The sequence below is a fragment of the Sciurus vulgaris genome, assembly GCF_902686455.1.
Source record: "Sciurus vulgaris genome assembly, chromosome: 16".
Classification (NCBI taxonomy): domain Eukaryota; kingdom Metazoa; phylum Chordata; class Mammalia; order Rodentia; family Sciuridae; genus Sciurus; species Sciurus vulgaris.
Window position 1 is genome coordinate 15,201,887 of NC_136477.1, and position 276,876 is coordinate 15,478,762.

Sequence of the window (276,876 nt, forward strand, 5' to 3'; positions counted from 1 at the left end):
GGTCTAAGTTGCTGAGAGTCTTGCTAAATTGCTGAGGCTGGCCTCAAGCTAGTAATTGTCTTGCCTCAGCCTCCTGAGCCACTGGGATTACAGGTGTGCACCAACACTCCAGGCAGTTCGAATGTTCTGACAAACTGCCCTGTACAAGAGACCCATATGCCAAGGAACCGAGGATGGTTTCTGGCCAAGAGCCAACAAGGAGCTGAAGTCTTTGATCTAGTAGCTGTGAGAGCTTAGTTCTGCCAATGACCATGAGGAACTGGGAAAAGATCCTTGCACAATCGGGCCTTTCCCTCCTTCCTCCCTCTCTCGCTTCCTACCGTGAATCAAATTCGGAGCCTCACTTATGTCAGGCAAGTACTGTACCACTGAGCTACACTCTGGCTCTTTTTAATTTTATTTTGAGACGGGTTTTCCTAAGATGCCCATGCAGGGCTCAAACTTACATCCTCCTGCCTTGGTCTCCTAAGTAACTGGAATTATAGGTGTGTACCACCCTGCCCAGCACAACTGAATCTTTAAATGAAACCCAACCTTGACCAACACTTTGCAAGCTAAGGGCCCAGCTAAGCTGCACTTTGAGTCCTAATCCACAGATATTGAGAAATAATAAATGTGTGTTATCTTAAACAACTAAATTTTTTAATACATTGTTAGACAGCAATGGAAAACTAACAATATACATCCAGGGACCAAATATCCCCTATTCTTAGTGAAGACATATTTCAACATTAGTGAGATTGATGAATAACAGCAGGCAAATTCTTCCTTCTTCCCTTAGTTTCCTGTTTTTGTTTTTCTCTCCTTTTTTTTCCTTGATGCTGTGGATGGAACCCAGGGGCTTTTTACCACTGAGCCATATCCCCAGCCCGTTTTTTTTGAGACAGGGTCTCACAGAATTGCTTAGGGCCTTGGCCAGTTGCTGAGGCTAGCTAGCTCTGAACTTGGGATCCTCCTGTCTCAGCCTCCTGTCACTGGGATTATGGGCATGTGCCACCACACCCAGCTTGTTTGAACTAGACAAAGGGTTATTTTGAACACTGGGGGAAGGTGAACTGTTGCCGTCTTAGTTCATTTGAGATAATCAGTACTTTAGTACTTTCACTCTCATTGTTCTTCAATGAGGAGAAATTAGGAACTTAAGTTTCATTAAGGAGAATACATTTCCTTTTGAGTACCAACACAGCAAAGCATTCTTACATGCACACACACTCTGTAACCTTGAAGTTAGTAATTAACCTGTGAGGAGCATTTTATTTTTATTTTATTTTTTATGGTACCAGGGATTGAACCCAGGGGTGATGAACCACCGAGCTAGATCCCCACCCCCTTTTTTGTATTTTTTTTTTTTTTTAGATATAGGCCTTGCTGAGTTGCTTAGGGCTCTCTAAATTGCTGAGGCTGACTTTGAATTTGCATCCTCCTGCCTCAGCCTCCCAGGCTGCTAGGATCACAGGCATGTCACAACATGCATGGTTTATGAGGGTTATCTTGAAAGAGGACACTATTTAGCACTTCTTTCAGAGATGATTTCTTGGCAACAAATAAGGGAAATTTTCCATGGATTTCTGAAGTCTATCTTTATCCCTACTTATTTGTTCCCAAATCCTTGTAGGCATCTAAGAAGCTAAAATCCATAGGTATTTCTCATAGAGTAGGATCAGGATTAGACTTCAGTGGGTAGGTGCTAGCAGATTACTGAGTAAAGACATGCGTATATAGTGATACTTGCATCCACAATGTCTACGCCCTACAGGCACTAAAACACCTGACTTGTTGACCTGTGACTCATAAACTTAGTACTGATAAGGAGATATTTATGTTTTATTTATTTGGTTCTGGGGATTGAATGCAAGGCTTCACTCATGCTAATCATGTATTCTATCACTAAGTTGTTCTGCAGCACTTTATGTTCTTTATTCAGAGCATTCAGTTAAACTATTTGCAGGAATAATTGGTCTTCCACATAAATTTAATAGAATTCAGTTAGGAGAAAGATTACTGAGGATATAAATATACTTTAAAAAGAAATGCTGTTGGTTGCAGTAGTGCATTCCTGTAATCCCAGTGACTGAGGAGGCTGAGCAGGAGGATCGCAAGTTCGAGGCCAGCCTCAGCAATTTAGCGAGGCTCTATCTCAAAAAGAAATAAAAATGACTGGGGATGTAGCTCAGTGATAGAGCAACCCTGGGTTCAATTCCCAGTACCCATCCCCCAACACACAAAAAAGCAATGTTATCTTCGGGGCACAGTGGCATTGCCGGTATTGCTAGCTTACTCAGGAGCCTGAGGCAAGAGGAACACTTAAGCCCAGGAGTTTAAGACCAGCCTAAGCAACACAGAGATGCTGTCTCAAAAGGAAAAAATAAAAAGAAAGAAGAAGATAAGTTATACAATGAAGCCAACATTATATGGAAGTTCTAGCTAGAGCAAGAGACAAGAAAAAGATAAAATAAGCATCCATATAAGAAACTGACTACGTTCACAGGTGACATATCATATAGATAGGAAATCCTAAAGAATACAAACACGCTATTAGAGCCAATAAACAAATTCAACAAAGTTATAGGATACAAGATAAACACACGAAAATCAGTTATATTTCTATATGCTCACAATGAACAATCCAAAAATGAAATTAAGAAAACAATTACATTTTATAGTAACATCAAGAGAATAAAATAGAATATATTTAACAAAATTTAAAAAGTTAAATGCTGAAAACTAAAAAAACACTATTAAAGACCTAAATAAGTGGAAAAATGTCTGTGTTCATAAATTGGAAGACTGTACAGATGGCAGTACTCCCCAAATTGACCTGTAGATTCCCTATCAGATATTCCTATCAGAGCACAAGTAGGCTCATTCATAGAAATTGACAAGCTGACCCTAAAATTCATATGGAAACTCAGTGAACACAGAATAACTAAAATGGTCTTGAAATAGAGAAAGTTGAAGTATTAATGCTTCTCAATTTCAAAGTCTACCACAAAAGCTACAGTGTTGTACTGGAATAAGAATAGGTATATAGAACAATGGAATACAACTGAGTCCAGAAATGAACCCATGTAGCTATGGTCAGCTGACTTGATAAGGGTGCCAGAACCATTCATTAGGATAAGATTAATTCCTCTGACAAATAGCTTTGGAGCAGGGCTTGGTGCTGGATGCCTGTAATCCCAATTATTCTGGAGACTGAGGCAGCAGGAATGCAAGTTCAAAATCAGCCTGGGCAGCTTGGTGAGTTTGTCCTAGGAAGTGGGTAGGGATATAGCTCAGTGAAGTGCCCCTGGATTTAATCCCTAGTACTCACCACATGCCTATAATCACAGCTGCTTGGAACACTAAGGCAGGAGGATCACAAGTTAGAAGCTAGTTTGGACAATTTAGGGAGATCTCATCTGTAAATAAAATTTTAAAAAAAGGGTTGGCAGATCTAACTCAGTGGTAGAGTACCTGAGTTTAATTCCCAGTACAACCCCACCCCAAAAGCAACCAAACCAAAAATGAATTCTAGATCTAAATATGAGCTATAAAACTCTTAGAAGAAAACAGGTAAATCTGATTACCCAGATATGACATGAAAAGTGACAAACGAAAAGTGACAAATGGCAGTATGTGGGCAAATTGACTTTGTTTGCTCAAAATTAGTTTTTTGGAGCTGGGGATATAGCTCAGTTGGTGGAGTGCTTGCCTCGCATGCACAAGGCCTTGGGTTCAATTAAAAAAAAGTTTTTTTGCAATACTGGGGACTAAAACATTTTGTGCCTCACTGGGGCTGGTGGCACATGCCTACAATCCCAGCAATTTGGGAGCCTGAGGCAGGAGGACTGCAAATTTGAGGCCATCTTGGGCAAATTCAGGAGATCCTATTAAAAAAAGGGGGGGGGGGGGAGCTGGTAAGTTTAATATAACTTTTTTTTTCAGTGCTGGGGATTGCAAGTCAAGCACTCTACCCACTGAGCTATATCCCCAGCACCAATAATTTTTGTGATTTAACAAAAAGACAATCCAGTTTAAAAACGGAAACTGGGCATGGTGGTATACACCTATAGTCCCAGCTACTAATAAGCAAGCTCAGGTGGGAGCATTAAGCCCACAAGTATGAACCCAGACAGACCCATTTCAAAAAGGAGAGAAATGGGCAAAGAACTCAAGTTGATTTACAAAGATACACAAATGGCCAACAAGTACAGAAAGATATGCCCATTATCATCAGTCATTAGGCAAATGCCAGCTAAAATCACAAGAGGGGCTGGGTGTAGTGGTACACACATTCCCAGAAACTTGGGAGACTGAGGCAGGAAGTTTGCAAAGTTCAAGGTCAGCCTCAGCAATTTACAGCCTGGAGATGCAGCTCAGCGGGAGAGGGCCCCAGTACCAGAAACAAACCAGTGAGGTGCTGGGGATACAACACAGTAGTAGAGGTTTGCTTAGGATGTATGAGGTCCTGGGTTCAATCTCTAGTGCCAGGAGCAAAAACTACAGTGAGGCCACTCCTCCCACCATGAGAGCTAGAATATTTTAAAAGAGGAAAATAAGTTGTCAGGGATGTAGAGAGCAGGGTGTGATGGCACACACCTGTAATCCCAACTACTCTGGAAGCAGAGACAGGAGAATCTCAAGTTCAAGGCCACTCTTGGCAATTTAGGGAGACCAAGCCCCCAAATAAAAAAGGGCTGGGGATGTAGCTCAGTGGCGAAACGCCTCTGGTTTCAATCCCCAGTACAAAAAGAAAAGGGAAGGGGGGGAAATGGCAGAAGTAATCCTTATTAATTCAATGAAAAGATTAAAAATAAGGCATAGTGGAATGTTTTTCACCTACGGAAAGGAATGACATTTTGGGTTGGGGTTGTGGCTCAGTGGTAGAGCACTTGCCTAGCATGTGCCTAGCATGTGAGGCACTGGGTTCGAGTCTCAGCACCACATGTAAATAAATGAATAAAATAATGGTCCATCAACGTCTAAAAAGAAAGTGAAAAAAAAGGAATGGGGCTGGGGATTTAGGTCAGTTGGTAGAGTGCTTGCCTTGCAAACATGAGGCCCTGGGTTCAATCCTCAGCACACACACAAAAAAAAAAAAAAAAAAAAAGAATGAAGTTTTGATACATGGTATGAACATGGAGGATCTTTAAAAACATGGTCAATGAAAACAAAAGATCATATATTCCCTTTATATATAGAACACATAATCCAGACACAAAGCAGATTAGTGGTCATCAGAGGCTGTGGGGATTGAAATGGGTGGTTAAGGGGTATGAAGGTTGAGGAAAATGCCTTACAACTTATCAAAACAATGGTTGCACAACCCTGTAAATGCACCAAATTGTTCATTTAAAAATGGTAATGAGTGGGCTGGGGTTGTAGCTCAGTGGTAGTGTTTGCCTAGCATGTGAGGTACTGGGTTCGATCTTCAGTATCATATTGTGTCCAAATATTTTTAAATGGTAATGAGCCAGATGTGGTGGTACACACCTGTAACCCCAGCTACAAGGGCAGTATTAAAAAAAAAAAAAAAAAAAAAAAAAAAAAAAAAAAAAGAGCTTCAAAGGACAAACTCAATCTGCAGTTAGGTCACATCTATGCAGCAGTAAGGAATGATGTGCAGAAATGATTCGAGGCAATATTTTATTGAGCTGTTCTCATTTCAGTATTTGGTTAATATTGACTTATTAATGTTCATCTTTCTCTCCAATAAAGCTCCTTGAGAATTTAGAATTGTTATGAATTAGTGCCAGGTATACAGAGTAGGTAGCTCACCAAATATTTGCCTTATTAATAATTTCCAACTGGCCAGGGTTTCTCAAGATGTGAGATGTACAGGGAAATAGACCCATTAGTATCATTTCAAAAGGGAAAGATTATCCACTCTATCTGATTACATGAAATTAATTGGAGTAAGCAAGCTACCTTCAACACAACTAGCCTCCATTTCTTACATATTCACAAATCTCCAAAGTATTATTTATCTTATTTTTGTTATTGGGGAATTCACTTGAGGTGCCTTACCACTGAACTACATTCTCAAGCCTTTTTTTTTTTTTTTTGAGGCAGAGCCCAAGTTGCTGAGGCTGGCTTGGAATCCTCCTGTCTCAGCCTTTCAAATCGCTGGGATTACAGGTGTGCATCACTGGGCCCCATGGAACTATATTTATCTAAATGAAATGTTTGTTATCTTTGTTAAATCTGGGACCTGCACATGCCAGGCAAGGGTGATATACCAAGGATTCTATGGTCCTACTGCTGTCGGCTTCTTTTTTCTTTTGGTGTTGTGGAATGAACAAATCCAGGGGTGTTTTACCCCTGAGCTACACCCCCAGTTCTTTTTGAGAATCTTGCTAAGTTGCTAAGGTTGGCCTCAAACTTGTGACCCTCCTGCTTTAGCCTCCTGGGTCGCAGGTATTACAGGTATGCCACTGCACCTGGTCTGGATTTTTTTTTCCTTTTTTTTGGGTACTGAGGATTGAACCCAGGGCACTTAACCAGTGAACTACATCCCCAGACCTTTATTTTTTTGAGACTAAGTTGCTAAGGTTGGCCTTGAACTTGAAATCCTCCTGCCTCGGAACACTGAGATTACAGGAGTGTGTTACCACGCCCAGTTGGTTTCCTCATTCTTGAGTGTAGACTAGGTATTTTCAGTAGTGTAGGTCTGCCAGATTCATCAGATCTTTGATAAGAGTTCACTGTTCTCTGATGTGACATGACCATCATCACACGCTAAGATGCTGCCACATCTTGTGAGGATTACACACCATACAGTGTGCTACAAAAGCAGAAGTCAAAAACTGAAGCTGAAGCAAATGCGTGGAAAAAAAATTCACTACAAAGCAATATATGTAAACTAACATTGAGCTGCTCCCAACCAAAAAGAAAAAAAAAAAAAAAAAAGGAGGCATTCAGTCAGTGTCTATATTTAACAAGTATCAATATCTAATTGCCTAAATTTTATTATTCCAACTGCTATGTAAAGAGAAGTGTCAGAGCCGCTTTGGGAATGTACTTCTGCCTTCAAACCAAGGTGGGAAGCCACGCACTGTGTAAGACAAGCTCATGGGTTACATAGTTCAGAAGGAAATAGTTGAGTCTCTTCACCAAAATTAGCTTACAGTATATTCCAGTAACACACACCCTAGTACTGCTTATAAATCAAAGAAGAAAGAACAATGCATTATATAACACATCCCTTGAAACAGGGAAAAAGAGGATTATTCTGCATGAATATTATCTTTGGCCTCCGCATCACTTTGTCCCACTTCAGATTCCACAGCAGCTGGGACAGGAACATCAACTGTTAGAGCATTTTCTGCCTCTGCTGCCAGCACCATGGCCTCACTTCCAGCCTCAGCTTCGATGTTGCTCTTCTCAGATGCTGTTCCACTGGGAGTCTGCTCTTCCAGTAGCTGTTCAGTGTGGAGATCGTTGCTGGCCTCTGCTGCATCCACTGGGCCTTGCCCTTCGGCCAGCACTTCACTACTCTCTCCAGCTGGCACTCCTTCCCCATCGACAGCTCTCACGGCTGCTGTAATCACCTCTGCTAAGACTTCTGCAGCCACCTCCTCAGGTGTCTCTTCCTTATCTTCACCTCCTAAATTGTCATCTCCTTCCATTTCAGGATCAACAGTTTCGTTAGTGAAAGGGTCCTCACCCTGTACAAAAGGAAACACACATCAGTTGGAGAGATGAGTGTGAAGGAGGCCCAGGTTACTAGAAGCTCATATTTTCAGGACTGGCAGAGTCCACCAGAGAATCTCTTAAATTCCTAACAGCTTCAAAAAAACACATCTTAGAAAATGTTCCCCAGCACTATTTTGCAACCTTTTTTTTTTTTTTTTTTTTTTTTTTTTAAATGGTGCGGGGGGATTGAACCCAGGGCCTCACATGTACATGCTAGGGAAGTGCTAAGTACCACTGAGTTATAGCCCCAGTTCCTATTTTGCACTTTTCATTCAAACATAACCATGAGGAAAAGTTTAAAAAGATGCAGGATTTCTTAACTGATTTAAAAAAACAAAACAAGTTAATAGGAAGACTATTTTTAAACTTTAGTTTTATTTAAGCTTGTGGCCCTTACATGAAGATTGTTCTCATTTTATAATTAAGACTCAAAGATCAGTAGCTTACTGGGCACAGTAGTGCACTCCTATAATCCAGTGGTTCTAGAGGCTGAGACAACAAAGCCAGCCTCAGCAACTTAGCAAGGCCCTGCTGTCTCACAAGAATAAAAACCGCTGGGGATGTAACTTAAGTGGTTAAGTGCCCCTGGGTGGGTTCAATCCCCAGTACCCCACCCCCTTAAAAAAATCAGTAACTTGCTTGAGGTCACATAGTTATTAACCATTAGAGTGAGGGTTCTAACCCAAGTCTAACTCCCTCAGAAATCAAACTTTTCACTAGCACTTGCTAAAATTGTCTACCCTAAAAGAGATAAACTAAACAGTATTCCTACAAAATCACAGCATTTTTTAAAATATGGTGCTTGGGCCGGAGGTGTAGTTTCAGTGGCAGACTGTGTGCTTAGTATGTGCAAGACCTTGCAATCAATTCCCAGCACAAAAAACAAGTGAAATCTCCTCAAAAATAACCATCTAGGGACTGGGGTTGTGGCTCAGTGGTAGAGTGCTTGCCTAGCATGTGTGAGGCACTGGGTTCGATTCTCAGCACCACATATAAATAAATACATAAAATGAAGGTCCACCAACAACTAAAAATATGTTTTTTTAAAAAAATAACCATCTACCTTGAACTTTTTTTGGGAAACAGGTCTATGTTGCTCAGGCTGACCCTCCCAACTCCTGGGTTCATACTATCCTCCTGTTTTAGCCCCTGAGTAGCTGTGACTAAAGGTATGCTGACACTAGCTCAGCTTGGATTTTTAGAAACAGCATCTCATCATCATTTGTACTTTATTTTTATGGCTAAATAGTCACTGTTTCTCAAGGTAAGAGTCAGCTCCACTGCACAGTAATTAACCAAACTGCACTCCATCCCCAGAGTTCTTGGGCAAGCACTGTCTTAGGAAATCCCCAGTTGTCACATAGCCAAGGTTGATGCATTCCAATATCCCTCAATTTTTCAAAATATTAAAAAATGGGAGTCTTTTGACTAAATAAATACTGCTCTCTGGGATATAATTCCATACTCATCCTCCATTTAAAGGTTTCTCCTGTCCACTGGATTTTAAAACACAAACCTTGAGGTATTTTTCCAGCATCTTCACTATGTGTCTGTTGTTCAAAACACTTTTAGCCACATGGAGACTTGTTTTCTTGAACTGTTCAGCAGCCAACTGCAAAGGGAACCAAACATGGATTTCTAAAATGCAGAGGAGCAAGAGAACCAGCCAGATTATGCCAAGCAGCCCTCAGAAGCAATTTGATACAAATTTTAATATTTGTTGATACAAATATTAAAATGTCAATGTCAGGCTCTAAGAATGAGAGAAAGAGCCTTTGGAACAAAGATGGCATAACCAAGTAGAACAGTTAAATAATCTGAAGATAAAACCAGAGACACACCACTTATCAACATACCATGTGAAGAAGCAAGAAAATTTACAATTAGAAACTATATAGACTAAGTAGGGGAAATGGGTAAGCCTTTTCAGCCCTTTGGGTTATATTAACTTCACAGTAAGTTTAACAGCAGAAGAATGCGTCAACCATCTGACCATTGTAGAGCTTGCACATTCACATACGAATCCCTTGCTTGTAGAATGCTTTTTTTACTCATTTTTAATAGTATTGTGGCATGGGTAGGCATCTATTGAAACCACCATTTACAAATTGGGTAAACTAAAGATAAAGATTTTAGTAGGGTGTGGTGGAGAATGCCTGCAATCCCAACTACTTGGGAGGGTGAAGCAGGAGGATTCCAAGTTCCAGGTCAACCTAAGCAATTTACCAAGACGTTGTCTCAAAAACTAAAGGGCTAGGTATATACCTCAGTGATAGAGCCCCCTGGGTTCAATTCTCTGTATAGAAAAACAGTAACGAAAACCCAACAACAATGCCACATTAAACCAGTAGTCCATAACACTACAGCCTACGGACCAAATGTAGCCACACCCACTCTATCACCTGTCACCAGACACAGATCCATGGCCTTGCAGGGAATGGGCTCTAGGAACCCTTCAGATCACAAAATTCAAAGGTGCTAAGGCCCATATATCAAATGGTACAGGCACTTGCATGAAACCTATGCATTGCCATATATCCTCCCTACACTTTAGATGACTGTGACAGAGTACCTTATACAATGTAAATACTATGTACATAGTTGTTACACTGATCAGCAACTACTTCAATCTATGGGTGTGGAAATCATGGATAAGAAGGACTGACTATATTTACAATCTGACTTGAACAACAACAAAAACCCTTGCTGTCCCTTAAGTTAAACATTTAGTCTCAGGCCCCATTAGCTCATAAGGAAACAACTTGTCTTAATGGCCCTGAGCCTCAGTTTACAGAAGTCAACAGTTATTCAGCTACTGGGGAATGTACCTGGTAGTTAAGAGAACATTCTGAAATCAGGACAATTTCAGTCATTCTATCTGATTCTAAGCAACTTATTTTCTCACTTTTGTGTGTGTTGTTGGGTGGGGTGTGGGGAGCGCGCGGTAGGGAAGTGTCAGTATATTTTATTTAGAGACAGGATCTCACTGAACTGTTTAGTGCCTCACCATTGCTGAGGCTGGCTTTGAACTCGTGATCCTCCTGCCTCAGCCTCCTGAGCTGCTGGGATTACAGGCTTGCACATAGGGTTACTCTTTTTTTTTTTTTTTTTTTTTTTTTTGCGGTACTGGGGATCGAACTCAGGGCCTTGTGCTTGCAAGGCAAGCACTGTACCAGCTGAGCTATCTCCCCAGCCCCAGGGTTACTTTTTAACAGAAATTGGGGTGAATCTTACAACTGATGAAATGATACTCAAAATACAGCAAGAGTCCCTACAGATTTGAGCACTTTGGTATGACACAGGTTTGAGCCCTACCTTCCAGGCACCTAAGCCCACATTAGAAGACTCACCCTGCGGTTATGGTTGTGGTCCACAGAATGCAGATGCCTTTGGAGGAGCTGGTGCTGTGCGGGAATCAGCATGTCACAGGCCAGGCAATGCGCAGCCTCGATCTTCTTAAAGAAGTGCTCCTGGCCAATCCCTGTGATGGAACCCAAGCAAGTGATCCCCTCTTACTGCTCCCATATTTTCTCCCTGCAATGCTCTCTAAGGATTCAGTTAGGACAAAACGAGAAAGGTACTGTCTATTCTCCCACAGCAATATGGGGTCAGAGCACCTGGCCTCTATACACAGGAATTGTGTCAAATCTTCTGATCATTACAATTCGTTACAATCCTCTCTTCGTAACAAGGGGGGAAAACCATCATATTGTTTAACATCACTCTGATAAGCTGTGATCTCCATTAGGCCACTCCTGGGACTTTTTTCCATTGGTAAGTGTTCTTCCCATGGGGCCTGACTTCACATTTTCAGCAGCCCTCTGTTAGGGACGACGCCCAGGCCTTCTACATGCTAAGAAGCACTCTACTTTAGATAAGCTACACCACCAGCCCCATTTGTACTACTATAAGGGTTACTTCCCAGACCTTATGATCATTTAAAATAACCTGCTCCCTGGCATCGAACTCACCTTTGAAAGGATCTGGTTTTGGTTTTGTGCTTTCCTTGTCTATCAGTTCCTGTCGCCTCTTCTCAATCTTCTTATTCCTGTTTACGATGTATTCCTAGAGGAGCGGGATATGGCACCAAATGAAATGAGAGGTCAATTTTTCTCACCTGCACAGAGGGTGGGATGATGCTATCTGAGAGTCCGGTGGCTGGAGCTCTCAACTGTACCTCTGACTCGGGGAGAAGAAATTGATCCCATTTAGGCCTCTCATTTCCCTACTGCTTCCCTTTTCTGCAAGGGATCGGATACCTGTGGAATAGTTAGGAAATGCTGCAGTGAAGCTCAAGTGTCCTTTACCTGGAGGAACTCTACCGTCTTGTCAGGCAGCTTGGTACTTATAAATCGCAGTGTCTCTTTGTGGAACTTGCTTTGCAAATGCTTCTGGATTTCTTCATCTTCGAAACTTCGAAACTTGCACACTGAACAGGCAAACTGAATCCTGAAGAAAGAACATGCAAAGAATAGTGGTGAGGCAGGGATCAGTGGTTCACCTCTGGGTACAGCTGAAATGGAAACGGAAACACAATTTCTGAACCAAGACCTCTCACTTCTTGCAGTGAGGCAGAGCAGCAGTTATCTGAACATTCCCCCTCACCATCTGAGGAACAGGATACAGCCTTGCAGCTATTTCAGGAAAATGATTCACACAGTAACTCCTTGACATATCAGTCTCTCTTTGGCCCAAATTCTCTAAGAGAGCACCCTGAGGTGGTGACTTTTTAGAATTGTGGACTCCCCAAACTCTTGCTGATTGCTTTGGGAACTTGGTATTTAACTCCATAGTTTCTGATGTGATTCTGTCTTTGGCCATCAAGATGACATACGACAATCTTATTTTACGTGAGGGAAAAATTCTGCACTGCACACCTGTAATCCTAGTGATTCAGGAGGCTGAGACAAGAGGATCCCAAAGTTCCAGGCTATCCTTGGCAACTCAATGAGACCCTGTCTCAAAATAAAATTATTAAGGGCTGGCATATAGGTTGGTGGTAGAGCACCTCTAGGTTCAATCCCCAGTACGAAGGGAAAAAACATTTCTGAAGACTCTACACAATTCAAAGCTCACATAACAGGCTGGGGTTGTGGCTCAGTGGTAGCATGCTTGCCTACCATGCATGAGGCCCAGAGTTCAATCCTCAGCACCACATAAAAACAAGTTATTGTGTCCACTTACAACTTAAAAAACAAAAAAACCAAAAAAATACACCTCACATAACACAAAATGATTTCTTCCTTGGGACTTGACATTCTAGATTCTTATAAACAAAAGTTTAGGCTCCTGTCATGTGCTTCCAAAGCCTCACTAAATGCAATCAGGTTGTATGGCAAGGGAGAGCCGCTTGCAGCCCCCCTGCCCTGCCACCAACCAAGTGAGAGGGTTAAGGGTGCAGACAGGTGGCATTCAGGATTCTTCCTCTGCCAACTCAGATTTCTGTTGGCTCCCTGCTTGGTTCTGATCTCTGACTACACTAAAGACACTGGCTTTTACAGACAACTCCAAACAGGAGTAAAGAAGACAATTTCATGAGTCCCATGAAGAGGGCTACCAGGAAGCTGCCAAAGAGAGGGAATTCACACCTCCCTACTGCAATTTTATCTCCTCTGTGACAATCTAAGATGATTGAGATTCGTGGTTACTGGTGTAGTCTAATAAGTTTCCTTTTTTTTTTTTTTTTTTTAAATAAAAAAGGTATTTGTTTCCATCTTATATGAAAATAGACCTATTTCCTGATCAGTTATCTTTTAAAAACCAAAGGTTTTGATGAGTTTCTGTACCACTTAGAAAGAAATGACTTTGTGACTTCCCAAACTCTCCTAGTCTTTTTTTCTTTTTTTTTTCTTTTTGGGTGCTGGGGATCGAACCCAGGCCTTGTGCTTACAAGGCAAGCACTCTACCGACCGAGCTATCTCCCCAGCCCCTCTCCTAGTCTTTCGCCAAGCATTTTTTTGCATGGGAAAATCACTGTCCTATTTCTGAGCTTTAAGGTCAAAGAACCCTGCACAGAGAAAGCCACAAAATCTGCATGGCAGGACCATGTATACATTTATTCTTGCTATATCTTATTCCAGAGGAGGTCTGGACTTGGACAAAGCACAAGTCACCTTTTTGCCGACTCTGCTAAATGAAGGTCACTTCCTGGGATGCCAAATGCCAAGCTAGGAGACAGGGCACCCCTCAGACCTGCTGGAGCACAAGGGAGACCCCTGCTGGGCATGTATGGGTCACACAGTCCTACCAACAAGGTATAATTCCAAATGTGAGACTGAGAAAGAAGTCCGCCTCAGAGGTTAATTCACCAAGCAAAGCAGAAACACAACTTCACCTCTTTTCCACATGTTCCCAACTGTTTTCGGCATTTTTTCTCCCAATGACTTAGCTAAGATTTCCTGACACTTTGGAGTCAGATCAAGCAAGACATTCCTAAGTTATGGAGCAAAGACAGGTAAGCTCAGGAGAGCCTAGACAGTGCCCAGGTCTGGCCACCTTCAACAAGGGATCTGTGCCTAATTCTTTGCCTCTGCCCATCTGGCTTCTCACCTGTCAGCTGCTCGGTCCCGCATCCTGTCTCTCCTCCTCTGCTTTTCCCGTCTCTTCTTTACTTCCTCGTCCTCCTCGTCTTTCTCTCCTGAAACAAAAAAGTCCCTTCGAGATGCTCTGAGGAGCCTGCAGAGGAACTGAGCTCCAAGGCCTTGTTGGGGGCTGCAGTTTGGCCAGCACACCCTATGGCCATGCCCGGCCTCTGCCTCCACAATGTGGCAGAGTCAGGACACCCTGATGCATTGAGGGCCATCAAAGGCTCCTGATGGGCAAGAGTCTTTGATGAGAACCCAGAGGAGTCACCTTACTCCTCACATGGCCTGACAAGGCTAGGATGGCATGTCCATCCCACACATATGTATCCCACCTGCTCTTACCTGCCCCAGTTTGCTAGTCAATCTGGTGCCCTATCATTGGTTCTTCTCACATTGTCACTTAAGAGAAAAGCAATTTTCCCCAGGTCCCGAGGCAGTAGCTGGAAGGCCCCCGGGAAATAAAGCAAGCTGCTCTACTGCCCTCCGGACGACCATTCTGTCAGCCTCATCTGAACTAGGGCCTCAGCAGGTCTGACAGTCCTTGCTGGCCCAAACTCTATCTTCCATTCACAAAAACCACCAACCTAGGGCTTTCCCAGGACTGTGTGGGAAGCAATCCTAGAAACAAAAATGGGAAGAGACCAATTGGTCCTCCCATCTGCCCCCTGGGGCCAGCGCAGGAGCTCACTGGAGAGCTGTGTGGCCAGCGTCCCAGTATGAGACCAGGCAGGTCCTGAGGCTCAGGGCCAGGGCTGAATGCTGGAAAAAGGTCGGATAAGCATCTGAACTGTGACCCCTACCCCTGAAGCCAGTCCCGATACTGTCCCACGAAGATGGCGACCGGCGTGCGCTGCTCAGAAGCCTCTCAAAAGGGCGTGTGGGACTTTTGGCAAGAGGTCACTGCCTGAAACTATGACTGCTGTTTAATAGCAAAGTCATCCCGGGTAGGTAGCAGGACCTGCGCGCAATAAACACGTCACCTTTGCTTTAGCATTTACCCGGCTACGTAGCTGCTGAACACTTGGTGTGGTCCTGCGCTAAGGACACAAGTGCTTCAATATGTGGGGTGGGGGGACCTCAGAGCATCAGCTAAACTTGAGAACCTAAAAGGAGAAGCCAGGCCAAGGGCCTTCACCAATTACCACAAAAGGGCCAGCCTGTGATCCTTGGGGTAACCAGTTATGAACAGAACAGGAAAAGAAACAAGTGGCTTTTGGGAGAACTCAAGCAGACTATAGCTCAGATTTCTTCATGTCCCTCCAAAGGGTATAACCTTGTTCTTTCCTCACTGCTTACTTTGGGCTCCTAGGTCTCCTATACCGGAGCTGATGAGACCTGCTGAGCAATGTGACTGCGTCTAGAGACCTGGGCCTGGTGTACCTGACAGGCTGCCCTCTACTACCTTACTCCCAAGCCCTGGTAGATATATGCTGTCACACACCAGCAGGCACTACAGGTGCCAGTATCCCCAGTAGAGACTGAGGGCACAGCTCTGGATTGGCGATTGACAGACTGGATTCATGAAGTCCAGAACAGTTCAGGAACCTGCACTGGCAGGAGGGAGACAGAGAAGATCGGCCAGAATGGGGGCCTTTTCCCTTAGGCTTCTGAGACTCTCCCTTCCCTACCACCACAAATGTCACAGACACTGAGACAGGCTCCACACTCTGCAGTGTGCATCAAGTAAGGCAAATGGATACGTTTCCAGCAAATACTGCCCCAGACATTTTGGAACAAAGCCTCAGAGTGACTGGCACAGCTTAGCCCCACCCAGCAGCCATAGCCCCTCTTCTACCCTGAGTCACGGGCCCCTCCATGCAGGCCTGTGGCATGCTCATAAGCCCACCCTGACTGGGTGATGGGTGGTAAGTGTGGGACAGACACAGGAAACTTTGCAAGTGACACTGGGTAATGCCTACCTCTCTGCCTCCCGGAGTCGCAGAATTCGTCCTCCTGAAAAAGGGCACATGCAAAGTTGGGCAGTGAGGTGGTACTTCCAGAATTCTCCACAAAAAGTCCAGCCCATGTCAACACCTGGTAGGTGGTCTCAACCTAGACTTAGGATGCTGTGCCACCAGGAAATGAGCCACTGTGCATCAGGACAAGCCTCAAGACTTGAGTGGAGTTTGAATGCCTTGCTGCTATTCCTGTTTGCCTTCAGAGGCTCTGTGATGATGACTTTTGTATCTTTAAGACACTGACCCTTTTCCAGTTCTTTCTAAAGCTAGAAAACTTGCCTCTTCGCAAATGCACACCTGCAGTTTTGTGCCCCAGAATACCAGGAGCCCATCTATTAACTGTAGGTTAAGAAGCTATGATTTGTGGGATGCCAATTCCAGCATTCTTAATTGAAAATAGGCTTTACCAAATTTCCGAGCATTTGTTTACATTCAGTATTCTAACAAAGCAGGTGTAGATACAACACAATGGCTCTGATACCTGAACAGAGCTGATGCCTTAGGCAGTGAGCCTAAGATTAAAGTAGCAATCAGAAAACTTGCAGAGCCATGACTTAAGCCATGGGTTTGATAAAGATCTAAGCCAGCTGACAGGAGGCAAGTGAGACTTGAAAGCTATGAAGTCACTGTCCTGAGAACCCCCCTAACCATCAAAAGAACCTAGAAGAAGCCTTCTCATACAAGAAATCTTCCCCAGGTCCGACCCCTCACATTCATCAGAATTTGCAGAACACAGGGAAAGTACCCTCCCCAGGTACATGCTGTGGTCCTAAGTACTGGCCTTAGAAGCCACTAGCCTGTGGTTAGCTGTGAGGACAGAAAGACATGGAGTTGGGTCAGTCACACGTGGCATGTAGCTGGCAGCCAACGAGCCTCCAGCATCTGCCTACTACTCTCAGCCTGCACAACCCCTACATTTACCATACTCATGGCTAGGTCCAACACTACAAGGACATAGGGCCAGGAACAGGGGCTAGGAGCTCTTTTTTAGGAAGACAATCACTCTTGTCAGAAAAATTTTATACAAACGTAGGTACAAGTTGGGGTTCCAAATCCACTCAGAGGTAGAGTGGAGTTTAGCAGGGCAGCTGATCCCACCTCTTTAAGAAGAGCAATAAAGGAAAATATCCCACTGAGACAAAAGGGGTTAGCCCTTAAAGGTGGACTTACACCCCTGAATTCTTCATCTCCTGACCGGAAGTCACCAGCTCCATCATCTGCCAGACACAAGAGAAAAGGAAAAGTCAGTCCCTGGGCAGATGGTGCCACTCCCTGTTTTCACTTTCCTATGCTTACTAAGCAGACCAACAAGTCCATCCTGACCACAGTAGTGGCCAGGGGATCATGGAGTTAACACACCACCCTTGATCTCCCCATGTGTCTACTGGGCAAACAACTGACTCATCTCATTCATCCAGTCCACCAGCCCCAGGGCATACCATTTTCAGAAAAATCTCCTTCGCTGTCAGCCCGAGCCAGTTTGGCTTCTGGTTCCTCGTACATGGGAAACTGCTTTCGCTTCCTGCCCATGCTGTCTGGTCCGAAGCGCTCAAACCCTCTCCTCCTGGGCTACAGATACAAGCACACCCCATGTACCACTTCCCTGGGCCATTAAAATATCCCACAGAAATGAACAGAGTTCTTAAGATCCGAGAACAAAAGCAGAAAACTAGAGAAAAGACCACATAGTTGAAATTCAAAGAAAACATGGTGCTCAACAAAAGAAGCCAAACACAAATGGCCACATGTGTGATTCCACTTATATGAAATGTTCAGAAGAGGTAAATCCACAGAGACAGGAACCAGATGAATGGTTTTCAGGGCCCAGGGGGAGGGAATAGGGAATGACTGGTAACTGGCAGAGGTTTCATTTGGGGTTGATAAAAATATTCTAAAATAAAATTGTGGCAATAAATGTACAAATCTGTAAACTTGCTGAAAGTGAAATTGTATACTTAAAAATAAGCAAGATCTTGTAGGATTTTTTTTTTTTTTTTTTTTTTACCTCAGTAAAACCATTAAGAAGAAAAGCCAAGAAGACCTGATGGAACTTAGTGCTTACCCGATCCCGAATCCGAGTCTGAGCCCGACCACATCCATAAGGCATAGTGTTGTCATAATTGCTTGCTCCCTGCATGCCCATCATGCCGTAGTCAGGGGCCATGGACTGGGAGAAGAGGGAAGGAGGTGGCCTGCTGGGGGAAGGGCCTCCCAGGCCTCGTCCCCCCACGTAGTTGAGCTCATTCCAGGAAACGGAGAGGGGTTCCGAGGAAGCCGGGGGTGGCATAAAGTGGTCATTGCGCATGAAGGTGCTGGAATTGCTCCGATCCTGGAAGCGGCCCTGGCCCTGGCCCTGGCCCTGGCCTCGGCCCCGCATGAAGCTATCAAGGGAGCCCCGCTCACGGACTGGGTCCCGGCAGTCGCTGTACTGCCCACCAAAGCTGCCATTGCGGTCGGTCCCCAGGTCAAAGTCATAGTCGTAACTATAGCTGGGGCGGTAGGGATTATGTTCGGGCAAGCAAGGCCTGGAGTCATAGGACTCATATGGCTGAAAGCGGAAGGAGCTGTGAAGGAAGCACAAATCATCAGGGGCAGCTGGGGGCTTTGTCCAGCTACCCAGACTATCCACTTCTACCCTCCCTCAGTATAACCTCAACACCTCCAGCAAATATGATCCCTGATATTCAGACCAACCAACCAAACCACTAAGCACCCCTCCTGAATACTATGAAGGCAAAACATCAACATTTTTTTGCAGTGCTGGGATGGAACCCAGGGCCTCCCACGTACTAAGCAAGAGCTCTACCACTGAACTATACCCACAGCCCCTCCCCACCAACACCCTCCAAACATTGTTGAATGAAGGGCATGGAGCCCTTGGCCATAGGAGCAGCATGAAGCAGAAGTTAGTAATCTGAGGTAGCTTAGCCAAGAACCATGCCCCAAACCCCAACTCAGAATTAACAACAAAGTACTACTGAATGCTTTGCTTCCACACCCCGCCACCAAAAGCCCCAACTCAGGAGAAAGGCAAGTAAGAGAGGGTGTCTGTTCTCATCTGCATGAAGGCAGGTAGGCAAGTCTCCCAGGAAAGGGCTCAGGTTGATATTCACCTCTCTCGGTCCTGCATACCCTCCCCACAGCTGCTGCTCCCGCCCCTGCCTCCTTCCTTGGACATCATGTCCAAACGCTGGTTGATCTTGGCAATGAGAGAATCGGAATTGTCGGTGCATGGCTCTGGGCCATAGGATGCCATGTGCATGGCAGGGCCCCCTGCTGCCAAGCCGCCATCATTGGCCTTGGTGGCCTCCCAAGAGGCTGGGCCATAGCTGTAAGTTGCTCCTGCAGTGACACTGGTGTTCTGGGCACTATAGTAATTGTAGTTGTCATAACCTATCACAAGAAAAAGGAAACAAGTCAGATCTCAGCAGCCATAAGGACTGTCCACGGCAGAAATGTGCAGGAGCACCCCCTGGTCCACCCACGAAGGAAGTGGTTTATGGGACCAAGTGCCGCTGGCATTACTCCACATTGTGCACATAACCTGCCAAAAGGTAGCAGGAAGAGGCTAGAGGAAAGAGCAGCCTCAGCTGAGTGGTGGGTTTTCTGGGTCAAAGCCTAGTAACTTGCTTTCCATCTCAAGCCAGAGGTGGCTGAGGGCCTGGGAGTGGCAGCTTGGGCTATTGACAGATCCGGCTCTGCTTTCAGAACACAATCACAGCCTCTTAAGGCTGGCTTCATCCCTAGGCCTCCACAGCACCTGATGCTCAGTATAGCAGCCCTGGCCAGCTGGGTCCTCAGAGCCAGGAAAACAACACTAAAGCTTGCTGATGGCCTGATCTGCCCAGGCTTCAGAGAAGCTGTGAGTGCAGCCAGGATGGGAGGCCAGGGTGCCTGCTCACAGGCCCACTTGCCTACCTACAGAACCTCATAAGGGCTTACCTTGCCAGCTGGCCACACCACTTCCATATGTACCTTAGGAGAAAAAAAGCACGCAAGAGCTTTAGTGGCAGAACAATAGTATCTGAAACCACTCTGGAGGGACAACTGTCATTTCACTCCAGAAGAGCCAAAGCTGCAGTGACCACAGAAGTGCTCCTGAGGCACCCTTGGTTACCCTTAGGCTTGTTCATTTGCTATAGAAAATAGGCTAAGCAACAGCATGGCATCTCCCCAACTTTCCACATGAGGACCAGTGAGGGAAAGAAGGCTGCAACACCCCCAGAAAGCTGGTCCACTGCAGAATATCAGCTGAGAAGTCAGCGTGGACACCAGGGAGAGTCCTTAAGAAGGGCCAGTCTCAAACTGGGCACTGTGGTGCAAGTACACCTATAATCTCAGCTACTTAGGAGACTGGGGAAGGAGGATCCTAAGTTCAAGGCCAACCTGGGCAACTTCATAAGACCCTGTGTCTCAAAATTAAAACCAAAAGGGGTGGGGGTTCTAGCTTAGTGGTAGAATGCCCTGGGTTCAACTACCAGTATGTGATGGGCTTCAATTTCACCAGGTGCTAGAGACCAGCGACTGCCAACCACACAAACAGGTTATCAGTGGAAAACCATGTTCTCAACACAACTGAGCAAGGGGATATTTGTGCTACAAGGGACCTGGGAGGCCTGCTTCTGGGACACAAGGTAATCTAAGAAAAGTAGCCCACTCCCACTGGTCCAGGCCCAGAAAACAAAGGATTCTGTGGAATAGGGGCTGGCAGAAAGCAAAAGACCCTCACCACCTAACAGCAATTCTGGTCCTCCAATATAAGACAAAAATCATGATTCAGACTCTAGAGCAGGGGTCAGCCAAAAGCCCTGGGCCACATGCAGACTGCTGTTGTTTTTTTTTTGTTTTGTTTTGTTTTTGTATTACTGGGGATCAGAATCCAGGGCTGCAAGCATGTTAATGAAGCAAACACCCTACTACTGAGCTACATCCTCAGGTATCTTTTAATTTTTGAGACAGGGTCTCGCTAACTGGCCGAGATCAAGACTGGCCTTGAACTTAAGATTCTCTTGCGTAAGCCCCCCAAGTAGCTCAGATGACAGGTGAACAGTAGTACACCTGGCCAACTGCTGGTTTTTGTACAGCCCTCAAGCTAAGAAAGGGTTTTACGCTTCTAAAAGGTCAGTGGAAAACAACTTAAAAGAACATCTCATTACATGTAAATTGATGTGAAATGAATTGCTTATCAATACAGCGAATCAACGTAAAATAAACTGGTTACTTATGTATCAACATTGGTTTATTAATTGAAACAAATGTAACATACTATATGTTAGATTTCTTTTTTGGGGGTGGGGCTTCTAGGGATCTAACCCATGGGTTCCTATATGCTAAGCATATGCTCAACTACTGAGCTACATCACAGCCCCATGCCAGATTTTTTTTTTTTTTTTTTTTTTTTTTTTTTTTTTTGTGGTACTGGGAATCAAACCCAGGGCCTGGTGCATGTTAGGCAAGCACTCTACCACTATATTCTCAGCCCTATTTATTTTATTTTGAGTCTGGGTCTATAAGTTGCCCAGATTGGCCTTGAACTTAGAATCCTCCTGCCTTGGCTTCCCAAACAGCTGGAATTATAAGGCTACACCCCCATGTGTGGCTCCTGCCAGATCTTAATGGAAAAAACTGTGCCTGGGTGGCGACTGTATCCACTTAATTCTATAAGTCTAAAGTTGTAATGAAAAGTAAAGTATAGGGCTGGGGAGATAGCTCAGCTGGTAGAGTGCTTGCCTCGCAAGTACCAGGCCCTTAGTTTGATCCCCAGTACCAAAAAAAAAAAAAAGTATATCGATCATATACAGAAAAAACAATCTCTGATGATTATACTCTCATCTATCTATTTACCTCCACCAAAAAATACATATTTTAGCCAGGTACAGTGGTACAAGCCTGTAATCCCAGCGACACCAGCGGCTGAGAGAGAACTCTGTCTCATAATAAAAAATAAAGGGCTGGGGATGCAGCTCAGTGGTAAAGCACCCCTGTGGTCAATCCCCAATACCAAAAAAAGAGAAAAAAGAAAAGAAAACTGTTGCTAAAATTAAGATTATGGGGTTGGGGTTGTAGCTCAGCGGTAGGGCGCTTGCCTCACATGCATGAGGCACTGGGTTCAATCCTCAGCACCACATAAATGGGTAAAATAAGGGTATTATGTTCATCTACAACTAAAAATTAAAAATAAATAAAATTAAGAATATTTCATGAGAATTCTGATATTCAAATTTCATATCCATAAGTATACGCTGACCTAAACTTATCCATTTGTTTATATTATCTATGGCTGTTTTTGTACTACAGAGATCACATGCCAAACCAGAGATACTTTTTATTTGAAACTTCCTCTTGACCAGGCAAGCATCACATTCAGCTCTTCCACACAGGCAGAGGACGTCCATAGTAACACATTAAGCAGGACCAGCTTACCCTGGGTGTTCGCAGGTCCAGCACTCCATGCCCCATAGCCTGTGAAAAGAAGACCCTGTGTGTTAAGATCTTATTTATCACACTAGAAAATGTAGGCTTTAAAGGTTCTCTGAGGAGTCAAAAGGGATGTCCTCCCAGGAGTTCAGTGCCAGCCTTACAGGAAGGCAGGAAAGCCACAGCAGCACCACCCCTCTAAAAGTCATCCTCCGACCCAGCTGGGCGATGTTTTATCACACTCCACCAGGTTAAAGTCAAATATGGAAAGGAAAAAAAAAAAAAAAAGAGAGGGAACCAGGTCTGGAAGTCACCCTGGGCAATCACCCTCAAGCCTCAATTCACAACTGAGGATGTCACAGGACAAGCTATGCATTAGGTCACAGTCCCCCATCCCGGTTGACCCACCCACCATGCAGCTGGGATCAGGCTGCCACAAGTACCCTATACATGAAAGAAACTTGAAAATCTGGAGATAAAAATTGTGCCCCTCCTTGGGGTGTCCCTTTTGACTTTAAACCTTCTAATGCTCCCCAGGGCCTTTAAGTCCCAAAATCTCAGCCTGGCCCTAAGGCATCAAACTGGGCCCCCCTTGTCCCAGCAGGTAGGAGTGTGAAAGTTGCTTCATTTGGGTTCCTGGAGCAGGGCACAGGAGGCTGGCTGCCCATGCCAGTCAAACGACTTCATTTCGATGAAGCAAGAAGGTAGCCTCCTTTACCAGATCAACCACCATCAGTAACTGAATGCCTACCATATATCTACACATGACATACATTCAGCAAATGCTGCTGCCCCTGAATGCCATTCAGAGACATGGGAGCACAGGCACAGAGGTAAGGGGTCTTGATTCATTGTTTTGCTGTGCTTCAGGTTTGCCCTCTTCTCACCTGTGCAAGCTATACCCTTCCGTCCCTACCCTATCCTGCAAAACCAAGCAGTCTTCCCCATCTGTTCAGCAATGAACACTAACCTTGGGACACTGCTTTCCTGTGCGGTACTAGTCTATCAATCCAATCTTAAAACACTTCCTCAGACAGATGAAATCAGGAAGGTTGCAGTATCTTAATTGATTCTGAAAGGTTTTGGGCAGTAGGAAGTGGGGGTGGGAGGTCTCTCTAAAATAAGGATCTAAAGCAGGATTACAAAAATATCTGGCGGGTAAAAAGGCAAAATACTGGAAGATCTAGCCTGACATTGAAAGGCCAGGACAGCCAGGCTAAGCCTCCCCTAGGGCCCTGCAGAAACCCAGGACATGTGCATCGCCTGATCTCAGAACCTTTCCTTCTGCAATCCCGGCTGCTGGGAATCCTCCTAGTTTGCCACCTCTCAAAATCCTGCCCTCTCCAGCAGCTGCAGCCAGGATCAGACCACTAAGTTTTCTGCACCAGATCGGGCCCCACCCTGCATGTTCCAATTGTTCCCTGTGGGCAAACTCGGCTCTCAGCACAAAGTAAAGGCCTCCCAGGAGGCTCATTCCAGAGACTGGAAACAAGGAACTCCAGAAGAGCGGCCCTAAGGCAGGCGGATACTTAAGGCCAATGGAGAAAGGGCACGTTTTCTCCTACACAACCCCTCGGGCCCTCTAGTCCCACAAGAGGATGCCTGAAGGAGAATGGCCAATCTGTCGCATAGCCCAAAGCACATCAGGTTTCCAGCTTTGCACATAAGATACTCTTAATTAAGACACCCAAGACCTCGAACTATGCAGTCTCTAGCTCCCACGGTCGACAAACGCCAGGCGGGCCCGCACTCTGCCCCGCCGCGCAGCACGGCGGGGCTGGCGGCGATAGGTCTGACCCCAAGCAGCTCAGGTCGCTTCCGGGACGGGTGCCCAGGCCTAGTGCTCCCAAGGAGGCCCAGCCGAGCCCCACGGAACGACACCGGCGCGGCGGCTGGGAGACAGGAGACCCCTGCACTGGATCCTTGGCTGCAGACCCCAGGCCCGGGCCTCGACCCCACGACCGGGCGCTGAAGCTCCGCCCCCTGGCGCCGCCATTTTGTGGCGTCTTCCGAAGAGAAAGGCGGGACTTCGAACTTCGAGGTCGCTAATGCCGGCCCGAGCTCCGCCAGGTCTTGGGGGTAAAAGCCACCCCGACGGCCCAAGGCGACCCCCGAAGCCAGCCGCAGCGTCACCCGTCGAGTCCTGACCGTCCCCCCGGGCCCTGACGACCAATCCGCACGCAGCAACCCGGGAGCGACTACGCCGAGGACCAATGAACGGTGCGCGCGCGTCCCGGCAGCCTCTCAGCAGGGCCGGGCCTGCGGCAACCGCACTTCGACTTAAAGCCCGATAATGCGAACCCTGTACGACGGTGGCTTCATTAGCCGGACACCTTCTCGCCCCGCGCCGAGCAGTTCATACTGACCTCCGTAGCCCTGCTCCATGTCTTCGACGCGACTCGCCAGCAGACCCTTTTTCTAGTCTTCCACAAGACGCATGCGTTCAACGCACCTCCCGCCGTCTGCTACTGGAAGGCCCGGTGCACACGTCACTCTTCCCGCGTACTACCATTGGCTGGCGACCTCGGAGGCCCGCCCCCACCGTTCCTCTTAGTCTTCCGGGTTGCTCAGGATGGGCGCCCACAGGATCTTGGGAATTGTGGTCGAGCTGCAGTGCCTCAGGGTTAATCCCGCGCACAGGCGCGCCCCGCTTCTCCCTCCCCGCCGCCAAGCTCCCGTGCGCAGGCGCGCTCCGCTCTCGCGCAGACGTATCGCTTCGCTCGCGCCCCACACCCGCCAGCAACGCCCATTGACACAAACTAGGAGGCGCATAGGAAGAACTTTATTAGGCTCTACTTCCAGCCTCGGCCACGCGGGCCGCACGGGCTCCGCCCGCCTGGGATCCGGGTCAAGGGGCGCCACCGCCGCCCTCCTCGTCATCCTCCACGTCTAGGCCCGGGATGCCGCGGATCTGGCGCTGCAGCGCCCCGCCCAGCAGGGGTACGACGCCCTCTTCCTCCTCATCCTCCGGTGGCGGGGGCGGCGGCGGCGGTGACGTTGTCCCGGGGGCCGGCTCAGGAGGCACGGGGGGCTGCACTAGGGCACTGTCTTCTCCCTCCACGACTCCCGCGGCTTCGCCCGGTGGCCCCTCGTCCAGGGCGCTGCCCTCTGCCTCCTCCTGCTCCTTCTCCTCCTCGGGACTGTCAGTGAAAGGGTTCTCTCCCTGCAGGGAGAAGCAAAGACACTGAAGGGAAGGAGGGCCCCCCAGAGCAGGGTTGGGGTTGGGGCGGGGACCAGTCCAAGGCTGGCGTCAAGACTGGTGGTGGAGGAGGAATGTGCGCCTTCACCTCACCTTCAGGTAGCGCTCCAGCTTCTTGCTGATGAGCTTGTTGTTGAGGATACTGCGGGCCACCATGAGCGAGGACTTCTTAGACTGCTCCATCATGAGCTGAGGGCAGGGCAGACAGGGCTGGAGAGGCTGCTCCAGCAACCCAGCAAGCCCACCCGACCCGACCGGCGCTTCTACACCCAGGGCTCAGCTCCACCAAAGCCTCTAACCAGACTGAGGGTCTTAAAGTGTACACCTCTAGTGTAATCCTGCGGCCACTTCACAAGCATGGAACCACTATCTGATCTGATCTCTTGCTTAAATGCTCCATCCTTCCACATCATACTTACTGTGTGACTGATTTAAAGAGAGAGAGCTACAGGTCTATATATATCTTTATAGGCCTATTGATCAAATCTAACTTCCGAGGATAAAAACTCTAGGGCTGGGTGCGGTGGCGCACGCATTTAATCCCAACAGCTGGGGAGGCTGAGGCAGGAAGATCACGAGTTCAAAGCCAGCCTCAGCAACTTAGCGAGGCCCTGTATAAAAAGGGCTGGAGACATAGCTCAGTTAGTAGAGTGCTTGCCTGTCAAGTACAAGGCCCTGGGTTCAATCCCCAGCAGCACAAAAAATAAATAAATAAATAAACAAATAAATAAATAAACAAATAAATAGGGCTGGAGATGTGGCTCAGTGGTTAAGCATCCCTGGGTTCAATCCCCAGTAAAACAACAACAAAAACCCCAAAAACCTCTAAAAAGTGAACAAATTTCAAATACCTATTTAAATGCCAAATGCACAACCTGTAGTATCAATACAGAGAATATAAAAACAGAAATACAGTCTAACAGTATATTTTAATAAATGATACATATCCCTTTAGGATTCCGAGAATGACAAAACACATGCAGTAATGGTAAGGCTGAAAAGAGACTGCTGGTGGGAAGAGCAATTGTTTACGTATTTTTTTGGAAAGCAGTTGTATAGAATGTATTAAAAGTAAACTCTCAGTAATTCCTATCCCTGAGTTTAATACCTCAAAACATGCATGCAGACTGGTTGTGGGTTAAAGCGCCTGAAGGTTCTTAAAAGGAGAAGTAAATAAATCATACATACAGCCCTTAAATGGTTCATCTCTCTGTGGCACAGTAAGAAAGGTGTGTGACTGACAGTTATCAAGACTTGAGTGTTGTGTGGAAGGATTTACAGGGAGAAGCTAGGTCATTTCCTCAGTGGTGAGAGACCAGGTAAATCTCACTTTCATCATCATAAAGCCATAAAGAGAAAGAGGATGAAGCCATTTTTGTCCTGTAGGAGAACAGACTTCACCTTAGGAATTAATTAAGCTCAGCCAACTCTGCTTATATGTTTCTGGAAGCCACATAACTTGCTGTTTATACTCCCTTTCCCATATTCACTTTTTTCTTTACACATTTTTCATTCTACTGCTTGGCAAGATATTAGCCTCATGCATGCTCATAACAAGTTAAAGATACACAGTCAGTAATCCTTAGCAACTGTTTCTTGCTGCCACATTATCCATCCCCCTCTAGGCATACAGATGGACACACTACAAATTCTCCCAACTGAGTCACATTTAATGTTTCCAGATTTTCATCAACCAAACACCACCAGAATAAGTTCAGTATTTCCAGGCTGGTGCTTTTATGCTTTTAATTCTTTTTTTTTTTTTTTTTTTTTTTTTGGGGGGGGGGGTGCTGGGGAATCGAACCCAGGGCCTTGTGCTTACAAGGCAATCACTCTTCTGACTGAGCTATCTCCCCAGCCCCCTGGTGCTTTTAATTCTAACCAAAAAGGTCACACTTTCTCCACCTGTATTAAAACAACAAAGTAAGTAAACCTGGTGAAGTGCATGCCTGTAGTCTCTGCTACTGGGGAGGCTTAGGTGGGAGGATCACATCAGCCCAGGAGTTGGGAGACTGGACCAGGCAACGTGGCTACCCTGTCTCAAAAAACAACCAATTGGTCCTCCCACCTTCTGTCAGCATTGGATGCCATCACTATGGGATATTTTTGCTTCCAGATGAAAGAGAAAATAATGTGTGCTGCTGCCCCTAACACTTCCCTGCCTACTAGCAAGCCTGAGAGTGGATATGCACCCTGGGCTACCTGCCCAGCACTCTATGAGATTAACTTGTCTTTGTCTATAGATTTCCTGGCTTGCTTAAGAAGGATTTCTTTAACATACTTAAAGCAAATGATCTAAGTTTTCTGGAATTTAATATACAGTATGAGGCAGGGATCCAACTTACTTTCCAAAAATTTAGAAAATGAATCATCACTTCCCTGCTTTATTGAAACATAGGTCTACAATCCATTTTTAATAAATCCGAAGTCTAAAAGGCTCTATAAAACAAATATTTTCCCTGAAATTCATTTGGTGACAAGACAAGAGATGACATTTCATTTTCTTGGGCAGAGGGGCTACCAGGGATTGAACTCAAGGGTGCTCAACAACTGGGCCATATACCCAGCCCTTTTTTGTATTTTATTTAGAGACTAAGTGGCATAGGGCTTTGCTAAGTTGCTGAGGCTGGCTTTGAACTTTTAATCCTTCTGCATCAGCCTCCCAAGTCACTGGGATTACAGGTGTGTGCCACTGTACCCAGTTTATTTCATCTTTCTTTATCCCACTTGTATGTCACTTGAATAATTACTGATGATTCAACTACCAGACTCTCAGATTCTGCTGGAGGCTACTGATCACACCATATTGTCTTTCTGGAACCCAAAAATTAACTCAATCACCTGGCCCTAAAGTTTCAGAGAAGGGACCTGCACAAATACTAAATTCTAAAACATACTGGGACCTTTCCCTAGATCTTGGTTGTACTTTTTATTCTAATGCCAACATCATTTTTTGCTGCTGGTTTAAGTTAAGTGACTTTGTTAGGGAAAAAAAAAAAAAAAATATATATATATATATGTGTGTGTGTGTGTGTGTGTGTGTGTGTGTGTGTGTACTTATAATAGATACACATATATAGGTCAATATACATAGTACACATAAATATAGAACATGTATATTACAGTATTTTCTTAATTAAAAAAATTTTTTTTTAACTATCTGTGTGAGTGTCTCTGTGTATGGTGCTGGGGATGGAACCCAGGGCCTCATGCAGGCTAAGTAATTTACAGCCCTACACCACTGAGCTACACCCCCAGACTTAAATAAAAACTTTTAAATTTTGAGGTAGGATCCTGCTAAGTCACCCAGGCTGGCCTTGGATTTGTGATTCTCCTTGCCTTGGCCAACTGCACAGCTGGGGTTACAGGTGTGTGCCACTATGCCTGGCTATAATGACCTTTAATATCTGTAAACTCATAGCTGCCCTTTGTATCATCTTTCTGGCTACTGTTAGACCTGGAAAACGGTCAGGCACAGAAAGACAAATATAGTATGTTCTTTCTTACATGTGGAAGTTTATAAAGCTAATCTCATAGAAAGAGAGAGTAGAATAGAGGTTACTAAAGACTAGAAAAGGAGTGCAAGGGGAGATGGAGAGAGGATGGTTAATGAGTTCATGGGCACATTTGCATAGAGAAATAACTTCTAATGTACTACAGCACAACAGAGTATTATTGACAACAATTAATTGTATATTTCAAAATAGTGTAGAGAGGATTTTGAATGTTCCCAATACCAAAAAAAAAAAAAAAAAAAAAAAAAAAATGACAAATGTATGAGGTGATAGATGTAACAGCTGTGCTGATTTGGTTATGTATTATATACAAGTATTAAAATAGTATACTGTACCTCCTAAATATGTATCAATTAAAAATAAAGGGAAAAAAATGTAAGATTCTAAACATTTTCAACTAATTCACCTGTCCCTGACCTAGATGATGGAAATTGCACTGTCCTCATCAATTGGGGAGAACTGGGGTTTGTTTTACTATTAAATATTAACTCCCCATCTAAGAACATAGTATGTTCCTTATGTTCCTCCATTTGTATCCTTAGAGTATTTGTAGTTCTTTCTCTTTTTTTTTTTTGGGGGGGGGGGGCGGAGGGAGATACCAGTAACTGAACTCAGGAGCCCTCAACGCTGAGTCACACGTCTCACGAGTTGCTTAGCACCTCACTTTTACTGAGGCTGGCTTTGAACTCAAGACCCTCCTGCCCCAGCCACTGGGGTTATAGGTGTGTGCCACTGCACCCGGCTTGTAGTTCTTCTTAAAGATGCCCTGCCTTTCTTTAAATCTATATTCCTAGATACTTCATAACTATGGTTACTGTAAGATTTTTAACCTTGTTTATGTTATTGGTTATTACTAGAATAAAGAAAACCAGCTACTTTTTGTATGCTATCTTGAATTCCACCTCCTCATCAAATTCTACTAACCTAAGAACAGTTTGCAAGGTGCAGTGACTAACATCTGTAATACCAGCTACTATACTAGCTACTCAGGAGGATCCCAAGTTCTAGGCCAGCCTGGACAACTTAGTGAGTACCTTGTTTCAAACAAAAAATAAAAAGGGCTGGGAATGTAGCTCAGTAGTAGAGTACTTGGCTTAGCATGCTTTTAGCCTTAGATTCAGTTCCCAGTACCATACACACAAATATATATATATATATATTTATATATATAAATATATATATATATTTATAAAATATATATATATATTTATATATATATAAATATATATATATTTATATATATATAAATATATATAAAATATATATAGGTCATATATATAAAATATATATAAAATGTATATATATAAAACATTTTTTTGGGGCTGGAATGACTCAACTTCTCTAAGAACATAATCACATTATTTGTACATAGTTTTCCCTTCCAGTATTTTATACAAAATGTTCTTTGATTTCATATTAAACCTTCCTTGCATTCCAGAAACAAATCCCAACTACTATACATCTGAATTACAGATTGATAATTATTATTATTTTCCTTGAGCATGTGTATGTCTTTAATTATAAACTAATCTATATTTTCATCTGGGTATCATCTTTAATTTTTGGAATTAAAATTTAAAAAGGCCTAAAAATTAACTAGAGAGTACAGTCTTTTAGTATAGCAGGTAGAAGAGCTCTGTGAATCCACTCGCCAATGAAACTGATGAAAATTACTAAGAAAAGTCTCTGAATATGTCCAGGGAACATATAGCAAATGAAAAAACACTTAACAAGGAAAAGGTATTAAAATTAAGTGAGAAAGTGTGACAACAGCTGTGTTTGACCTATTGCCTCCCTGCCCTCCCCAGCTCAGTGTGTTGGAAACTCCACTCCAGATAGTGCAACTAGGAGGTCAAGCCCCAGCTTCTACCCACCTCATCACAGCTGAGGACTGTAACAGGATGGCAGCATTTCTCATCCTGTCCCCACCTACCTGCAGCTGAGGCTAAGTTCTGAACAAGTACAGGTGAAAGATGATAGCTCCTTTCTTCTGCCCAGTTCCCATGCACAGAATAGAGATCTGAGAATACTGGGGCTCACACAGCCCTTGCTTGTTCATAAAGTAGAGGTCCAATGTCAGGAGAGGCAGACCAAGACCAGAAAGAGGCCACAGCCCACTCACTTCTCCTCATCTCTCCCGAAGCACCAGAGTCACTACTCAGAGAGAAGTACCTCTTTGTCCCCACCCTGAGTCTTGGCTTAGAGATTTTGCCCAGGAGAGCCTGGCCTTACACCAGTGAGCTCTTAATTTCTTTCCAACTTCACTGGAAAAAACAGAGTTTGAGACTTAGGACTCTCTCAAACAATGGAGGTTGTGGAGAAAAGGAACTGGAAGGAGACTGGAGGTCTGACAGTGATATAAACTAAACCATAGTCTAGTTAGGTTACCAGAGAGAATCAAAAACAAAACGGACAAATACAGCAAAGAACAGCTTCCCTGGGTTCAGAATGAATCTCAAACAATAACCTCAACAATCAATGCTGTAAAGGAGCACAAATCTAATTGGATTAAATTAGAGTGCAATTTATGCCCCAGGGCATTGTTGACAATCATATAGCAATCATCCAAAAAAAAAATGGATTGTAACTGCTGAGTACGGTCAGGGAGACAGAGACAGCCCCTACCTACAAAAACCATGTCAGGGTGGTTCCCAGTCATCCCAGGGTGACTGCACATTCCCATGGTTTCCTCATTCAAGGCATAATACCAGAGCTTCACAGTGTCGGAATGAAAGAGACCTCTCTAAAAGAGACCTTGCTACAAAAATCTGGCTAGTCACTAATCAAACACATAAACAAATATAACAACAAGATGCTGGATATGGGGGCTGGGGTGGGGACCAGTATCCAGACTTGTCACAAGAATATATTATCTAAGATGCCTAGTTTTGAACACAAAATTATGAGACATTGAAGTTAGGATGGTGGCAGATGCTTATAATCCGAGCAACTCAGGAGGCTGAGGCAGGAAGAATGCAAGTTCAAGGCAAGCCTCAGCAACTCAGGGAGGCCCTAAGCAACTTAGTGAGACCCTGTCTCAAAATAAAAAACAAAACGGTCTGGGGATGTGGCTTAGTGGTTAAGCGCTTCTGGGTTTAATCCCTGGTAACAACAACAACCACAACAACAACACCAGATATTGAAAAGAAACTCTGACCCACATTCAAGAAAACACAGGAGATGATAGAAACTGCCTGAGGCAATGAAAAGATGTCAACTTTAACAAAGATTTCAAAGTATTAAAAATGTTTAAGGGGGCTGGGGCTATAGCTCAGTGGTGAAGCGCTTGCCTAGCATGTGTGAGGCACTGGGTTTGATCTTCAGCACCACATGTAAATAACTAAAATAAAGGAATATACAATAACATTATTAAAAAATGTTTAAGTAATGCTTAAAGAAGTAAAAGGTATAGTGACAGCTCTTCAGACAGACATCAACAAATTAAACTAAATCTAAAATATAAATCTTGGAACTGAAAAGTATGATAACAAAGCTGGACAGTAGATGGCAACAAAATTAGTGAACCTGTAGCTCAACAGAGATGATACAATCTGAAAAACAATGATAAAAATGAAGTCTCAGACAGTGGTGTGGGACACCATTAAGTGACCCAACTTTTGCATAATAGGAGCATAAGAAAAAGGTACAGGAAAAAAATACTTGAAGAAATAATGGTTGAAAGTTTCCCAAGACGCATGAAAAACTTATTCGCACAAAGATCGATGAACTCTAAGTAGAATAAACACAGAGCTTCACCAAGAGATATATAACTAAAATGCTAAAAGTCAAAGACAAAGGAAGGGGCAGGGATTGTGGCTCACTGGTAGAGTGCTTGTCTAGCATGCGTGAAGCACTGGGTTTGATTATAAGCAACACATACAGATAGATAAATCAAGGTTCATCAACAACTAATAATAATATTTTTTAAAAAAGACAAAGGAAAAATCTTGAAAGCAACAGGAGAAAAACGAATTATTACTTAAAAGAGAAACCCAAAGGTTCTAAGCTACCATCAGGATAACATACTGAACGAAAAAGTCTGTCAACCAGAATCCTTTACTGAGTAAAAGCTATCTTTAAAGCAAAGTTGACCTTATGAAAAATCAGAACTGATAAAGCTGGGTGTGGTGATGCATGCCTGTAATTCTAGCTACCTGGAAGGCTGGGAGGATCCCAAGAAGTTCAAGGAAGGGAGGCAGGCAGGAAAGATGGAAGGAAGAAAGGCAGGCAGGCAGGCAGGCAGAAATTTCCTGTTAGTAAACCCCAGATAGTAATGTGAATATTCACTGAAGAATTTAAATTAATTACACATGCCTGTAATCCTAGTGGCTTAGGAGACCGAGGCAGAAGGATCCCGAATTCAAAGCCAGCCTCAGCAAAAGTGAAGTGCTAAGCAACTCAGTGAGACCCTGACTCTAAATAAAATACAAAATAGGGCTGGAGATGTGGCTCAGTGGTCTACCCGGAGTTCAATCCCCAGTACCAAAAAAAAAAAAAAAAAAAAAAAAAAGACATTATAAAGGCATAATTCTTTTCTTTCCTAAAATGGTTCTATAGATATATTGCAATTGTTTATCTTATACATTGCAGAAATGTTGCTAAAAAAGAACAAAGAAAGTGAGGGCAAGAGCATAACCACCAAATCTGGGAAACTACCAAATAAATAATCCAGTTTCTTCCTATAAATCAACTGCAAGAAAAAAAGGACATGAAGGAGGAAGCTATATATTGAAAGGAGTTTGAGATATAGCAACCATCTGCAGTACATGTTCCAGTCTGGGTCCTTAGTTCCTGATTTTTTTTTGCGGTGCTGGGGATCAAACCCAGGGCTCTGTGCTTGCAAGGCAAGCACTCTACCAAGTGAGCTATCTCCCCAGCCCTTAGTTCCTGATTTTTAAAAAATCCAAGAAATTTGAATGCCAGTTATTTGGAGATTTTAAAGTTATTACTGGGTACAGTGGTGCATGCCTGTAATCCCAGTAACTTGGAAGGCTGAGGCAAGAGGATTCCAAGTTTGAGACCAGCCTTGGAACTCAGCAAGTCCTTGTCTCAAAATAAAAAATTAAAAGGTATGAGGATGTAGCTCAGGGGTAAAGTGCTTCTGGGTCCAATCCCCAGCACCACACCAAAAAAAAGTTATTATTATTAGTAGTAATTATGATTTAAAACTCTCTATTTCAGAGCTAAACACTGAAATGTTTATTGATGAAATGATGTGATATCTGAGACATGCTTTAAAAATAATTGGGAAATAGGGGATGGGATAGATGGAGTTATGAAATGGGACTGCATGAGTCAATGAAGGGTTTATGAGAATTTATCATGTTATTCTGTCCTTTGTACATGTTGGAAATTTCCTTTGTAAAAGTCTTTTATAGAAAACTGACATATTAAATATACATTTGCTTTACGAGCAGAACAAAAAACCAACAAACAAAAAACAAATCAGGTGAGGGGAGCAAAAGTGTACTGAGCTATGGAAATGACCATAGATAATAACTCTACAGAAACACAAGAAGAGTATGAGAAATGGGAAATAAGACTAATATTATAAAATCTACGAAGACATAATCATTCTTCTTTCTTCAACTTCTTTAAAAAACAAAGTATAGAAAGTAATAATTACAACATAGTTACAGAGAAGCAACAATCTCCTTGGAATTAAAGTGTATCTGAAGTAGACTTTGAGATGTTGTATGTATAAAAGGTAAGATCTTCAGGTGTGGTGGTGCACACCTATAATCCCACCAACTCAGGAAGCTGGGGCAAGAGGATCACAAGTTTGAGGCCAGCCAGCATCAGTAATTTAGTGAGGCTCTAAGCAGTTTAGCAAGACCCTGCCTCGAAATAAAAAACAAAAGAGCTGGGCTGTAATGCAGTGATTAAGTACCCCTGGGTTCCATCCTTGGTGCCCACCCCCAGGGGGAAAGAAAAAGATAAGGCCTAGAGAAACCACTAATGGAAGTCAAATAAAAACAAGCCAGTGGGGGCGGGGGGAATCACTAGCGAGGCATGGCACAGGCCTGTAATCCATGCAGCACAGGAGGCTGAGGCAGGAAGATTACAAGTTCAAAGCCAGCCTCAGCAACTTAGTGAGGCCCTAAGCAACCTAGTGGGACCCTGTCTCTAAGTAAAATATAAAAAGGGCTGGGGATGTAGTTCAGTGGGTTAAGTGTCTCCGGGTCCAATCCCTGGTACCAAAAAATAAATAAATAAAATAATATAAAATAAATAAAATAAATAAGCACGATAAAACTAGGCATTAGAGCAATTGACAGACACTCCAGCAAATTGCAGTAGAACACAGATTTTTCTCAAGCACAGCAAACATTCTCTGGGATAGATCACATGCTAAGCTATTTTAAAAGGCTCATTAAGGAGCAGAAGATATGGATTCACGATAGAGTGCTTGCCTGGCACAGTTCACAAAGCCCTGGGTTCGATCACCACCACTATGCCCGCCCCATAAAAAAGCCCTCAGTAAACTTAAAAAACTGAAATAATACAATGTATATTCTCCACATAGAATAAAATTAGAAATGAATTTTAAAAATCTGGGAAATTCATAAATAATGGATAAAGCTGAACACCAAAATTTTAAAGCATGAAACACGAGCAGTATTCAGAGGAACATTTACAGCAATAAACATCTACATTTAGTAAATGGTATGAATAGGTAACAACAAATCCCATCATTATGTACAACTATAACACACCAATTAAAAAAAAAAAAAGAAGAGGAAAAAAAAAGAAGAAATGGGGGAAGAAAAAACCCAGCAACCTAAATGCAACACAAGCAGAAGGGAACTTATAAAAATTAGATTAGAAATTAATAGAGAATGAAAAAAGAAGAAAAAACCTCAATGAAATCGTTTGTTCTTTCAAATATTAAAAACATTAACAAACCTTCAGCAAGATTTACCAAGAGAAACAGAAGACTCAGATGACTAGAGAACATAACTACCAACCTCACAAAAACAAAAGGAACTGGGGCTGGGGTTGTGGCTCAGGGGTTGAGCACTTGCCTAGCATGTGTGAGGCACTGGGTGCAATACTCAGCACTACATATACATAAATTAATAAAATAAAGGTCCATCAGTATCTAAAAAACTTTTTAAAAACTAAAATAAAATAAATTAGAGAATAATACTAACAAAATATAACATCCTTTCAGGAAAAAAACCCCTCAACTATCATATTTGACACATGAAGTCCCAAGTTTTCAATTCTATGACAATAAAAATTTAATATTAAATTTTAAATTAAATTATTAAACATTAAAACATTAAAAATTCAAATATTATTTCAAGGTACCATAAGTGATCTATTTATTGCTCAATTTTTATAGGTGTTCTGTCTGGAATGATGGGACAAAATGGATAATGTTGAGAGACTGGGGTTATCCCCTTAAGATATAAACAAGACAAGGACATGCACACTCGTCACTTGTGTTCACATTATACCATAGGTTCTAGCCAGGGTAATTAGTGAAGAAAAGAATTGGCATCCAGTTTGGAAAGGAAAAAGCACAACTAATTCTGCAAATAACTGATCTTCTACCTAAAAAAACCACTAAAACACCATTAGAATTAATAAATAATAGCTCTTGCTTACCATGTGCAAGACCCAGGGTTTGATTCCATTTCTAAATGTATCAGATTCATTCTCAAATATTGTTTTTCTTTTTAACAACTACGGCAGGGGGGAGGGAGGGAAGCACAAGACTTTCTGAAAGCTACAAAACAGTTTTGAAAGAAATTAAAATCTACATAAATTCAAAGATATTCCACATTCATGGATTAGAAGACAATATTGTGAAAGTATACTCCACAAATTGGTCTAGAAAATGAACACAATCCTATCAGAATACCAGTTGGCTTCTTTGGAGAATTTGTTAAGTTGATCCTAAACGCATGGAAATTCAAAGGGCACAGAATAATCAAAATAATTTTGAAAAATAACAATAAAGTTGAAGAATGCACATTTTATCACTTCAAATCTTATCATGAGGCTATATATAGTACTAACATAATGATAGAACCGTGGAATACTATTTGAAATCCAGGAATAAACCCACACAGCTATGGTTCACTAACACTCAACAAGAGTGCCAAGATCATTCAATGGCAAATAAAAGGTCTCATTTCTTTTTCAAATGGTGCTAGGACAATTAGATATCCACATGTAAAAGAATGAACTTAGATCCTTACCTCACACCATTTGAAAAAACAAAATGGATCAAGGTCTAACTGTAAAAGCTAGAACCATAAAACTCTTGGAGAATAAATCATAGGGGTAAACTTCATAATTTTGGATTTATCAGTGGATTCTTGGACATGACACCCAAAGTGAAAGCAATAAAAGAAAAAAATTGACCTAGGTATGGTGGTAAATGCCTGTAAATTCCAGTGACTCAGGAGGCTGAGGCAGGAGGATCACAAGTTTGAGGCCAGCCTTAGCAACTGAGTGAGACCCTATTTCAAAGTAAAGTTTATAAAGGACTGGGGATATAGCTCACAGGAGAATACTCTTGAGTTCAACCACCAGTACAACATTCACACCCACCAAAAAAAGATTTACTATTTAATCAAGCAGTCCATTCCTAGGTAAATGCCCAAGAGAAATGAAAACAGATGTGCACAGAAGAACTTGCACACGCTGTTCCTGAGGGCATTACTTTTGTTTTTAGTATTTTTTTTTTTTTTCCTTTTAGTTGTAGATGGACACAGTATCTTTATTTTATTTATTTATTTTTATGTGGTGCTGAGGATTGAACCCAGTGCCTCACATGTTCCAGGCAAGCGCTCTACCACTGAGCCACAATCCCAGGCCCTGAGGGCATTACTCTTAAGAGCCAAAAGGAACAAACAATTTAAATACCCAAACAAATGAATGGATAAACAAACAAAATATGGCTGGGAGCAGTGGTGCAGGCCTGTAATCCCAGTGGTTCAGGAGGCTGAGACAGGAGAATCCCAAGTTCAAAGCCAGCCTCAGCAACTTAGTAACAAGGCCCTAAGCAATTTAGCAAGACTCTGTCTCAAAATAAAAAATAATAAGGGCTGGGGGATGTGGTTCAGTGGTTAAGCACTCTGGGTTCAATCCCTAGTACCAAAAAAAACTAACAAACAAAATGTGGTATATCTATGTAATAGAATATTCTTAGATTACACAAAAGAATGAAGTTCTGATACATGCTATAGTAGATGAACCCTGAAAATAGTGTGCTTCGTGAAAGATAGCAATCGCAAAAGCCATGTATGAAATGTCTGGAATAAGAAAACCTGTAGAAGATTGAGAAATGCGCCTGGTGGCGCACGCTTGTAATCCCAGCAATTTGGGAGGCTGAGGCAGGAGGATTATAATTCAAAACCAGCCTCAGCAACTTAGCATGACCCTGTCTCTAAAGGGCTGGTTCAGTGGTTAAGCACCATCTGAGTTCAATCCCTGGTACCAGAAGAGAGAAGAAAAGAAAGTATGTAGCAGACTAATGACCGTTTAAGTCTGGGAGAGGACAGGAGGTGATAGCTAAGGGGTATGGATTTCTTTTTGAGGTAATGAAAATCCTATAATTGTGGCAATGGCTTCTGATTATACAGAAATCTATATATAAACTAAAAACTACTGAATTGTACATCTTAAATGGGTGAATGATATGGTATGTGAATCATATCTCAGTAGAGCTGTTACTAAAATAATAACAAGTTTTCCATTCATTACCATAGTCCAGAACTTTAAAAAAATATAGTATTTTAGCTGGGTGTGTGTTACACACACAGTTACTTGGTAGGCTGAGGCAAGAACATCACAAGTTAAGAGGCCAGTATGGGCAACTTAGATCATGTCTCAAAGTAAATAAAAAGGGCTGGGGGTGTAGGTCAGTGGTATAGTGCTTGCCTAGCAAACATAAGGCCCTGGATTCAATCCCCAGGGATTGAAGGGATGGGGAGGGGGGATGAAATTAAACACACACACACACACACACACACACACACACACACACACGCAGCATTTAAATTCTTTTAGGATCAAGTACTGTCACTCATTACCCCTATATTGGGGGATGCACTGATTAAACCCAGGGCTTCTTGTATGCTAGGCAAGTACTCTACTATTGAGCTCTATCTCTTCTTGCTAAGTTGTCCAGGCTGGCCTTGAACCTGCTATCCTCCTTCAGCCTCTTGAATAGCTAAGATTATAGGAATATACCACTGTACTCAACTTCCCCTAGATTTTTTCAAAGACTTTAATAATGCATGTATTCTGTACTCTCCACTGTCTGTCTTCTCTCTCCCTACCCCCTCTATCAGTTCCCAAGCTAAGAATCTTTCTGGGCAAGATCCATACAGCTTTTCTGTTGCTAAAGTCAATGGACCCTTTCCTAATCTTTCTAGCCCCCTCAGTGATATTTGCCAATACTCAATCTGCAACTACCCAAGCCAGACCCCTGGATGAGAACTGCTGCACTGAGGAAGACCGGAAATGAGGTGGGATGGGTATGGAAAAAGAATGAGAGATGCTATTTCCTATGTGCTCCTTAGATGTTAGCAACTCATAAATCCAACAGGTCTTATTCTGATTATAGTCACATCTCCCTTTAGTTTAGAACTGGTCTTGGGCCTCTGAGCTCTCTCCCTACTGCAGTCCTACCACATCACCTGATTTCTAACAGCTACCTTCTATCCAGGCATGTCACCCCTTCAACCAGGAAACACCTTCTCTGGCCTCAGTGCTAGGCACTCCAGATATGCTAGCAAACAAGAACACAGTCATTTCCTTGCCAAATGTGCTTCTCTTTCTGAAATAGATATACCCAACCCCTTGCCATGCATAATCTCAGCAGCACCACTGTTCACTCAGTTCCCAGAGTCAGAAACCTGAGTCATCCCTGACTCCTGGTCACTCCCACAGGCCAACCTCCTATTCCTGTACTTTGAAAGCTCTCCTCTCACCCTAGATTATAGCAGCCCCTCATTGGCCTCCAACTCCCTCCACAGCAGGTGCTGAGGTCTCAAGGTCAACATCAACCCTAGTTTTGTCAATCACCCACCACTTGAAAACTCTGCCACCTGCAGAAACAAGTCTGAAGCCTTCAACATAGCACATATGAATCTCTGAAGTGCAACCACTGCTCCAGCAACAGATGCAACGTACCCTTCTCCATCTCTTTTCTGAACCTAATCTGGTGGTTGGTCCCTAGGCAAATGGAGGTCTTCACATCTCATGGTGTACTGATCCTGAAGACCCAGCTCAATATCACCATCTCCCAGGCCACATCTCCATCTCCTGGCTTTCTCTATGTAATCACACTAATTGCCCTCGGCTGGAAGTGTCCTTATCTACTGCCCCCTGCCTTCCCCTCTCCTCATTACAACCGCAGGACCTTCCCAGAGGCCTCATTCAGTTCACCCACAGGAGGGAGGGGCCACCTATGGCCACTCACCCTGCGGTTCCTGTTGTGATCCATGGTCTTGAGGTGCTTCTGGATGATCCCAAATTGCATGGGAATAAAGAGGTCACAGGCAGCACAGTGGGCTGCCTCCACCTTCTTCACAAAATGCTCCATGGCAATTTCTGTAGGGGGAGAAGGAGGGAGTCACCACTGGTTTCAGGTGCCTAAAACAAACCCAGAAGACTAGGAAAAATATCAGGCCAGCTTCTCAGCTTGATGGGACCAGGCTTTTCACACTGACCCTTCCAGAGGAACAAAGGGGTATCACAATCCTGTACAGAGAAGCAGAGGAGGGCAGGCCAAGGTGCTGCCTGGTGGGAGGTGGGATGGAACCTCCTCACCTTGGGTCAGATCCTGGTCTCGGTAGATCTGCTGGATCAGACCATCAAGATCCTCCACAGTTTTTCGGAGCTCCTCTGTCTTTTTGGTTTTGTTGGTGACATATTCCTGCCAGAGACATGGAATTTCACATAGGCTGCCCTGTGTCACCAGGGGCCCAAGAAATCAAGAGGCAGCTATGCTGCTCTGAAGCTCACCTGCAGAAAGTCAGCCGTCTGCTTAGGGAGCTTGGTGCCTACATATTTAAAATGCTCCTTGTGGAACTTGCTGTCAAGGTGGCTGGCCATCTCATCCTCATAGAAGGTCCGGTATTTGCAGAGAGAGCACACAAACTGGATCCTGCCACAGGAGGGAAACAAGCAGCTGAGGCTGCAAGGGTCCCAGGGAAAGGTGCTGCCGCCTCACCCATCCCAGCTGCAAGCCCTGAAACAGGGCTTGCTCATGGGCCTCTGAAGTGCGGTCCCAGCAGAGGGACAGGCTGGGACCAGGAGGGTCGGGAGCAGAAAGGGAGAGTCTGCAGGCTGCAGTTATTGCAACGTAGGGGCAGGGGAGGAGCTCTTCCTTCCCACAGGCAGGAGGCTGAAGCCTGAGGCAGCAGTTGCTGCAACAGGCAAGGAGTCGCTGGAAGGTTGCCGGAGGGCCACTCTACCAAGGCTGGGCAGCAGCTTGTGCACTTGGCCCAGGTGGGGACCGGAAGGAAGGATGCCCTGGCGTGAGCCAGGTGGCCCTGAGGCGCAGAATGGAGTACGCAGTCCCGAGGCAGGGCCCGAAAAGGTGCTGCATCTTCCTTCTGGGTTCTGGGGAACTCAAAGGCCCAGCCCATCCTCTGCTCAGAATGCTTGGGGGTGGTGTCGGGAGGGATGGAAGGCAAGCAGGCCTGGGCACCTGCTGCCTCATCTTCCTCTTCCAAGAAGAGACCAGTCTGAGCTGGAAGGAGGGCGCCTGCCCGGCCTGCCAGAGGGCAGCCTGGAGTCACCTGGGCGAGGTGCTCTGTCTGGGCCTGGTGTCCACAGCAGAAGCCCGGGGTCTGGGGCCTGGGCTGGAGCAGGCCGCCGTGGCAAGGGGCGGAGGAGGCCAGCCGCCACCGAGGCCTCGGGGCAGGTCCCTACCTCTGCCGGACGTCCTTATCTGGGCCACGGGGTCAGCTTTGTCTGGAGAGCCCAGGGGCCGGGCGCCGGCGAGGCTGAGGAAGGTCCAGCAAGAGCAAGAGTCTGAGGCGGAGGAGGCAAGCGCCAGTGCGGGAGCCCTGAGGGCAGACAGACCCGACCAAGGGGCGTGAAGGGCTCAGCCACAGACAGGCCCGGCCTGACAGGGCCGGCGGGTAGGGCAGAGGGCAGGCCCGAGGCTGCCATAGCCCACAGGTGCTGCCATCTCTCCTGAGCACGGCGGCGGCCTCTTGGCAGCTAGCTGGGGTGGCACAGGCGCCTTGGACCTTGAGTCTCTGATGAGCTGGCCCCCTCCCTCAGGGGCATCGGGCCCCCAGTGCACCTCGGGGCTCGTGCGCTGAGTGACCTAGCGCTGGAGCTTCTGGGCAACGGTGCTGAGCAGTGTCGGGTCTCAGGCCACAGATGCCAGCAGTCGCCAGGCGGCCACAGAGGGGCAGGGTCCATGCACGGCTGAGCAGGTGGTGGCTCCCAAGGGAGGCCAGAGGGCGGCGAGATGGCAGAGCTATGGCCCTGCTCTCCTGGCGGCAGCCCCAGAGTGAGGCAGAGGCAAAGGGATGGAGGGAAGCTGGTTACCTTTCCACCATGCGGTCTCGCTGCCGCTTTTTCTGTTTGTCCTGGCTCTTCTTGCTTGCCTGCAACTTGCGTTTGGCCTGGCCATTCTCATCCTGGGTGATAAGGCCCCCTGTGGGAACAGAGCAACACAATCACCAGCTTGGTTCTGCCACAACAGGGCAGGCCCTAAGGCCTCTGGTTGAATCACCCGCTGTCCATTCCAGAGGGTCCATCTGAGAGTAGTTGTTCACACAATGCCTTTGGCCATGAGCAGGGCTGGGTACCCTGGGCTGGATAGGAAGTGGGTTTGGCCTAGGCACCAGGAGTGGGGGTATACACGCCGAACCCTCTGCTCTCCAGAACACCCTCACTCTTTGGAGTGGGTCACGGGGAGGCTGGAAGGCAAAAAGAGGCTGTCTCGGAGGGGACACTGGCACATGTTCAGAGAGGCCAGGTGGTGGGACGCAGGGAGGCCGCTCACATGGCCCTGCCCACCCCCCACCGGGCACCGCGGCAACAGTGGGCTGAGGCTGGATTTACTGGTAGGTACCTGCTGGCGCTCATCACTCAGATGGGGGGACACGGACTCCCAACAGGGGCTGGAGAGGCGCTAAGGGAGAGGACACGCAAACCAGAGCCGTAAAAACTGCACCGAGGGTCCCAACTCAGACACCAGCCACTGAGGACTCGGAACTGCACGTTACCAAGGGACCAATAGCAGGGGGTGTGCCTAGGGGTTCCCACAATTTTGCCTGCGGCCCCCACTGGAAGGCAAAACCAATACGCTAGACAAGGACACTGCCATCCATGGCCTCCACCTGGGAAGAACAGGGACAGGATGGGAAGGGGGAGGGGAGGAAGCAAAGTCCCTGCCAGCACATACCCAGCCCACCAGGCAGGTCCCAGCCAGCCACATTCCTGCCACAACCCTGCCCTCAGCTGGATCCTTCCCATTATGAGTACCTGAAAAAGTCACCTAAAACCCAAGCCCCCTAGAAGACTCACCTTTCTCTGAATCTTCTTTGCCTTCTTCTCTCCCATCCTCTTTTCCTTCCTCATCCTCTCCTTCCTAATATAATTTTAAAATCCAAATTTAAAGTGTGCAGTTACTTATAATGACTCTAAAAGACAAGACCCAGGGCCAGAAGCCTTACAACCTCCTGCTAGCCAGAACACAGAGGGAGTGTTCCACCATTTCCCACGAGGAAACATGCTGCTGCTTAGGCAGCCTGCACTTTCTACCAGACCACACTGCCTTCTTGTGCTGATCACCCACCACCTGTGCACACAGGTGACAATACCACCTAGGACTCCTGTGGTGGGGCCTGCACTCAGCCCAGTTTGGTCTTCACAGACCCCACCTGCAGGAAGAAAGAGCTCAGGGCCAGGGGCCACTTACTGCTCTGGAGCCTTTTTCCATAGCGTCGATACCTTCAGTCCCCTCTGCGGTTTCCCCCTCAGTGCCCTCATCTGTAAGGACAGAGAAGGCAAATTCAGCCCAGAATCTCCATGGAGGAAGGGGAAGAAGGCAAGGCCCCATGCCACCATGCGCACCATTGTCTGAGTCACTGTTTTCTGAGCAGTCTGTCCGGGTAGCTTTGCTGTCCGGCTCGTCAGGACTGCCACCCTGCTTTCTCTTCTTCTTTTTGGTCTGAACCAGAAAAAGAAAGCTGGGTCAGAGGGGATGGATCTACTCCAGCCATAGGTCAGGAGGGGTAGGCTGCCTCACTTACCCGGAAATCAGCCGTAGTCCAGGTTTTCCAGGTTCGCCTCATCTGCTTCATGCCATTGCCAAATCCAAAGCCAAAGCGGGAGCCACCTGGGAAGGCGCCCCCGCCACGCATGCCCTGGAACATGCCATACTCAGGGATGATGTTCTGGGAGAAGAGGGAGGGCAGCCGGGAGGCACCAGGCATGCACTGGCCCCGGGCCCCCATGGGATCTTCCCACATGCGCCCATAGCCCGAGGCCATTGGCCTGCCGCTCCGGGCATCCCGGGCCCAGCCCTGAGCCCTTGGACCAAAGGTATCGCCGCCACGCATGCGGAACTGGTCACGGTAGGCATCATACTGGCCCTCATAGGCCATTTCCATCTCAGGGTCAAGCTCGCCATAGTCATAGCCCGACCGGTACAGGTCTCGCTCACTCAGGACAGCCCTTGAGTCACAGGCCTCATAGGAATCATATCTGCAGAGACACATGGCAAGCATCAGGCAAAAACCCCTCAGAATCAATTATGTTCAGCTGGCTAAAGGCCAAGCCAACTGCTCCTGCCCTCCCTTCAACCTCCCAAACATGGGACAGGAAATGCAGCTCTAGTACCCACCCTGCCCAGTCAGGGAGACTCAATGTTCAGAAATACCAGTTAAAATATTCTGGACTCTCAAGAGCAGAGAATATTAGAAGCAGGAAGGACCTCTTGGCTGACATCCTCATAGGGGCCTCACTTAGGGACCCTAAGAGGACCAACACCTAGCACGAAAGCTCTAATCCAAGTCATCTCTATGAGGGGCAAGGCTACACCCATGGTCTTTCGGAAACCAAACTCCATTTGTGATGGGCACAATGCTCAAGGCTGCTCGTCAGGGGAAGAGTTAAATATCCCAGCACACTAAACACTTAGCCAATTGAGGCAAATGATACACACGAGAAGCAGTGCAGATCTCATCCTACATGGCTGGGGGGGAACCCATGAAAGCCCTTCAAAGCCCCTCATAACCCAGAAGAAATGAGATAAAATGGTGAATGTTTCTTAGTAAACATTGTGACCTTGCCAAGGTGCCAGAAAAAGAGCTGTAAACCCTATGAAGCAATTGGGAAGGAGGCTAGGACTTCTAGCCTGGAGAGTCAGTTTAACCATCGTGGTAGCCCATGCCCCCAGGGCCTACACCACATTCACCTCACATGCACAGGGGTACCTCCTTACACTCTCCTCCCCAAACCCAAGTCATTAGGAGGCTCCAGCAGATGGAAGAGAAGCAGCCCTGCTCCCTGGGCTCCAAGCTATGGCAAGATGGCACCCTACAGCAACTCAAGTTCATGCAAGCAAGTTCCCTTGCTCCCTCCCCCAGTGACCCTGGGGCCACACTTGGCCATACCAGTGACCAGTCAGGCCCTTCCTTGTTCTTCTCACTAGGGCAAAGGACCCCTGGATGGACACCAGTTCAATCAGTGACAACTGCCCATACTGATGGTCTGCAGTACAGCAGATCAGGGTGTGAGTCCCAGTCCCACCACTTAGTCAATGGGTGCCACCTGGCAAGGGGTATGACCTGACTGCACTTCAGTTTCTCCATCTGTAAGATGAGAACAGCAAGAGTTCCTCACAAGGATGTTTTCAACGGGTGTACATTTATTTATAAGGTATTGAAAAATGACCAGTAAGTGTCCATGTCTGTCCATCCTCTATACTGGGATGGCCTAGCTCACAGTGTCAGTCCCAAAGGCTTCTCCCACCCTTCATACAAAACCCAACCTGTCCTTGCCCTGTCTTGCAGGATGCAAAGTCTAGACTGAACACCAAAGGGTTGTCCGGAGGAGAGGGGCCACTGAATACTCTGCTCCTGAGGAGCTATCTTGTGAGCACAACGCAGTCAGGTCAATCTGAACTTGTTCCCTGCCTGAAGCTAGGGAGAGGCTGACCATGAGAGTGACATAGGTCAGAGAAAGGAAGTACAATGGATCCCACTGGGAGCAGAGCATCCAGCAGAACAGAGCAAGGATGGAGAAAAAAGTCACAGAGGCGCATTCAAAGGAAGATGCCAGCAGGCAGCAGATGCCCCTGCAGAATCTCCACTCCTAGGCAAGCCCCCACTCACCTTTCTCCACCTGAGCTGTACACTCCTCCTTGTATCATGTCTGTCTCCAAGTGTGGAACCATATCTAAGCGCTGGTTAATTCTGGATAAAACGGAATCGGCACTGGCGCTACCCGAGGCACTAGGGTTTGCATTTGTGTCAGAGCTAGGCATTTCCCAAGAGTTTGAAGTGGCCATACCATACCCATAGTTGGTGGTGTTATCCTGGCCATAGCCATAGCCATAACCATAATTCTCGTAGCCTGCAGGGAGGGAAACAGAAACAGACAGATAGCAGGGCAGGGAGGAGGAGAAAGACAGAAACAAACACAGAGAAAAGAGTCTCTCTGTTATAAGAGATAAGCTTGGGACCCTGGGTAGGCCCTTGGCATTCCAACAAGGGCCTTCTGTGATGCAACAGCTGGCCCCAGAGACAACCAAATGCCTCTTTGGTCAGGCTGGGAGTGATAGAGAAACAACTGGTTCAATTCTGAGGGAGAGGAGTGTGGTTGTAGGAATGATACTTGCCTCTGTTTGTCCCAGAGTTCCAAGTTCCATATCCTACAAAAAATAGAAGGACAATTACATCACAATCACTTACAGTACAACTTGAGTGTTTTTTTTTGGTGTGTGTGTGTCTGTATGTGGTGCTGGAATTGAACCCAGGGCCATGTACACGTGAGGCAGGCACTCTACCGACTGTACTATATCCCCAGTCGGCAACATGAGTTTAACTCAGTTTAATTCACAAATGAAGATGGTTATTCTCAGAACCTGACTGGTTATAGCAGATTGGACCTCCTCTAACTGAGATAGTTGCCTCATGCTAGACAGCCCCATGCAAACGCACCAGGCTACCTGTTGCCCTGGTCCCTGGCCTCCTGTAGCTCTGAGCTTTTGGTATTTAAGGAGTCTCCTGTTCCCAACATTCTCAGCCACTGAATTTGTCTCCTACACTCCAACCATGCAAAGCTAGAATTAAAAGAAGACACCCTTCCACCCCTGCCTGCTAAGTACTAATTAGAGAAAGAATAAAACCATTTACAGTGTCTTATGTAGACTGCAGCACTTGCCTAGCATGCCTGAAGCCCTGGGTTCATACATTAGATTGATAAGAGAGACAGAGGTCATAGGCTGTTGGGCAAGAGGCAGCTAGCACAATCCATATCAATGCTGAAATCATGTCACTCAAACAACCTATCAAGCCATGTGGAGCAGGAAAACAAACCACCCCAGACCCAAATGTCTGCCTTAACAGGGAGGGCCAACAAGCCCTTGAAGTATACAAGTATGCTGTGTGGGAGCCCATCACTGAGGGAAAGACTAGAAGCAACTCCTAGCTTGAGAAAAGCCACTGAAAGAACGATCTGGATTATTAGATGAATTGTGCTCTGGATTTGATAGTAACACATGGTAAAAATTTACTCCTTCAGAAGCACAAAGCCACTAACAAATGACAAGGGGAACTCTGAGTAACCAGACCATGGATCCACCTTAGAGGAGCACATGAGAACAGGTAACTCCACTCCCAGTATCTCTGGTGAGACCGACCCTCCAGTTCTCTCCTAGTACATGAAATCTCTGCCCGCAGACGGTAAAGACAAGCTCACCCCAGAGGAGGGGACCAAAGCTTGCTGAAATGGCAGCATGATGAATGGCAGAATTCAGACTACAGAAGAGAAACAGTGAAACTAAAAAGATGAGCCAGGTGCAACCCAACAAACAAAGAGAATGGAAAGGTGTCAGAAACTAGCCAAAGTACTCTAGATGACTGCTACATGTAACAAACCATAGGTAAGGGCGAGCCTACAAAGAAAAAGTCCTCTTTGGCTGTGGAAACCAAAACCTTGGTTCTATGCAACAAGCATTTTTTTTTTTTTTTGGTACTAGAGATTGAATATATATATATATATATAATATATATTATATTATATATTATATATTATATTACATAATAATTATAATTATATAATAATTATATATTATATAATATATTAAATAATAATTATAATCATATAATAATTATATATTATATAATAATTATATATTATATAATAATTATATATTATATAATATTTATATATTATATAATAATTATATATAATAATTATATATAATATTATATATATTATATATATATAAAATATATATACATTTTTTTTTTTGGTGCCAGGGATTGAACCCAGGAGGCAGTGTCTTACCAAATTGCTTAGGGTCTCACTAAGTTGCTGAGGCTGGCTCTGAACTTGCAGTCCTCCTGCCTCAGCCTCCTGAGCTACTGGGATTACAGGCACGCACCACAATGCCCGACTAAATTTATAAATATATCAGATAAAGTCCACAGTAGTAGCACATGCTTGTAATCCCAGTGACTCAGGAGGCTGAGGCAGGAGGATCTGAGGCCAATCTCAGCAACTTAGCAAGTCCTTATCTCAAAATAAAAAAATAAAAAGGGCTAAAGATGTAACTCAGCAGTAAAGTATCCTGGGTTCAAACCCAGGCAGGATTAAAAAAAATAAAATAAACATATCAAATACATAAATTAAATAATCACATGTTTACATATTAGTAATTAACAACTGTAAACTGGTTAAAAAAAAAAAAACAAACCAAAACTGGGGGGAAGGTGCCAGGGATTCAACCCAAGACCTCACCACGTACTTCCTCTACCACTGAGTCACTCTCCCAGGGCCACAGAATTGAAAATTTTAAAAGTGAGATTTACCATCGCACTAAAAACATGAAATACTTAAGAGTAAATCAACAAAATATGTGTAGGATCTGTGGGTTGAAAGGTATAAAATACTAATAAAAATGTCACAAAATAAATGGAGTGATATTGTATCTATGGTTTCAAAGACTTGATATTGTTAATATGTCAAATCTCCCACACTATCTATAGGTTCAAGGCTATCTCACTCAAAATCTCAGCACAATTTTTTTTTTTTTTTGAGTAGTGCTGGGCATTGAATCCAGGGCCTTGTGCATCCTAGGAAAGCACTCTACCAACTGAAATATATCCCCCCATCCTGCACAAATTTTTATAAAAATTGACACACTGATTCTAAAATGTATACACAAAAGCAAAGGCACTAGAATATCCGAGACAATTTTGGAAAAAGAGTAAACCCAGAGGACTTACACTAACTGATTTCATGACTTCCTATCTAGTAACTAGTATAGTACGGTTCTAGAGAAAATTCAGATATAAAGATTGACTGAAGAGAAGTACAGTCCAGAAAACACAATATATGGTCAAGTGATTTTTAATAAAGGTACAAAGGAAATTAAATGGAGAAAAGACAGTATTTTCAACAAATGGTACTGGAACAACTGTGTATTTATTCATCCCCACCCCTAGCCAAAAAACCTTGATCTCTACTGTACATATTATAATTAACTCAAAATTGATCACAGACTAAATGTAAAACCTAAAATTTAAAACATCTGGAAGAAAAATTTTGTGGCTTTGGGTTAGGAACAATTTGTTAGCTACAACTTCAAAATCATGATTCATTAAAGAAAAAAATGATAAATTGGATTTCATCAAAATTAAGAACATGCATTCATCAAAAGACTGACAAAGAATAGACACCAATAAGTCTTAGAGAAAGTATCTGCAAATGGCACATTTGATAAAAGGCTTGTACCCACAACATGTAAACCAGAGAAAAAAGAAGTTAAAAAGATATGCTGAGGGCTAAGGATGTGGCTCAGTGGTAGAGTACTCACCTAGCATGCTCTAAGACCTTGCCCAGACTTAAAAAAAAAAAAAAAAAGATGTGTCATTTGGGACTACATTCGATTAAATGGGGGAAACAGAGATAGCAGGATGGAGAAGTCATGAAAACCAAGTTTTCCCTTACTATGAACTATCTGATACCTCCTTACCCAATTTCAAAACATTTTTAGTCCATTTATTCACTGACTCCTGGGGGAATGCCAGCTTAATCTTTCCCCAGACCTTGAGAGTAAAACAAATCACCCACCTCAGTAACCAAGACATTATTCATTCCAAAGAGAGCTCCTTTCCTTCTCAATAGACATCTCTGGGGTCACAGAAGTAGAAACACCAGCTTTATTGGCGTTCTGGGCTGCTGCAGCACACCAACAGAACAGCACCTGTGAATCCTGTTGGGTGGCTACTTCTGAATTAGAGAATTAAGTGTGTCTGCCCACAATTTAAAAATCAATTGGACAATTTCATTCAAAGCTGTGTCTGTGTGGAGCCCATGGGCTTGAAGTGGCCTGACTACAATCTCTAAAAGCCAACTAGATTCAAACAGCCTTTCCCTCACTCACACCACCCTGGGGCTAAGTTAAAAACTGAATTTATCCTGGACCAATCATTTAGACTTTGACTGGCTACTCTCCTTCCCAGGCTCTCAAGGAGAATATTCTGAAGCCAGATCTTTAGTCAAATACCACAGGTACTTCTATAAAATGTTAAAGGGTCAAAGAAACTAATCATTTATACTCTGGCTTGCTCAGTAAACACAGATATTGTTGTTACAATTGCCCCAAGAGGAAGCATTAGCTATTCACATGGCCCACTGTAACACTCAGTACAAGTTTGGGTCTAATAAAGGAAGACAGGCTGACAGCAAAGCCAAAGGCAACAAAGACACAGGACTGCACTGTCAAGAAAAGGCAGAACACTCTGGTTCCCACCAGGGGCCCACACTTACCATAATCACAGGTGGGTTGAGCGCTGGTATCTGAATATGTCGACTGCAAAGTGGTTTCAGATCCCTGGACAAAGCCTAAACATATGCACAGTGTGGTTAATTTCTCCGAACAAATCACAGGAACATGACTAACACTACCCCCTGCAATACAGACCAGATCCTCTGTTCAGCTGGAAAATCACCCAAACTTCTGGATTCCATGTTTTACTTATTTTGTATTGTTTTGGAACCAGGGATTAAACCCAGGGGCACTCGACCACTGAGCCTCTTCCCCAACCTTTTTTATTTTTATTTTAAGACAGGTCTTGCAAAGTTTCTTAGGTCCTCATTGGCTTTGAACTTGGCGATCTTCCGGTTTCTGCCTCCCAAGCTGCCGAGGGCTCCTGGCTAGATTACATGTTTTAATCAGACCTCTGGAACATAATAACCAATGGATAGGTAGGCTATGTTTAACTTGCTACACCAGAAGGACTGGATAAAAACTTAAAAATTTGGGGCTGGGAAGATAGCTTAGTCAGTAGAGTGCTTGCCTTGTAAGCACAAGGCCCTGGGTTTGATCCCCAGCACCCCAAAAAAAAAAAAAAAAAAAAAACTTAAAAATTCAAGCCAGTAACCCATTATGTTAAATGAATACCCAAATTATTATTTAGTTAAATCAGGAAAATACTTTTTACTAAATCACTGTACAGTGTGCTACTTCCAATTCAAACCATGATGAGGGTTAGTTTTGAAGTGATGTTAAAGCAAATGCCCCTCCCCTAATCTAAATTTGAAACAAACTGCTTTATATTTTAGTTTTCCCATTTAGAAAGTGTTGGGTTTAGGGCTGGGGACACAGCTCATTTGGCAGAGTGCTTGCCTTGCATGCACAAGGCCCTGAGTTCAACACCCAGCACCACACACACACACACACACACACACAGAAAGTATTGGGTTTAATGGTACACACCTACAATCCCAACAACTTGGGAGACTGAGGCGGGAGGATTCCAATTCACAGTGTACCAAAAAGAGGGAAGAAAAACAGGGTGCATTACCTTCTTTTATTTTGGTGGTAGTGCTAGAGATCAAAACCCAGGGCCTCACTCTACCTGTGAGCTGCATCCCCAGTCCCCCCATTATTTCTCAGATGTAATTATTTGGACTGGCATGCTTACATGGCAACATTAAGTATCACACTACATACAAGCTGAGCATCCCTAATCTGAAGTGCTTCAAACTCTGAAAACTTTTTGAGTACCAATACAACGGCACAAGTAATAAATTCTACATCTGACCTCTTGTGTGAAAGATCATGGTCAAAATGGAAGTACACTAAAAGTATTGCACAAAATTTCCTTTAGGCTAAGTATCAAGAAGCATATGAAACAAATGAATTTCATGTTTAGATTTAGGTCCCGTCCCAAGATATCTTATAAGGCATATGCAAATATTCCAAAATCCAAAAAAATCTGAAATCTGAAATACTTCTGGTCCCAAGTATTTGAAGAAGTGATACTCAACCTGTACTTGTATGAAATACTTTCTCTTCTCAACTCTGAAACTACTTCTTCATTTAAAATGAATTAATAGGGGCTGGGGTTGTGGCTCAGTGGTAAAATGCTTGCCTCGAATGTGTGAGGCACTGGGTTCCATCCTCAGCACTGCGCATAAATAAACAAATAAAATAAAGGCCCATCAACAACCAGAAAAATAAAAAATAAAAAATAAATGAATTAGTATCAACTAAGGAAAATCTGACCTTCTATCAGGAACTTAAAGACCAATTAGAATAAACTATGACTGATCCTAACACTTGCGTTAAAACTATATTTTGGTGCATGCCTACAATCCCATCAACTTGGGTGGCTGAGGCAGAAAGATCATAATTCAAGGCCTGCCTGAGCAATTTCATGAGACTCTATCTAAGAATAAAAATGAAAAGGCCTGGGAATGTAGCACAATGGTAAAGTGTCTTTGGGTTCAATCCCTAGTACCCCACCCCCCCCACACAAAGAAAACAAAAAAAAAGATTTACTTTCAGCACTGAAATTATGACAAATACCGTGAAAGGAAATAGGCAATATTTGCCTCTTTTCATTGGAGTCAATCCATGATCTGCAAATTAAAGTCAAACCCTCAAAAAGCTTACTTACAACAAAAATACAAAACCAAGTGCCTCCCCCTTGATAGACAGTATCACATTTGTTGACAGTCTCTTAAGATCTTAACAACAAAGATAACAGCAAAAGCAGTCAACACAAACAAGTGCATCCCCTGCAGGGTGCTAAGAACTTTGTCTACATTATCTCACTCCATCTCGGAGGAAGCCAACAGAAGAGGACCAGGCCAGGACCCTTATCCTGCAATCCCTAAATTCCAAAAAGGCCTATACTCCTCTCCACAAATGTATCAAAATTTATGTTGGGGTTAAACAGGCCTGTGAGAACATTTACAATCTTTCTTTAGCCTACTTGGTGCAGAACTGCAGTATTAATGTGTGGTTTGTTTTATGGTGCTGGGGACAACCCAGACCCATGCTTTATCACTGAACTATACCCCCAACTCCTAAAGTATTTAATTAATTGCAGGGTGTTGCCTGGCCCCAGAGGAGATGCTGTGTGGCACATTTCTCTCAAGCTAGAATTCCAAGAACGACCACTTCCAAAAGCTCCAAACGAGGAACTGTGGACTCAACTTCAACCTTACTTCCCAGAGGAAAGAACAGAGCCTGGAGCCTGAGGCCTAGGGAAGAAGACAGAAAGTATTCAGATTCAGCCCTTCCAATTTACCCTAATTAAAAAGGGGTGAATTTGAATGGATTCTTTTCAGGGATCTAAAGACCTTTCTGAGGTACCTACATTCCAAGCTCTGATGTTCAATAACTGTCCACGAGAAACACTGAAAGAATTCTTTGGAGAATTCACCTACAGGGAAATCTCATAATCAACAAGTATCCAACCCCCAGCTTCTCCACTTTGCTCAACTAGCTTCTGAAAACCTGTTTGTTCAGCATCAGAGCTGCCACCAAAATGCTCCCTGACTTTACGTAATGTTTGGGCGTTTTTTTGTTGTTTTTTTTTCAGATGGGATCTTGCTATGTTGTCCAGGCTGGCCCCAAGCCTCCCAACTCAGGAGTAGCTGGGACCACAAACACGTACCACCATGCCACACTACATAATGTGATTTTTTTTTAATATAGCCACTGCACAATACCTTCTGGGACTTGGTTCCAGGATATTCTCCCCAACACAGAATAGCAAAATTCACAGATAAGCAAGTCCCTTATATAAAACTGGAATATTGCAGTGGCACACACCTATAATTACAGTGACTTGGGAGGGAAGGGCAGGAGGACTGCAAGTTTGAGGCCATCCTCAGTTAACTTAGGGAGACCCTCACCAACTTAGCAAGATCCTGTCTCAATATAAAAAAGACACAGGATGGAGCTCAGTGTTAAAGTGCCCCTGGGCTCAATCACCTCAACAAAGTATACATTTGCATAAACTTATGTGCATACTGCTGTATACTTTAAATGTTTCCAGATTACTTGTGAGACTTAATACAACATAAATGCCATGCAGTTATACCATATTGTTTAGGAAATGACAAGAAAAAAAAAATCTGTACATGTTCAGTATAGAAGCAATTATTTTTCCTGAATGTTTTCAATCTTCTGTTGGTTAAATCCATGAATATGGAACCTGAGGAAACAGAGGGACAACCATACTGCAATCCAATGGGGAACCTAGCACACCCCGACAGGAATACATACTAGAATACAGTAAACAAGCTACAGAGCAGAAGATCTGTTGGTTCAGGAGAGAATTCTGAGAATAAAGAAAAGGTAGGGCTGGGGGTGTAGCTTAGTGGTGCAACACCTGCCTAGCATATTCAAGGTCCTGGGTTGGATTCCTAGGACCACCAAGAAGAGAAAGAGAAGTCAATCCAGCATATTTATCAAACCTGCAGAGGTCAATAGCAATATTTGCTCTACTCTGTGCTACCCACATTAATATTCTATTCCACAACACTGTCTCGGCAGCACAGTCTTCTTTTAGCCAGTTATGGCCCTTTTGGTGGCTAAATTCTTACGTGCATAAAGTGTTTTCTTCTTTGTTCAGTTTTCCAGACTGATTAGCTCTGGGGGAAGAAATAAAATAAGTCCTGGATGGTCCTATAAAGCTAAGGGTTAGACCATGGAATTCAAATTCTGCAGCATAACCCCTCTCTCTAAGCAGCCTATCATTGTTTTTGCTCAAAAATACAAAAGCATATGTAGTTTTATTCCCTTTTTTTTTGAAGAATATTCTTTGAAAAAAAATGACACAGTGACGAAAGTTAGAGGACAACTAAAATTTGGTTAGGTCCATCCTCTACTAATTGAGCCAAAAACAGGGCAATTACCAGTCTCCGAGATGGTCTCCAATGATTCTTATATCCTGGGCTGATACAGTCCCCTCCCAAAGTAATAGAGGTAGCCAGTGTAACCAATAAGATTTGGGGGAAATGACTGAGTGACTTCTTTTTTTCTTTCATAACCAGGATTGAACCCAGGGGTGCTCAACTACTAAGCCACACCCCCAGCCCTTTTTAAATATTTTATTTAGAGACAGGGTCTCACTAGGTTGCTTAGGTACATGTTAAGATGCTGAGGCTGGCTTTGAACTGGCAATCCTCCTGCGCAGCCTTTCAAGCCATTGGGATTACAGGCGTGCACCACTGCACCCAGCTGAGTGACTTCTTAGACTTCTGCCTTGCTCCTTCTTGGACCATTTATTAGGGTTCTTCCAGCAGTTCTACAGAGAGGTCCATATGGTAAGGAACCACTGCCAGCATCAATGTGCTAGACACAGAAGTTTGAGTCACCCTGGAGAGAGGGCCTCCAGCACCAGGCAAGTTTTCAGATGACTGTCTCAACTGACATCCAAAATGTAACCTAAATGTAACCCAAGCTAGAATCACCAGCTAAACCACTTGTGCATTCCTAACACAATGCAACTGTGAAAGATGTTTCTATAAAAAGATGGCAGATTTCAGACTTTTGTTTGAAAGCCTGATCCTAGAATTTTTTTTTCTGCCCTGTTTTTCTACTGCTCCCATTTTTACTTTCGCTAAAGAGGGAGCCTCCTTTCCCAAGTATAAATAAAGCAAATGAGTCATAAGCTTGATGAATTAACAAAAAGATAATTATTTCTGTCACCTTTTAGGTCTAATAATAATGGTAACATTTGCCTCAAGGCTTTCAGGGCTTATCCTTAAAGCCGAGTCACCTGAAATATGACTTAAAATGCCTTTGAACTTAGTGATCTGCTTCCTCTTCTCCTCTTTTTAGGCTGGAGATGGAACCCAAGGCCTCACACATGCAATGCAAGCACTCCTCACTGGGCTACATCCCCAGCCCTGACCTGCTTCTTAGAAAGAAAAGACCAACATTATAAAGTTACTGTGGTTTTTGCCTTATCAATATCAAGAAAAGGGGATGGGGGGAAGGAAAGATAATAGAATGAGACAATCATCATTATCCTATGTACATGTATGATTATGCAAACAGTGACTCTACTTTGCGTACAACCAGAGAAATGAAAGTTGTACCCCATTTGTGTACAATGAATCAAAAATTAAAAAATTAAAATTAAAAAAAAAAAAAAAAACAAGAAAAAACTAACCATTAGCTTATTAGTCTATAAGATCTGGAGCTGAAATTCAGGCTTGGTCATTAGTGACTTCTCTAATTCAGTTTCCTCATCTATAAAAATTAATGCTCCATTATTAAGCTAGACCACAGCATCCAACCATTCATTTGGTTTCTTCAGCAGTCCTGTAGCTATATTCCTCAGAACCATCTTCAGTCTTGCTAACACTTGGAGAAAAAGAATCACATCTCAATTTCAGAGAGGTCAGCAACAGTCCTGAATTTCCTCAAACTAGGAATGCTACAAAAAGGCTGCAGCACAGCTTGCCTAACCTTGGCTCCAAGAATGTATAGGACCAGTGGTGGTGGGGGACTTACTGTGCATTGTAGAATGCTGAGCATCATCACTGTCCTCTATCCACTAGATGTCAGTAGAACCCCCTACTCCTAGAGACAACCACACATTGCCAAATTGGGGGTGGGGAGGAAGGTTCCAAATCACCCTAGTTGAAAACTAGAGCTAGGAGATGGCTGCTAGAAACACTGCAGTTCTTGACCTGGGGGTCAGAGCAGGGTGAACTGGTACATTAAGTGGCCAACATTAAGTGGTATAGGTCAACACAAAGCAGTTCACAAAGAAGCCAGAGACGGAAGTTCCATTCTCAGTTTTGAACATTCTGAGTAGAATGCAGGTTACCCAGCAACCACATACGCTAAAGTCTCAAATACCTCCCCTAAGGGAGAGGCCCAGTTTATGATACTGCCTGAGAAACCTCATTGGTCACTGCCAAAGCAAACCCAGGTGGCCTTGACAATTTCTCCAGGAATAATTTAGGATCGCCCAAGCATACCTCTGCCTCATCCCCTCTCTGGTTTCATCCTCCACCTTCCTCTTTCCTCAAATCCCACTGGTCTCCCTGGGAGATCTACAAGCCAAGCAGTTCCTGCCCCTGGGCCTTTTACAACAGCTTCCTGGGCCACTTATCTTTACTCCCTTCTACTTGACATATCGGCTTAATCCTCACACCTTTACAAAGGTCTCCAAGCTCTCCATGTAATGGATTAACCATTTCAGAGTACTGACCACTCCGGCATACAGCCTGTACTCATTTATTTGCCTGTTAAGGTCTACCCTCGCCTCTAAATTGCGCTGCATTCCCAGTGCCTATTCAGCCCCTGACACGGTAAATTTGACAGATGTTGAGTGAAACAATGTGGAAGTTAGCCATTCTTTGCCAAGCTTAGTCCCTAGGGGCCCAAGGTTCCCCACTCAGCTCAAACACTTCAAATATTTACTTATTCCCCTGGGGCCTGGCGTCTCTCCCAGCTCCCGAGCAGGCGAAGGAGGGTGTGGGGTGGGGAAGTAGCTGCGGCATTTTGCTGCAAAACTGCGCAGGGGAGGGATGCAATGGCGACGGCAGCCGTGCCTGCATAAAGTCCGAGGTCTTAAAAACGACGTCTGGAGGCGTCGAGGTTTAAGAAACACCGGCCAGGGGCGGAGGTAATGAGAACCTAGACCTCTGCGCCGAGGTTTCAGGGCCTACAGACACAAGCAACAGAAGCCAAGACCTCGGGCGGCCAGGATCCAGGTCGCCAGGCCACAAGCACAGCAAACTGAGGCATCGTGGCGAGAGGGGCGCGACGCTGAAGCTACAGCCCCAAGGCGCCATTTTGTGACCGCAGAGGGCAGTGACCCCGGCGCCAAGGGAGGCGTGGGCGAGCCTGGCACGGCACCGACATGTCACTGTCGCGTCCACCACCCCGGGCGCGACCCCCACCCTGCCGGGCCCACCTGTGTAGCTCATGGCGGCGGCGAACACTACATCTGAGGACTCCAGGGAGCTGCTCAGCGCGTCTGACGCCGCAAAAGCGGCGACAATCCCCGGGGCCGGTCTACACACACACCATAGTCCCGCCTCCCGACCGCATTGGCTCGTGCCAACCACAGGCCCCACATCCAATCGACTGCCTTGCTGTCTATCTCAGAACCTCCTCGAACCAGTGGCTTAAGACCCTGCCAATCTCATTGGGGCTCCGCCCCTTACCCGCCTCCCGTTATTCTAAGCCAGCGTTGATTGGTCGAAAGGAGCCGGTGGCGAGGTGGAGTTCTGCGAGGGTTCGGAGAGGCGGAGCTGTGCACTACGGAGAGGCCGGAGGCCCAAGAGCGGCCGCGCTTAAGAAGCGCCTGTGAGGCGGGGACCAGCCAGAGGGAGCCGGGACTACCGTGCATAGCACCTCCCAAATCCCAACTCTGCCACCGAAGTGCTGAGCCGACCTATGCTAAATTTCTATGCTTCTCTCACCTTCAGCTCCAAAACAAGCATGATTAAGTCATACTGGAATGAGAAAATTAAGACTAAGTGGAAAACTTTTTCTCATGAAATAATGTATGTAAAGAAATTCTTCTGGTGCCAGGTGCACTACATAATTGCTACATTCTTATTGCTGCATAACAATCAATAGATTTGTAGGGGCTGAGGGTGTAGCTCAGTGGTCGAGCGCTTGCCTAGTATGCTTGGAGCCCTAAATTCGACCCCCAGCACCTCACATTTAAAAAAATATATTTGTGTTAGAGATTCAGTGAGCCTATTCGTACTATCACCTTGTATGTTCCCTCAAACCTGCAAGGAGCTTTTTCTCCCCCCTCATTTAAAGGATAATTAAAACAAACAAACAAACCGGGGTCTGGAATTCCTGATTTCCTCAAGGTGCTTGATGCTTAAACGTTAAAATTGGAACGTCTCTTCTACATCCCTATTGGTTCATTCTGAACTTCAGAGATTCTGCAATAGTGCTGGCTACAGGCCGGGGTATAGCTCAGTGGTAGACACTCACCTGGAATGCAAGAGAGCCTGTGTTTGATGCCCAGCAACATCCCCCAACACACACAGTACAGCTCAGGGCCAGCTTTGTCCTCAGCACTTTCCTTAGATGTGTGTGAACCACTGTCGAGGACATCTCGTAATTTCTGAGAGATAACTTGACAGAGGGTCAGACACTGAAAATGGTACTTAGCATGTTTGTGAAACCTCACCAAGGAGTGCAATTGACTTGTGCGCTTTTTGGTATGCTTTAAAGTTGCTGTTGCTTTTTGATATTTAAAAATGATTGTCACTTCAGGGGTAATGATGGCATCTTGAAGTCCTTATTTTTCAGGGAAACATACTGAAATATTAAGAGATTAATTGAATCAATAGCAGGGATAAGCTTTACTGTAGTTTAGGCGGGAAAGTTAGAAAGGGAGGGTCATTGATAAGTTCATGAGTTGAGATTAATAAGTGAGGGCTCATTTTATCATTATCTCTTTTATATAGTTGGAATTATGCACAAGTGTTTGATAGCATACCTCCTCCCGTTTTGGAGCTGAAGGCCAGAGAAGCATAGAATGGGGTTTATGCAAAACTTGCTGCCCCATGGCAGTCACTTAAGATGGATTAGATAAAAAACTCCACATAGGAAGCACACAGAGCTCTGCTTGATGCGCACTAGTTTGGAGTGTATCTTTGTTACCCTCCAGGATGCCTGTCTGGCCTTCAAACTATGGCAAGGCCCTAGGACACCTGTCCTACCTCCTATAGCTTCTGTTGTGGAACTTGCTAGAGCCGTTGTTCACTGATTTGAAGATTTTCCATCCAACACCCTGACAGGCTGAAAGCAAGCAGTTCAAAGGCCAAGACTGTGCTTTGTTGAACAGTAGAGTGTCTTCAGCAGGGTAGGGCCATGTTTAGAAGTTTTAGGAAAGACCTTCCATGGTAAGAACTATAGATGACCCTCACAAGGACACACACAAGCTATTAGTATACAATGGCAGGTGGGGAGGGGTTTCCCATGTTACTCTAATATTAACTTGTATTATCTGCCTTTATTTATCCACCCATCACTTTATATTTTTTTGTGGTACCAGAGACTAAACCCAGGGGTGCACTACCACCAAGCTACATACCCAGCCCTTATTTTTGAGGCAGGGTCTGGCTTAAGTTGCTCCAGCTGGCCTTGAACTTGTGGTCCTCCTGTCTCTGCCTCCAGGATAGCTGGGATTATAGACACATGCCTACTTACCTAGCTCATTTCGTATTTTAAAAAAAGTTGAAAAGGAAGCACCTTTGGGTCAGTTTTCCCTTCACAAAATACACCTTCTTTGCTTCCCAAGTCTTGGTTATATCCACCCTCAGTGCTGGAAGGGAAGCACCATCAGGTAAGAGAAGAATGTGGGTCTAGACCACCTGTGTAAGCACGTTATTGCCACCTGTTAAAGCTTCCTTCCCAGATGGTGGCACAATATGAGGAATTAAGGAAAAACAGGGTTAGGGCAGGTGAGGCCCCTGCAATCTACACCTCATGAGATCATTCCCATTTGGCTATTCAGTGAAAATAGTCAGCTGAAATCCACATACAATAATCAAGGAGGAGCAGCCATCAAAATCTTAAAATCTCAGAAAATGTTCAGTGAATATTTGCCAAGTGGGAAAATACCACAAAGGAGTTAGTAGCTCCTTTCTCCTCCTGGTGTTAACTTGGGTTTGGGGTGCAGCATCTTATAGAAATCATGTCTTAGGACTGTAGCATTCAATGCTAGAGTGCTTACCTAGCATTTGTGAGGCCCTGGGTGAAATCCCCAGCACCACCAAAAAAAATTTTTCATGTTTTAAAACCAAGTGAATTCCAGCTCTGTACCCTTACCAACCCTCCTCCCTCCCCCACCACCAAATGCTTCTGTGCTGCTTCTTACCCCCACCCTACTGAGCCCCCAACTCCCCTGATGGACAGCTCCTACTCTTGAAAAGCTTTTTCTAGCCTCAATCATTTCTTGATCTTGGCTCCATTCCCAGACCAGCCGCCCAGAGCCCTGGTTTCTCTGCTCACGAAGCCACTTCACCAGCCAGCGAGTCCCCCACCAGCCTTGGCATCAAAGGCCAACAGCTGGGAACTTGGTCATCCCCCTGCTGTGTCTGGCTGACTTGGCGGCCAAAGGGGAAATTCAGGGCCTCCAGGACTCTGAGCAGCGGATGAGGCCCTTATCCCAGTCCCGGCTACCAGCCAATGCCAGCCTGTCCACTAGACAGAAAAACACACGCTGGCCGCCTGCCCCGGGGTGTTTCCAGAAGAGAAATTTAATCTAATTTACATACTTCTAGGTACATCAATAACCAAAAGGTGGCCACTGAAAAAAGTTAAAAGGTCAGTCTGCTCCCGGTATCTAGCTGGCCCAGGATTGCAAAATAAAAAGATCCACGTTCCTTATTCTCTACACAAAACGCGTTTTTAAAAAAGTGAAAGATCTAGGGAGCTATACATAGAAAGCAACAGTGAAAAGGGGGAGGGAGGTAGGGATGGGGGAGGAGAGTCCCATCCCCCTCTACCCTCCAGCCCTGGAGCCCCTGAGGCTCTGGGGGCCTTGACATGGCAGGAGGCAGCTGTCAGCTCTGAGCTCTTCCCCAGCTAGGAAGGCCCCTCTGGGGGCAGCCAACAAGGATTTCCGTGGCATTGTGGGCTCAATGGGGGCTCCCAGGCCCAAGTGGGCCCACAGAGGGAGCGTGGCTTCCCCTGAGCAAGCACCGTGGCATGGTGTGATCGTTTAACTCGGGAACTGGGGGGCTAGGGCAGATCCCGGGTCTCACGAGGTGCGTGTGTGCGTGTATGTTTGCATGTGCGTGTGTGAGAGGATATTCATGGGGACAAAAGGGGACCAGAACGGGAGTCTTTGGGGTCTCTGCAAATGGCCATGGATGGCAGACATAGCCCTGTTGGCTGCTAGACACGGGGTAATGCTGTCCTCCCCTGTGACCAGATCAGCTGCCACCAGGGACTGGCTGCTACCCCGGCTGGACCAGGGGGGTGTGGACTGGAGGAAGACACCCTTGTGGCCCCAGAGTCTTCAGGCTGGGGGAAGGGTGGCTAGCTGGCTCCCGGCGCCCATCTGTAGTGTGCCCGGGCCCGCAAGGGGCACCGGTTTGAGGTTTTGGCTTGCTCCTTTGGAAACGGAAAAGAAAGGAAGAGAGGGAGGAGGACATAGAGGAGAAACAGGAGACAGAGGTGGCACAAGAGGAAATCTGGAATGCTTTTGTGTTAGGGTGCCTCTGCCGCTGCTGTCTGTGCCTGCGGGGCTCGGGGCTCCTCAGGTGTGGGGTCTGCCTTGGAGAAATTCATCTCCAGGATGTGCCGCTGTAAGTGTCGTACCCACTCTTCCTGGATGGAGAGGGGGCCCTGGAATTCCACTTCACAGAACCTGTGTGGGAGAACAGGAAGAGGGAGAGGTCAATGCCAAGAGGAACAGAAACACATCCCTGGTATACCGATACTACTCAGTATAAACAGAGCAAGTTCAAGATTTGAGGGAAGAGGTGTCCAGAAGCCACATGCATTCCTGTGGCCAGTCACCTGGATTCATCATGGGGTCACGGCAGAGTCTCTTGGAGATAAGTCTCTCGTGTTGGGTGAGGGCCATCCTGCTTCCCAAGCACCTCTATCATCTAATCTGTTTAATGCCTATGATCTGAGATGGTAGAAGGTACAGAGAGGCAGTCTACTCAACTCGCCAGGCCCCTCTTCCTCTTACTGAGCCAGTGCCAACAAAGTCTCACAGTACAAGGTCCCAGAGACTTGGGTAAAAACCCTACTCTGACTTGGCCTGTGTGGCCTGAGATGAGTAACCTCACCTCAAGAGTCCTCGTTTCCTGGTCTCTGATGTATGCTTGAAATTTGTTAAGAATTAACTAAGACCTATTTTTTTCTCAATCAGACACAGATTTGTTGAGGGCTTACCATGTGCCAGGCACAGTTTTCTGTGCTTTATAATAATTCAGTCCCCATAAAAAAATCTTTCACGTAGGTCTGTTATCAATCTTGTCTTAAGGATGGGGAAATTGAGACATGGAGGAGATAAGTCCCTGCCTAAGGTCACTAACTCAGGTCTCACTGGCTACAAAGCTTGGGGTGTAAGCCTGAGGCTCTGTGATGCCAGCGTCTGTGAAGAGCCCTTAGCCTGGCCCCCACCGCACCTCAGGGCAGCACCCACAGCTAAATCTGCCACCCCTGCCACACCCCATCCTGTTCTGAGGCTCCTGAGAGCCAAGGCCCAGTTGGGTACTCTCGCTCACTCTCCCAGTGGCAGTATACCTGCACTTGAGGGTGTAGATATTGCCGACAAACTTGACGAGTGACGTTTGAGGAGGTCGGGGCACCAAGGAGGGGACTGGCCGCACCCGGGGTGGAGGTTGCCGTACCTCTTCCAGCTTCTGATGCAAGTCATTGGCCTCCTCGCTCCCCCGGACCCCAGAGGAATCTGGGGGGCGGGCTTGCCGGCGCTCAAATTCTAAGGTAGGGAGAGGGATAGGAGATAAGCAGGACGGCCAGGTCCCTGAAGACACCCCTGCCTTCAGCAAGCAAGGGGCTGACGGTATGGGGACTCCTATATCTTGTGACTAGCTGCTGCCTGGATGACGAAAGGGTAAGTGGAGAAGCAAGCAACTGAGGAAGTGAATGTGGGGCAGAACCCAGTGGGTGGGCCCCAGCAGGTGCCCACCACCCCATGACCCGCCTCCACGTCACTCACTGTTGATATTCTGCCGCTGATGTTCCTCAGCCTTCACAGTGCCTGGTGGGCTGGCTGCCAGAGGCCGCTCACCGCTGTCAGCTGCCCGGCCAGCCTCAAGCCCTGGCTCCCCCCCAGCACTGCGGCCGACCAAGGCCAGGCCCCCAGGTGCCAGCCCCAGGGGTGGTCGCTTGTCATTGTCACGGCCATGGCCGGCGCTGCGGAACTTCTTGGTGAAGGGGCGGCCGCCCTGGATGTAACTGCGGTAGGCGCCCACCTTCTGGGGCCGATGCTTGATCCACTCGCTCAGTGTCTCGATGGGCGAGCCGTTGACACACCACTCTGTCACACCAAACTGCCGCAGGTGTGCCCGCGCATGGCTGGCCAGGGCTTTGCGATTTTCAAAGTAAAGGCCACAGAGCTCGCAGCAGGCCTCGGTGGCTGCAGGCAGAGGGGGTATTGCTGAGCCATGGCCCCAAGGAGGCAGGCATACCCAGAGGGCCTCGCTCAGGCCAGGAGCCAATCCCACCTCCCACAGGGACCTTGCCTCAGGGGCCCTGTTTGGGGTCAGTGTGGGTATCTGCGGCACAGCCTGGCCTTGCAGGCCCTGGCAGATGCCCTCCCAGGACCCTGCCACCCACTGCTTACAGGAGTGGGAGGTCTTCTCATGGAGGGTCTTTGCCTTGAAGGGCAGTTCAGTCTGGATGTAGGTCTTGGCCTTGACCTCTGCGGGGAGGAGGCGGTCCTCCTGCAGGGGCCGCTTGGCTGCCACTGAGCCCAGGTAGCCGGTGGCTGAGGGTTTGGCCCCAGTGATAGGTGTCAGGCTGAGCTCCCGGGGAACCTGGGCTGGCCCAGCTCCTGGTTTGCCTGGCCGGCCAGCCAGGGGCGATAGTGGAAGTGGGGACTGCACAGGCCCAGGGGCCACTGTGGGGGACCCATCCTCAGCCAAGGCAGGAGCCAGGTCTCCAGCTGGCGGCTCCTTCTTGATGAGGCACGGCTTGGACTTCTTCTTCAGGATCTCCCGCAGCGTGTCGATGGGCGAGCCGTTGACAGACCACTCAGTCACGCCCATCTGCCGCAGATGGGAGCGTGCATGGCTCGACAGGCCCTTGCGGTTCTCGAAGAACTCACCGCAGAACTCACAGCGGATGTCGCGCACCGGCTCTGCCCGGGACGCTGCAGGGGGTCCAAGGTTGGGGTAGGGGGGAGAAGGAGGCAGCGGCTGCGGGCAGGAAGCCTCCAAGCTCAAGGCCCATGTTAGTGCCAGTTGCCTAGCTGCCCATCCCCCGCCCCAGCTCCAGACTCCAGCAACTTGTTCCCTCATTTGGGTCTTCATAGGTCCTTGTCTATGTCCAGCCCTTCTGCTTGTTCTGTCACCTCAAATTCTAGCTGGCTTCACAATGGTTCCCTGTGTGATGCTGAGCAAGCCACCTCCCTCTCTGAGCCTCAGTTTCCTCCTCTGCAAGATGGAGATGAAAATCTGCAGTTCCCAGTGCTACTAGGAGAATCTAAAATGAGAATGGTTTAGAGCACAGAGCTGGCATACAAGCTCTAAGGCAGACCTTAGGCCATCCTCACCTGCTTGGCATACAGGAGGCACTCAATCAACCTAAGCAGGATAAACAGCAATGGTGTGAGAGGGAAACAAGTGACAGTGACATGATGACAACTACTACACAGAGCTTCCTGAACCAGGCACTGTGCTCAGTGCTTTATTACACTTAAATCTTTGAGACAACACAGACGTGGGACTATGTTCATCTCCATCTTCCAAATGAGGAAACGCCCAGGGTTGGATATTATCAGATCACGGAGGAGGACAGATCTTGACTCAAACTTGACTCCAAATGTCAAGCAATCAATTACCAGGAATGTCAGAAAGACAGTTCAGAAATCTACGGCTCGTTCCTCTACTCCTGCCCATGGCAGATATCGCTAGTTGATCTCCCTAGGAATCTGTTTGGCAGCCACTACCAACTGACTGAAGATGGCACAAGAGATAACATCTTTTTGCCATCACATAGGACACAATTCTACCACCCCTGTATGAGTAAAGGAGAATCACACAGCAGCTCAGTTGCCTGGATCTGCACGGTGGGAATGTACAACTGGCTTCACATATATCCTCCCTTCTAATTCAACCCTGGGTGCTATGGATACCCGCAAGGGGAGGCAGGGAAGAAACCCCTCCATTCCTTTTCCCTGCCCTGCCACAGGTTCACACTTACACAGGTTCAAGGGTGTCATGTCTTCCCGCGGCGCCCCCCAGGGACCCTCAGATGGGTGTGATTCCCCATGAAGGGCCCCTGGCAGCATCTCACGCTTGATCTCCACCCGCATTTGTTCAGGCTTCAGCTTCTTAGTCAGGGAGGTTGCAGTCAGGCCTGGGAACATCTTCCGGGCCGTGGGAGGAGGAGAGGCAGTTGGTGAGTGGCCCAGGGGGCTGCCTGGTGGCGGTGGCAACTTCTTAGCCAGAGGTGAGATGTGAAGGTCCGAGGGGTTGCGGGCTTCTAGTGAGCTGCCAGGGCCTCCAGTGCCCACCACCTTTGCCAGGGCTTTTGGGCTGGGCCCTGGAGGGTGGGGGGGTCCACCTGGCCGAGACTGGGTCCGTCTCTTCAGGATCTCCCTCAGTGTGTCGATGGGCGAGCCATTGACATACCACTCAGTCACACCCATCTGCCGCAGGTGGGAACGTGCGTGGCTCGACAGGCCCTTGCGATTCTCGAAGAACTCACCACAGAACTCACAGCGGATGTCTCGAGCTGGCTCTGGGCCGGAGGCTGCAGCAGGAGAGAGGAATAGTTAGAATTGTGAGTATCATTACAATGGTCATCTGTAGTAGTGTCCTGGTCAGCTGGGTGTGGGCAGCAGCATGCCCACAGGCTAGGGTGGTGGTGGTGGGCAGGTGCAAGTGAGGGAGCTAAGGAATAGGGTAGGGGGAACAGACACCCAGCAGGAATCAGGGGAGGCTCCAGAGAGCAAATGGGCCCTCAGTCCTGACAGGACAGAACCAAGACTCCATAGCTCTGAGGAACTCAAAAATGATGGGGGCAGGAAGCGGTAACTTAGGCACCACATGCCATCCAGATTGGGAAGGCAGATGTGAGCACCTTCCAAATCAAAAGGAAGGACCCTCCTCTTGGCCTTCATTCTCAGGGAGGGTCATGGTGATGGAGGTCAAAGGCCAAGAGAGAGGGTCGAGCAGCCCACTGCCAAAAAGATCTCTGGGCAGAGCCAGACCATTGCCAAGGGCCCCTGTCTACTCCCTGCCTCAATAGGGAGAGAGTAGGGAGGGGGCCGTGACCTCCCTCCCCCGGGAGGGGCTCCAGGGCCCGCAGGGAGGAGAGGGCGGCTGAAGCGAGAACCTACAGAGGTTGAGAGGAGATGGCTCCACATCAGAGGCCCAGAAAATGCCGGCGGCTGCGGCGGCCGAGAGGTCCTGCTTCCCCCAGGGGCTGGCCGTACCCGCGGCCTTCAGCTTGGCCTTCTTGGCCGGCGGTGGGGGGGGGAGCAAGGAGAGGGCCGCAGAGGCGGGAGGAGGCCGCCCCAGCTGGGCCAGGGCTCCGCGCCCGGGTGGGAGGCGGATCTGGACGCCGTCCCTCCTGATGAGCCCGTGGAGCACGTCTATGGGGGATCCCTTGGCGTCCGGGTCGCTGACGCCCAGGTGGCGCAGGTGGGCACGGGCGTGGCTGGACAGGCCCTTGCGGGTCTCAAACCAGGCACCACACAGCTGGCAGTCCAGCTCTCTGCCCCCGTCACTATCTAAAGCTGCGGAGACAAAACACAGGGGGGGTTCACGGCCGCCACCTTGGCCGGCCCTGGGGGAAGGAGGCAGGAGGGTCTAGCGTGATTCTCAGCTGCCCCAGGCAGTTCAGGGTCCAAGTCTCAGGCCGCAGACTTATTTTGAGAGGCTTTGGGCAGCAGAACATCCTGTTCCTTTGACTAGCCCTTTGGCATCAAGGTGAAGGTAGAAAGCTTAAGAAGGGGACAGGCAGTGGCCAAATTCCTGTGGCAAATTCTGATGCTCCTGGGCCCTCTCCCTAGGACCCTTGCTTTGAGAGTTGTGGGGGCAGATAGCAGGGACCCCAGTGGGCAACCAAGGGCATCGTTGCAAGAGTCCTGCTCCTGTTCCTGAAGACATAGCATGTTCAGTAGAAACGGTTTCAAGGGAACATGAGGTGCCAACTTGGTGGGTGTGGGGTGGGAGGCTAGACTCTGGGGTCATCCCCAAACTCAAATGCTCACAAATTTAGGGGAAAGTCTGATGTTCTATGGCACATCCTTGTAAAACCTGTTCACTGCATTTGGAGGGTTTCTTCCCAAATTCTACTTGCCAGGCCCATAGGCAGCCCAGGGGGAGGAATTCCACTGCTAGGCACAAATAGAGAAACCTCTGCAAAGAATGGCCAGGAAGATGTAAAGACAGGGCCAACTACAGGGACCTCCTGTCAGGTGGACTACCTATCTACCTACAGGACCTAAGATGCCCTGAAATCTCACTGAGGAAGGCAAGCCCCACAGGAGCCCTATTTACTTACACTACCCCCATCCTTACCCCAGCAAAGGATAAAGAGCTACCACAAAGTGGTAAGGATGACCCTGGCAGGCTCAGCAGTTGTTGCCAGGCCTCCAGGGTAAGATCAGCAAAGTAGGAGACAGATGATCATATGCAGGGTGGCCCAACAGGAGACATAGTACGTGCCTCAACCAACAATTTTCCCTGGCTGACCCAAGATGTGGGAGCTGCAGTCCCCACTGTCCCCACCCTGGACCATCCTGATCTGAGGCCCAACTGACATTCCAGTCCGCTCCCCCCACACACACACTGGGACCTCCCCTCAGCTCCCAGGACCCACACTCACTGAGATTCAGGGGCCCCTCGTCCTCAGACTGGGGCCACTGTGCCTTTGGGGAGGCTGGCCGGGGGCTCAGGGACAGCTGGGGGCTCTTGTCCTCAGGATTCTTGGGGTTAGGGGAGCCAGTCAGGGCCAGCGGTGCCTTCTTGAGGAGCGGAGAGCTGGGTGGGTGGGCCAGGCCCTTGGTTGAGAAGCCAGGAGGAGACTTGATGGCTTTGTTGACAGCAGGGGTGTCCAGGGGCTTGGCCAAGGTAAGCAGACCTGGCCGGGTAGCCCCAGAGACCAATTCTTTCGGCGAGTTGGACTTCTTAGTTAGGCCTGGGGGCAGCCCGAGGGGAGCATCAGGCAGGCCCTTCTGCTTCACCAGCTCGTAGAGGAGGTCGATGGGGGCACCACTGCTCTCTGATTCTGCTACCCCCAGCTGCCGAAGGTGGGAACGTGCGTGGCTGGACAGGCCTTTACGGGTCTCAAAGCAGGCGCCGCAGACCTCACAGGTGGTCAGGCTCTGGGCTGGAGGGTGAGATGGAAGCCAGGAGAACAAACTGTGAAGCCTGTGGGATCAGCTTATCCCCTTCTCCTCCCCCTTCACACCCAGTCTCTGTGTAAATGTTTTACTTTTGTCAAGCCCCCTTGAGCCTCACAATGATTCTGAGGTGGAGCTTAGCCAGTCTGGTTTGCGAGTGAGGAAACTGAGACTCAGAGAGGGGAAGAGTTGTGCCCAAGGGCATACAGAAGCCAAGCAGAGCCCTTCTATGGTCCAGCCAATGGGGACACCTTTCAGATCTTCTATGCATAAGGATGCCCTGGCAACAGGTTCACACAAACACTGACTTGCTAGCCATATGCTTCATACTGAGCTAAGTCCTAGCTGCTCTCTGCAGCTCAATTCATGCCCCAAACACTGGGCTGGAAGCCCCAGCCATGGTCGCTGTGGTTCTATCGTACCCGCTTCTATAGGACATTTTCCCCTGCCCACCTGCTTCTCTGCCTTTCCACCCCCCAACTTCAATAATCCAAAAGGTAAGAGCCAGGTCCATTGTGCGTCCCTGGAAACTAGCACAGTACACATCACGACTCAGAACCACCTTAGAGTGAACAGAATGAACCAGTGTCATATGGAAGATTGCATAGCTAACAAGGGACAGTTGGCAAATGACCTGGGTTTGAATGTAAGCTCTTGACCACCATGATCACTGCTTCTCTCAATGCCCTTCCCTTGACCAGTGAGGGTGAAGCTGAGGGCTGGGCATGTCCAGGGCTGCATAAGCTTAAGGGAAAAAACAGCTAAGTGTCTCCTTGGTACCTTAAGATGCTGAGAGAAAGCCATAGCCAACCTGGGAACCCCTATTAAGCCCCAGGCCTGAGAGCTCCCATGTGAACCAGGAACCTGGACCAGTCATAATCTCTGCCCTGTCACCTGGGCCACTCACCCTTGAGGTCCGGCAGCTCCTGTTTGCTGCCATGAGGAACCTCGGCGGCCACTTTGCTGCTCAGTCGACTAGCCACCTGCTCCAAGGCCCCAGGGACAGGCAGGCTCTTCTTAGGAAGCAGGGGGGACCCCAAGTCCATGGCCACCATTGTGTTTTCCTCAGAACCCAGGCCTGTAGGGTGGAGGAGATGGGCTCAGCCCAGGCAAGGGTCAGGCTGTCTACCCCCAGAAGGACAAAGAGAGTGGCACTTCTCATTCTTGGTGCCTGCTCTCACTAAGCAGCAGCTCACCCCATGAAAGCTGAAGTTCAACCCATTATCCCCAACACCAGCACAATGCAGGAACACAGGAGAGATGAACAGCAGCTTCCATTCTCCAGAACATAGGAAGGTCAGGGTACACAGTGTAAGTCCTGTGTACAAGTCTGAGCTCAGATTCCCATCCTGGAGGATCTTAGAGAAAACATCTCTCTTGGCAGAACTTATAAAGGAGGTGGGGGTGGGTATAGTCAGAAGGGGAATCTGACAAAAGGAGACCTGGGTCAGGAAGCCAGAGAGGCAATGTAGTCAAGGAACCAAGGCCAAGGACTTGAGACTTAATGAGGAAGCGCTGCTGGCAAGACAGCCTGGGCTGGGGCTTCAGAGACAATTCAGAGAAGGGGAGGTCTACCTGTTACCAGCTGAAACCTGAATGAAATAAGCTAAGAAAGAGGAATCTGGACAAGCCCAGAGCGATCTGATTGGTAAAAGGAACAGTGGTAATCACTGAATTTTGTGTGAAGTTTCTGATTATCAGGCCAGGAAGATTCCCTGGGTAAGAGGTGCATGAGTAGAAGGACTCAAGGTGGGTTTTCAAGCTTAATTTTTCACAGAAAGGAGCCTGGGAGATCTGTTGAGCTGCAAGTTGAGAGTTCAGAATGTGACAAGAGCTCTGTAGAATGGGAACTGCGTTTTGGATAGTCTCGGAGGTGCTCAGTGGAAGGCAATGAGGCAGGAGTCCAGGTAGGTACCCTGATCAGTTTGAGTCCTACAGAGGCAAGGAGAAGGCAGGCAGGAAGCCATCGGCAACGGGACACCGAGGGCTTTGTCAAAGTCTCCGCGTTCGGGGGGCGCGTCTGTCAGATTGGACAGGACCAAAGTGGGTTTCTGCACCAGCGGGGCCGGAACTGTGACAAGGGGCGATCCTGGGACTCCAAAAGAGGCAGGGGACATCTGTCAGGCGGAGTGAGGATCCCAAGGGCCAGCGACAGTGTTTCTCAGGTCCGGGACCCCGCGAGCGGCGACAGGAGGCCTGGGACCTGCGCGACTTGAGGGCCTGGGGGGAGGGGGCGTCCCGGAGCCAGGACGGCGGGCGTTGGGGGCGGCAGCGGCGGCACGGGGCGGCGGGACGCCGACTTTCCCCACCCAGCACCCTCCCCGGTGCCGGCTCTTACCCGGCGGGGGCGCGGGCCCGGGCCCCGGCTCCGGCTCGGCCTTGGGCCCGTCCCGCGGCGGCGGCGGCGGCAGCGGGGGTGGGGGCGGCGGCGGCGGCGGCGCCGGCAGGGTCACGGGGCCCGGGCTCGGGGGGCAGGGCGGGGGCGCCCCCGTGGGCGCGCGCTCCCGGGCGCCCCCCGCGCGCGGCCCCGCCGCCGCTTTGCTCTCCGCTTTTGTCACTCGGCACTGGGCGGTGGAGGCGGCCATCTTGGCTCCGGCGCACGCGGGGCGGCCGCCCCAGGCGAAAGCAGCCGAGCGCCGAGCGCCACCGCCACCGAGCGCGCTCCGCCCCGCCCCTGGGGGTACGTCCAGGATGACCTGCCGAGCGCCGAGCGCCACGAGTGAAGCGTTAGTCTGGGCCCTGTGGACTCACGGCGGCAGGCGCTGGGAGATCTCCGCGGGCCCAGGCTCACCCAAGCAGGCGTGCCGCGCGCCGAGCGGCTTCCAACTGTCGCCCTATCCCGGGCTCCGGATATCCCAACGACTGTGATTGGAATCCTCCTGCCACACGCACCTCAATATTAGCATTCAGACTTAAGAGACCCGACGGGGTACCTAGGACCTGCTCCTGGACCCTAACCCATTCTCTTCACTGCAAGTCTCCCTCTTTGGGTCGACGATTCTGGAAGACACCTGATCCTCAACCACGAGGATTCCCCCCAACATCATCCTGGTATCCAGCTGTCCTCCGATGGTGCGGTCCTGCAGTCCTAGGGAATGCTCAGACACCTAACATTTCAAGCACCACTGGCTCCTCCCTCCCCAACTCCAAACCGATGGAGCCCAGCTGTTTCTTGACAACTGGGTGGGGCCAGAATCAGGCCGTTGCCCCGCCCCCAAATTGGCCCCCGCCAGCTCCGGCCCACTTGGGGAGAAGGGAGGAGGCTTCTAAGTACAGCCCTACAGGGCCACTGCCCACACTTAGCCTAATCTTGGGCATCCTTACTCAAGACAAAGCTAGGATCGTTCCAACTGCTCCTTATCCTCACGCTGCCCCCTGCATCCCACCAGATGTTCACTGAACAAGTCATAGCTCTCTTTCCTCCCTCTGGACAAGGCCACGGCAATGCCAGATTCACTCCCTCCCATCCTTAGGCTGACTCCTCACACCCCAGTGGCTTGGTCAGCTCCCCTGGCAGTCATTGAGGACTGACACATTGGTATTCTGATTAGAAACAATTTGGCCAGAGATGAAACTGGCTGCTGAGCACATGCTCCCATCCTGTCCCAGGTGCCAGATAAGAAAGTATGAACCTGACATCCAGGTCTCTGCTGGGATGATACAGAAGGAAGTGAGGCAGAGCTGGAGCCTACCAACCATCTCTTGCAGCCCTGGCCATCCTTAGAGCTAGCTATGCCTCTCAACCACTCTTCAGGCACTACAAACCAAATCAAGTGAGCTGAACACTAGCAAAGACAAGAAGCCTGAGGTCACATCCCCACTCACCCTCTCCAGAGATATGACCAACTAGGCACTTGCCTCAATTTCTTCCTTGTTCAAGGAAGAGAAGGGTCTTTGATCTCCCTACCCTACCCTGCCCTTTGCAAATTCCAAAGGGCACTCTAGTGGGCTTGCAGGTGGGATGAGTTCAGTCAAGCCTAGAATATAGATCTGGGTAGGACCCTGAAACTTCAAGTGAGGAAAACAGAAGGAAGTCCCAGTCTCAAATATGTCTGGGTCAATTTCCCTTGTTCAGACATCGTTCATTTCTCAGGACCCAGCTGCTCCACATAGCCAAGTTCTCTGCTTTATAAAAGTTTCTGCAAAGTCAGCCTTTGCAAGGCTGAGATCTTCACTTTTCCAACTCCTCTACCATAGCCCTGGCCCCCTGCACCAAATATTGATTCTGTATTTTGAGTATGGGAAGGATTTATCAGTGCTGGCTTTGGTTGAGCATCTAGAAACTGGACTGTAGATCTACCCCATCCAATATGATTGCCACTGGTTCAATACTAACCATATCTCATGCTCTGCTGCCACTGAGTGACCTTGCCAAGGGTGACCCTCGGGGACAGCACAGAAAACTAAAGAACATTTTATCATCTTAGTTCTACTGGGCAGCACTGCTCAAGACAGAAGATTCAAGAACAAGGAATCTGGAGCCCAACTTCCTGAACTTTGAAACTTGGCCCCTCTGGCTGTGTAACTTCAGAAAGGTTAATTAGGCTTTCTGTGCCTCAGTTTCCTCATCTGTAAAATGTGAATGGTCATAACACCCCACCCTAATAGGGCTGTTATAAGGATCTCAATAAGTTTGTGACTGTAAAGCGCTTAGTACAATGTCTGATTCCTCGTAAGACTTCAATAACCATTTGTAGGGAAAAATTAGATTCAGAAAGGGCCCTGGCCCAGCCCTTAAGAAATGACCCCTAAGTAGCAGGATGGTGGTGAGGAGAGTTGTCAATATACTTTGTAAAGTGACTCAAAATGCTTCCAGAAAAGTATACAGTGGCTGCCCCCAACCCCCACCCTTCCATCCCTCTGAGCCCCTAGAAAGGGTCAGGGCTCCAGCCTGGCCCACCCCCGCCCCTTACCATCTCCGTAGGCTGGCCCAGGGTCCTCAGCCCAGGTAGGTGGGAAGGGCACGGTAAGAGGTAAGCGAGGCCGGCGGGAGGTCAGGAAGCTGCCAGGTGGCCCACCAGGCTCTCGGTCCAAGGGGCTGGGGGGCAACTCAGCAGCCGAGGTGGCCAGCAGCTCCTGTAGGATGTTGATGGGCGAGACGGTAAGCTCCCAGTTGGTGATGCCGAAGTCGCGCAGGTGGGCCCGGGCATGGCTGGAGAGACCGGCCCGAGTATCAAACCCAGCCCCACAGAAGTCACAGCGCATCAAGCTGAAGGTGCCAGGATCGAAGTTGGCCACTGCAGAGAAAGGACAGAGACTGTCTGTGGTGGGGCAGGGGTAGGGGCAGCCACTTCTAGGCTCAACCCCTTCTGGTGCCCAGGGCTTCTCACCCTCTGGTCCACACTGGACTGCCTTCCCTCCCTTCTGCCGTTGGCACCCTCACTGGCCTGCCCCCCAGCGTTCAGCTCCAGCATCCCATCCCCAGGCACACTGCAGAAGGTTGACCTCTCTCCCAAGTTCCCCCAGGGACCTCTCCCTCAGAAAGCATTCTCCAGTTGTGGGTTTGTAATCAGTTGGGTGCTTGTTCAGTGCATGACCACCTCCTGCCTGTTTTTTTCTCCCCACTGCCCCAGTACTGTAGATTAAATGCATATTGTATAAAGAAATGGCAAAGAGAAGATGTGACACCCCTCCTCTGGGAGCCTTCTCTGAGCCCTGCCCCCAGGTGGAATCAGAGATTTCCTCCATAGGCTTCTCCAGCCCCCTGGTTCTCTTGGACCCTGTCACTTGATATCATAACTGCCTGGTTTCCTGACTGTCCACCCCACACCCCACACCTTAGTGTACACACACACTCAAACACAAACACCGCACCAGTATCTCCCCAAGTGGACTCCATGACTTCCAATGTCAGAATCACCCAGGGCACTCCTGTTGAAGATGGACTTTCAGAATCAGAACCTTGTCACCTGAGAATCTGCATACCTCACAGGTAGCCCCAAATTGTAAAGTCCACCAAGTATCCCTTCACTCTTGGCTTGGGCCATGAATTCTAGGAGAGCAAGATCTCCTGTTTTGTTTACTTCTGTGTCCCTCAGCCCTTCTGCCCAGAATAGAGGGGACCTCACTCAATAAATATTTGTTGAATGATGGAATTAAATAGAATTCTCTGCCTGGGGCTGAGTCCTCTGTCCAGACTCCTTCCTTCAGCAGCAGGCATGGCTAAGACATTGGGGCGTCCCTACACATCCACCAACTTTTGGTGGCGACCTTTGCCGTGGCTCCCAGTTCTCACTGGAAGGCAGGCCCAATTTCGCCCTGCATGGCACTAAGGGAGGGTGTAGAGTGAGGGTGGGTGAGTGTGAAACTCAGCTGCCCAGCCTCACGGCGCCCAGGCTGTGGAGTGAGGTGGGTGCCAAAGCAAAGCCACTCTACCTTTTTTCTTCTTCTTCTGGAAGGAAAACCTGCGCTCAATGGCCTTCACCTCCTCGGCAGAGATGAAGTGTCTCACGTTGTAGCTGACGCCCACGCGGTTCAGGTGGCCACGGACGTGGTTGGCCAAGCCGATGCCATTGTGGAAGCGATCGGGGCAGTAGGGGCATTTCCGTTCCTCGTGCTTCAGCGCCATGGCCGGGTCTCCCTCTAGGAGTGTGTCTAGCCCCAGGGGACCACCCAGAGGAGCATCCAGGAGCAGGAAATCCAGGGGGTGGGTGCCCCGCAGCCCCAACTCCTCTGGCTGCAGTGTTGGGGGTACCCTGGCCGCCGCCGCCATGACCTGTGGCCCCAGCTTTGCTACCAGAACAATGGGTACCATCCCTTGGAGCTGCTGCCGTTGTGCCCACGAGGCCTCAGCTGCCTGCAGAGCATCTCGGAAAGTCTGCTTCAGCTCTAGAGCTGGCTGGGGTATGAGGCTGGGGGCAGCTGCGGGTGGGAAGACCTCATTTCCCAGAGAAAAATCCATTTCAGAAGTCAGTGCTACATCCTCATCCTCCTCTTCCTCCTCTCCTTCCTCCTCCTCTTCACTCCAAGGGTGGCTGTGGTCTCCCAGCCCCTGCAGGTGAACAGTGCTTTTGTTTCTACTGAGCTGTATGGCGTAGGGGGCAGATGCCAGGGGCGAGGGAAAGACCAGCCTTCCGAGAGGCCTCTGGCCTGAGTCGTGTGGGAGTGGCTTGGACAGTGAGAAGTCCCTCATGCCCAGCTGCTGGCAGTCTGGGCCATAGGCCAGGTCGGGGTCATATCCAACAGGGTTCTCCCGCCACGTGGGGGCCAAGAGTGGCTCAGCTTTGCCAAAGTAGTCCATGGTGCTGTCAGGAAAGCGAGAGTATGCATCCTGGCTTGTGCCTGGCTGGCTGGCTGGGTCCTCCTCAAAAGCCTCCTCCTCCTCCTCCCAGTGGGAATGGGCATGCAGGAGTCTCACATGCTCCCTGAGCAGGCTCTCGCTGGGCGCAGGGAAGCCACAGAAGACACAGGCACTGAGGCCCGAAGCAGCTCCATAAGGTGGGTAGAGGAGAGCGCTGGCATCGGGGCCTGGGCTTCCAACCCTGCTGCCACCACCGAAAGGCTCCTTGGCCGACTGGCTGGCTGGTTCTCGCACATGCAGCTTAGCATGCTGCACAAAGGCCCTGGAGGAATTGGTGCCAAAAACGCACTTGGGACACTGGAGCCGTGCCTCACGGCCCTCGTCACCTGGAAACTGCTTCAGCTTCTGGATTTCCTCGATGATCTTCTCCCGGGAGGCCTGATGCAGCTGCCGGTGCTGCTCAAGGGCGGCCGGGTCAGCAAAGGCCCAGCCGCACTCTCCACAAGCTAGGGGCGCCAAGTCAGCAGGGGGCTCCTGGCCAGGGGCTCGGCGGTGCTGGCTCATGTGTTCCAGAAGGTGTTCCTTGTGCTTGAAGTAGATGCTACACTCAATGCAGGGGAACACAGCTGGCTCCTCATCTTCATCCTCATCAGGACTGGCCGCCCCATCGGCCACCTCCTCCAGCAGCTCACACAGGTAAGGCCCTGCTCGGACTGGGGGCAGCAGTGGCTGCAGCCGCTCCACAGATGCCTCCGAGTTCACTGTCCAGGTCTGTGTGGCTACTTCGGAGGCTGATGTCGGCAGGCCCCATTCAGAGGGCTGGGCCAGCCCTTCAAGATCCTCCAGGTCCTCTCTGGTGCCAACCATCTCCATGTCCAAAGTCTTGGAGGTGTCTTCCATCGGCACAATCACCCTCCTGAAGGCGCTCAGGGGTGGTGGCTGGGGAGGCAGGTCCAGGTGCAGTCTTGAGTCCCGTGGGGGCTCCTGCTCATCTGTATTTTGGAGCCAGTCAAACCTGGGGTGACCCCGAGGGGCTTTTTCCAAAAGCTTCAATTCACCCTGGTGGTGCAAGAACCTTCTAGAGCCCTCAAGCTCAGCATGGGGTTTCATGGTTCTCACAATGACTGAGTCCTCGAATCTCCGCTCAGATGGGATGCTCTCCCCGGCCTCCTGGACCAAGGGGTGCTCCCAGGGCCCCCGGCCATCTGGGGGACCAGAGAAAGGGCCCAGGAGATGGGGTGGTGAGGAGCCTGGCTGGAAGTCCAGGCCACCTCCATCCCAGCAGCTGCAAGGAAGGGCCAATGGGGACAGGTTAGCCATGGGCCTCAGTTTCCCTTCCTAGAGTAATGGTGGTAAGGAGTCCTTCCAGGCAGCCTGAGGCAGGCCCCAGATATCCAGCCCAAGAGTGACCTCGAGAGGCTGGTAGTACTGGGGTGAGGATAGGGAGGGACAGGAGAGTCCAGGTGGACCCTTCAGAGCTGTTGGGTCAAAAGCTAGGTTCGACTCCCAGAATACACCTGTCCACATAGCCTAGCCTCACTGCATTATAGGGGAGTATCTGGAAACAAGGGGGGGATGGAGTTACTTCTAAGGAGTATCCCCAAGTCTGGTGGCCCAGTCAACTCTCATCTCTCCCCGGGGACTTAAGGCTCTGACCTGTGCACTGGCTGCTTCTGTGTTGGTCCTTCCCAAAATGGGGTGGCTTAGTGAATTTCATAATCTCTCTCCCCCAAATTTGGTGAAAATTAACTTTGCAGCAGAACAGGTTGAAGGATGCACCTGCTCCCTGCATCTCCCCTCTTGAAAAGGCAGAGTCAGAAAAGCTTGATGGTCTCCACTCAGCCTCTGGCCCCAGTGACCTGACTCTTTGAGTGGGAGGTAGATGGAGTCAAGGTTGGGGGAGGCAAGGCAACTTCTCTGGGCCTCAGTTTTCTAATCCTAAAAATGGGGGTGATGTCCAAGAACCAGGGACCTCCTTATCCTTGTGCAAAGCCTTCTCATGGTTGTCATCAATTAAAACATCACACATGGCAGGGGCTTATTTAAATGCTTGCAACCACGACCTTTAAAACAGGGACCTTGATGCCACAAGACACAGGATGAAGATGGACACAATTTGGTGTTCAAGAAAACATTTTGCTTCACTGGATATCTGGCTCCTAGTTAGCCAGTGACCACTGCAAGTTCTTATTAAGACTGCTTCTGATCAATTATCCCTTCGTTATTAAGGTCCTGCCTCCATGAAGGGTATCAATCATGCACATGGAACAGGTGAGAAAATGGGCTGCATAGACAGGTGAGGCGGGGACAACAATGTCAGCTCTCTGATTCTCATTGGTGACATGCATCACTAACAGAACTATCCTTCCAGGGCTGTGGCAAAGATTCAGTGAGATAAACACATGCTGAGAGCCCAGCAATTAGCAGTTATTATTAATTCTGAAAGCTAATGATTAATCATGATACAATTATTATTATATATTAGCGCCTGCCAGTCTGTTTAATAAAGGGTGGCCAGACAAGAGCACTGTGGTTATTTCTTTTTTCTTACCCAGTGCTCCTTGGGTCTCAAGGCAAATTTGTGAGATGCATTTTATGAACTTGGTTTGCAGTTGAGGAAACTGAGGCTCAGAGAGGCTTAGCATCATTCTAAGGATCAATTGGCAGAAAGTGGACTCCAAGGGTCTAATCTCCAGGCTTTTGCCTCTCTGGCCCTGCTCCTGGCAGGGATAATGAGAGTTGACCGTCTGTGTCACCCCAGACCTCTCCCCCGCCCTCAGTACACACCCAGGGGCTTGTCTATTGGGAGCCACTTCCTTCTGCCTGGCCTCCTGATTCCCTTCTGATCCCTTCTACTCCCCAGGGACTTCTCTTGGGCCTGGGCACATCCTGCTGCCCCCCTGCCCTCCCTGAGGTCAGGGCCAGCATGGCACTCACCAGCTGCTGATCCGATGGGTGGCGGAGGTGGCACGGGGGAGGGCTTCGCTGAGGCCAGGATGGGAATGCCCGTCTGCAACAGAGAGGGGAGACCCTGAAGGGCTGGGGTCCCCCTGGCTGGGGCTCCATGCCCCAGCTCTGGGAGCCCTGCAGGGCACCTCAGAAGGGCCCTACTAGCTCCCAACCACTTTCCCAAGAGGCCATTGGCCTCTGTACTGAGCCCGGAAAGGGGTTTCTTTGGAGGAGTCCTCTTCAGTTTTCTGGGGGATTCCAGGGCCTTGCTACCTTGTGAACCTCCTCTCTTTCCCCCACCTGGCAGCCAGGGTGATTTTTTAAAGTCACCCACTGGAAAAAAACTCACCTGGCTTCTCGTTATACTTTACAATAAAAGCCAGATTCCCAACTGCCACCACAGTGCCCTCAGAGGTTGGATCTCTGCTGTCTTCTCCAACCTCGCCTGCCCCTCCTTGGTCCCTCACTGCCCCTGCCTTGACTGCAGGGCCCTCCTATGAAGCTTCAAGGCCACCTAACTCTTCGCAGCCTCAGGCCTCTGCAGTGGCTGGGCCCCCTGCCTGGGGTATATTTCCCTGGCCAGCTATTCAAGCAAGTTGGGTTTTTCTCTCTCAGTACCTGTTTCATTTTTTTCTTAGCTGTTCCACAGGTTGCTTAGGTCCCTCTCTGGATGGTTGAGTGGGTCCCCTGCAAGCACATAAGCCCCACTACAGCATGGACTGTGTCAGCCTTACCCACTGCAGTATCCCAGTGCCTGGCACACAGTGCTGGACAAATACATGCCAGATGACGAGTGATGAGTCTGGCCAGTCTGAGCTATGCAGCGCCTATGCCTGCCTTCTGGATCCTCTCCCAGGCCTAAATCCTAGAATGGAATTCCCGCCTGGGAATCCCCCAACACAGATAGGGCCAACTCTCCATTATCCGCCAGTGGAGCCAATGCCTGGAGCGACCACAGGAATCCTGGCCTGTGTCTCCTCTGCCTGCCATGCTTGCCTGCCACGGGCAAGCATGCCAATCGGGGAGCAGGCCAATTTCCTGGGCCAAGGTTAACACACTGGGGGAACTTGTGCCCTGGCCAGGGCCTGACAGATGCAATTGCTGGACTAGCCTCAATTTGAGGATGGTCCAGAAAGAGGGCAAGGGCTGGGACTAATTCTTTTTCTAATCCCCCACCATCCAATTTGCCGTGGAAATTGAGAGCCAACTTTGGGAATCGAGGAATAAAAACTGGAAGGGGGTGCATCAGGTCACTGCCTGGGGTCTGTCTGCTGACCCTGAGAAAAGGGCTGTGACAGTGGCATGGCTTCTGAAGGGTGGGGTGGGGGGGGTACTGAAATTTGCATATTCCAGAGCAGAGTTTCTCAACCTTGGCACTGTTGACATTTGGAGCCAAGTCATTCTCGGGGCGAGGCGGGGGGCAATGTAGGAGGTTGAAAAGCAGCTTTGGCACTAGGTGCCACTACCTCCCTCCCATAATCATGACAACCAAAAGTGTCTCCAGACATTACCAAGGTGTCCCCTGGGTGGCCTGACTGCCCCCACTTGGAAAGCACTAGTGTAAACGGGCAGGGAGCAGAGCTGTGCTTGGAGTTAGGATGGGGGCTTGCAGAGTGTAAGGGCTTGGGCCCCAGGACACAGGCTCGAAAATGAACACTGAAGGCACAGATGGGAGCTTCTTAGGAGAGGGTGACTGATTTACAACTAACCAGTTGCAGTACAGCCTAGAGGTGTGGGTCTGAGGGTCCTGGGTGTCCTGCTTCTAAGACTCTGAGACCCCAAGCTCCTGAGATTCTGGGTGTCCCAGTTTGGAAGTCTGCTGTGGTCTAAGAATTCCAAGAGCCAGGGGGCCACACTGGCCTCTTTGTCTGAGCAGCTCCGGTGAGGATCCTATTTTTAGTGGCAGCAACTCTGGAGGAAGGAGGCCAAGGAGGGCCCGTGTCGGAGACACATTGGAGGTGGGGGTTTGCCCAGAGGCCTCCATACCAATGGGCATCCAGACGTCCCTGTGGGTTGCAGGAGGTGCCTGGGATGCAACCCTCAAGAAGTGACTATGCCAAGGGACCCTCATAGGCTCCTGCCATCTGGGATCCCAGAGGGGCTTGCAAATGGCAGAAGGAGGTATCCATGAACAACTTGAACCTCAGGCCAGGCAGCTTGGTGGAGTGGCCAAGAGCTAGGTTTTGGAATCAGATAGATCCAAGTTCAAGGCCCAGTAGTATGATCTGAATGGTTCGCTTTTCCTGCTCCAAGGCTCCGTTTTCTCCTCTGTACAATGGGTACAACCACCAAACAAGTCTTGTAGGGACAGTGATGGGTGCCAATGAGGTCACAGTAAATGTTCCATCCAGAGAAGTGGTGGTGGAAGGAAAGAAGCGAGATAGGATTTCCGGGGGTTCGGGGCTGTCTCCGTGACTTCTCAAGGTGGAAGCTGGAGGCTGACCTCAGAGCCTCAGGCTTGCTGACTCCACACTCTGATTTCTTCTCCAGTCTGGGGCTCCAATAAGGCACAAATGATGCGTCGGTTTTCCCTGGGTCCCCTATCCCCAGTACAATGCCAGGCATGTACAGGTCTTCACTGATCCGTGTGGAATGGTTAAGCCCCCTGAGACCCCGTGGTACCTAGAAGCCCCAACCCGAGAGGCATATTGGGTAGAGGCTTCAGAGCAGATGGGGGAACCTCCTGGACAAAAGCCAAAATGGAATGCAGAACAGGTAGTGGATACATCCTTGACCAGGCAGAGAAGTTTGAAGGTGGCCACTCCAGAGAGTCCCTGGGGGGCTGAGTGAGATTGAGGGAGCACCCAGACCTTGGGGTGGAACAGCTTCTCTTATCTATAGACATCACAGGACTCCCAGGGCAGGTGCCTATGTCCTAAAGCGGGGGTTGAACAGGCAGAAGAGGGCAGAGGGGAGACAGAGTGTCTGAAGCCCAGGCCCTCCTCTAACCTCCAGGTCACTGGTCCATCCCCATCCCATTTCCCAATTTGCTCAAGAAAACTGATACAGAGTGAACCTGACCCGCCTTGGTGGTCACAGTCTCTTCCTCCCCAGACTGTAAAACAGGTACATGCATGGATCTCTTTGGTTGATCTCCAAGGGGAGTGAGGACACACATAGTTACTTAACTTTTCCCCTCTCTCTAGACTTGGGGTTTCTGCCAGGTGGAGAAGAAATGCCCAATTCCTCAAAATGTACAGATAATTCCAGATCTGTTCCCTGGGACTCCTACAAAGTCAAGATCCCAGCCTGGCCTTGACCAGCTGTGTGACCTGGGACAAGGTCCTGCCACTCTCTGAGCCTTGAGGGGATTTCTAAGGTTCCCTGGGTACTTGGCTAACCCTCAGCCCAAATGAGTCTCACTTTGCTCTCACCCTGCTGCCTGACACCTGCAGGTGCCACCACATCTCCAAGCTTTGCATGTGTGGAGATCCCTGCCTGGACACCTTGTATCCCCTTCATCAGCTCATCCTCCCTCGTCCTACTTCCTGCACCTTCTGACAGTCTGCTGGATGTTCCAAGGCTGGGCCAGGTACTTCTTCCACTCATAGCCCCAGCAACTGTGTCACAACACCTGGTGCCTATTTGTCTCTCCTGCTTCAGATGGTAGGGTCTGTGGTCACTGCTGTGCCCCTGTACTAGGCCCATGTATACCTGAGCAACATGAGTGGTGCTGACGGGCAGGATCCACAAGCCTGCAGCACAGTGGAAGGGGATGAGGGCTGTCGAGTCACTTTACTGCCTGTCTCCATGACCTTAGGAAACTTATTTCACCACAAGGTCTCTTAGTCTTCCCATCCCTAACAGGGGATAATAGTCACCAAGGGTGCCCCCACAGGATTCTTTTAAGAATGAAGTACAATGATCACAGAAAGGACTTGGCATGTTAGAAAACTTTGACAAGGTGCTTAGAAGTTCCTGGAAAACAGTCTCTGGGGACAGGTCAAGGAGATGAAGGGAGAGGTCTGATGCATCAGTCCACTATTCTCCAGCCACACCAGGCTCCTGCCTGGTCCTTGAAAATGCCAGGTTCCTCCCCACCACAGGGCCTTTGCACTTGCTCTTCCCTCCATATGGCATGCCTTTCCCATCATTCATTTCACACTCCACTCAAATGCCATCTTCTCAGGGAGGCTTTCCCAGGCCCCCTAGGCATGATACTGGAACTTAAAACTTTCACAGCCTGTGTTATTCATACTCACTACCTGCCCTTATGTGTTTAGTTGCTTGTTGTTCATCTTCCCTTCCAGAATGCCCGTGCTCAGAGGGCAGGAACTCTGGCCTCTTTTGTTAATAGCTGTTTCCCAGCACCCCAGAACAGAGCCTGGCACATAGTAGGTGCTCAGTATTTAAGGCATTAATAATAAACCTTGAGATGGGGACAGTGTGAAATATCCTTTTGCAGGGCAAACCAAGGCACCAAGGGATGGCAGGCATCCCTGACTCCCCTGTCTTTCCCTAGCCACTAGGGGGCACAAGCTGTTTCGGCCCATGGCTCAGGAGAAAGACTTCCAAGACAGCAAAAGGCTGCTGAGAAAGACTGATGGGAATGAGGTGCACCTGGGGAACAGGTGTGCTTGGGGCAGGTTGCTCAGGATGCCAAGATGGGCATCTGGGTCCAGTTGACTCTGGATCAGAGCTGGGAGCCAGGTCAATCTGAGTTTGAGTCCTAGCCCCTTGCCACCTAACTGGGGGATCTTGGTTTTCACAACTGTAAAATGGGAAACTAAAGAGTGCAAAAGAGAAGGCTCTGGACTCCCAACTCAGACCCTGCTGGGCTACATGACCTGGATCTCTCTGAACTTTGGGGACCAGGCTGAATGCTCCCTCAGGGCCACAGGGCCCACCTTCTTACCAGAAATGCCACCTCTGCCATCCAGAATGTCCCGGGGGCCTTCCTTGGTGATAGGCAGGTAACGGGTAGACCGGAAGATGCCACCTTCCCCTTCAGCAGCCTCGGCCCCACCCTCGAGGTCTTCCCTCGGAGCTGGGCCAGGCAGTCTCTCTGGGCCTCGAGGCCGATCTGGGGCAGCCAGGCCACCTGCCAGGGGCCCCTCCATGGGTGCTCTCTGCTTGACTCCTCTCAAGGCTGGGTTGGCTCAGCGGGTCATTGTGGGTCTGGGGATAGAGGGGGGTTTCTTAGCAGAGGTAAGAAAGGGACTTCTCAGTTTCTTCTCCCTCAAAACCCAAATCCTTACCCTTGCAGTTCATTCCCTCAGTTTACCTCCCAGTCCAAGCGAGCTAGGTAAATGGTGCTGAGGCCTCATCCCTACACATTATATTCCAATGACCCCCTGCTAGCAGCATGACTCTGTCTCCCCATGGATAACCCCTTTTATTTGCCCAGACCCTTGACTGCCTCAGTGTACCCCATTTTTACACATGCACACCAGCCACCTTGTCCTTTTATCATGAATCCTGTCACTTCTCCCACATTCCCCCGTTCATGCACATACAGCTTCACCTTTGCCAGCTACACCCTGGTTTCTCTGCAAGTGCACATCTTATGGCCATGCCTGTTTCCTCGCAATCTCAGCCACTTCCACATTCTGACCCCCTACATTTACTTAAGTCCCCCCATCATTATTACCCTTTTACTTTTCTCACTTGGGTTGCCCATACCAATTACCCCTGCACTTTTCCCACACTCCAACCCTCCCCCAGAAGGACCTCAGGGTTCTTCAGCGTTAACCCCTTCACACCCTCATACAGCCTCAAGTGACCCTACCATTAACCCTTTCACTTCTCGCCACCAGTATCCCTCATGCATACCAGCCTGGGTTCCTCCATTTCCCACCCTCCACCAAGAATGCTCTGGTCCGAGGCCAAAAGGGACCCCTGGGGCTTCTGGTCCAGAAACAAGGACCCCAGGGAGAGGGGGTACTGTCCTCTCCACCTATAAATACCTTCAAGGTAACGGCAGAAAGTGAAGGGCAGGAATGAGGCGCCCTCCCCAGGGAGATGGTGGGGAGGCCGGGCCCAGGCAACCGGGGCGGGGCCGGGGCTCCAGGCCTGGTTGCAGGCGCTGCCCTCGGGGGGCCTGAGGGCTCCCAGGGGGCCGGTCGGTGGGCTGGCAGTCTTGGTGGGGGTCCCTGGCCAGGCCTGGAGGAAGCACCTGCAGGTGCCCACCGGGTGGGCACTGCCCGCGGGAAACCGGCAGGACCGCAACTTCGGAGCACTTTGGCAGCTTGGGGAGGGGGCTCCCGCCCAGACGCCCCCTGAGGGTCGCAGAGATGGGGGCTGCGCCGCGCTGGCGCACCCCTTGGGGGTCCTGGGTCCTGGGGATGCGCGCTTCGCCCGTGCACCCCGGGGCGGGAGACCCCGCGGGGCCGCCGAGGTAGGGGGAGACACCTGCCCCAAGACCCCCGCCCCTCCCCCCACCTGCGCGGCCCCGCCCCCGACCAGGCCCCGCCCCTGCAGGCCCCGCCCCGCCCCCCGCCCTGGGGGGTCCCGCCTGGCCCGGCCCGGCCCAGGCCTCCCCCTCCCCGCTCCGGCTCCGCCCCGCCCTCGGGCTCCCCAGGCCCAGTCGGGCCTCACCGGGGAGGCGGTGCCTCCGGCCGGGTGCCGGGGCTCGGAGCTCCCCTCCTTGGTGCGGCTCTCCGCACCGCTACCGCTGCTGCCGCTCCCGGTGCCGGTGCCGCGGCCTCCGCAGCCGCCGCCGCCTCCACGGCTCGGGGGACATTGTCCCTTTAAATCGCTCCCCCCGCCGCCCCGCCCCCCCGGCGCGCCGCCGTGACCTCAGCGCGACAGCCCCGCCGCGCCGCCATGATGGGGAGGTCTGGGGCGCCCCCCGCCCCCCCGCGTTGCCCCGCCGGGGGGGCAGCCAGCAGGCGCGCAGCCATATTGGGAGTGTCCAAGCAGGTCACCCTTAAAGGGCCCGCGCGACCTGAGTGTCCAGGGAGAGGCTCTGTTACCATGACAACCCCCTTGTCCTCCACCCCCTATGGCTCCCATCACCCAGCTGGTTTTCCCAATACTAGGTTTACTAATAGCACCAGAGGAGTGGGAAGAGGGCAGAGAAGTTCCTCCATGGGTCATTCATAGGTCATTGAGAACTCCACCACAAACTCACTTCATACTTCTCTGTCGTTCACGCTGGACTTCAGCATCCCCATGCCCCTAAAGCTGCTCTAGGTCCCCATTGCTAAGGCCCCTTACTACGCGCTTCCACTCCAGGACAAGCCTGCTATCTTCTCCCATCCACCATCCACCATTCAGCCTTCCCACCGGTTCATCAGCATGCTCAGTCATCTACTCCTCTACCCATCCAGTCAACTAATCACCTATCATCCACCCCTTCAACCACCTATTCATCTATCCAAACACACACTCATCCATTCATATCCCATCTATCTGCCCATCCCTCCACTACCCAAGAAAATATCTATTTATCTGGAAAACCAACTATCCTTACCCACATCCTTCCACTCTGCCACCCATTCATTCATCATTTGCCTGTTGCTTTATCTTCTCCACATGAGGACAAGGGGTCCTGTCTGTCTAGTTCATTATTTCCCCATAGCCCAGTTCAGTTTCAGAAGACCTTAACAAAGGTACATACAATATATATAATCAATTAATTCAAATATTTATTTCCAGGCCTTTTCTAAGTAGACATATCCATCCTGGTTACCCACATACTCAAGTACTCACCTATAGGTCAAACATCCAATAAATACTAACCTAGTCATCCGCTTACTGTTCTACCCTACCCCTCACCTGTGATTTAAAGGCCTGTGCATTTACTCACCATTCACCCACAGAACTTCACATTTCCTCACCCTTCCTTCATCTGCCTCCCAGGCTTAACTCTCTGTGCCATGAAGAAGCTGGTTTGGGATTTGGGGTCTAGGAAAATTCTTTTATCTGGGGCCTGGGGATTAGCCAGGGACAGTGGGGTGGGGTAAATGGATTGTGGGACCCATGCTTCATTGAGAAGCAGGTACTGCCGATACCAGTGATGAATACCTTTTATTGAACACTTTTTAAGGGTCTGCCACCGTGTAGGGGAACTTACATCCATTTTACAGATGGGAAAATGAAGGCTTCTAAAGTGATGGCCTAAGGTCACTTGGCTGGTGAGAATCTTCTTATAATTCCCTTTCCACAGACTTCAAATTAGGAGAGAATTTGGGAGAATTGAATGGGGTCAGGGCCTGCTCGCTGGTTAGCAACTCTTAGGGACAAACAAACCACCGATTTTACTGAAATCAAGATTTTACTGGGCAACCTCATAGTGCCAGAGTGGTTGGTTGGCACCTTCAGGGCCAATCCCCACTGTAGGTCACGTAGCGGTAAGGCAGGGTCAAATACCCTCCTGAGAGGCTCTCCCCTCCCAGATCACATGGGATGGAATGGGCAGCTCAGGTGGTATCTCCATTGAAGCAAGGTGCTTTGAGGGGCAGGGGCTGGCTCCGTGACCCTGGTATCTTTGGAAGAAATTGTAGACTCTGGACAGCATCCCTCAGCTGTGCCTGAGTATGCTCCATGTCAGTCAGGCGGCGCTCCTGGGAAGGCAGTGGAGGTGGGTTTGTAGCCAGAGAAGGATTTGCTTTCCATCCCTGGCTCCTTCCCGCCCAGATCTGTCCCAGGGGCTCCAGCAAGAGTCTTACCATACATTTCAGCCTAAGTCCCTCACTACTTGGAAGACCATCTTCTGGATCCGACTCCAAGGTCCTGTAGGGGTCAGGGACAAGGGGGAAAGATCAGAGGCTGAGGAAATCTCTTCCAGCTCCGGGTGGGACAACTAGAGACCAGAGGGCGGGGTTTGAAATGAAGGCGGGGTTTGTTTACACCTGAGGGCGGGGCCTAAATAATCTGAAAAGCGTCTGATCAGAGCCTGGCAAGATGCAGGACTAAGTTAAGATGCAAGGACAAGTAATCAACACATGGAGGCGGAGATTGACCAGTCCTGGGAGGGGTCGTGACTTGGTGGGAGAGCACCCAGACTAAGATATCCCTGTTCTGGCCCTGATTAACAGGGACTGATCGAGGGGTGAAACCTGGAAAAGAGGACTTGATAATGGACTGACCACGCCGCATGGGGGCGGGGTTGCCAGGGCCTGGACCCGTGGCTTGAGGTCGTGTCAGTTCAAGAGGAGATTTGGGAGCACCTAACAGAGATTCAACGCCTGAATGAAAGCGGAACCTGGGCCTGGCACAGTGGCTCATGCCCTGTAATCCCAGCGACTCCAGAGGCTGAGGCAGGAGGATCACAAGAAGTTCGAGGCCATCCTCAGCAATTTAGAGAGGCCCTAAGCACCTTAGCGAGACCTTGTCTCAAAATTAAAAAAAAAAAAAAAAAAAAAAAGAAGGGCCAGGGATCTGTCTCAGTGGTTAACGGTGGTTAAGCGCCTCTAGTTTCAATCCCAGGTTAAAAAAAAAAAAAAAAAAAAAGTGGAGCTTGGGCAGATCTCTCCTTGGTGCGGGCCCCGTCTGGGGGTGGAGCTAGTGGAGAGGGCGGGGCTCACCTAGGACTGAGCCTAGAGTCTAGGTCCTGCAGCTGACACCGCAACTGCTCCTGCTGCTCGGTCAAGGCCTGGATGTGGGTACTCAGTGATTCCACGAGGCGGGACAATGTTTTCTGTTCCTCACGAAGCGCGGCCACCTCGCACTGTAGCTCTGCCAGCTGTGGGGAGACAGCAGCTGTTATCTGATGCATCTCGTCCCTTCCTTTTCCCAGGGATCCTGATGTGCTTCTCCACGGTTCTGCCGTATAAGGTTCCTGTTTTTCTGAAGGAGAAACTGAGGCTCAGAGAGTGTTAGTCTAGACCTAGAGTCATGAAGTGCAGCGAGCTTGATATTTGAACTCGGTTTTGCCTGGCTTTCAGTCCTTTCTCCGGTCCCGTTCCTATCCGCTCCCAGACGTCCCGCCCACACCCAGCTTGGACCTGGGCCAAACCTCACCTTGCCCACCGGTCGGTGCGAGCCCAGAACCTGGTCTCGGTCCCGCGGCTGGTCCAGCTGGCGCTGCCAGGGCACCGATGGTTTTCGAGGCAGTGAGGTGGAGGCCCCGGTCCAGGGCCGGCCGCGGGGCGCGGGGCCGGTGCGCAGGGAGCCTTTGGGTCGCGGCTGGGGCCCAGCAGATGGGCGGCGGCGGGCCGGGCGCCTGGCGGGGACGCTCTGCGTGCGCTGCACCGTCTGGGGGCGCCGCGGGAGGCGCTCCTCTTCCGGTCGCGGCCGGGCCCAACTCCCTGCACCCTGAAAGCTGCGCAGAGACTGGCTCTTGGAGATGAGAGGGGTATGCTTGGGGAGGTCCCGGGGAGCCAAGAAGCCGGGCTTATCCCCTGCGAAGAAACTGGGGTGCAATAGGGAAACTCAGACTCTCAACTAGGCCCTGAGATGACACCCTCCCAAATGCCATAAATGACCCCATCCCTGTGACCCTGTCCCCAAGGATCATATTTTGACCTATGGCCCTAATGAGACCCTATCCTTGACTTCTGACTGCCATACTGTCATCTCTATGGCTCTTGATACAAACGTTATTCTCTTTCTAGGCTTGCCCCTGACCTCTCACACAATGTGATCCTTGATCTGATCCTTCCTATTACCTCTGATTACAATCTGATCCTGGGCTTGATCTCTGCTTACAAGGGTACTCTCTTCCCTACTAATGTGACCCCATCTTCTCTTCAACAAATGTTCTTGTTCACTGGTAGAACATGATCCCTAACCTATGACCCCCAATATGACCCTGCCCATGATGCCTGACCCCATCTGACCTAAGCCTGACCTCTGTTTACAATATGAATCTGCCCTGACACTTGACAACTATATTCTCAATCCAATCCCTGATTTTACCACATCTGCAACATCTGATTGAGAAGTGACCTTAGGTCTCCGATTGCAGTTACTCTCTTCTGACCTGAGATGACCTATCCCTGCCCTCTGACATGACTCTATCCCCACCTTGTACTCAATCTGACTCAATGACTAGCTGCCTGCTACGATATGTGAACCCCCCACCTCTGACCTCTGTCCATCCCGACACTGTCCCCAACATGGTTCTACCCATGACCCCTGACATGGTCTGTTTTCACCTGTGACCCCAGTGTGAGTCCTGCCCCTGCTTCCAACCATCAGAACCCAGACCAGATTTGAGGTTACCTGGAATGGACCTGGGTAGGGGGTGGTGGAAGATGCATTGGCACAGATACAGGTACAGGCCGGCCCTCCTCGATGGCTCTCAGGATGGTGGGTAGTGGTTCCAAGCTGTCACGGGTTGTCTGGTGAGGCATACAAGGAGGATGCTGAGCAAGCTCTCTGGGGCCAGAGTCTCCCAGTCTTTCTGCCTCCCCACCCTGTGTCTAGGGCTCTGTGCTCAGGTCACACCTGGTCAAGTTCAGCAAAGATTGTACAGAGCTGGGCATGCAGGACTGCCAACTGGAGGGCCAGGTCGCTGCTGCCCTGGTAACCACTGGGTGCAGCGTTCACATCCACCATGGCCACCTGGTCCAGGAAGTGTTGCATAGCTGGTCCGTGATCTTCCAGGAAGCTATTCATGAAGCCCATGTAGGCTTCCTTCTCGCCAAACCTAAGTCAGAGCCAGGCTGGGTGAGTCAGATCAGGCACTTGCCACCCTTGTGCCCCCAGCATGGCCTCCCAACCTCCCAGCACCTACGGGGCACAGTTGGCGAGGTTCTGGATAACTTTGGCAATCAGTGTGAGGGTGCGAGCTGGGCCAGGTGCCGGGTGCTCTGGTGCCAGGCCAAAGAGGCTGGGTGCCAGGAGAGCAGGGCATAGGAGCCGCAGGAAGAGGGAGGCACACACCAACCGGGGGCCCAGTGCCTCAGAGCCACGTGCTTTGCATGCTTCTCTCCAGCTTGAGAACACAGTGCCCAGCTCGGACGGGAACCAGCTGGGGCAGAAGAGGTAATAGTCAGAGAAGGCAGCTATGGGCTTAAAGGTCATCGATTGTTAAGGTTATAAGATCAGGGGTCATATATCAAAGGAAGCATTACATGGCTTGTCTATGATCCCCCAAGAAACTATTTATGAAGCCATGTAGGCTTCCTTCTCATTGAACCTGGGTCCAGGTGCCAGGATTGGGGACATCTGGGATAATGATACTTGGCATTATGAGGCCCTATAGGGTCAGTACTTACAGTGTAGTTAATATGGCAACCTCTGGAATCAGCGATATTGGATTTGGTATCCAGGATCACATAGGAACAAAGTTGATGTACTTGGGATGTAGTTATAATTGGAGAAAAGACTGAGGTGTCAGAGTACATGATATGCAGTGGGATGGGATTAGGGTTAAGGGCCACCTAGAGCCAGAAGCCATGGGATTAAATATGAAAGTTAACCTAGAGTCAGAAGTCAAGGAACAGGAGTCCCAGTTTTCCTGTGTTCAGTTTCATAGGATTTTAAATACAAAGCGACTTAAAGTTGGGGAGTCATGGGATTAGGGGTATGCATCATTTAGAATCAGAAGTCACAGGATTGAGGTTTTATGTTAACTAGGGTCAAATTGTATGAAATTGGGGTAATGAATCTCCTCAAGGTTACCTGGAGTCAGATGTCATGGCATTGGGGATAGAGTTGACAGAGAGCAAATAAAATTTCAGGACACCCAGTTAAACTTAACTTTCATATAAATAACGAGTAACGTTTTTAGTGTAAGTATGACCCAAATATTGCATCAAATTTAACTTAGTGTCCTGTATTTCCTCTGGCAGCCCTAACAGGAAGGTCAGGATTATCACAGTGGCTGAGTGGAGGGGATGGGGGTGGACTCAGGTGCTGGGTCCTTGATTCTTACTCATAGGAGTGAATGATGGTTTCAAAGACCTCCTCACAACTGTTTCGAAGTTTGGACTGGTGTTGGGGCAGCTCTGATGCTGGACATTTGCTGGGGTCCACCTCACAGTCCTCAGTGGAGGCACAGAGTTGCTGAATGACCTGCCCTGAAGCCAGGAAGAGCCAGAAGGGTCCAGGGTCATTATGACCCAAACCCACAGCACCCAGCCTTCAACCCGATCTCCAACTTACTCCAGAGGCATCTAACATCTTGGGGAGTTCCCAATTCCCCCCAGGATCCTAGCATCTCCAAAGAACCACCAGAATCCAGGTTACCCAGGGCCTCCTACATCTCCTCTGGGATCTCTTAGCTCACCCAATAAGCCTCTGACACCAGCCGCTCCCCTTCCCAGCTCACCCAGGGTCTTCTGGAGGTAATCCTGGGCCACTAACTTCATGTACTCATCAATGGCCTTGGTGGCTAATGTGTTTTCTCGGAATAGCAGCGCCTCACGGCCTCCACAGCGCGCCAGCTCGGCTGTGCCCAGGTCTGTTACTAACGCCTGGGTAAGGCAGGGGTTAGTCACATCGTGCAGACTGAGCCCGGATAATCTTGGCCCTAGAACCATTTTTCACACCTGCAACACACGTCTTGCCCCTCCTTTTAAACAGGCCCAATCCTCACTGCGGGGGCTCAGGGGGCTCATGACTGAGAATAAAACCTCCACTGCTCAGGGCAGAAACAAGCCCTTTATTACGGAGGCTCTGCTCAGGCGCCGCCCCCCACAGCTGAAGTTCAAGTCCCGCCCCTCACAGGTGATGCTCAGGCCCCGCCCGATATTCCCTTCCCTTACTGGTACCGCTTAGGTTTCGCCTCTTCACTCCACTTCGGAGTGCTCTATCTGTCCCTTGGTTGTCCGGGTCCGCGCAGTCTTGGGGCCTTACCTGTGCCCGGCCGGTGGCCTGCAGCACGCGCACCATGGCGGCTGCCAGCTCCTCCTTGGCCTGCGCAGGCAGCGCGGGTTCCAGCGCTCTGCAGAGGCGCGTGTAGTGGAAGGTGAGAAACTCCGCCAGCTCTTTGTAGCGCTCCGACGGCAGCACTCGTAGGCGTCGTGCCCGAATCCGCGCCCGCAGGGCCGCACCCGCTGACTGCCCAAGCAGCGGGAACCAGCGCTCCAGGCCGGCCGCGGGCGCGCGTGGAGCGCTCAGCTCCTCCAGAGTCAGCGCCACACGGCCCAGATCTGCTCCCGCCGGGCCTCCGCCGCGGAGCCGCAGCGATAGGCGACGGGCCGGTGGCAGCGCCTCGAACTGGAAGCGTTCGGCCCAGAAGAGCTGGCCTGGGCCAGCCCGCGGTGCGGTGCGTGCCAGCAGCGCGCCATCTAGCCATAACTCCGCACGCACGCCTGGTGGCCCCGCCGCTCGAGGCAGCCCCTTTGCTTCGTGCACCCACACGCTCAGCCACGTCTCTTCGCGTTCCACGTTGTCCTGCGGGCGGATACCAGGAGGCAGAGTGTTTCAAAGGCTTCAGGGCTCCAAGTCGGACAAGTGGAGACGCGCGGGGCGTCCAATGCTGGGCGCCCTAGCCCAGGGAGATCGCTGGTCCCTAGGAAAAAAACGTGGGACCTCGGGGTCCAAAGGGACTATACAGAAGGTTTCTAGCTTGCGGGGGGCGGGTGGTGGTGGTGGTGGTGGTGTCGGTTCCCAGAGAGATCGGGGCTGCAGGGTATAGAGGAGTAGCTGCGAAGCGAGGACTTGGAAACTATTTGGTAGGTAGGACTTTGGATGCAGATAGTGCCAGGCTGGTCTGATACGCTGGGGTCTGGTGCCATTAACAGATGAAAAGGGAGTCCTAGTGGTTGTAAAGGTGTGGGCGAGGCAAGCGTGTTTCAGGGGAGAGAGTTTGAATGACTTGGGGTTTGGGTTGAGTGGAAGGGGCCACTTCCAACTTTTCCCGGGCAATGAATGACCTGACTGGGCTGGAAGTGGCGACGAAGGTCCTCGATCCAGCGGTCTCTCTCAGCACCGGATCGACAAGAGAAGCAGCGGCTACCGCCCACCCACGTAACCTGTTGGGGCAGGAGATCCAAGGGTGTGGTTGAAGCCAAAGGTGGTGAGGCGGCCCGGTGGCGCCAAAAGATGGGGAGTGGGACCCAGGTGGAGGATTGCTCTCACTTACCTGGAAGCAATAGGGCTCTCCCAGGAGGCTGGGGTGCAGCGGCCAGACCCGCACGTCCCTCTCAGCACCCAAGTCCAGCTCAGAGAGTGTGGCCAGTGATTCTCTAGAGCCCAGAGCACTGGGCGATCTGGGCGGAGACCCAGGAGCAAGCGTCATTCCTCCCTCCCCTCCATACCCACCATAGCCTGAAGGGTGAGGAAGGCCAGGGACTTGAACTTAAATTGGATCCTGTCCCTACCCTGCCTCATGGTGGCCTGCATGACCTCAGAGAGTCCAACCCTTGTCACCTTTACCTTATCTCCCTCCTTCTGAGCTCTCTTCACCCCATTTAGCCTTGTTTTGGTCCCTTTCTGCCTCCTAGCCTTTGCACTTGCTGTTTCCTCTGCTTTTCCCAACCTTCCTTGGTCAAACTGTCAACCATCCTTCAGATGTCAGCTGAAGTGTTCCTTCCCTGACACTCGAAGACCAAGGTCTTAGCAATGTTTCAGAGCTCATTCCCACCCTTCAACCAAGGGCTGGCTCTGTGCCAGGATATCTATGGCTCCCACATCATGTGACCTGGGGCAGAACACAGAGGAGGGGACAGGAGGTGTTTAGGGAAGGTAGGACTGATAGGTGAGGGGGACGGCATATTGAACCCCAGGCCCTCTGCCTGCTCCAGCCCCTCAGAGACCCTTACCCATCCCTGGAGGTATTGGCTCCCAGCTCCGACTTGGCCTTTTTCTTCTCTTTCAGCCTCTTGAGCAACCCCTAGGGAGAGATGGACATCATCTGAGAAGAACCCTGTGCTTCCTTCTCAGCTCTTTCCCTCCCAGGATGTCCTGGAGGATCTGCTGGTCTTTAGGGGACCCAGACCCAACTCAGGCTGTATTACCAGCGATAATAAAGGCAATTGGCAGCTCCTATTCCTAAAGCATCCATCATCAGCTTTTCTGCATTCTCTATTGACTCCTTGTAAACAGACCCAAGAGGAAAATTCTCATTATCTCTATCTGATGGATAGGGGACACAGAGACCCAGAGCAACCTACACTTAGATCAACCAGTAAGAGTGCCCCTTCAGCTCTGAGGGTTTGGGAGTCCTTGCTTACCCCTGCCCACACTCCCCTCTTCCCACCGGCTGCCTCACCCGAACATTGTGGACCTGGTTGGAGCCAGCAGCCTCTGGCTCTGCCTTTCCAGGGGTCCGATCTGTGGGTGGTCAGAGGTGGGAGTTTAGGGGTTGGAATCATCAGATTCTGCCCCACTCTGTGAGGCTCCCAAATGCCCCAGCCTTCCCCGCCTCTCAAGAGACTTACCTGCATCCTTGAGGTTCCCCATAGCCACTTGCATGCTGCCTTCTGAGCTAGCACTTCCCACCCGGGGCCGGCGAGGACCCTGTTTTCCCACAGGAGCAGGTAGTGAGAAAGTGGAGGAGGGGGGCAGGTGCCTTTCCATTAGTCCCCCTCCCAGGCCAACTCTGTTTTGTCCCCTTCCCCTTCCCTCCTTCCCTCCCTTTGCCCAGGTGCCCCCTCTCACTTCCTCCTCGCCCCCGAGCAGCACCAGCCTTCCATCAAGCAGGGTGAAGCCCCCAATATCCCAGACAGGTACATCAGGAGTGGGGGCCTCAGGGATCTGTGGGACAGAAGGTTCCGGCTCTGGTTCTGGAAAGAGAAGGAGCTGCTACAGGACCGAGTCCTTTCTTCTCCCTCGGGTCACTGTCTCCAGGCCCCAAGGCTCATCAGGGGTTCCCTCTCAGGTGCACTCTCTGTCATTCGTGCCTGGCCTGTCTGTACTACTCTCTGGACCTTGTCCCCACCAAACACACAGGCCACCTGCTTGCCCAGGTTCACACAGTCTGTGAGCGGCTGAGCCAGGCTTCAAACACAACATTATTTTCTTAACCAAGTAGTGGGTAGGTTCAAGAGGCTAAAAAACAGGACAGAAGTCACAAGTCCTTTCACAAATAATTAGTCTAAGGTAGAAAGTATTCAAAGTTTGAGAAAGGAACAGAAAAAGCTTAAGGCAGGAGGAGGTCCCTTTCTAGGGGAAGGGGAGGTAGCAGTCAGTGGATGAGGGAAGGCCTCGCAGAGAGAGTGAGCTTGTGGTAGGTCTTGAACAAAAGGTTGGATTTTGGCAAGAAAAGATGGGAGAAAAGGTAGCAGGAAGAGCTTGAGCAAAGGTTGATGATGAGTAAAGCCCAGAGAAATAGAGGGAAGGTCTCAGAGGCAGGAGGAGAAAGTCCAGGAAGAGATGGGAGCCAGGTCTTGGGTGCCTGTTGGAGGAACTACGGTTTTATCCCAGGGGTAGTAGGAACCCATGGGAGGCGCTTGTTGGAGACAATCCTATGCCGTGTGCAAGCCCTGACATTCCAGAGGGGGTGAGGGAGATGCCTCTGCAAACTGGAAAGATGAATAGAGAGATTTAAATGAGCTTCCAGGGAACAGAAGAGTGGAATCAGCCCTGACAAGTGACTGCCTGCTCCTTTGCTTTACCACTAGGGGCAATAAATGATACTCCTACTTATTAATGGATCACTTACAATATGCTGGGCTGGGCTAGTGCCACATTCCAGAACTCTAATCCTCATGATATCCATTGCCTTCTAGATCCCTCTGCATGACACTTGGCACCATCTGTCATTTGTTCGTTGACTTTTTTTTTTTTTTTCTTTTTCTGTCACTCTCCTCCACCTCCCACCACACCATGAGCACCACAGGGCAGGGAATGTCATCTGCCTTATTCACTTGTGCATCTTAGTGCCTCAAGCAGGGACTGGCACACAATGCTCGCCAAACCCCTGCCTGAGTGAATGAATGAATGGAGGGATGACTATGAATGAACGAAACAATGTGACCTTCAAGGTAGAGATCATTATTTTTCCACTTAACTAATGGGGAAGCTGAGGCTCAAGGAGACAAGAGAGTAAGACACAAGGCTGGTGATCAGGAGGCAGGAGGTGGGTATCCAGGCAGAAGAGACTGAGCCTGGACCACTGGATACAGGAGAGACCTGTTGGAACCGAGAGCCATTTGGCATCTGGACAGTACTACTGTGCCTCTGCTCCCTGTCCTTTCCTCCGTCTGAATCCCCTGGCCAAAGATCCCTGACAACTCCCCCTCACCCCTCTTTAGGTGAAAAGAGGGAAGAGGGCTGCCGGGCCCCAGGCACTTCCTGCTGGGCTTCTGCACTCCCCACAACTTCCTGTGTCTAGAGGGCTGATGCTCTGGTGGCAGACAAACCCAAGCATCCGGCCACCCAGCCCTGCCTGAGTTCAGGGTAGGGGGAAGCACGTACCTGGGGCTTCTGGCTCCAGCTCTGGCTCTGGTGGTGAGTTCTTATGCCTTCCCCAGAGACTCCTGGATAGCCCGAGGCGACTGGTCCTTGACTCCTTGGTGGGTGCAGAGAGGGCCCGACGGAACAGCAAGCGAGACGCTGGCTGGCTGCTCACCTTGGGCTCCTGGTGGCTCAGTGCTCTTCCCCAACCAACAAAGCGGCCCAAGCGGAACCCTCCAGTCCCCTTCTCCCCTCCACCTCCTGTGTGCCAGCGGTAGGAAGTCAGCAGAGATGGGGCAGCCGGCTGAGTTTGGGAGTTCTGTCTTGGTGATGATGAGTCCATGGCGGAGGCGCTCCTGAAGGACTAGAGGCAGACAGTTCTGCTCAGTGTCTGCCCATATACTTTCCTCATCTTGGCTGCCCTTCTATTCTCAGCTCTGCCTCCAGATAACCCACTTGGGGGCCACGCGTACTGCCCTCCTTACCTTGATTTCCTGACCAGCCCCAGAATCAGCAGCTTTCTGTACCCTGCCTGGTTTCCTCCCGCTGAACCCAGTTCCACGTGACCCTGTCTGTTCCACCCCAGGCTGGGAGGGCACAGAAGGGGCAGGATGCAGGGGCGGGGATGGAGGATAGGTGGCAGAGGGGAGGTGGCAGAGTACCCTTCTAGCAAGAAGGTCCCAGAATCCCTTACTGACTGGGAGGTAGCACATGCTCCTCTCTCTGAACCTCGGTTGGCTTCTCTGCAAAATGGACACAGGCTGAATAATTATTGGTAAGGATAGAGAGTTCTCATCTGCTGCTAACCAGTGTAGACTGATTTGCTCATGTTGGAAAACTGGCATGACTCCTTATAGAAATGGAAAAAAATTTTTGCTTTTTTTTTTTTTTTTTTTGGCAATGCTGGGAATTGAACCCAGAGCCTCCTGCGTGCTTGGCAAGTGATCCACCACTGAGCTACACCCTAGCTCCTCCCTGCTTTTTAAATTTTAATTTGAGACAGGGTTAAGTTGCTAAGTTTCCCAGGCTGGCCCCGAACTTTTCCATCTCCCTGCCTCAGCCTCCGGAGTAACCGTGATTACAGGTGTGCACCACCGTGCCCAACATTTTTTTCCCCCTTAAATGGAAATGAAATTCACATAACATACATTTAGCATGTTCTAGCTTTTGAGCTCAGTGCTGGTTACATGGATGTGTTCTGTTGTGAAAATCCATCGAGTTACATGGTTTGGTGCACTGTCCTGTATCTTATGCCTCAATAAATGTTTACTTGAACAAGGGGGCAGGAAAATGCTGTTCTGACAAATAAGTGAGTCAGCATCACTGTGATCCAGAAGCTGAACAGAGGTGGGTTTGAGTGCCAGCTGGCCCCTCTCTCGCTATGTGACCTCAGCCAAGTCACTTCCTCTGTCTGAGCCTTGGTTTCCTTATTTGTACAAGATGATAATATCAGTTTCAAAAGGTTCATGGTGTGCGCCTTCGTTTATTTGACAAATGTTTACTGAGTGCCTGCTATGTGCTAGGTGCTGAAGAAGCCACTGGGAACTAAACTAACTTAGTTCCTACCCTCCTGGAGCTTGGAGCATACTGAGGAACACAGTTGATGAATGCAAACATGGGACAGTCTCACTGGCAACGTGGACTCAGAGGGAAATAGACATCGTGGGATACAGGCTGAGCAGAAGTGACACTCTTTGAGTGGAAAAATCCAGGAGGACTTCTCTGATCTTTGTGATATCTTTGCAACCTGAACCATGAAAGGAAACTAGAAGATCATAGCAAGGAGAAGGAACAGTTTGTGCAAAGGCAAAGATAACGAGAATCCACTGAGTGGCGCGGTGGGCATGGTAGTGTGTGCCTGTAATCCCAGAAACTCTGGAGGTTCAGGCAAGAGGGTCTCAAAATCGAGGTCAGTGTGGGCAACTTAGCAAGATCCTGTCTCAAACTAAAATAAAAAGGGCTGGGAATGCAGCTCAGAGGTAGAGCATTTGACTAGCATGTGTGAGGTCCTGGGTTCAATCTCCAGTACTGAAGGAAAAAACAAAACAATACAAAACAAGAATCCATGGGGTGCGAAGGACAGGACTGACTCCATGGGCATATGGTCCTGGGCAATCACAAAGGACCCCCGATGCAGAAAGGACCAGGACCCCCGATGCAGAAAGGACCCATGCTTAGTTTAACACTTTGCTGTCATCGTCTTGAAATTCTTACTCTGAACAAGAGATCTTATATTTTTATTTCACATGGGGTCTTGCAAACTCTGTAACCCATTCTGAGCAGGAGGGTCTTTTATGTTTTTCTTTTTAAAATTTTTTATTTAATGAGCTAATTAATTTGAATTTTTTTGGCACTGGGGATTACCACTGAGCTACATTAATTTTTTTTTGTTTGAGACAGGGTCTTGCTAAATTTCTGAGGCTGACCTCAAACTTGTGATCCTCCTGCCTCAGTTTCCCGAGTCACAAGGATTACAGGCGTGCACCACCGTACCTGGCAATTATTTTTATTTTTAAATTTTATTTATTTATTTTGTGGTGCTGGGAATCAAACCCAGGGCCTCATGCATGCCAAGCAAGTGCTCTACCACTGAGCTACGCTCCTGGTCCTATCTTTATTTTTAATAAATTTTATCTATTTGTGGAGTATAATGTGATGATATGATATATATATATATATATATATATATATATGCCATGTGGGGTTATTAAATCAAGGTAGGGGGGCTTTAGTGAGAGCCAAAGACCCTTCCTCTGGAGCTGGATTCATTCATGCACAGATACCTCAGATATGTCCACCTTTGATACATCACTCAGATCACACTCACGCCATTCACTGTACGCATTTCTTTTCTTTTTTTGTAGTGCTGGGGATCGAACCCAGGACCTTGTGCTTGCAAGGCAAGCACTCTGCCGACTGAGCTATCTCCCCAGCCCCAACACTGTATGCATTTCAAGACTGGGTTCCACCACATTGCCTCAGCCTCCACGGGTTCGTTGCACACTAGCCCCACCCCCAGCTCCCAATACCCTGAATTTTTGCTGGAGGATTTTTCTCTAGCAAATAGTCCACTCACCCATGTGGCAAGCAGTCCAAAAGTGCCATCAAATTAACACTTTCCCAAGCATAGTCTTTTGCCAATGACCCAAGATCCCTCACCTCTTGGGTAGAATAACTCTGAGATATGTGTCCTTTGCTGTCCTCCAGTGGCATTAAACCCTGGTTGTTCACAGTGGAAGCTTGCTAGAAAACACATCTTTTCCTAGTTACTTTTCATTCCCTCTGCTTTGCTTTCTCATTCCACAACTGATATGTCCTGAGATAACCTCTGAATTGACTATTTGTACTGAATTTCTTCCTTTCTTTTTCTTTTCTTTTCTTTCTTTTTCTTCTTCCTTCCTTCCTTCCTTCCTTCCTTCCTTCCTTGCTTCCTTCCTTCCTTTTTTTTTAATGCTGGGATCAAATCCAGGGCCACCCACATGCTAGGCAAGCACTGTACCACTGAACTCTGTCCCCAGCCCCTGTACCAGCATTTGTGTCTCAGGGTCTGCTTCGGGTCAAAGTCAAACCAGGACAATGCATGCACACACGGACAATGCGTGAACAAGAACTTTCTTTTCATGTTGTCTTTATTGGAGATCTGTGAGCACTGGCAGGATCATAGAGGTGGCTCCCTCCTGGATCTCTGAGAGGCCCTCCTGGAAGTTTCAGTCTAGAAGAGAAAAGGGAGTATGATTCTTTGGGCTGTTTGTAGGTGGGTCTACTCTCCTCTTGGGATCTTGGACAGGGGAGAGGATCAGGGTTCAAAGTGAGGGAGTGAGTATAAAACTGATTGCAGGCCAGGATGGAAAGATCGACAGCTTAATGAAGTGGAGTGGCAGTTACAGGTAGCATGACTGTCCAAATATGATTTATTTTGCGTCTGTGGTACTGGGGATTGAACTCAAGGCCTTGAGCATGCTAGGCAAATGCTCTACAACTGTGCTACACTCACAGTCCTTTTCATTTTTATTTTGAGACAGTCTGGCTAAGTTGCTGAGGTTGGCCTTGAACCTTGAATCCTCTGGCCTTAGCCTCCTCAGTAACTGGCATTACAGGGGTGTATCACCACAACTGGCTTGTGATTAAGTGTTTCAGGGATTGAGGTCAGGGACTGGGACGAAGTCTTCAGGCAGAGATTGTGCTAGCTGGGCCTAGATTGCTCCAAATTGTCCCCAGGCATCAGGGGCTGAACAAGAACCTCAGTGCTGAGATTGGGCAACATGCACCTGGGGACTGGACAGAGGTTGTGCAGACAAAGGAGAAGGGTGGAGAGTCACAGGCTAGGTTAGTGTCTGTGGACAGAAGGCCTTTGGATAGAGAGGAGGCAGGGGCAAGATCAAGGTTGGGTGTGCTGGGATGAGTTTGTGCAGGCAGAGGGATTATGACTTGGGTATAAGCCATGAAGGCCAGGCTGAGGTTGTGAGGGCAGAGGGATGCTGGCAACGGTCAGGACCCAGGCAATGGTGGGAGGGTAGTGATACTGAGGGCTGGGCAAAGGACAAACTGGCTGGTTCAGGGGCTGGGCTGAGGTCCAGGACAGGGGATGTTGCCAACAGGGATGAAGACTGGGCTTTGGTTCCCAGAATAGAAGGACTGCAAATAAGATCCGAACCTGGTTCAGGCTGTAGGGAGGAGTACGGGGGTGACAGGCAGGGGTCAGGGACCACTGAGCTGCGTACACCGAAGGGCGGCCACCTGCGGGAGTGCAGGAGGAGCACTCACCTCAGTGAAGTGGGGCCAGGTGCGCAGCAGACCAAAGAGCGCGTTACCGGGACAATCAGTGGCTACGAGCTGGCGGTGTCCGAGCAGCTTGTAGTCTGGTCGCAGGAGGCCAGCGCGCAATGCGCAGCTAGGGAGCACTTCGCGCACAGTGCGCAGCGCGGCCTCGGTGGGCAGTGTCGCAGTGTAGTTGCCCACAAAGGCCACGCCGAAACCACGGGTGTTGTGGCCGAGCGTGTGCGCACCCACCCAGTGCCAGCCGCGGCCCTCATACACGTAGCCGTCCGAGCCCACCACGAAACTTCAGAGAGAAAGGGGAAGGAGGCACCACGTGGTGTGGGTGAGGTTCTGACCCTCATCTTGACCCTCCCCCAGATTCTCCCCAGTGCCCGGGGCCATCTGATCGCAAGACCTGCGCAGACACACTACTCCTATCCCATCTGGCTCAGTACCACTCCCACACTGTGTGCCAACCCCCCAAGCCGACTTGTCTCTCTGGATCCACCTCTCAGAGCTAGCCACGCTTCTCCACTCTCTTCCCCTAGTCTCAAGTCCAGCTCTTGACCAATTCAAAGCTTTGTTCTGTCTTCGGCCTTCACTGCCCCACCCCAGACCCAGACCCTACCACAGTGCCAGTCCTTCCCTCAGGTTTCTGCTTCCTGTCCTCGTTCTTTCCCCTCACCCAGGCGTCCCACGGTTCAGGTGTTTCTGACCCCTGTTAACACCTCCCACTTAGTCTAGACCACGCCCCTGTCTGGCTTGGCCACACCCACCACAAACTCCTCCTCCACCTTGTCAGACTCCGCCCACTCACTTTATCCTGGATCTTCAGCTCCTTCCCTGGTTTGGCGGGGGAGGGGTACAGGGGAGAGAATCAGTTCACCTGTAGCCGATGTCGTCCCAGCCTCGCGTGTCCTGGTGGAAACTCTGCATGGAGCGCATGTTGGCGGAGCATCGAGTGAAGGTGGTGCAGGGTGGTGCTGGCACGTACGTGTGATGCACATATAAGAACCCGAGCGGCAGCTGCAACGGCGTCGGGCTGCCCCGGTATGGTGCCGCTCCCCAGCGACATCGGGGATGGATGGCTGGGCATCCTGTGGGCAGAGGAGTCCAAGGTGATGTCAGCAAGCGTTTCCTGCCTGCCGCCTGCACATGTGGACCTTCCCCCCAGGATCCTCCCAGATTCAGTAAGAGTGAAGTCTCGCCCTACCTGGACTTTCACTGGGATGTACTTTAAAATCTAACAGCATCCCAGTCTTGTTGGACTATCACTGTTTCCCATCGCCTTCAGAATAAAGCTCAAGAATTTTAGCTCAGACTTCAAAGCCCAATGCTTTCTCCAGATGTCCTTGCCCTGAGCCCTATGGAGGAAGAGTAGCCACACTGAGGGGGAAAAATAATCTCAACCCATTATTGAGCTTCTATTGTGTGCTACTTTTTTTTTTTTTTTTTTTTGGTACCAGGGATTGAGCCCAAGTTGCTTACCCACTGAGCCACATCCCCAGCCCTTTTATTTATGTTTTATTTTGAGACAGGATCTCACTAAGTTGCTCAGGGCCTCACTAAATTGCTGAGGCTGGCTTTGAACTCACAATACTCCTGTCTCAGACTCCCAAGTTGCTGGGATAACAGGAGTGCACCACGAAGCCCGGTGTGTGCTACTTCTTAACCAACCAGCGAATTCAAGAAAGTTGCAATGGTTTATCAGACTTTATCAAAGAATATAGGTTCAGAGAAGTGAAGCATCTCACCTAAAGGTGCACAGGAGAAACTGGCTGAAATTCCATTTGACTTCTGTGCACTTGATTTGTTGAGCCCACTCCCTTGAATAAATGCCCTTGCTACAGTTTGAATCTGAAATGTCCCCAAAGGCCCATGTATTAACGTCTTTGTCATCAGCTTGGTGCTATTTAGAGGTGGGGCCTAGTGGGAGGAAGTTAGTCATTGGGGACACACTCTCAAAGAGGATGATGAGAAACTTGTCGCTCATCTCTCTTTGCTTACCAGTTGCCATGAGGAGAGCAGCTTCCTCTGTTACCTGACACTTCTATTGTGATGTACTGCTTTGCTACAGACCAGAAGCAATGGGTTAACCAACCATGCACTGAAACCTCCAAAACTGTGAGCCAAAATAAACCATTTTTCCTTTAAGTTTCTTTATCTCAAGTATTTTTTTTTTCAGTTACAGAAAGTTATCATAGTCCTCTTCCTTGTTTAAAAAAAAAATCAGATGAACTCCTATTCATCTTTTGAGGCCCAACTTTAGCATTTTCTCACCTGTCCTGGCCTTTTATAGATATCTAGAGGGAAAGGGCTCCATTCACCTCTGGACTCCCTTGACCCCCTGACCATAGGGTTGGGAGTGTCTGTATCTGTGAGGAGGGTCACTAGGGAAGGGGAACTTCTCACCCAAGAAGGCCTCAGTGAACTCCTTGGCGGCATAGGTGGCTACCTGGGCCAGCAGTTCTTGGCTCATATTTTGCAGCTGGACATGTGCTGGCTTTAGTCTCTGTAACAGAACAAGGGTCCCCCACACCTGCTGGGCCAAGGTGGAGGCTGAAGTCAGAGCAGCCCCATTCTGCCGTCGGAAGTTGCTACGGAAGCCTGGGTCTCCAGCCACCCCAGCTCCGTAGTATTGGCTCAGCAGGTGACTAAGGGGTGGCCGAGGCTCAGGGATTTGGCTCAGGTAGTTTCCAAGGAGGGCCCCATCTAGCGCGCCATTGAGGAAGGCCATGGTGAGCATTGATGCTTTGGGGTTCAGCAGTGTGAAGTTCTGGGGGGCAGAGAGCTGGTCCCAACAGCCGTCTGTCCCCAGGCCTGGATGGCTCTGGGTCTGGGGACCCTGAAGGAAAGTCAAGCCTAGTTCTGCCGTAAGGGTGACTGCCAGGAGGCTGTCCACAGCTGTGGGGGACCTGGCTTTGACATCTGGAGAGGCAGCTCCAGCTTCTGCGGAAATTCCGTCTGGAGAAGCATCCCTGAGTCCTGAAGAGGTGGTTCCAATATCTGGAAAGGTGGCTCCAGCATCCCAAGGGGTGGCTGGGCTGTCCAAGGGCAAGTTCACAGCCCTGCGCCCCTGCAGCCCAGCCTCCAGCCCCGCCAGCAGAGGCTTCACGGCCACTGTGGAACCATCGGGTGCCAGCACCACTCCGTGTTCCTGCCCTCCCCGTATATCATGTTGGGCCACCTCCTTAGTCAGGTCTTGAAGCTCTGGACTCAGTGGGTGGGCATCCAGTTCTGCAGCTTTGTGACTTGGTACCTCAAGCAGGAAGTGGTGAAGGGGATTGTAGGTGCCAGAGTCCTGGGCCGTCAGCAGCCTTGCAGAGGCAGTTAGACTGACTTCCGTCATTGGTGCCTTCTGTTCCAGCTCAGAAAGGACCTGGATGACAGAATCCATGACCAGGGGCAAGGAGGCTGCAGGAGGAGAGAGCGCATCAGCCCAGCCACCCAGCCTCACCTGTCCCCAAGAGTCCCCTGCTGCTCCACATCTTCCCAATGCTCATAGTACTCCATCTGACAACAGTGTGGCTCCCAGCCCTGTCCCGATGTACAGGAGGAAACCGAGGCATTCAGACAATTGCCCAGTGGTTGGACTCTGTGATCGCGGTTGAGCTCTGGCAAGATTATAAGCAAGAGAGATACAGCCAGGCTGGCGTCCTAAGATTGTTCTTTTGGCTTCCATGTAGAGATTGATTCTTAGGGTGCTAGAATAGAGAAGTGGGGGGACAGTGCAGAGGTGAGTGATGAAGGTGTTGATGACAGGGTGGTGGCAGTGTGATATACAGAACCCAGGAGAGTCCCCAGATATCCAGAGGGAAAGATGGACAGTTATTGGTGACAGATTGGAGTTAGGAGATTTTTGAGGGAAAGGTATTTTCCAAGATGCCCCAGGGGAAGAACAGGTGAATAAACCTGTTCTTTTTTGGTGAATAAACCTGGAACTTAGAAGTGCTAGGTGACCTGACCCAGAGCTGGGTTGGGGGTGGGTTGTTGGGTAATCGACAGTGTTTATTAAACATTTACCAGAACCACTCTAGGTGACCTATATAACTAACTTAATCTTCACAAGGCTATGCGGTAGGTCTTATTAGCCCTATTTTACAGATGAGGTATCTGAAGCATAGAGGTTAACTGCCTAAGGTCACATAGCTAGGAAGTGGCAGAAGCAGAATTTGAACCCAGCAAGTTTACCCTGTACCCAGGGCCTTGTGCATGCTAGGAAAGAACTGTACCACTGAGCTATACCCCAGCTCCAAACCCAAAAAGTTTTAATCCCCATGTTCTGCTGTCTAGAATCCTGGATTTTGTCCAGATATTCTATTCTGTAATTTCTCTGTAACTTTGTCCTATGTTTGATGCCTTGAGGACCAGCAGCATGACCCTAACTCCTAGTTTTGAGACTTTCTCCTCCAGGAAGCTTTTCCTAGACTTTGCTTCCCAGGACACAGGCCTTTCTCCCCATCCCTGTCTTGACTTATGGACTGGGAACATCTAAGTTGCCAGATTGAAGGGTCCTGGAGATTCAGAGCTTCCTGTGCTCTTTGGCAGATATAGAAAGGGCCACCATACACTTCTGCAGAGCTGAGAGCCCTGGCCCCAGACCTGTGCTTCTAACTTACCTGTTCCTGGCTTGGACCACACTAGAAATGCAAGCAGGATCCAGAGGACACCCTGGGCTATCATCATGGTGCTCCAGTTTCCAGGGGACATACCCAGTTGACCTCAGCAAAGAACCCGGCAGTGCTGGAAGGAGATAGGCATGGAAAACAGAGCAGAGCCTTTGGCCCCTGTCAAAGTCCAGTGGTGAATGACAGCCGCCAATCGTAGAGCTGTGGGCGGGACACGGCGGGAGCAGAGTGCCCTGGGTCAAAGTCCTCTGGGCCTCAAGGGCTCTTCCATTCTATCCTGTCCTGTCCCTCCCAGACTGATATCAACAGTATCAGTAATCCAGGCCCATTCTAAGAGGGGCCTGAAGACCAGGTAGTTCCGACTCCTGCAAATTCTGCCCATTCTTGAGAGAGGTCGATTGAAGTCCATCCAGCAAGCCCTGCCCGCTTCCAGCAGTCACAGCTCTGTAGCTGCTGCTGACCACCAGAGGGGACTCTCAGTTGCCTGTTAAAACAGGATGTCCTGAGAGAGTAGATTTTTCTGTTAGTCAGATTTTTGTCACTGTGACAAAATACTGAGATAATCAACTAATGGGGAAGAAAAGTTTATTTTGGATCTCTGTTTTTGGAGTCCATGGTCAGTTGGCCCTACTGCTTTTGGGCCTGTGGCCAGGCAGCCCGTCATGGCAGGAGCACCTGGCAGAGGAAGTTGCCCACCTCATGGCAGCTGGGGAGCAACAAGAGAGAGACAGAAGGCACCAGGGGCTGAGTATGCCATAGGGTACCCTCTATGACCTGGTTTCCTCTCACTAGGTTTCCCTGCTTAGAGGTCCCACCACTTCCCAATAGCACCACAGGCTGCGAACACAGGGGTCTTTGGGGGACACTTTATTTTTATTATTTTTAGTTGTCGATGGACCTTTATTTTATTTATTTATATGCTGTGCTGAAAATTGAACCCAGTACCTCACATATGCCAGGCAAGTGCTCTACCACTGAGCCACAACCCCAGCCCCTGTGGGACACTTTAGATACAAACTATAGCAAGCACAGAGAAGCCCAGTTTGGCCCTGTCCCCTGCTCATGTGCTGTCCACACTCCGGGCCCAGTCAAAGGATGGGTGCAGGAACTGAGAATTATTTTATCTGAGGCTTGCTCCAAGCCCCTGCTGGTCTGATCCCCAAACACCAAATGTAACTGAGAGCAAGGGGTTGGGCCTCAGCACTGGGGGCCCTGGTTTTGTCCCAGGAGCTAGCTTATTGGCTTACCTGGATTGATGGCGCAGGGTCCTTCTTCTTCCCTAGGTGCTCATGGTTGTGTCCTACTGAACGGGCTCATCTCCCATTTTATTCTGCCATTAGAAGGGGGTGGGTTTGATGAGGTCGAACTGCAGGGTACACAATTACATTGCCTCCCCAAGGGCCTCCCACCCCAAGACCTGTCCTGGGAGTTTCTAGGAATCCCACAGGCTGGGTATTTAGCATGAGGCAGGCCCTGGGTGGGCCTGGAAACGCCCAGACTGACACAGACCTGGAATTCCCCAGGGAGTCACCCCAGGATCTGCAGCCATCAGTTCTTTCTGGGGACCCAGCATCACTCAGCACAAAGGTGGGCAGACAGTGGGCGGCTAAGGGATTGAGTGAATGGGTCCAACTCCCCAGGGAAGTCAGAAGCAATATTCTCCTCTAAACCCGAGGTTTCAAGGATTTGGGGATGGGAGGGATCTGCCTGGTAGAACCAAGTGAAGACATGGGCTATGTATTGCCTGGGGCATGTACTAGGGTAAGACATCTTCCCTGGGTATAGTTGAAAATGTCAGTCATCCAGATAAATTAATTCTTAAGACTATTTTTCTATTACTAAGGATTGAACCTGGGGTGCTTTAGCACTGAGTTACATCTCAAATCCTTTTTATTTTTTATATTGAGAGAGGGTCCTCTAATTGTCCAGGCTGGCCTTGAACTTGCCATCTACTTGCCTCAGTCTCCCGAGTAGCTGGGTCTATGGGCCTGCTTCCGTGCTCAGCATGACTATTTTTCAAAGAGCAGTTTTAAGTTCATAGCAAAATTGAGCAGAAGGCACAGAGATTTCCCCTAACCCCCTGCTCCCACACATGCACCACCTCCCCCACTGTACATCTCCCACCCAAGTGGGACCTCTGCTACAGTTGATGAACTTACATTGACACTTGCTATCACCCAAAGTCTGTCGTCGACATCAGGGTTTGCTCTTGGTGTGGTGCAGTCTATGGGATCCGATGAATATGTAATGACCTGTAGCCACCATCATAATGTCACATGGAGTGTTTCACTGACCTAAAAATCCCCAGTGCTCCATTTATTCATTTTTCCCTCCCGCTAAGGCCTGGTAACCACTGACCTTTTTCTTTTCCCATAGTTTTTTGCTTTTTAGGACTGGGGATGTGGTTAAGCACCTCTGGTTTCACTCACTGGTATCAAAACAAACAAACAAAGAAACAACCCCCCCTCACAAAAAAACCCTAACCCACAGTTTTGCCTTTTCCAGAACATCACATAGTTGGAATCGTTCAGCACGTGGCCTTTTTGGACTGGCTTCTTTAACTTAGTCATATGCATCTAAGGTTCCTTCTTGTCTTACTCTGACTCTACAGTTCTCTTCATTTTCTTTTTTCTTTCCTTTTTTTAAGTGCTGAATACCATTCCATCCACTGTTTGTTCACTTACTGAGGGTTTTCCGTTGCTTTCAAGTACTGGCAATTGTGAACGAAGTTGCTGTAAGTATTGGTGTGTACAAAGTGTATACAAAAAGTACACAAATATGTACTTAAATTTTCAACTCTGCTGAGTGACAAGGAATGATTGCCAGATTGTATAAGAGTATGTTTAGGTCTGCAAGAAACTGCCGAGCTGACTTCCAGAGAAATTTCCAAGCTGCATCATTTTGCAGCAGTGAATGGGACTTCCCATTGATCCACATCCTCGCCAGCATTTCGTGTTCTGGATTTTGGTCATTCTGATAGATATGTGTAGTATCTCATTTTTTAAATTTATACTTCCCAGATGACACGATGTGGAACATCTTTTCACATGCTTATTTGCTATCAGTACATATTTTTTGGAGAAGGGTCTGTATACGTTTTTTGCTCAGGTCTTTGGCCTATTTTTAGATCACTTTTTTTTTGCGGTACCGGGGATCAAACTCAGGGCCTTGTGCTTGCGAGGCAAGCACTCTACCAGCTGAGCTATCTCCCCAGCCCTACTTTTTTTTTTTTATTGTTGAGGTTCAAGAGCTCTTTATGTATTTTAGATCCCAGTCCTTTGTCAGATTTGTTTCTTGTCAATATTTTCTCCCGGTCTTTGACTTTTCTTCTCATTTTCTTGAGATAAATAAGTTTTGAATGCAGTATCTTCAAAGATCAAAGTGAATGTGAAGATTCAATGATAAATAAAATACTCAGATTTTAAATAAGACAGGATCAGTTATAGCTCTGTGCTTAGACATATCGGAACCAGAGACAAAAGGAAAAATCAGGAATTCTGATCTCATCTTTCAGCTTACTTATCTTGTGCTAGTTCTGGCCCTGTGGCCACTAGGCTAGTGCACCCAGGAGGCTGAGGGGTGGCTTTTACGTGACTCTCCACTGGTGTCCGCTGTGTTTGGGAATGACCTTGATTTAGCAGCAAGAACTCTGGGTTTGCTCCTCTGTCTCCCCACTGACTGGGGTTGTGGGAGCCCCTGATGGTTTTATCTAACCACCCATTTATCCCCACTCTACCCAATAGGGGAGCTCAGAAAGGTTATGTAAGTTACCTAAGTTCACACAATCAGAAACCAGGGGCCGGGAGGGCTCTGAGCCTGATGCTTGTTTTCATTATTCCCTGATGCTTCCAAAGCACCAGCCCAGGTTGGGTCATGGCCAGAGTAATTATGACTCTTTATGAAGGGGAGCTGTTTGCAGATTGGCCTCAGAGCAAATTCAGAAATTCACGGGCCATTTAGACAGGCAGCCTTAACTTCCTTTTAAAACTTGAACTGTGGGTGTACCACAGTGGTAAAGCCCGGGCCTAGTATGCACAAGTCCTGGGTTCTATCCTCAGCACTGTGGGAAAAAGAATTGGAGAGGCTGCATTGGGTTTGAGCCAAGGACATGTCACAGGTAGTAGCCATTTCTTTTAGGGTCTCTCTGGTAGTCATGACTTTCTGGAAGAGAATCCCCTCCAGGAAGTCTCCATGACTGACTGTGTCTGGCTCCCTGGCCTGGGAGCCTCTCTTTGATCCAGGCCTGTGCGTTCAGGGCTTTGAGTCTCTCGATAGGTCCTTCTCCCCCTGAGTAGGAGATGCTGGGTCTTTTGGGGTTACCCAGAGTTACCCAACAGAGACTCAGGACAAGTGGGCGTCAGGGAGGGTTTGCTGAGTAAAGTCTGATGGAGGAAGATTGTGAGATCAGTTTGGGGCTGGGCTCTGAAACACACGCACGGGTGCCCACACATTCAGGCACCCGCTCACCAGGCACCTGGGCCCGACTGGGGCTGGGAGGCAGCGGGAAGGCTGGGGACCCCAGGATGAGTCACCCTCTACCCCAAGTTTCCTCCCATCTAGGTTCACCTTCTAGGAGAGGTCAAGGCCCCTCAGGCTGCAGGCAGATCAGGGCTCTCTGGAGAGTAGCCACTGACCAGGCAGCATAGCCAACCCTGATGGAGAGAGCATTGGTGGCAGAGAAGGCAGAGCTCGGGGCCGCCAGGAAGTCTGCAACCATCTTGACCCTCTTCCGGGTGCAGTTCGCCAGCGTTAAGTATGTTCTGTTGTTGTGAAGTTCACCTTTAGGCTCCCCCCCCCAGACTGTGCTAGGGCCACATGCGTGCTAGGCCAGCACTCTGCCACTGAGCTATATCCTGTCTTTTAATTTTTTTATATTGAGATAGGGTCTCTTAAGTTGGCCTACCTGGCTTCGAACTTGCAATTCTCCTGACTACAGGCATGTACCACTGCTCTGGGGTTAGACTCCTTCCTTCCTTCCTTCCCTTCCTTCCTTCCTTCCTTCCTTCCTTCCTTCCTTCCTTCCTTCCTTCCTTCCTTCCTTCCTTCCTTCCTTCCTTCCTTCCTTCCTTCCTTCTTTCCTTCCTTCCTTCCCTCCCTCCTTCCTCCCTCCCTCCCTCTCTCCTTCCTTCCTTCCTTCCTTCCTTCCTTCCTTCCTTCTTTTCCTTCCTTCCTTCCCTCCCTCCCTCCTCCCTTCCTTCCTTCCTTCCTTCCTTCCTTCCCTCCCTCCCTCCTCCCTCTCCTCCCCCCCCCCTTCCTTCCCTCCCTCCTTCCTCTCTTCCTTCCTCCCTTCCTTCCTTCCTTCCTTCCTTCCTTCCTTCCTTCCTTCCTAGTGCTGTGGACTGGCCTCAGAGCCTTTCACATGCTAGGCAGCTACTCTGCCACTGAATGACAACTCCCGTCCCATTCTTTCACCTTGCAAAATCGAAAGTAGACTCATGAATTTGTTTTCACTTAACAAGAAATCATGAATCTTTCCATTATATCTAATACTCCATGATATTTTTCTCCATCATCATATTATAGTTGCTATTTTTCACTGAGGGGGATGGAACCCAGGACCTTGTGCATGCCAGGCGATTGTGCCACTCCCAGCCCTCCCACCTTACTTTTACTGGGCACGTGACAGAACACAATGGGTTCGCTCTTTGGTGAGTACAAAGCTGGTAAGCACAATCGGAGATCCAACAGCAAAGAGAAGTTTATCACTTGCAGCAAGTAAGGAATGCACAGGGGATAATTCCCAAAGCAGCGTCTCCCCGAGCAAACAAAGCAAGGGATTTTTATTGGGGAAACTCCTGCATATTCATATTCATGCAGGAAAAACTCATCATTGCACGAAGAGGCAGGCATGTTCTCGAGCTTGCTCAGTTCATTGTCATACATCTTCATATGTCACCCATTCAAAAATGGCAGGTGAGAATGCCTTTGGGAGGAGAATTTGGTATCATCATGAACAGAATTTACTCCAGGTCACCTGAGAGGGGTGGGTCAGGATGCCCTGATGATTTTGCTGGCTCCTTGTAAGTTTACCTGGCAGCCCCCAGCTGAAACAAAGCAACTTTAGAGGCAGGTTTCAGTGATTTTTAGGGGCAACGCTTTTTCCTGCACACATAGGCAATTGTCCCCGAAAGCATCCGCCTCCTGGCTAATGGTTGGTAAAAGTCCCCATTTTAAAGTGGACATTCGCTGGGTTAGTGTTCTCAGTGTTGTGCGACCATCACATGTGACCATGTTCGAAAACATTGTCACCACTCCAAAGTAAAACCCTGTTCCCATTTGTCCTCTTTGAGTGTCACTCTGTTTCCTTCTCCTGGAGCCTGTGGCAAACACTCACCTGCTTCCTGTCTCTATGGATTTACCTGTCCTGAACTTTTCATGTCCGTGCAATCATACACCGTGCGACCTTTTATGTCTGGCTTCTTTCACTTGGCATCTTTTTTTTTTTTTTTTTTTTTTTTTTTTTTTTTTTGTACCAGAGATTGAATGCAGAGGTGCTTAATCACTGAGTCCCATCCCCTCTCCTTTTTTTATTATTATTTTTATTTTGAGAAAGGGCCTCACTAAGATGCTGAAGCTGGCCTTGAACTTGCAATCCTCCTGCCACAGCCTCTCCAGTAACTGGGATTACAGGCATTCACCACTGTACCTGAGAGCATTATGTTTTGAGGGTCTTCCATGTTGTAGCATTGATCACTGCTTTATTCTTTTTTATGGTTACATAATATTTCATTGTATGGAAGGACCTTAATTTGTTTATATAATTGGAGTTTAGTTTGTTGGAATACTTCATCTCATTCATTTACATATTGTCTCTGGCTATTTCCATGCTAAAATAGCCAGAACTGAGTTACAAAGCTAAAAATATTGATTATCTGGACTTTTAAAAAAAAATGTGCCAGAGGAGGATCTGAAGTTCGAGACCAACCTGAGTAACACAGCATTACCAGCCCATCTCAAAAAAAGAGAAAAGTTTGTTGGGGTTTGTCTCAGAGGTAGAGCATATGCTTAGCATGTGCAAAGCCCTGGTTTCCATCCCCAGAACAAGAAGTTTGTTGACTCCTGCTGAACCAGCCCACCTGGATTCAAATTCTTGTTCTGCAGCTCACTAGCTCCATCGTTTCGTCTCTAGGCCTCACTTTGTCCATCTCTAAAGTGGGAGAACAGTACCAACCTCACAACATGGTGTGAAGGTAAAATGAGGTCGTATGCATACAATGTTTGGCATGGTGCTTAGAAGGTGGGAAGCATCTGATGAGTAGGGAGTTGGGGACAGTGGCAGCCTGAGCTCCTGCTGTCCCTACCTACCTCAGCCTCCCCAGCAAAGATTCAGTCCAGCCCACAGAATAATCCATTTAATTATTAGTATGTCCACACTCCCACATCCTAGATGAGTCCAGATTCATGTCACATATTATTTCTGCATCTGGGGCAACTGTCCAAAGGCTGAGCTTCCCTGCTGGCCCCCAGCACCCCAGCAGCCAGCAGAGCCTTAGGGCTAGGCTTTGAGCCAGTCTGGAACTGTAGCCAAATCATCAAAGGCAGAGTTGACCAGCCTAAGAATTGGGTGAACACAATTTGCTGGAGGGAAAAAGCAAGTCATGATTCAAGCTGTTGACCCTGCTGCCTCTGGGCAGGCAGAAGTTGACATCAATTTTATTTTTCTGGAAGAGCAGAGGTGAGATTTAATCTCCCAGGCACCTGTCCTGGAACTGGGGAGGAGGGAGTTTTGTAATTGAGGACACAGGATATTGCACAGAGTCTGAGTTCAGTCCTTGGAGGTGTGGAGGGGCATGAGTGTGGGATAGGTGGGGCCATTGTGGTCACCCGCTGGGGGGACATTTACCATGTATCACAGGCATCTCATTACCACCAGCAACCTCAAGACAATGACACAGGGCAAAGCGTTTTCAACATTTTTTTTTCTTTGTGGTGCTGGGCATGGAACCCAGGGCCTTTGACCATGCCATGCAAGCTGGTGGTCCCTCAGGTCTCCAGCCACCTGTGTGTAGGGCTGGCTGGGCCAGGTGAGACAAACCCTGGTTATCTGCTGGGTACTTCTGAGAACAGGGAGCCCTGCCTTGCTTTGTCTCCTGGACACGATCTGAAAATAATCTCAAATGCACAAGAAAGTCACAAGAACAGTATGAGGAACAGCCCTACACCAGCACCCTCAGCTCCCACACGGGCTGCTGTGAAATCATGCCCCGCCCCTGCACATTCCCTCTCTGTACACACCCAGCCCTAAACTTTCTTTTTTTTTTTTAACAGGGTCTTACTATATTGCCCAGGCTGGCTTCCAGCTCCTGGGCTAAAGTGATCTGCCAGCTCCCTAGTAGCTGGAACTGCAGGTGATTTTGGTACTAGGAATTGAACTCAGGGGCATTCAACCACTGAGCCACATCCCCAGCCCTGTTTTGTATTTTATTTAGAGAAAGGGTCTCACTGAGTTGCTTAGTGCCTCACTTTTGTTGAAGTTGGCTTTGAACTCTTGATCCTCCTTCCTCAGTCTCCCGAGCCGCTGGGATTACAGCCGTGCGCCACCACCCCTGGCCCATTTTTTATTAAATAGAAAATTTTGAACAAATTTGAAAGTAGAGAGATGGATGCAGTGGTGCATGCCTGTAATTCCAGCGACTCAGGAGGCTGAGGCAGGCGGATCTCAAGTTCAAGGCCACCCTCAGCAATTAAGGGAGGTCCTAAGTAATTTAGCAAGACTCTGTCTGAAAATAAGAATAAAAAGCCTTGGGGGTGTGGCTTAGTGGTAAAGCACCCCTGGGTTCAATCCCTAGTACAAAAAAAAGTAGAGAAAATTGTAAAATGAGCCTCTCTATGCACCTGTCCCCCTCAAATGTCATCTCAGGGTCCATCTTATTTCTTCTAACTCTCCACCTATTGTGGACAGTATTTTTTTTGTGATATTATCTGCTGTTGACGATCATGGCCAAGATCTAGTAGTGCATTAGAAACTGCAACATAGTGCTATCTGAATATTATTCTTACCTCCTTTATTCGCTGGAAGATTTCTCTAAAGGGAAACAGTCCCAGGCACACTGTTTGCGTCCCTGTTGTACAGTTCCTATGGGACAGGCAAGACACATGCTCCGTTCTTTTCCTTTGCTAGTTCTTTTTCTTTCTTTTTGGGCTCCACCACTGAGCTATATCCCCAGACTCCTGTGCTAGTTTTCAAGATGATAACTAGGCTCCTTAACATCCTCTAAAGGTAAAAGAGATTCCACCTCCCCCATATATTCATGAACCCACAGATTTGAACTTTTGAAACGTACATTGAAGTTCTTATCATTATTGATAATCAAACTGTCTCCTTTCTCTGGACAATGGAAGTCTCTTAGCATTGGCTACTGGCTCTTTTGACACGGTTTGCAGTTTTGGGGAGCTCTGTCCCTTCTCCTCCTTCTTCTCTCTCCCTCCGCCCCTCCCTCTTGCTAGGGATGGAACCCAGGGTCTCTTGCATACTAAGCAAGCTCTGGGCCACTGAGCTTCCTCCAGCCCCCTCCCACCTTTTAGAACACAATGCACATCATGAGTCCATGCTGACACTTACCATTCGTGTTCGGGATTGAATGGCTTTCACTGAACCCGATGAATCTTATTTCTGTGTTTTTGTCTTCCCACACTGAAAAGCTACACGCACAAGGACGTCAACATGCACAATCACTCTTTGGCTTTATTCCACAACACGCACACACACCCATCTTGGAACACGCAGTATCTTAAACAATATGAGTCTTGAAAACAGTTTATGATTTATTTTCTGGTTCTTTTGGACATGTGGGCCTATCTTACCTGGGATATGTCATCAAATTACTGTGGTTGTAAAGTCACCCCCAATAATTTCTTTCTATGTGGTCCTGCCACCACCTGAACCATTTGACTTTTAGGGAATATATATATATATATTTTTTTTTTTTGAGTGCAGAAAGTTTTAAATCTTTCTTTGTCAGTAACAGGGATGGAACACAGGACCTTGTACGTGCTATACATGCACTCTACCACTGAGCTGCACCCCCAGTCCTCTTAAGTGTTAAACATAGCAACAACAATAAAATAACACATCACAACAACATCTTGTATTATAACTGTGCAACTAGAAACTGTGCAGTTAGAGCTGAGGAGGTAGCTCAGTGGTAGAGCTCTTGCCTGGCAGCCTGGCATGTGCAAGGTACTAGGTTCCATCCTCAGCACCACAAAACCAAAGCAACCCTGCCCCCTAAAAAGAAACTGTGTGATCAGAAAACAGCTCAAATAACAGGATTGGTGCGCTCTAATGACAATTATTTATCTGCTTTTTTTTTTAATGGTACAAAAGATTGAACCCAGAATCACTTTCCCACTGAGTTGCAACCCAGTTCTTTTTTTTTTGTACTGAGGATTGAACTCAGGGGCACTCAACCACTGAGCCACATCCCCAGGCCTATTTTGTATTTTATTTAGAGACGGGGTCTCCCCGAGTTGCTTAGCACCTCACTTTTGCTGAAGCTCTTTGAACTCTTGATCCTCCTGCCTTGGCCTCCTGAGCCTTTTTATTTTATATTTTGAAATAAGGACTTGCTAAATTGCTGAGGCTGACTTGTGATCCTCCTGCCTCAGCCTCCCCAGCAGCTGGAATTACAGGCATGAGCCACCATATCCAGCTGTTTAATTGCCATCATTGCAAAATTTATCTCACTTTCACACCAACCACCCATCTTATTTAAAAGTATTGAAATATTAAAAATACTGAAATAGTTCTGTTACAAATGTGGCACAGAAGTACCGGACCATTCAAATGAGGTAATGACACATTGCTTTTTTGTATTGTGGTAGAACCCGCCTGACATAAGATTTACCGTCTTGAACCTTTTTGAGCGTGTAGCACAGCAGCATTAAGCACGTTGGCACTGTGGTGCAGCTATCACCACCGTCCATTTCCAAAGCTGTTTCCATCCCACAAAACCAAAACTCTGTCCCCACCAGACACTCGCTTCCCATCCCCCTCCTTTGGTCCCTGGCACCCACTTTTCCACTCAGGGCATGTGATGACTCTCAGCACCCCATAGAACTGGAATCAGACAGGATTTGTTCTTTCATGATGGGCTTATTTTACACAGCAAATTATCTTCAAGGTCCATCCATTCGTCTGTAGCATGCGTCAGAATTTCTTTTCTTTTTTACGACAAAATCGTATTCCATGGTGTGTGTGTGTGTGTGTGTTTGTGTGTGTAATTTTTTTAATCCATTGATGGGCATTTGGGCTGCTTCCACACTTTGGCTATTATGAGTAATACTGTTGTGAACATAGGTGTGCAAATATGTTTCGAGCCCTTGTTTTCAATTCTTTTGGGTTCATCCCCAGAAATGGAATTGCTGGATCATCCTCAGTTTGGTTTACAGCTGTACAGTACTTCATGGTGTGGATGTGGCATGGTTTATCCAACTATCTCCTGTCGGTGGTCATGTGGACTATTTACAGTATTTCTTTCTTCTTTTGGCAATTGAACCCAGGGCCTTGAGCACCTGTTTTACCCCTGAGCTATGTTCCCAGCCCTGCCAGTCTTTTGATACTTTATTGTTAAAAAAGTCTTGTCCTAACTCTTTTCTTTTTTTTGCAAGTTAATCACTAGTAACTATTTCTATACGTGGGTAAGCACATGTATAATTTTGCCAGATATTACCAATCTCCTCTTCCTGGGGATTCTGTAACTTTGCATCATAACTAGTGAAGCATGCGAGTATAACCTTACTTGACCTGGTGGACTCCTATACATTCTTCAAAACCCAACCACAGTATCCCATTTTCTAGGAAATCTTCCTTTCCCTTCTGGTTCCCCTCCTCTTGTCTTTCCTAGTTCCAGGCTCCTTTCTCTAGTTCAGCCCTAATTAGTCCTAAGCGGTTGGGAGCCTGACAGTATTCAGAGTGAGAGCTCTTTGAGATCCAGCCCCAGTACTGTCTTGGAACATGCGGCACAGGAGTGGCACGGAGTAGTAAAAACTCCAGAACGTTTTCTGCCTAGGTAAAGGGAGAGTCCCTCCGCTCTAGGCCTCCCTGCTGGGCTTTCCTGGGTCAAGGAAAAATTACCAGGTCAAGCTGGCTGATAGCCTGAGTTCTGCTCTCTGCCCTCTCTCTGAGTCATCCGTACCCAAGGGTGGTGACTTTGCTGTGGGTGTCTTGTCACCTGTGTGGTTTCTTGGCCAGAGGAGCAAAATCTGCCTAAGCTCAAGGAGACCCCAGATCCAATCCAGACTTCCCAACTCCCTGAGCGGAGAACCTCCTTTCTGCGCCTCGACTTTTCCATCTCTAAAATAGGAATAACAACGTGTCTGTCTCCTGGCTGTGGCAACGGAATTGGTGAAACGAGAGCATGCCCATTCACTTTCCACCATTCACCTGAGTATTTATTAAGTGAAATCCATAGGATGTAAAAGTCATCATTTTAAAGCAAACAATCCACTGGCATTTAGAACATTCACGGTGTTGTGCAATCATCACATCGAGTTCCAAAACATTTTCGTCACCCCAGACGGAAGCTCTGTGCCCATTAGGCAATCACTCCTTGCTTCCCCCTCCCACTAGCTCCTCGCAACCACTAATCTGCATCTGTTTCTGTGGATTTGCCAGTTTGGGACGTTTCATATAAACGGAGTCATACACTGTGTGGCCTACTGTGTCCGGCGGCTGTCACTCGATGTCATGTTTCCAAGGCTCAATTACGTTATAGTAGCGCATCACTCCTTTTCATGATTGAATAATATTCAACGGTACGGGTAGATGGCATCTGTATATCCATTCATCACTTGATGTCCATATGGATTGTTTCCACTCTTGTCCACCCTGTGTAGTACTGCCACGAACATTTGTGTACGTGAATGTGTTTGAGTACTTGTTTTCCATGCTTTTGGACAGATACCTAGGAGTATTTGCTGGATCACGTGGTAATGTTGAACTTTTTGAGGAACTATAAGACCCCACCATTTAGTGTTCCATACTTGATCTCTGGTACCCCACCCCCAAACCAGTGAGAAGAGAATTCTGGGTGGAAACTGCTTCACATCCCCATGTTGCAGACAAGGATGCTCAGGAGAGGTGGCCCCATGTCAGCCTAAGGCCAATGACTACCAGAGGAGCTCCCATTTGCTGAGTGACCACTGAATGCCAGTCAACTGCTCAGAAGGTTTCTAGGACTGGTCACTCAAAGGGCCTGATGGTCCCTGGAATTCAACAGATCTCTGTTCAACTTCTAACTTGGACAAGTTATGTCCTCACTCTGAGCTTCTGTGTTTCCACCTGTAAATGATTGGAATTCAATTCCCTACCTCCCAGCCTTTTTGTGGAGAGGAAGTTTGATAATACAGGCAGAGGATGGAACCTATAGTAAGCATTCGATTTTCAAATGTATCGCCCAAACCCAAAAGGTCAACTGAGGCTCAGAGGGGTGAAATAACTTGCTAAAATCACATTGCAACTGAATCCAGTCTGCAAGCATTTTTGAGAAGCTTCCAGAACCTTCTTAACCCTTCTGGAAGCCAGTGTGGGGAGACTGCAAAGACAGGTCCTCTTGGGAGGGCGTTTGCTGCTGCACTGTTTTGCTCTTTGGGGAACTGACCTTTGACAATGAGAGATCTTGCCAGATTAGCCTGAAGTGGCCTGTGGTCATGAATGACACAGCTGGTTCCCTGATGGAGGTGACTGTGTCACCTCTGCCCCAACCCACTCACTCCCCCTCTCTGCTCTTCTGTTTATAGCAGCATAGGCAGGGTAACTTCTGGGACCCCAAATGGGGCAAAGCGCCAGGCACTTCTGTATCTCCAGTTATTGACCATGGCTGGTTCCTCTGCCCAGGGACATCCTTCTCATTTCTGCCTGGCACACAGTGGGATCCCACAAGAACATTGCTGATTTGGCTTCTCTGATTTCTTCAATGGGTTCTCCACTCTAGCCTACTGTCCTCTGGCTTCCTGAACATTCCAGCCACAGGGCCTTGGCACTTGCTGCTCACTTTGCTAGAGTGCCAATGGTACTGTCTTCCCCTTCATTCAGTGATTACCTTGAACTTCACTTCCTCCTGGAAGTCTTCCTTGACCACCTTATCCTAACCAGGTCCTCAGTCCCTCCCTGTGTATTTACTCAGATTCTTATCTGACATTATCTTATTCATTTGCTTGTTTACTGCTGCCTTCCCCAGTTGGATGGGGACTCCACAAGGGCATGGACTGTCCTTCTCAGTGCTGGCTCCATCCCCAGGGCTGAGACCAGTACCTGGCACACAGTGCTCAGAACACATCTTCCCACCAATTGGCTATTTGACTTGCTTAGTATTATAAATACAACTATTCTTTCTTTCTAAACTGGCCCATGGAAATGAGAGCCTTTTCCATGCTCAGCCTCAGAGGCTAGGGAAGCTCCTCAGATAGGTCACAAGGGTCCCGACTCTGTCCCCACCAGGCTGTGTGACCCTGGGCAAGTCACTGCCCCTCTGGTTGAGACTATGGCTCCCAGTACCCCAGAAAAACAAACTCATGATGTTGCACATGATTTTAAGAAAATTAATGACTTTCTCCAAGTCCAGTTCTAGGACTCCCCCTCCTGATAGCTGATAGGCATTAAAATTCATTTGTTCATTGACTTAGTTGGTCAGGAACTATTCAGATGGTGCCTACACTCTGCCAACCCTCATGCTAAGAGGTCCTGGGGCTCCAGAAGTTCTTAGCTCGGGACTCTGAGGTTCCCAACTTGGGGACAGTTGCAGCCAGTCACTCTCTACCCCAAGTTGTTGGGAAGGGGTTAGCTGGGAGAGGCCAGATGAAGCCAGAGTTTAGCCTGAGAAGGGGTCATAGAAAGGTTCTTGGAGAAAGGGTAGTTGAAGCTGGGTTTTAAGAGCATTCCTGCAAAGGGAACAACTTTTGGAGATTTGAGGGAAAGAAGAGAAATAATAAGGATATTTACACACTTTTTACATCCATCTGCCTCAGGATCATCTTAAGAGGAAGGGAAGAGGATCATCCCATTTCAAGTTGAGAAAAATGAAGCTCAGAGCTAAGTGGTATATAGAAGGCTACAGAGCTAGTGCCAGGGCCAGGTATCTTCTGACGTCTCCTGGGGGACAGGCGGGGTTTTCCTAATAGGTTGAGGTGGGGTGGAAGCCAAACCTGATTGGCTGAAGAACCATAATGTAGAAGTCGTTGCTTAAATAAACAGGAAAATTCTGATTGGCTGGGAAGTAAGCGAGAGAATATGATTAGGTGAGAGTTAGGAGAATAGTTTAATTGGCTAGCGATCAGGAAGATGAACTTTCATTGGCTTCAAAACAGACAAGTGACCGATTGGCTGAAGGCAAAGAGGACAGCGCCTGATTGGCTAAGAGGTAGGCGAGCAGAGTTTAATTGACCGAGGGGCTGGGGGCAGCATCTGATTGGGTGAGAAAAAGGAGCTAGGAGTTTGATTGGCTGAGGCATAGGATAGGCGAGCATGTAATTGGTGGAGGGGTCGGAGGGGGAAGGTCAGAATGAAGTAAGGAGGCAAGGAATGGCAGAATGAAGTCTGTGGTTTCAGAAGTGTCATTTGTCCTCTTCGCAATTCCTGTGCGAGTCGCTGGGCTCTGGTGGAGGGAGGTGGAGATTAACCCCTGTGGACTATGGGGAAAGGAGGCAGGTGCATGTGGAGGAGGGGAGGGGCTGGGTCACTCTGGGCAAAGGCCGGAGAGGACACCTTCCCAGGCGTACCTAGGTGAGAAGGTATCTTTTCCTCCATTCCCCGCATCGCGCCTCCTCCAGAGTGGTCCAACCATTAGGATTTCTGGCTCAGGTGGGAGAGGGGTCACCCTTCTTCCCCTCCCGCCATAGCAGAGGAGAGGTGCTTTCACTGAACACCCCAGCTCCTAAACCTCCCTTGCAGCGCCGCTTCACCCACTCACCTCCCTTTAGGGGAACAAGTTCTTAGTGGTTTCTGAGGACAAGGGACCCCTCCCCCTCCTCTGGTCCCAAGGCATCTTCTGCACCCACCTGGGTCTTTAGTGCTGTCGTCCTCCCTCCTGAGTACTCCCAGCTCCCCTTGCAGCCCTCTCTTCCTGTTGGCCTTTCTCTTTACCTTTTCCTCACCTGCCCCCTGATTTTCTCCTGTTCACTATTGAAAACTCCAGCCTAAATACTGTCCAGGCCAAAACCCCAGGGGTCACAGCGACTCTTCCAGTTCTCTCTCCTCTACATCCAATCTATTGGCACATCCCATCAGCTCCACCTTCATAACCAATCCCCGATTTTGCCCATTTCCCAGCTCTCAGTTCCTCCCCTGCTGAGTGCTGGGGGCACTCTTGCTCCTCCTTCTGTTTGTCCAAAGTATTGCAGGCAGAGGGAGCCTGTTAAAACCTAAGTCAGGGTGGGCTGGGGTTTCAGCTCAGTGATAGAGCGCTTGCCTAGCATGTTTGAGGAACTGGGTTTGAGTCTCAGCTCCACATATAAATAAAATAAAGGTCCACTGACAACTAAAAATTATTTAAAAAAACTCCTAAGTCAGGCCGTGTTCCTTCTCTGCTTAGAACCCTCTGTGGCTCCCACCTTCCTCTGCATAATAATCTAAGTCTTCCCTGTAGCCCACAAGACCTGACACGGTCTATCCTTCCACGTGCCCACCCTTCTGTCCTCCCACTTTGGATTTTCCTCCGTGGCACATTTCATATGCTCTTGGATGGTGTGTTTCTGTTTGTTTACTGTAGAACAGTGCCTGACATTCTGTGGGAACTTGGCGTTTGTTGAACGAATCTACACTGTGCACCAGCTGGGGCTGGGGAAAAGGCACAGGAAGAGAGGAAAACACTGTCCACCCATGTGGTGATCACAGCTCCATCTGGGGAGTCCATAAATAAAACATTCCAAAAGCAATTTTGCTGGAACTGAGTTTGAGCCTGAACTGAGTCCAGTGGTTGGGGAAGCCTCAGAGAAAATGGCCTTTGAGCTGAGACCTGAAGGATAAGCGGGGCTAGTTGACTGTGTGAGAGGAAGATAATCCAAGCAGAGGGCACAGCATGTGCAAAGCCTTAGAGGTAGGAGAGATGGTCTTGGTAGATTTGGCAAAAATGGTCCCCAGTGGCATTTGTGTTGGTGGTTAGGAGGGACCAGCTTGGGTTGGGAAGGGCTGTTTGCCCCCCACTTTCACCCCTCACTTTTGAACTGTTCTCTTGACCACTCAATGGGCTCCTTTACCTTGAGGCTTCTGGCTAGGTTCAACAAATAGGGAGCCACAGCAGGTACTAGAGGTAGGAGAGTGAGTTTGAGCATTTATACCTCATCGCTTTTCCTGTAGTCCGTGCAAGCTGATTTTGTGCATGGACTGAAGGTTCCCAACTCTTTTCCAGGCAGGCCTCTCCACAGAGCCCCATCTGGTTCATGTTCCAGTAACTGCTTAAGCTCCCTTGACCCGGGTTCTAGAACTGGTAGAGCTCTTGGCTGTTTCTAGCCCCCAGGGTGCTACATTATCCCTTTGGGAATAGAGTTCATCTTAAACCATTTTCAAATGCCCTCATCCAAGTGTTGCATTTGTTTCCTTCCAGAATCTTTTTGTTTTCCAGTGCTGGGGAAGGAACCCAGGACTTTGCACATGCTAGACAAGTAAGTGCTCTACCACTGAGCTACATCCCCAGCCTGGAAAATCATTTTAAAAATATGAGATGAAAGTCATGTAGATAAACAAGCTTATTTATTTATTTATTGATTGATTGGCACTGGGGACTGAACCCAGGGATACACTCTCACTGAGCTATACCCCCAGTCCTTTATATTTTTTTATTTTGAGACAGTGTCTCGCTAAGTTGTTGAGTTTGGCCTTGAACTTGGGATCCTTATGCCTCAGCCTCCCATGTCACTAGGCTTACAGGCCTGCACCACCACGCCTGGCTATTTATTTATCTTTGAGATGGAATGTGGCTATGTTGCCTCAGCTGGTTTCAAACTCCTGTGCTCAAGTGATCACCTTAGCCTTAGCCTCCCAAGTAGCTGGGATTACAGGCCTGCACCACTGTGCCTGACTAAAATTGAACCACTTTAAAATGTATGATTCAGTGGCATTTAGTGCATTCACAATGTACACCCACCATCTCTATCTAGTTACCCCCAAAAGAGAGCCACAACCATTACCCCTGGACATGGGCCTCACTCCTTGCTCCTCCTCCAGACCTCTGGCAACCATTATTCTATTTTCTGTCTCTATGAATTCACCTATCTGGATATTTCATGTAAATGGAGTCATACCAAGTATGACCTGTTGTGTCTGGTTCCTTTCACTCAGCACGATGTTTCTGAGGTTCATCTACATTGTGGCACGCCTCCAAATTTCATTCATTTTTATGACTGAGTATTATTTCATTGTATGGATGGACAACTTTCATCTATCCATCCGTCCATTGATGGACAGTTGGGTCATTTCCACCTTTCAACTATCATACATGGTGTTGCTGTGAGCATTCCTACATTCCTAGACAAGTATATGTATGAATGTGTCTTTTTTTTTTTTTTAAGTTTTACCTAGGAGTAGAATTTCTGAGTCAGACGGTAATTTTATATTTAACTTTTTGAGGACCTGCCAAATTGTTTTCCCCAGAGGCTGCACTGTTTTCCATTCTCACCAGCAGTGTATAAGGAAGTCTCTCTTTCACATTGCTGATCCTAAAAGTTAGCTGCCAGCTTCTGGAGGTCCCGGGAAATGCTCTTTGCTGGATCCCTGCCACGTTCCACCTTCATTTTCTTCTACCATCTCCCAAACCTAACCACTGCCTCTGCTTCTGATGATTTTGGTAACCTGATTGCCACACAGTTCCGTCCCTTCCTAGGTGCCAGGCTCCTAGACCTCTGGGTACATGTGACGGTACCTATTACCACCTTTCCCTAATCTCCACCTCCAACTCTCGCCTCTGCCTGTCCTCTCTCTAAATGCTGCTGTCACTAACAATTCCATCTTCTTATCCTCTTCTGGACCATCTACCTCCCTCCCTGAGTGGCCTCATTTACCCACTCCCATCTTCTCAGTGATCTGCCATCTTTCCACTGTAGGTGACTCATAGACACACTTCTGGTGTGTCCTCACATGATGGGCCCAGCTGCCTCCTAGGTGACTCCGTGAGCATCCCACGGGCCTTTTAGATGGAAGGTGACCTACCCAGGGTTTCTCAACCTCAGCACTGTTGACACTTGGGACTGGATCATTCTCTGTTGTGGGGGTATTCTGTGTGTTGCAAGATGTTGAACAGCATCTCTAGCCTGTACTGACTCCATGAGAGTAGCACCCCCTGCTTCACCAGTGTGACAAATGTATCGCTGGACATTGCCAAAACCTGCTTCAGTTGAGAACTCCTAGGCTAACCCAAATCAGACCCAAAATTCAAAAAGCTGTTACTTGTACAGTTCATGCCCTCAACCCTGCAAACATCACTCATCTTATGATCCATTTCATCTATAACCTCCATTTCAGCTGTAGAGGAATGGAGCAGACATGTGACTTTCCTAAGGACACAGAGCCAGGAAGTCAACTGTCAATTTATGCCTTCTGATCACCAGAATCTTTGACTCATTTCTCTTCCTGATCTTCATTTTTCTAAGGACAAAGAAACTGGAGATGCCCTCACTTCCTCTCCAACTCTGCTTCTTAGAACCCCAAGTCCAGCCAGTGACCAAAGTGGCTGATCTTCTGGGCCTCAGTTCATCCCTCCCAGGTCTCAACCATCCCACCCTTTATCTCTGTCCCCCTTCAGCCACCTCTAGGATCCCTCTCAAATTCTCAAATTTCAACGTTTTCTAGTATCCCCAATGAGCTCCTCTTTGCCAGGACCATTGGCAAAACCAAATCCACAATGCTGAACAACAACAACAAAAAAACCCAAACAAAAAACCTCTACTGTGCTTTAAAACCAGCCAGCAAGGGGCTCTTTCCGTGCTCAAGAACCATGCATGATTCCCCACTGCCACCAGATCAACTCCTAGCTACTCAGGCTAAAAGCCCTTTGCAGCCAGCTCCTGCACCCCTCCAGCCTCCTCGCCTCTCACACCCCAAGGCCAGGGAAAGCCACCTGCCAAGCCACACCTTCCAGTTTCTCTGTGCCTGAGCCCCACCCCCTCTCCTGCACCTGTTGAAATCCAACCTCTCCCTTCAGTCTCAGCTCATATGTCACATCCTTCACGTTGCCTTCCTTGGCCTCCCTTCTGTGTCCTCTGAGCAGCAAAGCTTCAATTATTTGCATCTCCTCTTCTTCACTTGGAAACATGCGCACCACGACCTCCCTACTTTCCAAGGGCCAAGCACCAAGTGAACCAGCATTATTGAAATGCCGAGGGGTAGAGGAATCTTCTAAGTTGGGGCAAGTGGAGTTGGAGTTTCTTACACTTGTCCTCCCATCGGTCTGCCCACTTGCCCAAGTCAGTCACCCACATACCCACCGACCCAGGAGTGGCATCCATCTCACTTCCAAGAGCAGGGTTGACTGGACACATCTGGAGCAGATGGGCTGGCCAAGGACAACATCCTGGCGGAAGGGTTATGTTGTCCAGCAGTGGGCGGGGAGGGTTAGGAGTGGGGGAGCAGGACTGGTTTAGTGCTGCTTGTTGAGGCCAGAGGTCTTCCAGGAGGGACAGCTCTGCTGGTTGCAGAACTCCAGAGGGGCAAGTTGGGTCCAGGACCCAGAGAGAATGTTAGAGCTGGTTCCCAAGGGCTGATGGTGGAGTCTGAGAATTCCAAAGGGCCCCCGAGGATGCTCCTGGGAGCTAGTAGGGTCTCGGAGGAGATGACTTAGGGACCTGTGCCTGAGACTGGGGGCCAGCCTTGAGGTGGGGGCCTTGAGAGACGCTGGAGTGGGAGGGGGGAGGTCCAGAAGGGGAACTGGGCACCAATGGAAGCCAAGCAGGGGCAGGAGGGCGGGGAGTCTGTTGGTGTGGGGCTTCTAGGTGTCCAGGTCTTCGTGTCTCTGTCTACTTGTCTCCAAGTAGAGACGCATCGCAGACTCAGTTTCCCGTCCCTTCGGTCTGTCTCCACGCCTCCAGGTCTGTCTCTCCATCTCTGGGGGCCACGCCGGCGTCCCCGCCCACCCGCCGCCTGGACCTGGGTGGGGCCGCGGGGGGCGTGTCGGGGGCGTGTCCCCAGCGGAACTCGCGGCTTAGCCGGGCGGGGTTAAAGGGCCGGGTCTCGAGGCAGCGCGGTCCAGGCTGAGGTTGCGGCGCCCACAGAGCCGCATCAAGGCTGGAGGCAGAGACCCGCAGGGTGAGTGCGTGTGGGGGGCTGTAACTCGAGCGCGGCCTCCGCCTCGCGGTAACCTGAGGCTCGCCGGGCTCGGTGCTGGCGGTGCGGACGCGAAGGTCTGCGCGTGGCGGCGGTCAGGGAGCAGCCGGCCTCCTCCCGGAGGAGGAGGTCTAGGACCCGGCTGCATGTCCAGCACACCTGGGGTGCAAACCCGACAGTTGCTGCATTTGCCCCCGGCCCGTGCGCGCCTCGGAATCCTGGTGTCTTTTCCTGAGTGTGCGTGGCGGAGAGAGGGTCTTCTCCTGGTCAGGACATCTCAAATGGGTTCAAGCTCCGAGCACGCCTCCTTGGGGCTGACTGAAGTCCCTGGCATTTCGCCACTGCATGTCGTCTTGAAGGGGAAGCCATACGTCCTGCGGATGGGGTGCATGCCGGTGGTCCAGCCACCATCCGGTACCCTCTCCCTATCCTTGGTAGGCACAGAGCCTCCGAGCTCCCCCTACCGTGAGATCTCCTTCCAGGCCACCAGAGTTCCCTGTAAGGGTTGTGTGCAATCTTGTTGTTGGTCCTGGAGGATAATTTGTCTGATGGATGCTATCTGGTGTCCCAGGGGTCTGATTCATTCTCCCGGGTGTCTGGCCAGCGTGGGCCTCGCAAAGCCACTGGAGGGCCACTATCTGGGGAGTTTCCGGCAAGGAGGAAGAGAATGAGATAAAAAAGGAGGCTGCCTCTGGCCTCCGTGTGGGCTGGCTAGAGCTCAGGGCATCCTACCTGTCTGCCCACTCAGCCCACATGCGCATCGGTGCACTCGGCGCCCATCACTCCTCACCCCATGGGTGAAGCTCTCTTTCCCACACTCCTTCCTCTCCCCCGTTTCTGGCTCCTGGACCTGAGCCCAATCAAAGCTGGCAACGTCAATCTCCTCCTTGAGTCCTTCTAAGCTTCTGGCCAGCCCTGAAGAGGAGGAAATTCCCCTCTTCTCTACCAACCTCATTTTACAGGTGAGGACACTGAATGCCAGAGAGGGGAAGCAGGCGCCCCCTAACACTCAGTGGGGGAGCTGGGATTTGAACAAACAAGCCCTGTCTGACCCCAAAATCCTGGGCCACTTTCTGATGGCCCCAGCGTCTCTTTATAACCCAGCTTGGGTTTCTGAGCAGTAACATTAGCTCTGGACTGGTGTCTTGGCGGTGACCTAGGTTGGTATCCATAGAGGGGCTTGGATGACCTGGCAGACATTCAGAAAATGGGACTCCACCTCCCTCCCCGCCTCCATGACAAACCTTGGATTTTCCAAATCCCAGGTGGCCAGGTAACAATAATGAACATGATGGCAACGCCAACAGCAATGTCATGTCATCACATCCATGAGATGAGGAAATAAGGTTCCTGTCTTAAAGATGAAGAAATTGAGGCTCAGAGAGGTGCAGAGACCTGCCTAAGGTCACACAGCTAAGGGGTAGAGCTTTATAGAATCTGAAGCTCTTCTAAAGCAAGTCTTGTCCAGGTGTGGTCACATTTGGGATGGCACATAGAAACGATTGCATCCCAAGAATGAACTAGATTACAGATAGTTTTAAAACTTTTTCTGCCAGGATTTTCTTTGGCCCAAGGAAACTGCAAGCTTCCAAGCTTTAGTGAGACTCTCCGATCTCATTTGGTGACTTGGTTCTGTCCTCATTAGTCATAACTGACCCTGAAGCTCTGTCTCATAACCCTGGAAATTTGAGGTGCTTAGTGTAGAGCACCCAGACCTAGAACCACCCCCCTTAGTTAGGACCGTCTGGAGCTGGCACTGTGAGGGATAAGAGTCTCTGGGCAAGGCAGCCCTTTGGTGTTGAGAGAATCAAGGAGGGTACCAGGAGCCCAGACAAGGAGACAGGTTGCCTTGACTACAGGCTGGGAGAGAGAGTAGAGTAGGAGGCTGGGATGTGGGGTGATGGGCCAGCTTGGGATGCCTGGCCCGGGGTCAGCATCTGCCATTCAAGAAGGGACATGTGTGTGGTGTGTGGCACTAGCCAGGGTCCAAGTCCTGTATTCCTTCTGTCCTAAGAAGGGAGCCCACACGTCTTGTATAACAAGTCCCCAACTGGCAGCTGGCTGGGCCAACCTGACAAACCAGCACTCCTTGGGCGTGGGCTATGCTGCAGGGCCAGTCTCCATTGCCAGATAAGGCTGGGCCCGGCGGGGCGGGTGGAGCCACCTCTGCCTGGGCAGGGCTGCTGGGTGCCTTGCTTGGCATCAGGGAGGACACGAGGGGCTGGCATAGGGAGAGAATGTGCATGCCGGCCACCCACAACATTCTGAGGTGCCAGTTTTGAATGTTTTCCACTTTTATGAAACAGTAGCCATAGGAATAGCCATGATGGCTTGAGGGTTGTGTACCATGTGATGGGGCCTTTCCACGCCTTGTGTCACTGAACCCTCCCTGACAACCTGAGCAGGCAGATCCTGTTATTACTAACTCACTTCCCAGATTGGCAAAGGAGGGCTGAGGGTCGAGGCTGAGCTCGACCCAGGTTGCTCGCCTGGGGAGGGAGGGGCAGAGCTAAGGAGCCTGGGACTCTACCACTGAGCTACCCGCCTGGCATAAGCTCTTCCTAAAGACCCTATTTTTTAGAGCAGTTTTAGGCTTATAGAAAAGTTTCAGAGAAAGTACAGAATCCACGTGCCTCCTCTTCTCTTCTGTAGTTCCCTCTTATTGACATCTCATTAATGCTATATAATTGTTACAATTAATGAACCAATGTTGATACATTGTTATTAACGGAACTCCTTTTAGGATACACTCTTTGTGTTGTGCCGTTAACTAATAAATTTTTGTAATTAATTTCAACACCTTTGTTGTTGTGTGGCACTAGGAATTGAACCCAGGGGAGTTCTAGCACTGAGCTACTCCCCCAGACCCTTTTTTAAAAATTTTGAGACAGGGTCTCCATAAGTTACCCAGGCTGGCCTCAAACTTGGAATCCACCTGTCTTGGTCTCCCAAGTAGTTGAAATTACAGGTGTGCACCACAGGGTCCGGCTGCTACCACACTTTTGAATGGGTTACCTGGTTTAGAAGATCAAAAGTTTGGAAAGGTGGAGAGTGAATTAGGTTTCCTCTTCACCCCTATCTCTAGCTCTTCCAGGACCCTTTCAGAAAGAGCCATTGTGGTCAATTTCTCAAAGTGTTGTTTTTTTTTTTTTTAATTTTGTATACATATAAAATTAACATTTTTTCTTTTTCTTTCTTTGGTGCTGGAGCTGGAACCCAGGGCCTTGTGTGTGCTAAGCACATGCTTCAGCATTGAGCGGCACCCCCGGTCTCCAAATTATTCATTTTATTATTTTTTTTTACATTTTACTGGTGCATTCTAATGGTTCGTAATGGTGGGAGCTGTTGCTACATATTCATGCATGCACACAATAGAGCAATAGGATTTGACCGTTATCATTCCGTCGTATTTCCCTTTTCCCTCCCATCTTCCCTCTCCCTGTTCCCTTTCCTCTACTGATCTCCCTTCCATTTTCATGGACAAACCCATTCCTACTTTCTTTTCCTTTTTCCTCTCTAGCTTCCACATGTGAGAGAAAACATACAACCCTTGACTTTCTGATTTTGGCTTATTTTACTTAACATAATGTTCTCAAGTTCCATACATTTTCCTGCAAATGTCATAATTTCATCCTTTTTTATGACTGAATAAAACTCCATTGTGCATATATATCATATTTTCCTTATCCACTTATCCGCTGATAGACCCCTAGGCTGGTTCCATAGTTTGGCTATTGTGACTTGTGCAGCTATCAACATGGTATGCATATATCACTGTAGTATGATGATTTTAATTCTTCAGGATCAACACCAAGGAGTGGTACAGCTGGGTCATATGGTGGTTCCATTCCTAGTTTTTTGAGCAACATCCATGCTGATTTCCATAGTGATGGCACTAATTTAGAATCCCACCAACAGCATAAAAGTGTTCCTTTTTCTCCACATCTTCTCCAGCATGTATTACCACTTGTATTCTTCATGACCGTCATCTGACTGGTCAGATGAGATCTCAGTGTAGTTTTGATTTACGTTACTCCAATTGCTAATGATGTTGAACATTTTTTTCATTTATTTGTTGGCCATTTCTATTTCTTCTTTTGAGAAGTGTGTTTAATTCATTTTTCCATCTATTATGTTTTTTTGGTATTTTTTTGTGTATTTTATATATTCTGGATATTAATCTTCTGTCAGAAGAGTTGCTAGCAAAGATTTTCTCCCATTCTGTAGGCTCTCTCTTGACATCCTTGATTGATTTCTTTGCTGTGCAGCTTTTTAATTTGATGTCACCCCATTTATTAATTCTTAGCATTTTCTCCTGAGCTTTAGGGGTCCTATCGAGAAAGTTGTGGCCTATGCCTATATGTTAGAGTGTTGACCCTACATTTTTTTTTTTTGAATCTACATTTTCTTCTAGGGGTTACATAATTTCTGTCCTCATTCTGAGGTCTTTAATCCATTTTGGGTTGATTTTGTGCAGGGTGAGAGATAAGGGTCTAGTCTCATTCTTTTACATTGGGTAATCAGTTTTTCCAGCACCATTTGTTAAAAAGGGTGTCTTTTCTCCAATCTATGTTTTTGACACCTTTGTCAAGTATCCCCTGACTGTATCTGAGTGGGTTTGTCGCTGTGTCTTCTATTCTTTGTCATTGATTTGTGTATCTGTTTTTATGGGCGTACCATGCAGTTTTTGTTACTATAGCTCTGTAGTATAGTTTATTTTTTAATTTTTTAAAATAATTTGAAGTCAGGAATTGCGATACCTCCAGCATTGATTTTTTTTTTTTTTTTTTTTTTTGGCTTAGAATTGCTTCAGCTATTCTGGATCTTTTATTCTTCCAAATGAATTTTAGAACTGTTTTTTCCTAGTTCTGAGAAGAATGTCATTGGGTATTTGATGGGGATTGCATTGAATCTCTATATTGCTTTTGTTAGCATGGCCATTTTCACAATATTACAAATTAACCATTTTTAAAGTGCACAGCTCAGTGTCATTTAGGCAATTCATAATTATGTGCAACAACCATCCCTGTCTAGTTCCAGAACATTTTCATCCCCCCCACAAAAGATACTGTTATCATTAGCAGTCACACCTGTCCCCCACCACCTGGCAACCACTTCTATGCTCTCTGTCTCTATGGATCTGCTCGTGCTGGACATTTCATGTAAGTTGGACATACCCTAACAGGGTATGTGACTGCCTTCTGTCACTCAGCATCACATTTTCTAGGTTCATCTAGGTTGTATCATGAATCAGTATTTCATTCCTTTTTATGGCTGAATAATATTCCATTGTATGCTATGCCATATTTTATTTTTGCATTCATCCATTGATAGATGCTTAGTTTCTCCACTTCTTGATGATTCTTGCTTACGAGAATTTGTTTGGGGACTGGGGATGTAGCTTAGCAATAGAACGCTTGCCTAGCATGCATGAGGCCCTGGGTTCCATCTCCGGCAACACACACACACATGCACACACACACGTACAATCACAAGAATTTATTTGAATATTTGTTTCCCATCCTTTTGGATATGCACCTAAGAGTGGAATTACTGGGTCATATGATGACTTAATGTTTAACTTTTTGAGAAACTGCCAAACTATTTCCCACAGTCACTGTGGCACCCAGAGCTTTTTGTAACATCTTCTTTTGGGGGTGACAGACAGAAATGCTCTTATTCAGGGGGTAGAAGGAACCCAGCTGTAAAAAGTATACAACTTTAGCAGTGCACAACTTATTCATTTATTTATTAGCAGCACTGCGGATTGAGCTATATCTCAGCCCTTTTTAAATTTTAGTTTGGAGACAGGGTCTCACTAAGGTGCCCAGGCCAGCCTCAAGCGCTCAATCCTCTTGCCTATGCCTCTGGAGGAGCTGGGATTACAGATGTCCATGACCCCACCTGGCTGTCCCCGCCCCTGGCGCATTATTGATTGAACTCCCCCCACAGCCATCAGATGAGCCTTTTTATGTTATTTCCACTTTGTAAATGAGAAACCCCAGGCTCCCAGGCAGAGTCCAGTTTGGAACCCACAGCATGATCTCTCTCCTAGGATCAGAGTTGGGAGTTTCTCCTGCAGAGGGAGAAACTCACACCTGGCATGAAATGAAGGTGAGGTGACACAGGGCTTCTGAATCCCCCCACCCATGCACCCACCTCCCCGTGCACCCCCCTTGCACCCACCTACCTCCTCGTGCACCCACCCCCGTGCACCCACCCCCATACACCCCCCCATGCACCCACCTCCCCCATGCACCCACCTCCCCATGCACCCACCTCCCCATGAACCTACCTCCCCATGCACCTACCTCCCTGTGCACCCCCCATGCACCCACCCCCATACACCCACCCCCCATGCACCCACCTCCCCATGCACCCCCCCCACACACCCACCCCGCATGCACCCACCTCCCCATGCACCCAGCCACCCAGAGTCCAAAACGCCTTCCAGGACTGGTGTTTTTCTAGTTCCGATTCCTTCCCATTTCAATTCTTCAAGGAGACATTTCCTTTGTTGGGGTTTTCCTGGATGGGGGTGGGGACTTTCGCTGTGACCCCATTTGGAAGTCTTCCAGCCTCCTGTGAAGGTTACTGGGAAGATGAAATGAATAATGGTGAAAAACATCGCCCCCCCAGCAGGTACTCAGTCGTTCTGCAGCGGTGACTGATTTTGCTGAAAAGGGAATGGTCTGTTGAGGCAGAGTTGGTGTTGGAGGATGACAAGGAGCTGGGGAGGATGAAACTGGGGAAGAGGTATGAAGGTGCTGGGTACGGCATGTGCGAAGGTCCTGAGGTGGGAACCAGAGTGGCCTGTGGCTGGAGTGGGCCGGAGTGGTCAGAGATGGGTAAGTGAATGGAAGAGGCATCAGCATGGGCCACGCCAGGAGCAGTGCTGTGGTCCATTAGGGGTCTGATCTTTTTCCAGGGTATAGAGGGAGCCATCAGAGGATTTTGAGCAGGAGAGGTTCAATTCTAGGAAGATCCCTCTGACTGCTGTGTGGAGGAGGGCGTGCTCCGGGAGAGCAAGGATGGAATTCTGAGACTGCTAAGAGGAGCCTACTTTACAATGGTGGCTGGATGCAAGTTGGAATGTCGGGGATGGAGAAGAACTGGGGGTGGGGAGGATGTGAAACAAGCTTAGGCCAGACAACTGGCATGATTGGGCAGGAGTTTGGATTGGGGACAGGGAGGGAGGAAGTGGGTGAGGTGAATCCGAGGGTCTAGGAGATGCCTGCCCTCAGGGGAACATCCGGGCAGTGGCCCGCTGAGGATACCCAGTGTTGGACACGGAGACACAGAAACGACTCAGAGCCTAGGTCGCTGAAGCCACAGGAGGGGCTGAATCCCCAGGAAGTGTGCCCAGAAGGAAGGGGAGGAGCAGCCTTAGGGAGCCCCAAAATGTATACGCTGGATGAAGAAAGAGGGATCCAGAGAAGACTGAGGAAGGGGATCTTTGAGGCTAACAAGGAGGGTGGGCAGGACCGAGCTTCTGAAGAGCTTTGGAGGCCAGGCTGATGGAAGTCTGGAGTCGTGGAAAGTGTTAGAACAGGGGAGTGACAGGCCTTGAGAAGCCGATTATGGTGGCTGGGATGGGAGCCGAGAGCCAGTGGGTGGAGACGATGCGCGAGGCCCCCTCTTGGATGAGGAGGTTGAATCCCTGGAAGAACTCTTGGGTCAACCAATATGGTGCTATGATCCCCACCATTACTGGGTTACATGCAGGGAAGATCACAGTGGGGTGGACCCAGAAATCATCTTTTGCAATCACCTACAGGTGCACATGGGGAAGCCGAGACCCAGGCCAAATAGTCAACACCGAAGGAGTCAGAGTTAGGACCCAGATGCTTACATGTTCATGGTTGTGTGTGTGTGTGTGTGTGTGTGTGTGTGTGTGTGTGTGTGTGTGTGTGTTTGTGCGTGCGCACACGCATACACTTTTTGCATGCATTTAATAAGAACCTCCCCCTATTTAGGTTCCTCACTTCACTCAGGTCTCTGCCCAGATGCCCTTCCCAGGGAGGCTCTCCCAGACCATCTCATGTAAAAGAATTGTTCTTCATCCCCTTACCCCATGTATGAGTTTTCTGTGGCTGCTGTAACAAAAATGACCACAAGCTGGGTGACTTCAAACAACATATATTTATTCTCCCACAGTTCTGGAGGTCAGAAATCTGACAGTCTGCTGGTAGGCACACTAGACCTCCAAAGGCTTTAGGGGAGATTCTGTTCCTCACCTTTTCTGCTTCTTGTGACCCCATCATACCAACTTCTGCCTCTATCTTCATATGGCCTTCTCCTTTGTGACAAATATCATTCAGCTTCTTTCTTATAAGGACACTTGTGATTACATTTAAGTTCAGCTGGGTAATCTAGACTTATCTATCCAACTCAAGATCCTTAATTTGCTGGGTACAGTGGCTCATGCCTGTAATCCCAGTGGCTCAGGAGGATCGTGAGTTCAAAGCCAGCCTCAGCAAAAGTGAGGTGCTAAGCAACTCCGTGAGATCCCGTCTCTAAATAAAATACAAAATAGAGCTGGAGATATGACTCAGTGGTCGAGTGCCCCTGAGTTCAATCCCCTGCACCTGAATAAATAAATAAATAATCCTTAATTTAGCCAGGCATGGTGGAGGTTGAGGCAGGAGAAGTGCAAGTTGGAGGCCAACCTCGGCAGTTTAGCAAGACTCTATTTCAAAATAAAAAGTGCTGGGAATGTAACTCAGTGGTAGAGCACTCTGGGTTCAATCCCCAGTAATGCAAAAAAAGAAAAGAAATCCCCAGCTCAATCACATTTGCAAACACTTTGCCATAGGAGGTTATATTCACAGGTTGTAAGGATTAGGAAATCGTTTCTATGAGGGGACCATTATCCAGCATGCCACTCTGGGCTTTACCTCCTTCGCAACTCTACCAGATACTTAACATCATGTTTTATCATGCCTGTAAGTGGTCTCCTCCCTTAAGAGCTGGGGCTGTGTCTGTCCTCCTCATACCATCATTTCCCCAACGCCTAGCACTGAGTCACACTCAGAGCTGGGGCTCAGAAAGTATTTGCCAATTGAATGCTGAAGAAATACATGTAAAGCATTTAGTGAGGGTGTGGCACGTGCAAACACTCAGAGGATGGTCACAATGAATAGTAGGTAGCTGGCTTCCCTGGCATTGCTAGAGAGAATCTTTAGCTACTGTTAAATTGATTAAAAAAGAAGAAGAAGAAGAAGAAAGAGATGACTACTCATGGCTGCTTCAGTGGAATGTGCCACCTCGAGCTGCCCAGGTGACAAGAAGCCCAGTAGTGCTTCAGCATCCCCAGTTCAAAGCATCTGCGTGGGGCTTGGAGCTCCTTGTGCTTCCATTTGGGAGTTTGCTTATTTCCCACCCTGACCCCAACCCCAGGGCAATCTCCAGAGGCAACATTGCCAACTCTCTGTGGTCTGTATTTCTTCAACATTTTTAAATGTGATAAAGCACACGTAGCATAAAATTTGCCTTCTTAACCATTTTAAGTGGACAGTGGCGTAGAATTAGTGTTCGCGTTGTATGCACTCGCCACCATCCTTCTCCAGAACTGTTCCCATCTTGCAAAACTGAAACTCTGTACCCATTAAAAACTCACTTCCCATCTCCCTCCTCTAGTCCCTGGAACCTACCATTCTACCTTCTGTATGTGTGGATTTGATGTTCTGAGGACACCATGTAAATGGAATCACACGATATTCATCTTTTTGTGATTGGGACTAATTTCACTGAGTATGATGTCCTCAAGTCTCAATCATATTGTAGCATGTGTCAGAATTTCCTTCCTTTTTAAGAATGAATGCTGATTATATCCTCCTATGTGGATACACCACATTTTGTGTGTCTATTCGTCATGGATGGACACTTGAATTGCGTCTACCGTTTTGGTCATTGTGAATTTGCTTCTGTGAACATAGGTGCACAAACTGTTCCTCAAGGCCCTACTTTCACTTCTTTGGGGTTTATACCTGGAGGTGGAATTGTTGGATTTTATGATAATTCTATATTTAATTTTAAACAATTAGCCTTAATGTTTTCCATAGCAGCTGCATCATTTAACCTTCCCACCAATAGCATGCAGTTTCCAATTTCTCCATATCTTTGCCAACACATGTTATTGCATGTTTTTTGTTTTCTTTCGTTTCAATAGCGTAGAGGATGGAACCCAGGGCCTCAGACATGGTAACTCTAAATGCTCTAAGTGAGCTAGGCCTCAGGTCTACTTTTTTTTTTTTTTTTTTTTTTTTTAAATAGTAGCCACTCTAATGTGTGATCAGGTAGCTCTGTGTTTAAGTTAGACCATCCTTTCCTGTTGAGGTCTCCAAATTTTCTGATGATCCACCTGGATGTTTTCCCAGAATGTGATAATGAGGAGAAATTGCACTGCTTCTGCCTGGATGATGGGGTTTGGTGTTGACTTGTAGAAGAGCCCTTAGTGGGGGCATCAGGGTGGGGCATGTGGGGATGGAGGACCAGAGGACAGGGATTCTGCTAGCTATCTTCTCCAAGCAGATAGGATCCCTGGGGGACCCTTAGCTGGGAGGATGGGGAGGAAAAGAAAAAAGGCGGCAGGACCCAACCATTTCCAAGAATCTTCTTGGGGGTTATGGGAACTGTGGTTCCCCAAAGTGAGTGATTGAAGCCCCTGGTGGGGGCTCAGGGAACCTCTGCTGGCTCCCTGTCCCCTTTGAATTTCAGGAACTGGGCCTGGAAAATGGAGAGAATGGTAGAACCTATTTCGAAGGACCAATGTGGGATTCCATGAGGAGGGTTTCCCAGCCTGATCATGGTGCTTGGCATACAGTAAGCGCTTTATTCCTGCTCACTGTTTCTTCATATTCTTGTTTTGGTTCCTCCAGGAGCTACCCGAAGGCAAAGATTGGGCGCCTGTTGTATCTTTGAGAGGTGACTGCAGAAAATACCAGTAAGGACTCAGGAACCCAAAAGAATTGAAAACAGGTACTAAAAACCAAAAAAAACAAAAACATGTGAATATGTGTTCAGAGTAGGATGTCCCAAGGTAGCCCAAAGGTGGAGACAGCTCAAACGACCATCCAACAGACGAATGCTTTAACAAAACATGGCGTGTCCATGCAGGGGAATGTGGCTGATTCTTGCCAAAGTGTGGACAAGTCTTGAGAGCATTATGCCGAGCGCATTAAGACACCAAAGGCCACATCCACTCTGAGTCCTTTAATATGAAACATCCTGAATAGTTAAATCTATGGGGACAGAATGCAGGTTAATCATTGCTGGGGGAAGCAGGAAGGGAGATGGGGAGTGAGGGCTGAGGGGCATGGGTTCCTTTTTGGTGTGATGAATGTTCTGGAACTGGATAGAGTTGATGGCTGCACAACCCTGTGAATGTCTTGAGTGCCACTGAATCACTCATTTTTAAATTAATTTTAAAGAGTTTCAATTATACATGTTTATGGGGTGCAGTGTCAAAATTCAATACCTGTGTACAGTGCATAATGATCGGATCAAGGTAAAAATTGATTGACACATAATCATTGCACATATTTATGGGGTATAGTGTGATATTTCAATATGGGTATACATATGTACTAATTAGGTTGTGGCTATTAATATTTTCATCTCTTATTTTGTGTTTGGAGTCTTTGAATTCCTCTTTCCTAGTTCTTCATAAAAAATATAAAATAGGTTGCTAGGCACAGTGGCGCACACCAGTAATCCTAGCGACTTGGGAAGGCTGAGGTAGGAAGTTAGGAAATTTGAGGCCAGCCTCAGCAATTTAGTGAGACCCTGTCTCAAAATAAAAAATAAAAATGACTGGATGTAGCTTAGTGGCCGAGCACCCCTAAGTTTACTTCCCAGTACTAATGCATTTATCTACGATCGGTGTGAACAATGGTAGCCTCACTGCACTGCAGAACACTAGAACTTATTCCTTCAATCTGTGTTTTGGTACCAATTTCCCTCTCTGCCCCTCCCCTCCCTTTCCATCTTCTAATAATTACTTTTACATATTCCAGTTGACTATGTTTTAACATACACATGTGAGGGGAACATACATATTTATCTTTCTGTGTCTTATTTATTTCACTTTCAGGTGTGGTGCTGCCTCCCAGCACTCAGGAGGCTGAGGCAGAAGGATCTCTCTCGAGTCCAGGAGTTCAAGGTCAGTATGTGCAACATACTGAGACCTGTAACAAGTAAACAAACAGATTGCGGGCCTTATTTTACTTGGCTTAATGTCCTCCAACTCCATCCATTTGGCTGCAAATAATAGGATATTGTTCTTTTTTATGGATGAATAATATTCCATTGTGTGGATTGCTCCCTTTTAAATGATTCATTTTGTGTTATGTGAATTTCAGCTCAATTGGGGGGAAAGAAAGGAGAAGAGGGGAGAGGGAGGTGAGACAGGGAAGGGAGGCAGCCAACACAGAAAGTTTCTGCCGTGGGCAGTTGGAGTCTAGTCCGGCTGGGGAGGCCAGGACAAGGGTAGATACACATCTCAGAGTCATTCCGCCAAGGGGAGAGGGAGCCCGGGTATTTATCCACCAATGTGAATTTGCCATCAGTTGAGAGTTGCTCCTTTAAGGCGTCTTAATTTCTCAGGACTGACAATCTGTGCATCGGCAGAGACAGCTCTGGGGGGGCAGAGGTCAGGGGGTGACCCTGCAGATGTCAAGGCTAAAGGCGTCCCAGCGGGGCTGAGTGCTCCCAGCTCCTCAGCTGGCTGTGGTGACCGGGGTGCAGAGGGGTCCTGGTGTGTGGGATGTGGACACCCCAGGCCTCTGGGGCGCCAGGCACACCTTGCTTGACCCCTTGGGCCATCTCGTGTGCGGCAAGGTGTGCCAGCACCGACTTTGCTCTCGTGCGGCCCCTAGATGCTGCCCATCACAGACCAACTGCTGCACCTCCTGGGTCTGGAGAAGACGGCCTTCCGCATGTATGCCGTGTCCGCTCTCCTCCTCTCCCTGCTCTTCTTCCTCTTCCGCCTGCTGCTGCAGTTCTCGCGCCTCTGCTGGGGCTTCTACATCACCTGCCGCCGGCTGCGCTGCTTCCCCCAGCCGCCCCGGCGCAACTGGCTCCTGGGCCACCTGGGCATGGTGAGTCTGGTTGGGCAAAGCTGGGGAGTCCCGGGGATTCGGTAAGGAGCGTGGGCCTGCTGTCCTCCGAGACCTTGGTTGGGGTTTGAGTGCATCCACTGAAGCTCAGAGACAGTAAGCAGCTTACCCAGGGTCTCACAGCTGGGATGAGGCGGAGCTGACTTTAGAGACGAATTCTTCCTGACATTCTATAGCTACTGCTGGAGCAGTAGGTACCGTCCCCTGTAAAGTCGGGACACGGGGCCGGAGTAGGAGTGGGGAAGGAGCTCCTACGGATTTTGTTGCTTCCTCTACACCCCAATGTGACTTCACTCTCTCCCTCAGATACTGTGATCCCATGTCACCATCCTAGCCCCTTCCTTGCCTTTCAATTGTTATTTCATGAACATATTCCAGGTATTACTCTATGGAACTGTTAATGCATTCAGTCATCTTAACAATCCTAGAAGTTCGGTCTCAGGACTATTACCATTTTGCACCTAAGAATACAGAAAGGTTAAGTCGCTGGCCCCAGGTAACACAGCAGGTACATGGCAGAGCCAGGATTAGAACCCAGGCGGATTGGCTTCACGGTCCCTGTTCTGGATGAGGCAGACTGGATTTTTCCAAAATGCCTGCAGAGGTCAGAAGAGAGAGATCCAGATCCTGAGAGCAGTGAGGTTTGCTGGTCCCAGAATCTAGCTGCTTGGACCCCCAGCCCACTTCCAGGCCTTGCCGAAATTCAGGAGCAGTCACTGAAGACTCCTCCAGGCAGCACGCTAGGCTCCGAGGTGGACTTCGGATAAGCAGGTGGGAGTGGGGGCTGTGGTCATCCTTGTGGATTTTGGAGGCCTGGGTTGGAGGCCCAGCTCTACCAGGTACTGCGTCTGTGGCCTTGAGCAGGCTGCTTAACCGCCCTGTGCCTCAGTTTCCCCACTTGCTACGGGGGGGCCTCCACCAGTTCTTAGTAACCTCGTGGTCATGTTTTGGATTCCTCGGGTTATGCTTCTTGGGCACTTGGCACTGAGGTTGGTGTTCAGTAAGCACCTGGTGGCAGAAGTGTTTGCTCAACTGCTGGGTCCTGCAGAAACCAGAAGCATCCAAGGAACAGGATACATATTTTTTAAAAATATTTTTTAGTTGTCGACAGACCCTTATTTAATTTATTTATATGTGGTGCTGAGAATCGAACCCAGGGCCTCACACATGCTAGGCGAGTGCTCTACCACTGAGCCACAAGCCCAGCCCTAGGATACATATCCACTGAATAGCTCAAAGAACATTTTATTGAACAGTGAGAATTATCTCAGAATGGAGGGCTTAGGAGGGAGGGAGTTCCCAGTCCTTCCTTCCCCTGGGGGCCATCAAAATTTTGCCCGTGGTGCCTAAGTCTCCTTCCTTTGCCCCACCCCCAGCCGGGCCTCGGTCCAGTTGCCTTCCATCTCACTCCTTCAATTTCTCTCCCATCCTAACCCCAGAGCTATTCTTTTGTGTTTTTTTTTTTTTTTTTTTTTTTTTTCCATTTTCAGTGCTGGGGACTGAACCCAGGGTCTTGTACCTGCTAGGCAAGTGCTATACACTGAGTTATGCCCCCAGCCCTCCAGAGGGATTCTTGAATCAAACCATGACCCTCTCCTGCTCACATACTCTCCATGGCTCCCCATTACCCCTGGGAGAAAGACTCATCCTTTAAACTCTGACCCCACACTCCTCAACTGCCTCACCTTCCTCTCCAGTTCCAAGGATTGGCTTCCTGTTTCTGTAACAAGGCTCCAGCTTCCAGTGGCCTTTGCTGAATTATGCCCTCTGTCCAGAATATTCTTCTTGCTAGATAAACTTCTACTCAGTCTTCCTGCCCCATGTCCAATGTTCTTACTCTAGGAAGCCCTTCCTGGCTTCGATGGTGGTCCTCAAGACAGTGACTAGGCTCTGGGGCCCTGGGCAGTTGGCCAGGGATGAGGCCCATAAGGTCTGGGTGAGGCCATGATTTCCCTTGGGTACGAACAGGCTCAGGGCTGACCTGGTAGAGAAGGAGATGCTGGAGCCATGGAGATGTAATTTGTTCATTCATTCATTTAATAATTGCAGGGATCAATCACTGGCCAGGCACTAGGTGTAGGCTTGTTAGAATCTGAGCCTTCCCCTATTTCTCACAGTCTGAAACAGCGATGGAGCTGATGTTTTATGGATTTGAGCCCAGAGAGGTTGAGTTGACTTGCCCATAGCCACACAGCTGCTGAAGATGAATTTTGAACTCAGATCCATCTGACATGGATCCTGAAGGGCTGCCTCCTGGAACATGTTGGTTAAGAGCAGAAGTTTTAGAGCCGGGTGGTCCACCTTTAGATCCTGACTTTGCTGCTGTGACAGACCATGCCAACACCTGCTCATATCTCTTGTCCATTTCTGGGTCAATGGCCCATCTGTCGGCTGCTGACACCCGCGTTCTGGGGGCTTTGGGAGTTAATGCCCCCAGGAGCAGCCCTTGGCCAGCGACCAATGGACACTGGTGGAGACTCACTGCAGCTCCGTCGCCCCGGGTGGCTTGACTGCTCACCCTGTGCTGGCTCCTGTCCCTCCTGTCTCACTTCCCCACGCTCTCTCCATGTTTTGGGGGATCACCTCCCACATAAAACACTTCCCCAGAGCCCTTGTTTCAGCACTGGCTTCCAAGGGAGCCCCACCAGGACAGTTGTCCACTTACTTGTAACTTCAGACAAGCTGTTCGAGCTTTCTGAACAAAGCCAAGCGGAGCCGGGTGTGGTGACACACACCCGTAATCCCAGTGGCTTGGGAGGTTGAGGCAGGAGGATCCCGAGTTCAAAGCCAGCCTCAGCAATGGTAAGGTGCTGAGCAACTCAGTGAGACCCCGTCTCTAAATAAAATACAAAATAGGGCTGGGATGTGGCTCAGTGGTCATGTGCCCCTGAGTTCAATCCCCAGTACCGGCCGCCAAAAAATTTGTCAGGCGGGAAAAATAATAAACCTCACTGGGTTCTCGTACAAGTCGAATGTGTCAATGTACCAAGAGTGCACTCACACAGCAGTGCAAATATACGTGCATGTGTAGTTTTAAAATTAAGATCGAACGCCGTAAATATAGTGATCGTCAGAAGCTGTGAACAGCTGGGCTGAGGGTTAAGGCCGGGTTATACGTAGCAGTGGCTGCTGTTCATCCTACGTGGGCAGTCAAGGATGGCTAGGGTTTTCACAACTGGGTTCGGTGAAGGCCCCCTCAGCCACCTGGGAGGATCCACGGCGCTGCTGTGGTTATTAGCGGTAGGTTGGTCGATGATGCGGCTTTGGACACAGTTGAGACCCGTGCTGGCTTTTGTCATGGTAGAAGAATGAGGCCTGAGGCCAATGAAACACCTTGTGTCCCTTCTGGTCCTCAAGTAGGAATGGGCCAAATTATACTGTGATGTTGTGATTGTGTGCATGTCCAAACACCTAACAACAAATCCTATTGGTATGTACGACTCCGATGCACCAATAAAAACGTGGAGAAAACTACAATTAAAAACTGAGGGGGCTGGGGATGTAGCTCAGTTGGTAGAGTGCTTGCCTTGCAAGCATAAGGCCCTGGGTTCAATCCCCAGCACCACACACACAAAAAAAACCCCAAAAAAACTGAGGGCTGGGCTGGGGCTCAGTGAAGAGCGCTTGCCTGGCACGTGTGAGGTGCTGGGTTCCGTCCTCAGCACCACACAAAAATAAACAGAATAAAAGTGCTTCGACAACTAAAAAAAATTAAAAAATGAAATGGGGTTAATTCTAGTCGTATTGATAGGGTTAGTGTTAATCTGAGTTGTAGGTGCACTGCTGTGTGAGTGAACTTTTTTTTTTCTTTTGGTACTAGGGATTGAACCCAAGGGTGCTTAACCACTGAGCTGCATCCTCAGCCCTTTTTATTTTCTATTTTGAAACAGGGTCTCACTGAGTTGCTTAGAGCCTTGCTACTTGGCTTAGAGCCAGTAGGAGTACAGGCGTGCACTCCTGCACCTGACTTTGGACTTTTAATAAGTAATCTTTTCTATAAATAAATATGTAAGTATGTATTTATGCAAACAAATACAAATATAAGTGTAGGTATAAATATATACACGTATACATATGCACTAGAATTGAGCCCAGGGTGCTTCACTACTGAGCTAAACTCCCAGCTCTTTCTTTTCCTTTTCTGAGACAGCGTCTTGCTCAGTTGCCCAGGCTGGAACGGCTCCTGAGAACCTCCCACCTCAGCCTCCCAAGCAGCTGGGATTCTAGGCATGTGCCCAGTGCAAGGATCCTAGTGGTATTTTTTTAACAACACAGCCAATATTTGATAAAAGCCGACACTTACCATTAATGTGTTTACAATTACTGTTTTTCTTTCTTTTTTGTGAGACGGGGTCTCACTGTGTTGCCCAGGTGGCCTTTGAACTCCTGGGCTCCAGGGGTCCTCCTGCCTCAGCCTCCCAAGCTGCCGGTACTACAGGCGTGTGTCACCGTGTCAGCTTATCGTTATTTCTTGAGCCAGCCATGCATTGGGCCCTGTGGTGGGCTCTCGCTTTCTCTCTCTGGTCCTCTGGGCTGCCCTCAGAGGGAAACTTGGTGGTACCCCACTTTTCAGAGGAGGAGGTGGAGGCTCACCATCATTTAGCACTTCTGGGCTCACGAGGTGAGGGGGGTGCAGGAAGGCAGGGCTGGAGGAAGCCGAGGCTGGGCATGACCCCACTGCCGCTCTTTCCCCCACTGCAGTACCTTCCGAATGAGACGGGCCTTCAGGATGAGAAGAAGGTGCTGGACAACATGCACCACGTAATCCTGGTGTGGATCGGACCCATCCTGCCGCTTTTGGTTCTGGTGCACCCCGATTACATCAAGCCCCTGGTGGGCGCCTCAGGTAGGCAGGCTGGCTGAACCCACACCTCTCATCTTCTCTCTGGGCTTCGAGGCAGGTGGGCCCTCCAGAGGAAGGTCACTTGAGTTGGGCTCTAAGGGATGAATAGGAGTTCACCAAGGCAGGAATGGCAATACAGGTTGTGGGACACCATGGACAAAAGCGCAACAAGGCCTGCGAGTCCCAGTGACTTTACGAGGCCGTCCACCTACCTGGAAGCACGTTAGGTAGGAAGTTGCTCACTGCGGGTTCTGTTAAGCAGGTGTTGCTCAATCCCAGCCCATGACACACCCATCGTTTGGGTGGTGACATTCCCACTGTGACTGGGCTCTGGTGGCCCCTCCTTCAGCCTGCTTGCATCATCTGGGCTGACCTTGACTAGCAGGGAGGGAGATGTGGAAGGCTCGCTTCTCCTTGCTGCAGTCCACACCTGTCCAGGGTGTGGGAGTCCCTGCTGTGCTGGGCGAGCTCCTACTCATCCCTCAACACCCAACTCCAAAGAACCATAGCTGTCTCCATGGGACTTTCTCGTTCTGTCTTAATCCAATGGGGCTGGGTAAGGCTGTGTCCAGCTCTTCTGCCTCATGGTGGGACGTAGTCTTGCACGGAGTTGGGTATCAGGGGACACGGGAGCATGGAGGAATGTGAAAGAAAGAGCTCCAAGAATTGTGGGATCTCTGGCACCAGCTTGGGCCTCTACAAATCCATATCTGGAGGCTGCCTCCAAAGCTGCCTCCCAGGGCTGATAAAGAGGATGGGGCTGCCCTCCTTCCCTTTCCCAGCCGTGCTCTCCTCAGGCCCCTGGGTCCCCCATTATTGCATCTGTGAAGGGATGATGATCCCCACTGAACTACCGAGGAACCTAGACCCTGGGAGAAGAATTCTTCCTAGTACTGAGCACCCATTTGTGGCCAGAGGCCTGGGTCAGGGCTCCAAGGGGCTGAGTCCATATCCTGGCTTCTGCACATACTTGCTGTGTGGTGCTAGTGATTTTCCAAGTCTCTCAGGGCCTGTTTCTGATCTGTAAAATGGGGGCTATTACGAAGACTCAGTAACACAATATGAGGACTGGGGTTAGTTCAGTGGAGGAGTGCTTACCTAGCATGAGGAGTCCCGGGCTCCACCCCCAGTACTCAAAAGCATAGCACGGTAATGTAACGTGGGTAGGTGTGAATAAGGGCTTTTCTCTGGAGTATTTTTTATTTTATTTTCTGCAGTGCTGGGGATGGAACGCAGGGCCTCTTGCCTGCTCATCAACTGCTCTACCACTAAGCTACATCTTGAGCTTTTTTTATATTTTACTTTTTTAGGTACTGGCGATTGAACTCAGAGGCACTTGACCACTGAGCCACATCCCCAGCCCTATTTTGTATTTTTTTAGAGACAGGATCTCACTGAGTTGCTTAGGGCCTCCTTGTTGCTGAGGCTGGCTTTGAACTTGTGATCGCCCTGCCTCAGCCTCCTGAGCTGCTGGGATGACAGGTGTGTGTCACTGTGCCCGGCTTGAGCCCTCTTTATTTTATTTTGAGACAGGCTCTCACTGAGTTCCCCAGCTTGGCCTTGAACTTGAGATTCTCCTGCCTCAGCCTCCTGAGTAGCTGGGGTGACGGACACATGCCACTGTGCAGGCTTCATTTGTTTTTTTAGTATACTTTTCCCTCTTCTCTCCCCCGTCCTTTCTCCTTCCCCCTTTTTCTCTCTCTCCCCTCCCTTTCTTCTTCCTCCTTTGCCGCTGTCTCCTCCTCCTCTCCCTCCTTCATCTGCCTTCTTAGAACTTCAGTGTCCTGACCACCATTCTGAGTGACTGTTAAGTCTCCAGGTAAAGCCCCCAGCATGTCCCCGCACTTAGTAGACACTCAGGCCCCTTTCTCTTCCCTCGTCTTCTCTCCTTCAGGACAGGTAGGATGTCCATTGCCTCCCACAATGGAGGAGCTGGGTGGGGAACCCCTGACAGGAGAGGGTGAGGCTGTCCTTGGAGAGGCCTCCCAGCCTGGGAGCTCCTGTCCCTCTGTGCCTGCCTGTTGGGATTGGGCTGGCCTGGCTCCAGCTCACAGCCTCCATCCTCCTGTGGGGCCTCCTGGGGCTGCAGCTGGGTGCTGCTGCTCTGGGGTCGAACCTACACAGTCACTGGGTCCTGAGGATGGCATGGCGCCTCTTGGAACTTCCAAGTCCTAATCTTATGGGCATGTGGAATAGGGGACTCTTCGTGGGCAAAAGTAGGTGAAAACCTTTGCAGAGGACAAGTCATGATCTATTAGCACGTAATTATAGCTTGTTGGTGTACATTCATTTCTTTATTGAGGTGAAATTCGCATAACATACAATTAACCATTTTAAAGTGAGCAGTCGGTGGCGTTTGATGTATTCTCAGTGTTGTGCAACCCCAGGTCTCTCTAGTTTCAGAAGATTTTTCATCACTTCATAAAACACCCTGTGTCCAAGAAGTGATCACATCCCATTCCTCCTGCCCACTCCCAGCCCCTCCCTCCTGCTTCCTGGCCCTGTGCATTTGCCGTTCTGAATATGTCATATGAAAGGAATCACACACAATGTCTCTCCCCTCACATCTCGGTATAACCATACATTTCCTTCTTCCTTCCCTCCTCCATTTCTTTTCTTCCTTTCCTTTCCTTTTTTCCTTTTCTTTCTTTCCAGGCTGGGGATGGAACCCAGGGCCTCGTACCTGCTAGGCAAGCTCTGTACCCCTGAGCCCCAGCTTGCTTGTGTTTTCATTTCCTCTCGAGACACCTAGGAGTGGAATTGTGGGATCAGCGTGTGATTCTACATTTGACTCCTTGTTTCAGTGTTGGGGAGGGAACCCAGGGCCTCACACATGCTAAGCACATGCAGTACTACTCAGTCACACGCCCACCTGTACATTTGACTTTCTCAGGAAGCCCCTTGTGACTTTCCACACCAGCTGTGCATTCATTGGTCACCAATAGCAGACCTGGATATCCATCTAACAAATGTTTTTTTTTTTTTTTGGTGGTGCTGGGGATTGAACCCAGGGCCTTGCGCATGCGAGGCAAGCACTCTTCCAACTGAGCTATATCCCCAGCCCTGACTGTCTCACAAGTTTTTGATGCCAATAAGCAATAATTATAACGGCAGTGACACAGTAGTCAGCAGCGGGTCAATTATTCATTTACGTACACACATATTTAATGAGCATCTACCAGGTGCCAGGACACATTGGCTTGTCAAGTGTCACAGCTGCCATGAGGCAAGATCGTTCTGTTTCCTCCTTGGGCAGATGAGGAGATGGAGGGGCAGAGTGGGAACAGATCCAAGTTTAGACAGCTAGTGAGTGGCAGGGCTGGGGTTTGAACCCGGATCAAGGTCCCGATCAAAGTCCCAACCATGGTGATCTGCAGCCTTATGCGGAACAGCTGCTCCATGCTGAGCACCACTTGAGGGCTTTTCTGCTGCATTTTTTTTCTATGTGAGGCGTTACTGGCTCCTTTTTGCTGGAGGGGGAAACATGGAAGGAGGAGCCCAGATGCAGAGTCTCCTGGCGTGGGGGATGTGGTTGGAGTAGAGGAGGGACCTGAGGACAGGAGAACAAGGGCTCCGCTGGGGAGAGGGATTGGTGAAGGTTTCCTGGAGGAGGTGTCAGTGAAACTGGGCCTTGAAGGATGCATAGGAGTTTGCTAACGGGAGGCACCTGCCATTCCAAAGGAGTTGTGGGAGATACCAGGGGAATTCAGGTGATTGGGTTGGTGGAGTGCAGGTGTGAGTGTGTGGGGGGAAGTAGGAAATGAGACTGAGAGTTAAGTAAGAGCTGGACTGAAAAGTGAATAAACTTGAACTTTATTGAGGGGGTGATAGGGAGTCATGGGAGGTATTTGAGCAGGCCAGCCATTGATCAGATCTGAGTGTCAAATCAAACCGCACTGGGCACCGAGCTTGGAGTTCAAAGTCCAGGGAGGAGAGGAGTAACTAGACTCCCACCTTCCTCTGCAATGCTGCCTCCTCTGGGAATCCTGCTCCAACTTCTAGCAGCCCTTTCTCTGTGCTGCCCTTAGCACCTGGCACACTTTCTGCCTTCTTGATAATTGCATGCTGTGCCTCTGCTTCCTTTTTCCCACACCACCCCAGAGCTTCTCCAGGCAGGGTGTGGAGCTGAGCCATCTCTGGGTCGCCAATGTCACCCATGATGGGTTGGGCACAGAATGGCAGCTGAAGGGGTGTGTCGAAGGGGAGAATGAGTGGACTGATGACTCTGTGTGCCAGCTGGCCAATTTCTGGGGAGTGTGTGTGTGTGGGGGGGGTGAAGCTGAGTCACATTCAGTCTTCAGTGACATCAGTTACAACTCAGATCCTTCCTTCTTTGGTCACTTCTCATTCAGTCCCAAATCTTTCCATTGTATAGAAGAGGGATGCATCTATGCATGCATTCTTGCATCCACACACCCACCCATGCATCTATCCATCCATTCATTTCTCTTCATTCACCCATTATTTGATTCATTGGTTCATTCATTCATTGAATAAAAATATATTTAGCACCAAGTGTTAGCAATCAAAATAGTCTCTTCCCTCAAAGGACTTGGAACGGGATGAACACAATCCAGTGTGATTGTTGGGAGAGGATGCAGCAAAAGTTCTGTGATGCTGAGCAGGAGGGAGCTGGGCGATGTCTTTTTTTTTTTTTTTTTTATACTGGGGATTGAACCCAGGGATGTTTTACCACTGTGCTACATCCCTGGCTCTTTAAAAAAAATTTTTTTTTTAAATTTTTGAGATAGGGCCTCACTAAGTTGCTTAGGGCCTGGTTAAGTTGCTGAGGTTGGCCTCGAACTTGCAATCCTCTTGCCTCAGCCTCCCAAGTCCCTGGGATTACAGGGGGTACACCACCACATCCAGCTAAAGGTGTCTGTCTTGAGAGAGGTCTGGACAAGGGCAGATCATCCAGGGCTTTGGAAATGGGTTGAGCTGCTTGTGCCCCAGGGTGACAGGTGTGTGAACTGGGACATGGTCAGATCTGATAGATAAGATCCCCCTAGGGCCTGCAGGTGGGAAACCCAGGAGGTATGATTCCAATGGCCTGAGCTGGCAGAAAAGAGCAGGGATGGTAGAAGGTGACTCCATGCCACAGCTTCAAACACAGGTTTGGAGGCGAATGTCAGCGTGCAATGAGGAGGGAGGGGTTACCTGGTGTGTGTTGAAGGATAGAGTGAGAGGCAGGTGGGGGCCAGCGCGGCGGGGCCTTTCAGCGCTAGGCTGAGCTTGAACTCTACAAGGGCAACAGGAAGCCAGGGGAGGCATGTGAACGGGGTCTCGAGTTCAGATCAGTGCGCTACAGGGATCTTTCTGGTTTGGATGTGGAGGATAGACTGGAGGGGTGAGGCGGGAGGTGGGCGAGGAGGCCCACGGAGGTCCTAAGCAGAGGTCAGGGGTCAGAACTCTGTCATGAGTCATCATCGCCTCTTCTGTCCCCACAGCTGCCATTGCTCCCAAGGATGACCTTTTCTACAGCTTTCTGAAACCTTGGCTAGGTGAGTGCAGAGTGGGTAGGCTGGTGCTGGGGCTTCAGGGAAGAGAGGGGACAGGGACTCCTTGGAGAGGTCAGAGGAGCAGGGGTGCCCCCTAACCTCAATCCCCGGGGCCTAGGGGATGGGCTTCTGCTCAGCAAAGGTGACAAGTGGAGCCGTCACCGCCGCCTGCTGACTCCTGCCTTCCACTTCGACATTCTGAAGCCCTACATGAAGATCTTCAACCAGTGCACCAACATCATGCATGTGAGTCCCCAGGTGTCACAGGAAGAGGGCGACAACTGCTCCAACCCCAACTCAGGCCTCATGTCCTTGATCTGTACCTCGGGTTGGTAGTGAAGAGGCAGCCAGGTCCCGTCAGCCAGGCTTGCCCTCCGAGGTCTCCACACCCATTTGCCACGTGTCTCTCTTCCAGGCTAAATGGCGGCGTCTGGGGGAGGGCACGGTGGCCTCCTTTGACATGTTCGAGCACGTCAGCCTCATGACCCTGGACAGTCTTCAGAAATGCGTATTCAGTTACAACAGCAACTGCCAGGAGTGAGTGTGACCTCCCTGGGGAAGGCAGAGCCAGCTGCTCCAGGGGCGAGAGTGGGAGGAGAAAGGGAACTCCCAGCTATGAGGCAACCCAGGCTGCTGGCTTCTGCCACCCATGGGCCATTTGGTTCCAAAGAAAATGACATCACTGGGGGCGGGGTGTAGCTCAGTGGCAAGGCACTTGCCCAGCATGTGTGAGGCACTGGGCTTGATCCTCGGCACCACATAAAAATAAATAAACAAAGGTATTGCGTCCATCTGCACCTAAAAAAAACTTAAAAATTTTCATCACCTTTCAGCCTCAGTTCCCTGTGTCCCCAAAAATAGACATTGTAATATTTTTACCCCACAGTCCTGGTGTAAGAATCTTAATCAGATGATGTGTATAGTAGGTGCTCAGGCAATGCTACTTTCCCTCATTTCTCTACAAAGAGTGAACAGTCCTTGGAAAGTGTCTCTCCCTTTCTGAGTCTCAGTTTCCTTAATTGTAAAACAAAAATGATAATATCTGACTCTTGGGGGAGGTGCTAGAAGGATAAAATGAGGTCATGGCACCTTGGCACATGGTTGGTGCTCAGTGACTGTCTGTTGAATGATCTGATGAAATAATCATCACCCTGGTTCACTGGCTCATTCATTCATTCATCAGATATTCATCATGGAGGCTGGGGGAAGGCTCAGTGATACAGCCGGCCTAGCACCAGGCCCTGGGTTCTATCCCCAACAGTGCAAAACCCAACACACACACACACACACACACACACACACACACACACACACACAAATACACAAACACACACAAATACACAGACACACAAACACAAAATCTCCAGAAAAAAAGAAAACAGGTCATAGGAGGCCTCTCTTGTCATTTGCCTAGCCGCGCCGTGCACCTGGCTGGCTCGGGCTGGCGCGTGGGCTCCGCTCACGGCTCTTCTCCCCCGGCAGGAAGATGAGCGATTACCTGTCGGCCATCATCGAGCTGAGCGCGCTGGTGGTCAGGCGCCAGTATCGCCTCCATCACCACCTGGATTTCATCTACTACCTCACCGCAGATGGGCGGCGCTTCCGCCAGGCCTGTGACATCGTGCACCGCTTCACCACCGAGGTCATCCAGGAGCGGCGGCGGGCGCTGCGGCAGCAGGGGGCCGAGGCCTGGCTGAAGGCCAAGCAGGGCAAGACCTTGGATTTCATCGACGTGCTGCTCCTGGCCAGGGTGAGGAGGGGCCCTGCAGGGGGAGCTGCACCAAGTGTGTAAACTCACGTAGATCTGGGCTGGAGTCGGATGCGGGCATGTAAGTGAGACCTACTGTGTGTCTGCTGAGGCTGCTGTAACAAGCATTTCAGTCCTTTTAAATTAACTGAGGGTTTTTTGATTTTGTTTTGTTTTGTGGTACTGGGGATTGAACCCAGGAGCACTCTACCTTCCAGCAACATCCTAGATCCTTTGATTATTTTACTTTATTTTGAGGCAGGGTCTTGCTAAGTTGCCCAGGCTGATCTTGAACTTGGCCTCCGCCTCCTGAGTATTACAGGGTTATGGGGGGGCACCTCTGCGCCCAGTTTGGTATGTAGCCTAGCATGTGGGCTCTCCTGTGGAAGGTTCCTTATGTGCTTGAAGAGAAAGAACGTGGATGCTTGGTCCTCCCTCTGTATCCACAGGTTCCACGTGGGCAGATTCAACCAACCTCAGGTTGAAAACATCTGAAAAAACTATTGTATCTGGGTTGAGTATGTACAGACTTTTTTTTGGTCATTATTTCCTAATATAGTATAATAGCTGTATACATGGCACTTACTTGTATTAGGTATTCTAAGTCACCTAAAGTGTAAGTATGGGAGGTTTTATGTAGGTGACATGTAAATACTATGCCATGTCATTTAATTTTTAATTTAAAAAAATTTTTTTTTGTGTGTGTGTGATCTGGGGATTGAACCCAGGGCCTTGTGCATACTAGGCAAGTAGTTCTACCACTGAGCCACACCCCCAACCCTGTGCCATTTCATATAAGGGACTTGAACACCCATGGATTTTGGATCCATAGGGGTGGATATGAGAACTAGTGCTCTCTGGCTACCAAGGGCTGCCTCTGCCTCCAACGAGGTGACTTGAACAACAGACATTTGTTCTCTTCCAGTTCTGGAAGCTAGAAGTGTAAGGCACCTGCAAGGTTGAGTTCTTTTAGGGGCCATGAGGAACGGCCTGCTGCAGACCTCTTTCTTTGGCTTGCAGATGGCCACTTTCTTGTGTCTTCCTATCATCTTCCCCCTGTGTGTGTGTCTCTGTCCTGATCTTTTCTTATAAGAACACTAGCCACGTTGGATTAAAGCAACCCTTATGACTTCATTTTCACTTGATTACTTTCACAAAGGGCCCTCCCTCCAATCGTGATCACATTCTGAGATGGTAGGCATCAAGACTTACAAATTCTAGGGGAAGTGCACAATTCAGTTCATAACCCTTACAAAGATGAACTATACGACCTTGAAGGCATGTGACACAGATGTATGGTCACCCCTTCATGCTATTTCTGTGGATTTTTTTTTTTTTTTTTTTTTTTTTTGCGCAGTGCTGGAGATGGAACTTAGGGCCTCATGCATGCTAAGCAAGCCCTCTGCCACTGAGTGACTTCCCCAGTCCTTCTGTAGAATTTCTGAATAGCATTTGGGTTCTGGATCGATTCTACCCCTGTCTCTGAGTGGATATTTGACCTTTATCATGCCACTCTTTTCTCTGCACCTCAGTTTTCTCAGTTACACCATGGTGATCATAAAACCCGATGACAGTTATTGTAGGGCGGCCTTTGGGATACATGATGTTAGCAGCTGCTCTATAAATCAGCCTTGTGCTACATAATGATGTTTTGTTCAGTGATGGACCACATGTATGAGGGTGGTTTCCTATATTTTATCCCCCAGTGACATCATAGCCATCTTGGTTTGTATAAGTGCACTCTGTGATATTTGCACAATCATGAAATTGCCTCACCATGTATTTCTCATAATGGGTTCTCAGCATTAAACAATGCAAAGCTATATGAACTTCCTTCTCCCCTCATCTTTTACTCCTTCCCTCTTTCCCCATCTTTCTTATACAAGCAGTGTATCTCCTTCCACCTGGAATATTTCCCCCGACCACAGCTTGACTTAAGAAAGCAGGGATATGCCTAACTCTGGAGGAGACTCCAGGATGCAGAGGGTGGGATGGAAGGGGCTCAGCATCCGGTACCACCCCTTCCAGGATGAAGATGGAAAGGAACTGTCAGATGAGGACATCCGTGCTGAGGCAGACACCTTCATGTTTGAGGGTGAGGACATGGAGTGAAACTGAAGGAGGGTGGGATGGGTCACCATTGTCCCTTTAGGGGACACCTACGTGTACACTATTGTCTGCCCAGAGATGGCAGCCTCCATTCAAACACCTCATCTGCCTGCAGGTCACGACACAACATCCAGTGGGCTCTCTTGGGTGCTGTTCAACTTGGCGAAGTATCCAGAATACCAGGAGAAGTGTCGGGAAGAGATCCAGGAAGTCATGAAAGGCCGGGAGCTGGAAGAACTGGAGTGGTCAGTTTTTGGGGGGAGGTCAGCGGCCTGAAGTCACTTGAACTTCCTGAATCCCAATTTCTTCAAACTATAACATGGGGATGATAATGATGTCTATGGATGTCTCAGGATGCGATAGTTCTTAGCAATTTTTGCAACAAGTTGCAGAACAAACATCCCTCAAATGCAGTGATTTTCAGCAAGCATTTTTTAAAATTTTTATTGTATATTTATACCTTTATTTATTTATTTTTATGTGGTGCTGAGGATCAAACCCAGTGCCTCACACCTTAGGCATGTGCTCTACCACTGAGCTACAACTGCAGCCCCAGTAAGCATTTATTTATTGCTCATGTCTGCACATCACTCTTGTGGTTGCTGGGCTTGACTGAGTGGAGTGGGGTTGCTTTCAAACCAAGAGTTGATTCAGGTCTGTTCCAGAGATCTCCTCTTCCTCATTGGATCAGTGGCTACCCTGGGCCATATCCTTCTCAGTGCAGAGATGAGAAGCTTTCACCTCCACCCAATCTGCTTTCCAAATAAGTTACATTTGGAGGCACTGGGGGCTGAGATTTAAACTTGTCTCTTTTTTTTCCCCCTCTCTCTTTTTCATGGACACAGTTTAACCTGCAGTAACCTTTGGTCTATGGGGTACATATGGTTTTATTATTCCTTTTATCAAGGGTTTTAAAATAATGAAATAGTTGGGTACAGTCACGCATGCCTGTAGTCCCAGTTACTTGGAGGTTGAGATAGGAGGATCACTTGAGTCCAGGTCTGCCTAGATAACAGTGAGACCCTGTCTCTGTAAATCCATACATACATACTTAAATGGATCCATTCAAGCAAATAAATTGCTGTTGCCCTGAGCCTCTCTAGTTATGCTGGCACCTCCCCTGAGTGCTCCCTGATCACCACATAATTCATCAATTTAAGCATTAATGCTGGACCCAGTAGGGACTCCGGAAATCAGCCCCAGTGCTTGCTATGTGTGTGTATGTTTGCGAGAGTCACAGTTCCATTCACTCATTCTCTCCAGGGATGACCTGACCCAGCTGCCATTCACCACTATGTGCATCAAGGAGAGCCTGCGTCAGTTCCCACCTGTGACCCTTGTATCTCGTCGCTGCACAGAGGACATCAAGCTACCAGATGGACGCATCATCCCCAAAGGTGCCTGCTGTGTGCCCCCCAATGCTGGTGCACTGTCCCATGATGTGGCTGCTCTGTTGTCCACAGGGTCTTGGCTGTGCCTGCCCCAGGTGCATTATCCATGTGGATGCGGCAACTGTGTCCCCTCCTGGTTTCTGGGGTGCTAGGGGGAAGCCCGGTTGTGAATAGGGGAGATACAGGTGGTTGAGTTCAGGTGGAAAGAAAGAACCTGGTGTGGCAGGGTTGGCCTGGGAGGATGCAAGTGGGGTAAGGTCGGTGTCAGTCACCAGCTGTCACTTGGAGACCTGTCCTAGTTGATGTTGTGGATCTAAAGAAATCTCATCCCAGGCCCAGGCCTTGAGGACCACCCAGTCTTTAGGGAGCAACAGCAGGGCACAGACATTCCCAGCCACATGGGCTCCCCCTGGGCTAAAGGGAGAGAGGACAGCCAGAGAAGCCCAAAAATGGAGGGATGGCTCCACCTAGGGAGGAATGTCAGGAGTGCTTCCTGGAGGAGGAAACGTGGAGGCTGGAGATGGAAGAACAGGCATGCTCATGGAGCAGAGCTGCAGGCTGCAGCAGGCCTGGAGTGCCAGTGTAGGCACTTGAGCTCCATCTGAGGGCAGTGGGGAGCCAAGGGAGGCGACTGAGCTGAGGAGGAACAGTACCATAGTTTTGAGAAAGATCCCTGTGTGGCCAGTACAGCAGCCAGAAGGGCGATGGGGGTCTCTTAGGGACAGGCAGGGGGAGTGGGTAGGGCAGCAGGGTTTTTCAGGGAATCATGGACAGGAAGTGGTAGCAGATGGCTTATGGGAACACCATGATTCCAGGGAGAGCTGGGGAGGGGGATGTTTCCAGAGGAGGCCCTATTTCCCTTTGGCCCCACTGACCCCACCTGTCTCCACAGGAATCATCTGTTTGGTCAGCATCTATGGAACCCACCACAACCCCACAGTGTGGCCTGACTCCAAGGTGAGCTCCTGCCCTAACCCTGCACTAAGCCCTGCACACCTGACAAAAGGAGGCAGGTGTGGCTGGATTGTAGTGAGTGTGGAGTCAAGAGGAAGGGGAGGGCCTGACTCTGGTCCCCAGTGGTTGAGTGAGGGGGCCAGGCTGGAATGGCTGGGTCAGCCCCGACTCACCCCTGCTCTTCCTGTCTAGGTGTACAACCCTTACCGCTTTGACCCAGACAATCCACAGCAGCGCTCCCCACTGGCCTATGTGCCCTTCTCTGCAGGACCCAGGTAAGCCACATGCAGAGGGTACAGAGCCAAGTTCAAGTGCGTGCCCATCAGAAGAGCAGACCACGCCCCACCCAGGTGTCCTTTCCACCCACCCAAGTCCTCTCTGCACCCCCAGTGAAGCAAGAGACCCCCAAATCAGACTCTGCAACAGCATTCGTGGGTGCTGGGCATACCTATTATATGCCTGAACCCGAGTTCTGGGCTCACGTACTTCCAACAGCTCTATGCTGCCACTGTCTCCACTTTACAGATGCGGGAATTGAGGCTCAGAGAAAGTCATTTACCCAGAACACAAAACTAGGAGAGGCTGCTCCAGGATTCTAACTCCAAAGTCACATTTATCATGGATTCTTGGGGTCTCACTAACCCTGGTCTAGCCTAGGATGTTTGCCCTATTTTATAGTCACGTGAGGCCCAGGGACCCCAGCACATACTGTGGTGGGGCCTGAGCCCATGTACCCTTCTCCAGGAACTGCATCGGACAGAGCTTCGCCATGGCGGAGATGCGCGTGGCGGTGGCGTTGACGCTGCTGCGCTTCCGCCTGAGTGTGGACCGAACTCGCAAAGTGCGGAGGAAGCCAGAGCTCATCTTACGCACGGAGAATGGCATCTGGCTCAACGTGGAGCCGCTGCCTCCGCGGGCCTGAGTCTCGCCAGGAGAGGCCCAGGCCCCGCTCCAGGTCCTGCTCCAGGTCCTGAGGACATAGACCACGCCCCTCAAAGTCTTGGCTCTGTTACTGGAGGACCAGGCTCCGCCTTTGACCAGTCTGTTGGTGCTGGCCATGCCCCTCAAGGCAGGGCTCCACCCACGAGGGTCTGATCCCGCCCCTTGAGGTTCAGGTCCCGCCCCTTGAGTTCCCGCACCAGCCCTCCAACTTGAGGGACCAGCCTTGGCTCCGCCCCTTCGTGTTCAGGCCCAGCCCCCAGAGCATGACCGATTGAGGTTCTCAGGTCAAGCCCCTGTGAATCAACGTTCCCAGGCCCTGCCCACTGAGCTTTCTGAGCACATAAGACCCACCTGTCGGACTCAAGACCCGCCTCTCCAGTGCCTGGACCCAGGTTGGCTTCTAAATTGAGGACTTGGAAGTTGGAACCTGGGATCAGAACCCTGAACCTGGACATCACCTTCCTTAGATGCCCCTCGCCCCTGCTCAAATGGGCCCGTCTGCTCAGGAGTCATCCCAGAAATTGGGCTGTTTTCTTTTGTTGTTGTTTTGTAAGCCTAGATGCTCACAAGTCCCTTCCTACCTCTCTTACTCAAAGGCCTTTTGCTGAGGGTTCTGATTTTTGAAGAATAAAAGCAAAGGTTTGCAGACACCTCTTCCTCCCCTCCATCTCCCAGCCCGCCAGACCCTTACACCTGGAGCCCAGGATGGGAAGGAGGGACTCTGGGCAGTTGGGAAGCAACTGAGGAAAGCTGTGTGTGAGCTAGGAGGCTGGGAAGTCATTTGTCCTAGGACATAAACTCAGATTTACTGGGACAGTTTGTACACTCATTTATTTTGTTAATAGACTGCATATTAATTAACTGTCTACTGGCTTGGGACCAGGAGCGCAGATGGGCACAACTCATGTCTCCACAAAGGGTGAGGGACAGATACTGAACAAATAGTACCACATATAAATGATTTTTTACAACCTGTGACAAGTGCTTCAAACTGAGGACCCTGGTCCTGGATACCAGGGATATAGTGGGTGTGCGGGAGAACTTCTCTGATGCTGAAGTAGGAATAGAAGTTGAGTGGGTGACAAAAGAGAGGGAAAAGCATTCCAGGCAGAAGAAACAGCATCTGCAAATGCCCCGAGTTAGGGGAGGCCATGGTGTGCTCTGGAGACTCACAAGGAGCGGAGGTGGTTGGATCTGGGGAGCAGAAGTAGAATGGAGGGAGAGTGGCCAACAGGGAAAAAATGTGCAGGTTTCATATGGAGTGTAATAGGGAGCCACAGAGGATGTATGAGCAGGGGCATGGCAGGACGTGGTTAGATATGGGGCTGACAGGGAGGTGGCTTCTGAGAGGGCACTGGAGGTTGGCTCCTAGAGTAGAGGGAAGCTGAGGTTCAGGCAGGAAGCATCTGAGTTGGCTTGCTTACCTAGTAGTGGAGACTAAGGGTAAGGAGCTGATAAGGATAATGCCCAGGTCTTTGGTGGGGGGAACTAGATGCTGGAGCGATCCTGGTGTGGGGAGTGTGAAAGACAGAGTGATGACAACGTCAACAGTAATAACATTAATTTGACCGATATTTTTTGAGCCCTGGCCGTGAGCCAGGAGAGTTTAAACTCTTGCGTTGTTGACTTCTGGAGAGGGAGGCAGAAGATAAATGATAAGTAGGAAAACAAGCAAATTCACTCAGGGCTTGGTGGCCACTGTGAGGATCTTAACTTTTCTTGTGAGAGAAATGGGGAACCACAGAGGGTCCTGAGCAGAGGAGAGACATGATTGGTCAAGATTCGCCAGCTGCTATGTTGAACAGAGACTGTGAGTCTAGGAGGAGGTCAGGCGAGCGTGACTGTGTTAGTCCAGCTGAGAGAGGACAGTGGCCTGAACCAAGCTGGGGGTTGTAGAGGCCATGAGGGGAGATTGGATTTCCGCCAGAGGTGACAGTCTCATGGAGGGAGTACTGAGAGGCTCGCTGATGGGGTGAATGGTAGGGTTTGGGAGAATCGGTGTGAGGGGGTGTCTAGGGAGAAGCTGGCAGGTGGGGGTCTAGGTTTGAACTTGAGCCCCTGGAAACACGGAGCTGCCATCAGCGGAACATGGGGAACAGGAGTGGAGTAAGTTGTTGTTTGGAGTGTGAGCTCAGGATACCAGTTTTGGCTGGGAGGAGTTGGAGATGTCAAACAGGTCATTGGCTAGCTGGTTCTTGAACTTGGGAGATTCATGTTTTGGGGTTGCATGCTTTGGAAGTCTCAGTGTTTAGATAATCTCTAAAGAGCCAAGGTTGGGTGAAATTGGTGTGTGTGTGTGTGTGTGTGTGTGTGTGTGTGTGTGTGTATGCACAGAGGAGGCGGTCAGGACCGAGCCCCGGGGGCATGTCTCCAGAATTAATTTAGCAATGGGTTGCTTGCTTCATACTTGATTCTCACACTGATTGATGAGATCATTTGTTTCAGTTAGCAGAGATGGAAACTAATACCCCAAAGGGGAGCAACTCACTCAAAGTCCTACCAACAACTACCTGATATTGGGGCCTCAGTGGGGATTCTGCCCCACCACCCAGCGTCCCGGTCCCTCCCTGGGCCTCTAGTCTCTCTCCGTTATTTAGAAGCTGGTGTCAACAGGGGATGGGCTGGGCTGTTGTTGCCAAGAGGCAGTGACTTGGGGCGCCCTGCTGGCATTGAGTTCTGGGATTGTGGACCGCTATTCCCTGTCTGGGGTACTCTGGGGTTGAATGGGGAACACGTGGTCCCCACCCCCCGCCCCAGTCCTACTGGAGCTATATGACCCTGCTTCTGCTGCTCCCACAACTTTGTCCCAATGGAGGATTTTCAAGTGTGCATTGTCCGCCAAACATCTCGTGGCCTCCTTTGAAGTAACCCTGTCATCGGCCAGCAGGAGACTTTGGTCTCCAGAGCCAGTACTTCTGGCTCTGTCCCTTCCCCTCTCTGCACTCAGTTTTCCCCTGTCAGGTGGATCCTACAGGATCATTGTACTTGTAATGCACATCTGCTAAGGGCTGTGGGGGCGGGGAATCAATGAGAGGTAGGAGGAGAGACGTGGAACCAGTGAGTTCCCTGGGAGGCTGCTACACCTGCATGTGTACTTCTAAAAACACAGCCAGGCGGGGTCTTGCCGCGAGCTGCTGTGGGGCCTCCTTCCTCTCTTAAGTGTGAAAGATGCTCCCTCTACTGGAAAGTTCCGAGACAACAGGCTCTCAGGAATTCATTCAACGTTTGCGTGTGCATCCTCCAGAGCTCATTTGTGTGTGACTCTGTGCACGTGTGACTGTGCCTGCATTTAGGTGACTGCGTGTGCATGTGTATGTACGTGTGTGTGCACGTACCTGCATGCTCGTGTATGTGTGTAAGCCCGTGTGTATGCATGTGAGTGCGTGTTGAGAGCAGAGGTGGGAGAACTACTCACTGAACAACTGTGTGTCCACGCCAGGCTGTGATCATGGCTGGAAGCCGCTGAGAGAGCCCTGCCTGTCCCCGGGCCTGACCCTTGCAGCACAGGCAGGACATTCTGGAGGCACACTGCCCTGAGTGCTGGCAGGTGGGCCCGGCTCCCTGGTTCTGGGAGGGGCACTGAGGTGCGTGTGCTGTCTGTCTCCCAGCTCCCCAGCAGGGCTGAGCCCCGTGATCCACAGTAGAAGTGTCCTTCATGGAACTTCCTTGAACTGCTTCCTTCCCACTCTCCCAGTGTCCTGCTGGTGTTTCCTGGGATCACCTCCTGCAGAGACAACTTGAATTCTTGTCCTGAAGTCACCTCTGAATAAAGTATTTGCACTTGAACCCTTGTGTCAGGGTCTGCTTCTGGGGAACCCAAAATAAGACACATATGTTGATGGGCTCTTTCTACCCCCACAGGCCTGTTCTTTATTTTTGGTACTGGGAATTAAACCCAGGGGTGCTCTCTACCACTGAACAACATCCTCAGACCCTTGTTTTTTTTTTTTTTTTTTTTTTTTAATTTTAGGTTAGGGTATCGCTAAATGGCTGAGGTTGACCTGGAACGTGCTGTCCTCCTACCTCAGCCTCCCGAGTAGCTGGGATTATACGTGGGCGACCAGTCCCTTGGGCTATTCTTGTTCCCTCTTTATGGAGGAGGAATGTGAGGCTCAGATAGGGTAAGTCACTAGCCCAGGGTGACAGAGCTGGCAAGTGGCAGAGTTCAGCTTTGACTCTCGGCTGTCTCACCCCAGGTCCCTTACTTGCCCCACTCTCTCAAGAGCTTCCTCCTTGCCACAGGAATGAACAAGGAATGTTCACAGCCGGCCAGGTCCCTGATGCATGTTCCAGAAAAGCCCAAGGCACATAGCTGTCCTCTGTGTCCTTCTTGCCCGGTGTTGAACATATGCCAGGGGATGTTGTAGACATTGTATTCATTTCTCCTCTGTTTCTTACCTGGTCTTGATATTAAAAAGTTGTAAGTGTAGAAATTTGTTGGTAAGGTTGAAATGTGCAATTTGGGCAGAGTGAGCAGGGAGAGCTTTCTCAACCCTCCAGAGTATCAGCCAGAGCAGCTGGTCTGAGGCCAAAAGAGCCACTTTGCCCAGTGGTTCCAGAGGCTGAGGCAGAAGGATGGTGAGTTCAAAGCCAGCCTCGACAAAAGCGAGGCACTAAGCGAGGCACTAAGCAACTCAGTGCCTTATTTATGTCTGTAAATAAGATACAAAATAGGGCTGGGGATGTGACTCAGTGGTTGAGTGCCCCTGTGTTCAATTCCCTGTACCTTCCCCACAAAAAAAAAAAAAAAAAAAAAAATCTAAATTTTTAAAAAGAGCCACTATGAAGATGTTTCACCCTGGTGACTCACAATTGACTGGGCTTCTCAGTTTTGCTCAGGTAGGATTCAAGGAGAAGGGAAATAGGCTTCATCTCTGTATCCGTCAGGATTCTCCAGAGAAACAGAATCAGTAGAATCCATTATCCATCCACCTGTCTCTCTACTTACCTATCATGGTTTGGATCTTAAATGTCCCCTAAAGGCCATATGTTGAGGACTTGGTGCTTAGCTGATGGCCCCGTTGGGAGATGGTATAACCCTTAGGTGGTGGAGCCCAGGGGAAATAAGTTAGGTCATTGGTGGGTGCCCTCGAAGGGGACATTGTGACCCCAGCCCTTGCCCCTCTTTCTCTGCTTCCTGGTCACCGTGTGGCGAGCTCTACCATGAGCTCGCTGCCTCATGAAGGGCACTCTTCTCCTTTTCACTCAGGTTTCTGCTGGGGAGTCCTCCTGATCCCTGAGTCCCGAACAGCCCCTCAGTCACTTTCAAGCAAATTTGACTCTGATTCCCCACAGCATGTGACATGTGGTCACCTCCACAGCTATCTATTGGTTAAGCAGTCCCAGGCCCGTCCAGACCCCAGGGGAAGGGAAATAACCCCTCCTCCCACTGGGAACAATGACAAAGAATTTGCACCCCCTCGAGGGTCTGGGTTAGATCTTGGGATTCTGCATTTCCAAAGTGCTACTGGTAATGCCGATGCTGCTGGGCCAACAGCCGCAGTGTGGGTGGCCGGTTCTTAGACCTGTGACCGCAGAAGTTCTTCATCCCTAAATACTTAATGAGCACCTACTGCGTGCCAGGACTCACTTTCATCTGCACTGTCATGTTTCACTACTTCGCTGTGTGGCCGAAGGAAGTTGCTTCTGTTTCCTCTTCTTCCCTCCGGCTTCTCCCCAGACCTAGCTGCTCAGCTCTGATGCCTTTCACTGTGAGCCTGGCTCTTCTCTGGAGGGACCTACCAACCGGTGGATATTCCCCTGCAGAGAAGGGGAATCTGGGGGCAGCACCCCCTACGTTCCGGAGGGCTCCAGAGTCCTCCAGGACCAGAAGCTGGGTCAGCAAGGGCTAGAAGGCACGTGGGTAGTGGGAGGGCAAGTTTGGCATCTCCCCAACATTCTACCAGTCGCTGGAGGGATCTTTATCATAGTTCTCTCTCTCTCTCTCACTCAACAGCTCCATCCTTTAAACTCACTCTCATCTTGGAGCCTGACTAGGGGGAGCCCTCAGAGGAGTTAAGACCACCACAAAGGGGAATTCAGGACAGTTTCTGGACAAGATGTGCCCTTTTTAAGGCCAACATCCTGCTGGGCATGCAATGGATTACAAACCTGTAATCTATTACTCTGGAGGCTGAGGCAGGAGGATTGCAAGTTTGAGGTCAGCCTGGGCAACTTAGGGAGTCCATGTCTCAAAAACAAAAACAAATGAACAAAACCTAACATCCCATTTCCCAGATGGTAAAACTGAGCCCAGAGAGGGCCAGCATTGCCCATGGCAGAACAAGGACTCCACTCGGGGCCTGGACCGCTCTCACTCATGGTCCCTCTGAGTCTTCCGTGTCCCTCTGTCTCCTGACCTCTGAAGCTGAGCCTACAAGTGTGCTTTTCCAGCTGGGCTCTTTATCTCAGAATCCGACCCAGATAAAACCAGCACTGTTGGATTCTTTGTTCCTGCTCCTTGAAGTCATGTCTCAACTTAAGTCCTGGGCTAGTTGGAGGCAGGACTTGGGCCCTGGCCAGGCTGTGCAGCTGGTTGGCACGTCTCTTCATCTCGGAGCCTCCTGGTTCTGCCCTGAGAGATGGTGCATGCCATCCTCCCACTCCATCTTGAAGAGGGGCTCAGGGAGCCAGGAGCCTGGCCCCCATTTTCTGGCCCCCAAACTCTCAGGCTCATTGCTTTTATCTGTCACCCCTTGGCCCTGGAAGTGCAGGGGCTGCTATTACCCTGGGGGCCCAGTCACCTTTGCCCCTGGTGCCAGCAGAAGGGATGGAATCCTGAGGATCCACCCATGCCTGTGACCCTGAGGTGGCTTCCCCTGCACCCAGCTGGCTCCTCCCCCGTGTCCTGGCTGCCTGCCCAGGCAGGGAGGAGGCAGCCAGCCTGTGGGGATTGGCTGGCCCAGTCCAGCCCAGGCCAGCTTCCTGCAGCCTCCTACAGGTCAGGAGCCAGGGACAAAGAAGTCCTAGAGGAGGGGATAGGAGATTGCGGGGGACAGAAGGTGCCAGGCAGGCGTGGGAGGGGGATCTTGGCCTGGAACGGGAGGGTGACACCCAAGGCTGGGGTGGCTCCGGGGAGCGTGTTGGCCCTGCTGACTGGTGGTTTCTGGGTAACCGAGTCCCTGGCCACTTCCCCATGATTCTGGCTGAGCCACTGTGGGCCTTACACAGACTCTCTCTCTCTCTCCTTTCTCCCTCCCTTCTTTTCTCCCTTCTCACTGCCTCTTCCCTGAATTGCCCTAGGTCTTCCTCCCTCTCCCTGTCCTGCCCCCGGCTCCAAAGTCTCTGCCCCTGTCTGGTGTCCCTGGATCCCTGCCCCTTTCCTGGACCTCAGCAGCTCACCCTCTGTCCCATCTTCCCTGCAGGATGCTGCAGCTGAGCCTGTCCCGGCTGGGACTGGGGCCCTGGGCAACCTCTCCTTGGCAACTTCTGCTGCTGGCAGGGGCTTCCTGGCTCCTGGCCCGCATGCTAGCCAGGATCTATGCTTTCTATGACAACTGCTACCGCCTCCGATGTTTCCCACAGCCCCCTAGACGGAACTGGTTTTGGGGTCACCTAGGCCTGGTGAGTGTGCATGTGGGGTCTGGAGGATCAGGGTGGATGGACTTTCCGAGGGGGGGGATGGGTTCAGAGAGTTGTGGCAGGGGGGTGGACTCGGATCTGGGAAAGCAGAGAAGTGACAGAGACTGTGGGGAACCCCTTTTTCCTCTGCCCCCCCAGATCCTTCCTCTCTTCTCTGTCCTATTCGTGCCCTGAACCCTCTCGCTTTCTTTCCCTTCCCTACCTTACCTGCTTCAGGTCCTATCGGTTACTGCCTTCCCCACATTAGTACTTTCTGTCCTACTTGGGGGGCTCCCAGTGTAGACTGCACAGAGAAGGGACCCCCCCACCCCCCACCGGCCTGTCCACAGTTTCTACCCTTGGATTTGTGGTCTCTGCCTGGTCACTGTCCAGGGCCTGCTTCCTGCCTGGCCCATGTCTGCTGGCCTCAGGGCTGCCAGTTCTCTGTGTGAATGAGCGCCCCCCCATCCACACCCACGGGGGCACCCCTGGGCCAGTGGAGAGCTGTGGGCAGTTTCTCCTTCCCTTCCAACTCCTCAGGAACTTCCCTTGTCTTATCCTGCCCTCCACCCACAAGATGTATCAATGGACCCAAGTATCTACAATCTATTCACACTATAGCACTATCCATCTGTCCACCCATCCATCATCTATAATACCTATCTAGGAAAAGAGACAGAGATGAAGAGAGTGAGGGTCAGAGAGGCACATGGATAGAGATATAGACACAGGGACAGAAAGGAGCCAGCAGCAGCCGAGCCATGAGAGTGAAGATGGATCATCCAGGTGGAGGGGCAGAACGGTGGGGCTGGGGTAGGCATCCAGATGCAGGGGCAGCGGTAGAGTCCAAGTCCCTGGCCAGGACTGCCTCAGCCTTCTCCTTCCCAGGCACAGAGCAATGAAGAAGGCATGCGACTGGTGGAGGAGCTGGGCCACTGCTTCCGCGATGTCCACCTCTGGTGGGTCGGGCCCCTCTACCCCGTCCTGCGGCTTGTCCACCCTAAGTTCGTTGCTCCCCTGCTCCAGGCCCCAGGTATCTCTCCCAGGATCCTGAACCCCACCTCCTTCCTCCTTCTGTACCCAGCCCTTCCCACCCCTGGATAGACCAGGCTAGGCAGGGGATGGGGCCATATCCAAAAGAGACCATGGCTCTGCCTATAACCAGCAAGTGACTCTGGACAGGGTCTTGGCTCTCTCTGGCCGCTCAGGTTTTATTCAGTTGTGAGTGTTGGAAACTCAGCCCAGTGTGGTCTAAGCAAAGAAAGGGGATTGGGGAGAATGGTCTTCAGATAAGCTGGATCCAGGCCTTTGAACAATACCAGCAAGAATCTCCATCTATAGTTCTGCTTCCTCCTGTGATGACTTCACTCTCATGCTGCTAAAGATGAGTTCTAGGATTTCAACTGCTAGGGAAAATTCCCTGTAGTTCCAGGATTCTCTTAAATTTGCCTGGTTTGCGTGACAGAACCAATGCTTCGTCTAATCACTGTAACTTGATTGTGGAGGCTTAGCTCAGCTCCGGGTGGTGGAGCTGTCCTCTTAACTACTTGGATGGAGGTTGGGGAAGGTGTGAGATGCTGGTTCCAAGAGAAGGGGTTTGGCAGCTGGATTGGAAGACATTTAGCCACTAGCATTGCTATAAGATGGGCAGTTCCAGGGGAAGGAAACTGAGGCTCAGGGAATTACTCTGACTTCTCAAGTTCACACAGCATACGAGGCCTCCTCCTTAGTTCTGCGCACTCTGGTATGTCCCAGCTGCCTCTGACGGAAGGGTCCCTAAGCTGGTGGGCAGAGCTCAGCCTCTGATGCGGGAGGCGATCCTCTGGTCTTTCTAAGGAGCCCCAACACTTAGTGCTTAGTGTGGAGTGGAGGAGGATATGGAGGTAGTCTGGGTCATACCTGTGTCACATCTGGAAAGTTAATGGGGCCACATTTAAGCCCTGTCTGGGAGTCATCTGTAGGGCACACTTGGTTCTTGTCAGACTGTCTCAGACTGCTTCAGACAGTGTTGTATCATGTCAGGGCAGATCATGTGTGTTGTGTCCATGGTGGGTCGTGGTAACACATGTTATGTCCACATCATATGTCTCAAGCATGTCAGCAGCTGTCAGAGAGTGCTGAGACAGGCTATTCTAGGGCCTGTAAAGGTGTGTTTCAGAGTGTTGGGCCATTCTCCAAAAGCACCTGTCAAGGCCGGCTGGTGGGTGCTGTGGCTTTGCTTCTGCAGCCTGGTCTGGTGCCCCTAGTTCCTCACTCCTCCCCGATTCCTATGCCCTTCCTGCTGTTCTGGGCTTGGAGGAAGGAAGTGCAGACCCCTGGCTGGGAATCCACCCCACCCCACTGCATGGGCCCTGATGATGCTCATTTATGCCAGCTGTGGTTGCACCCAAGGAAATGGCTCTCTATGGCTACCTGAGACCCTGGCTGGGTGAGTAACTGCAGGTGAAAGGGATTGGGGACAACCTGGGGGGGCGGGGGATGGTGCTGCCCTTGCCTACTGCCCATGGACACTCCACCAGGGGATGGACTCTTACTGAGTGCCGGTGACAAGTGGAGCCATCGCCGGCGCCTGCTGACACCTGCCTTCCACTTCAACATCCTGAAGCCCTACATGAAGATTTTCAACCAGAGTGCGGACATCATGCATGTGAGTGCCTTGAATCCAGGACCCAGCTGGAAAGGGGGAGTGGCTCCCAACAGTTCTGGTCTGCAGTCCTGTTTCTGCTCATGGATTTGGGGCAACAGCTTTTCCTCTCCAAGCCTTGGTTTCCTCATCTGTAAAATGGGAGTAATAATCTCTACTTACAATGTGGTCAAGATGATGTCATAGACCCATGGTCCTGGCACATAGTGGGTGCTTATAAGGCAACAGTTTCTAGTCTCCCTCACAGAAGCCCTGAATGTTCAACTCAGTAATGCTGAAGTGTATGCAGTAGCTCTGCATGGTCCACCACTTTAAAACTCATTGGCCTTGGTGGTCCAATGGGACTCCTTCATTTGTCTCTTATCTTCCAGGAGGGTAGCCTGGGCTTGGTAGCATGGTGGAGACGGTAGAAAGAGAGAGAGAGAGAGAGAGAGAGAAAGAGAGAGAGAGAGAGAGAGAGAGAGAGAGAGAGAGAGAGAGAGAGAGAGAAGAAACATTCAGTCCCTCTCCATGCTAGTTATAGAACTAACACTTGATTTTTTTTTTTTTTTGTATTGGAGATTGAACCTGGGGACACTCAACTACTGAGTCACATCCTCAGTCCTTCTTTTTTTCAACCTTATATTTTGAGACACGGTTTTGCTAAGTTGCTTAGGGCCTTAATAAATTGCTGAGGCTGGCTTTGAACTTACTCCATGGGCCAAAGCAAGTCCCAAATCCAGCTCAGGTTCAAGAGATGAAAAAAAAGTCGCCAGGTCCTAATGGAAGGAGCTACAAAATTTCAAAGGCTAAACTGTGCCTTGTTGGATAGTAGAATGTCTTAAGTAGGGAAGGGCAATGCTCAGAAGTTTTAGGAAAAGCTGGGCATGGTAGTGCACACCTGCAATCCCAACAATTTGGGAAGCTGAGGCAGGAGGATTGTGAGTTCAAAGCCAGTCTCAGCAATTTAGTGAGGCCCTAAGCAACTTAGTGAGAACCTGTCTCAAAATCAGAAATAAAAAGGACTGGAAATGTGGCTCAGTGGTTAAGCACCCCTGGGATCAATCTCTGGCATTAAAAAATAAAATCTGGAAACATTTCCGTCTCTTTCACTATGGGAGTGATGAAGGTGATAATGCTAGCCAACGCTTACTCAGCACTGGCTATACACAGAAACAGCGTTCCAGTTCCATGATACGCTGTCTTAGGTAATTTTCACACCCCCTGAGGTAGAGATGGTTATGATTGCCACATTATGAATGATGAAACCAAAGGTCAGAGAGAGTATGGCGCTTATCCAAGTTCACCCAGCAGTAAGTGGGCAGGCATTCTAACCGGGTCTATCTGACATTGAACCAGGTCAACTTAAGTAAATGTTGCTGAAGATTTGGCGGGTGGGGCCTGGGGGAGGGCAGTGAGTTGACAGGTGAATGGAGCATGGGAGGCAGTGTTGGACTTGAGCTCAGGTCTCCTAACTCCACCTTGAATCTTCAGCTACTTACTTGAAACAGCTTTGCTCCCACCAAACTGCTCTCCTTTGGGTTTGGATGCCTGGGTCATAGGACCAGGAGGCTGGTTCTGGGGAGCCCATCCTGGTAGCAGTAGGTGGGCAGGGTCCCTGGGAGCCAAGGCCAAGCCTCAGCCCTATTCCCTTCCCTGGCCAGGCCAAGTGGCAGCGGCTGATCTCAGAGGGCAGCACCTGTCTGGACATGTTTGAGCACATCAGCCTCATGACCTTGGACAGTCTGCAGAAATGTGTCTTCAGCTTCGACAGCAACTGTCAGGAGTGAGTCCTTGCCCAGGGCCTGGGAAATTGGTGGAGGAGGAAGGACTGACCAGAGGAATCAGTGGAAGCTTAGGGAGTGGGTGGGTCAGAATTGAGCATTGAAGGACAGGGAAGGGGAAAGATGGTATCCTTCCAGGTAGTGGACTTGTCTGAGTAATGGCAGGTGGGGTCAGAGAAGAACATGTCCAACAGCATCAAGATGACCCTTGGAAATGAGGTTGGGGGCAGGAGTGGTTAGATCTTGAGGACACTGAATAGCCAGACAAATGGGTGTGAACTTTATCCTGGGGCTCCCACAGAGCCATAGAAGGTGTGGGAGCAGGTGAGAGTCATGGTCAGGGCTGAACTTGGGCATTTGTACCATGGAAGACCGACTGTCATGTAGACACAGGATACAAGGGGACCTAGAGAGGAGGAGGTCTTGGTGGAAAAAATGGGGCAGATTTAGGAGAAACCAAGGAAGAATGGGCAGGACCAGAGGTTGAGTAAGAGCGAGGAGATGAGCATCAGGCCCACGCTCTACCCTGGAAACCTGGGACGTGAGGAAGCTCAGGGAGAGTGAGAGGCAGGGAGAAGTGTGCTTGGCAGCATCCTTTTCTGAATGGAATGTGGTCCTGGGATCCTGGCTGGGAGGTGCTCCAGGTGTTCATGTGTGCTAAAGAGCTGCTTTCTCTCTGCCCTGACCCTTCAGGAGGCCCAGTGAATACATTGCTGCCATCTTGGAGCTCAGTGCCCTCATAGTGAAACGGCACCACCAGATCTTACTCTACTTGGACTTCCTGTACTACCTCACTCCTGACGGGCGGCGCTTCCGCAGGGCCTGTGACCTGGTGCACAACTTCACAGATGCCATCATCCAGGAGCGGCGCTGCACCCTTGCTGCCCAGGGTGTTGATGACTTCCTCAAGGCCAAGGCCAAGTCTAAGACCATGGACTTCATTGATTTGCTCCTGCTGTCCAAGGTGGGTTTCTCTGAGACTTGAACTCAAGAGGTAGCATGGACCTTGAGGTTAAATGTTAGATTGAAGTTGAACATGATTGAGAAGGTTTTGGGGAGCCACCGAAGGTGCTTGAGGAAAGGAGAGACAAATCAGAGATAAGTGTTAGAGGTGACTCTGAAGAAGGCTGCCTGTGAGGAGCAAACAGGAGGCAGGAAACACGGTAGGAAGAATGAGGGTGGACTCTGGAGATGACAAGGGAGGGTTCCTGCTTGCATGTTAGGTCTTTGGGAAGGGTTTCAGGTTAGACTCAGGTGCTGTCAGATCAGGTGTGATTTGAGGGTCTTGCCTTATGTCCAGGATGAAAATGGGAAGGAGTTGTCAGATGAGGACATACGAGCGGAGGCTGACACCTTCATGTTTGGAGGTAAGCGACCAATGCGGGAGTACAGAGGGAGGGGGTCATTGCCTTTTGTCCATCCTCCCGCTTACCTCACCCTTCCTGGGACCTTGATGCTTGGGTGCTGTCCACCCTCTGGTGCTGAAGGTGCCCAGAGTTCCAAGGCTGCCTGACTGCCCCCTCAGGCCATGACACCACGGCCAGTGGTCTCTCCTGGGTCCTGTACAACCTGGCGAGGCACCCAGAGTACCAGGAGTGCTGCCGGCAGGAGGTGCGAGAGCTGCTGAGGGACCGTGATCCTAAAGAGATCGAGTGGTGAGTGAATCCTCAAGGCTCTCCCCGAGCCCCTCTCATGGGCTCTGCTCCCCAGGTGAGGAACAGGAAGAGGTTTTTGCTGGGAGTTATCTGGGACTCTACATGTATCACCTCCTGAACTTCCTGGGCAACATTAGCAGAATCAATTCCCTTTTTGGAATCTCTTTTCTCCCCTGTAAACTGGAGGGCATCTCTCCCCCACAGGGCTACTTGGAGAATTAGTGCCAATGTAAGTTGAACAGATGCCACCCAGCACGGATTCAGTAAATGAACCATCCTCCTCTGCTTTGCTCTTCTGTCTACCCTTGCCTTTCCCTAAGACATTCACTCCCCTTAATTTTTATTGTTTTTAAAAATGCCCACCTTGCAGCCTATTCCAAGGACTCACAAAGATCTCAGTGGGTAAAACTGGTTTGTCTCTTCATTTGATAAACACATCCATATTATTTGCCCTGCCATTTCCCAACTCTCTGTCCAGCCCCATTTAAAAAATTTACTTATGTATTTATTTATTTGAGATGGGGTCTCGCTATGTTGCCCAGGCTGAAACTCCGGGGCTCAGCATCTCAGAGCCTACCATCTCAGACTCCAGAATTGCTGGGACTATGGGTACATGCTTACATGCCCACCTTTTCTTTTTCATTTGAATCCTACCTGGACAAAGCTGGGGCAGAAAGAATGGAGGCCAGGATGGTAGTGGGACAGAGAATTCCTCACATGGATGTGGAAATCAGAACTGCTGGTCAAGCGGGACAGTTGTGCAGGGGCAGAGCTTGTATGAGAAGCCCGCTGTGTTTAAAGGTCAGGGGAAGCAATGGCTGAATCTCTGTGAAGCAGTGTCAGGAACAGACTGACTCTGGGGGCTGGTACCAGAGGCCCTGCTTGCAATGCTTTGAAAACCATGTTAAGAGTTTGGACTTTAATCAAAGATGTGTCAGTTTGAGTCCTTTGGAATCCAATAGTAGATAAAAGATGATGAAGGTGGGCAGGGATGCTGCTGTCAGGGGAGCTAGGCACTGGGCATGGATGCTCATGTCCTTGTGGGTCAGCATGGTCAGTTGCTGGCTAGGTGCTGCCTGGGAAAGTGTGCCTGTGGCTTGTATGCTGTGTGGCAGAACCTGAAGACTCTGTGGCTGGAGGCGGGCAGATAATGGCCTTTCTTGCAGCTGGACAGCAAGTTCTTACTTAAAGGAAGGTTCATGACTCACACGGAGGGCGATGAGGAGTCATGGCGGGTGTTTGAGCAGGGGAGGGGCAGGTCTGACCTGGACATTAAGGAACATTTATCTGTGATTATGGGGCAAACTGGAGGGAATGAGCTGAGGCCTAGAAGTCCAGGGATGGGGAAGAGGTGCTGGGCCAAACATTTTGGAAACAGTGTCCTCAACTTTAAAGCTTCATTCAGCACAGCCGTTCCATGAGCTGAAGAGATGTTTTGGTGATTCCCCCACCTTCAGAAAAGCACGCCCTTGGTAAAGTTCAAACCATTCATTTTAACCCTTTCGTGTTGTTTAGGCCATCATGCTGATCCCCTTCCTGCCTTTGGTGATTGCCTCTGTCTTTCCAGACATGCTGGATCTAGACCCACGTTCATCTGTTCACATTCTCTCCTCTTCTCATTCTTTCCATCCCTCTGGCTCTGCACAACTGGGAGTAGATTCAGAGCCCTCAGCTTGCACCTTGGCAATAGTGCTTCAAGGTCTTTTCATTTTTTTTAAACTAAAAATTTGAAAGATAACTTTGAATTGCCCAATCAATCATAGGAGCACATTTTTGTTTTCTTTTTCAGAAACTGAGACACTGTAAATTACATTTCTTTTTAAATTTTGTTTAAAATTTTAAAACTGTATTATACATAAATATATTTATGGGGTAGAAAGTGATATTATGGGTTTTTAATACAATGTGGAACGAATGTATGAAACTCATTGACATACCTATCACCTCAAATACTTGATATTCTTTTATGATGAGAACATCTGAAATTTACTGTCTTAGCAATATTGGAATGATTAGCCCTCAATCATTAGCTACATTTACTATGCTGTTCCATTGATCTTTAAAGAATGAAGCTAGATGGGAGTGGTGGCTCATGCCTGTAAAATCAGCAACTTGGAAGTTGAGGCAGGAGAATTGCAAGTTTGAGACCAGCCTGGGCAACTTAGCAAGAAATAGAAAATAAAAAGGGTGGGGATGTAGCTCAGTGGTAGAACACCCTTGGGTTCAATCCCTAGTATCATAAACAACAACAACAACCTTCTTCCCCTATCTAGCTGAGACTTTGGACCTTTGGACTATCACTTCCCCATCCACTGCCCCCCAGCCTCTGATAACCTGCTAGTCTTTGCTCCTATGAGTTTGATTGCTCTTGATTCTATCTACAAGTGAGACCACGCAGTACTTGTCTTTCTGTGTGTGGCCTATTTTACTTAACACAATGCTCTCCATTTTCATTCATGGATGCAGATGACCCTGTTAGTCTCTTCCCCACACCTGATCCTGTCTCCTGTCTCCTGAGAGGTCTCCGTAGCCATAAATTTGTCACATGTCCTTCCAGATCTTTTTCTTGACAGTGATTCTGCAGATGTGTATAAATACACACTTGTCCTTTACATTCAACAGTGTATCTTGGAGCTAGCTCCTTATTTTGAGTGCTGTGGAGCACTTATCTCAAAGCTCTGTTGGAGACATTTATGTAATGTTATATTTTCAATTATAATAATATTACTCAATTGCCTTTTAGTATCTCTGTACCAATTTATCCTCTGGGGTTTGATAGGACTAGTGATACCTATTTCTACCTTTTGGGTAGCTGTATAGTATTCCATCATATTGGGTGTACCATAATTTATCAAAACATTCCCCCATCAATGGAAATTTGCATAGTTTCTACAACAAATACAACATAATAAATAGATGTGAACACAGGCACTTTTCTTACACATGTGAATACCTTTGCAGGGCAAAGTCCTAGAAATACAATTGCTAAAGAAAAGGTACTTGAGTTTTACAACTTAATAACTCTTGGAAAATCCAGGCCTACATAGAAATTTTCAGAGTGTTCCATTCCTCATGTTCTTACCAAGAGCGTGCACTATGAAACTTTTAAATATTTGCCAGTCTGATAGGTGAAATATAATCCTCTGCTGTTTTAATGAACATCAATTTAAGTACTAGTAATATTGAGTTTTGGGTTCACCTGTCAATAAGCCATGCATACTTCTTATTCTGTGATCTGTCAGTTTGCTTAATTTATCCTTTCTACTTTGGGTTTTTTTAGTTTTCTTATTGATTTATAAGAACTCTTTACATATTAGTAAAATTAGCTATTTTTTTCTGCCATACAATATCTGTTCCCAAATTGTCTTTGACTTTATTTTTGGTTTGGGTTCATTTATTTTGGTTTGGTTTATCTATTTGTAGTCAAATTTATTAATTCATTTTTAGCTCCTATTTTTGTTTATTTTTAAACTCGTGTTTGGTAAAGAATTTCACACTCTAATTTTAAAATGTGAAGTTCTTGTGTGGTTTTCTTTAAGGGTTTATTTCTTTTAAAATATATTTTATTTATTTAACATTGTATTGACTTTTCATATTTAACATTTTCCCTGTGAAATCTGTTGGTATAAGTACTGAGGTAAGAAGCTATTTTTCCCAAATAACTAATTGTCACAACAGAATTTAATGAATATTTGTCTTACGATTTTAAACAGTTGCTTTATAATAATTTCTGGACTCCATTCTGGGTCATTTATTTATTTGGTGATAATAAGTTCCAAGAATCTTTATTATCATACTTTTAAAGTTGATCTGGTCTAATTAGTTTGCTTTTACACTTTTTCCTTAAGTTCTTATTTTTCTACTCGGTCTCTATAATCAGATTGGCTAGTCTGAGAAAATAATCTTGAAAATTTTAATTAATTAATTTTTGCACCTCAGATGCCAGGAGTTGAATTAACCGCACTCCTCAATTCCTGACTAGATATCATCATATTTCCATGCAGTGCTTATTTTTCCGCATTCATCCCACATCTAGTCTTCCCTAATGTGATTCTAGAGAGAACAATGCTTTTATTTGTAAAATTATTTGTTAAAGTGAATATATTTTAAAATTTGCAAATATGTCATTGTATCACAGACCTGATACTGGATTTTACCTTTTCTAGAAACGTAGCACTGAGATTTTATTCCATGGTTCTAAGTACATTTAGCTTCTTGTGTTTAACTATCACATGGTGCTTCCCTTTTCAGTTCCCTAGGGCTGGATACTCAGGTTGCCACCACCTTGTCACTGCAGTGAACATCTTTGTATGTGATTCTTTATCCATCAGTCTGAAAACCTTTCTGGAACCTCTACTTGGAGACAATTTACAGGGTTGTGAACACATACATTTGTCCTTGACCACCTACTGGCAATTGCCCTCCAGAATGGCAGGCCCTGCCCACACCCCCACCATTGGTGCATGAGATCCCTCTACCCCTGACACCTCAGGCAACCCTTAGCACTCACCTTGCTGATTCTTGCTTCGAACAGAGGTGAAGTGACATCTCATGGTTAATAGTTTCCATTTCTCTGAAAACCGGTAACTCTGGACATTTCTTCTTAAATCTCTTGTGTATGATCTCTAGGAATTTCTAGATTATATCTTTTGTTTACTTTTCTCTGGGGTCACCTGTCATTTTGTTTGTTGATTTGCAGGAATTTCTTATATATTCGAGATACTGTTCTAGATCTATGTATTGATTTTAGACCTCTCTGAATCTCTCATCAGAATGGCGTCTTTTATTTTATACTAGTTCTTCATTTTTGTGTATATTTATCCTTTATAACTTTGGTTTTTCAGTTTGTGTTTTTGAGATTTTAAGAATTTCTATTGCTAGATTGCAAAAATGTCTGTTATCGTCTGAACTTTGTAGGCTTTCTTTTTCTTTAATCAGGCTGGGAAGCTGGTGGGAACGGATGGGGAGAGTTTATAAATGGGTACAAAGTTACAGTTAGGGAGGAGAAATAGTTCTGATTTCTGCACAATAATGTATTATACATTTCAAAAAAGCTAGAGGAGAGGATTTTGACTATTTTCACCACAAAGATATGAGAAATGTTGCAAATGATGGATATGCTATTAAGTTTAGTTTTATCTTTTAGATATGAGGGCAGGGAGACTCCACCCTGCATGTGGAGTAGACAAGGATTTAGTTCTTTTTGTTTCCATATTATGGGTTGTCTGAACACCTCCACCAGACCATCTATCCATCTTCCAGGAATGTATGGAACCTCTCTACCAGATGCTGTAAAGTTTACATGTCTGACTCCAAACTCTCTACTCTGTTCTATGGGTCTATTTTCCTGTTCTTGTTGCAGTACCATGTATTTTTAAAAAATATTTTTATTACCACACCTTTGTAACAGGTCTTAATAATGGGTAGATTAGGTTCCTCTTCTTTGATCTTTTATTTTTATATTGACCCAGCCCTTAATGAACTTAAACCCTTATAATTAGAATAAGATTATTGAGCTGGGGATGTAGCTTAGTGGTAATGGTGCTTGCCTAGCATGTACAAAGCCTTGGATTTGATCCCCTGCACCACAAATAATAAATAAATAAATAAATAAATAAATAAATAAATAAATAAATAAAATTGTCTAGTTAAAAAAAACCAACTAGATTTTTTTTGGATCATATTGAATATATTGATTAATTTAGAAAGAATTCACACCTTTATGTTAATAGATCATGCCTCCTTAGAGAGAGGGGTGGATCGTATATATTCAAATAACCTTATTAACCCTTTAAGGATACTCGTTTCTGCTTTTGTTCACTCTTTTTATCATTTAAAAAATGTTTTCTTTCAAATGCATCAATACTTTTAAGAATACACTTCTGAAAGGTGTACTTTGCTCAGAAATGTTTCTAAAAACACCAGGTCAAGTTTTCTTCTAGTATTTTTGTGATTTTTTTTTTTTTTTTTTTTTTTTTGCAGTGCTGAGGATTGAACCCAGGGCCTTGCACTTGTGAGGCAAGCAGTCTACCAACTGAGCTATCTCCCCAGCCCTAGAGTTTTTTTTTTTTTTTTTTGTTGCGGTGCTGGGGATTGAACCCAGGGCCTTGTGCTTGCGAGGCAAGCAGTCTACTAACTGAGCTATCTCCCCAGCCCTGTGATTTTGATTTTCTAATGTTTAAACCTTTGATCCATCTGGGATTAATTTCGTTGCAAGCCAGAGGGTCAGAGGGAGGTGGCAAGAGGGTCTCATGGGGCGGCAGTGAGGCTGGGGGACTCTTTGCTCCCCGGATAACTTTTCAGGTGGTTCCTTAGGGACGACCTGGCCCAGTTGCCCTTCCTGACCATGTGCATCAAGGAGAGTCTGCGGTTGCACCCCCCAGTGACAGTCATCTCCCGCTGCTGCACCCAGGACGTGACGCTCCCCGACGGCCGGGTCATCCCCAAAGGTACCCACAATGGCAGGGGGAGGAGGCTCCTGGGCAAGGTGGTGGTCTCCTGGGGCAGCACAGACCTCGTCCTGATTGTCCCCTCTTTCCCTACAGGGAACGTCTGTGCCATCAGCATTTTTGGGATCCATCACAATCCGTCAGTCTGGCCAGACCCTGAGGTGCAGATCCCCACCCCCTCATTCCTGGGACCTGGGGCGCGGACCTGACCCGGGAAACCAGACGCTCTCCCTCTTCTGCACCGACACGTCTTTTTCCGGGGTGGCTGATGTGCCGAGAGACCTGGCCCAGCAACCCTCTCTTTCACTGTCCCCAGGTCTATGACCCCTCCCGCTTCGACCCGGAAAACCCCCAGAAGAGGTCACCTCTGGCTTTTATTCCCTTCTCGGCGGGGCCCAGGTGAGGGAAGCGGGCATGGAAGTGGGGATGGGTAAGGGTGTGCCGAGGGGGCCTGACTTGTTAGGTGCGTGCGTCGCGGGGCCTGAGGTTTGAACAGGATCTCAGGAAAAGGGTCGTGTGTGCCAGAGCCCCCTCCCCGCTACAGGCCTGAACTGGGACAGGAGTCTGGGCCAGAATATGGACACCTAGTTGGGATCCAGGCACTTCGGTGCCCCTCGCTGCCACTCAAGCTGATCTGGGTGGGTGGGTGGCAGGTCCCCGGCTAGTTGCGGTGGGATGCGGCCAAGATGGGGGTCCCCGACACAGTGAGAGTCCCCACCCCGCCCGCAGGAACTGCATCGGGCAGACGTTCGCCATGAGCGAGATGAAGGTGGTGCTGGCGCTGACGCTGCTGCGCTTCCGAGTCCTGCCCGACGACACCGAGCCGCGCAGGAAGCCGGAGCTGATCCTGCGCGCGGAGGGCGGGCTCTGGCTGCGCGTGGAGCCGCTGGGCGCCAGCGCGGAGTGACCCGTAGAGGCCTGTAGTGGGACACGACAGACCCCTCCCACCCACCTTTGCAGATTCCTAGGAATAAAATGGTTGTGGTCTGTGCTTGACTTCAACGAGCGCCAGCAGGGGGCGCAGAGGGACAGCGGCGATCTGGGGGGTGGGCGTGGGTGGGGCAGTCGCGCTGATGGCGAGTTCTCCCATTGCTCAAATATGGATTCATTGTGTGGGCCAAAGGGAACCTTGGCAGGTGTTTGAGCAGGAGTGGAACCAGGATTAAGGGCCATGTCGAGACTCTGAGATAATGGAGACAGTTGGTGGCACTAACATTCCGGCCACCCTGACCTCTCTTCTGATTTTCTTAATATACGCAATCTTTTCTCACCTCAGGATTTTTACTGTTTCTATGGTTTACTAAATTACTGTTTATTAAACCTAACAAGCCTGGTGTTTTACAGTGTGTCTGATCATTGTGGTATCTGTGCGACTACTACATTGCCTGTCATTTTTGTTGCTTTTCACTCATGGGCTCACTGTTTTTTGTGTGCCTGGTTATCTTCGCTGGGTATTTGCTTACAGATTTGAAAGAATATTTGTAGAATTGGAAGAAGGCAGTTTTCTGAAGAGGAGTCCTTGGGGCCCTTGTGCTTGAGGATTATGTTAAATGAGGTTCAAGCCTTGTGGTGCCCATGGTCACTAAAGGCAATTTAAACACAAGCTGACCAAGCACCTGTGGGCTTCCTAGCTTCAATTTGCTCTCTCCCTGTGAGAATTAGAACATTAATGTTCTTATGTGAGAAGAACCTTCCTATAAATTCTTCTTTTGGTATCACTCCTCGACTTTTGATTTTTTTCTCTTTCATCACAAGACCATTAAAACAGAGCTTCACGTTTTTCTGACTTGAGAAAAACCTTCAGAGTATACTTCGTGTTCACTTTATCTTTAGATTTCTGTTTTCATTTAAATGGTGTGTTTGCGATTTTCTCTCTTTTTTAAATGCTGGGGATCAAGCCCAAGGCCTCACACATGCTAGGTAAGTGCTGTACATCTCTAGCAGTCTCTGTGTCTCTTTACTGACTCCTCATGTTATTAATTCATTTAAGGAACTGGAGAAGCATTTAGCTTTGAGTTGTTTTAAAACACATGGAAGCTTAATCCAAATAACTTAGCTTGCCATTAATGGAAGGCAAGTCTCAAGTGAGATTTTTAAGTTCGCATGATCCAGTGATTCTCCATTCTTGTATGTATTAGGGGTGAAAATTGCCTGTGGTCTATAGATTTCCAGACCATGCTGGCACGAGAGAGAGAGAATGAGGGGCGGGGGGGAGAGAGATGGCCTGCATATCACTCAAATACCTTAGACTTTGAGCAAAACATTAGGGGACAGGTGGCCGTTGAGTTTGATCCCCTTGGGGATGGTGTGTGTTCCTATTTTAGGAACAAGAGCATACAGAGCTTCATGTTTTCCTGACTTGTGAAAGTCCCGTATACTTCGTGTTCATGTTTAGATTTCTGTTTTTATTTAAATGGTGTGTTTGTGTACATTTTGGTGGTTACTGGGGTGGACTGGTTAGTGACTGCTTGTTGTGTCTCCTGATAACCACTTTGCCTTCTTAGAGTCCCCATTTTGTTGGGTACCTGGCATCCTGAAATACAGGTTGTTATTATTCTTGAAGCTAGCTTGGTCAAGTTACTGTCCTGTCCCATGAGGGAAGCCAGAGGTTATCTGGCAATTCTTAGTGTTCCTTAACAGAAAGCTGGGACAATCTCTCTCCCCAGGTGCCCCCTTTCTCCAGATGGAGCTCCTCTGTCTTGGCCCCTGAGGCCAGCTCTGCTCTTTAGGGAACATGGGACAGATGACAGGAAGCAGTCAAATCAGATGATGCTGGATCCATGCTATGGTCTGAATGTTTGGGACCCCTGCACCCCAAATTCCTATGTTGAGACCCTATCCTCAGCACTGTGGTATTGAGAGATGTGACTTAGGGGACTGATTAGGTCTGTGACTTCTTACGAATCACAGTAGTGCCCTTTTTGAAGAGGCCTGAGGGAACTTTCATTTCCCTTCCACCCTGTGAGGATATGTAGAAGGCACCATCTATGAGGAACAGACCCTCACCAGACACTGAATCTGCCAGCACCTTGTCCTTTCCAGCCTCCAGATCTGTGAACAATACATTTCTATTGTTCGTAAATTCTCCAGTCTAAGGTATTTTGTTTTGGCATCCCAGATGAACTAAGACAATCCACTTCACCTTGGGGTTGTCCTATCAAGGTCAAAATTTCTGTCTGTTGCTTGTTAGCCCTTTAGAGTGGGGGAAATTGTTTATCTTGCTAAGCCCCAGTTTCTTTACTACATAATAGTAACCCCCCCACAGGTAAGTTCTGAAGATTAAACAAGTTTGCATGTACAACGTAACTGTACCAATATCTCTTAAGCATCCGCAGTCCGTGAAAGTTAGTTTTCTTCTTTTCCCCTTCTTTTTGCATTACATTTTAGGGTTTGAAGTTTTTAAAGTGACAAAAGATGATAAGTAAATGATAGATTAATTTTACTGGGAATTGAACCCAAGGTCTCGCATATGCCAGGGAAGTGCTCTGACACTGAGCCATACCCTCAGCCCAAAAAAGAAGCTGAGTTTTGAAAAGCATGGCTACCTGCTGTTGAAGGAAACCATTGGAATATTCAGTAGTTTCTAAATATCTATATTTTAAACCTGAGAAACTACAAGCTGGCCTGACAATGGCCTAAAGCTTAGAACTGGAAAAATATATATTTTTTAGAGAGGAATGACCAGGACTTCCATTTCATCTGGATGTTCCTGGGAGTGAGTGGAAGTGGCACTGGGCTTGAAGAGTGACAGGAGAGCGGGGTTGGGGGTGGGGAGCTGGGCCGGGTCGCCCCTTCAGCACCAGGGACAGCGGCTGCCTCACGACGGGCTCCTCTCTGACTGTAGGGGTCTCCATCAGGATCCAGTGCGAAAACTGAGCGCTTTTCAGAAGGCCACAGATCCGGAACCTGGGAGGACTACAGGCTGTACAATAACAAATGACACTGAAGAATAAGATGAAAAAAAAATACATAGTGCAAGTGGAAAATGACATTTGTTTTTCTTTGCCTTTAACATTCTTCATTCAAATGCTTTTCATATTCCGAAAAAAACGCAAATCCATAGAAGAATGTACTGTAAGGAAATGTAAGAAATAGAAATCACCTAAAATCCACACATGTCTTACTAGTCCCTGCTGATATTCTCTCACGCCTACTTCAAGTTTTTGTCTATATGTAATGCTTCACATATGAAAATTACATTTAAATCTAACATCACATTTACATGTTAGAACCAAAATGGCTTAAGATATCACTGTCAATTAACAATCGAGTTACTCTTCTTCACGTAGCTTTTGGACTAGAGATTTAATTTTCTAGCAATAGGTGAGTATATTTTTATGTAAGATATGGGTGTGGTTGGACATTTTCCATGAACAAAGATGGCCTGGCAACTCCACAGACACTGAAGTTTTGTTCCTGTTCACAGAAGTAGACACTGAGAAGGGACAGGGTCACACTGCAGCTCCCCCAGGTAAACGCCAATTTCACCTTCACGTTATTCTTATGGATTACAGAGAACAGCTCAAAACTGACCTTTCGTGGTTGTAATTAATTTTGAGTGGGTGTATTTATGGACTCCCTCTTTTGTTGCATTAATTAATTAATTAATTAATTTTAAGTATTTTTGGTTGTAGTGGACACAATACCTTTACTTTACTTGTTTTTATGTAATGCGGAGGATGGAATCCCGGCCTCATACATGCAAGGCGAGCACTCCATTGCTGAGCTACAGCCCCAGCCCTGTTCCCTTAATTTATATGTCTAATTTTTGGCCACTACCAGACTCATGATTACTGTAGCTTATAGTATGTCTTAAAAAGGATAAAGAGACTTCTTCAACTATCATTTTATTTTAAAATAAATTTTTAGTATAGCAGGATCTTTGCATTTCATGTAAATTTCATAATCAGCTTGTCTGTTTCTATAGAGAGTCCTACTTGGATTTACTATTTTAAAAAAAATCTATCAGCTAAGCAAAGAAAAATTAATATCTTAAGAATGTATATGCATACTATATATCATATACATATATAATGCATATATTATATATCACACACACATATATACACATATATATGCATATATTGGTAATGAACTCAGAGTCACTGTACCACTGAACTACATCCTTAGCCCTTTAATTTTATTGATTATTATTATTTTGCAGTAGGGGATTTTAACCCAGGGGCGCTCTACCACTGAGCTACATCCCCAGCCCTTTTTATTTTTATTCTGAGCCAGAGTCTTGCTAGGTTTCCCAGGCTGGTCTCTGACTTGCAATCCTGCTTCAGTCTCCCAAGTTTCTTGCACTGCCTGGCTCAGTAACATCTTAACAATATTGGTCTTTTCCATCCACAAACGCTATTTATCTTTCCATTTATTTGGATCTTCTTGGCTTTTTTTCATTAGAGTGTCGAAGTTTTCACCATAAATACCCTGTGTGTTTTTGTTAAATTTACACTTGAGTCTACTTTTTCTGGTGTACAATGTTTTAAAAAATGATTATTTAAAATACTTGTTTTCCAGTGCTGTCCATAGCAGGACTTGGCTAACTTCTTTTCTTTAAAGGACCACATAGAACATATTTTAGACCTTGCATGTCCCTATCTGGCTTCTCCTCTTTCTACCCCTCCTCTTTCTCTTCCAACCCATTTAAAATTTGAACCATTCTTAGCCCATAGGCCATACAAGAAGGGGCCAAAAATCAGATTTTGTCCACAGACCTTAGTTGACTGACCTGTGGAATACAGAAACAGAATTGATTTTTGTATTCCAAACAGATAACTTTCTCTCTCTCTCTCCCTCTCTTCCCCGCTCCCACACACATGCACACCTGCTCACACACATACTCCTTCCCTGGTCCTCACTTTCCTATGAGCCAATTCTCCATTTCTCTGCTTCACAATGCAGCCAACTCCTTCAAAGTGTAATCTACACTTGGTGTTAAATGTCTCCTTTTCCTCCTGTAATCCCAGCAGCTGGGGAGGCTGAGGCAGGAGGATCACAAGTTTGAGGCCAGCTTTAGCAACTTAGTGAGGCCCTAAGCAACTTGGTGAGACTCTGTCTCAAAATAAAATATAAAAAGTGTTGGGAATGTGACTCAGTGGTAAAGTGTCCCTGTCCCAGTTCAACAGAACAGGCTTTGAAGTTCGATAGGATTATCTAGGTCAATAAATGGAGTGATGAGTGTGGTATGTGGGTCCCTGAGACTGGTACACCTGTCCCTGTATTCCCCACAACACACCCAGACCTGGTCTTTGTTGCTGGCTGCTGAGGCTAATTCTTCTGAGCATGAGGAGGCTCCCTCTGCTGGGCCACTGGGGGACAATGTGCTCTAAGGAGTGTGGTTATTAGTTCAATGTGTGAGAATGTGAGCGACCCTGTGGGTTTGTGACTGTGTGTAAGTGCGTGTGACTGAATTTGTGCAACTGTGTAAAAACTTGTCGGCGTGCACAAAAGTGAATGTGAGGGTGCACATGTTTGTGTGCTTCTTTGTGTACGTATTCACACACGGTTGGTGTTCAAGTGTGTGCACATATGTGAGTGTATGTGTTGGAATCACCGAGCTGCTGAAAGAGCCCTGCCTGTTCCCAGGCCTGACCCTGGCAGCACAGGCAGGACACTCTGGAGGCACACTGCCCTGAGTGCTGGAGGGTGGGCCTGGCTCCCTCGTTCTGGTTCTGGGTGGGTCACTCAGGTGCATGTGCTGTCTCCTGGAGTAGCAGGGCTCAGCCCCGTCACCCACGGTGGAAATGTCCTTCATGGAAGCCCCTTGAACTGCTTCCTTCCCACTCTCCCAGTGTCCTGCTGGTGTTTCCTGGGATCACCTCCTGCAGAGACAACTTGAATTCTTGTCCTGAAGTCACCTCTGAATAAAGTATTTGCACTTGAATCCTTGTGTCAGGGTCTGCTTCTGGGGAACCCCAAATTAAACACATGTATCGACTGGCTCCTCTTAGACCTATTCTCGTGCTCTTTTTTTTTTTTTTTTTTTTTTGCGGTGCTGGGGATTGAACCCAGGGCCTTGTGTTTGCAAGGCAAGCACTCTACCAACTGAGCTATCTCCCCAGCCCTCGTGCTCTTTTTAACAAGAAGGAATGAGAGGTTCAGAGAAGGATGTCACTTGCACAAGGCCACACAACTGGCGAGTGGCGTAGTCCAGCTTTGACCTGGGCGTTCTGACCCCAAGCCACATGCTCCCTGCTCTCCTCAAATCCTGAACACACACACAGAGAAAGAGACAGAGAGAGAGAGAGGGAGAGTGAGAGAGAGAAAATGAATGGGGGAATTTTTATAGCCACCGAGTTTTCTGTTTTGGGTGCTGGAGGGACCCCAGGATTGGAGATGGTGCTATATTCAGTTGGAACAGTAATAGTGGCAAATACCAGCTTGGTGCTGACTACTTACTAGGGAGTTTTTCTGTAGAGTCTTTATACTCACTTTAACTTGTTTAATGTTTACAACACCTTGCTGTTATCCCCAGATTTTGAGAAGAAAAATCGAAGACACAGAATTGTACAAAGACATGCCCAGAGTCACACAACAGGTCCTGGTGTGGACAAAGCAGTCTGTCCCACAATGACAGACTCCTCACAAGACATCTACGTGAATCCTGCTACACATCAGGCGTGGTGCTAAGCCTGTTTCCTTTTTAAAAAATACAATTTATAATTATATGAATGAGTAATCATAATTTAAAATGCTTCATATAAGAAAAGGAAATAAGTGGTAAGTGTAGGCATCAGTAAGACACATTCTTCTTTCCGCTCCTCCTTCCCATTCCAACAGCTGGGTGTGATTTTCCAGCGTTTCTGTGAGCATTCAAATCTGTCATCGACACCCACATAGCTGGTTTGTTGGAGAGTCCCTTCCCTTTGGGTGGAGTAGCAGTCAGGCCCTGGCAGGGACCTCAAGTAGGCTAAACAAGGGGGATTAAAGAGGACCCCTGTACAGGGTGGGGGCAGGGTCAAAGGAAACCATGACGAGCAGCATGGCACCCTGGGGCAGCATCACTGAGAGCCTGGCAAGGCCCCAGGAGCAGCCATTCCTAGAATCCGAGGGAGTGACTGTGGTCAGAAGAGTAGCTGTGGTGGAAAGAAAGGGCGGAGGATGGATGTCATTCTCCATCTAAGTCCATTTGCTGTTACTAATAGTGCTATATCAGAGACTGGGTACGTTATAAAGAAAGGAGGTTTATTTTGATGTACAGTTCTGTCCAAGGTCAAGGGGCTACATCTGGTGATGCCCTTCTTGCTAGTAGAGTCCCTGTGTGGTGCAGGGCATCACATGTCAAGAAACAGGGTGTGTGTGCATGTGTCATAAATCCTCTTGGCTCTCTCCCTTTTCTTATGAAGCCACTAGGATTCAACCATGGGGCCTCCACCCTGGTGGCCTTATCTAATCCTAGTCACTACTCAAAGGACCCACTCCTGAACTCTGTAGTAGCATTAGGTTTCTATCCTGTGATACCTGCCAAAGAGGGTTAGACCCCAATCTGAGATCTGGAGGTAAGAACCAGAATCAGACCATCACACCCACCCCCTCTGACCTCCTGCAAATGCCCCCACTGCCCAAATCCCTTCTCCTTATTTGACCTGGAGGGTTGCAGGCAGGTGGACAGAGGCTCCTGTCTGTTGAAGCCTGTCACCTACACAGTGGCCTTGCAGCGGGGTTCACTCAGCTCCTCTGCCTTGGGCAGGCCCTGCTGCCTGCTGGCTAAGCAGACTCTCTGATGAGGAGCAAAATTCTGTGTCTCCCCTGCAGACTCCATGGTACTCTCTTCCTTTGGTTCTCGATGAAAAAAACTTCTTTCCCTGTATGTGGATGGCCTGTGGACCCCACCAGAAGTCCTCCCAGTCTAGGGCTGGGTGAGGTTGACTGGCACCCCTCCAGGAGAGTGTGGAACTGACCACTGTGAGTCCTCTGGAACCTTCTCTGCCTGAAGTATTTTTGCTCTTTTAAAGAACCCTCAAATTGGCTCATTTGCTCTCCTGGCCCCTCTGCCAAGACACTCGCCAGCCTCACGAACGGGTCCGTCCTGGATGAGTCTTCAGGGACTGGTTGGTTTCATGAATTTCGTTTTGGTGCATGAACCACAGCAACTGCTTCCGGCTTGAACACGGGGCCAGATTTCGTCACCACCTGGGCCTGTAGCAGAGCTGGTTCTGCCCCACGGGCCCTGGGGGAACTTGCCCCACATCTCTGTTTATCTCAGCAGGGCTGAGGAAGGAAGCGAGAATGGTTGCATTTTCTTAGGCCACTTGTTTGCCCCAGCTGGTGTCAGGTTGTTACCTCCTGACTTGGCCCTTACACACAGACAACTCCTCCGTGTCATTCAGGTTTCTGCTCAATGGTGGCTTCTTGTTTTCTCATATTTTTTATTGGTGCATTAAAATTGTACATAATATTGGCATTTTTGCCTGTTCATACATACATGAATATAACATATAAGTTGGTTAATATCTGTCCCTTTCCCTCTCTTCACTGCCCCACTGGTCTCTTGCCTCTACTCAGCCAATCTCCCTTCCATTTTCACGAATTTCCCCGCCATGTTTCTTTCCCTTTTCTCTCCCTAGCTTCCACATATGAGAGACATTTTGCAGTCCTTGGCCTTCTGATTTTGACTCGTTTTGCTTAACATAATCTCGAGAGCCATCCATTTTCCTGATAATGTCATCATTTCGTTTTTATTTATGGCTGATTAAAACTCCATTTTGTATATAGGCCACATTTTCTTTATCCTTTCATCCATTGATGGACACTTAGGCTGGTTCCATAGTTTGGCCATTGTGAATTGCGTTGCTATAAACATGGGTGTGCCTGTATTACTGCAGTACGATGACTTTAAATCTTCAGGATAAATACCAAGGACGGTACAGCTGGGTCATATGGTGGTTCCACGTCTGGTCTTTTGATGAAACTTTGTACTGATTTCCAATCCCGTCAGCAGTGTAAAAGTGTTCTTTTTGTTTTCATATCATTTCCAGCATTTATTTATTTATTTATTTATTTATTTTGCATTCTTGATGGCTGACTTTCTAAATGGAATGAGAGGAAATCTCAGTGTATTTTTTTTTTTTTTTTTTTTTTTTTTGGTACTGGGAATTGAACCTAGGGGCACATAACCACGGAGCAACATCCCCAGTCCTTTTTCTATTTTATTTAGAGACAGGGTCTCCCTGAGTTGCTTAGGGCATTGCTAAGTTGCTGAGGCTGGTTTTGAATTCATGATTCTCCTGCCTCAGCCTCCCAAGTAGCTGAAATTACAGGTGTGTGCCACCATGCCCAGCTCAGGGTCATTTTGATTTATATTTCTTTAATCACTAAATATGTTGAACATTTTTAATATTTTTTTGCCATTTGTATTTCTTCTTTGAGGAGTGCCTGTTTAGTTCATTTGTCTGTCAGTTAATTGAGTTATTTGGTTTCTTATTGTTTTTTGAGTTCTTTATATAGTCTAGATATTAATCCTCTGTCAGAGGAGTAGTTACCAAAGATTTTCTCTCATTCTGTAGGTCTCTTTCACATTATTGTTTCTTTTCTGTGCAAAAGCTTTTTAATTTGATGCCACCCTATTTATTAACTCTTGGTATTTTCTCTCAAGCTTTAGGGGTCCTACTGAGAAAGTTATTGCCTGTGCCTTCATGTTGGACCTTTGACCCTACATTTTCTTCTATGAGTTGCATAATTTCTGGTCTAATTATTAGGTTTTTGATCTATTTTGAATTGACTTTGGTGCCGGGTAAGTATCTAGTCTCATTCTTCTACATATGGATAACAAGTTTCCCAGAACCATTTGTTACAAAGGCTGTGTTGCCTCAGCAACTTAGCAAAATTAGATTAATTTCTAAGTATTTTTGAGGTTATCATAAATGGGATAGATCTCCTTCTCAGAAGATATTATTGGAGATTAGGCAACTGATTGATTTATATAGGTTGGTCTTGTCCAGTACTTTGCTTGTCCTGCTACTTTGCTGAATTTATCAACTCTATAAGTCATTGGTGGAGTTTTTTGGGTATTGAAGATATAGGTTCATGACATAAGCAAAAAAAAAAAAAAAAGATATTTTAACTTCTTTTCCTATTTGTAACCCTTTAATTTCTTTTTTTTTTTTTGCCTGATTTCTCTGACTTAAGTTTCAAGAACCATATTGAAGTGTTGAAAGTAGATATCCTTATCTTGTTCTTGATTTTAGAGGAAATGACTTTCATTTTTTCTCCATTCAGCATGATATTGACCTTGGGTTTTTCACATATAGTCTTTGCAATGTTGAGGTAAGTTTTGTTTGGTTTTAGTTGTAGATGGACACAATACCTTTATTTTATTTATCTATTTTTATGTGGCGCTGAGGATTGAACCCAGTGTCTCACACATGCTAGGCAGTGCTCCACCACTGAGCTACAGCCCCAGCCCCTGAGGTAAGTTTCTTTTACCCCTAGATTCTCCAACATTTTTAACATAAGTAGGTGCTGGATTTTATCCAATGATTTTTCTTCATTTATTTAGATAATCATCTAATTCTTGTCCTTAACTCTATGTGGTGAATTACATTTATTGATTTTGGTATGTTCATCCAACCTTGCATCACTGGAATGAAACTCAATTGATAATGGTGTACTATCTTCTTAAAGTATTTTTAAATGTGGTTTGTCAATATTTTATTGAGAATTTTTGCATCTATGTTCATCAGGGATACTGATCTGAAGTTTTCTTTTCTTGATATGTCTTTGTCTGGTTTTGGTATCAGGATGATACTGGTTTCACAGAATGCATTTTGGAATGTTCCCTCCTTTTCTATTTCATAGAGTAGTTTGAGAAAGACTGGTGTTCATTATTCTTTAAAGGTCTGGTAGAACTTGACTGAGAATTCATTTGGTCCTGGGCTTTTCTTTGTTGGACGACTTTTACTTTATGCTTCAATTTATTAGCTTGATATTGGTCTATTTAAGTTTTTTATATCCTCATGGTTCAATTTGAGCAGGTCATGTGTCTCAAAATTTGTCAATATCTTCTAGATTCTCAACTTCATTGGAGTATAAATTTTCAGAATGATCCTCTGGATTATGAAGTGTCTATGGTAAAACCTCCCCTTTCATTTCTAATTTTGTTGATTTGGAACCTCTCTCTCTTTCTTTTTGTTAGTTTGACTAAGGGTTTATCAATCTTGGTTTTATTTTCAAAGAATCAACTCTTTGTTGAATTGATACTTTGTATTGTTTTATTCTCAATTTCATTAATTTCATTATGATCTTAATTATTTCCTGTTTCTACTAATTTTGGAATTAATTTTTCTTCTTTTTATAGGGCTTTGAGGTCTAACATTAGGTCATTTATTTGCTATCTTTATTTTTCTGATGTACAAACTCAATGCTATAAACTCTTCTCTTGGAACTGCCTTCATACTGTGCCAGAGATTTCAATATCTATATTCTATTTGTTGTATCTATATTCTATTTGTTTCCAAGAATTTTTCAATCTCTTTACAATTTTGTCTATGATCCATTCATCATTCAAAAGTATATTATTAACCTCCAGGTGTTAAAATTGTTTCCATTTTTCAAAATCTTGTCATTGATTTCTAATTTAATTCCATTTTGATATGATAGGCTGCAGGAAATTATTTCTTTTTTTGTGTTTTCTAAGATTACCTTGTGCCCTAAAATATGATCTATTTTAAAGAAAGTTCTATGTGCCAATGAGAAGGAAGTGAATTCATTTGTTGGTGAATGAAATATTCTATATGTGTATGTTAGGTACATTTGAATAATAATATTTTTTAGTTCCAAAGAGTCTGTCTGGATGACCTGTCTAATGGTAAGAGAGGTGTGTTGAAATTACCCAGTAATATTATATTGTGTTCACTTTGATTCTTTATATTGAGAAGGGTTTGTTTTATGTACATAGGTGTACTGATGTTTGGAACATAAGTATTTCACAAATTATAGCTTGTTGTTGAATGATTCCCTTAACCAGTATGAAAAGACCTTCTTTGTCTCTTCTGATTAATTTTGAAATCTACTTTGTTTGATAGCTACTCCTGCTTGCTTTTGGTCTCCATTTGCATGGTATATCTCTTCCCATCAATTCACTTACAGCCTGTGAATATCTTTGCCTGTGAGATGAGTCTCCTATAAACAACATATGGTTGGGTCTTGTTTTTAAATCCATTCTGTCTGTCTATGTCTTTTGATTGGAAAGTTTAGATCATTTACATTCAGTGTTATTATAGAGAGATAATTTTTATTTTTTGCCATTTTAACTTATTTCTAATGATAATTCAGACTTTATTCACCTTTAATTGACTATTCTTCTAGTGAGATTTATCCCTATGCTGACTCTGACTTTTAATTTTTATTTCTTCTGCATGAAATATTTTGTTTTTTTGTAGTAACAAGCTTAGTGGTTATGAATTCTTTTAGTTTATGCTTATCATGGAATGTTTTTATTTTATTTTCAATTCAGAAGGATAGCTTTACTGGATATAGTAATCTCGGTTGGCACCCATTTTCTTTCAGGACTTGGCTCTCTTAGCTTTTAGCATCTGAACTGAGAAATCAGCTGAAATCCTGACTGATTTTCCTCTAAATATGACCTGCTGTTTTTCTCTTGTGGCTTTTCAAATTCTATCCTTATTCTGTGTATTAGGCATTTTCATTCTAATGTGTCTCAGAGAGCATCTTTTTATATCTTGCCTCTTTGGGATTCTAAATGCAACTTGTATTTTTGATTTCTATCTCATTACTAAGGTTTGGAAAATTTTCTGGTATTATGTCATTGAAAAGATTGCACATTCCTTTAGTTTGCATTTGGTGCCTTTGTTGACACCAATGATTCTTAGATTTGGTCTCTTAATGTTACCACAAATTTTTTGAACATTTGGTCATCACCTCTTAACATCTTTCCTTTATTGTCAGCTTTATTTTAAAGATTATATACTCTGTCTTCAAGTCCTGAGAATTGTATTCTTTGTGATCTAATCTATTGATAATTTCAACTGAATTTTAAATTTTATTTATTGAATCTTTCATTTCCAGGATTTTTGTTTAGTTCTTTTTCAGAATCCCTCTTTATTGAAATGATTTTTCATTTCTTGTATTTTCTCTCTAAGTTTATTTCTTACATCTTCTCTTAGCTAATTGAACATTTTAACTAGGAACTCTCTAAATTCTTTCTCCAACATTTCCTCCTCTATGATGTCAATGGATCAGTTGTTCAAGTGTTGTGGGCTTTGGGGGGTAGTTTGTTCTCTTGATTTTTTATATTGTTTGTATGTCTACCCTTCTGCTGATGATTATTCTTTTTTTTTTTTTTTTTTTTTTGGTACTGGGGATTGAACCCAGGGCCTTGTGCTTGCGAGGCAAGCACTCTACCAACTGAGCTATCTCCCCAACCCTGATGATTATTCTTTTACTTTTATACAAAGGACAATTTAACGAGCTTCTTTCTTTTAAGTTCCACAGGCTGGGTGAATATTCAGGTACTGATACTTCCACTCAATGTGTTCCCTCTGCTGTTTCCAGTATCAGTTTCACTTTGAGGGAAGATACTAAAGTCTATTAACCACAACCACTCAGAGCAAACTCATGTACTAATAAAAATTAGGGGAAAAACTTGTTGAAAATGTACTCCACAGTTCCCCTAATCTGGGTATAAAATTGTAATACTGTTTGGAATAGGTTAAGAAATTAGTTATTGAAGAGAATAAAATTATTACATTATACAGGGGCTGAAAGGGGGAGGAGAGATAAATTGGGTGAAGTTAAAAAATAGAAAGAGGGCTGATGGTGTGGCTCAGTGGTAGAGTACTCTCCTTGCATGCATGAGCCCTGGACTCAAACGTCAGCACCACGTAAAAATAAAATGAAGGTATTGTGTCCACCTACAAATCGATCTCTCTATCTCTCTATCTATATACATATATATAAAATATAAAAGGTAGAATGAATAACACAAACCAAGGTAAGAAGAAGAAAAAAAATGGGTGGGGCAATTTGAGGCAGGAGTAGGTAATGCAAGAGGGAAGGAGGGACTCAGAGGAGCAGATATAAACATGAGCTAGGAAAACAAATATAAAAAGAGTGATTCCAATTAATGCTTTAAGACAATAGGAGAAACAGAATCAAATTGGTTGAGGGTTGTAAGGCAGGCCCAAGATGGCTATAGTTAGACTCCCTCACTGAGACTTCTGATGAGCTATGTTGTCAAAGTCATAAACACCCTGATTCAGCATATGTACTCAAGGTCATGAACATCTGCTTGTGAGCATGTGCTCACTATGTAACCTGTTGGCACTGTGCCTTCTTTGGTTGGCCTGAAAAAAGACCTATGGAGAGACGTGGGGTCAGGGAAAGAGCTGCTGCCACCTCCAAATAAAGCATGTTTACTATCCCAACTGTACCTTGCAACTTTATTCAATTGCCAGAACCCTGAAACTTCTTTTCAGGGCCTGAACCTCAGCCAGACAAGGGTGTAATATTGAATAATAAGAGAACATCTATTGATGCAAAACGAAAAGTAATATGTGTAAGATTAAAATTAACATTAGATTTGGGCATAGTAGTGCATGCCTGTAATCCCAGCATCTTGGGAGACTGAGGCAGGAGGATTCCAAGTTCAAAGTCAACCTCAGCAACCTCCTTAGTTGCCCTAAGCAACTCAGCAAGACCCTGACTCTAAATAAAACATTAAAAAGGCTGGAGATGTGGCTTAGTGGTTAAATGCCACTGGGTTCAATCTCTGGTACCAAAAAAAAAAAAAAAAATGACATAAGAGCTATTTATAATAATCCAATGTGGAGAAATCATTTATTGAGTCTTCCTGATTTGGATTTCATTAGGATTTGGGACCTTTGGAAAATGTTCATCACTCTTCAGTTTTACCTCTGTTTCCCTGAATGGGAGATAGTGATCATACCTGCTTACCTCTAACACAACCCTGGGAGGCTCTCTCTGGTCTTCACTGTGTCTGGGTACCTACTAGGTTTCTGTTGGGTCAGAGGAGATGGTATCTAATTGTCTGTGACTTAGCACCTGACCATTCCCCGTTAGGGGTTGTAATCTTGTGCCCCTCCTGAAGAAGAGCTCTGTGTTTTCAGGGCTGTCAAATCCAGTGTGGGCTCTTCTGTGTATACTTTGGGGTATGCATGGCAGTCTAAGGTAGAGGCATTGTAGTCTGTTCAATGTGGTGTTTGGTAGCTGAGAGGAGGAGAGTATAGGGCTGCTGCCCTCTCTGGAGTGCACAGGTCTCAGGCCAGGGGCTGGTATCTGGACACACTGGTTGGTGACTGGTATCTTTGGCATGCTCTTCTGTAAGCCCCTTTGTGGGGTGGACTGCCATTGTGTACGTGTGAATTTCTCCACAGGCTGCTTGGGGTATCCTCAGGAATTACCTTCCATGGCCCACATGTCTGAATGAGAATTGAGTTAACTGATAACTCTGGGACTCAGAGCTGTGGATCCTCCTAGAGGTACTGGGAGGCAGGAGCTCCTTCTAGGTTACTCTGGATTTCTCACCAGTTGGTTTGTTGGCTCAGGGCCTGAACCTGCATGCTTGGAGGCTGCCGTACTGCATCTGCTGGCTGTTTCTGTTGGGTGTGGGGACACAGAATGCAGGGATCAGGCCTGTCTCACTTCTGTGACCCTCCACTGGGCCTTCTTTAAAGTGGCAGAGAGCTTGGTGACTGTCTGCAAGTGTGGGACCTGGGTTGTGGGCTCCCTGTGGATGGTCTGTGGCACAGAAGCCTCCATCCTGGCTGAGGTAGATCACCAGGGTCCCTGTGACCTGGATAGAGCGTCAGTGGACCTGCCTGAGTCTGAGCTCCCACCACCCATGGTGGTGTATTGCAGGTGCCTGCTCTCCTGCACTGGGTCTTCTGGGGAGCAGTGCTATCTAAGCACTTGGAGTCTGTCCACAACGGTGCGCTGGTGGGTGCAGATTCTCTGTGGGGTGTCTGTAGCAAGATACCTTTGCCCTGGCTGGTGCCGCTCACATGGGTTGCACCTGCCACTGTGATGCGGTAGGTTGTCAGTTGGCCTGTCTTTTCCTGTGCTCCCGAGGAGGCTGTTGAGAGGGCTGGGGTGCGGTGAGCACTTCCTGGGAGTGTTCTGCTCTTGGGTCTGCTCCACCCCACCCTCCTTGTCTAGAGTGAGGACAAGGGGCTTTCGGTAACCTTCTGCTACAGTGACCTCTCTACAGGTTCCTTCTAGATGATTGCCGAGGCAAACCGATTTGGAGATATTTCCTCTGGTTTCATTTGTTACTATCTGAAGATTGGTAGGAACTGCGTTGTTTACTCTGTCCTAGGCAGGCTGGTTAACTGTGGACGGCTGCCCGACCCAGCGCAGCTTGGGTTCAACTGTGTGATTGCCTTCACTGTCTTTGCTGCTCCTGTCCTGTGGTAACTTGGTCTGCTTTCCTTTCCAGCTGTTGTTGAGGAAGTGAGCTTATAGGCTTTTCCTCTCCCTGGTTAGGGTTCAGGGTCAAGGAATTATTTCCTTATTTTCTACTCCAGTAACCAAACTCCACATCCCTCCAAGTCTCAAACTGTCCAATATTGCACTTTACAGTATTTACTCTCTCACCCCTGTCTCTGGTCAACTGTTCGTTCACTCTTTCCTTACTGGGCTGTGGAGGGGTTGAGGGCTGCTGCCTAGATCCACCCTGCTGTCCTCTCCTTACTCAAAAGGTCACTTCTTAAGGGAATTTCCCTAATCACCATGGCCAGACAGTCCCCTGGTCACTTTCCAGCATGTCACATTCTGTTAATTTCTTTCATTGTCTCCACCCTCTGACTTAATCTTTTTTACCTCTTGGTTCCCCCATTGGACATGGAACTGTGATGGCAGGGGTCTCATGCATCTTGTCATTTCATGTCCCTGGTCCTAGCATCAGGCCAGGTATAGTGTAGATGCTCAAGCAGTTCATTGTTGAGGGATGAACTACCTGGGATGTCTAAGTCCACCTCTCTGTGTTACCAAGGAGGACATGAGGCTCAGAGAGGATAAGTGACTGGCCCAGAGTCACACAGCCAAAAGAGGCAGAGCTCAGACTTGAACTTGGTTCAGCTGAATTTAGAACACGTTTTTTCCCAGTAGCTGAGGAAAGGAAAGGTGAAAACCCAGCCATGGGGCAGGCTGCATGCTTGCTTTAGACAGACCTCCTGAGGATTCCTAGGAGGTGTGCCTTCATGTGACACAAAATAAAACTGCTCACGTCTGTGTAGACCAACCATGAGTCCCTAACTGGGCCAAATCTTTCTTTTCAAAATTGTTAGGGTGATAGCAACTTCGTATGGGGGAAAAAGTCACAGAAATGGGTAAAAAAAGTTAAAACGGTTTTTACTTACATTCTACTTCCCCCAATTCTGCTGGGGTGTATGGATTCTTCTGGAGTTTTTTGAAAAATGCATGTACAAATGTGTACACACACAAACCCATGCATTTAGAGATGGTAGAGATGCAAGCATTGCTCACATACCATTTCACTCTTCCTTTCTCTGATAGAATACTTGAAAAGCTCTGTGAATGATTATAAGACCCATTTTTCGGATGTGAAGACTGAGGCTTGGCAATGGATGGGCACTGACCAAGGCTGGTTACCCACAGAGTGATTCTCATTGCTAATCTCATGCACTTGCCCTCTGCCACAGCCTGGGTGGCAGTAAAGGACCTCTGAAGAGAAGCACCAATCCCTGTGCTCCTGAGTCCGGCTCTCATCCCTGGGGGACATTCTCTAAGGCAGGTTTGTGTGATTGGCAGCTGAGACATTCTTCCCAAGACAAAATCCCATTAGGGATCTAAACCTTAGTTCACCAGGTTGTAAACCCCTTTTCCTTTCCCAAATATTTAATAAACACCTATTATGTGCCAGGTTTTCTTGTCACCTGTACTTTCCTATTTACCTGATTTTCTTTGAGGCTGGAGCCTCATCTCTCTGAATCTGCAATTTTTCATCTGTAAAATTGGGCTCATGGAGGTGATCTCACAGGGCTGTTGGGTGATGTTCTGTCATGTGCATTGGTTTTTTTCAGTTCTTAGCACAATCTTTTGATAAGGGTGCTACCAAAATGCTCATTTACAGACAAAAGAGGAGGGCAGTCTAATGGTTAATGGCACATAATATGAAGCCAGGCTCCTGCCTCCACCAGCAATGTGACTTGGGGTGAGTCATGTAAATTTCTTTCATCCTTATTCATGAAATGGGGGAAAGTTTTATATACTTAAATATCTTAATCAAGGTCTTTAACATGCAGGCAAATGTGGTGGTGGCCAGGATGCCTGCCCTAGGCTGCCTGATACGCCCAGGTGCATAGTGTGTCAGCAACTGGAGCTGCAGGGCATCTTTCTCCTGTCACCAGGACTAGGGCTTATCCAGTTCTGGACTGTCCGCTGGCCTTGACATGGATGGACCTTCCAGCAGGGTGGTGTAGGGAACTCCGGGGAGTGCACACCACCATACAGCAGGCTCTGGGAACAGAATCTCATAGCCACTGAGTGGGGGTACAGAGGGTGGCTTGGGGGGGGTCTCCCTAACACCCTACCAGTGTTGGGAGACCATCTCCCACATTCCTTCCCAGCAGCTCTTCTAGGATCCCAGTCCCTGAAGCCCCCCCTCACCTGAGACCACTCTGCAGGGCAATTCTGGACAGGATGCAGGGAGGGCCAGAAGGGGAGCACCAGATTGTGGGGTGGAAGCTCCTGAGTTCATCTGGGGGTGGGGTGGGGGGCAGGTGGTGATTCAAGTGTCTCAAGGTGTTTCTCTTCTGGGACCACCCTATTGCCTGAGCTTCCACTATATATGTCCCAATTAATAACAGGGTATTGTTCTCAGTGAATGGAGATGAAGCAAGCTGGCAGAGAGCTTGGGCTTGAGGGGCTGGGTAGATAGCTGAGGAGAGGTTGGCAGGAAACCTTGGACACTGGGATGCAGCTGAGCATCTGGCACAAATCAGACACACTCTGTGTAGCATGCACACGTTAGGCATGCTTTAAGTAGAACAGGTGCATTCAGTAGGCATGCTTTATGCTGCATGCACAGCACATAGTAGGCACACTATGTAAAACAGGTAGCATTCAATGGACAGAGTTTATGCAGATCAAGTTGAATTCAATGCGTAGGGCTCCTGGCACACAGTAGGCATGGCATACTTTATGTAGAGTAGAGCATACAGTGGAAGGACCTGACCTACAGTCTTTGCTTGCAGAGTACAGTATTGGTTCAAAGCAAGTGAGTTGTAATTTCTGGCCCCTTTCCTACACTCCATATGTCTCCCTCTAATGTTCTCATCTGATATCCCATTCCCAGATGGAAAGGCTGAGCCCAGGAGGGCTGGCTCTGCCCACAATTAGAGCAAGGAAAAAGCAGAACAGGGTCTTGGCCCAGGGTTCCCTGGCTCTGCCCTTCTTTGCCTGGACCCCATCATCCAGGTTCCCTCTCAGCCCCATACACCTTCTCTTCTCTCACCTTCCTTCTCCAACTGAGCCTAGCCCGAGGTGTGCTCTTCCAGTTGCCCTTCTTCTCCCTGGAATCTGATCCAGATAATGCCCGGCAGGACTGGATTCTTTATTCCTGTTTCTAGAAGGCATGTCTCAATCCAGGCCTTGGGCTGCCTGGAAGCAGGACTTGAACTCTTGCCAGGTTATGCAGCTGGCCAGCCACAGATCTCCATCTCTGAGCCTCCTAATTTTGCACTGAGCAATGTAAAATTGTTCTAGGGGAAGGTGTGGCCCGGGCCCGCTCTCCTGAACTCTTAAACCCAACCTTTCTCCTAGTGTACCCTGGCTTTGAAAGGTGTAAACCTTGTCACTCAAGTCACCTTTCCTCACCACCCCCCAACTTGTTCTCTGCCTCATGTAGGAGTTGCCAAGTTCTAAGGATCTAGTGCCCATGCCGGTGACTACAGAGTGGTTCCCCTTTGTACCCAGTTGACTCCACCCCCAAATCTTGGCTGCCTGCCCAGGCAGGCCTGCTGGGATTGGCTGGTCCAGCCCAACCCAGCTTAGCCTCCCACAGATTCCTCCAGGTCATCAACCAGGGACAAAGAAGTCCCAGAGGAGGGGAGAAGAGCTTGGTGGGGACAAGCCGCTCCTTTCAGAAGGTGCCAGGCTGGATTTGGTGGGACGGGAGGTTTTTTGCCTGGTATGAGGAGGGTGTTGCCCAGGGCTGGGCCAGCTCCAGAGAGCCAGCCAGCCTGGTGGTTTCTGGGTAACAGTCCCCAGCACTTTGTTATGATTCAGGAAGGTCTGGACTCCAATCAATCTCTCCCTTTATTGTGCTCCTCCTCCCCTCTCTAATGTCTCCTCTTCCACCTCTGTCTCTTCTCCCCTTTCATTCTTCTTTCCCTGGATTGTCCTAGGTCTTCCTCCCCTCTCAGAGCCCTCCCTGCCCTTTTCATGACACTGTCCCTGTCCCTAGAGAAACTGTCTTTTCCCTGGGCCTCAGCAGCTCACCCTGTTCCATCTTCCCTGCAGAATGCCACAGCTGGGCCTGTCCTGGCTGGGACTGCAGTCCATAGAAGCCTCTCCTTGGCTGCTCCTGCTGCTGGCTGGGATCTCCTGGTTCCTCGCCCGCAGCCTAACCTGGATCTATGCCTTCTATGAGAACTCTCATCGCCTCAAATGTTTCCCGCAGCCCCCCAAACGGAACTGGCTCTTGGGTCACCTGGGCATGGTGAGTGTGGCAGCAGGCTGGGTTGGGCTATCAGGTTGCATGGATTGCTGAGGGGTCAGGAATGGGGCTCAGGAGGCTGGGCATCAGGGTGGGCTTGGGTCTAGGACAGCAGAGAACAAGGGAGTTAGCTGCTTTGGTGATGTACTCACACCAGGATATGCCAAGCCCTTCTTATCTCCTTGTTCTCTGAGCCTAGTTTGCTTTGGATTCATTTCTGGCCATCTTTGCCATATTGGTGCATCTGTGAGGGCTCCCAGGGTGGGCTACACCAAGTGAGGACCCCCTGGTGTTCCCACATTCTTTGCTACTGGACTTGAGTCCTCCATAGGGGTTCTCACCAGGGTCTGCTCCTACTTGAACCATTTCTTTGTGTCTGCCCATTTATGGGCTTCTGGATGTTCATGGGAAGGAGCAATAGCTTCCCACAGACTAGCTCAGCCAGGAGATATGTATGGGTTGCCCACCCCTTTTCCTTCCTGGGGCACCTTCCTCTTATCTCTCTTCTCCCCTAAGATGTACCAACGGGTCTTGTTGCCCAACCCGGATTGAAGTTGGTCACTCACTTCCCTTTCCAGAAGCCTTCCTTTACCCCACCCTTTACCTTAAACATTGACCTTAGATCTCTGCTCCCCTTTGGGTGGCTGTGCCTTGGTTGCTTCCCTTGTAAAGGGCACAGTTCATGGGCATCTGTACAGGTCTAGTGAGAGCAAGCACAGAATGATCTGCTAGAATTTGGGTGGAAGCAAGTGCTCATGGTGGGAGAGTCCTGAGGGAGAGTTGGAGGTCACTTCTGCTCCCCTGAGCTCCCTGAGGCCAGAAGGTCCCCTGTGTGTGGACCCTTGTCCATGAGAGGAACTGGAGACCATGTGGACCTGCCAAGACATACAAGGAAGTGGGACAAGCCTTAGAGAAATTTCCCAAGGCCATGGGGCTGCCCACAAACTCTTCCCCACTGGGGTATTCCTCTCTGGTTGCCCTCGGGACTAGAACCACTCCCAGCAGGAAAAAATCCTTCGTCCCAAGTGCAGGTTGACTTCTGAGTCACAACCTGACTTCTCGTCTGCCCTGGGATGCACTGTTGGGACATGGATAGGGCCTTGAGAGGGATGGAACAGGAGAGGCAGAGATTCCCTCCATCCTTACAAAATTGGGACATGTGTCCACTGCAGACGTCAATCACCCACAGAGGCTGTAGTAGGCCTGTGTTGTGGCTCTTGTGATGGTGTATTAGTCAGGGTTCTCCAGAGTAAGAGAACAAAAGGACATGGACACACACACACACACACACACACACACACACACACACACACACACAAAGTCATTCACTTAATCAAAGTCACTTAATCATGGGAACCCATTCTGAGGAATTCGTCATGAGGTGATTTTTGTGCCTACATCAGGCAGTGGTCTTACACATAGCTCGATGGTGTAGCCTTCCACACACCTAGGCTATGTAGTGTTGCCTGTGCAGCCTGTTACTTTTCTGAATGCTATAGGCAATTGTAACACAACAGTAAGTATTTATGTATCTAAAAGTATTCAAACACAGAAAAAAGAACAGTTGAAGTAAAAGTACTGGGTGATAGCAATTCTTCAAATTCTTCAGCTATGCTGTATTTTTGGGAGGGAGGTCAGTATCAGGGATTGAACCCAGGGGTACTTAACCACTAAGCCATATCCCTAGTCCTTTTTTCATATTTTATTTAGAGGGTCTTGCTGAGTTGCTTAGGGCCTTGCTAAGTTCCTGAGGCTGAACTCGAACGCAAGATCCTGCCTCAGTCTCCCAAGTCACTGGGATTACATACCATATCCAACAGCTATACTGTAATCTTAAGTGAGTACTATATACATGATTGTACTACCATACAGACATACATATATATATATATACACACACACACACACATTATGCAAACATAAATATATACATATATGTGTGTATGTATAGGTACACACACACATGCACACACACACGCGCTTGCGCGCGCGCACACACACACACACACACACACATATATTATTAGGGGAATTGGTTCAGTTATGGAGTCCAAGAAGTCCCACTATACACCATCAGCAAACTGGAGAACAGGGAATCTGGTGGTATCATTAGTTCAGTCTGAGTCTAAAGACACAAAAATCTGGTGGTGGAGACAGCTGGTATTAGGTTCTGAGTCCAGAGGTCTGAGAACCTGAAGTTCTGATGTCAGGGGCAGGAGAGATAGATGTCTCAGCTTCAGCAGAGAGAGTGACTTTGTCCCTTCTCTGCCTTCACGTCCTCTCTGAACCTTCAGTGAACTGATGCCCCGTCCACACTGAGGAGGGTGCATCTTCCTTACTCATTCTTGCAATGTAAACGCTAATCCCTTCTGGAAATGACCTCACAGATACACCCAGAAGTCGTGTTTCATGGCTACCTGACAAGCTGACACTTGACATCAACCATGTCACAAGGTGACCCCCTGTGCCTTGTTTTCAGATCCAACCCACAGAGCAGGGCTTGAAGCAAGTGACGGAGCTGGTGGGCACCTACCCTCAGGGCTTTATGACATGGCTGGGCCCTGTCATTCCCCTGGTCACTCTGTGCCACCCCAACATCATCCGATCTGTGCTCAATGCCTCAGGTACCCATGCAGAGCTCGTGGTGGTGGGTGCTATGACACATCGTAGTGCTTTCTGCCCTCCGCCTGCACGCTTCTGTGGGCCCCTGCCTCACTCCAGCGCCTCTTTCCCTCTTCTCTCTCTTTCATAGACTCACCCCCCCCCCCACTGTCTTCTTCCTCCTCTGTGGTCACACCATCCCCCCAACCTAGGGTTCTCAGTGCCCCTGGAGCCCCAAGAGGTCTCAATCCAGGGCTCTTTCCTGGAGGGACCCCCTAGCTCAAGGGAATGGATCTGAAGCGATAACCCCAACCTTGTGTGGGCAGGAATGGGCTGGGGGAGACAGACTGTGATAGCTGCCAGGGCAGCTGGGGCCTTCCTGGAGGAGGAGCTACCAGAGCAGGGTGTGAAGTGACGACTTGGAGGTTTCAAAGCAGGGGCAGGTGATGCAGGAGGCATCAGAAGCACCCGGGTCCCCTGCCATCCCTGGCACCAGCCTTGCCCTTCTGCAGGCCCAGAGCCATGAGGAGGGCTTGTGGCTGGTGGGGGAGCCTGGCTGCAATTTCCATGATAGCCACCTCTGGTGGCTTCCACCCCTTCTCGTGGCTTGTCCCCTGCAATTTCCTTGCCCTCCTGCCCTCCTAGGAGTCTTCCTTAGGAGACCCTACCCCAGCCTGGTTCATCTCCCCCTGCCCCCTGCCCTTCCCATTCTTGGTCAGACCAAGTGAAGCAGGGGAAGGAGCATTCAATTTCCAACAGAGATCATGACTCACACCAAAGTGCCTGGTGATTCAGGGCAGATCCTGACTCTGGCTGCTGAAGTCTCTTTCAGTTTGTGAGTAGAGGAAACTCACCATGAGTTGTGCTCTAAGTCAGAGAGGGAATCTATGTAGTGTAAAGTCCCAGGGAGGTTGATCTTCAAGCAGAGCTAGATCCAGCTCTCAAATAATGTCCCCAGAAATCTGTCTGCTCTCAGATTTTCCTCTCAGCATCATTTTTCTTTCAAGGCAGCCTTTCCTTGTGGTTTGAATGAAGAGTCCCAGAAGTTCAGTTCCGTGAAAGAGCTCTTCATTCCCCAAGCGTTCCCATCAATGACCCATTATTCACTTCAATTGTCCTGGCCCGAATCGGAGGACAGAGTCCCAGTTTAATCACTGCAACTCTGATTGCCCAGTCTTGGCCGGCGTGGGACCCCCCCAGTGTGGATTGTTTTAGGGAACACAAAGCAGTTTAGTGGTTAAGCACAGGATTTGGATTCAGGACACCTGACTCTGTGTCACAGACATGTGACTCACTATCTGGAGGGCTGTGATCATGTTATATGACTTTCTCATTCAGAGCCTCGACTCCTATCTGGAAAATTGAATGGAAGACAATCCAGGTGTGTAGTGTTTGGGATGCAAAAGGGGAAGGAGTATTTCTGTGACTGTAACTGAGAGACTTAGACTGTTGTGTACAGAGGATGAGGGCAGGGAGCCCAGGCAAAGCTCAGTATGGAGGATGATGATCTGCTGGATGGAATTCCCTGCAGTCCCTGTCCTAGTCTTTGTGCTGTAGGTCCTTCTCTGGTAGCCTCATGGAGTGTGGCATCAGGTTCTGTTTGTTCTCCAGATCCAGAGCTCAGAGGAAGGTCTGCTGTACACCCAGGGTCTGGCGAGCATCTATGGGGATGTGTGCTGCTGGTGGGTGGGGCCCTGGCACCCAGTCGTCCGAATCTTCCACCCCGCCTTCATCAAGCCTGTCCTCTTTGCTCCAGGTAGACACTGGCATGACCCCAGCTGGCCTGCTGCCAAGGTCTCTGTGCTGCCTCAAGCTGTTTGGGGACCCTAGTGCAAGCAAGAGTGGCTGTGGCAGTAATGCCCTGCTTCTGTCTCATCTGGACCCCCACCTATCTGACCTCTGGTCATGTCTGCTCACATCTGGAGCATGTCTGTGTGACATCTGCTGAGTGGTCACAACTTGCCAATGTACATTTACTCCTGGATCCTGTTACAGTTGGTATAATGTATGCCTGGTTACACCTGGGATCCTTGGTGATGGTCCTGTCTGGGACTCAGCTGTGGCCAAGGACATTTGGGCATGTCAGTGTCTGTATGGTTCTTGTCTGTGTTTCTGTCGAAGATTGTCTTTTCCTTCTGCTGGCCTCATCTGGGCCATGTTTGTGGTTTGTCTGGAGTCTGAGTCCTAGAGTACCTCTGAGAAGGGACTGAGATGTAATTTGAGTCTTATTTAAGGCAGGTCTTAGGGTATCTCCCGGTCAGGTCTGAGACTCAGTTGGGTCACATCTGGGCCATATCTGGGATATGAATAAGACCATATTTTGTTTCTGTCTGAAGTCTGTCTGTGGGGTACAGATGTCATCAGAGGATGTTGTATCATGTCATGGCAGGTCATGTATGTTTTGCCCCCTTTAGGACATACATGTGTCCCTGTCACATGTCTCCAGTCTGTGTCAGGAGATGTCAAATGGTGTTGGGCGGACAGCGTTTCCTATAAGCTCTATGGAGTGTTGTGCTGTGCTCGAATGTTGTAGAACATGTTGGACCTTAAAGGAATCACACCCAGGCATGTTGGTCTGTCTTGTGCTGCGTTAGGCTGTTTCATGGCTCTGCTGCTGCAGCCTGGCCTGGTCCCCTCTTGCCTCCTCCCTCTTCTCTGTTTCCTCTCCCCTGGGTTCCTTCCTGCTATGGGGCTTAGAGGGGGGAAGTGCAAACTCTGTCTGGGAGCCTCCATCTCCTCCCAAAGTCCGTTCTCTACCCCTCCCCATGGCCCCTGATGGTTCTTGTTCATGTCAGCTGCTGTGCCACTCAAGGACGTGATCTTCTACAGCTTCCTGAAACCCTGGCTGGGTGAGTAACTGCTGGTGACAGGGCTTGGGGGAAACCCTGGGAGCCAGGGCAAAGTGTTGCCCCTTGCCCACTACCCATGGCTGCCCTGCCAGGGATGGGCTCTTGCTGAGTTCTGGTGATAAGTGGAGCCACCATCGCCGCCTGCTGACACCTGCCTTCCATTTCAACATCCTGAAGCCCTACATGAAGATTTTCAATGACACTACAAATGTCATGCACGTGAGTCCCTTGAACCTACAATCCACGGTTGAGCCTGGTGGAGAAGGGTCACAGACAGAGCAGGTATACAGGTCTGGCTCTGATGAACCACTTTGAGACCACTGGGCTTTCTCTCTGTGCCTCAGTTTCCATAGTAGTAAGATGGGACTATAAATCTGTACTTAAAAGTTGATCCAGGTGATAAAGTGGAGTTATCTCCCTGGTACACGGTAGGTGCTCAGAAGAGGTTGGTTTCTATGTTTCTCTCACAGAAGGTCTATAAAGCCACAATGCTAATGATGAATATTGCATAGAATTTGTTGTTGTGTAACAAGCCATTTCTGAACTCATTAGTTTAAATCAATGAGGGTTTAGAGTTGCTCACAAGGGTATAGATGAGTAAGTTGGTTCTTCTGGGTGTGGATGGAATCACTCAAGGTCAGCTGTGGGTCAGGTAGGCAGTTTTGATGACCTGGCTAGGTTCCCTCACGTTTGGGAACTGGATGATGTAAAATGTCCTAATCTGGGACAACTGTACTCTTCTACATGATTCTCTCCCTTCAGAAGATATCCTAGGGTTCCAAGGCAAAGATAGGGTTCCATGGGTGTGAGAGGAGGCTTCAGTGCCTCCTGAAGCAGAGGCCTCATTGGGCTTATGACCTTATTTTCACCACATTGTATTGGCCTAAGTCAGAATTCTATCACATAATCAAATAGGGTAATAGGATCTCCCTCTTAGTGGAAGTTGCTGAAAACTCACATTGCAAAAGGTGTGGATCCAGAAGTAGGGTAATATTGGGGGTGAGGTTTCTGTGAAGTGCTTAGGATTTTTCTTACTTGTAAGTTAATAAGTTAGCTTATTATCAGTTCGTGGATTCTTCAGAAGACATGAGATTTCTGGAATGTCAAAGGGCATTACTTCATGACTCAGCAAGTACCCTGTGCTTCTTGTTGGTTTTCATCTTTGCTACAAGCTATCAAATCTGATGGTGGTGACAAGGTGCCTGCTCACTGGTATATCCCCTTACATTAGATTTAGGGAATCTGCTTGAATAGCAAACAGAAACAAGCCTGACTCTCACCTTAGAAGAGTCATTCCCTATTCCTTTGGGTTGTTCTCTACAACAACCTTTGAGAAATGGTCTAGGCCAGAAACACAGCATTCTCAGCGTACCTAGAAGGAAGACCAGGACCCATGCATGACTACCTCTCCCAATACAGGAGAATTTAAAAAATCAATTTATCTCTATGAAGACAAGGAAGCTAACACTGAAAACTCAATGTATACCAGAAATGATGCCATATACCAATTGCATAATACATGTTATCCAATTTATTTTTCACAACTGTGAGTAGCACAGGTTATTTTGCCCATAACAGATAATCATTCTGAGTGTGAGAGAAATTAGGGAGTTTGCTCAGGATCATCTACCTGGTAAGTGAGCATGAAAGGCAGAGCAGGTGTTTTATCCCTGTTAATCAGAATTTGAAGTAGATCAGCTTAACTGTTGCTGAAGATTTGACATGTGGAACTTAGGAGAAGGAAACAGGTGATTAATGGTGCACAGAGGCACAGCTGGTACTTAGACTGATTGCCAGTCTTGGGCATTCATCTCTAAATAGGAATAGCTTCTGCTCCCACCGAACATGATCCTCCCTGGGTGTGCATGCCTGGGACAGAGGACTGGTTCTGGGGAGTCCATCTAGTGGTTGTGGTTGGTCTAGGTCTCAGGGAGCCAAGATCCAGCCCTATTCCCTTCTCTGGTCAGGCCAAGTGGCAGCGACTGATCTCAGAGGGCAGCACCCGTCTGGACATGTTTGAGCACATTAGCCTCATGACCTTGGATAGTCTGCAGAAATGCGTCTTCAGCTTCGACAGCAATTGTCAGGAGTGAGTTCTTTCTTAAGGTCTGGGAACCTAGGCCATGGACTTAAGGAGGCTGTGGATCAGAACTGGCATTGGAGTATAGGGAAGGGGAGAGAGAAATCAGTTCTTCTAAGTAGGTGAAATTGTTTGAGTAAAGGTAAGAGGGCTCAGATGAGCAGAGGTGTGAAATAGGCAAGAGGGAGACTCCTTGGATGAGGATCACGCAGTAGGAGGGGTTGATCTTAAGGAGACTGAAAGACAGGTAAAGCAGTGTGAATTTTATCATGAGGTTTCTCAGGGAACCAGTGAAGGTATTTGTGCTGATTATGGGCATGATCAGAACTGAACTCTATGGAACTGTCTCATGTAGACAGTATGTGGAGTTGAGAATGGATGCAAGGAAGCTAGGGAGGGGTTGGGTCTAGGAGCAGTTGGAAGACAATGATGTGTGAGCTGTGTGGACAGTGTCAGGGAGGAAAAAGGACAGGACTGTATGCTTGGTACTAAAGAAAGGAGAGGAGTATGCCCAGATTATGCTCTGGGTTCCTTGGGGGCATGGAGGTGGCTCATAGAGATGGGATGTAAAGAGAGGAGACATAGGAGAGTCAACTTCAAGGCCCATATCCACTGTGTATCTGTGAAGCCATGTGTTTCTGGATACTCAGCTTCCTGATGTGAAGTAGCTCCCAGAGGCTGGTGAGTACTCCTTGGGCATCAGGTACATTGAATCATTGGCTCCTTTTGTGTCCTCATTCGACAGGAAGTCTAGTGAATATTTCTGCCATCTTGGAGCTCAGTGCCCTTGTGGTCAAAAGGCATGATCAACTTCTCATGCACATGGACTTCCTGTACCATCTCAGCCCCAATGGGCAGCGCTTCCGTAAGGCCTGCCGCCTGGTGCATGACTTCACAGATGCTGTCATCAAGGAGCGGCGCCACACTCTCCCTGATCAGGGTGTTAGTGACTTCCTTAAGGCCAAGGCTGAGTCCAAGACTTTGGACTTCATTGATGTGCTCCTGCTGACTAAGGTGAGCTTCTCAACAGGAGGACACTGGGAAGCCATAGGAGGTATCTGTGAAGGGAGAGACAAGCCAGAGCTAAACAGATCTTAGAGATGACTTGTTGCAGCAGTCATCTGCTCCATAGTCTGAAACTGTGAAGGTTTGAGATTTTAATCTATTACAAGTTAATAAGTTAGTATACTATGCTTATATCTGTATCTATATCTTATGTTAAGATGCTGCAAACACTTTGACCAATTCCATAAGCGATAAGTAACATAAAAAGTCCAGTTATTATAGAAATACAGCAGCCTGAGTAGGATCATAGCAATGGTTCCCAATTCCCAACCCTTCCTTCCCCAGGTGATGCAAGATTTTAATCTGTTCATGTAGCAGGATTAATACCCTTGGAGAAAGACCCACACCTGATGAGTTTTTGAGCTTATATAGGACAGTGGCACAACTGCTCTTATGGGGGGGGAAGGAGGGAATGAACTTTATCTTGGATAATAAACAAGTTGTCTTCAATGGAAACGTAAAGTCTATTGGCCTGAGAACCAATTCCTCCAGGGACATAAGGTAAGATTCTCACTTGAGAGTGTAAGCAAATGTATTTGGAGTAATGCTTAATCTCCAAGGTAAATTTCCATTCAATAATCCTTTAATGCAAGTTCCAGTAACATTTTCTCAGACATTCCTCATATGAAAATATTCATGGATCATTAATTCCTCCCACCAGGGACAAAATAGGAGGCAAGGAAGCAAGGTAGAATGACTGTATGGTGGGTATTCTGGTGATGGTGACCAACAGAGGTCTAGGGGTGCAAGTGGCTTGGGTTTCTGGATTTCTTAAGACAGGTCTTAAGGAATTTTGTCAGCCACACTGAAGATCCTGCAGACCTGGTGTAATTGGGGTGGGGGATATCTTATTTCTCTCCAGGATGAAGATGGAAAAAAGCTGTCAGATGAGGATATACGAGCAGAAGCTGACACCTTCATGTTTGAGGGTGAGGGCCCCAGTGTGGGACTACAGAGGGGGTGGAGGGTCTCTCCGTTCCATCAATGGGTTAGGTGGACCCTGGATCACTGCATTCTGTCCATTGTCCTCTTTCCCATCCTTCCTGGGATCTCAATGCTTGGGTGCTGTCCACCCTCTGGTGCTGAAACAGCCCAGAGGCCCAAGGCTGCCTGACTGCCCCTCAGGCCATGACACCACGGCCAGTGGTCTCTCCTGGGTCCTGTACAACCTGGCGAGGCACCCAGAGTACCAGGAGCGCTGCCGGCAGGAGGTGCGAGAGCTGCTGAGGGACCGTGATCCTAAAGAGATTGGGTGGTGAGTGATCCTCAAGGCTCGACCCCCTCTCATGGGCTCTGCTCCCCAGGTGGGGATGGGTAAGATGCTCGTAATTCCATTATTGACTTGATAGGAGCCAGTTCAGAGGTAGGGCCTAATACCCAGCCTGACTAGCAAGGGTACATTTGCAAGATTTGGGAACAGAATGATATGAACTATATTATTTGCCCTGCCATTTCCCAACTCTCTGTCCAGCCCCATTTAAAAATTTACTTATGTATTTATTTATTTGAGATGGGGTCTCGCTATGTTGCCCAGGCTGAAACTCCGGGGCTCAGCATCTCAGAGCCTACCATCTCAGACTCCAGAATTGCTGGGACTATGGGTACATGCTTACATGCCCACCTTTTCTTTTTCATTTGAATCCTACCTGGACAAAGCTGGGGCAGAAAGAATGGAGGCCAGGATGGTAGTGGGACAGAGAATTCCTCACATGGATGTGGAAATCAGAACTGCTGGTCAAGCGGGACAGTTGTGCAGGGGCAGAGCTTGTATGAGAAGCCCGCTGTGTTTAAAGGTCAGGGGAAGCAATGGCTGAATCTCTGTGAAGCAGTGTCAGGAACAGACTGACTCTGGGGGCTGGTACCAGAGGCCCTGCTTGCAATGCTTTGAAAACCATGTTAAGAGTTTGGACTTTAATCAAAGATGTGTCAGTTTGAGTCCTTTGGAATCCAATAGTAGATAAAAGATGATGAAGGTGGGCAGGGATGCTGCTGTCAGGGGAGCTAGGCACTGGGCATGGATGCTCATGTCCTTGTGGGTCAGCATGGTCAGTTGCTGGCTAGGTGCTGCCTGGGAAAGTGTGCCTGTGGCTTGTATGCTGTGTGGCAGAACCTGAAGACTCTGTGGCTGGAGGCGGGCAGATAATGGCCTTTCTTGCAGCTGGACAGCAAGTTCTTACTTAAAGGAAGGTTCATGACTCACACGGAGGGCGATGAGGAGTCATGGCGGGTGTTTGAGCAGGGGAGGGGCAGGTCTGACCTGGACATTAAGGAACATTTATCTGTGATTATGGGGCAAACTGGAGGGAATGAGCTGAGGCCTAGAAGTCCAGGGATGGGGAAGAGGTGCTGGGCCAAACATTTTGGAAACAGTGTCCTCAACTTTAAAGCTTCATTCAGCACAGCCGTTCCATGAGCTGAAGAGATGTTTTGGTGATTCCCCCACCTTCAGAAAAGCACGCCCTTGGTAAAAGTTCAAACCATTCATTTTAACCCTTTCGTGTTGTTTAGGCCATCATGCTGATCCCCTTCCTGCCTTTGGTGATTGCCTCTGTCTTTCCAGACATGCTGGATCTAGACCCACGTTCATCTGTTCACATTCTCTCCTCTTCTCATTCTTTCCATCCCTCTGGCTCTGCACAACTGGGAGTAGATTCAGAGCCCTCAGCTTGCACCTTGGCAATAGTGCTTCAAGGTCTTTTCATTTTTTTTAAACTAAAAATTTGAAAGATAACTTTGAATTGCCCAATCAATCATAGGAGCACATTTTTGTTTTCTTTTTCAGAAACTGAGACACTGTAAATTACATTTCTTTTTAAATTTTGTTTAAAATTTTAAAACTGTATTATACATAAATATATTTATGGGGTAGAAAGTGATATTATGGGTTTTTAATACAATGTGGAACGAATGTATGAAACTCATTGACATACCTATCACCTCAAATACTTGATATTCTTTTATGATGAGAACATCTGAAATTTACTGTCTTAGCAAATTGGAATGATTAGCCCTCAATCATTAGCTACATTTACTATGCTGTTCCATTGATCTTTAAAGAATGAAGCTAGATGGGAGTGGTGGCTCATGCCTGTAAAATCAGCAACTTGGAAGTTGAGGCAGGAGAATTGCAAGTTTGAGACCAGCCTGGGCAACTTAGCAAGAAATAAAATAAAAAGGGTGGGGATGTAGCTCAGTGGTAGAACACCCTTGGGTTCAATCCCTAGTATCATAAACAACACAACAACCTTCTTCCCCTATCTAGCTGAGACTTTGGACCTTTGGACTATCACTTCCCCATCCACTGCCCCCCAGCCTCTGATAACCTGCTAGTCTTTGCTCCTATGAGTTTGATTGCTCTTGATTCTATCTACAAGTGAGACCACGCAGTACTTGTCTTTCTGTGTGTGGCCTATTTTACTTAACACAATGCTCTCCATTTTCATTCATGGATGCAGATGACCCTGTTAGTCTCTTCCCCACACCTGATCCTGTCTCCTGTCTCCTGAGAGGTCTCCGTAGCCATAAATTTGTCACATGTCCTTCCAGATCTTTTTCTTGACAGTGATTCTGCAGATGTGATAAATACACACTTGTCCTTTACATTCAACAGTGTATCTTGGAGCTAGCTCCTTATTTTGAGTGCTGTGGAGCACTTATCTCAAAGCTCTGTTGGAGACATTTATGTAATGTTTATTTTCAATTATAATATATTACTCAATTGCCTTTTAGTATCTCTGTACCAATTTATCCTCTGGGGTTTGATAGGACTAGTGATACCTATTTCTACCTTTTGGGTAGCTGTATAGTATTCCATCATATTGGGTGTACCATAATTTATCAAAACATTCCCCATCAATGGAAATTTGCATAGTTTCTACAACAAATACAACATAATAAATAGATGTGAACACAGGCACTTTTCTTACACATGTGAATACCTTTGCAGGGCAAAGTCCTAGAAATACAATTGCTAAAGAAAAGGTACTTGAGTTTTACAACTTAATAACTCTTGGAAAATCCAGGCCTACATAGAAATTTTCAGAGTGTTCCATTCCTCATGTTCTTACCAAGAGCGTGCACTATGAAACTTTTAAATATTTGCCAGTCTGATAGGTGAAATATAATCCTCTGCTGTTTTAATGAACATCAATTTAAGTACTAGTAATATTGAGTTTTGGGTTCACCTGTCAATAAGCCATGCATACTTCTTATTCTGTGATCTGTCAGTTTGCTTAATTTATCCTTTCTACTTTGGGTTTTTTTAGTTTCTTATTGATTTATAAGAACTCTTTACATATTAGTAAAATTAGCTATTTTTTTCTGCCATACAATATCTGTTCCCAAATTGTCTTTGACTTTATTTTTGGTTTGGGTTCATTTATTTTGGTTTGGTTTATCTATTTGTAGTCAAATTTATTAATTCATTTTTAGCTCCTATTTTTGTTTATTTTTAAACTCGTGTTTGGTAAAGAATTTCACACTCTAATTTTAAAATGTGAAGTTCTTGTGTGGTTTTCTTTAAGGGTTTATTTCTTTTAAAATATATTTTATTTATTTAACATTGTATTGACTTTTCATATTTAACATTTTCCCTGTGAAATCTGTTGGTATAAGTACTGAGGTAAGAAGCTATTTTTCCCAAATAACTAATTGTCACAACAGAATTTAATGAATATTTGTCTTACGATTTTAAACAGTTGCTTTTAATAATTTCTGGACTCCATTCTGGGTCATTTATTTATTTGGTGATAATAAGTTCCAAGAATCTTTATTATCACTTTTAAAGTTGATCTGGTCTAATTAGTTTGCTTTTACACTTTTTCCTTAAGTTCTTATTTTTCTACTCGGTCTCTATAATCAGATTGGCTAGTCTGAGAAAATAATCTTGAAAATTTTAATTAATTAATTTTTGCACCTCAGATGCCAGGAGTTGAATTAACCGCACTCCTCAATTCCTGACTAGATATCATCATATTTCCATGCAGTGCTTATTTTTCCGCATTCATCCCACATCTAGTCTTCCCTAATGTGATTCTAGAGAGAACAATGCTTTTATTTGTAAAATTATTTGTTAAAGTGAATATATTTTAAAATTTGCAAATATGTCATTGTATCACAGACCTGATACTGGATTTTACCTTTTCTAGAAACGTAGCACTGAGATTTTATTCCATGGTTCTAAGTACATTTAGCTTCTGTGTTTAACTATCACATGGTGCTTCCCTTTTCAGTTCCCTAGGGCTGGATACTCAGGTTGCCACCACCTTGTCACTGCAGTGAACATCTTTGTATGTGATTCTTTATCCATCAGTCTGAAAACCTTTCTGGAACCTCTACTTGGAGACAATTTACAGGGTTGTGAACACATACATTTGTCCTTGACCACCTACTGGCAATTGCCCTCCAGAATGGCAGGCCCTGCCCACACCCCCACCATTGGTGCATGAGATCCCTCTACCCCTGACACCTCAGGCAACCCTTAGCACTCACCTTGCTGATTCTTGCTTCGAACAGAGGTGAAGTGACATCTCATGGTTAATAGTTTCCATTTCTCTGAAAACCGGTAACTCTGGACATTTCTTCTTAAATCTTTGTGTATGATCTCTAGGAATTTCTAGATTATATCTTTTGTTTACTTTTCTCTGGGGTCACCTGTCATTTTGTTTGTTGATTTGCAGGAATTTCTTATATATTCGAGATACTGTTCTAGATCTATGTATTGATTTTAGACCTCTCTGAATCTCTCATCAGAATGGCGTCTTTTATTTTATACTAGTTCTTCATTTTTGTGTATTTTATCCTTTATAACTTTGGTTTTTCAGTTTGTGTTTTTGAGATTTTAAGAATTTCTATTGCTAGATTGCAAAAATGTCTGTTATCGTCTGAACTTTGTAGGCTTTCTTTTTCTTTAATCAGGCTGGGAAGCTGGTGGGAACGGATGGGGAGAGTTTAAATGGGTACAAAGTTACAGTTAGGGAGGAGAAATAGTTCTGATTTCTGCACAATAATGTATTATACATTTCAAAAAAGCTAGAGGAGAGGATTTTGACTATTTTCACCACAAAGATATGAGAAATGTTGCAAATGATGGATATGCTATTAAGTTTAGTTTTATCTTTTAGATATGAGGGCAGGGAGACTCCACCCTGCATGTGGAGTAGACAAGGATTTAGTTTTTTTGTTTCCATATTATGGGTTGTCTGAACACCTCCACCAGACCATCTATCCATCTTCCAGGAATGTATGGAACCTCTCTACCAGATGCTGTAAAGTTTACATGTCTGACTCCAAACTCTCTACTCTGTTCTATGGGTCTATTTTCCTGTTCTTGTTGCAGTACCATGTATTTTTAAAAAATATTTTTATTACCACACCTTTGTAACAGGTCTTAATAATGGGTAGATTAGGTTCCTCTTCTTTGATCTTTTATTTTTATATTGACCCAGCCCTTAATGAACTTAAACCCTTATAATTAGAATAAGATTATTGAGCTGGGGATGTAGCTTAGTGGTAATGGTGCTTGCCTAGCATGTACAAAGCCTTGGATTTGATCCCCTGCACCACAAATAAATAAATAATAAATAAATAAATAAATAAATAAATAAATAAAATTGTCTAGTTAAAAAAAACCAACTAGATTTTTTTTGGATCATATTGAATATATTGATTAATTTAGAAAGAATTCACACCTTTATGTTAATAGATCATGCCTCCTTAGAGAGAGGGGTGGATCGTATATATTCAAATAACCTTATTAACCCTTTAAGGATACTCGTTTCTGCTTTTGTTCACTCTTTTTATCATTTAAAAAATGTTTTCTTTCAAATGCATCAATACTTTTAAGAATACACTTCTGAAAGGTGTACTTTGCTCAGAAATGTTTCTAAAAACACCAGGTCAAGTTTTCTTCTAGTATTTTTGTGATTTTTTTTTTTTTTTTTTTTTTTTTTGCAGTGCTGAGGATTGAACCCAGGGCCTTGCACTTGTGAGGCAAGCAGTCTACCAACTGAGCTATCTCCCCAGCCCTAGAGATTTTTTTTTTTTTTTTTTTGCGGTGCTGGGGATTGAACCCAGGGCCTTGTGCTTGCGAGGCAAGCAGTCTACTAACTGAGCTATCTCCCCAGCCCTGTGATTTTGATTTTCTAATGTTTAAACCTTTGATCCATCTGGGATTAATTTCGTTGCAAGCCAGAGGGTCAGAGGGAGGTGGCAAGAGGGTCTCATGGGGCGGCAGTGAGGCTGGGGGACTCTTTGCTCCCCGGATAACTTTTCAGGTGGTTCCTTAGGGACGACCTGGCCCAGTTGCCCTTCCTGACCATGTGCATCAAGGAGAGTCTGCGGTTGCACCCCCAGTGACAGTCATCTCCCGCTGCTGCACCCAGGACGTGACGCTCCCCGACGGCCGGGTCATCCCCAAAGGTACCCACAATGGCAGGGGGAGGAGGCTCCTGGGCAAGGTGGTGGTCTCCTGGGGCAGCACAGACCTCGTCCTGATTGTCCCCTCTTTCCCTACAGGGAACGTCTGTGCCATCAGCATTTTTGGGATCCATCACAATCCGTCAGTCTGGCCAGACCCTGAGGTGCAGATCCCCACCCCTCATTCCTGGGACCTGGGGCGCGGACCTGACCCGGGAAACCAGACGCTCTCCCTCTTCTGCACCGACACGTCTTTTTCCGGGGTGGCTGATGTGCCGAGAGACCTGGCCCAGCAACCCTCTCTTTCACTGTCCCCAGGTCTATGACCCCTCCCGCTTCGACCCGGAAAACCCCCAGAAGAGGTCACCTCTGGCTTTTATTCCCTTCTCGGCGGGGCCCAGGTGAGGGAAGCGGGCATGGAAGTGGGGATGGGTAAGGGTGTGCCGAGGGGGCCTGACTTGTTAGGTGCGTGCGTCGCGGGGCCTGAGGTTTGAACAGGATCTCAGGAAAAGGGTCGTGTGTGCCAGAGCCCCCTCCCCGCTACAGGCCTGAACTGGGACAGGAGTCTGGGCCAGAATATGGACACCTAGTTGGGATCCAGGCACTTCGGTGCCCCTCGCTGCCACTCAAGCTGATCTGGGTGTGGGTGGCAGGTCCCCGGCTAGTTGCGGTGGGATGCGGCCAAGATGGGGGTCCCCGACACAGTGAGAGTCCCCACCCCGCCCGCAGGAACTGCATCGGGCAGACGTTCGCCATGAGCGAGATGAAGGTGGTGCTGGCGCTGACGCTGCTGCGCTTCCGAGTCCTGCCCGACGACACCGAGCCGCGCAGGAAGCCGGAGCTGATCCTGCGCGCGGAGGGCGGGCTCTGGCTGCGCGTGGAGCCGCTGGGCGCCAGCGCGGAGTGACCCGTAGAGGCCTGTAGTGGGACACGACAGACCCCTCCCACCCACCTTTGCAGATTCCTAGGAATAAAATGGTTGTGGTCTGTGCTTGACTTCAACGAGCGCCAGCAGGGGGCGCAGAGGGACAGCGGCGATCTGGGGGGTGGGCGTGGGTGGGGCAGTCGCGCTGATGGCGAGTTCTCCCATTGCTCAAATATGGATTCATTGTGTGGGCCAAAGGGAACCTTGGCAGGTGTTTGAGCAGGAGTGGAACCAGGATTAAGGGCCATGTCGAGACTCTGAGATAATGGAGACAGTTGGTGGCACTAACATTCCGGCCACCCTGACCTCTCTTCTGATTTTCTTAATATACGCAATCTTTTCTCACCTCAGGATTTTTACTGTTTCTATGGTTTACTAAATTACTGTTTATTAAACCTAACAAGCCTGGTGTTTTACAGTGTGTCTGATCATTGTGGTATCTGTGCGACTACTACATTGCCTGTCATTTTTGTTGCTTTTCACTCATGGGCTCACTGTTTTTTGTGTGCCTGGTTATCTTCGCTGGGTATTTGCTTACAGATTTGAAAGAATATTTGTAGAATTGGAAGAAGGCAGTTTTCTGAAGAGGAGTCCTTGGGGCCCTTGTGCTTGAGGATTATGTTAAATGAGGTTCAAGCCTTGTGGTGCCCATGGTCACTAAAGGCAATTTAAACACAAGCTGACCAAGCACCTGTGGGCTTCCTAGCTTCAATTTGCTCTCTCCCTGTGAGAATTAGAACATTAATGTTCTTATGTGAGAAGAACCTTCCTATAAATTCTTCTTTTGGTATCACTCCTCGACTTTTGATTTTTTTCTCTTTCATCACAAGACCATTAAAACAGAGCTTCACGTTTTTCTGACTTGAGAAAAACCTTCAGAGTATACTTCGTGTTCACTTTATCTTTAGATTTCTGTTTTCATTTAAATGGTGTGTTTGCGATTTTCTCTCTTTTTTAAATGCTGGGGATCAAGCCCAAGGCCTCACACATGCTAGGTAAGTGCTGTACATCTCTAGCAGTCTCTGTGTCTCTTTACTGACTCCTCATGTTATTAATTCATTTAAGGAACTGGAGAAGCATTTAGCTTTGAGTTGTTTTAAAACACATGGAAGCTTAATCCAAATAACTTAGCTTGCCATTAATGGAAGGCAAGTCTCAAGTGAGATTTTTAAGTTCGCATGATCCAGTGATTCTCCATTCTTGTATGTATTAGGGGTGAAAATTGCCTGTGGTCTATAGATTTCCAGACCATGCTGGCACGAGAGAGAGAATGAGGGGGGGGGGGAGAGAGATGGCCTGCATATCACTCAAATACCTTAGACTTTGAGCAAAACATTAGGGGACAGGTGGCCGTTGAGTTTGATCCCCTTGGGGATGGTGTGTGTTCCTATTTTAGGAACAAGGCATACAGAGCTTCATGTTTTCCTGACTTGTGAAAGTCCCGTATACTTCGTGTTCATGTTTAGATTTCTGTTTTTATTTAAATGGTGTGTTTGTGTACATTTTGGTGGTTACTGGGGTGGACTGGTTAGTGACTGCTTGTTGTGTCTCCTGATAACCACTTTGCCTTCTTAGAGTCCCCATTTTGTTGGGTACCTGGCATCCTGAAATACAGGTTGTTATTATTCTTGAAGCTAGCTTGGTCAAGTTACTGTCCTGTCCCATGAGGGAAGCCAGAGGTTATCTGGCAATTCTTAGTGTTCCTTAACAGAAAGCTGGGACAATCTCTCCCCAGGTGCCCCCTTTCTCCAGATGGAGCTCCTCTGTCTTGGCCCCTGAGGCCAGCTCTGCTCTTTAGGGAACATGGGACAGATGACAGGAAGCAGTCAAATCAGATGATGCTGGATCCATGCTATGGTCTGAATGTTTGGGACCCCTGCACCCCAAATTCCTATGTTGAGACCCTATCCTCAGCACTGTGGTATTGAGAGATGTGACTTAGGGGACTGATTAGGTCTGTGACTTCTTACGAATCACAGTAGTGCCCTTTTTGAAGAGGCCTGAGGGAACTTTCATTTCCCTTCCACCCTGTGAGGATATGTAGAAGGCACCATCTATGAGGAACAGACCCTCACCAGACACTGAATCTGCCAGCACCTTGTCCTTTCCAGCCTCCAGATCTGTGAACAATACATTTCTATTGTTCGTAAATTCTCCAGTCTAAGGTATTTTGTTTTGGCATCCCAGATGAACTAAGACAATCCACTTCACCTTGGGGTTGTCCTATCAAGGTCAAAATTTCTGTCTGTTGCTTGTTAGCCCTTTAGAGTGGGGGAAATTGTTTATCTTGCTAAGCCCCAGTTTCTTTACTACATAATAGTAACCCCCCACAGGTAAGTTCTGAAGATTAAACAAGTTTGCATGTACAACGTAACTGTACCAATATCTCTTAAGCATCCGCAGTCCGTGAAAGTTAGTTTTCTTCTTTTCCCCTTCTTTTTGCATTACATTTTAGGGTTTGAAGTTTTTAAAGTGACAAAAGATGATAAGTAAATGATAGATTAATTTTACTGGGAATTGAACCCAAGGTCTCGCATATGCCAGGGAAGTGCTCTGACACTGAGCCATACCCTCAGCCCAAAAAAGAAGCTGAGTTTTGAAAAGCATGGCTACCTGCTGTTGAAGGAAACCATTGGAATATTCAGTAGTTTCTAAATATCTATATTTTAAACCTGAGAAACTACAAGCTGGCCTGACAATGGCCTAAAGCTTAGAACTGGAAAAATATATATTTTTTAGAGAGGAATGACCAGGACTTCCATTTCATCTGGATGTTCCTGGGAGTGAGTGGAAGTGGCACTGGGCTTGAAGAGTGACAGGAGAGCGGGGTTGGGGGTGGGGAGCTGGGCCGGGTCGCCCCTTCAGCACCAGGGACAGCGGCTGCCTCACGACGGGCTCCTCTCTGACTGTAGGGGTCTCCATCAGGATCCAGTGCGAAAACTGAGCGCTTTTCAGAAGGCCACAGATCCGGAACCTGGGAGGACTACAGGCTGTACAATAACAAATGACACTGAAGAATAAGATGAAAAAAAAATACATAGTGCAAGTGGAAAATGACATTTGTTTTTCTTTGCCTTTAACATTCTTCATTCAAATGCTTTTCATATTCCGAAAAAACGCAAATCCATAGAAGAATGTACTGTAAGGAAATGTAAGAAATAGAAATCACCTAAAATCCACACATGTCTTACTAGTCCCTGCTGATATTCTCTCACGCCTACTTCAAGTTTTTGTCTATATGTAATGCTTCACATATGAAAATTACATTTAAATCTAACATCACATTTACATGTTAGAACCAAAATGGCTTAAGATATCACTGTCAATTAACAATCGAGTTACTCTTCTTCACGTAGCTTTTGGACTAGAGATTTAATTTTCTAGCAATAGGTGAGTATATTTTTATGTAAGATATGGGTGTGGTTGGACATTTTCCATGAACAAAGATGGCCTGGCAACTCCACAGACACTGAAGTTTTGTTCCTGTTCACAGAAGTAGACACTGAGAAGGGACAGGGTCACACTGCAGCTCCCCCAGGTAAACGCCAATTTCACCTTCACGTTATTCTTATGGATTACAGAGAACAGCTCAAAACTGACCTTTCGTGGTTGTAATTAATTTTGAGTGGGTGTATTTATGGACTCCCTCTTTTGTTGCATTAATTAATTAATTAATTAATTTTAAGTATTTTTGGTTGTAGTGGACACAATACCTTTACTTTACTTGTTTTTATGTAATGCGGAGGATGGAATCCCGGCCTCATACATGCAAGGCGAGCACTCCATTGCTGAGCTACAGCCCCAGCCCTGTTCCCTTAATTTATATGTCTAATTTTTGGCCACTACCAGACTCATGATTACTGTAGCTTATAGTATGTCTTAAAAAGGATAAAGAGACTTCTTCAACTATCATTTTATTTTAAAATAAATTTTTAGTATAGCAGGATCTTTGCATTTCATGTAAATTTCATAATCAGCTTGTCTGTTTCTATAGAGAGTCCTACTTGGATTTACTATTTTAAAAAAAATCTATCAGCTAAGCAAAGAAAAATTAATATCTTAAGAATGTATATGCATACTATATATCATATACATATATAATGCATATATTATATATCACACACACATATACACATATATATGCATATTGGTAATGAACTCAGAGTCACTGTACCACTGAACTACATCCTTAGCCCTTTAATTTTATTATTATTATTTTGCAGTAGGGGATTTTAACCCAGGGGCGCTCTACCAGGAGCTACATCCCCAGCCTTTTTATTTTTATTCTGAGCAGCAGTCTTGCTAGGTTTCCAGGCTGGTCTCTGACTTGCAATCCTGCTTCAGTCCCCAAGTTTCTTGCACTGCCTGGCTCAGTAACATCTTAACAATATTGGTCTTTTTCCATCCACAACGCTATTTATCTTCCATTTATTTGGATCTTCTGGCTTTTTTTCATTAGAGTGTCGAAAGTTTTCACCATAAATACCCTGTGTGTTTTTGTTAAATTTACACTTGAGGTCTACTTTTTCTGGTGTCTTACAATGTTTAAAAAATGATTATTTAAAATACTTGTTTTCCAGTGCTGTCCATAGCAGGACTTGGCTAACTTCTTTCTTTAAAGGACCAATAGAACATATTTAGACCTTGCATGTCCCTATCTGGCTTCTCCTCTTTCTACCCCTCCTCTTTCTCTTCCAACCCATTTAAAATTTGAACCATCTTAGCCCATAGGCCATACAAGAAGGGCCAAAAATCAGATTTTGGTCCACAGACCTTAGTTGACTGACCTGTGGAATACAGAAACAGAATGATTTTTGTATTCCAAACAGATACTACTTTCTCTCCTCTCTCCCTCTCTTCCCCGCTCCCACACACATGCACACCTGCCACACACATACTCCTTCCCTGGTCCTCACTTTTCCTATGAGCCAATTCTCCATTTCTCTGCTTCACAATGCAGCCAACTCCTTCAAAGTGTAATCTACACTTGGTGTTAAATGTCTCCTTTTCCTCCTGTAATCCCAGCAGCTGGGGAGGCTGAGGCAGGAGGATCACAAGTTTGAGGCCAGCTTTAGCAACTTAGTGAGGCCCTAAGCAACTTGGTGAGACTCTGTCTCAAAATAAAATATAAAAAGTGTTGGGAATGTGACTCAGTGGTAAAGTGTCCCTGTCCCAGTTCAACAGAACAGGCTTTGAAGTTCGATAGGATTATCTAGGTCAATAAATGGAGTGATGAGTGTGGTATGTGGGTCCCTGAGACTGGTACACCTGTCCCTGTATTCCCCACAACACACCCAGACCTGGTCTTTGTTGCTGGCTGCTGAGGCTAATTCTTCTGAGCATGAGGAGGCTCCCTCTGCTGGGCCACTGGGGGACAATGTGCTCTAAGGAGTGTGGTTATTAGTTCAATGTGTGAGAATGTGAGCGACCCTGTGGGTTTGTGACTGTGTGTAAGTGCGTGTGACTGAATTTGTGCAACTGTGTAAAAACTTGTCGGTGCACAAAAGTGAATGTGAGGGTGCACATGTTTGTGTGCTTCTTTGTGTACGTATTCACACACGGTTGGTGTTCAAGTGTGTGCACATATTGTGAGTGTATGTGTTGGAATCACCGAGCTGCTGAAAGAGCCCTGCCTGTCCCAGGCCTGACCCTGGCAGCACAGGCAGGACACTCTGGAGGCACACTGCCCTGAGTGCTGGAGGGTGGGCCTGGCTCCCTCGTTCTGGTTCTGGGTGGGTCACTCAGGTGCATGTGCTGTCTCCTGGAGTAGCAGGGCTCAGCCCCGTCACCCACGGTGGAAATGTCCTTCATGGAAGCCCCTTGAACTGCTTCCTTCCCACTCTCCAGTGTCCTGCTGGTGTTTCCTGGGATCACCTCCTGCAGAGACAACTTGAATTCTTGTCCTGAAGTCACCTCTGAATAAAGTATTGCACTTGAATCCTTGTGTCAGGGTCTGCTTCTGGGGAACCCCAAATTAAACACATGTATCGACTGGCTCCTCTTAGACCTATTCTCGTGCTCTTTTTTTTTTTTTTTTTTTTTTTGCGGTGCTGGGGATTGAACCCAGGGCCTTGTGTTTGCAAGGCAAGCACTCTACCAACTGAGCTATCTCCCCAGCCCTCGTGCTCTTTTTAACAAGAAGGAATGAGAGGTTCAGAGAAGGATGTCACTTGCACAAGGCCACACAACTGGCGAGTGGCGTAGTCCAACTTTGACCTGGGCGTTCTGACCCCAAGCCACATGCTCCCTGCTCTCCTCAAATCCTGAACACACACAGAGAAAGAGACAGAGAGAGAGAGGGAGAGTGAGAGAGAGAAAATGAATGGGGGAATTTTTATAGCCACCGAGTTTTCTGTTTTGGGTGCTGGAGGGACCCCAGGATTGGAGATGGTGCTATATTCAGTTGGAACAGTAATAGTGGCAAATACCAGCTTGGTGCTGACTACTTACTAGGGAGTTTTCTGTAGAGTCTTTATACTCACTTTAACTTGTTTAATGTTTACAACACCTTGCTGTTATCCCCAGATTTTGAGAAGAAAAATCGAAGACACAGAATTGTACAAAGACATGCCCAGAGTCACACAACAGGTCCTGGTGTGGACAAAGCAGTCTGTCCCACAATGACAGACTCCTCACAAGACATCTACGTGGAATCCTGCTACACATCAGGCGTGGTGCTAAGCCTGTTTCCTTTTTAAAAAATACAATTTATAATTATATGAATGAGTAATCATAATTTAAAATGCTTCATATAAGAAAAGGAAATAAGTGGTAAGTGTAGGCATCAGTAAGACACATTCTTCTTTCCGCTCCTCCTTCCCATTCCAACAGCTGGGTGTGATTTTCCAGCGTTTCTGTGAGCATTCAAATCTGTCATCGACACCCACATAGCTGGTTTGTTGGAGAGTCCCTTCCCTTTGGGTGGAGTAGCAGTCAGGCCCTGGCAGGGACCTCAAGTAGGCTAAACAAGGGGGATTAAAGAGGACCCCTGTACAGGGTGGGGGCAGGGTCAAAGGAAACCATGACGAGCAGCATGGCACCCTGGGGCAGCATCACTGAGAGCCTGGCAAGGCCCCAGGAGCAGCCATTCCTAGAATCCGAGGGAGTGACTGTGGTCAGAAGAGTAGCTGTGGTGGAAAGAAAGGGCGGAGGATGGATGTCATTCTCCATCTAAGTCCATTTGCTGTTACTAATAGTGCTATATCAGAGACTGGGTACGTTATAAAGAAAGGAGGTTTATTTTGATGTACAGTTCTGTCCAAGGTCAAGGGGCTACATCTGGTGATGCCCTTCTTGCTAGTAGAGTCCCTGTGTGGTGCAGGGCATCACATGTCAAGAAACAGGGTGTGTGTGCATGTGTCATAAATCCTCTTGGCTCTCTCCCTTTTCTTATGAAGCCACTAGGATTCAACCATGGGGCCTCCACCCTGGTGGCCTTATCTAATCCTAGTCACTACTCAAAGGACCCACTCCTGAACTCTGTAGTAGCATTAGGTTTCTATCCTGTGATACCTGCCAAAGAGGGTTAGACCCCAATCTGAGATCTGGAGGTAAGAACCAGAATCAGACCATCACACCCACCCCCTCTGACCTCCTGCAAATGCCCCCACTGCCCAAATCCCTTCTCCTTTGACCTGGAGGGTTGCAGGCAGGTGGACAGAGGCTCCTGTCTGTTGAAGCCTGTCACCTACACAGTGGCCTTGCAGCGGGGTTCACTCAGCTCCTCTGCCTTGGGCAGGCCCTGCTGCCTGCTGGCTAAGCAGACTCTCTGATGAGGAGCAAAATTCTGTGTCTCCCCTGCAGACTCCATGGTACTCTCTTCCTTTGGTTCTCGATGAAAAAAACTTCTTTCCCTGTATGTGGATGGCCTGTGGACCCCACCAGAAGTCCTCCCAGTCTAGGGCTGGGTGAGGTTGACTGGCACCCCTCCAGGAGAGTGTGGAACTGACCACTGTGAGTCCTCTGGAACCTTCTCTGCCTGAAGTATTTTTGCTCTTTTAAAGAACCCTCAAATTGGCTCATTTGCTCTCCTGGCCCCTCTGCCAAGACACTCGCCAGCCTCACGAACGGGTCCGTCCTGGATGAGTCTTCAGGGACTGGTTGGTTTCATGAATTTCGTTTTGGTGCATGAACCACAGCAACTGCTTCCGGCTTGAACACGGGGCCAGATTTCGTCACCACCTGGGCCTGTAGCAGAGCTGGTTCTGCCCCACGGGCCCTGGGGGAACTTGCCCCACATCTCTGTTTATCTCAGCAGGGCTGAGGAAGGAAGCGAGAATGGTTGCATTTTCTTAGGCCACTTGTTTGCCCCAGCTGGTGTCAGGTTGTTACCTCCTGACTTGGCCCTTACACACAGACAACTCCTCCGTGTCATTCAGGTTTCTGCTCAATGGTGGCTTCTTGTTTTCTCATATTTTTTATTGGTGCATTAAAATTGTACATAATATTGGCATTTTTGCCTGTTCATACATACATGAATATAACATATAAGTTGGTTAATATCTGTCCCTTTCCCTCTCTTCACTGCCCCACTGGTCTCTTGCCTCTACTCAGCCAATCTCCCTTCCATTTTCACGAATTTCCCCGCCATGTTTCTTTCCCTTTCTCTCCCTAGCTTCCACATATGAGAGACATTTTGCAGTCCTTGGCCTTCTGATTTTGACTCGTTTTGCTTAACATAATCTCGAGAGCCATCCATTTCCTGATAATGTCATCATTTCGTTTTTATTTATGGCTGATTAAAACTCCATTTTGTATATAGGCCACATTTTCTTTATCCTTTCATCCATTGATGGACACTTAGGCTGGTTCCATAGTTTGGCCATTGTGAATTGCGTTGCTATAAACATGGGTGTGCCTGTATTACTGCAGTACGATGACTTTAAATCTTCAGGATAAATACCAAGGACGGTACAGCTGGGTCATATGGTGGTTCCACGTCTGGTCTTTTGATGAAACTTTGTACTGATTTCCAATCCCGTCAGCAGTGTAAAAGTGTTCTTTTTGTTTTCATATCATTTCCAGCATATTTATTTATTTATTTATTTATTTTGCATTCTTGATGGCTGACTTTCTAAATGGAATGAGAGGAAATCTCAGTGTTTTTTTTTTTTTTTTTTTTTTTTTGGTACTGGGAATTGAACCTAGGGGCACATAACCACGGAGCAACATCCCCAGTCCTTTTTCTATTTTTTTAGAGACAGGGTCTCCCTGAGTTGCTTAGGGCATTGCTAAGTTGCTGAGGCTGGTTTTGAATTCATGATTCTCCTGCCTCAGCCTCCCAAGTAGCTGAAATTACAGGTGTGTGCCACCATGCCCAGCTCAGGGTCATTTTGATTTATATTTCTTTAATCACTAAATATGTTGAACATTTTTAATATTTTTTTGCCATTTGTATTTCTTCTTTTGAGGAGTGCCTGTTTAGTTCATTTGTCTGTCAGTTAATTGAGTTATTTGGTTTCTTATTGTTTTTTGAGTTCTTTATATAGTCTAGATATTAATCCTCTGTCAGAGGAGTAGTTACCAAAGATTTTCTCTCATTCTGTAGGTCTCTTTCACATTATTGTTTCTTTTCTGTGCAAAAGCTTTTTAATTTGATGCCACCCTATTTATTAACTCTTGGTATTTTCTCTCAAGCTTTAGGGGTCCTACTGAGAAAGTTATTGCCTGTGCCTTCATGTTGGACCTTTGACCCTACATTTTCTTCTATGAGTTGCATAATTTCTGGTCTAATTATTAGGTTTTTGATCTATTTTGAATTGACTTTGGTGCCGGGTAAGTATCTAGTCTCATTCTTCTACATATGGATAACAAGTTTCCCAGAACCATTTGTTACAAAGGCTGTGTTGCCTCAGCAACTTAGCAAAATTAGATTAATTTCTAAGTATTTTTGAGGTTATCATAAATGGGATAGATCTCCTTCTCAGAAGATATATTGGAGATTAGGCAACTGATTGATTTATATAGGTTGGTCTTGTCCAGTACTTTGCTTGTCCTGCTACTTTGCTGAATTTATCAACTCTATAAGTCATTGGTGGAGTTTTTTGGGTATTGAAGATATAGGTTCATGACATAAGCAAAAAAAAAAAAAAAGATATTTTAACTTCTTTTCCTATTTGTAACCCTTTAATTTTTTTTTTTTTTTTGCCTGATTTCTCTGACTTAAGTTTCAAGAACCATATTGAAGTGTTGAAAGTAGATATCCTTATCTTGTTCTTGATTTTAGAGGAAATGACTTTCATTTTTTCTCCATTCAGCATGATATTGACCTTGGGTTTTTCACATATAGTCTTTGCAATGTTGAGGTAAGTTTTGTTTGGTTTTAGTTGTAGATGGACACAATACCTTTATTTTATTTATCTATTTTTATGTGGCGCTGAGGATTGAACCCAGTGTCTCACACATGCTAGGCAGTGCTCCACCACTGAGCTACAGCCCCAGCCCCTGAGGTAAGTTTCTTTTACCCCTAGATTCTCCAACATTTTTAACATAAGTAGGTGCTGGATTTTATCCAATGATTTTTCTTCATTTATTTAGATAATCATCTAATTCTTGTCCTTAACTCTATGTGGTGAATTACATTTATTGATTTTGGTATGTTCATCCAACCTTGCATCACTGGAATGAAACTCACTTGATAATGGTGTACTATCTTCTTAAAGTATTTTTAAATGTGGTTTGTCAATATTTTATTGAGAATTTTTGCATCTATGTTCATCAGGGATACTGATCTGAAGTTTTCTTTTCTTGATATGTCTTTGTCTGGTTTTGGTATCAGGATGATACTGGTTTCACAGAATGCATTTTGGAATGTTCCCTCCTTTCTATTTCATAGAGTAGTTTGAGAAAGACTGGTGTTCATTATTCTTTAAAGGTCTGGTAGAACTTGACTGAGATTCATTTGGTCCTGGGCTTTTCTTTGTTGGACGACTTTTACTTATGCTTCAATTTATTAGCTTGATATTGGTCTATTTAAGTTTTTTATATCCTCATGGTTCAATTTGAGCAGGGTCATGTGTCTCAAAATTTGTCAATATCTTCTAGATTCTCAACTTCATTGGAGTATAAATTTTCAGAATGATCCTCGGATTATGAAGTGTCTATGGTAAAACCTCCCCTTTCATTCTAATTTTGTTGATTTGGAACCTCCTCTCTTTCTTTTTGTTAGTTTGCCTAGGGTTTATCACTCTGGTTTATTTTCAAAGAATCAACTCTTTGTGAATTGATACTTTGTATTGTTTTATCTCAATTTCATTAATTTCATTATGATCTTAATTATTTCCTGTTTCTACTAATTTTGGAATTAATTTTTCTTCTTTTTATAGGGCTTTGAGGTCTAACATTAGGTCATTTATTGCTATCTTTATTTTTCTGATGTACAAACTCAATGCTATAAAACTCTTCTCTTGGAAACTGCCTTCATACTGTGCCAAGAGATTTCAATATCTATATTCTATTTTGTTGTATCTATATTCTATTGTTTCCAAGAATTTTCAATCTCTTTACAATTTTGTCTATGATCCATTCATCATTCAAAAGTATATTATTAACCTCCAGGTGTTAAAATTGTTTCCATTTTTCAAAATCTGTCATTGATTTCTAATTTAATTCCATTTTGATATGATAGGCTGCAGGAAATTATTTCTTTTTTTGTGTTTTCTAAGATTACCTTGTGCCCCTAAAATATGATCTATTTTAAAGAAAGTTCTATGTGCCAATGAGAAGGAAGTGAATTCATTTGTTGGTGAATGAAATATTCTATATGTGTATGTTAGGTACATTTTGAATAATAATATTTTTTAGTTCCAAAGAGTCTGTCTGGATGACCTGTCTAATGGTAAGAGAGGTGTGTTGAAAATTACCAGTAATATTATATTGTGTTCACTTTGATTCTTTATATTGAGAAGGGTTGTTTTATGTACATAGGTGTACTGATGTTTGGAACATAAGTATTTCACAAATTATAGCTTGTTGTTGAATGCTTCCCTTAACCAGTATGAAAAGACCTTCTTTGTATCTTCTGATTAATTTTGAATAATCTACTTTGTTTGATAGCTACTCCTGCTTGCTTTTGTCTCCATTTGCATGGTATATCTTTCCCATCACTTCACTTACAGCCTGTGAATATCTTGACTGTGAGATGAGTCTCTATAAACAACATATGGTTGGGTCTTGTTTTTTAAATCCATTTGTCTGTCTATGTCTTTTGATGGAAAGTTTAGATCATTACATTCAGTGTATTATAGAGAGATAATTTTTATTTTTTTGCCATTTTAACTTATTTCTAATGATAATTCAGACTTTATTCACCTTTAATTGACTATTCTTCTAGTGAGATTTATCCCTATGCTGACTCTGACTTTAATTTTTATTTCTTCTGCATGAAATATTTTGTTTTTTTGTAGTAACAAGCTAGTGGTTATGAATTCTTTTAGTTTATGCTATCATGGAATGTTTTTATTTTATTTTCAATTCAGAAGGATAGCTTTACTGGATATAGTAATCTCGGTTGGCACCCATTTTCTTTCAGGACTTGCTTCTCTTAGCTTTTAGCATCTGAACTGAGAAATCAGCTGAAATCCTGACTGATTTTCCTCTAAATATGACCTGCTGTTTTTCTCTTGTGGCTTTTCAAATTCTATCCTTATTCTGTGTATTAGGCATTTTCATTCTAATGTGTCTCAGAGAGCATCTTTTTATATCTTGCCTCTTTGGGATTCTAAATGCAACTTGTATTTTTGATTTCTATCTCATTACTAAGGTTTGGAAAATTTTCTGGTATTATGTCATTGAAAAGATTGCACATTCCTTTAGTTTGCATTTGGTGCCTTTGTTGACACCAATGTATTCTTAGATTGGTCTCTTAATGTTACCACAAATTTTTTTGAACATTTGGTCATCACCTCTTAACATCTTTCCTTTATTGTCAGCTTTATTTTAAAGATTTATATACTCTGTCTTTCAAGTCCTGAGAATTGTATTCTTTGTGATCTAATCTATTGATAATTTCAACTGAATTTTAAATTTTATTTATTGAATCTTTCATTTCCAGGATTTTTGTTTAGTTCTTTTTCAGAATCCCTCTTTATTGAAATGATTTTTCATTTCTTGTATTTTCTCTCTAAGTTTATTTCTTACATCTTCTCTTAGCTAATTGAACATTTTAACTAGGAACTCTCTAAATTCTTTCTCCAACATTTCCTCCTCTATGATGTCAATGGATCAGTTGTTCAAGTGTTGTGGGCTTTGGGGGGTAGTTTGTTCTCTTGATTTTTTATATTGTTTGTATGTCTACCCTTCTGCTGATGATTATTCTTTTTTTTTTTTTTTTTTTTTTTGGTACTGGGGATTGAACCCAGGGCCTTGTGCTTGCGAGGCAAGCACTCTACCAACTGAGCTATCTCCCCAACCCCTGATGATTATTCTTTTACTTTTATACAAAGGACAATTTAACGAGCTTCTTCTTTTAAGTTCCAACAGGCTGGGTGAATATTCAGGTACTGATACTTCCACTCAATGTGTTCCCTCTGCTGTTTCCAGTATCAGTGTTCACTTTGAGGAGAAGATACTAAAGTCTATTAACCACAACCACTCAGAGCAAACTCATGTACTAATAAAAATTAGGGGAAAAACTTGTTGAAAATGTACTCCACAGTTCCCCTAATCTGGGTATAAAATTGTAATACTGTTTGGAATAGGTTAAGAAATTAGTTATTGAAGAGAATAAAAATTATTACATTATACAGGGGCTGAAAGGGGGAGGAGGAGATTAATTGGGTGAAGTTAAAAATAGAAAGAGGCTGATGGTGTGGCTCAGTGGTAGAGTACTCTCCTTGCATGCATGAGCCCTGGACTCAAACGTCAGCACCACGTAAAAATAAAATGAAGGTATGTGTCCACCTACAAATCGATCTCTCTATCTCTCTATATATACATATATATAAAATATAAAAGTAGAATGAATAACACAACCAGGTAAGAAGAAGACAAAAATGGGTGGGGCAATTTGATGGCAGGATGAGTAGGGTATAAGCAAGGAGGGAAGGGGGACTCAGAGGAGCAGATATAAACATGAGCTAGGAAAACAAATATAAAAGAGTGATTCCAATTAATGCTTTAAGACAATAGGAGAAACAGAATCAAATTGGTTGAGGGTTGTAAGGCAGGCCCAAGATGGCTATAGTTAGACTCCCTCACTGAGACTTCTGATGAGCTATGTTGTTCAAAGTCATAAACCACCCTGATTCAGATATGTACTCAAGGTCATGAACATCTGCTTGTGAGCATGTGCTCACTATGTAACCTGTTGGCACTGTGCCTTCTTTGGTTGGCCTGAAAAAGACCTATGGAGAGACGTGGGGTCAGGGAAAGAGCTGCTGCCACCTCCAAATAAAGCATGTTTACTATCCCAAACTGTACCTTGCAACTTTATTCAATTGCCAGAACCCTGAAACTTCTTTTCAGGGCCTGAACCTCAGCCAGACAAGGGTGTATTGTAATATTGAAAAAGAGAACCATCTATTGATGCAAAACGAAAAGTAATATGTGTAAGATTAAAATTAACATTAGATTTGGGCATAGTAGTGCATGCCTGTAATCCCAGCATCTTGGGAGGACTGAGGCAGGGAGGATTCCAAGTTCAAAGTCAACCTCAGCAACCTCCTTAGTTGCCCTAAGCAACTCAAGCAAGACCCTGACTCTAAATAAAACATTTAAAAGGCTGGAGATGTGGCTTAGTGGTTAAATGCCACTGGGTTCAATCTCTGGTACCAAAAAAAAAAAAAAAAATGACATAAGAGCTATTTATAATAATCCAATGTGGAGAAATCATTTATTGAGTCTTCCTGATTTGGATTTCATTAGGATTTGGACCTTTGGAAAATGTTCATCACTCTTCAGTTTTACCTCTGTTTCCCTGAATGGGGAGATAGTGATCACTACCTGCCTTACCTCTAACACACACCCTGGGAGGCTCTCTCTGGTCTTCACTGTGTCTGGGTACCTACTAGGTTTCTGTGGGTCAGAGGAGATGGTTATCTAATTGTCTGTGACTTAGCACCTGACCATTCCCCGTTAGGGGTTGTAATCTTGTGCCCCTCCTGAAGAAGAGCTCTGTGTTTTCAGGGCTGTCAAATCCAGTGTGGGCTCTTCTGTGTATACTTTGGGGTATGCATGGCAGTCTAAGGTAGAGGCATTGTAGTCTGTTCAATGTGGTGTTTGGTAGCTGAGAGGAGGAGAGTATAGGGCTGCTGCCCTCTCTGGAGTGCACAGGTCTCAGGCCAGGGGCTGGTATCTGGACACACTGGTTGGTGACTGGTATCTTTGGCATGCTCTTCTGTAAGACCCTTTGTGGGGTGGACTGCCATTGTGTACGTGTGAATTTTCTCCACAGGCTGCTTGGGTATCCTCAGGAATTACCTTCCATGGCCCACATGTCTGAATGAGAATTGAGTTAACTGATAAACTCTGGGACTCAGAGCTGTGGATCCTCCTAGAGGTACTGGGAGGCAGGAGCTCCTTCTAGGTTACTCTGGATTTCTCAACAGTTGGTTTGTTGGCTCAGGGCCTGAACCTGCATGCTTGAGGCTGCCGTACCTGCATCTGCTGGCTGTTTCTGTTGGTGTGTGGGGACACAGAATGCAGGGATCAGGCCTGTCTCACTTCTGTTGAGACCTCCACTGGGCCTTCTTTAAAGTGGCAGAGAGCTTGGTGACTGTCTGCAAGTGTGGGACCTGGGTTGTGGGCTCCCTGTGGATGGTCTGTGGCACAGAAGCCTCCATCCTGGCTGAGTTAGATCACCAGGGTCCCTGTGACCCTGGATTAGAGCGTCAGTGGACCTGCCTGAGTCTGAGCTACCACCACCCATGGTGGTTGTATTTGCAGGTGCCTGCTCTCCTGCACTGGGTCTTCTGGGGAGCAGTGCTATCTAAGCACTTGGAGTCTGTCCACAACGGTGCGCTGGTGGGTGCAGATTCTCTGTGGGTGTCTGTAGCAAGATACCTTTGCCCTGGCTGGTGCCGCTCACATGGGTTGCACCTGCCACTGTGATGCGGTAGGTTGTCAGTTGGCCCTGTCTTTTCCTGTGCTCCCGAGGAGGCTGTTGAGAGGGCTGGGGTGCGGTGAGCACTTCCTGGGAGTGTTCTGCTCTTGGGTCTGCTCCACCCCACCCTCCTTGTCTAGAGTGAGGACAAGGGGCTTTCGGTAACCTTCTGCTACAGTGACCCTCTCTACAGGTTCCTTCTAGATGATTGCCGAGGCAAACCGATTTGGAGATATTTCCTCTGGTTCATTGTTACTATCTGAAGATTGGTAGGAACTGCGTTGTTTACTCTGTCCTAGGCAGGCTGGTTAACTGTGGACGGCTGCACGACCCAGCGCAGCTTGGGTTCAACTGTGTGATTGCCTTCACTGTCTTTGCTGCTCCTGTCCTGTGGTAACTTGGTCTGCTTTCCTTTCCAGCTGTTGTTGAGGAAGTGAGCTTATAGGCTTTTCCTCTCCCTGGTTAGGGTCAGGGTCAAGGAATTATTTCCTTATTTTCTACTCCAGTAACCAAACTCCACATCCCTCCAAGTCTCAAACTGTCCAATATTGCACTTTACAGTATTTACTCTCTCACCCCTGTCTCTGGTCAACTGTTCGTTCACTCTTTCCTTACTGGGCTGTGGAGGGGTTGAGGGCTGCTGCCTAGATCCACCCTGCTGTCCTCTCCTTACTCAAAAGGTCACTTCTTAAGGGAATTTCCCTAATCACCATGGCAGACAGTCCCCTGGTCACTTTCCAGCATGTCACATTCTGTTAATTTCTTTCATTGTCTCCACCCTCTGACTTAATCTTTTTTACCTCTTGGTTCCCCCATTGGACATGGAACTGTGATGGCAGGGGTCTCATGCATCTTGTCATTTCATGTCCCTGGTCCTAGCATCAGGCCAGGTATAGTGTAGATGCTCAAGCAGTTCATTGTTGAGGGATGAACTACCTGGGATGTCTAAGTCCACCTCTCTGTGTTACCAAGGAGGACATGAGGCTCAGAGAGGATAAGTGACTGGCCCAGAGTCACACAGCCAAAAGAGGCAGAGCTCAGACTTGAACTTGGTTCAGCTGAATTTAGAACACGTTTTTTCCCAGTAGCTGAGGAAAGGAAAGGTGAAACCCAGCCATGGGGCAGGCTGCATGCTTGCTTTAGACAGACCTCCTGAGGATTCCTAGGAGGTGTGCCTTCATGTGACACAAAATAAACTGCTCACGTCTGTGTAGACCAACCATGAGTCCCTAACTGGGCCAAATCTTTCTTTTCAAAATTGTTAGGGTGATAGCAACTTCGTATGGGGGAAAAAGTCACAGAAATGGGTAAAAAAAGTTTAAAACGGTTTTTTACTTACATTCTACTTCCCCCAATTCTGCTGGGGTGTATGGATTCTTCTGGAGTTTTTTGAAAAATGCATGTACAAATGTGTACACACACAAACCCATGCATTTAGAGATGGTAGAGATGCAAGCATTGCTCACATACCATTTCACTCTTCCTTTCTCTGATAGAATACTTGAAAAGCTCTGTGAATGATTATAAGACCCATTTTTCGGATGTGAAGACTGAGGCTTGGCAATGGATGGCACTGACCAAGGCTGGTTACCCACAGAGTGATTCTCATTGCTAATCTCATGCACTTGCCCTCTGCCACAGCCTGGGTGGCAGTAAAGGACCTCTGAAGAGAAGCACCAATCCCTGTGCTCCTGAGTCCGGCTCTCATCCCTGGGGGACATTCTCTAAGGCAGGTTTGTGTGATTGGCAGCTGAGACATTCTTCCCAAGACAAAATCCCATTAGGGATCTAAACCTTAGTTCACCAGGTTGTAAACCCCTTTTCCTTTCCCAAATATTTAATAAACACCTATTATGTGCCAGGTTTTCTTGTCACCTGTACTTTCCTATTTACCTGATTTTCTTTGAGGCTGGAGCCTCATCTCTCTGAATCTGCAATTTTTCATCTGTAAAATTGGGCTCATGGAGGTGATCTCACAGGGCTGTTGGGTGATGTTCTGTCATGTGCATTGGTTTTTTTTCAGTTCTTAGCACAATCTTTTGATAAGGGTGCTACCAAAATGCTCATTTACAGACAAAAGAGGAGGGCAGTCTAATGGTTAATGGCACATAATATGAAGCCAGGCTCCTGCCTCCACCAGCAATGTGACTTGGGGTGAGTCATGTAAATTTCTTTCATCCTTATTCATGAAATGGGGGAAAGTTTTATATACTTAAATATCTTAATCAAGGTCTTTAACATGCAGGCAAATGTGGTGGTGGCCAGGATGCCTGCCCTAGGCTGCCTGATACGCCCAGGTGCATAGTGTGTCAGCAACTGGAGCTGCAGGGCATCTTTCTCCTGTCACCAGGACTAGGGCTTATCCAGTTCTGGACTGTCCGCTGGCCTTGACATGGATGGACCTTCCAGCAGGGTGGTGTAGGGAACTCCGGGGAGTGCACACCACCATACAGCAGGCTCTGGGAACAGAATCTCATAGCCACTGAGTGGGGGTACAGAGGGTGGCTTGGGGGGGTCTCCCTAACACCCTACCAGTGTTGGGAGACCATCTCCCACATTCCTTCCCAGCAGCTCTTCTAGGATCCCAGTCCCTGAAGCCCCCCTCACCTGAGACCACTCTGCAGGGCAATTCTGGACAGGATGCAGGGAGGGCCAGAAGGGGAGCACCAGATTGTGGGGTGGAAGCTCCTGAGTTCATCTGGGGGTGGGGTGGGGGGCAGGTGGTGATTCAAGTGTCTCAAGGTGTTTCTCTTCTGGGACCACCCTATTGCCTGAGCTTCCACTATATATGTCCCAATTAATAACAGGGTATTGTTCTCAGTGAATGGAGATGAAGCAAGCTGGCAGAGAGCTTGGGCTTGAGGGGCTGGGTAGATAGCTGAGGAGAGGTTGGCAGGAAACCTTGGACACTGGGATGCAGCTGAGCATCTGGCACAAATCAGACACACTCTGTGTAGCATGCACACGTTAGGCATGCTTTAAGTAGAACAGGTGCATTCAGTAGGCATGCTTTATGCTGCATGCACAGCACATAGTAGGCACACTATGTAAAACAGGTAGCATTCAATGGACAGAGTTTATGCAGATCAAGTTGAATTCAATGCGTAGGGCTCCTGGCACACAGTAGGCATGGCATACTTTATGTAGAGTAGAGCATACAGTGGAAGGAACCTGACCTACAGTCTTTGCTTGCAGAGTACAGTATTGGTTCAAAGCAAGTGAGTTGTAATTTCTGGCCCCTTTCCTACACTCCATATGTCTCCCTCTAATGTTCTCATCTGATATCCCATTCCAGATGGAAAGGCTGAGCCCAGGAGGGCTGGCTCTGCCCACAATTAGAGCAAGGAAAAAGCAGAACAGGGTCTTGGCCCAGGGTTCCCTGGCTCTGCCCTTCTTTGCCTGGACCCCATCATCCAGGTTCCCTCTCAGCCCCATACACCTTCTCTTCTCTCACCTTCCTTCTCCAACTGAGCCTAGCCCGAGGTGTGCTCTTCCAGTTGCCCTTCTTCTCCCTGGAATCTGATCCAGATAATGCCCGGCAGGACTGGATTCTTTATTCCTGTTTTCTAGAAGGCATGTCTCAATCCAGGCCTTGGCTGCCTGGAAGCAGGACTTGAACTCTTGCCGGTTATGCAGCTGGCCAGCCACAGATCTCCATCTCTGAGCCTCCTAATTTTGCACTGAGCAATGTAAAATTGTTCTAGGGGAAGGTGTGGCCCGGGCCCGCTCTCCTGAACTCTTAAACCCAACCTTTCTCCTAGTGTACCCTGGCTTTGAAAGGTGTAAACCTTGTCACTCAAGTCACCTTTCCTCACCACCCCCCAACTTGTTCTCTGCCTCATGTAGGAGTTGCCAAGTTCTAAGGATCTAGTGCCCATGCCGGTGACTACAGAGTGGTTCCCCTTTGTACCCAGTTGGACTCCACCCCCAAATCTTGGCTGCCTGCCCAGGCAGGCCTGCTGGGATTGGCTGGTCCAGCCCAACCCAGCTTAGCCTCCCACAGATTCCTCCAGGTCATCAACCAGGGACAAAGAAGTCCCAGAGGAGGGGAGAAGAGCTTGGTGGGGACAAGCCGCTCCTTTCAGAAGGTGCCAGCTGGATTTGGTGGGACGGGAGGTTTTTTGCTGGTATGAGGAGGGTGTTGCCCAGGGCTGGGCCAGCTCCAGAGAGCCAGCCAGCCTGGTGGTTTCTGGGTAACAGTCCCCAGCACTTTTGTTATGATTCAGGAAGGTCTGGACTCCAATCAATCTCTCCCTTTATTGTGCTCCTCCTCCCCTCTCTAATGTCTCCTCTTCCACCTCTGTCTCTTCTCCCCTTTCATTCTTCTTTCCCTGGATTGTCCTAGGTCTTCCTCCCCTCTCAGAGCCCTCCCTGCCCTTTTCATGACACTGTCCCTGTCCCTAGAGAAACTGTCTTTTCCCTGGGCCTCAGCAGCTCACCCTGTTCCATCTTCCCTGCAGAATGCCACAGCTGGGCCTGTCCTGGCTGGGACTGCAGTCCATAGAAGCCTCTCCTTGGCTGCTCCTGCTGCTGGCTGGGATCTCCTGGTTCCTCGCCCGCAGCCTAACCTGGATCTATGCCTTCTATGAGAACTCTCATCGCCTCAAATGTTTCCCGCAGCCCCCCAAACGGAACTGGCTCTTGGGTCACCTGGGCATGGTGAGTGTGGCAGCAGGCTGGGTTGGGCTATCAGGGTTGCATGGATTGCTGAGGGGTCAGGAATGGGGCTCAGGAGGCTGGGCATCAGGGTGGGCTTGGGTCTAGGACAGCAGAGAACAAGGGAGTTAGCTGCTTTGGTGATGTACTCACACCAGGATATGCCAAGCCCTTCTTATCTCCTTGTTCTCTGAGCCTAGTTTGCTTTGGATTCATTTCTGGCCATCTTTGCCATATTGGTGCATCTGTGAGGGCTCCCAGGGTGGGCTACACCAAGTGAGGACCCCCTGGTGTTCCCACATTCTTGCTACTGGACTTGAGTCCTCCATAGGGGTTCTCACCAGGGTCTGCTCCTACTTGAACCATTTCTTTGTGTCTGCCCATTTATGGGCTTCTGGATGTTCATGGGAAGGAGCAATAGCTTCCCACAGACTAGCTCAGCCAGGAGATATGTATGGGTTGCCCACCCCTTTTCCTTCCTGGGGCACCTTCCTCTTATCTCTCTTCTCCCCTAAGATGTACCAACGGGTCTTGTTGCCCAACCCGGATTGAAGTTGGTCACTCACTTCCCTTTCCAGAAGCCTTCCTTTACCCCACCCTTTACCTTTAAACATTGACCTTAGATCTCTGCTCCCCTTTGGGTGGCTGTGCCTTGGTTGCTTCCCTTGTAAAGGGCACAGTTCATGGGCATCTGTACAGGTCTAGTGAGAGCAAGCACAGAATGATCTGCTAGAATTTGGGTGGAAGCAAGTGCTCATGGTGGGAGAGTCCTGAGGGAGAGTTGGAGGTCACTTCTGCTCCCCTGAGCTCCCTGAGGCCAGAAGGTCCCCTGTGTGTGGACCCTTGTCCATGAGAGGAACTGGAGACCATGTGGACCTGCCAAGACATACAAGGAAGTGGGACAAGCCTTAGAGAAATTTCCCAAGGCCATGGGGCTGCCCACAAACTCTTCCCCACTGGGGTATTCCTCTCTGGTTGCCCTCGGGACTAGAACCACTCCCAGCAGGAAAAAATCCTTCGTCCCAAGTGCAGGTTGACTTCTGAGTCACAACCTGACTTCTCGTCTGCCCTGGGATGCACTGTTGGGACATGGATAGGGCCTTGAGAGGGATGGAACAGGAGAGGCAGAGATTCCCTCCATCCTTACAAAATTGGGACATGTGTCCACTGCAGACGTCAATCACCCACAGAGGCTGTAGTAGGCCTGTGTTGTGCTCTTGTGATGGTTTATTAGTCAGGGTTCTCCAGAGTAAGAGAACAAAAGGACATGGACACACACACACACACACACACACACAAACCATACAGACACACACACAAAGTCATTCACTTAATCAAAGTCACTTAATCATGGGAACCCATTCTGAGGAATTCGTCATGAGGGTGATTTTTGTGCCTACATCAGGCAGTGGTCTTACACATAGCTCGATGGTGTAGCCTTCCACACACCTAGGCTATGTAGTGTTGCCTGTGCAGCCCTGTTACTTTTCTGAATGCTATAGGCAATTGTAACACAACAGTAAGTATTTATGTATCTAAAAGTATTCAAACACAGAAAAAAGAACAGTTGAAGTAAAAAGTACTGGGTGATAGCAATTCTTCAAATTCTCAGCTATGCTGTATTTTGGGAGGGAGGTCAGTATCAGGGATTGAACCCAGGGGTACTTAACCACTAAGCCATATCCCTAGTCCTTTTTTCATATTTTATTTAGAGGGTCTTGCTGAGTTGCTTAGGGCCTTGCTAAGTTCCTGAGGCTGAACTCGAACGCAAGATCCTGCCTCAGTCTCCCAAGTCACTGGGATTACATACCATATCCAACAGCTATACTGTAATCTTAAGTGAGTACTATATACATGATTGTACTACCATACAGACATACATATATATATATATACACACACACACACACATTATGCAAACATAAATATATACATATATGTGTGTATGTATAGGTACACACACACATGCACACACACACGCGCTTGCGCGCGCGCACACACACACACACACACACACATATATTATTAGGGGAATTGGTTCAGTTATGGAGTCCAAGAAGTCCCACTATACACCATCAGCAAACTGGAGAACAGGGAATCTGGTGGTATCATTAGTTCAGTCTGAGTCTAAAGACACAAAAATCTGGTGGTGGAGACAGCTGGTATTAGGTTCTGAGTCCAGAGGTCTGAGAACCTGAAGTTCTGATGTCCAGGGGCAGGAGAGATAGATGTCTCAGCTTCAGCAGAGAGAGTGACTTTGTCCCTTCTCTGCCTTCACGTCCTCTCTGAACCTTCAGTGAACTGATGCCCCGTCCACACTGAGGAGGGTGCATCTTCCTTACTCATTCTTGCAATGTAAACGCTAATCCCTTCTGGAAATGACCTCACAGATACACCCAGAAGTCGTGTTTCATGGCTACCTGACAAGCTGACACTTGACATCAACCATGTCACAAGGTGACCCCCTGTGCCTTGTTTTCAGATCCAACCCACAGAGCAGGGCTTGAAGCAAGTGACGGAGCTGGTGGGCACCTACCCTCAGGGCTTTATGACATGGCTGGGCCCTGTCATTCCCCTGGTCACTCTGTGCCACCCCCAACATCATCCGATCTGTGCTCAATGCCTCAGGTACCCATGCAGAGCTCGTGGTGGTGGGTGCTATGACACATCGTAGTGCTTTCTGCCCTCCGCCTGCACGCTTCTGTGGGCCCCTGCCTCACTCCAGCGCCTCTTTCCCTCTTCTCTCTCTTTCATAGACTCACCCCCCCCCCCACTGTCTTCTTCCTCCTCTGTGGTCACACCATCCCCCAACCTAGGGTTCTCAGTGCCCCTGGAGCCCCAAGAGGTCTCAATCCAGGGCTCTTTCCTGGAGGGACCCCCTAGCTCAAGGGAATGGATCTGAAGCGATAACCCCAACCTTGTGTGGGCAGGAATGGGCTGGGGGAGACAGACTGTGATAGCTGCCAGGGCAGCTGGGGCCTTCCTGGAGGAGGAGCTACCAGAGCAGGGTGTGAAGTGACGACTTGGAAGGTTTCAAAGCAGGGGCAGGTGATGCAGGAGGCATCAGAAGCACCCGGGTCCCCTGCCATCCCTGGCACCAGCCTTGCCCTTCTGCAGGCCCAGAGCCATGAGGAGGGCTTGTGGCTGGTGGGGGAGCCTGGCTGCAATTTCCATGATAGCCACCTCTGGTGGCTTCCACCCCTTCTCGTGGCTTGTCCCCTGCAATTTCCTTGCCCTCCTGCCCTCCTAGGAGTCTTCCTTAGGAGACCCTACCCCAGCCTGGTTCATCTCCCCTGCCCCCTGCCCTTCCCATTCTTGGTCAGACCAAGTTAAGCAGGGGAAGGAGCAATTTCCAACAGAGATCATGACTCACACCAAAGTGCCTGGTGATTCAGGGCAGATCCTGACTCTGGCTGCTGAAGTCTCTTTCAGTTGTGAGTAGAGGAAACTCACCATGAGTTGTGCTCTAAGTCAGAGAGGGAATCTATGTAGTGTAAAGTCCAGGGAGGTTGATCTTCAAGCAGAGCTAGATCCAGCTCTCAAATAATGTCCCCAGAAATCTGTCTGCTCTCAGATTTTCCTCTCAGCATCATTTTTCTTTCAAGGCAGCCTTTCCTTGTGGTTTGAATGAAGAGTCCCAGAAGTTCAGTTCCGTGAAAGAGCTCTTCATTCCCCAAGCGTTCCCATCAATGACCCATTATTCACTTCAATTGTCCTGGCCCGAATCGGAGGACAGAGTCCCAGTTTAATCACTGCAACTCTGATTGCCCAGTCTTGGCCGGCGTGGGACCCCCAGTGTGATTGTTTTAGGGAACACAAAGCAGTTTAGTGGTTAAGCACAGGATTTGGATTCAGACACCCTGACTCTGGTCACAGACATGTGACTCACTATCTGGAGGGCTGTGATCATGTTATATGACTTTCTCATTCAGAGCCTCGACTCCTATCTGGAAAATTGAATGGAAGACAATCCAGGTGTGTAGTGTTTGGGATGCAAAAGGGGAAGGAGTATTTCTGTGACTGTAACTGAGAGACTTAGACTGTTGTGTACAGAGGATGAGGGCAGGGAGCCCAGGCAAAGCTCAGTATGGAGGATGATGATCTGCTGGATGGAATTCCCTGCAGTCCCTGTCCTAGTCTTTGTGCTGTAGGTCCTTCTCTGGTAGCCTCATGGAGTGTGCATCAGGTTCTGTTTGTTCTCCAGATCCAGAGCTCAGAGGAAGGTCTGCTGTACACCCAGGGTCTGGCGAGCATCTATGGGGATGTGTGCTGCTGGTGGGTGGGGCCCTGGCACCCAGTCGTCCGAATCTTCCACCCCGCCTTCATCAAGCCTGTCCTCTTTGCTCCAGGTAGACACTGGCATGACCCCAGCTGGCCTGCTGCCAAGGTCTCTGTGCTGCCTCAAGCTGTTTGGGGACCCTAGTGCAAGCAAGAGTGGCTGTGGCAGTAATGCCCTGCTTCTGTCTCATCTGGACCCCCACCTATCTGACCTCTGGTCATGTCTGCTCACATCTGGAGCATGTCTGTGTGACATCTGCTGAGTGGTCACAACTTGCCAATGTACATTTACTCCTGGATCCTGTTACAGTTGGTATAATGTATGCCTGGTTACACCTGGGATCCTTGGTGATGGTCCTGTCTGGGACTCAGCTGTGGCCAAGGACATTTGGGCATGTCAGTGTCTGTATGGTTCTTGTCTGTGTTTCTGTCGAAGATTGTCTTTTCCTTCTGCTGGCCTCATCTGGGCATGTTTGTGGTTTGTCTGGAGTCTGAGTCCTAGAGTACCTCTGAGAAGGGACTGAGATGTAATTTGAGTCTTATTTAAGGCAGGTCTTAGGGTATCTCCCGGTCAGGTCTGAGACTCAGTTGGGTCACATCTGGGCCATATCTGGGATATGAATAAGACCATATTTTGTTTCTGTCTGAAGTCTGTCTGTGGGGTACAGATGTCATCAGAGGATGTTGTATCATGTCATGGCAGGTCATGTATGTTTTGCCCCTTTAGGACATAACATGTGTCCCTGTCACATGTCTCCAGTCTGTGTCAGGAGATGTCAAATGGTGTTGGGCGGACAGCGTTTCCTATAAGCTCTATGGAGTGTTGTGCTGTGCTCGAATGTTGTAGAACATGTTGGACCTTAAAGGAATCACACCCAGGCATGTTGGTCTGTCTTGTGCTGCGTTAGGCTGTTTCATGGCTCTGCTGCTGCAGCCTGGCCTGGTCCCCTCTTGCCTCCTCCCTCTTCTCTGTTTCCTCTCCCCTGGGTTCCTTCCTGCTATGGGGCTTAGAGGGGGGAAGTGCAAACTCTGTCTGGGAGCCTCCATCTCCTCCCAAAGTCCGTTCTCTACCCCTCCCCATGGCCCCTGATGGTTCTTGTTCATGTCAGCTGCTGTTGCACTCAAGGACGTGATCTTCTACAGCTTCCTGAAACCCTGGCTGGGTGAGTAACTGCTGGTGACAGGGCTTGGGGAAACCCTGGGAGCCAGGGCAAAGTGTTGCCCTTGCCCACTACCCATGGCTGCCCTGCCAGGGGATGGGCTCTTGCTGAGTTCTGGTGATAAGTGGAGCCACCATCGCCGCCTGCTGACACCTGCCTTCCATTTCAACATCCTGAAGCCCTACATGAAGATTTTCAATGACACTACAAATGTCATGCACGTGAGTCCCTTGAACCTACAATCCACGGTTGAGCCTGGTGGGAGAAGGGTCACAGACAGAGCAGGTATACAGGTCTGGCTCTGATGAACCACTTTGAGACCACTGGGCTTTCTCTCTGTGCCTCAGTTTCCATAGTAGTAAGATGGGACTATAAATCTGTACTTAAAAGTTGATCCAGGTGATAAAGTGGAGTTATCTCCCTGGTACACGGTAGGTGCTCAGAAGAGGTTGGTTTCTATGTTTCTCTCACAGAAGGTCTATAAAGCCACAATGCTAATGATGAATATTGCATAGAATTTGTTGTTGTGTAACAAGCCATTTCTGAACTCATTAGTTTAAATCAATGAGGGTTTAGAGTTGCTCACAAGGGTATAGATGAGTAAGTTGGTTCTTCTGGGTGTGGATGGAATCACTCAAGGTCAGCTGTGGGTCAGGTAGGCAGTTTTGATGACCCTGGCTAGGTTCCCTCACGTTTGGGAACTGGATGATGTAAAATGTCCTAATCTGGGACAACTGTACTCTTCTACATGATTCTCTCCCTTCAGAAGATATCCTAGGGTTCCAAGGCAAAGATAGGGTTCCATGGGTGTGAGAGGAGGCTTCAGTGCCTCCTGAAGCAGAGGCCTCATTGGGCTTATGACCTTATTTTCACCACATTGTATTGGCCTAAGTCAGAATTCTATCACATAATCAAATAGGGGTAAATAGGATCTCCCTCTTAGTGGAAGTTGCTGAAAACTCACATTGCAAAAGGTGTGGATCCAGAAGTAGGGTAATATTGGGGGTGAGGTTTCTGTGAAGTGCTTAGGATTTTTCTTACTTGTAAGTTAATAAGTTAGCTTATTATCAGTTCGTGGATTCTTCCAGAAGACATGAGATTTCTGGAATGTCAAAGGGCATTACTCATGACTCAGCAAGTACCCTGTGCTTCTTGTTGGTTTTCATCTTTGCTACAAGCTATCAAATCTGATGGTGGTGACAAGGTGCCTGCTCACTGGTATATCCCCTTACATTAGATTTAGGGAATCTGCTTGAATAGCAAACAGAAACAAGCCTGACTCTCACCTAGAAGAGTCATTCCCTATTCCTTTGGGGTTGTTCTCTACAAACATACCTTTGAGAAATGGTCTAGGCCAGAAACACAGCATTCTCAGCGTACCTAGAAAGGAAGACCAGGACCCATGCATGACTACCTCTCCCAATACAGGAGAATTTAAAAAAATCAATTTATCTCTATGAAGACAAGGAAAGCTAACACTGAAAACTCAATGTATACCAGAAATGATGCCATATACCAATTGCATAATACATGTTATCCAATTTATTTTTCACAACTGTGAGTAGCACAGGTTATTTTGCCCATAACAGATAATCATTCTGAGTGTGAGAGAAATTAGGGAGTTTGCTCAGGATCATCTACCTGGTAAGTGAGCATGAAAGGCAGAGCAGGTGTTTTATCCCTGTTAATCAGAATTTGAAGTAGATCAGCTTAACTGTTGCTGAAGATTTGACATGTGGAACTTAGGAGAAGGAAACAGGTGATTAATGGTGCACAGAGGCACAGCTGGTACTTAGACTGATTGCCAGTCTTGGGCATTCATCTCTAAATAGGAATAGCTTCTGCTCCCACCGAACATGATCCTCCCTGGGTGTGCATGCCTGGGACAGAGGACTGGTTCTGGGGAGTCCATCTAGTGGTTGTGGTTGGTCTAGGTCTCAGGGAGCCAAGATCCAGCCCTATTCCCTTCTCTGGTCAGGCCAAGTGGCAGCGACTGATCTCAGAGGGCAGCACCCGTCTGGACATGTTTGAGCACATTAGCCTCATGACCTTGGATAGTCTGCAGAAATGCGTCTTCAGCTTCGACAGCAATTGTCAGGAGTGAGTTCTTTCTTAAGGTCTGGGAACCTAGGCCATGGACTTAAGGAGGCTGTGGATCAGAACTGGCATTGGAGTATAGGGAAGGGGAGAGAGAAATCAGTTCTTCTAAGTAGGTGAAATTGTTTGAGTAAAGGTAAGAGGGCTCAGATGAGCAGAGTGTGTGAAATAGGCAAGAGGGAGACTCCTTGGATGAGGATCACGCAGTAGGAGGGGTTGATCTTAAGGAGACTGAAAGACAGGTAAAGCAGTGTGAATTTTATCATGAGGTTTCTCAGGGAACCAGTGAAGGTATTTGAGCTGATTATGGGCATGATCAGAACTGAACTCTATGGAACTGTCTCATGTAGACAGTATGTGGAGTTGAGAATGGATGCAAGGAAGCTAGGGAGGGGGTTGGGTCTAGGAGCAGTTGGAAGACAATGATGTGTGAGCTGTGTGGACAGCGTCAGGGAGGAAAAAGGACAGGACTGTATGCTTGGTACTAAAGAAAGGAGAGGAGTATGCCCAGATTATGCTCTGGGTTCCTTGGGGGCATGGAGGTGGCTCATAGAGATGGGATGTAAAGAGAGGAGACATAGGAGAGTCAACTTCAAGGCCCATATCCACTGTGTATCTGTGAAGCCATGTGTTTCTGGATACTCAGCTTCCTGATGTGAAGTAGCTCCCAGAGGCTGGTGAGTACTCCTTGGGCATCAGGTACATTGAATCATTGGCTCCTTTTGTGTCCTCATTCGACAGGAAGTCTAGTGAATATATTTCTGCCATCTTGGAGCTCAGTGCCCTTGTGGTCAAAAGGCATGATCAACTTCTCATGCACATGGACTTCCTGTACCATCTCAGCCCCAATGGGCAGCGCTTCCGTAAGGCCTGCCGCCTGGTGCATGACTTCACAGATGCTGTCATCAAGGAGCGGCGCCACACTCTCCCTGATCAGGGTGTTAGTGACTTCCTTAAGGCCAAGGCTGAGTCCAAGACTTTGGACTTCATTGATGTGCTCCTGCTGACTAAGGTGAGCTTCTCAACAGGAGGACACTGGGAAGCCATAGGAGGTATCTGTGAAGGGAGAGACAAGCCAGAGCTAAACAGATCTTAGAGATGACTTGGTTGCAGCAGTCATCTGCTCCATAGTCTGAAACTGTGAAGGTTCTGAGATTTTAATCTATTTACAAGTTAATAAGTTAGTATACTATGCTTATATCTGTATCTATATCTATGTTAACAGATGCTGCAAACACTTTGACCAATTCCATAAGCGAATAAGTAACATAAAAAGTCCAGTTATTATAGAAATACAGCAGCCTGAGTAGGATCATAGCAATGGTTCCCAATTCCCAACCCTTCCTTCCCCAGGTGATGCAAGATTTTAATCTGTTCATGTAGCAGGATTAATACCCTTGGAGAAAGACCCACACCTGATGAGTTTTTGAGCTTATATAGGACAGGTGGCACAACTGCTCTTATGGGGGGGAGAAGGAGGGAATGAACTTTATCTTGGATAATAAACAAGTTGTCTTCAATGGAAACGTAAAGTCTATTGGCCTGAGAACCAAATTCCTCCAGGGACATAAGGTAAGATTCTCACTTGAGAGTGTAAGCAAATGTATTTGGAGTAATGCTTAATCTCCAAGGTAAATTTCCATTCAATAATCCTTTAATGCAAGTTCCAGTAACATTTTCTCAGACATTCCTCATATGAAAATATTCATGGATCATTAATTCCTCCCACCAGGGACAAAATAGGAGGCAAGGAAGCAAGGTAGAATGACTGTATGGTGGGTATTCTGGTGATGGTGACCAACAGAGGTCTAGGGGTGCAAGTGGCTTGGGTTTCTGGATTTCTTAAGACAGGTCTTAAGGAATTTTGTCAGCCACACTGAAGATCCTGCAGACCTGGTGTAATTGGGGTGGGGGATATCTTATTTTCTCTCCAGGATGAAGATGGAAAAAAGCTGTCAGATGAGGATATACGAGCAGAAGCTGACACCTTCATGTTTGAGGGTGAGGGCCCCAGTGTGGGACTACAGAGGGGGTGGAGGGTCTCTCCGTTCCATCAATGGGTTAGGTGGACCCTGGATCACTGCATTCTGTCCATTGTCCTCTTTCCCATCCTTCCTGGGATCTCAATGCTTGGGTGCTGTCCACCCTCTGGTGCTGAAACAGCCCAGAGGCCCAAGGCTGCCTGACTGCCCCTCAGGCCATGACACCACGGCCAGTGGTCTCTCCTGGGTCCTGTACAACCTGGCGAGGCACCCAGAGTACCAGGAGCGCTGCCGGCAGGAGGTGCGAGAGCTGCTGAGGGACCGTGATCCTAAAGAGATTGGGTGGTGAGTGATCCTCAAGGCTCGACCCCCTCTCATGGGCTCTGCTCCCCAGGTGGGGATGGGTAAGATGCTCGTAATTCCATTATTGACTTGATAGGAGCCAGTTCAGAGGTAGGGCCTAATACCCAGCCTGACTAGCAAGGGTACATTTGCAAGATTTGGGAACAGAATGATATGAACTTATGGGAGAATCAGTGACAATGTGACAATCTGTGAGGGTAGCAGAGTCTGCTAGTCACAAGGTCAGGAAATGGACTTTCCCTCCACTCCCTTTATTTTCTCTCAAGGAGCACAAAGAGCACTTTTTCAAGGATCTTCAGCCCCTGAAAGTTTGTTCTTCTCCTGTACCCTAATTCTTACCTATCTGTCCAATCCAAGGATTCATGGGAGACACCTGGAAGTAAAAGCCATCTCTTCTGTCCAGAGCTCCTGCATCATTCATCCATGCAGCCTTCATTCAGAAAACAGGCCCACGCTGTCTTCCCATGGTCCATTCCATGCTCTTCCCTGTTCTGTGCTAGAGACCCAAGAGGGAAACAGCCCAGGGATCTGCCTTTCAGGAGCTCTGTTTGGTGGGCAAACAGTCCCAGGTGGGGACACTAAGCAAATATGGGTAGGGATGGGGTTGAGAGTCAGAAACAAGGCTCGAGGTAAAATAACTGTTTTGACTGAGATCCTGAATGATCAGCAGAAGAATTTTTTTTTTCATCAGAGGAACAGTGCTAGGTCAAGAAGCAAGTCTTAACTAAAGTGGGAGGTGCAGGATGGGGGGAGAAAAACAGGAAGAGAGGAGAAGGAAGATAAAAAGACAGGCAGGGGAGAGAGAGGTGGAGGTTTGTGTGTGAAGAGGAGAGGCATAGAGAAATGGAGAAGGAAGAGAGAGAGGGAGAGTACAGAGAAAGGGAGGAGGGGGACAGAGAGGCAGAGACAGGGTGATAAAGAAGAGCAATAGTGGGTATAGTGAGCTGGGTTTAGCAGTGCACACCTGTAATCCCAGCTACTGAGGAGACTGAGGTGGAGGATCAAGGTTTGGGGGCCAGACCTTGTCTTGAAATAAACAAACAAAACAATCAAACTGAAAAGCAACCACCCCTACACACACACACACACACACACACACACACACACACATTAAATTTGTGTATTTTTTCTCACTTGTTTTATTTTTATTCTGCTCTGTGGTATCAAGAACACTTATTTTCACACAAACCATTGACTCCTTTACAGTGGCTTTTTGGATGCTGTGTTTGAGGGAGAGCTTCTAAAGATACCTAGTTACATCTTCTACAGTCCTTTCCTAATACTTTCCTTTTCTTTCTCAACTATTCAACCCATCTGGAGCTTATTTTATGAGAAGGAGAAAAGGTTTTACACAGAAGCTGGCAGACTCTGTTTTGGTCTCTGGATAATTTGTGTGTGTGTGTGTGGGGGGTGGTTTTAGGGACGACCTGGCTCAGTTGCCCTTCCTGACCATGTGCATCAAAGAGAGTCTGCGGTTGCACCCCCCAGTGACAGTCATCTCCCGCCGCTGCACCCAGGACGTGGCGCTCCCCGACGGCCGGGTCATCCCCAAAGGTACCCACAATGGCAGGAGGAGGAGGCTCCTGTGCAGGAAGAGGGCTCCATCAGGCAGTTGGACCTTGTCCCTTTTCTCCCACAGGTGTCATCTGCCTCATCAGTATTTTCGGGACTCATCACAACCCAGCTGTGTGGCCAAACCCTGAGGTGGTGCCTTTCCCTCCTCCTATTCTTGTCCACCGCAGGGTTCCTGAAGGTGGAGTGGCGTTTTGACCCCCAAAAAGCAAACATCACCTTCCCCCACCACATGCACCTCTGTCTCTCCCTGGGTGTGCTGGCAGACCCACCCAGCAACTGTGTCTTGGTGGATCTCTTCTCCAGGTCTATGACCCCTTCCGCTTTGACCCAGAAAATGCCAAGGACAGGTCACCTCTAGCTTTTATTCCTTTCTCTGCGGGACCTAGGTAAGGACCGCGGGAGTCTGAGATAGGGATGGAGTGATGGCATCGGGACTCTGGGGATGGTATTGCGGCAAGGGGGGAAGTTTCATATGGTCAGTTGCTGGTGTCTTTACTGCGGCTCTTGTAAAACTTGTGTGCCAGGGTTTGGAGAGTGGGTGTTGGGTAGGTCCCCAAAGAGGTTGGTCCAAGAAGGTCCACCATGCGCTCGGAGCCCTCCCATTTTGGCTTCTAGGCTGAGTTGTGGGCAGGAGTCTGGGTCAGGCTTTGGGGACCATGGACGCCCACAGAGATCCAGGCACCTCTGCGTTCCTCGCTGCCCCTTGGTCTGATGGATGGGGGATCCCGGGTCAGGTTGTGGGCGGATGGGTCCTGGCTGGTGGTCCCTGGCACAGTGAGAGTCCCCACCCCGCCCGCAGGAACTGCATCGGGCAGACGTTCGCCATGAGCGAGATGAGGGTGGTGCTGGCGCTGACTCTGCTGCGCTTCCGAGTTCTGCCAGACGACACTGAGCCGCGCAGGAAGCCGGAGTTGATCCTGCGGACCGAGGGCGGGCTCTGGCTGCGCGTGGAGCCGCTGAGCGCCAGCGCGGAGTGACCCGCCCAGGGCTGTCCCGGGACCCACCTGCCTCCACCCAGAACTACCTATGCAGATACCCAGGAATAAAACGGTTATCACCTGCGTTCGAGTCTCACCAAGCGTCAGCAGGGTGCGCCGGGACGTCGGGCAACCAAAGGCGGTGGGCTAGGTGGGGGAGGCGCGGCCCAACCCTGACTGGTTCTGGCTGGCTTCACAGCCCCTGAACAGATGGCGGGAGTCGTGGGAAGTGTTTGAGCAGAAGATGGAGCTAGATTAAGGGCAGGTTTGAGGCGCTGAGTCATGGAAGCAAACACTCAGAACACTAAATGTTTGCCATCCTTACCTCCGTTCGCATCTCCAACTATATCCTGTCTTTTCTCATCGTGAGGTTTTTCACTGTTTCTGTGGCTACTAAACTACTATGTTTATTAAACATAGCAGGCTTAGTTGTGTTTTCCTTTCTCTTGCTCCCTCCCACCACCTTCTGCTTTTCTTACTTTTAGAGACAGAGTCTATACAGAGCAGCATCTAACTGCTGAGCTCAAGCACACTTCTTGCTTCGTCCTCTGGATAGCTGGGCACTAGGCATGTGCCAGCAAACTGAGCTAAGCATGATTGTTTTGTATTGCGTCTGATCATTGAAGTAACTTTATTTTTATTCTGTCGCTTTTGCTGGTTTTTTTTTTTTTTTCACTTTTTATTGGTGTCACTTTTTATTGGCTGGCTATCTTTACCTTGATGTTGGCTGTCATGATTGAAAGAATACTTGCAGAATGTGACGAAAGCAGTGTCCTGTAGATTATTTGAAAGGAAGATCAAGGCTTGTGGTACCCAAGGGCATTAGGGCAGTTTAATTTACTCTGAAATCACACTTGTGGTCTCCTTACTTCAGTTTGCTCCCTCCCTAGAGATGTCCCCAGAGGTCCCACTTATGTGAAAGGATCTTAGAGATTCAACCCATCTTGTATCACTCCTGGGTTTTGATTTTTTTCATCTCATCATGAACTTCACATTTTCCTGACTTGAGAAGTGGCTTCAGAGTAAAAGTATACATCATGTTCATTTCATTTCTAACTTTCTGTTTTCATCAAGATAGTGCCTTTTTTTATGCTGGAAATGGAACCCTGGGTCTCATGCATGTTAGGGAAGCTATTTCCTTTGAACTGAACCCCAGCCACTGTTGTAATTCCTTACTGTCTTTTCGTGTCACTTATGGAATTGAATTGGAAAGGCATCCAGCTATAAAAGTTGTTATTTATTTATTTATTACTTATTTATTTATTAATTGATTGATTGGTTCTGAGGATTGAACCCAGGGGTGCTTAACCACTAAGCCACATCCCCAGCCCTTTTTCATATTTTATTTAGAGACACAGCCTCACTGAGTTGCTAAGTGCGTCACTAAGTTGCTGAGGCTGGCTTTGAACTCATGATCCTCCTGCCTTAGCCTCCCAAGCCTCTGGGATTACAGGCTAAAAGTTGTTTTAAAGCAGAAGGAACCTAATCTAAACTTTGTCTGCAATTAATGAAAGCAGATAACTTACAGTGAGATTTTAAGTTGGTATTATCCAGTGATTATCCCATTTTTGAATGTATTAGGGGTAATCATTTACTGCAACCTGCTTGGCTGAACCCTAGAAACTGGCAAGGGGCAATGGGAAGTTAATAAATACACACAAACATTAAGAAAGAAAGCTGAGATCAGGTGGGTCACCAACCTTTGGTTGATAACAGTGACACAGAGCCGGCTCAGCATGTTTATTATATAGATTTTATCAAAAGGTTATTTGTAGGAAAGTTTCTGCAAAGCAGGCAGGCTTGAAGTTCTCAGCACTGATGAGACATTATGCTTATCTTGCTGTGCTCTGAATCCCCAATCCCTGGGATCCAGAGTCTGAGTTTCAAGGTCAAGACTGATAACTCTGACCCTTTGCACAGAGTTTCCTTGGGCAGGGTATCACGATAGCAACTGGCAATCTTAACCTGTACTTTTGCACAGGGGATTTTCAGCACAAGCACACCACAACCATGAGGCAATCGAAAACCTTGATCCAGTCTGGCACAGTGGCACACACCTGTAATTCCAGTGGCTCTGGAGGCTGAGGCAGGAGGATTGTGAGTTCAAAGCCAGCCTCAGCAAAAGTGATATGCTAAGCAATTCAGTGAGACCCTATCTCTAAATAAAATACAAAAAAGTTCAATCCATGGTACCCCCATAAGAAGAAACGATCCAGCTCACTGCTCCCCATAATCATTGCCTTTGAGCTCATAGATGTCCAGGCCACAAATAGTCCACACTGAATCCCATGGGGGCGGATTGTATATCACCCAAGCATCTTGGACTTTGAGGAAAGTAGAGGGGACAGATGAACTTTGTGTTTGCCCCTCTTAGGGATGTTGTGATTGTGTCCCTGTGTTTAGGAAGGGGAGTATACAGTGAATATTTTGATAATGTCTGGGGTGGACTGGTCAGGGACTGTGGATTGTTTATCCTGATATCCATCTTTGCCCTCTTAGAATTACCAATGTTTTGCTAGGATGCATGACATTCTGAAACATAGATTGTTTTTGAAACCCTTTCTTGAAGCTAGCTTGGTTAAGTGACTTTATCCTGTCACATGTGGAAAAGTCAAAGATTATGTGATAATTCTGGTACCTTTCCTTAATAGAAAACTAGGACAGTCTCTCCCCATCTCCCATCTTCATCCTTCATGCTGCTTGTAATATTGATGATGTGACTGGAGCTGCATCTGAGACCATGAGGACAAGGATTACTTTCAGGAACATAGGGGCAGATAGCTAGAGTCCATCTGGGAAGGTGACCCTAGGTCCATGCTGGGGTCTGATTGTTTGTGATCCATACTCTCCCCCAGATTCATATGCCGAAGCCCAGTATTGTCATTATCTTTCATGAATGGGTATAGTTCCCTCTTTTTAATGAGGTTAGAGGGAGATTTCAACCCTTCCAACATGTGAGGAAACGCATGGAAGTTCCATCTATGATGAGCAGGCCTTCTCCAAACACCAAAACTGTTAGCACCTTGTTCTTTCCAGCTTCCATAACTGTGAGTAGAAATTTTTACTGCTTATAAATTCTTAAGTCTAAGATATTTATTTTGTGATGGCATCCCAGGTGGACTAAGATAATTCACTTCACCTTGGGGTTGTCCTATCAAGGTCAGAATCCCAGTCTATCCTAGCTGTTCAGCTTGGGGAAAATTATTTATCTCATTACTTTCCTTCCTTCACTACCTAATCATATCCATATTTTGTTCTCTTTTGAAGATTTACAAGTCTACATGTACAATATAACAGGCAGTATCTTCTAAGTATTTGCAGTACATCAAGCCCATTTTTTCTTTCTTCATTTTTGTATCACATTTTAAAGTTTTAAATGTTTTAAAATCACAAAAGAGATACATTTACATTTATATGTTTATTTCTTTATGGTTCTTGGGATAGAACCTATGACTTTGCGCCTGCCAGGTAAGTGCTCTACCACTGAGGTAACTTCCTAGCCCCAAAGAGAAGGTTGAGTTTTGGAAAATATGGCAACCTAATGTTGGAGAAAACCATTGGAATGTGCAGTAGTTTCTAAATACCCACAGTTATGTCTGAGAAACTTCAATCTGGTCTGCTAATGGCCCCAATTAGAACTTAAAGTTTTTTTCAGAGATTCACAACCAGAAATCCCTTCTCCCTTAGTTGTTCCAGGTAGTGGAGATTACAGGGGTTCTGAATACAGTGTGAAGATGAAGGAGTGGAGTTATGGGTAGAAGGGTGGGGGCTGGGGTGGAGGTGAGAGGGTTGCCACTTCAGCACCACGGACAGTAGCTTCCCCAGCCCTGGCTCCTCTCTGCCTGTAGGTGTCTCCTACTGAACAGAGTCCAGCAATTGGGTGCCTCCCAGGAGGCCGCAGACTGGAAAGATTACTGGCTGTAAAATTAGAGAGGAACATCGCAAAATGATACAAAAAAAAAAAAAAAAACAGTATTAAAGGAAATTCATCTTTATTTTTGTCTTCATTTTATTTTCTTCAAGTCCTTTTCTTATTACAAAATGATATGTATCCATAGAAGAAAGTTAGTGTAAGAAATAAAAATTTACAATACCAACATATCTCAATAATCACTGTTAACATTCTCTCATAGACACTTCCAATTTTAAGATATATGTAACATTTTACATGTGAAAATTAAGATTTATGTTTAAATATATTACATTTACGTGTAAGTGTCTGCTTAAAGATGCTATGTTAATAGCCATAAAGCACACAAAAAGGTCCTTCACATCATTAGTCACTAGGGAGATGCCAATGGAAACCCTAAAATGCCTCTTTTACCCCCCACTAGGATGGTTAGAACCTAACACGGGAAAGTAACAAGTGCTGATGAGGATGTGGAGAAATTGGAACCCTTCTACTTTCCTGACAGAAATGCAAAATGGTGCAGCTGCTTGGAAAACACTTTGGAGGATCATCAGATGTGAAACAGAATTGCCACGTGACCCAGCAATTCCATTTCTGGGTGAATACTGGACACAATTGAAAACGTGTATGAATGTGTACTTGCATAAATGCTCATACCTGCCCCATACACAATTTCAAAAGGTGAAAACAACACAAACACCCATTAGCTAATGAATGAACAGACAAGGGTGGCATAGCTATGCAGTGGAATATTCCTCGACCACAAAGAGGAATGAAGGACTGATACATGCTACAACACAGATGAATCTTGAACACATTATACTGTGTGCAAGAAGTCAGACACCAGTGGTCACATGCTACATGATTTGCTTATTTGAACAGGCAAATCTATAGGGATAGAAAGCTGAATGGTGGTTGCTGAGGGCTGTGCAGGGATGGGAATGCTGAGTGGAATGGGATTCCTCCTGGGATGATGAAAATATCCTGGAACTTGATGGTGGCGAAGGCTGCATGACATTGTGCACATGCCAATGCCTTTGAATTCTATACTTGAAAATGGCTAAAGTGGTGAATTTGCAGACAAAAGTATCATAGAGTAGAGATTAATGGCACATAACACGAATCCAGGCTCCCTGCCTCCACCAGACACATGACTTTGGGCAAGTCACTTAAATATCCTTCAGCCTTATTCCCCATTCATAAAATGGGGGGTGGGGGAACTTAATGTACCTAAAGGACTTAATCAAGGTCAGTGACTGTGTAGCCAAATGTGGTGGCGGCCAACATACCTGCTCTAGGCTGCCCAACACTCCTAGGTACATAGTGGGTCTTCAGTGAACTCAGCAACTGCAGCCACTGGGGTGTCTTTCTCCTGTCTCCAGGATTAAGGTTGGTTGATCCAACTCTGCACTGTTCCCTGATCATGACATGGATCAGGTCATGACATCATGACCTGCCAACAGGTGAAGTCTTCCCCTTGGGTGGTGTAGGAGATTCTGTGGAGGAAATACACCACCATACTGCCACATGACTCTAGAACCAGCAACATGAGTCTCCTAGCTATTGAGTGGAGGTACAGAGGTAGTGGGGGTACCGAGGGAGGTTTGGTGTCTCCTTAGCATCATACTAGTGTCAGGAGACTTTCTTTCCCCCACATTCCTTCCCAGAAGCTCTGTTAAGAGCTGAATTCCTGAAGAAAACCACAAAAGGAAATTATGGCCTGAGAGGGACAGATATATGGTCTTTTGGATGGAGTCTCCTAGCTGCAGGAGGAGGAGCCAGGTGGTGATTAAAGGGCCTCAAGATGTTTCACTTCAGGGGCCACCACGTTGCTGGAGATTCCACCAGTTATAAATTTCCCTGGATTAACACAGGCATAATCTCCAATGAATGGGGACAGAGCAGCATGACAGAGGGAAAGGTTTGTGCTTGAGCATCTGACACGGGGTTCCTTTGAGCTCTGAGTTTTGGGCTACAGGTTTGCTCTCCCTGGGCCTCACTTTCCTCTTCTGGTAAATGGGCATTTTCTGGATGCCATTTCCTGTGTTTTCTCACCTGATACCCAAGATTAAAGTACAGAGAACTGAAGAGAAGGTAATGGAAAACCTTGTGCATTGTGATGATTGTGATGCAGTTGATCATCTGGCACAAAGCAGACACACTTTGTGCAGAGGGCCTCGAACAGAGGAGGCATGATGTAGGTAGATCAGATGTCACCCAATAGAGCGTGTGACATTCAGTAGGGATTCTTTATGTAAAGTACTCAGTATACAGTAGGAATACTTTATGTAGTACAGGTGGTATTCAATAGGACGCTGCATGCAAAACAGTAGCCACCCTTTATGTAGAGCTCCTTGCACATAGTCGGCTTGCTTCATGTAGAGTACCCAGCACACCGTAGGAGGACTTTATTACAACCTTCTATGGAGTACAGTACTGGCTCAAATCTGCTGAAGTAGCAATTGCCAGCCCCTTTCCTTCACTCCCTGGCTTTGGGACTCTCTTCTCTCAGGAACTCTCCTCTATTCCTCATCTATCATCCTATTTACCATTTGGGGAAGACCGAGCCCTGGAGGGCTGGCACATCCTACAATCAGAGCAAGGATGGGGCAGAACTTGGACTTCACCCAAGATCCCCTGGCTCTGCCCTCCCCTTTCTATAACCCATCCTCAGACATCCCCTCTCAACCCCCCATACCTTCTCTCTCACCCCTCCTCCACCTGAGCCCAATCCCAGGGGTGCTCTTCCAGCTTGGCTTATATCTGGAATCTGATCTGGGTAATCCCTGGTAGGACTGGAATTTTTGTTCCTGCTCCTGGAAGTTATATTTCAACCCAGACCTTGGTCTGATTAGAGGCAGGACTTGAACTCGTACCAGCCTTTGCAGTTGGATGGTCACAGGTCTCCAGCCAAGCCTCCTAATTCTGCACTGAGAAATGGTGCATAATGTCCTCCTAGCCCATGCCTGCAGAGGAGCTCAGGATATTCTCTGACAAGGCTTGGCCTGGCTCTGTTCTCCTGGCTCCTGAACTATCAAGTTCATGTTTTTATGTGCTGTGCCTTGAACTTGGACCGGCAGGAATGACTGTAAACTTTGGAAGTCAAAGTGATTTTGCTCACCTCACTCAACTTGTCCCCCAAGCCCATGTAGGACTTGGCAAGTTCTAAGGATCCTGTGTCCATGCCTGTGACCCTGAGGTTTCCCCTTTGCACCTCTGTCTTGGCAAGTCTGCCATGATTGGATGGTCCAGCCCAGCCCAGTTCAGCCTCCCCTAGACTTCTCCAGGTCAGGAACCAGGGGCAGAGAATCCCAGAGGAGGGGAGAAGAGCTTGGTGGGGACAAGCTGCTCCTGATAGAAGGTCCCAGGCTGGATTTGGTGGGACTTGAGGTTCTTTACCTGATATGGGGAGGGTGTCTTCCAGGGCTGGGGCAGCTTCAGAGAGCCAGCCAGCCTAGGAGGTTGGTGGTTTCCTGGCAACAGTCTCCTGGTAATCTGTCTGATTCAGGGAGGTCTGGACTCTTATCAGTGTCTCTCTTCCTCTTCTCACTTCCCCTTCTTTACCCTCTTCCTCTATCTTTTCTTCTTTAACCTTTCCACCTTCACCTTTCTTTCTCCTAGATTTCCCTGGGTTGTCCTCCTCTCTCTGAACCTGTCCTCATCTTTAAGCAACACGGCCCCTTCCACTGCTCCCTTTCCTGGGCCTCAGCAACTCACCCTCTGTCCCTCTTCCCTGTAGGATGCCTCAGCTGAGCCTGTCCTGCCTAGGACTGGGACAGGTGACAATGTCCCCTTGGTTGCCTCTGCTTCTGATCAGGCCTCTTGGATCCTGGACCACATTCTGACCCAGACCCATGCCTTCTATGAAACCTCTTATCACCTCCAGTGTTTCCCACAAGCCGCCAAATGGAACTGGCTCACAGACCACCTGGGTTTGGTGCATGTGGCGGCAGGTGGTGTTTGGAGTATCAGGGTGGACGGAGTTAGGAAGGATCAGGAATAGGGCTCATGGAGCTGGGTGTCAGGGGTGGGATGGCATCTAGGACAGCAGAGAAGCAAGAAAGGTGGCTCACTTATTGCTTGGCTGAAGCCCTCATTCCACAGGAGTGCCGTCCCAGGCCTTTCTCAGCAGCTAGTCCTCCCAGCCTAGTCTGCCTTGGATTCATTGCTGGCCTGCCTTTGTCACATTTGTACATCTGTGACCCCAGCTTCCAGGGTGGGCTACACTGAGTGAGGACCCCCTGATGTTCCCACATTATCTGATGCTGAACATTAGCCCTCCTGAAGACCACTGTCTAAGACCATGGATGGACCATTTATTTTTGTCAGCCCATCTCTGGAGTTCTGGTTACTCACAGAAATGAGTTATAGTCTCCCCAGCAAGCATAGAGGAGCAAGGGAGCCAGAGTAATTATGGGCCATCTACCCTGCCCCTTTCTGGAACACCTCCCGCCTATCTCGATCTTCTCCCCTAATATGTACTAAAGGTCTATTTTTCTGACCTCACAAGCATTCCTTGACTCCAGTCTTTACTTCAGATGTTGACCTGTGCTCCCCTTTGGGTGGCTGTGCCTTGGTTGATTCCCTTGTAAAGGGCACAGTTCATGGGCATCTGTACAGGTCTAGTGAGAGCAAGCACAGAATGATCTGCTAGAATTTGGGTGGAAGCAAGTGCTCATGGTGGGAGAGTCCTGAGGGAGAGTTGGAGGTCACCTCTGCTCCCCTGAGCTCCCTGAGGCCAAAAGATCCCCTGTGTGTGGACCCTTGTCCATGAGAGGAACTGGAGACCATGTGGACCTGCCAAGACATACAAGGAAGTGGGACAAGCCTTAGAGAAATTTCCCAAGGCCATGGGGCTGCCCACAAACTCTTCCCCACTGGGGTATTCCTCTCTGGTTACCCTTGGGACTAGAACCACTCCCAGCAGGAGAAAAATCCTTCGTCCCAAGCGCAGGTTGACTTCTGAGTCACAACCTGACTTCTCTGTCTGCCCTGGGATGCACTGTTGGGACATGGATAGGGCCTTGAGAGGGATGGAACAGGAGAGGCAGAGATTCCCTCCATCCTTACAAAATTGGGACATGTGTCCACTGCAGACGTCAATCACCCACAGAGGCTGTAGTGGGCCCGTGTTGTGGCTCTTGTGATGGTTTATTAGTCAGGGTTCTCCAGAGTAAGAGAACAAAAGGACATGGACACACACACACACACACACACACACACACACGGACACACAAAGGCATTCATGAATCCATTCTGAGAAATTTGTCATGAGACAATTTTGTCCTTATTCCTATTCCATAGAATGGCCTCACACATACCTAAATGGTGCAGCTGTCCACATACCTTTGGAAAAGAAGGGATGTCACAGGGTTTGGGTAGCTTGATGCTGTGGGGATGGGATAGGATGGGATGAGATGGGAGGGGAAGGGATGAGTCTCCCTCTCTCTCCAGCTTTGCAGGCACCTCTGGTGATTGATCAGCTGAAGTTGGAGCAGGAGCCTCCCTCTTACAAAGAGCCAGTTGTGAACAGGGTCTGCTGGAGGCAGTGCAGCAGGGTGGTAAGAACTTGGCCTCTGTATCAGGCAGAGCTCATTCAAATCCTGGCTCTGCTCCTAACAAGAGGTACTGTCTAAACATCCTTGCACCTCAGTTTTCTTCTACTAAATGAAACCAATGTAGAGACGGCCATAAACAGCTTAGGAGATGACACAAGGACAGCATTTAACTCAAGAACCGGCACATAGTCAGCTCTAGGAGGAAGGGCACCAGGTATGCCCATTCCTCTGGGACCTGAGGCATGGGCTTGGGGAAAGGGGTGAGAGCGCAGCAAGGGAGGGCAGGGGGAGGAGAGGAGCATTTCCAGAAAGAAAGGAAGTGGTTCTGGTTATAATAGCAGGGCACCCACCCACAGTGCTGGGCCCCTTCTGAGGTTTTGGCTTCCCATAATCATGCACACAGAGCCTTTGACACATCCTAGTCAAACTGCTGAAAACAGATGAAAAAAAGTCAGAATTATAGCCAGAAAAAAAGACACAAATGATACAAAATATGAAAGTTTCCTAACGAGGATTGTGGTCATCCAGAGCTCATAACCCTGAGCTTGCTTCTCCTTGTTGCTCTGTATTCTACATTTTTTTTTGGAATGCTGGTGATGGCACCCAGGGGTGGCACACGCTGGGCAAGTGGTCTACCCCTGAGCCACATCCCCAGCCCTCCACATTTTTTCTTTTGAAATAATAAATGAGTCTGAATGACTTTGGTCACATTCTCTGAGAAAAAAGTTGTAGCAATGGCTCCTAAGTAGTCAAACAGTTTTCTCTCACGCAAAGTACAAGCTCTTTACAAACAAATGTAACAGGAAACCTAGAGGGAAAAGGTATCAGGGATCTCCAGATGCATTCTAGGGAAGCTATAGACCCACCAATGTGGAGGGGAATGGAATGTGTGGGAGAAACTTGGGACAAAATGCCCTGCCCTAGACAATGTGTCATCTCCCCAAGACATACATGAACTAGGATAGCATATCTAGAGATCCTGGGGGCCTTGCAGACCCAGGAAGGAAACATCTGACAGCTGATATGGGGGTGGACATTGCCTATCACAGGACAGGTGCATCTCCAGTAATAACCCTGAGGTCTGTGAGCCCGGCAGAGGAGAGTGAGCTTCAGCCATGGCTGAAGGGAGGCCCTGTGGGTTGGAGGCTGAACAGGTCCTCATGCCAGTGGAAGAAAAACCTATGTGCACGCCCAGGGAACCAGGTGAGTGAAGAGGCTTTTGCAGGAGTCATTTGGTGCTCCCAGATGTCCAGTGTACCCTTTAATGACTGACCACCAAGAGGGAGGAGGAACCTTAGGATCCCCATGATCCTGATGTAATGATCCCCAGATCTCCTCATGATTGTTCTCTCACTCTAGTGATGCGTGCTTCAAGTTCACACAGAGAGAATGAAGTCCTACAAGGGTAGACTATCCCAGCACTTTTCTGACTGTGTAACACTCCTGCTCTGTCCCTGGAATGGAGGTCTTGACTATCCCAGCATTGTCTGAGGATGCACATGCTGATCCCTGCCTCATTCCCCATAGCTCAGCAGGACCCACAGCTGCCCAGGATGAATCCTGGAAGTTTGTCTGCCTGGCAATGGTCCTAATCCTACTTCTTTTGGTCATTATCCTTGGGGTGGACCTGGGCAGAAGTGAGGTGACCAGGCCATTAGTAATGGGTGATGGGAAAGAAACAGGCCTGAGTCTATAGTGTGTAGACATGGATCCCAGGAGCGGAGGTCAAGGTGGAGTAGTAAGGCATGGCTGGACTGTTTTTCTGGGAATGTGAGTTTTGGTTTTTTGATGCTGTCAAACCTGGGGCCTTGTGTACTCTAGGCAAGCACTTTTCCCCTCAGCTATACCCCAATCCTATGCACGAGCATTTCAGAAGAAAATTGTCCTCCTGATCCTAGCCTGCAGGCCTAAAGTTCTAGAGTATGTCCTTTCTTTCCTCTCCCCACCCAGTCTTGCTCTTTCTGCACCACGTGAGAGATGAGCTGAAGCAACTGGACACCAAATATGAGTGATGATTGACATGGTGTGCCTGCCCACCCACCTGCCACTCCCTTACCCCTCCATTAAGACCAGCCTTTACCCTGGGTCTGTTAGTCTTACGGGGACCATCAGATGATGGACACAAAAGAGAAGCCATGAGGGGAGGAATGTTCCAGCAAGTGGAGGCTCTGCAGACTGGGAATGGTATGGAACCAGAGGCAGGATTGAGTTGTGGGACAAGAGTTGTGGGACTCTGCATTGCAGTATTCTATCTTCTGGTATTGTCCAGTCAGAGAATCAACATATGAAAAGGTAGTGTGCTCTTTTGCAATGTGCCAAGGAGGTTTTAGTGGATCCAATTCAAATCATTCCACTTAATTGGAGGCTCAATTCAGTGACCGGGGCAGCTCTCAGCCCCAGGAGTGCTGACCTGCTTCCTTCTTCTGCAGGATCCTCCTGTGAGCCATGCCCTGAGGACTGGTTGGTGTTCGAGGGTTCCTGCTACTATTTTTCTACACAAGCAGATACTGGAATGAAGCCAGTAGTCACTGTGCTAAGGATGGAGCTCATCTCGTCATTATCAACAGCCAGAATAGGCAGAAAGGGTGGGAAGGGAAGCTCTGGGGCTCCTTCTAAGTCACTGCAATCTCATGTTCCAGTTCCCTGGAGAATCCAGTGAGAATTCTTCATCGTGACCTCCGTGACACACATTCACTGTCCCAGCATGTACGTACTGTTGGCCACCATGCATTCACGTCCAGGTTCTGAGCAGCCATCCTTGCTGGCCTCTCTGTCAGGAATGCCCTCTCTCCTTTCATTTCCTCCACAACCAAGATTAAACACTCTGCCTTGATCTCTCCCCCCACTCCCTCTTCCATCCTAGTATACACAATATTGGGCTGTACTGGATCCCAGGTGCCACCACCCATGAGAAATCTCCCAGGGCAAGGGCTGGCTCTGACTCACCTTTGGGTCCATTGTGACTAGAACCACACAGACCCCCATGAAAACTCCACATATGTCAGCAGATTCCAATGGATCCACAGAACCATTTGTGCTACAACCATCAAACCTCATACACTCCAGCCATTGCTCTTCAAAACACTCCTAATTATCATTTATCCAGCACTCAACTAAGCACTACACTGTGCTCTTACTCCATCACTCAACCTTGGAGGCTGTTTTCATGTTTAGCTCCATTTTTGGGTGAGGGGTCTCAGGGTCTCAGGTGTCCATAAATGGACACACCACATATGCCATAATGAAGATGAAAATTAAGATTGATGTCAACCCAGAGTTTTCAGTCACTGTAATCAAATGCAGCATTGGAAAGTGTTTCTTGCCCATAGGGCCTATTATTTCTTATTCCCTTTAGGGAACCACCTCAATCCCCACTCCCCATATTGCTACATAATATTTCCTGACTCAACGTTCCTTCTCCCTCTGCAGAATTTCCTTGCCAGAAGTAAAGGTGACGATGAATACTTGATTGGCTCCAGGAGACAGAACCTAGAAGACATACACTTGTGGCGATATGGCCCACTCCCCATCTTTGTGTGAGTCTCTCTAGGGGATGGGATTGAGATCCCTTGGACCCACTCAGTTCCCCTTCTGGATGGCAGAGAGGTCTTCTAAATGATGTTTTCTTCAAGTACCACAAAGGGTCTACTTTTGGCATAAAGCAGCTTTCTTAGCTTCCGTTGTCACACTTACTCTTATTTTCTTAGTTGCCAATGTGTGCATGAGTGTATATTTTGCTAAATTCTTGACTAAAAAACACAAAACAGGAAATTCTTTATCATGGGAAGTCACAGTTATCCCTTTAAGATGTTAAAAATTGTGGAGAGAAACAGACAGATTCAGTGAAATTCAGAATCCTCTTCACATATCTGGAGCCTCAGCCTCCCACCAGGAACACTGGCAGAATCACTGTCTAGAGAATCCTGCCCTAATTCCTCAGTGTGGCATTCCATGTCCCTCACATTATGGCTCCTGTCTACCTTGAAGTTTCCCTGACTTACTCTCACCTTATTAGGACTCTGTCCTGAACCACAAATGGGTTCAGCAGCCTTCCTTCATTTCATTGCTCTTTCTCAGCTCTGGTGTCCTGGTCTCTGGCCTGGACAACCCATGCTCTGCTAAGTCCATACAGGCGTGATTCCTGAAGTGGTCTTTGATATGGCTTTAGGACATAGCCTAGTCATACCTGATTAAAGCCTGGCTTCCTTCAGATGTCATCATTCAGTGCCATCACATCAGGCCACTTATCTCAGATCCTTAACTCCTACATTCTCAAGTCCTCTCCAGTTCCCTGCCCTGTAGCTACCTGCCGGACAACTAATCTTTGGGGAACTTGGCTTGCATCATAGCCTTCTCCCTTGATGCTTGCTGTGTTGTCTGCCTAGAACACCTGTCCTTAACTGATGAATCACAAGGTGTGTGTTGAGTTCCAGACAGACATGCCCTCTAATGGAAGCCATCTTTTCCCTAGCATGGATTAATCAACCCTTTTCATCACCCTCACTCCAACTAGATTTTTTTGTGATTGTCTCTGTCATGTTATTCCTTTGCCTATACTTTTCTTACTGTTGCCTCCACTCTTGGAAAGACTAACAGGCAAATCAAGAGACTTGCCAGTTACTGGGACAAAAGTCCCTGGGTAACAACCTCTTGGAATACCAGTGCCAAAGGAAGGACATGTCCACTGTAATTAGAGAATGCTGGAAGCTCAGTGTGGACAGGATCAGAGTTTAAATTCCACAGATGTAGTTATCAGCCTCTCTTTTGTGAGTTTTACCTCCAGGATCCCTTCCAGATTGTCCCAGGGAACGTAGCAGAGTGCCTCTGACTGAGAGAGGGAAAAGGAACCATCAGGAGAAATACTAGAGCATTCTGCTCTTCCTACAAAGTCTGAGCTCTGGAGAAACTACTTACCTAGAGCCTAACCTGCTCAGTTTTGAAAAAAAATTATTAGTGCATTATAGTTGTACATAATATTGGGATTCATTTTGGCACAATGACAGAAGCATGGAATTTAATTTGCTCTATCACAACCCCAGTACTTCTCCTTTTCTCTCCTTCTCCTTTCCCCTGTTTGTTTTCCTGTTTTCTACCAGTCTTACTTGTTTTTTATAGATTTTTAAAAAAATTAGTTCGTTGTAGATACACATAAAGAGAGCTTCACTGTGGTTAATTCATGTATGTACATAGGGTAGTTTGGTTAGTTTCATTGCACTATTCCTCTCTGTTCCCCTCCTTCCTCCTCCTCCCTCAATCCCCTTGGTCTGCTCCACAGATCTTTAATTTTCATGAGATTCCTCCTTTATTTTCGTCGAGTTTCTGGGGTTATACCAGAGCACCACCGACTTTGGAAAATGAAAATACCTCTCATTAGTTTTAGCCATCGTGTTCCATCTGGGGTGTGTGTGTGTGTGTGTGTGTGTGTGTGTACACATACGCGGGTGCACGTGCATGCATGTTAGTCGGGTGGGGCTGGAAAAACTGAATAGCCCCTGTGTTTGTCAGAATACAGAGGTACTGTTACTCATAGACTGAGATCCAGTCAGGGGGCTGTAGAATGGCCCTGTTCCCCCAACACCTCACCACCACCTCACTGAAGGCGTTGTTTGAAGCAGTTCCTTTTACCCAGGATAGCATGGTTGGCTATCAAAAAATTAGCCTATTTTAAAAGACAAAAAGCACAGTTTGAAGAGAATGAGCAAGCACCATAAACAGACTCAGCTATGGAAGGGATGTTGGAGCAGTCAGACTTGGGATTTCAAACAACTATACTGAAACCCATTGCTCTTGGGATCCATCTCTGGGCTCCCTCTCCTTGCTTAGGAGGCCCAGTTTGCTCTGCTGTGCAGGTGCTGGAAGATCTATTAGGAGAACCCTGAGTGTCTTGAAAGCCAAGAAGCAGGATGGAGATTCCTGAAAACAAACAAACAAACAAACAAACCCGGAAATGGATCTGATATATGGCCCAGCTATTCTACCCTTTGGTATTTATCCAAAAGAACTAAAATCCACATACTAAAGAGCTACAGGCACATCAATTTTATAGCAACATAATTCACAATAGTCAAGTTACAGAACCAGCTGATGAGTCAGTCAACTGATGTGTGGAGGAAGGAAATGTGGTCTATATTCACAAATGGAGATTCACTCAGTCATACTGAATGAAATGATGGCATTAACTGGGAAATGGATGGGACTAGAAAGCACCATTCTAAGTGAAGTAAGCCAGACTCAGAAGGTCAAGGGTCAAATGAAGACCCTTTCTCTCATGAAGAGAAGTTAAAAGACATAAGAGAAAGTAGGGGTGGGGGTGCATGGAAAAAGGAGATAGTGGAGTGGAGGAAGGGGATTAGGGGAAGTGAGGAAGGGCGGGAAATGGAGGAAACACGAAAGGAAACTGACCAGACAAGCTATGTACATATATGACCATATCACAGTGAGTTCTATGTTCACGTATCTCTATAAAGCCCTGGTTGAAATAAACAATAAATAAATACACGGAAGACCAGAATAATAGAGAAAGAGGAGCAGGAGGACAGGGAAGCGGAGGGCAAGAGGAAGTCCTAGGGAATGCAATGGGGCAAATTACATGCCATGCATGCATGATCATGTCAAAACAAACCCCACCATTAGGTATGACTGTCATGTGCTAATCAAAACCTCTTTTAGAAAGGTAAATGGGTAGAGAAAGAAATACCATGTTACCAGTAATGAAAACAAGAGGAATCGAACTGGAAGGAGAAATAGATGAATCCACCATTATGCCTGAAAATGTCCAATCTCCTCCCTCAGGAATGCACAGATCCAGCTGGCAAAAAAGTCAACAAGGACCCAGTTAACCTAGCACCACCCTCAATCACTGGGCTATAATGGACATCCATTATCAAAGCCAACAACAGCTTGCTCAGCTCCTTGTGGTCACTCTTGTACACTTCATTCTTTCGGGGCTCCCTGACATATGGTCTCAAGCACAATTTCCCAAATTTTCTGTCTGAAACTAAAGAGTCCTAGGACTCTTGGAAGATCATTGTACCCTCTTGTCTCTACTCTTAAATCTGGTGGCAAACAAGTAAAATAACCCCATAATGAATCAATTAACAAAATATGTCACACTTTTTACAGGACAAGTGATCCAAATTTTTCTAACAAAGAAGTGACATAAATATCATGGATGCACAGGCATGCACAAATATCACACAATGCATCTAAGGAAGAGACTGTTATTATTATATAATTAAAGAGACTTCATTGAGATAAATTAATGGGTGGAACTTGTGCATATCTTCATGTGAACAAAATATGAGAAGACACTTTTGAGGGACTCACGATATTTGACTGTAGAGTGGGTATTAAGACATATGAGAGAATTTTGTTATTTTTAAAATATGATAGTGGTGTGGTAGTTATATTTCAAAAAGTAAGTGCTACAAAATTCAGTATGCATCCTTATGTAATTATGGGTTAAGTTTTTCAGTACTTGAAATGAGGTTACAGCTTTAAAAAAGATGTTATATGGAAGAGATACATACTGAAGTCATTACAGATGAAGTTAGAGGTTGCCTGTGATTTTTTTTTCAATTATTAAAGCAAATTAGTGGGAGGACGTTGTAAACAAATCCAAAGAGACCAAATGGGACTGGAGGTGTAGGTCGGTGGAGCGCTTGCCTAGCATATGTGAGGCCCTAGATGTTCAATCCTCAGTACTGCAAATAAAAAAGCAAACAAATGTTTATAATTACTGATGCTAAGATATAGGAAGCCATTTTATTATTCTGTTGTTAAGTCTGGTGAAAACTTCACACAATAATTCATTCATTTTTTTGTGGTGCCAGGGATGGAACCTGGACCTTGTGCATGCTGGGCAGTGCTCTGTCACTGAGCCTGACCACTGCCCTGTACATGGAAATTTATAACACTCATTGAAAATTTCATATTAATTCATTAAAACAACCTAGGCTAATCTGAACACTTCTTGGGGATTCTGCATATGGTTGACAGGAGAGAAAAGATCTCCACTCTCTTTGGAATCTAGATGCAGAGTGACTGAGGTAGACCTGTCTGCACAGAGAGAATGACACCTAGCCACATATGCAATGACACTGGCAACACAGCAGCCAGGGCCTGAGGACACATCTCCAGCCCTTCAGGACACCTCCCAGAACCTTTGAATGTACTAGTAAAAGAGCCAATGAATTCCAAGTTTTTGGTCTAAGATTGACATTTCTGTCCCTGAGAGCTCCAGTTGACCCCAACATTTCAGAACATCACTCAGGATGACACCACCTCTTTCACACCTGAGGAGCTATCATTCCACTCATGTGGGTGTACCTGGCTTCTGGGTGAAGCTTCCCATCCTTATGTGGTGGGTCATTTCCTCTTTGGATGCCTCTAATTATGAGTACGCTCTTTCCCTTATGGAACTCCTAGGTCTCAAGCAGGCCTTCATACAAGTGTGCAGGGTAGCCATTGCATAAACATGGGAATCATTTTGGCCAGTGCCCAGAGCACACTACTGAGTATCATATTTTTTCCTAATAACACACCAAGTGCTTTCCTGCATCAGTACCAGGATTGGACCCAGGGACTGGCAAACACTAAGCAAGCAATCTACCACTGAGTTACACCATCAGCCCTTTTTATTTGGAGACAGGGTCTCAATAAGTTTAAGGTTAAGGCTAACCTCAAGCTTGCCATCCTCCTGCCGCTAATTCCTGAGCACCTGGGATTATGCCTCCCTCTTTCTTAGTCTACAATGCCATCTTGTCAGAGAAGCCTTTTGTGCCCACCATTTCCAATATTGGTTCCCTAATTTTAAGGACACTTACATAAAGAAGTGCTCTTACAACCCGATACTTCCCTCGTAGATCTTGTAGAAGGCCATCTTAGTCTTAGAGTGGGAGAATACAACACTCTTTTTATTTCCTTTCAAATGTCCTCTTAGTTTTCTTTTTCTGTAACAAATTAACCAAAGGTGGGTACTTTGTAGAGAATGGTGGTTTATTTAACTTATAGTTTTGGAGGTCAAAAGTCCAAGACTGGGTGACCCCACCTGTTTGGGTGGCCCTTGTGTGGGGGGCCCTTGGTTACAGGACAACATGGTGGATGGCATCATGGTAGGAGGATATGCAAGAAGAAATGACCACCTGGCAAGAAACAAAGAGAGGGATTCAAGGTCCAGGCTTGCTTTTCTCCTGCAACTTTCTCTCATGAGAAATAACGCATGCCATGAAACCAGTATCAATCCCTTCTGAAGGCCATGCCCCCATGGACCTAACCACCTTCCACTGTGTCTCACCTCTAAGTTTCTACCACCTTTTAATTCTGCCACACCGGGAACCAGGCCTCCAGCACATGAACCTTTAGGGATATCCAACCATAGCAGATCTGACACATAAGTGTAACTATTCTATTCATTAACTCGTATGCTTGTGAACTATTTTCTCCCTTTAAGGAGCTGCACACCAGGAAGACAGGAGACCTCATCCTGCTCACTCTGTGCTTGAATTCCCAGAGCATGAAGCACAGAAACTGCTTAATAAGGCTGGATGAAGGCAGGCATGGAGTACGGTAAATGAAGCCTTTGGTAGGCGAATGCCTCAAGGATGGAGATGATACTGCTGAGCATTCATGGAGCATTTCCTAAGTGCTGGCGAGTTCACATGCACCACATGGTGGGTCAGGGACTAATAGTATTAGCCTCTCTTTTTGCAGTAGGAGGCTTGGAGAGGTAAATGTACCTCACCAAAGTCACACAGGATTTTTAACTTGCCTTTCTCCAAAGTGGTTCATTGCCCTGAGACACTAAATCATCCACTCTGCTATAGAGTTTCCACCTGCCTATTAATCTGTGTTTAAAAACCTGAAGAGAAACAATTCATGTTGACGAACAGCTGGTCTCTGTCAGAAGACAAAAATGTCACCAGAGAATTCTACTGAAGTGATGTCATGGTGTCATACCAGGAATAAGAGGCAATTAGTAGACATTGCCTGACCCCACCATCTCCAGCCTACTCCAGAGCTCTCAGTGCCCGTTGGTCCCTGGGTATCCTTCCGGGAGGGCATGTCAGAGACGAGCAAGGTTAGCACCATGCCTTATATTAAAAAGTGCAGCGGAATAGCCGTCTGCACAACTCATCAAACCGCTGCCATAACAATCCCCAGAGCGCCTATTCCAAGTTTTGTTGGTGAACACGCCATGGGATTTTAAGTGATACCTGGGGACTTATTAAAAGTTAACATGCAATTCTCATCTTACTTTATTTGTGCAAATTAAAAAGTCCCTAATTATCATACACAGAGCTGCAGGCAGAAAAGTTTTGAAACAGCTCAGAGCTAATGTGGAGTCATTAGCAGCCCACTCTGGAGGGATGGTCCCTAGAGAGTTTTCCTACGCTTCCAGCTAAAATTTGGGTGTCTGATTAGCAACAAGACATGTACATAAAAAATTGGTGGTGGCCCTCTTTTCCTCCAAGACATGAAAGTCCCAGAGCTCCCAACAACCCAATGCCACAGTAAGAACCTTAACCCCTTAGCATGCAAAGCACTTAGTGTCAAGTGTGGCCCCTGGGAACATTCCATGCTACCATCACAGCTGAAGGCCTGGAGGCCACTATAGCCTCTACATCCCCTAGCACCTCCCCCATCAAAATGCTCACCATCCTGTTGTATAAATTACTTCTCTAACACATACCCTCTTTTTTTTTTTTTTTTTTTTTTTTGAGAAACAGGAAAAAGAAATTTTATTGCTTTGTTAGCAAAGGAGAAACACAGGGGACTTCTGTCCCAGAGGTTGTGATTCAGCAGGAGCAGGGGGCTTTTAAAGTGGTGTTTCAAAGGCTGCATTCCATATGATCTCTGTTGGAGTTGTAATTCACTTGTTAATTTGGGAGACAGTCATTTCTGAAATCTTCTGGTACCATCCCCAAAGTCTGGATTACTTCATTCCTAGGGTGTGTGTGTGCTCAGGGACAGATAACTCTGCTTAGGGTGGGGAAGAAAGGTAATCCTGTTTCCCCTGAGATTAGGGAAGGGGAGCAGGAAGAGAGCAAGAGAAAGAAACATGCCCATTTTAAAAACAGGTTGCTGTGGCAGAACAGCAAGTACTATATTCAAAGCATAAAGTGGACCAGTTACATTTCCCCACTGTCAATTTCTACATTCCATTTCTATGGAAAAGTGGGTGATAATATCTTTAAGCTGCTTTCTGCTGAAAAAGGGCAAAGTTGGGGGAAGTAACCCAAAGTCCATGTTCTCTGTCAGTGGGGCATGGACTGTTAAGGGCACTCTGCATCAGAGCAGTCCAGTGGTCCACAGTGGCAGATGGCTGGTGACTGGACAAGGCATACAGAGAGCAGGGATCACGCTAAGTCAATAATAAACAAGACAGCAAAACGTTACTTTTTTGTAAGCAATTAGCACAAAAGAAATTAGTATTTCAGCTAGTCTCTGAAAACCATGAAGACAATAACTCATACTCATCTCAGTGAAAATCAGATCAAGTTTATCAATAGAAGGTTAGGAAAATTTGTAGGCCTATGGGATCAGGCTCAAATGATCTCAGGACAAACTTGTGACCATTATTATTAGGCATTTCTGCACAAGAACCCTTCCTTTACAGCTTCCAGGTGTAAGCCCTACACGTGTAGGGCTACACGTGCCCTCTTGAGGATAGGACCAGTCTGGGCCCGCTGAGCGGTGAGCGCCCCCTGCTGGGCACTGCATAGGCGCTCAGTACATGCCTGCTGAGTAAACAAGCAAATGACTGTCATTACAACCCTATGGGATCTGTAAGTTGCAAAATTGTGGGTGACTATTCCCTAATTTATCTGAAATGTATTTTGAGGTGTGTTGGATATCACTGAACCCACCTACCCTTGTGTGTGTCATAAGCCGTATCCCCCATGTAGATAAATATCATCTGTGAACTATAGGGATAATGGGGGAAGGTCCTTTGTATTTGAACCCCAGTCTGTCCTTTTAGGCACCTTGAGCCACTCCCTGCTCTTCACTACCCAAGCCCCCTGTCTATTGCCTTTTCTTTTTCCTTGGATGGGCAATCACCTTCAAACCTGGGGTCCTTTGACATGCTCTTCTCTCTACCTGGCATACCCTTTTCTCCCCCTCTGCCCCTGGAGCAGAATGTCAGCTGAAATGCTATCTCCTCCAGGAAGCCCCTTCCCATCCGCCTGCCCTTCTCTCTGAGGGTGAGGTTGTCCAGTTCTTGTATCACTGCCTTTACCTCCTCACTTTCTTGTGTGAAATTCAGTTATTCCTCCTCCACCTTCTCCCTCTGTTATGGTGTGCAACTTTCGAACAGACCGATCACCACTGAGAAGTCCAAATTTGAGAGTCTTTATTAAGCTGGCCAGCTGACTGTCTCACACAATGCCCCAAAAAAATGGCTATTAGGAGAACAGCCCTGACCACGGGGTTGTAGGGGTTCTTATACCAAAAATCACATTAATCATAAGTGTCTGTTGCTATGATTCAAAATTACACATTAACATCATGAGATCATCGACAGAGGGGGAAGTGGATTAAAATGACCCTTACCTAGGTACAAACTAAAGAATGGTTGCTAACATCCACACAATCACTGTTCACATTACATTGTTTAGGAGCAATAGGAATCAAAAGAGAGCAATTCTTTACTACATAGGAGTTGCCATTGTATATTATTAAACATGTCACACCAAGTAACTGATGATGGGCACAGAGGTGGGGTGTTCCCATGGGAGAAGCTTATTTCCTACATAACATGGAGTCTCAGAGCAAAATGGAGTCTGTTTAGTTATTTCCCTTAGAGTCTGGCCTATCACATTCTCATGGAGTCAGATCTGTCAGCCCATCACACTTCCACTATAAAGTCCACATGTGCAGGTATTATGTCTGTCCTGGCCATCATGGGTCCCCAGCTCCTGATTCAGGGATGCGCTCAGATGTTCCAGACACGTCTGTTGAATGGGTGGCAGCTGGGGCCGGGCCTTCTCTGAGTGGGAGATAAGAGGTATCTCAGGCGCAGGCTTGAGGCACCAGGAGGGTCATCCTTATCATATGCAGCAGTGAGTGGGGGCTATCTCCTCTACTCCTATCAAGGACCAGATCGTGCATGAGGTTTCATGCTGATCTCATACAGAGGAGAATCTTTAAGGAAGATATTGACCAAGGCGTGGAAGGGCCCTTCAGACTGAGTCAACATTCCAGTGCCTGGTGGAAATTTACTCCATAAACACTTATGGGACACGGGCTATGTGCTAGAGATGAAAGATGATGAGGTTTCAGTTCTACCTCTGCCGGCTGCTGGTTGAGGGAGGGCTACTCATGAGTGTACACATCGTCCAGACACCACAAGATGAAGGTAATCAAGGCGTCGAAATCCTGAGGTAGGTGTGACCCTTTCCTTCTCTGGAACCCCTGCACGTAAAAACATACAAAAAAGAATCCATCTACAATTAGGTTAACACAACCATTCAAGAATATCTGCCAGATTTCTCTTATTTGGGATCAGACTAATTAAAGGAGGGCTTTTCACTCCCTAAATCAAGGGCAGGGTGCAGTGAAGGGAAGGAGGTGGGGATTCTTCTTGAGGGAGGGATGGAGTCTGACCCACTTCTTCTGTCTTTATCAGGGACACAGGTTCCATGCGCAGCAGGGACGGATACGAGTATGGACAGTGAGATGACGGAAATTTATTGTTCATCCACTGAGTCAAACCTGGTGTGGAGATCCAGATGTGCAGCGACAAATCTTCCTTATGCTATGTCCCAGCTCCATTTGTTGGCTGACTGTCCCTCTGATGTCCCTTCCTGGCTTAGGCTGAGCTAAGAAAATGCCTCATGAAAGAATATCTGAGGTCCCAGCCTAATTCAGTCTTCTGCTCTCCCAGGAAGATGGAACTTAGAGAAAACCATTTGCTGGGTCCTGCTGGCATTGCCCTCCCAAGGTGGCAGTCCCCAGAAACTTCCTGTCCTCTACTCCCAGCCTCTTACCTCTCCTCCCCTTCACAGTCCCTGAGTGATTGTTCCAAGTTGCCTCCAAACCCTTCAGTCTGGCTGCAGGCTCACTTCCCAGCCTACCCAGCCCCATTCTGGGTACTTCTCTGTACTTTTGCTTATGCCAATTCTGCTGCTGTTTCTTCTGTCTCCTGCCCCACCCCATACTGTATGCTCAGTACCTCTTGCTCATTCTTTAAAAGTCAGCACAAGGGCCACCTCCCCCGTCATCCTCCTGACCTATGGGTTCTCACAGCATCATGCACACTCTTCATTATTATTTTATTTGATGGATTTTATTGAATATTTTCTATACACAGAGACCCTTCCAAAGATTGGAAACTCAATATGGACCCTGTGAAGATGCTCTCCCCGATACCAGGAGGTAACAGTTGAGTGGGAGCTAGAGACTCATAAGCAGACAATGACACCACTGTGTGGCAGGGGACTGCTAAGGGTACTAGGAGGCAGAGAGGTACCTGACCCAGGCAGGGTGGGGAAGTCTTGGAAGACTTCCTGGAGGATGTGACATGCAACCTGAGCCCAGTTGATTGGGGCAGATGGGAGCTGGGAGCAGTGGAGGCACAGGGGCCTGGAGCAAGAGAGAGCCTGGCACATACAACGACTTGAAAATGCTCTAGACTCATTTTAGCCTAGAGATTAAAAGTGAAGGTTGTTGGAACTGGGGGAGAGAGTCTACAGAGAAAATCAGAGGGGCTAACAAGGACCCGACTGCACAGAAACTTTTTTTTGGGAGGCTGGGTGGTTACCGGGGATTGAACTTGGGCACTTGACTACTGAGCCACATTCCCAGCACTAATTTTTTTAAAAAAATAATTTAGAGACAGGGTCTCATGGAGTTACTTAGCACCTTGCTTTTCCTGAGGCTGGCTTTGAACTCAGGAGCCTCCTGCCTCAGCCTCCCAAGGCACTGGGATTACAGGCATGTGCCACTCCGGGCCAGCTTGCCCAGAAACTTGTAGGCTGCAGTGAGGTGTCTGGGCATGAGGGAGCCATGGTGGGCTCTAAGCAGAGGGCAGATGTAGTCTGATTTGTTCAGCAGGATCCTGGGGTGAGAGTTGAAGCAAGGAGACTAGGAAGGGGGTTCTAGTGGGTTGTATAGGGTCCTCTAGGAAACTCATGTCCATCTGGAACCTCAGAATATGACCTCCTTTGTAAACACAGGCTTTGTAGATGTGCTTAGTAAAGATCTGGAGATGAAACTATCCTGGGTTGAGGGTGGGCCTGTAAGTGGACAAGAGACACAGGGAAGAATGCAATGTGAAGACAGAGACAGATGTTGAGTGTCCAGTCCACACAGCAAGACACTGCCAAGGCTTGCTCGCAGAAGCCAGGAGACAAGCCTGGGAGGCATTTTTCCTCAGAGCCGCCACAGGGAAACCAACACCTTGGTTTTGGATCTTGGGTCTCAGAACGGGGAAGAATTAATTACTGTTTTACAGCAGTTTGTGGTTATTTCCTATGATAATAGTAAAAATCAGAAATACAGGGGCCCATGCTGCCTTCCAGGTTAGAAGTGTCTGCACCACGTTAAACAGGAACAAGCAGACTCCAGGAGTGGGCTGAACACTTGAGTTCGGTTTTGGCCTAAGTACCAGACAAGCCTGGAAGTCAAGGAAATCCCACCCAAGCCCCAGGGCTACAGGGTTTAGGCCTGGCGCTGTTTCCGCCTGCCCTCTCCAGTCCTTCTGCCAGGAACAGCCTGGGTCCTAACAGCGGGAGCTCTTGAGAGTCCTGCTTCGGACACTTGTGCTTCGCACAGTGCCAGGCTCAGCCAAGTCACTGCTGAGTGGGACCCTGGACTTCCTGATCCACGTGGGCCCTTGCCTGGTTCCTGATCCAGAACCATCGACCCAGGGGAAGTCCAGAGGAAGCAGTTTGGACGCTTGGGCATTGGGCAGAGGGTATGCATGCACTAGTTCTTCCTAGGGATGGAAGGAGCCCCGGGTTGGAGGGAAAAGGGAGGGTCCAGGCCTCTTTTGAAAATTCCTTCTCTGGTCCAGTCCTGGTCCAGCCCTTCTAGGCCCATTGTGGCTCCCATCCTTCAGCCTAACAGTCCCATCCGGGGCCTCAGAAGAGTCAGACTCTTGACCTGAGCACAGAGGACAGTCGGGGAAGGCTTTAGGGCCAGGT

At 47.6% G+C, this 276,876-nt stretch overlaps 9 protein-coding genes across 33 annotated transcripts; 4 read left to right on the forward strand and 5 right to left on the reverse strand.

Annotated features, from left to right (window-relative positions):
• Window positions 1-6,911: 6,911 nt before the first annotated feature.
• On the reverse strand, window positions 6,912-25,121 carry AKAP8 (A-kinase anchoring protein 8). The gene is made up of 14 exons (XM_079114072.1): window positions 25,003-25,121; window positions 22,643-22,681; window positions 20,162-20,194; window positions 19,333-19,612; window positions 18,282-18,783; window positions 17,659-17,788; window positions 17,390-17,436; window positions 16,181-16,214; window positions 14,227-14,314; window positions 11,985-12,126; window positions 11,649-11,742; window positions 11,028-11,158; window positions 9,194-9,289; window positions 6,912-7,649 (listed from the first exon to the last, which is right to left on the reverse strand). Exons 1-14 carry the CDS (start codon window positions 25,019-25,021, stop codon window positions 7,209-7,211), a joined length of 2,076 nt encoding a protein of 691 aa, XP_078970198.1. The 5' UTR covers window positions 25,022-25,121; the 3' UTR covers window positions 6,912-7,208.
• A 275-nt stretch (window positions 25,122-25,396) lies between these two features.
• On the reverse strand, window positions 25,397-58,895 carry AKAP8L (A-kinase anchoring protein 8 like). Of its 2 annotated transcripts, XM_079114080.1 has the most exons (15): window positions 58,750-58,895; window positions 51,344-51,418; window positions 47,184-47,216; window positions 46,861-46,918; window positions 46,678-46,758; window positions 44,593-45,046; window positions 44,414-44,510; window positions 44,259-44,329; window positions 43,865-43,928; window positions 42,881-42,989; window positions 41,339-41,480; window positions 41,144-41,249; window positions 40,794-40,924; window positions 25,929-26,024; window positions 25,397-25,799 (listed from the first exon to the last, which is right to left on the reverse strand). In XM_079114080.1, the coding sequence occupies exons 1-15, from the start codon at window positions 58,760-58,762 to the stop codon at window positions 25,485-25,487; spliced, it is 1,845 nt and encodes a 614-aa protein (XP_078970206.1). In that variant the 5' UTR covers window positions 58,763-58,895; the 3' UTR covers window positions 25,397-25,484. The 2 variants fall into 2 exon arrangements, with proteins under 2 accessions (XP_078970206.1, XP_078970207.1); XM_079114081.1 differs by lacking the exon at window positions 25,397-25,799 and adding an exon at window positions 37,747-37,824 and having other exon boundaries at window positions 25,928-26,024; window positions 46,678-46,918.
• Window positions 58,896-62,043: 3,148 nt separating this feature from the next.
• Window positions 62,044-87,573, reverse strand: WIZ (WIZ zinc finger). Of its 22 annotated transcripts, none has more exons than XM_079114055.1 (13): window positions 87,471-87,573; window positions 84,912-85,174; window positions 80,045-80,117; window positions 76,243-78,392; window positions 74,781-75,104; window positions 70,775-70,945; window positions 69,351-69,854; window positions 67,858-68,256; window positions 66,717-67,268; window positions 65,137-65,664; window positions 64,510-64,929; window positions 64,074-64,269; window positions 62,044-63,183 (listed from the first exon to the last, which is right to left on the reverse strand). In XM_079114055.1, the coding sequence occupies exons 2-13, from the start codon at window positions 85,114-85,116 to the stop codon at window positions 63,024-63,026; spliced, it is 5,682 nt and encodes a 1,893-aa protein (XP_078970181.1). In that variant the 5' UTR covers window positions 85,117-85,174; window positions 87,471-87,573; the 3' UTR covers window positions 62,044-63,023. The 22 variants fall into 22 exon arrangements, with proteins under 22 accessions (XP_078970181.1, XP_078970170.1, XP_078970185.1 ...); XM_079114044.1 differs by lacking the exon at window positions 87,471-87,573 and adding an exon at window positions 86,594-86,745; XM_079114059.1 differs by lacking the exon at window positions 87,471-87,573 and adding an exon at window positions 85,963-86,341.
• Window positions 87,574-87,719: 146 nt separating this feature from the next.
• RASAL3 (RAS protein activator like 3) lies at window positions 87,720-98,787 on the reverse strand. Its single transcript, XM_079114070.1, has 18 exons — window positions 98,716-98,787; window positions 98,252-98,594; window positions 96,494-96,618; window positions 96,274-96,352; window positions 96,105-96,166; window positions 95,656-95,726; window positions 94,977-95,103; window positions 94,768-94,866; window positions 93,746-94,285; window positions 93,219-93,363; window positions 92,823-92,967; window positions 91,680-91,916; window positions 91,391-91,592; window positions 91,166-91,284; window positions 89,963-90,353; window positions 89,527-89,684; window positions 88,669-88,732; window positions 87,720-88,563 (listed from the first exon to the last, which is right to left on the reverse strand). The coding sequence occupies exons 2-18, from the start codon at window positions 98,571-98,573 to the stop codon at window positions 88,420-88,422; spliced, it is 3,030 nt and encodes a 1,009-aa protein (XP_078970196.1). The 5' UTR covers window positions 98,574-98,594; window positions 98,716-98,787; the 3' UTR covers window positions 87,720-88,419.
• Window positions 98,788-101,810: 3,023 nt separating this feature from the next.
• On the reverse strand, window positions 101,811-107,784 carry PGLYRP2 (peptidoglycan recognition protein 2). The gene is made up of 5 exons (XM_079114086.1): window positions 107,608-107,784; window positions 105,401-106,402; window positions 103,875-104,085; window positions 102,995-103,292; window positions 101,811-101,942 (listed from the first exon to the last, which is right to left on the reverse strand). Exons 1-5 carry the CDS (start codon window positions 107,696-107,698, stop codon window positions 101,889-101,891), a joined length of 1,656 nt encoding a protein of 551 aa, XP_078970212.1. The 5' UTR covers window positions 107,699-107,784; the 3' UTR covers window positions 101,811-101,888.
• Window positions 107,785-128,793: 21,009 nt separating this feature from the next.
• Window positions 128,794-160,118, forward strand: CYP4F22 (cytochrome P450 family 4 subfamily F member 22). The gene is made up of 14 exons (XM_079114087.1): window positions 128,794-128,868; window positions 140,980-141,029; window positions 141,745-141,966; window positions 146,686-146,830; window positions 152,275-152,328; window positions 152,444-152,571; window positions 152,741-152,862; window positions 153,808-154,075; window positions 156,101-156,167; window positions 156,297-156,426; window positions 157,445-157,578; window positions 158,465-158,529; window positions 158,719-158,801; window positions 159,271-160,118. The coding sequence occupies exons 3-14, from the start codon at window positions 141,745-141,747 to the stop codon at window positions 159,446-159,448; spliced, it is 1,596 nt and encodes a 531-aa protein (XP_078970213.1). The 5' UTR covers window positions 128,794-128,868; window positions 140,980-141,029; the 3' UTR covers window positions 159,449-160,118.
• A 6,191-nt stretch (window positions 160,119-166,309) lies between these two features.
• LOC306645900 (cytochrome P450 4F6-like) lies at window positions 166,310-180,882 on the forward strand. Of its 3 annotated transcripts, none has more exons than XM_079114073.1 (13): window positions 166,310-166,408; window positions 166,833-167,031; window positions 167,917-168,061; window positions 169,403-169,456; window positions 169,548-169,675; window positions 171,316-171,437; window positions 172,129-172,399; window positions 172,736-172,802; window positions 172,961-173,090; window positions 179,406-179,539; window positions 179,636-179,700; window positions 179,856-179,938; window positions 180,269-180,882. In XM_079114073.1, exons 2-13 carry the CDS (start codon window positions 166,834-166,836, stop codon window positions 180,444-180,446), a joined length of 1,575 nt encoding a protein of 524 aa, XP_078970199.1. In that variant the 5' UTR covers window positions 166,310-166,408; window position 166,833; the 3' UTR covers window positions 180,447-180,882. The 3 variants fall into 3 exon arrangements, with proteins under 3 accessions (XP_078970199.1, XP_078970201.1, XP_078970200.1); XM_079114075.1 differs by lacking the exon at window positions 166,310-166,408 and adding an exon at window positions 166,425-166,469; XM_079114074.1 differs by lacking the exon at window positions 166,310-166,408 and adding an exon at window positions 166,477-166,577.
• A 19,647-nt stretch (window positions 180,883-200,529) lies between these two features.
• LOC306645935 (cytochrome P450 4F1-like) lies at window positions 200,530-218,554 on the forward strand. The gene is given in 15 exon segments (XM_079114108.1): window positions 200,530-200,631; window positions 201,005-201,203; window positions 203,680-203,824; window positions 206,597-206,654; window positions 206,743-206,869; window positions 208,618-208,739; window positions 209,476-209,490; window positions 209,492-209,744; window positions 210,658-210,724; window positions 210,921-211,050; window positions 217,082-217,140; window positions 217,143-217,214; window positions 217,311-217,375; window positions 217,530-217,612; window positions 217,941-218,554. Coding segments are annotated over 14 exon segments (1,572 nt in total). The 5' UTR covers window positions 200,530-200,631; window position 201,005; the 3' UTR covers window positions 218,119-218,554.
• Window positions 218,555-238,161: 19,607 nt separating this feature from the next.
• Window positions 238,162-251,682, forward strand: LOC306645907 (cytochrome P450 4F1-like). The gene is given in 14 exon segments (XM_079114089.1): window positions 238,162-238,263; window positions 238,636-238,834; window positions 241,314-241,424; window positions 241,426-241,459; window positions 244,219-244,272; window positions 244,363-244,490; window positions 246,248-246,369; window positions 247,108-247,378; window positions 248,301-248,367; window positions 248,564-248,693; window positions 250,132-250,265; window positions 250,351-250,415; window positions 250,590-250,672; window positions 251,086-251,682. Coding segments are annotated over 13 exon segments (1,575 nt in total). The 5' UTR covers window positions 238,162-238,263; window position 238,636; the 3' UTR covers window positions 251,264-251,682.
• The last annotated feature ends 25,194 nt before the right edge of the window (window positions 251,683-276,876 follow it).

Excerpts from the sequence above, each read along its gene's own strand:
- AKAP8 (XM_079114072.1), bottom strand. Across the intron at positions 20,195-22,642 it reads TGGACCTGCGAACACCCAGG|GTACATATGGAAGTGGTGTG; the intron begins GTAAGCTGGTCC and ends TTTTCTCCTAAG. Across the intron at positions 18,784-19,332 it reads GGTATGCAGGACCGAGAGAG|CTCCTTCCGCTTTCAGCCAT; the intron begins GTGAATATCAAC and ends CTTCCTTCACAG.
- PGLYRP2 (XM_079114086.1), bottom strand. The coding sequence starts at position 107,698 with ATGTCCCCTGGAAACTGGAGCACCATGATGATAGCCCAGGGTGTCCTC. Across the intron at positions 104,086-105,400 it reads GTTCACTGAGGCCTTCTTGG|GATGCCCAGCCATCCATCCC; the intron begins GTGAGAAGTTCC and ends CTCTGCCCACAG. Across the intron at positions 101,943-102,994 it reads CCTGGCCCCACTTCACTGAG|ACTGAAACTTCCAGGAGGGC; the intron begins GTGAGTGCTCCT and ends TTTCTCTTCTAG.
- CYP4F22 (XM_079114087.1), top strand. The coding sequence starts at position 141,745 with ATGCTGCCCATCACAGACCAACTGCTGCACCTCCTGGGTCTGGAGAAG. Across the intron at positions 141,967-146,685 it reads TCCTGGGCCACCTGGGCATG|TACCTTCCGAATGAGACGGG; the intron begins GTGAGTCTGGTT and ends CCCCCACTGCAG. Across the intron at positions 158,802-159,270 it reads CCCTTCTCTGCAGGACCCAG|GAACTGCATCGGACAGAGCT; the intron begins GTAAGCCACATG and ends ACCCTTCTCCAG.
- LOC306645900 (XM_079114073.1), top strand. The coding sequence starts at position 166,834 with ATGCTGCAGCTGAGCCTGTCCCGGCTGGGACTGGGGCCCTGGGCAACC. Across the intron at positions 172,400-172,735 it reads ATTTGCTCCTGCTGTCCAAG|GATGAAAATGGGAAGGAGTT; the intron begins GTGGGTTTCTCT and ends CCTTATGTCCAG. Across the intron at positions 179,939-180,268 it reads CCCTTCTCGGCGGGGCCCAG|GAACTGCATCGGGCAGACGT; the intron begins GTGAGGGAAGCG and ends CCCCGCCCGCAG.
- AKAP8L (XM_079114080.1), bottom strand. Across the intron at positions 45,047-46,677 it reads TACAGCTCAGGTGGAGAAAG|ATATGATTCCTATGAGGCCT; the intron begins GTGAGTGGGGGC and ends GTGTCTCTGCAG. Across the intron at positions 40,925-41,143 it reads AGACCAGGATCTGACCCAAG|AAATTGCCATGGAGCATTTT; the intron begins GTGAGGAGGTTC and ends CTCCCCCTACAG.
- RASAL3 (XM_079114070.1), bottom strand. The coding sequence starts at position 98,573 with ATGGACTCATCATCACCAAGACAGAACTCCCAAACTCAGCCGGCTGCC. Across the intron at positions 96,167-96,273 it reads GGGGAACCTCAAGGATGCAG|ATCGGACCCCTGGAAAGGCA; the intron begins GTAAGTCTCTTG and ends GACCACCCACAG. Across the intron at positions 95,727-96,104 it reads ACCAGGTCCACAATGTTCGG|GGGTTGCTCAAGAGGCTGAA; the intron begins GTGAGGCAGCCG and ends ATCTCTCCCTAG.
- WIZ (XM_079114055.1), bottom strand. The coding sequence starts at position 85,116 with ATGGAGGGGCCCCTGGCAGGTGGCCTGGCTGCCCCAGATCGGCCTCGA. Across the intron at positions 70,946-74,780 it reads TGGGCCAGCCTACGGAGATG|GCCTGGGTTCTGAGGAAAAC; the intron begins GTAAGGGGCGGG and ends TCCACCCTACAG. Across the intron at positions 69,855-70,774 it reads GGAGCTGCCGGACCTCAAGG|CCCAGAGCCTGACCACCTGT; the intron begins GTGAGTGGCCCA and ends CTCACCCTCCAG.